This window comes from Motacilla alba, chromosome 2, assembly GCF_015832195.1.
Source record: "Motacilla alba alba isolate MOTALB_02 chromosome 2, Motacilla_alba_V1.0_pri, whole genome shotgun sequence".
Classification (NCBI taxonomy): Eukaryota; Metazoa; Chordata; class Aves; order Passeriformes; family Motacillidae; genus Motacilla; species Motacilla alba.
Window position 1 is genome coordinate 85,640,692 of NC_052017.1, and position 288,358 is coordinate 85,929,049.

A 288,358-nucleotide genomic window follows, 5' to 3' on the forward strand; every position below is an offset into this window, starting at 1 on the left:
CCAGACAAATAGACTTTGACAATAAAAATATCTGCATTAAATCTGTGCTTCAATAGAGCTTGCAGGTGTGGCCTCAAGGCCACAGTGAAAGGCAGTGACGCTACAACATATCAGATATTTTGCCATGTCTGTGTCTGTGCTGTCTGGCTACATCATTGTTTTTTTCATTGAGCACCGATACCCTGATTGTCCACCCACTGTAAATATTGATGTGCACTCAGAAAAGCGCTGGGGTGATACCATCTGGCTCCTCAGGTGGGAACTTTGAACTTGTGGAAGCAGCTTATGCACATATAAGTCCTGTGCTCACAGGCAGTGGAGGATGCAATTGAGTCAGGTCCGGTGAGCCCTGCCCTCCTTATAGTACTCTGAGGACATTGGAGTACTGGGAAGGCAATGAGCCTCCTTTCCCTCCCACTGTGCCCAGTTCAAGCACTTGAACAAAAAGCACTTAAAACAAAAGCAAAGCAAATGGCCACTCTGAGTGCTGGAGGCCTGGACTGGAAAAAATCAGATTCTCCTTTCTAGGACAACAGCAAACACCTCTCAAACATGTTCATTTGAATATTATGCTTTTTGGGGACATAAAGTTGTAGGTATTGTGACACAGGTCACAGTTGTAGGTATGTGACAGCTGGAAGAGAGGAAACATCAGACAATGACTGTGGGCAGCCACATTTTCCCAGTTGCTACAGTACTCTCAGCTATAGCATCCTTATCCACCTTCCAAACTTTCCTGTCCCCTGCTCCCCATTTGCCAAGAGGAATAAGAATCTAATTTCCATAGAAATGAGGGGCTTTTGCTCTAATTAGGCAGTAGTGCCAGATGTGACAGGTTAGGAGCGTCACCTAGCAAAAAAGCACATGGTGGCCTTGGACCACTACCAGACAGTGACAGCGTGTCTGGTAACCACTTTATAACTGCAGATGTCTGAATAAACATGGGTTTTCCATTGCATTTACAGCTGACTCCTGCACACAGCTGCTTATCCATCACCAGCTCTGACTTGGTTTTGAGTCAGATATGGCAAGACAATGGCACAGAGACCAAGTACCATGTAATTAACAATGACTGGAAAAATTACTGTGCCTGAGTCATGCTCCTGAAGGTGTTGCAAGAGCAAACTAAGAGCTCCTACTGCCTGCACAATCTTTCTTTCTTCATAAATTCCCTTCATTTATTGTTTTTCCTCAAAAACTGGGCTCAAAAATACAGTTTTAGAGTAAACAAATAAACTTCCATTGGGAACAGCCAACAGTGCTCTGGCAGTGCTCACATGTCTTTTCAGTTTAAGGAAAAGAGCAAGTATGCATGAAAAAAAATACATGGCTTTTATATCTGGATCCCTGTGCATTAGAGAAAACTATGTCTACTTAAGAATTGATGTTTTTGACAATGTAATTGATGGCTAACATGTAGAAGATATGGCTGATGGCTGTGTAATAACAATTTTAATGGCAGACCTTTCTATCCTACTCTGCCTGCTCACTGAGCCATAGGAGTTTGAGGGTAAGCACATTCCAGAGGACACCAAGCACCCTCTGTGCTAAAGGGTGACACCGACATTCAAGTTAACCTGTGGTTAGGTTCTGCATGACAGGACAGTAACATTGTGCAGCTGCACAGCCTATTGAGCTATGTGGATCCAACTGATGGAAGTCCATCAAGCTTGAACTCATACAAGTACATACCAAGCTTACAAGTATGCCACAAATGTGAATAGCGTAGTGTACAGACATAACCTGTGGAGCATTACTCCACTGTCCTCCTGCTCAAAGCAGGTACCACCACATGATCAGACCACAGCGGTAAGAATCTTATCCAGTCTAGTCTTGAAAACACTCAAGGATGAAAAACTTTTTTAGGCAACCTGTTCCATTGTCTGACTGTCTCTGTGGCGGAAGAACTTTTTCCTTTTATCTAGTTGGAACTTCCATTTCAGTTTCTTATAATTGTTTGTCAGCCTCTCATCATGTATGTCCATGAATCACTCCATTTTCTCAGCGTACCTCCTTGTAGGTACTGGAACGCTGCCATTAGGTTGCACCAAACCATTCACTTCTCTAAGTTAAAACGAGACAAATTTCCACGGTCTCTCCATTTGGTTTCTGTGTTCCAACCATTTGACCATTTTGCTGGCCTTTGGCTGAACTTATTCAAGCTTACAAATATTTTTCCAATACTAGGGAAGGCCAAAACTGAACGCACTATTCCAGATGTGGTTGAGTGTGGTTGAGTGTGGAGTAAAGGTGAATAACTGCTTTCTTCAGCCCTCTGGCTGTGCTTGTTGTAGTAGAGCTCAGTATGCTGGCAGCAACCACCTCCACTACCATCAGCTGAGTACACAGTAACAAAAACACAACTAAATGGCTTCTGGAACATCAGGTCCTCTACTGGATCACAAAGGTCAATCAGCCCGTCTCCTATGATTTAAAGTGAAATTTAAATTTGCATTTTTCGTTGGTTCGTCAAGTTGGTTCTTCACACAGTATGTCAATATATTGCAGTGTTTTCCTTTTCCTTGAAAGCTAACATTATTATTGTCAAGAATGTGTTTTTTTAACTTTTACGCTGTGACTAAGAGCTATATACACTCTAGGGCACATATTAATGATCCATTAATATATTGTTCAGATGTTTAAAGTTACTCAGTCTAATGTTTCGTGCCTTTCTGCACACCTACGTTAACACATACCCTGGAGTGCTTTCCTGCTTGGTTACAGCACTCTCTACTACAAAAAAACTGGGCTTGATTGCATCCATATATTAATCACAGTGGATGTTTACATAGTATGACTTCACTTAATTGCGTAATGATGAAGCCGGATGTACAGAACTGTCTGGCTGAATGCCTGACTTAGGGAAAAAGGAAGGCTTCCCACAAACATTTTTACGTTTTCACAGAGGGCCAAAGAAATCATAGAAATGCTGGACATATTTTTTCAGATTGTTCAATCTATCTTTCCCCACAATATATGAGAATACTCTCCTGGATCACATATACATATCTCAGAGAGTGTTTTTTTTTTTAATCTCCTAAATAGCAAATAATTCCTGTCTTTAATGAATTACATTAAAAGGTGAAGTGCTTAGTGGCAGGAACTCATGTAAAAGCACAATTAATCACCCTGGGGTTTTTGGCTCCAGTAGGCAGCTCCTTTAAGCTACCAGAGGGCTTCCTCCTTCCATTTAAGTTTTCTTTTGTTCTCCTCCCACAGGACTTCTCAATGTTTGCTTTTGGATGGTTCTGTTTTTTGGTGGTTTTTTTTGTTTTTTTTTAATAAATTGATGTATTTATTTTTAATTTCTATCAGGGATGTGTCCTCTTGCTATTCAGGAAAAAAAATGGGGCTTAGTGTTTCTGAATAAATTACCCAGATGAATTATCATCACTCAGTCTAAAAACACTTTACAGGTATACTTCAGGGTCTTGTTTCTGCATATGTCCATTTTTCATGTTCTTACTGGGGTAAGGAAGTAGGAACATTTATGCAGAACTGGGCTCTGAGATGCACAAAAATATCATGAAAGATGGAAAAATATTTTTAACTATAAAAATTCAAAACAGTTACATTTGATGGACCAGATACTAGGAAGATTAAAAAAGAACTGCTCTGCCAGTGTTGTGTTTTTCAGATCCAGGTAGTGATTGGTGTGCTGACTAATATAAATCCTCAGACAGGAAACACACTAGAGAAATCTCATTTTTCCTTTAATATTATTGCATCTCCTGGGTGAGACTATTTGAGAAAGAGATACAAAACAAACTTTAAAATGAGAAAAGGCCAGACTCATACAGAGAAAAATTTGATCTGTTCTGGTGGAAGGGCTGGTTTTAACTCCCACATAGCTGATGAGCAGTGTTTAGGAAACCAGTATATCCAGAGATTGTTTTACTGCTCTATGTAGCAGTGTAAAATAAGTGTAAAATAAGTTCACTAAAAACTCCAGTGAAGCTAGAATACTAAGGATAAGAAACAAAAAACCTGCAACCTGCATATAAAGTGAGAGTGCTGTACAACCTCTTGGTGGCTGTAATTACGTCTTTGAACTACCTAGAGCGTCCCAGTACCATGTTCTACAAAATCATCAAATGCGTAATTTATTCACAGTTATTGTCTTACACTTGCATGTGGCTCCTTTCTCCCAGAGCGGGAGAACACAGCAGACTACCCTGACAGAAGGGAAACAGTACAGAACTTTGTTCTCAGGAATTCAGGGGGAAGATGCTATTGGGGTCTGAACACAGGAATGGGCGGAAGAAAACTTGACATCTGTTGACAGCTCCGCCCCTGTGGGTGTGAGTGAAATTTTAAAGGCAGGTGAATAATGTATGACTTGTTTCTGAACGAAAGCTGAGGTTTTCCAAGCTCTGCAACAAATGAACCTTCCATTGTTAGTGCTTCCTGTTGGAGAGTCACTTTGCTTTGAGGAAGTCTTGTGGCAAATTTCTGTTCACTGGCTGGATAAAGCACAGCTTTTAAATTAGCTTACTGATGTAAATACATGTTATTACAATTTTAAAATGTGTTACAAAAATTTATGGGAAAAGTGAAATCTCTATTTTGCAGTGTTGTTTATTATACAGTATATAACACAGAAGATAAATCTCTCTGTATTCAAATATATTTATTTACAAAAAATACCGATATCAGAGGATGGTTGTTTTTGTGTTTTTTTGGTTTTTTTTTTTTTTGTAAAATGTTCTGATAATCTGGGAAGATGCAGAGGAAGGAGTAATAAACATTTTTACAAACATTATTAAAATTCTCTAACAATTTCCTTTTTTTCTTACTTTTTAAAATTTGATTTACCATGTAAATTTTACTGTTTGTTGCTGCACACTTTCTAGTCTTAGGTGTGAAAAAAACAGTTCTTTTCCATAGTTGCTCAAAAGTTTCTCCTGATAACATCAGACTATATATGACTCCAAAAAATGCTATTTGGGTGTTGGTTACTAGATTACCATTCATATTTCAGTTTTCTAATGAGTGCATCCATGTTTGCTCTCTAGCTCTGTCTTAATTTTACTTCACTGGTCAGTTCCATTTAATGCCAGAGTGTCCTCTGCTGTACATAGCAAAAATAGCAGTATGTTACAGATTCTTTCATTCATGGTGATCAAAAGGCAGTGAATAAGAAATTCTACACGGATCTGTGCAACTTATTTAAATTTCTCTGTCAAAAGCATTTTTGCAAAATCTTTTCTAGTTCCTCCGAAATCACTCATTCTATGGATGATTTTGTAAACAGAATTCACATTAAAACCTTGTAACACTCCCACCTTAATGCCGCTGGCTGGGATACGGGGTGTACTCAGGAGCTGCATCAAAGCCGGATAGCATAGCTCTGAGGGGGGCTAATCAGCCCAAGCTCTGGCGGTGCCCCTAGCCTATGCCTTAGCAAGCCTTTAGTGATTTCAGCTCAGTGATTATCAGCTCATGAGTGATTTCAGCTCTTTGGGCTTGCTAGGCTTGGCTGGGGCACGCAGCAGGCATTCGGAAGACCAGGAAAGAGAGGAGAGCGCTGTGTGAGGTTCCAAGACGATGTCTTTATTGGTCTTCTTCGTAGCTCTTTCGCGGGGTGTCTCGAAGGGTCTCAGGGACAGCGGCTCCAATGAGCCGGGCAGAAACAGGGGTTTATATAGGGTTAGGGAGGATTGAGAATTGTCCAATGGTAAGGGTTAAAGGAAAGTGACCTATAGCTTTACAGAGAGATAAGCAAGGGTCCGAGAGCGGGAGAGAGGGGCTCCTTTTGTCCAGTCATCCTGACTCAGCATTCTGTCTCTGAATGCTAAAGCAGGTTCGCAGGGCCTGTGCCTGCTACACCACCTCACCCTCACCAAAGTTTTATGTTTAAAGGCAAGATTTCACTGAGAACAAATGTTAGGAAAATTGCCCAAAAACAATCCACTGGGACACCTTCTCTGAATGTCAGATATGAAATAGGGATAAACTTTTATGAAAATAATTTTTAAAAAAGCTGCAATGAGTGGCCAATACCCCAGAGCACTGCAGCTCTTCAGAAGGATCTTGACAGGAGAGATGGGCAGAGAGGAACATTCTGAAATTCAACAGAGGCAAATGTAGGTTCCCGCACCTGAGGAGGAATAACCCCAGGCACCAGGACAGGCCGGGGGCTGAGCTGCTGAAAAACAGTTCTGTGGAGAAGGACCTAGGGGTCCTGGTGGACAAGAAGCTGTTCATGACCCAGCAGTGCCCTTGTAGCTAATGCCAATGCATCAGGAAAAGCATTGCCACCACCTGGTGGGGAAGTGATACTCCCCCCTACTCAGCCCTGGTGAGGCCACATCTGGAGTGCTGTGTCCAGTTCTGGGCTCCTCAGTACCAGAGAAACACAGAGCTCCTGGAGCAGGTCCAGCAGAGGACAACAAAGGTGATTAAGGGACTGGAACATCTCTCTTATGAGGAAAGACGGAGAGAACTTGGCCTGTTCAGGCTCAAGAAGAGACAACTGAGAGGGTACCTCATCAATATGTGTAAGGATCCAAAGGGAGGGTGCCAAAAAGGTGGATTCAGGCTCTGCTCAGTGGTGCTGAGCAACACTATAAGAGCAAACTGGCAGAAAGTGATGCCCAGAAAGTTACACCTGGATATGAGGAAGGACTCCTTTACTGTGCAGGTGACCAAGCACTGGAACAGAGCACCCAGACAGGGTGTGGGGTCTGCCTCAGTGGAGATACTCAAGAACTGTCCAGACACAATCCTGTGTCATGTTTCAGGGATAACCCTGCTTGAGCAGGGAGGTTGGATCAGATGATCCACTGTGATCCCTTCAACCTGACCCACTCTGTGATTCTTTAAAATACTCCACAAATATTTTTGTTCATAACTAGTGTTCCTCTCTTTGATGAGGACAAACTGGGTGTGTAAAAGGTTATAGGAATGTTCCATTTTAAGGATGGATAGTTAGCCATTGTCAGGATGTCCTAAGAGTAAGGTACATGCATGTTTTTTCTAATTAATATACATGCAATTTTATAGAAAAATGAAAAATACTGACAACTGCAGTCATAATTATTAGCTACAGAAATAGGATTCAGGATAGACCTGTAGGAGTTAAGGCAGATAGCTCTCTGAAATTGTCAGACACTTGGTAATGTTTAAAGTAAGAAACGCTGTCAAGTGTTTTTCAGATGGACAGCAGGGAAGGCTAGAAATGCTCACATCAAGAATGCTACTCATGTTAAGTAGAACAGAGTACCTTCCCTGTTCAGAGAATCCTTGAAAAATGACTGAAGACGATACCATAAAAAAAAAATCTAGAAAAGAATATAAAGGTAAGCAAACAGTAATTTTTATTCACTATTTCCAAAGTAGCAGAAGTAGCAAGAATGCAATGAAGCTTTAAGGAGCAAAAACAAAGACGACACATTTTTGCCCATAATCTTGTCAGTGAACAGTAGAATTCTGTCACATGATACTGTTAATGCCAGAAATTAAAGAGACAGCTTTTAGAAATGAGGCCAGACACCTTTGTGGAGAATGTGTCTACCTGCAAATGTGAAATACCATACACCCAAGAGTATGGTAAGTAAGTTAGTGCCTGGGGAGGAAGAACCCCAAGTACCAGCACTGGAGAGCAGCTCTGCTGGGAAGAAGCTGGGAGTCTTGGTGGGTGACACAAGCCAGCACCAGAGGGCCACTGGGATCCTGTGGTGCATTGGGAAGAGCATTGCCAGCAGGTGCAGGGAGGGGATCCTGCCCCTCTACTCAGCCCTAGTGAGGCCCCATGGAGCGCTGTGTACGGTTCTGGGCTCCTCAGCACAAGGAAGATGAGGAGCTGGAGAGGGTCCAGTGGAAGCCACAAAGATGATTTGGGGTCTGGAGCATCTCTCTTATGAAGAGAGATTGAGGCAGCTGGGGACGTTTAGTCCGGACAAAAGATGACTGACAGGGGACCTCATCAATACAAATATCTCAAAAGCAGATACCAAGAGGATGGTCTTAAACTCTTTTCGGTGTCACCTAGTGACAAGACCAGGAGCAATGACCATAAACTATAATACAGAAGTTCCACCCCAACCCGAGGAAGAATTGCTTTTTGGTGAGGGTGGCAGAGCACTGGAAAAGGCTGCCCAGGAAGACATTCCAAACCCACTGGACACACTCCTGTCTAACTTGCTCCAGGTGATCCTGCCTTGGCAGGGGGTTGGACTGGATGATCTCCAGAGATCCCTTCCAACCATAACAACTCTGTTATTCTTAACCTGCTGGGTGAAAGAAACCGTTAGGCCTGGTTTGCCTTCTGGGGGCAAATTTACGTTTGCAATTAAGTGCTATTTTCCAGGGCAGGACGCCGACGGACAGACCCCGTCCTTGCGGCACTCCACCCCTGAGGGTGGCCATCCCCGCGCGGCCCCGCCCCAGCGCGAGCTCGCGCTCGGCCGGAAGTGAGGGCAGGGGGGAGGGGGCGGGGCCGCGCGGCTCCCCACGGGCCTCGGCCGCCGCCATTTTGTTGGTGCCGGGCGCTGCCGCCGGGGCGGGAAGGGTTGGGAATCGCCCGTCGGCTCCTCCTTCGTCGGGGCCGAGAGGCGGGGACTGAGCGCGGCCCGGCCGGAACGGGACGGAGCGGCGGGGCCCAACGCGGTGCAGCGATGTCGGCATTCTCGGAGGCGGCGCTGGAGCGGAAGCTGTCGGAGCTGAGCAACTCGCAGCAGAGCGTGCAGACCCTGAGCCTGTGGCTCATCCACCACCGCAAGCACTCGGCGCTCATCGTCAGCGTGTGGGAGCGGGAGCTGCGCAAAGGTGAGCCGGGGGCCGGGCAGGGCCCGCCGGAGGCACCCCGGGGCCGCGGGTCCGGGCGGGAGGCGGAGGCGGCGGCCCCCGCTGCGGAGCGCGGCTGCCCGGGGGAGGGAGCGGGGCTGCGCGGCCGCGGGGCCGGGGGAGCAGGCGGGGACAGAGGGAGGATAGGCCTGAGCGCCTGCGGAGAGCGGAACTGTTGGGGCCGGCGTTAAACGTCGGCTCTACGTTTCCCGATGACCGTGGGCTGGCAGGTGCTTCTTCTCTCTTTTTTTTCTTTCACTCCTCTCGCTCCTTTCTTTTCATTCCCATTTTGCCGTCTCCCCATAAAGAGATGTCTCTGAGGATGCTACCCCTTGTGTTTTAGCTCCCGTTTTTTAAGGGGAAAGGAAAGTGGGAAACCGGAAGGAATCCGGCGAGCCATCGTTTTAGGGCTTTTTGTTGTTAATATTAATTACAGCTCTTTCAAGACGGAGCCTTTTTGCGTAATAATTTTCATCGTCTGTAATGATGGTTAGCTGTAATACTATTTGAATTCCATGTCTACTCAGGTTTTCATGCCATAAACTGTTCTTGAAGGGCAGATGAGGATGGGAATACACTGAGGGAAGAGCAGTGTAATGTATCCAGAGTGGTTTTTACTTCCTGGTTTTGCCAGATGGTTAATACCAATGTTAACTTAATAAAAACGTGAGTTTCTTTAGCTGTGATCAGTGTGCAGACTTAAATGCTAATGTGTCTTTCCGTTTAAAAGGAAAGAACTCGCAGCTACAGACAGTGGTTCAGGGAGTGAAAGGGAGAAATGGCATATGAAGGTTTATTTGACCTGACTGGATAATAACTTGATCTTAAGTTGGTTCATTTAGGAAAAAGAAAACTCACTTCCTGGAGCTCTGCTTCGATCTACAAAATGATGCTGGTTTACAGTAGCTTCCTTTGGAGCCTCACTGATGTATGGATCTTTAATGGGGAAAATAGAAGTCTCAGTCTTTTAGACTGAGCAGAAAAACAGTACTAAGCCATTACAGGACTTATGAAAGAGGAAGGAACCACTGAGTTTCGTGTAATATGGCTACTGTGGTTTTGTTTAAAATACTCTTTTTTTGGGATTTGTTGTCTTTCAAACTTTGGGGCATGAGTTAAATTCCTTTTTTGTATTGACTGAAGAAAGACTGACTTGGTGACAATATTCCATCTTAGGACATAAACACATTTTCATTGTGTTAGTTGCAGGCTTGCTTTTTTTTGTTCCAGGAGCAAATTAATGGATCTCTCACCTGTGTCTGAAACATTTCACATTTCTGAGCCTTCTAATGAAGCAACATGAATGTTAGGGGTTTTGAATGATTCCAGGAAGGTATCTTAGACTAATTGAAATAGACTCAGAGTTTTGGTTGCTCATCTTAATTATCATGCACAATATTAGTTCATAGTAATCTGTGATATTAATGAGCAGTCCTTAACTTTAATTTTCCTCTTGTGCTGGTTGACTAACTGGGGAAATGAAATCTTTGAAACCTGGGCTACGTGTCTGAAAGTGGCATTGCGAGGCAAGGATAACAACCTTCTTTTGAGCTTTTGGTGAGAATAGCTGCCATAATTGGGTTTGTTTAGTTTAGTGAAGTTGTTGTCCTGCTTTTGCTGCTTCAGAGTAAGATTTTGCTGTGACCTCTCTTCGGATCTCAACCTTCAAGGGTCTGTGGAAAGCATATGTGAAACTCTGCCTGTGCTAGGAGTAGCTTAGTTGCTTTCAAGGTCCTAACTCCTTTTAGGCCTATGTGGAGTGTTTCATTTTGGAAGATAGGAAACTTCATTTGAAGCTGCCATAATTAATGTACACAGGATGTATTTTGATTTTCCATCTCTTATAATATCTGAGCTTCATAAATGTTAGCTTGCATTTACCTGATACTAACTTCTGGCTAATTGCTGCACAGATTTGTAAGATGGTGCCTAATCCCCAAAGGTGGAAGTAGTCATCTAAGCAGACAGTATGGGAAGGATGAGAGGAAAACAACTGTCCTGTGGTGAAGCGAGTGCATGAAACACCACAAAGTAGGATATTGGCAATGAGGCCATAACTAGAGTAAGTTTAAGGCTCCTGACTTGCCTGTCATTCAAACCTCAGAAACATGATTTCTCTTCTACCTGAGAGGAAAATTACCTCTATTTGGGGAATATGGATATCAGAATAATTTACGTTGTCAGCTGTTATTGCTAGCCAGTAGTGTCCTGGAACTGACAATTGAACCTTGTCTTTCTAGATTTTATTTCCTTTCATTGTATCCCCTTTTTTATTGTCCCCTCCCTCTCCAGACCTTCCTTCCAGCCTACTGCTTTTCAGGAATATTGTATAACTAGCTGGGTTGAACACAGAACAATGACATTATGTTTTTTTCTGAGTGCTTTCAGTTTTGGTTGAAGATCATTCATGTCAGATGAGCTTTCATGAATCTTTCTGAACATGTCTCTAGCTATTCATAAAGACAAGTCCTAAGATCAGAGCTCTTTCTTTCCTAAATATTTGGTTCTGATTCTTTTATATTTAAAACAATATTTTTCTTTATGCCACATTGGAGTAGAGGTGAAAAGATAGCTTTTCAAATCTGCGTATAATTTAGACAGTATAAAATGTTAGTGCCTTTCTGTTTATTTGGATTAATTGGCAGTGGTCAGGTCCCATATTCTGGCATCCCTATGGATCATCAGTTCAGTATGCCTTCACGTACAGGTTTTCTTGAAAAGTGTGTACTGAGGGAAATGATCCTGCTTCAGCTAGATTTCAGAGGTATGAAATGTAACTCTCAAATAGTTAATTACTCGGGAGTCATAAGCTCGTTCAGTAGTTAAGCAGTTAAGTAGTACAAATTAATTAACTTGTGATTACTTCAGTCATTTTAAAGAGGCAACTGGTGGGCCCATTTAAACCTTGTAGTTTTGTGTGTATCCATAAAGGGAATTACTTACAGGGTTTCTTTTTAAACTGAGTAGTGGCATAACATACAAATTTGTTGTGTAAGCCTGCAGTCACTAAATGGCTGCTGGGAAACCCCTTAGGAAGAAACATCTTTGAATAGGCTCTTCTGAGATGGAGTCTCTTGAGAATGATTTTTTGTTATTTGCAAGTCAGGTATGTTCTCTTGCATACATCTCTTGCTCCCTGGTTTCAGGATGCTCTGCAACTGTAGAGGTTTGCTACGTGTTTGTTCATTTTTTGAATTGAAAAATTTCAGTTCTGTAATTCAAAACATCTGCCTTCAAGGGTGAACAGTAACTGCTTGTTCAATAGGCTCAGTGTGCAGTTTGCTGTACTTGGTTAAAATGTGTTCTTTTTCAAAGGAGAAAACCCAAAATTGCTAAAGATTTGTAATATGTGACTTGTTATTTTGAGTTCCAATTATTTGTCCATTAGAATCTTTCCCTGTCATCTCATTTTCTGTTAGCTTTTCCAGGTTCAGCTCTGTCACTTGTTAAGTATGTATTTCTTAGTGATATTTTAGTAAGCACAGAATATTCTGAGTTGGGAGAGACCCACAGGGATCATCATGTCCAAGTCTTGGCTCTTCACAGGACACTGTTGCATTGTATCTTTAAACCTAATTTCAAATTCAAGTATCTGTTTCTTCAGGGCCTGACAGGGCATCTCAATGATAAGTCAGTAACAGAAACTGATGATCATCATCCCCCATCCTCCTTAATCGCTTGACCTCCTGTTTAGGCTGTCATCTGTCACCCCACCCGTGTCACACTGATCACTGTCTTCCATGCACAGCTAATCGAGGTCAGTAGAGCCATTGTGTATTGCTTTTAGGAGAGCCACAGTTGTGTAGGTACAGTTCACCTGCTGTTCCAGTTTGTTATGCCTTTCTTGTTCTGTTTTTTTCCTGCTGTTGAAGTCTCAGTTATAAGAAGCTGTGTCTTTTTTTCTTCTTTATGGTTTGTCTACAGCTGCTGCTGCTGGGACATATGCTGGTGCTTGAGTCCTCATCCAGTATAGCTGTTGGCATTGAAATATATATTTCTGAAGCTGCTGGCTGTTGTGGCAGCTGCTGAAATTTGGAAGATAGAGGATTTTAGTAAGTAAATTAAGAAGGCCTAGCAACACTTTTTTAAGCAGATTTGAAAGTTATACTACATCTGAACTACTCTTATACTTAGTTGTTGTGGAGCAGAATTACAGCCAAAAGTGGTTGCAATATATTACCTTGCAGATGGGAAGTGGATCACAGGAAACAAGTTCCTGGTTTAAAGCAATTATTTTCTGTACCATGTAGTGTAGTTTTTTCTGCCAGGAGAAGGAATCTTTCTTTTCTGAAGATTGTAAGATTATTTTACTTAGTGTAGTGTAGTGTCATTGTCCAGAGTGTGAGAATAAATAATTTTGGTTTCTTTTATTTAAGAGAAGCAAAGCTATGGCTTTTGGATTTCACTGGTTATGCCCACATCAATCTTCTCATCCACACCAAAAGGTTTGGAGAGCAAAAAACAGGCAAAACTTCAGATGAATGGGCGTTGTTGAGTCTAGTTAGGGAAAGTTATTTGCTGTGTACATGATTTACATAATGATCTGCATTTAGGAGCAGCAGAGTGGCAACATAAGAGCCTTTTATTTAAAACAATTATATTTGGGTTGCATAGTGTCAAACCTGCATGCCTTTTACCATTCTAGTTCTGAATACTTAAGTGTAGGGTCTCTTTACTATCCTGAAGCTGTTGTTGCTGTTGATTCGTATCCATCTTGGCATTTTACCAGCCAGGTAAGGCAATGAAAGGAATTGTTTTGTTTCATGTGTTCAGGTAGTTCAGGATGCACTAAGTGCAGTGGGAAGCTTCTGCAGTGTAATTATGTTGGAATGGTTTCCTTGGTCTGTGACCAGCTTTTCTGGCATTCCTGTGGTAATTTGATGCTAGTGGCCTTATTCCCAGCAGTGGCTCTATGTTGTGTTCCCTTTGTTACTAGTCTCCAAACCCAGTCAAAATACTTGGACCCTCAAACCTTGAACACATTCAATGGGCAATCCCATTTCCCTCTTTGAAAAGAAAACACGGCAACTATCAAACCTTGGTAAAATTCACTTGGGACTGCACAAGGTGGAATGCTTAGTTTAACCTTTTCTTAGTAGAAAGTTAATGAATTTTAAGGTCATGGGCTTGTTGTACAACTTGCCTTTTATGGATTATGTTGTCTTTAAATTGCCTTTTCTGGTGGCAGCCTCTCAAGTGGCTTTTTAGTCATTTTACCAAAAATGCTCTGCTTAATCAGCTTGCATAAAAACCCAGGTTAGCTTGCTGCAGCGTGAAGGATCAGTGATCTTGCACTCAGGTTTCAGTGTTGCTTGACTTAACAATGTTTGGTCTTGTAATAAAAAGTTTGAAAGCTTGTCAGGTATTTACAGAGATGTCATGAGCTCCTCTTACGTGTGAAGCATGCTGTGAGAAAGTGTCCCAGAGATTTTGGGAAAAGTGGTGGCACTCATAAACTCTTCTGCATGTGTATAGACTAAAGTAATTCAAAAGCAATTTAGCAAAGTCTTTATTTGAATCCATACTAGAGAACTTAAGTATGCTAATGAAATGTTTAGGGCTGATAACTTTTGTGAGATTTGAACATACTGATGCTTATTGTCTCAAACCCTTTAGTTAGGTGGTATTTTCTTTCAAGGTCAGTTGACGCAGCAGAGCTGGCCTGTAGAAAGCCACGGCCTGATGTAACATTTTCGGCTGCTCAGTCAGTCTACGCACTTGTAGTGGGATGTAATTGAAGTCTATTATGCTTGTATGCTTTTCTGTAGTTTCTTCAAATATATCTACAACAGCAAATATGTCTTGGCTCTAGGTGTAAAGCAGCATGAAACTAATGGGCATGTTTCTAGCAATCTTCATAGAAGCTCAATTTCAGATGCAGGAGGTAAACCTGGAGAAGACAAATACAGGTGATAATGCTGACTTTGATTGCCAGAGTTGACCTCAGTGAAAATGGCTGATTTATTGCCTTTCAGGATAAAATACTGGTTACTTGCATTAAAGTGGTGGCTTATCAGTGTTAAGAGTTCTCTAAGTCTTATGGATTAAAGCATTTAAATAATGTCAGGCATCGATACTGAAGTGTTAGAGAACCAGGCATATCTAGGTAGGGCTAATAAGAGTGCCTTCCTGAGAAGAAGAGATTGCCAAAAACTAAGACTTAGTAACGTCTCCACTGCAGATATCTCAGTATGCTAAGTGTTGGTGAAATATCATTATTATCTGAAGAATGTTCATTGGCATTTAAACACGCCAGATATGTTTTTGGTACAGACATAGTTTCATTTGCAAGGTGCCAATCCCATGTAGTCTCATTGAAGATGCTTTAAGAGTAATATGCATAATATGGCTCTTATACCGATCAGCACTGTTGACATGTTAAAATACTTCAGAATCCAGCGCTTCAGGGAGCTACTTTGGTGGCTAAATGGTGAATTTAGCTGCAACAAGCAGAGGAGTTATGTGAACACTGCACAGAGCTTCTGAAAAGATGACTCAATCCAACACAGATGATGTCTTGGCAGTTTTGTGTTTGCAGAGGGTACTGTTGGTACAGAGATGGCTACATCTAACACTGCGCATTCTGGCAGCATGTGCCTTTCAGATCCTTCTTCTACCTAGGTTCTTCAAGGTTTTCTCCCTTCATTTACTTCTGACAGTAAGAATGCTTTTGGTATTAGCCTTGCCATGTGATGACAACCTTCAAAAATTGTCTGTTTGATCCATTTTGATGTTCTGAGGTTTATCAGTGCCCAGGGCTGGAGAGTCAGTTTCACTGCTACTGACGAGAGATGCTTTAAACATAATTCTTTCTCCAAAACAGATCTGTTTGATCCTGAATTTAATTTGTGTTTCAGACATCGCTAGTCAATTTATAGTCATGCTAGCTATAGAATGTTTTCAGCTCAGGTGTCAGCCTCAGTTGCCAGAGGTTACCTTGCGCTTCGGTCTCATGTGTAAGGCAGAGTGCCAGTAAACCAGTATGTAAGTCTTGAGGATTTGTGAAGGGAGAGGGAGCACTTCTCAAGACCATGCATAATTTTTACCTTTGGAATTTTGTGCAGTATATTCTTATAAGTATATCCTCTTACAGCAAGAGGAATTAAATTTTACTTTACAATTTTCCTTCTGAATAATAAGAGTAGAACACTAAAATTTTCAACCAAAGGCACAGATAGCTTAATAGTGGGTCTAGGATTTTTGTTCATTCTGCACAGCTTCGTTTGTTGAATTGTAGTAGGAAGCTGAAAAGGTAATACTCGGGGAAATAAGCCTGAAAGTGATTTTCTGTGGTTTGGGATGCTTTTACCAAATATGACACATCAATCTTTTACTGCAGTGAATAGATAAAGTCTAGGCTTTGTGAGAGTCAGCATTACCTGACTTCATGTCACTGTGTATCCTTCTCATGTCTTTGCCAGCCCAATTGATTTGGCTGTTTGTTGGAAAGAAGAACATTAGGGTGTTTCACAAATGGGTTACATCACTGAGGATTAAAATGAGGGTTTTTTTTCTGCTGAAATGGATGGATAAGGGCCTATCCTGCATGAAGTTCCAGAGGATACAGGATGGGGAACAGCCTGCTTCATTAGATTTTGAGCTGTAATTCTGGGCTTATTTAAGAACTGAGAGAGGGGGCAGGACCATCTTTGGTAAACCTTAGTTACTTTTTGATTATGCCTCTGAGACAACATGTGTTTTCTGACCTTCTCTGTTTGAATGATTCAAACCTTGCTAGGTGTCAGAACTCGGATTTATGTGAAACATAGGAGATGCGTCGTTTTATCATCTGTCAGGTTTTAATATAGAAATTGAGCAGAGCAAGTTAATAAAACCTACATTATAGATTAGTCAGATTTTGACTGAAATAGATTAATTCCTGTGTGCTTGCATGTGGTGACTTCACTGTTTGGAGCAGACTCTATTTTAATAGAGTTCACCTTGTGTCCAGCACTTCCAAGTTGTTTTTTTTGTTTCCTACTCTTTAGCTTACCTTGACTGTAAGCAAAGTGCATTTTTACATTTAACAGAGGTTTTTTTCCCCAGTCAGTTCAGAACTCCCAACTTGTTAGATATGCCTGTTCAAGAGACTGGAAAGAATTCAGTATTTCAAGGAGAAATCATTCAGAGAAGTCTTTCTGTAGTGCAAAATTTATTCTCGAAAGCATTTTCCTAGAGTGAAAGCATATTAACATTGAATTTTCTCTTTATATGTGAGGGTTGTAGTTCTGCATTTTTCAGAGGATGGAGTAGAAAGTAACAAAGTCAAATCATATCTGCTTGCATAAATTATAAGAAATCCTGGATTGTTGTTACCACAGTGCTGCTTTCCTTAAGAGAGCAGAAAAAACTTGTCTTTCAAGAGAAACCTCTTTTTAAAATCAGAGTGTACGTATTGAGATTATGTGGTGGTAATGGTATTCTGGTGTTAACCAAGGGTAGAAATGTTACAGTAAGAGTTTCAGCTCCAATAAACTTGTAGAGTAATGAAAATTAGATGAAGTATAAATGAAAATACCCAGGTAGGAGCACTTAGAAAGCATGGAATAGATTTTGAGAAGCAGCTTGTAAATTGGAAGCTTGTAGTCTATTGCACATTAAGAGAGGTGGGATAAGACGTTTAAGGTGCTTGAAGAAGAGATACACCACAGGACCTTGAAAGTGGTCTTTGAAAACATTTTTGTGCTGTTACAGCTGCTGGCACATGAATGTTCTGACAATTCAGAGGTGAGGAAGGGGAGTATCACAGTGATACAGGGATGCTGACTAGGGGATTGAAGCAAACTGAACACTCAATGTGAGAATGAGGAGTGGTTGTGTAAGAAAGACTGAGTGGAATTCAGACTGAAAAGGAGGAGGTTCTTCCCATGAGTGATTGTGGATCTGTGAAGTGCCTCATCAGAAGACTTCATGAATGTAAGAAATTTAAGCAGGCTTAGAAGAAAACTGAAGTACTTAAAAGAAATCCATGAAGGCCGCTGAACAGGAATCATAAAAGGCTCAGGAAAATACCTGAAAATAGTTTGGGGATGAAGAACACTTTGGAATATCTGGGGATTATTTCGTTTGTTTTTTGAGATAGTGCTAAATCGAAGTTGAGTCATACTATGAAGGAAGAAGAACTTGAACAAAGAGAGCAGAAGGGAGAGAAAACCCAATGACTGACTAAAGTCTTTCACATGAAAATACAAAAAATTTGAAATGGTGTAAGCAGTAATGAAAATGAGAAAAACACACTTGATTTCAGGGTGTGGAGGAGTGGGTGTTTGTATTCAGTGTTAGCCTGGATATATAGGTATTAGTTGAAGGAAATAAAATTTCTAATTATTTTTAATTTTTCTTTTTATTAGCAAAACCGAATAGGAAGCTGACATTCCTGTACTTGGCTAATGATGTCATACAGAACAGCAAAAGGAAAGGACCAGAATTTACAAAAGACTTTGCTCCAGTAATAGTGGAGGCTTTTAAGCATGTTTCAAGGTACAGTAAACTTGTATGTGCAGTGTCCTTCACACTGCATTTGAGCGGTGTTTAGAGAAGTAGTCAGTTGATGTCTTCTGGCCCATTTAGTCTTCATGTGCTATTTCTGTACTTGAAATCTCGTTAGTTTCATTTATTCAGTGTTCTTGTGATCTTGGATAGTCTTACTACGATTGGATGAAGTTTGATAGTAAATTCGTCAGCATTCAGTCCTTTTTTGCCTTGAAATGCTGTTAGCCTTCCAAAAAGGAATAAACGAAGACTTTCTTACTTTCAGTGTTTATGTGCTACAACATTTTTCCTTACTGGGTGTTGCATGATTTGTTTTTCCCCAGCAGCCTCTAATGTCAATGTGTGAGGAAGCCAGAGTCTTGATACAGGATTATCTTCACAATGATACACAGCTATTGAAGCAACATAAACCTATTTGTAGTATTTGCAATTTGTATTTATGGGTTGAAAAAACAAGAGTTGGGTGTAGGTATTTTTTTTCCCCATCTGCTTGCTAGGGCACATTGAACTGGAGTTTGCTTTCTTTAAAATGTGAATTTGTTATTTTCTGGGGTTATTTGACTTCTGATGCTAGGATGTTGCTGAGATCTGTGAAAAATAATTATAAAGCAGTGCTGTACTTCTACCTTGTGCTGATACTTGCTTTTTTCCTTGTAACAGTGAGTCTGATGAGAGTTGTAAGAAACACCTTGGCCGAGTGCTGTCTATCTGGGAAGAAAGGTCTGTTTATGAAAATGATGTATTAGAACAACTTAGGCAAGCTTTGTGTAAGTATATGGTGAGTGTATGAAGGTTCTTTGTCCTGTTTGAAATAGTACTGCCCTGACTGCTGTGTTTGTTTTTATTTAGATGGAGACAGAAAGGTGAGGAAGCGCACATACGAACAGATCAAAGTTGATGAAAATAACTGTTCACCTCGAAGTTCTCCCACTGATCCTCCTCAGGTAACAGCATGTTTATAAAATTCTCTGCTATAGAATTTTTCAGTTACTCTTCTTTTTTTCTTTTGTATGATCTCTGTTTTTCAGTGAGGAACTGTTTCTGGGCAAGGCTGGCTACACCTGAAACTTTTAATAGTTTTTCAGCGGAGTATGCTGTAACTTGTATTTGACACTAAACTCAGATGTATGAACTGTATGTCCAGCTTTGTTCATGTCAGGATTTCAGCACTTTCTACAATGTATTGAGTTCTCATTCAGTTTTCAGGGTAGTAGTAACACATATATTAATTAGAGTGTAAGATTGTTATGGATTTATTGATAAAATATTTCCCAAAGTTTCACTCATGATGGTTGTGAAGAATTCTTGTCTACCTCGCACTGTTACAGCTCTTCTAATTCTTGTGGGGTTTCGTTGTGGTATTGCCCTATCTCAGAAGGATTTTTGTTATAGCAAAGAATGACTGTCCTCAAGTCATCACAGTTTAGAATGTTTCTCTGTAGCAGATATCTGGGCTTTTGTGAACATCAGCCCTACTTCCAGAAGAAGTGCACTGATACAGTCTTTTGAAATAGTGAGGCAAAACAACAAGAAAAGTAATTTAAAAAAATGTATAATAAAATGAAAGGTACTGTAAAATAATCACTACTGTCAAGAAGAAAAGGTTTATAAGTATTCCTATACCAAGAATTTAAATGAAAAAGCTCTTGTAGAAAAGTGACCTTTAAAACTAGAAACACTGCAATGTTGTGCTGAGATTAAAGGTTTGGTTTTGTTTTGTTTGACTCTAAAGGTGATACTTTAAATGCTGCTAAAATTACCATCAAATCAATACTATAAGCTTGTTGTAAAATACTTCTGTTTTGTTCTAGGATCTGTTTATTTAAACTAGTTCTCAATCTTGCATGCTTTTTTCAGACCACAGATCTCATTAGAGCATTACAAGAACTAGAAAATGCTGCCTCTGGGGATGCAGCAGTTCACCAGAGAATAGCTTCCTTGCCTATAGAGGTCCAGGATGTGTCCCTGTTAGACAGAATAACAGGTGAGGGTTGGGGGCCTGGTAACCAAAATGCTCTTCTAAGAACGTAACGGTACGTAATGGAATCACACTTTACCTGTTTTTCTCTGCTTGCTTTTTAGATAAGGAATCTGGAGAGCAACTTTCCAAAATGGTAGATGATGCATGTATGTTGCTGGCGGATTACAATGGCAGGTTGGCAGCTGAAATAGATGATAGAAAACAGCTAACTCGAATGTTATCAGACTTTCTCCGATGTCAAAAAGAGTTCCTTGCAGAGAAAGAACATAAGCTGGAAGTGCGTAATGTTTTGTTTTAGTCTCTTCTTTGCTAAAGCTTGTTCTTGCAAATGTTTTTAGTTAGCCTAAACTGAACAACTTTTCTCTCCAAAGATAAATATTTTATTGCCACTGTTATATCTTTGTTTCCAGCACGTTAGTAACACATTGTTTGATTCTAGTGTTCTAAACCTACTAAAACAGCTCTTTCTGCTTTTCAGTCTTGGTTATACCTACAGACTTAGTTTTAGTAGTGCAGATAGAAAGTCTTATCCCTGGTGTTACAAACTTAATTCTTCATAGTGTCATTTTCTTTCCATACTCTTTTCATTCGTTGTTGTAAGTCTTAGTTTTATATTTGCTGAAGGATAAGAATTTAATTCCAGGTTTCAGCAGAACTTTTTAACCTGACTCAAGCATCCATTAAACCGAGGGAAATGTACTTATAGCTTCTACGGCCTCTAGCACAGCTGATTATCAGCACTAGCACCAGCACAACCAGACAGATCATAATAAAAGAATGATGCAGGGTGAGCAGCTCATTATTAGCAAATGATCCCTTAAGTTACTCTGTTCTTTGCTATTACCAATCATCTCTTTTTCTTTCCTACCATGTGCAACTGTAAAGCCTCCTGTTGAACATTCCACATATGTAGAATGTGTCCATAATTTCAGGTCAATGGCTTCCCTGTGCTAACATTATTACAATAATGGAATTGAAGCTGCATCATTTTGCAAGGGGAGATGTCTGAACAATCATGATGCCCTGTAACTATAGCACCTGCATATATGGTCCCAACATTAATTACTCTTCAGGTTTCATCATATATGCCTGTCAAGAGCATTTTCTTTCCCTAGTGATTTCTTTATCTTTAGCTTCATAACTTGGATTCAGATTTTGTTGTGCTTTTTTTTACTGGAAAATGCTGTTCATAATGTATTTGAAGTCATCATTCAGATCAGTTGTGTCATTTCTAGCCTACTCTTATTTCCTGTCTTACTTCCTTTCCTCTATGCCTCACAGAAAAGCAATTGATGAAGTTTCTTCCTATCAACCTTACTGTGTTTATCCTGTGGGAAGAATGTCAACCAGCTTCATGTAAGATAGATGACATGCACAGTAGTGCTGATTTCAGTGGCAACTGATCCAACTGCATAATGGAACCTGGAAGATTAAAGAACAGGAAGCCTTAAGCTTTTCATTACATGCCCTACCTTCCCTCTGCTTGTGTAATGGGTTTGAAGGACAAGTTCCCACAATTTCATTGTCCAGAGGCATTGTCTGGTAGTCTGGAGGCACTGACTTGTTCATGTACCTCATTATCAGCAGTTATATCCTGTAAAGTTATGGTAGACTGCCGGGATAGTGAGTTGCTCAAAAGGCAGTGACATAGTCCTTCAGACAGATTCACCCTTCTGTAAAAACCAGAGAGCTCAGTTTAAAAGAAATTACAAATAGTAGCACAGCTGTGAACAGATTCCATCCTTGTTGGTTTTTTCCAACAAATACAAACCAGTGTAATTTCCCAATATTGCTAGATTAAGGAATTCATAATTCTGAGAGAAAGCAATTGCAAATGACTGGGCTCTTATGGTCCTTCACATGGTTTCTTGGCTGAATTATTTAGACTGCTAAAGAATTCTAATATAGCAGAGTTTCATTTTTGGACTACTTTGAGGTCTTTCTTTAAAAAGTAGGAGACAGTCCTCAGTGTCTGTAGCGGCTTGTTTTAAACTGGTGAAGTCCTAGGATGTTGAAATACACTGTAAGAATGTTTTTAGGCTGATTAGTGTGATTTCCTAATACAGAACTATGAGCCAGGATGGTGTTAACCCAGTTACTAATAAAGGCCTTTGAGCCAAGAGATTTCAAAAAACAAGAACCTTAAAATAAAGTTTCTAAACTAGTGATGAGTAAAGTGACTTCATGCTCACTATCAGTAGTGCTTTTTTTGTTTGGGAAGTAGAGGCTGATAAACATTCTGAAGTTTTGAAATGTAAGATTAGGGTGTCTTAGTGATATTGTCTGTAGGGCTTGCTGACTTAGCACATGTAGGATTTATTTTGGTGATTAAGAAATAGAGATGAAGCAAGGACTCCCTGTTCTTACAGATTTGGGAAATTCCATGGCTCAAATTGAACCTTGCTTCTTGGTTTCTGATTTAAAGTAGCACTGGGAGAGGGCCTGTCACGTAATTCTTTGAGAATGTATTTCCCTGAACTGTCTGTCCCTAGGTTTTGCTGTTCAAGTTTCATTTCTGGTCAAATTAATTTGTTCTAGACAAGCTTGTTTCTTGTGTTAGACTTCTGGCTACTGATACTTTCCTGAGTATAACATGATCTCTCAGTTGTAACAGAAAGTCTTTATTTGTTCCTGAATTGTATCACCAATCTGTGAGTATAATGCTGAGATCCTACTTCACTGATTTCTTCCCATACCAAACAGGTAAAGTAAGGAACAAGTGGATGTGTTCTTGAATCTAGAAATGTTAGCTGCTGTTAACCTTGTTTAACAATTTGAATTGGAATTCCCAAAGAATTGTCAGTAGCTTCCAGTATTAGATAGAAGCTTTAGACCTAAATTTGCAGATCTTTTATCTTCTAAAGATAATTTACAGGTAATGCAGTAATTTTGCATAACCAATCTTTCCATCTTCCTTAATTTTTTAAGAATAAGAGTCTCTCTAATAGTTATTTCTGACACAGAAGTACATGATTCCCATCAAAATCAAGGTAATGTATTTGCTAAATCTTGACAGGAAATTTTGGTAACAAGTAAGTAATGTTATATCTGCATCAAAAGCTAACTGTACTGCTTGATAGGTGACTTTCCTAAGTGTGTTTGAGGTAAGTAGTGTCATCTTTAATTCTTAAATTGTTTTCTTTAACGTCTGTCTAGCTTCTGTTTCAGGTGGTGGACATGGACCTATCTTCTAATGATGTCACCATCCATTAGTAAACACGTCCTGTTAAAAATAAATTTAAGAATCAAAATCTTGTATTGTCTGTTGTTTTTGAAAACTTGAAGAGGAGGAATTCTGTAACTACTCATACCAAATCTCTGCTATTTTCATCTATATTCTCACAAGCATTACTGAGTTTATGCCTGAGATGGATAAATATTTATCCAGTATCATTTCTTTTTCCTGAAGACTAAAATTTTCACATGGTTGTTCCTAAAACTCACATTCTTTCAGTGAAATAATTCAAAATTCCCAGCGCAGAAGTTTGGGGGTTGTTTGCATTGAAGCTGCCATTTCCAAAAGGAAAAAGCTGTGAAAACAAGACTTTTTCAGCCTTTTGCATTTTAACTTACACTGTTGCGTTTACATGGTCAGGAATGAGAAGTGACGAATGTAGGACTTCTCCTTTACAAGCACAATAGAAAAACTTTCACTTTATTAGGTAACAGAGGAGGTGTGCTTTATAATTGCACTTAGACCCCTTTAGAACCCCCCTCAAATTTAGGATCGTGCTATGGAGTCTGTTCCCTTCACTTTTGGTAGTTCTAAAGCAGTATAAGTATTTAAGGTTTAGTGTACTGTGGCTCCAGCTAGGATTTCTAGCTAGATAGGATTCTGTCTATTACAGAAAATGGAATTTTTTACAGAAATATTTTTGTGGAGCACTTTTTTTCTGAAGCCTTTGATGACTAATACCATTCCTGTTTTCTACTACTTTGTTTGACTTTTCCCCTCTTTCCCTCTGTGTTGTATCTCCCTCCTATCTCCCTGCCCATCCCCTAGTTTTTGAACAAAAATACTGGTTGGTCTCTTGGTGTCACTGAAGGATAAAATGAGATATCTATGTTGTACAGGAACAAGGAATTGGGTACATAAATTGATACCCAGATCTGGGTATCAGTTTGGCTCATGTCCTTTTGATAAGACTGTCCTGTTAGTCTAGAATTAATATGGCCTTAAAAGTGACATGAACAAGAGAAATACTTGATTTATTGTTCTCTCATGTCTTGCTGCATTTACCTCTCCCTCCCACAGTCTCTTGGATTATAGAGTGATTAGTCTCTTACTGAATTTCAAATAAAAGGTTTAATAGTTGGACATCTTATGTAACTCATGAACAGGTGTGAGTAGGGGATCACACGACACCATCTCACCTTCATTTTGACGTTATGGAAAGATGTAGTATTGCTACACTTAGCGTAGAGTGGATGTACAGTTTCTTGCATATTTTTTATCAATTTACCACTTTAAATCTGGGAATATCTTGTCACTAGATTCAAAGTTTTGTGAGGGAAGTGCTACTCGGGGGAGCCTGCTGTCATTTTGCAGCTTGCATTTAATTGAAACAGTTAATGCTGCTGTCTTGCATTTCTGATTTTCTACAGCTCTGTAAACAGTATTCATATTCTTACACAGATCTGGTTTTAATTATGGTTTCTTAGCATGTTGAGAGAATATGGTATGTTCAATGCACATTTATTTCATGATTGAGCTTTTATGGCTCCATATAGCTTGACTTATCTTCCTAAAGGTTTTAATTTTGTCTTGGAATTTTACAGATAAACAGCAAGCAGTTAGTCAGCTTGACTTTAGCTCTGTATTTGAAAGACTTTTTTTTTCCTGCTCAGTTCACACTTAATGGTTTCAAATGTAGACAAAAATATTAAGCAAACATTTTAGGGCTGGCTGTGGTATAACAGGTCTCTTAAGTTTTGTTTTGCAATACCAGACTGGGTTGGTACTATGGTCTACTGTTGCCCTTCACCATAGCCTTCATGTTATCACAGGGTGTAGTGCTTTCCTTGCTGGCTTTTTTTTTTTTCTTCAAACCCCTTATTCATCCTTAGTATGTTAGTATGTCAGCTTTTTTTGCTCAGTGACAGAGTACTTAGGGTGATATATTCCATTATGCTTTGTGTTTTTCAAGTCCACTTCTGCTAATTAGGATTCATTTTTTCATAACCTTACAGCTGAGCACCTAAATTATTTTACTGAGGTTTGGTTGAAGATTGATTTATAGGATTAGCCCTACATTGCCTTTTGTTATGGGGTGGAGTTTGCAGCATTGAAAGTGATCTACAGCTCCATAAATGTGGCAGCAGCACAGTAACTCAAGTTATTCTGGATTTGGAGCTGAGTAGTTAACAGTGTAGTAATTACAGAACTGGTAACTGGAAGGTACCAGGAAGTGGTCAGTAAGATTCATCCATACCCACTAAGACTGTTTTAAGATCTGATACATGCTTGGTAACAGAAATAGTACCTGATAGTGGTACAAACAGACCATATTGTATGATCTCTTGACATGATGAAGAATTGTTTTCATTTTTGTTCAAGATTGCAGCTTCAAAAATTGAAGCTGACTTGGCAGAGCTTCCAATTCAGGGAGTAAATAACTTCTACTGAAGGAAATCTTCTGGGCTGAGGCAGATATTCTTGGGCTGAGGAGGACATGATTGTGGATCTCTTCTTTTTATAATAAAGGGGGGAGAGCCTTTGCCGAAATTACTTTCTTTTTCTAGTGGCCCAGTTCCAAGTAAGTTGCGCTGTTTTTCAGAGAAATGTATGTAGCTCTTCACCATCAGGAAAGAAATGTAGGGTAAAGATCTCTAATGGGTATATTCTTTATGTTTTAGCTTTCCCTATCCTGCTGTGTACGAAAGAAATGTAATTCAGGAACAGGCCACTATGCTTAGATATTTGTGTAGATTGGTTGAAATCCCTTGCTTATAGGTTGAGAGGGTGTGTTTAGTGTAAATGCTTTATTAGAGTTTCACAGTGCAAATCCTTTACTCAATACCAGCACTGGGGTTGTGTTTTGTAAAAACTAAAACTAAATTTCAGTAAGATCAGTAGTTTGGATTATCAACCCAAAGGTGACTGGGGAGAATTAAGTGATCACTGAAATAGTGATTTCTCCTTAATTTCTCCTTAAGGTTTATTTAGTTAGAACTTAAGGTGAGGGGATGTTTAAAATAAGACATAGGTTGCATCTCCTACCTGCAGTGGAAGTAGGCTTGCTAAGTGTTTTTATAAGTTGGTGACCTATCTTTCAGATGTGGTTTCTTACTTTCCAAAAGCACTTTTTTCAGTTAGATAGAAACAGAAGATAAACTTGTAGAGTTATGTAGAAGTAATTTGCAAGACTAGTGGAGAACAGCAGCTCTTACTTCAAACACAACAAAGCAAAGTCAAATGGTCAGTGCATTTTTTTCCCTTGTGTTGTACCCATTCTGTGAGAATAATGTTAATTTCACCCATTTTCATAACAAATTTACAAACTCTGTGTACTTGAGCAATAAATTTACTTCTTTCATAACGTGACTTACTGCAGCCTCAGATACCATCGTATAGAGTTACTCAGTTTGTACCTGAAAGATTAGACTTCACAGCTCAATGTTGTCATTCAAAGCAGCAGAAACACTTGAAGGCTTCCTCCTTTTAAATTTACTTATCAGATATTTGCATATAAATCCTGGCTTTTCTAACAGATTGAGCAGGTTGTACTTTGTTCATCCTTGTAAAATAAAGATAACATTTTGCTTCAGTTCATCACATTTTAAAGCATTGTTTGTCATTCAGGATATTCTGGTTTTGAAACAAGGTAATAAAAATGTTACAGCTGTTATTTTTTTAATCTATTTCACCCTTATTATTTGTTAAGGGTGAGATTTTTTGGTTTTCATTCTGCAACTTACCTGTTCGTTTTTATTGAAAGGGGGAAAAAAAGTATTTATGTATGAGATACCACAAGATACCAGGACTTTTATTACCCTTAAAGTGCTTTTTGAATTCATTATAAAAATACTGAGAGAAGATACTGGACTTGGCTAGGTAGGACTTGCTGTTGTTTGTGAGACTTCTAGCCAGAATGTTCCTGGCTATTGCCAGCCAAAAACTTCATACTGTTAACCAAAATGAATGGATCTATTTGTGTCATCCTCAGAAGAACAAGTTTTGCAGGTATGTAAAACCTTGTGCAAACATCTGAGATGATGGGAAATTGTAAAGGGAATAATCAGTGCTCTAACTTAAGTTTTTTGAAGGATAGCTTTTGATTAGCAAGTGACTTTTCTGTAATGCATTCTGCAGTAGATACTTCCTTTGCTTTCATCAGAAGTTTGCTGGACTAAAAACGATATAAGAAAATGATGTAGGAAGTAATGATACTGTAGCGCCTGTTTATGTAAGTAGTGGGGGTGAGGTTTTTCAAGTTCAAACTACCTTTTCTGTAAAACTTAATTTCCAACAGTAATACTGTTATAGTTTAAATATTTTTGTTTAAAATCTGATGTTTGTGTTGCTGGACTTACTAAATTTAAAGAGGGTTTTTAATCTGTATTTTGAATGCAAAGTCAGCAGAACTGTAAACCCTGCTTGTATCCCTCCCACAATTAGAAGCTTTTGGAATTATTTGTTGAAGCAGCTACAAACTCTAAATAGGAACATAAGACCACCCTGAATGGTAGGTAGTCATTCTAGGCAGACTAAACATCAGTCTTCCTGCATGGGAGTTACTAAGGAAACATTTGTAATCTAGTTTCAAAAAACCTGTAATGTTGAGGCTGAAAAAGGAGAGGGAAGGGAGGGTGTTGGAAAGCTCTGCTTCACAATTTGAGATGACTTGTATGAAAAAGCTGAATCAAAATATGTTGCTTTAGCTAATGTCTTCATTATGTTCATTTAATAGGAAAATAAGCCCATGTGAACTTGAAGATAATTGCAGTTGACTCAACAGCAGTGCTCCTTAGAGTTCTCTGTAAATAGCGTCCGCGTTAAAGCCTGTGTTGTTGGGCTGTTACTCAAAAGTTGTTTTACAACTTTTACGGTTTAAAACTTTTTATTTAATTGTTCTGCTATCACTAAGATTTAGAAACTTTATTGTAAATAAGGGGGTTTTTGGATAACGAGCTTCTATGTGAAGTTAAAAGAAAGCACCATGCTCAAGTTACACTTTACTATGACCTATAACAGTAGTTACATTCTTTTGCTGAATTTTTAATAATGTTTTGCCTGGTTGATTGGAAGGGCTAATGAGTACTGCTTGTAGAAATCTCTGACAGAATAAGGAAGAGAAATAGCTAGAACATCAGCCTGGTTTTTTTTCAGCCTTGCTGAAACAGCTCAAAACAGATTTTATTCTACAGCAGACTTCTGATGTTTTCACTCAAAATCACTCCAGTGTTACATAGAAGAAGAAATTTGTGTAAAATCCAATGTAGAACATAGTGGCACTCAGGCTCTTGTGAACAGAGCTGATACCTTTTGGAGAATTTGAATGTACACAGCAAGGAAAATCTTCAGGGGGACAGCAAGTAGCTGTGAGAAGGCATTTAAAGAAAATATGTATCCAGTTACTGTAGGTCTTTGGCAGAGTGCTGATATCTCACCGTTTTCACATTTACATAGGAAAATAATTCATCATCTTACATAGTGGTCTGAGGCGGCAAATACTGTCAGAGCCTATTAATGAAATAATGTATAGCCTTTTATGTTGTATTTAAAGTCAGCATAGGGGAAAGTGAGAAATGTTAACTTGTGCAAAGTGGTTAAGAAGTATAGGTGTCATCTTCATGACAAAAACCTGTTTGCATTTTAAAAAGCATTATTAAGAGTGGAATATTTGAATCAACATTTTGTAGTGTGTGAGAACAGTGCCCTTTTCCATGTGGGTTTTCTGTTTGTTTGGCTTTTGTTGTTGCTTTTTGGGTTTTGTTATGTTTTTTTAAATTTATTTTTTTTTTAAGCCCAGAGCTTTAATTGAAATTTGTCTACTACTAAGGCCATCAGTTATGGGTGAAATATCACTGGAAATAAGAACATTCAAGAATACATACGAATCTTTCATGACAGATCAGAATAATTTTTAGTTTTAATAATTTTGTTGTCAAAATTGAGCTCATGAATCAAAATGAAAGAGTTAGTAGTTGAACAGCTTTAATCAGCCAAAGCTATTCTGTTTTCCTAGTTTAAATTTATTATGATCTTCTGTAATGGTGCTGCTAAACTAGTCACTGGGTTTATTGTGATGTTGCAGACAGCATCCATCTGTTCAGCTAAGGCTAAAGGTTGAGAGCAGAAATACTCCTCAGTAGGACTCACAGTGAAACTGAATTTTACAAATCAAAACCACCAGAGTTACACTAATGTCTTCATATAGTAAACCTGGGGAATTTACTTCAAAATAACCAGACTTTTAAAATAAAACCAGCTAATCCTCGTTCCTGAAAAGGTTAGATAGTAGTAGGCCACTTCATGGTGCAGTAGGTCAAGAGAAAAGATGAAAAAGGTAACATAATTCTTAGCTGGACTGTGCTGAAAAATCCAGCTCTTAAAACCTCTATATCTTTTTGTTAAAGCTCATTGATGAAATACAGAACTTTGAGTAATGTTTCCTTTCAGGTAGTAGCAACTGTAGTTTAGTTTTTCCCCTGGCACCTTATTCAAAATGTGTTAAGAAGTTGGGTTATTTTTTTCATACCTGAATTCCTCTCATTGATTGGGGTATGGTACGTGTGTCTGCAGAGTGGAGAGAACAACTTGGAAAGTGTGAGTTGAGGCTGAGGACAGTGTTGAAACACCAGCTCTCTGACTGTCCTTTGGAGCTGTGTCAGTAGTTACTCTGGGCAGTGTGATGTAAGAGCAGTTGTTGCTATTTTAGCAGCAGTGAGAAAACAATGTATCCCACAGCTGTTGTTCTAGCTGAGAATATTTCTTAGCCAGGAGGAAATGTTGTCACAGAGTACTCACCACCACCTGATAAGTATGTAAAATGGTTATTACACTTGCCTTAAAACTTTATTCTAAACTAAAGGCATAGCCAGAGTATGTTGACTTTTGCATTTGACTGAAGCAGTCGTGATATTTTTCAGTTCTGCTGAAAGTAAACAGTATTGTATAATCTAATACGTAGTTGGTAAAGTTTTTCCACTGCCAAAGTTTGAAATGCTGTGGACTAAAATTGGTTGAAATATGGAGGAGCAGAATGCAGAGAAACAACTCAGGATGATGTATAAACCCTGTAAATGAACTCCATCTTGTCTTGGAATTTCATTTTATTTATATAGTATGAAGATGTATCTCTGACATAAAAAGTGCATAAAGTTAACTTTATTAGAGAGGGCAAAACATTTTTGTAGTATTTCTCAGTTACTGCTGGCAGTGATTGGCAGAAGAGGAAAGAGTGAGTTGCAGTTACATAAGGCTTACAGGTATTGTCCAATTTCCTGTGAGACTTGACTGCAGTTAATGCTGCCAGTTATATAAATTCTTTCCTTTGGCAGGGAAACATCCTAATTATTTGGCTCTTGAAAGTTTGATGAAATTACTTCTGTGAATATGTAAAGAGAAGAAAGGCCCAGAGGAATGTTTCAGTAGCTCTTCTACCCTCAGTCTATCCTAGTCAGCCTATGGATCATGGAACCAGCCATAACTTCCACTGCTTTTTGCCACAACAGTGGTTAGTTGATGTAGAAAACATCAAGGAATATTGGGGTGGAAAGGGGAGAGTTGGAGGATGCACACTGGCTGGGAGCTACTGTGGGATGGAGAATTGGACTAACTGGGATGGATATGAACATTTGGCAATACTGTAGGTATAAAACAGTTGTCTGAAATAATTACTTTCAGAGAAACATCATTTCAATGTTATCTAAGGAGCCAGTATTAAAGGTGTTCTCTCGCAATACCACTAGCTGTTTTATTTTTCTTGCCTGATTCAGTATTACATTTCTTTTTTTTCACAAAAGCATCTTTATTAAATTTCCTTCATCTGTGAAACTGGCACCACAGCAGGTTCTTATTTTCTGACTGGGTTGGTAATTTAGAAATATATTATGAATTCAAATTGATTATAAAACCCCCCAGCCTTATGCACACTAGGATGATAACCCTATTATCTACTAGAGTACACCCCTTCATCACAAAAAGAAGAAAAAACTGCTGTTTACAACTTTTTGAAATTGAATAAGGTGTTCAGAATTTGAAGTGAGATGGTACATACTTAAAACATTTGGAACATTTTGTTAGTATCAAAAAGGAATTTTGGTTTCTTCTTTTTCCGCACTTCTACACTATCAAACTGGAAAGGATGCACTTCAAGTCAGTGTAGTGAGGATGGTATTTTTGAGGGCCATAGGTAGGAAGGGAATACATTGCGAAGTTTTAGACAGAGACAAGTTTGTTATATTTTGGTTAGTGGAGGAAATAAGGACTCTGATGAAAGGACTGTTCAGAACATTATCTGCCCCAGGCCTTCTCTCTCTGAATCAGGCTTATTTCTTGGTGCAGAAGAGATGCTCAAACTGTAGTTAAGTTTATGTTCCATAGTATACACATAATTTTTAAATGGGGGTGAGAGAAGTAGGGGAAATGCTGTGTGCTTTCTAAAATAATTGTAGACGTTACTGTAGCTGTACAGCGAAGGGCTGGGATGTTCACTGGTATTTCATCAGATTATCTAGCACAAATCCTGAAGTATTTAGAACTATTTTATGAGTCTCTGGTTTAAGTGTAGCCTGATGTTAAGAAATAGATAGAAATCACTGTAAAATTTAACTTTTGATCTTCCCAAAAGTTAGACATTTCCCTCTGTATTTTGGTGGGGTTTTTTTTACTTCTTCCCCATGCGTCCAAACCAGATTTTTTATGTTGCCCTGTAGAGGTGTGGAGAATTGGTTTTGTAGTCAGCTCATGCAACAGTTTTAAAGCTTGGCTGCAAGCAGAATTTAGGGTAGAAAAATGTATAGTGGCTGCTTAGTACATTAAAAGACAGTCAGATTTGAAGAACAGAATTGAAAGTTGGAGATAGCATTGAGCCTTGAGTTCTGCCCTTCAAAAAACCATTATTTTAAGGTCAGTTCTGAAAATAGAAGTAGAGGAACATGTCAAAAGTAGCAATAAAATGTGAAGTGGCCTGGAGAGCAAAGGTTGACATCTGACTGTGGTCCTGCAGGTTAAGTACATGCTTATTGGGCTCAATTTCTTAAAATGTTAGGTTATCATGACCACTTTCCATTCCTAATTATGTATTTCTTCCTTTGTTTTTCATCAGTCAGTATCAAAGGGTCGGTCATTTTACTCCAGCCCAAATACTTCATTGGACAGCAAAGGAGGTAGAGGGACGTCATTGTTTTTACCACAGTTATTTATGCCTTTAAACAGTTCTCAGATTTTATATGGAACACTGAGCTCCTTATAACTTCTTTAAAGACAAGCCTCAGAACTGTCATGTTCTCAGTAAATGTGAGCCCTTTGATCCCAAAAAAGGTACAAGGCAGGAGACAGCAGATGGTGTAACTCCCCCAAGTGTTACACTTGGCAATGTTTCAAACACACAGAGTTTTGATGTAATTTATTTCTAGGTTGCTAGTAGTTACCAGAGTAGGAGGAATGATTCTGCAAAGGCAGTAGATATGAAATCAGTAATTTTCTGCATCACATCCCATTTGCTAGGGATGTGTCATTTGTAATGACCCGTCGCTTTATTTCTTCTTTTGTGCACTATCATTTATTTTGCATTCTCCTCAAACCATGGGCACCAAACCAGAGACCACTGAGAACATTGCATTCATAGAGAATCTCCTTTTTCTCTGCATCCCTCCACCTTGTCTTTGCTGTCCTACACATCCAGACTCAACAGTGAAAGCTGGAGCTCTTCATTGCCCAAGATTTCAGAGTATAAAGGCGAAGCTTTAAATTTTATATTCTTCACATGTTCTAGAAACATAAATTTCTCATACTAAGTTACCTGTTTGCTGGTGGAGATAACTTATATCCTTCAGCTGTAGTTAACCATGGGCAAAAGGTGGTAGCTGTAGCTCAAAAGACCAGCATATTTGATAGATAAATTTGGTGAGCTGTGCATTATCAACTTTATTTTGGAGTATTTGTTGTCCGGAGGAAATGCAGCACATAGCTTCCAGACATATCTGTTTAGTCTTACTCATCTATGATTCCATAATAACCAGTGTGAGAGATGTTGGATGAGTGCCAGTATATCATAGTTTCCTCTCTCCTCATTTTCTGTCTTCCACTGACACGACTTCTGTTGTGACAAATTTTTGTTGCTGCTGTTTTTTTTTTAAATTGGTGGTACAATAAGCACTTGTTAGTTTTACATGATTTAAATATAGGAGCTGTACCACTGTAATTAGTATTTTATACACTGATTTTTTAAACAATCATGCCATCTTGAAAGCATGCTATCTTGAAAGCCAGACATTTCTTGTGTTTGCTGTCACAGGTCGTGTAGTGAGTAGAGTGCCATTTCCAGTAGAGAAACATGTCATAGAATGATACTAGATGCAGCTTCTGTAGGGAGCATTAATTCTCTCTGTGTGTATACCTGTTGTTTGCTTTCTTGGTGATAACACAACTACTACACTTAGCTTATCTGAAAATGTAGGAATGGAAGGTCCCTGTTATAAAATTCTTATGTTTGGAAGTAATCAAGCATTCTTGCTCAAGCAGTGTTACCTGTGATACCTCACAGATGTTTTATACTCAGGCTGAAAGATTGTGGAATAAAACAGTGATGCAGGTGCAAACCCAAAGCAGAAAGTACAGTCACTGCACATAGGTTTCGTTTTGAGAACCTGCCTGAACTTTTTGAGACAACATATTCTTCTTAAGAACCAGTAATTCCTGGTTTTCTGGATTTCCTCTTGTATGATAGTGCTGTCTTAGAACACAGAAGCAAGAAATTTAAAATGGCTAGGCTATCCTCCAGACAGTAGTGTTTAAAACACTACTCCTTTGGTTTCCTTGCTAGCTTCTCACCTGAAATTTATATGGCTTGCTAATGCATTCTCTTACTGCAGTGCCTGTAAGGAGAAGTCATCCTAATGTGATTGAAAATGTAATCTGCAGCTGTTTTGTACCCATGTTCTCAGCATTTCTAGAAAAGAGTGCCTCAAAATTTCATCTTCTGGTTGATTAGTGTCTTCTGCTTTATGCAAAGAGAAGAATCCAGTTTTCTGGACCACCAGGGTCTTCCTTTTTTTTCCCCAACCCACACACCAGTTGAGTTGTTGTGTTTGTGCTTAGTCCTTGAGTCCTAGAAGGATGCTGCTTTATTATTTGGCTAATCAGTGTTATTAATATTGGATCATGCAACTGCTTTTAAGCCAGTTGAAAATGGTTGTGTTGATCCATATGTAAACCACAAAATTGTTATTAGCATAATTTTTTTTTCGACTCTTAACAGCTTAAGATAGAGGAGATTCCTGTCACTGCTGACTAGGAGCATCTCACTTATTCTATTAGTGTCATCTGTGCTCTGTGTGTGCCTATACAAGTCAGCAACTATCCTAGCCCCAAATCCTTGAAGCCATGCTCAATAGCAGCTGCTGTAGTCAGTGGAAAATTAATGTTCTTATGCAGCATGATCAGAAAAATTGTACATGCTCAATGGCAGCTGTGGGTTTCAACCTTCTGTTTCTGTTAAATAGTAAGCAGTAATTCTTAGGCTTCTGAGGGTAAATCCATATGTGGGCTGTAGAGTAATCTTGGTCACTTGAACTTCAGGTTGGGATTTACCTGAAAGTATTCATTGTCTTCTGGAGTCTGAGTAACTAACATCCAGTTAGGCATATAGCTAAAATAGCAAGAGAGTTTACAGAAGCTGCTCTTAAATATACCAAGAGTAATAAAGATTGATGTTTGTAATGTAGGTTTTACAATCTTCAGTTATAAAATGGTGAGTATGAACTCCAGATTTGCATCTTTCAATGTAATTGATAAAGGCTTACCATTTAAGAATATATATTTTTAATTTAAGAAGTCATAAATGTATTATGAGATTTAAGACTTAGAACATATTTATTTTCTGCATGCGAGCCAGCGCCCAAATTTCAGTAGGAAGAGGTTGCTGGAAAATACTGAATTTCATTAGAGCTCCAGTGAAAACAAAGCTACTAGTGGAAAACATACATGCAGACACAAACTGTTGTGAGGGTCAGCAGGCAGGCTCTTAGTTCTGCTGTGGGAGGGAGGAATACTGTGCAATTCTGAAAATGCTGTGAGGTCCAGAGTCTCACTGACATAATTTCTTCAGGAGACACATTCTTCGTGTCCCTCAAAATGTTTAATGGCAGACAAGCTTTCTCTTCTGCTGCTGCATACAGACATACTTGTTAAAGCATGTTGCTCACTTTTTCATGGCACATGTGTCATTAACAATGGTTTTTCTTCCAACACTGCAGTACCTAGCATGCTTTTATGTAATGTCAGACAGCTTTTGCCATGTTGCACAATGAACTTTCTCCTCCAAACTTCAGTTCATTTGGAAACATAATGAAATATTCCCTACCCAGTTGTGGCTTTCACCTACTCATGAATTACTGTGAGGAGAGTTTTTTGCTGTTTTTATTTGGTTCTTTGGTCTTGACTCTTCTTGATCAGGTAGCTATGAGCAAGTCACTTTCTCTGAACAGTAGCACAGAGATGATTTTGGTTTCTGAAGTGGGGGACAGGTGTCCTTTCTGCTCCATCAGCAGTTATTTGCCCTTTCAGCAGGGGCTCCTCTTCCTATGCTATTGCACCATCAAAAACCAGTTAGAGATGGCTGGGGGTCACTGAGGGACTCATTTGGGCTGTTGAGCCCTTCAGCCTGTGGTGCCTGGGTTTGAGGGGTGTCAGTGGAGAAACTACCTTTTACTTTATAAGGCAAGCCCTTTAAAAAAAAAATAAAAATTTGAAATGCATGGTGACTTGTATGGTTACTCTTTAAGATGGTATCTTGTGTACAAATTTTTACATTTTATTGCAAGTCACGGCCAAATAGTAAATAATTTTGTTATGTTTCCCAACCTACATGGAGAAAGGTTGCCTTTTCCCATGACATTGCGCTGCAGAGTAACAGAAAAGTGACACACCCAGGCCTAATACTCAATCCCTCTACCTCATGGCAGGCTGGAAACATACCCAGATGCCATTTGTGTAGTTCTTCATAAACACACACTCTAGCCTGCCACAGATCATGTCCAGTACACCAGAAATCTTAAACAGGTCTTGACAGGCAGATTTTGTTGTGCCAGCCAGTTGGTCCAGCTCTTGCCTGAACGTCAGCTGCAGGTTCAGACCTGCTGGTTTTGTTTCCCTTGTCATCAGATGCTGGGTGTACTTTATTTTTCTTTCAGACTTCACATTTACAAGAGATCTGGAAACAGGCGTCTATGGAGAGACCACCCTTAAAGGTTTTAAGAGCAAGTAGGGATAGACAATTAATAAAAAAGTTCTTAAATTGCTATGCTAGCCATCTATACTGGATTTGTGATTAATTCAGTTTGTCACCATGGTAAGCCCTTTTCTGCAGCAAGAGTGCTATTTCTATTGCTACTTCAAGTCTTGTTTTCTGAGGGAATTTGAAGCAGCTCACCAGTGAAATGAGACAGATGTCATTACTTTGGACATTAATTTGGGCAGCAAATCTGCTAAAACCCAGCTTTTCTAAGACATTGTCAGGAAAACCAACTTTCTAAAAGAGAGGTTGTACAAGTTCTCATTTTAGGCTGTGCAACTGGAAGTAGAGCCTGAGGTTTCTCTAGAACCCTTGGTGCAAATTTAAAGCAGTATCAAGTTTGGGAGAGCAGATTTAGTGTGAATAAGAGAGAAGATTGAAGTGTCTGTCATGCAAGAAATCCAGGGTAATGAACTTGGTGAAAATATACCTAAGTCACTTCATTTTGACATGCAAGAAGCATATGGCAGAAAAGGGAATTTAAGTGAGTTATTGCTTTGTATAATTCTATTTCTTTTGACATTGTGTAAACATGAAGACCAAAGGAATTTGTTGAATCATTTGCTTCCCCCCCCCCCCCCCCCCAGTAACAAGTTTACTGAATTACTCATGATTTTGTTTGTAAATATCTTAGTAGTAAATTACTGTAACAACATTTAACTTACTATGTTTGCCTCATGACCTGATCTTCCAAGGTAATTTCATCCACAATTGGATAGGAATACAGACATACAGAATGGAAACACCCACAGATACTCCTAGAGTTCTGTATAAACCAGGATAATGATTTTAAAGATCATTTTAGTGAACTATAGGTGGCTTGAATGAAAGAAAGGTGCTTTAAAAAGCTAAGATATTTTAGATTGAAATGATGTTGTAGCACTAAGCCTGACGAGTTCAAGTGTTTGGACAATGCTCTCAGGCACAATGGTGTGACTCTTGGGGATGGTCCTGGGCAGGAATTGGACTCAGTGATCCCTGTGGGTCCCTCCCAACTCACCAAATTCTGTAATTCTGTAATTGCTAACCTGAGATACATGTTTTATCAGTAGATCACAGGAAGATGTGCATTAGTCAGGTTATTGTAATCTGGAGGCTTTTGGGAGCAATATAGTTCATAATGGGAAAGAAGAATTGCAAAAAACACTGTAAATATCTTTCCTTGTTCTTTTTAATGTTGTTTACTTGTTCCATGTTCTGCTCTCTCTCTAGACCTTTTTTACCCCTCTCATTTCTCATAATTCTGCCCTGCCAGCTTCTTTTTACACCTTTTTATTATGAAATAATACCAGCTATTTGAGCAATTTGCAATTGCGTAAAAAACGTAAAAAACGTGGGTGTGCCAAATTTGCTGCCTGAAATTGGTTGATTTATAGGGGACTTTTTCGTTGTGAATTTTTCTTGGAATTGTTCTGTGCTCTCTATTGATATCACTTTTCTGAGGCAGTTTTTTCTAGTCATAATATTTTAATACTAAAGCTTGAGGGTAAGCACTTTCTTTAAAAGCAGTTTATTCTACAATTTTTTAAATTATAGAACTTGTATCTGTGTGCATTTTTGGAAAATTTAGATTATGATTCTTGTTGGTTGTGGAAGAGGTGCAATTGTTGGCTTGCTTCATGCATAGTAGAGTTTTCACTGGAGATGCTCCCACAGGGTCTTTGAGGGGCAAGTAAATCAGAATATCTGTTGCTGCTGTGTAGTGCTCCTTTCCAGCTTTACCTTTCTTATGCTCCCATCCCCATTGCTCAACAAAGCATCTGAAATAATCTATTTTGCTCAAAATGAGAGAAAACCACAGAAATCACCATGCAGCATATCAACAATTTGTCTGACAGAGTTGCTCTAATTAGTCATGTAAACTATAGTTCCAGTTATCAATTGACACTGAGCATATTCAACTGCCATTAAGCAAATCAGGCCTGGGAATGCTTATCTTTGAGCTGTAAGTTAAAGCTCCTCTTGAGAAGCCATGCATCTAAAAGGGATGGTTCGACCTACTTAATGAAGCTGTGAGAATGAGTTGACAAGTGTAATATGAAACTGTCTAGCTGATAAAATTCATTAGAATGTTGGAAACAAACACATATTGGATGGCCCGTAGCATTTCTTGACTTCCTTTGAGAACTGTCCATTAAAAATCTTTAAAAATCACATGCTGTTGAAGTAAGACTGTTTTGAAATTTAAGGTGGCTATCTTTCACAGCTCTTTGTTTCAGCTGGATAGGAATAGTTTATGAACTTAGAAAAGATGGACATGAATTACTAAAAAAAAAGGTAGTTGGAAGAACTTCTTCAAAATGTCCAAGACTAGTTTTGCACAGATAGACCCTACACTGATAGATTATGTAAATGAACAAGGTTACCAGTGTGGGCTCACCTGTAGCAGAAATTTGGGGTTCTCTATCTTCACTGTCTGTATTTATTTCACCCTAAATAAAGCTAATACCCAGTCTCAGGTCACTAGAATGCTTTCCCCTTTTCTTTCTTGCCCACAGGTCAACACTGAGTGGTTCTATACTGCAACTGTAACAGCTATATGTTACCCTGCTTTAAGTTCTATGCTGCTTGGATTAGACTGCTACTAGTGCTTAGCCTTGCTACAATAAAACTAGGGTTTATGCTTCTACATTACGTAGATCTGTCTTTGATAAAGATCTGAGAGAGTTGTGACCTGGTTAGCAATAGATAAATCCCTACCTAGTGACCTGCAATGTTAACTTTCATTCTCAGATTCACTTTAATCTTCAAAATAAGTACATATAGTCTTAGCTTTACAGCAGTTTCATGCTGTCCATTTTTTGTCTGCAAAATAATGAACTACACAGTCCACTTTTTTGCCGTTCAACAGTTACAGCTTTAGGTTGAGAGGTTGCACATGTGAAATCTGAAGTTGGAACTGAGACTGTTGTAATGACCTACAGGCAAGGGATGCATGAATTGAGGAATGTGCATCTGACACATCCAAATTTTTACAGTTCATCTGTTAGGTACAGTAAATATTCGAGCCTGAAGACTTTGCACGACTGTTCTTAAATGCATTGTTAAAGGCATGCTTTTCTAATAGACCATCAAAATTCTTCACTCATTTTAAATTATTCTAAAATTAAACACTGATACCCTTTAATTTGGATTTCCTGTAGATTTTCCATGAATAGGTGAAACTTCAAGAAGCTATCTATAAGCCTCCAACTATTTAATTTTTTTTCTTATTTTCAAAACTGTTCTGCTTTATTCTTTGTGTGCCTGTGCAGAGTAGCAACTTGAGTATTTGAGCGAAATTGCTCTGAATTGTTCTGAAGTACTTGATTACTTACCATCAAAAGTTCTCCAAAGCTTCATTCTGTCAGCCAGTGTTTGAAACTTAAGAATTCAGTATAATTTAAGCATCTCTTGGAAGTGTATAGCTTTGAGTTTATTATAATGGCTAAATAAATGATGTATCAGATAATAAAACACAAGTAGACCAAGTGTAACCTCAGGCAGGCATCTTTCATTTCAGCTGCTGCTCATATCTGCCATCCTGGAATGCTTTAAATTAAATCATAGTCCCATAGAGATTGACTAATTAAATCAATGTCTTTATATAGTAATATATTTTATAAATTAATATTCATCACCCTGGACCTTTTATGATTGAGGGGAGATAAATATAAACTAAGCCAGCCTAGTAATATCCCTGCTAATTAAGTTACTCAGAATCATCAAGATTGGAAGAGACCTTCAAGCCAATCCAGCCCAACTGTCCACCCTGCTCTGCTACTGTAACCCCTAAACCACATCACCCACTACCCGATCCAAGTGCCTCTTGAACACCTCCAGGCATGGTGACTCCACCACCTCCCTGAAGGCTTGCAAGTCCTGTTTTGTTTTCTTTTACTTTTCCAAACACTGAGCAACTTTTTGGCAACACAGTCTTCAACAGAAAGGCTAAAGACAAGTTTATAATAAAATAGTCTTAAAAATTAGCTTTGAGTTAAGTAATTTATGTTTTTTCTCAAATTATTATGAAATGGGGAAATCCTTTTTTCTGAGCAGACATACATTTTAATATACTAATGAAAATGAACTTGAATTTAATGAAATTACAAGCCTTTGGAAAAACTCTTACTTTTATTATGCTCATCAGAGATTATTTAAAACATTCCTAACTTCTGGGAAGATCTCTGCCAGAGTTTTCCAGCCTAGTCTAAAGAAGGCTTCTGCAATTGCAGCCATGTACAGTTGTTCTCTATGCTGGCCATGTTCTGCTTGGCCACTTGCTCTCTGTGATGTGCGAACTTCTTCCATGGGTGGGTTGTCCATGGTTCTCATGCATCTAAGTAACGGGGAGATGGGAGCCATTGGGTTTGAATGCAAAACTGGGATAAGGTCATATGGAACTTGGCACCAGAGGCTGTGAAGATTAAGAAGGGATCCAGGACTAGACATTATAGTAAAGAATGGAATAGGAGATTAGCTGGCTGAGAAGGGAGTGACCAGCCAGAAGGGTGTAATACCATGTAGGACTGAAATAAACTGAAATTCATTTGGACTAAGACAATGGAAGCAAAAACTGATGTGAGATAATAGATCTGATATTATATAGGTGGAGAATAGGGACAGGCCAAGTATAGGACTGGGAAGAAACAAGTGAAACCAAAACTATAGAGGGACTGATAAATGGAGACCAGGATTGGAGAGGGAGAAATTAAGATCAGAATCAGAAAAGCTAGAAATAGGAGGAGGTAGGCAAAAACTAGTTGTGAGTGTTTGTGTTGTGTCTGAATAGAGCTGTGATAGGAGTCTGAGAGGCATTGAGCATCCTTCTTGGATAAAGGTTGGTTCTAGGAGTAATGTTCCAGGAATGGAGATGGAGACCAGGAGTCAAGGCTGCAGTGAATGAGATTTGAGATACTGTTTTAGGCTGGAAGGAGCTGGACAAAAATTGCATTTCAAGAAATAGGAAGAATAATTGGTGGCCACTGAGAAGACTTTGCATTTGTGATAGTCACACTTCAGATGAGAAGTGTCCTGATAAAATGCTTTGTTTCTGTCTGCTGCTGTTCCAGACAGGAATTTGTGGTTTGAAGGTCTGCAGTGTATTCCAGTCTGTACCGCAGCATAGCAGTTGATGGTAGGCAAAGTCACATAATCAAGCTTTCCCCAGAAGGTCACTAATTTAGTTTGTGAGTTTCAAACTTCTGAGTTGATTGCTTCCTATTGCTTCACTTGCAGACAAGCTGAGGAGTCTCTAATACTTTAAATTAGAAAATTTCTTTGAAGTGTTAATTCCTTGGAAATTTTAAGTACTAAGAAACGTGAGATACCTGGAATTAGAGAATGCATTTCATTTTCATCTGTCAGCTTAGTTTCTGAAGAATAAATTGTGTTTTGTAATGGTGAAGCTTTCCATTAGAAAACCTGAGAATATTAGTAAACCTATGCACAGAATAATGTGTACAGTGAGTAATGCATGGGGCAGTGCATAGAACAAAACAAAAGAAACAAATCAGTCACCACATAGTTGCTCACTGCTTCCGTGCTATTTACTTAGTTCAAAACCTGGCAAGACCATATGCAAAACAGTTAGATATTAGCATATTTAAAAAGTTGAAGCTTGCTTCCAGAAATATCTTTTCTTGGAAGTAGGCAATGTGCAACAGAAGGTTAGCCAAATCCGTCCTTTCTTAAGCTTCTCATAACTGTCCTTAGTTCTTCTACCTCCTGTGTGAAGCTTATGGATATTGGTTCTGTCTCTTAAAGTTATTTCAGGGTTTCATTTATCCTAAGCACTGATAAATAGGTTGAGCTTCTAATTGTACTGCTAACAAATGTGAGCCATGCCAAATTTTTAAAGGTGGCACAAAATTTAACCCTGCTCATCTGTTTTCCAAGGTGATAGTGAGGCTTGCCTGAGTACTATAAGTCTAGTTGTCAGTCTTCTTTGCAGAAAAATGTGCAGACTGGGTGAGGTAGAGTCTAGCAAGGTAGAGTCTATAAATACTGTGATTCTGAACTTCAGAATCTGGATATCAGGTTATCACATGACATCTGCTTTCATCTGAACCTTTGAAGAGTTCTAGTAGTTTCTGCGCTGTTGGACACAGTACAGGAGAAGCCTTTGCTCTGTGACGCAGTTCTGGCATCTGCACCTGAAACTGAAGGTTGGAATGGACCTAGAAAGTCAGACATCTCAGTTTTAAATACTCTGTACATATAGGCCATGGATGCTGGTGTACACACGTGCCCTCAACACCTTAAAAGCCTTTTAAATGTCTGAGTTTTGGTTTTTTGTATTGAAGTATTTATTTCTGCCTTACCTTTCTGTAGCTGATGAGGGTGCAGATTAAATACTTCTCTTTCCTGCAAGCCATTTATTCTTGCTTTGCTACACATGTTCTACCACACGCCATTTTGTTGCATTCCATAGCCCCAGTGATCAGATGAAGGTTCAAAGTCATGTCAATGTTATAAAGGGAAAGCATATCCATGAAGTTTTTTATCTGTAGCACATTCCTATTGCAGAATATCTTTATAAAGATCTATTTTTTTTTTTTTGGAAGGGAATATATTCTCTGCAGTGCATAGATTGTTTGACTTGCCCACATTTTTATTATTTATGATGTCTGTAATGTCTAATCAAAAATTATTTGGCTTTTTTGCTCGGTACTTTTTTGATAGAGAATCACTATTAATCTAGATTCTGAATCCATATGTTATTAGCATTGCTTTCACAAAATATCCATATACACTGGGAAATAATGGAAATTGTAATAACTGGTGGGACTCTAATGAGCAAAATAAGTTCTAATTACCTCATAAACCTGCTTTTATGACTGGAAGTAAAAACAAATATTGCCTGAAAGGGGTGTTAGCTTAAGCCACTGGAGAAATTGAAGAGACCCTAATTCCAAACATCAGGTTGCCCATATATCCCAAAAGTAAGGTCCTCCACAGGTAGGAAGAAATGCAAATTAAGCTCAGTGTAACAAAATAAAGCATCATGCTTCTGCCTGTCCTTGACTCTCTGAAGTAAATATCTCAAATCTTGCCTCATTTATACAGAGGGAACTTGAAGTTTCAGCATAGTGACAATCAAACTGAAATTCTCCATGAGGATTTCCACAGTTAAAAGTGTCAAAAACAGGATTAAATTACTTGGTTGTATAACGTCCAGCATTTCTAATGGAACAACGATACAAGAAATACCACCTAGCTATCCCAGTTCCCACTTCTCTGCTTTCATTGTCATACTCTCAACATACACAATGAGGAAAAAGGTTGTAGGTACATGTGCATGCTATTATGATAAAACAGTAAAGGCTGTAGATACAATGAATGTTGTTGATAATGATACTTAATACTTGCATTCCAGCAGTCCAGGACTACTTAGATCTTGCCAGGACTATAATAACTATCATAAAAATACACAAGCAAACCTTTCAGAAGAGACTAGTGGTTTTAAATAGAATAAAACTGAACAGCAGCTGCCTTGAAAATACCTCTAAACTGCTGAGTCACTGTACTTGAAAATCAGTCCTCTTTTGGACTTGCTCACCAGTCATAAAAACTGGACATCTCCGGTGATTTCTAGAATAGTTTCAGGGCTGTCATGAGTGCTCTGGATAGCTGAATAGTTTTTCTCTTTGTGGAGGAGGATTGCTGTGAACAGCTAACCTGCAGTTTCAGATCTCACATATGCTTTGGATTATCAAAATTTGATTAAAATTGTATTCTGTAATTTGTACTGCATCAATAATATAATCAACTATAAAACCTTACTTTGTTTTTTTTACTCTAGTTTTGCAGTAAAAACTTCGAGCAAATTTTCTAAGAGTTTCATCTTTCTGAGAAGGCTTAAGGAACAAATTTTGTCTCCCTAGAGTGCATTATGCCAGAGATGTTGGTGAGAGGAAGATGACTGTGTTATGTGGGAGACACAATTTATGAGAACATTTTCCTTAGTGAGGAAAAGAAACCTACTGTTAGTAGTATTGATCAAGCTGATAGTCACTAGGCAACAAGTCCCAGGCAGATTTATATGGAAAATGCTGGATGTCAGAAATGCAATGTTGTTATGGAAATGATTTATTATCAGCTAAAGGGAGCTTTAAGGGAGTCAGGGAACTGACAATCTAATATAAGGCACATTTCAGGTTTTGGAGTAAAGTCTAGCAAGAATATAGCTGCTGGGTCTGTTGCTAAGTGACTGTGTCTATTTGCCTAACTTTAGACTTCAAGCTTGTGAAGGGATGCTGATTTGTGGCTTTACATTCCTCATTGATAGAGAGTAAACTTGGGCAGGATTCAGCTCTTTACAAGAATTAACTGCAGGAGAGATTTTATAGTTAATATGTTTTATGATTTTTAGGCCTCTTGAGTATATTGATTCTGCTCACAGTTCTGTTCATCCTCTTCTGTATAGCAGTACATCTTTCACAGTGGAGGCCAGATCACCTAGCTTCCTCAAAATCCTTGTTGCCCAGTGAGCAATCTCCCGGCATCCTGCTTCTGAAAATAGGGATTCTAGTTGACTAGTATTCTGTATAGCACCAAAATGGTTGTTTTAGTAAACAATGAAACCTGAAGCTAGTCTTGTCCTCTGGCATTAAAATCTATTCCCTAAAATAATAATCAGGAGTCTCTGCATCCTGGACTAAAATGCATAGTGAGAATGCCTGAGACTGGCCTTTTACATGCTGGAAAAAGACTATGCGTCTTGCACAGAGTCTGTTTGGTGAGGCCTCTGGAAGCTGCTGTAAAATCAGGTATGAAACAATGAAGTATTTGTAGCCTTAGGGCATCAGTGTAGGAATAAGTGTCAGGATACCGACCTTCATTTCCACTGCCATGTCCTGAAGTCACTTGCACCAAAGAGAACATTTTGGACAACTCTGAGCAAGTTTTCACAGGACCAAGGGACTCACATTGTAAGACTTCTTTGGCCACCTCTATCCCAAAATAAATGCTGCTTTACCCTGTGTACTGTTCCCAAGTGTTTACAGTTCCACTGAGTGGGCATCTGTAGTATTTTCACTCTGTTTAGTATCTCATAAGAATCTGAAAGTTGTATTTGATTTTGAAATATAAATGATACCAAGGAATTGATGATCCTAATTTAGGGACACTTTTTCTTTCTCCTATGTAAAGATTTGATAATTTTTTTTAGCTACCCATTACGATTCGTACTAAGAATTTAAGGTATCTCATGGTTCCCTTACTGCCCTTGATAAGAAGGTCGTGTAGTTGCAAACTTTTTGATTTTGTGTTGGACCTTGTCTAATAATCTTGATCATGTCCCAGTTATCTAACATTCTTTACTACATTTTTCTACTGCATTGGGTTCTACTACCAAAAGGTCTTTTAATTATTCTTCTTTATTACTCCATGTTATTAACAATATAGTAACATTTAAAATTGTGTTTAGAGCTTGTAAAGGAACAGCCCGATTGTTACCTTTTATAGACATTTGCACAGTGTTTTCATACTTGCTGGAACTATCAAGTGTTTTTGTTTGTTACTGTTGCTGGATCATGTAGAACTTTCCCCCTCTGTTATTTAAAAGCGGTTATAGTAATAAGATTGTGGTTCTCCATGGGCTGATTATCCAAGCTGTGGATTACCTATGTGTTGTTACATCCAGCCATTCTCAGGCTGCAGCAAAACCTGCACCACACTAGAAAGCATCTGCATTTGATGTGTTGTGAATTGTGGTATTTTTTCATGAAGCATTGCTTTGTCTGCTAGTGCTTAGTTTCTTATGCTTTCCACAGTTTCCAAGTATTTGAAATTCAAATATTCCTGTGAATTACACGTTAATCTTCTTATATTTTGGAATAACTGTTTTAATTTTATAAAAGCTGGTATTCTTCTCATTATGTCTTATGTTCTTAAGAGGTGACCACTGACTGTATTCTAGTGCACTGATTTACAATGTTGAACTTTATTTATATAATGTTGTTTCAAGTGAAAAGGGCCTCATAATCATTAAATATATCAGTTGTGAGTGGTTTGACCTGTATTCCAACACCATATGAAATCCTAAGTCCCCAATTCAAAAAGTTTCTGAAAACCCAGGGTTAAATCCATAAATGTACTGAGGAAATACGTTTCTTATTATGAAAGTCAATACAAAATACTTGTCATTTATCAGCTTGGTGGGACCTGTTAGGCCTAATTAGGGGGTATTTGGTTGGTTTTTATTATTTCAGCAGTATGAGATGAAAGTAACTTCTTTGACATCAGTAAATTTATCCCTCCACCCTCTGTTATTGATAGCAGAATATGTGTAACAACTGTCCTTAAGTTTTAAGATTAATCCTGTTCTCCTAGTTACATGAAGAAAAGCCTGTGGTTGTGTTAGCTGGGATTGTCTTCCTTGTTTAGCATTTATGTTCTTAGAATTTAATGCAAAATAATACCAGGGCTATGCTTTTGAAGTCCATTGCTGGGAAAATGCTAGAGCTGATACGTCTGCCTCCTAAATACCCAAATCTCTGGGTTCTCACCTGTTAAAGGCTGTTTACCTAACTTGCCGAAGGAATACTTAGTTTGGAAAATCACAGGTGCAGTAAGTAGTAGGGATGGTAATAGCAATAAAACCTCATATTGAATTCTTCTGCATTACAGGAGTACAAACGCAAGTTAGCCAGAGTGTCCCAAGTACGGAAAGAACTCAGGTCACGCATCCAGAACCTGCCTGATCTCTCTCGACTTCCCAATGTCACGGGCAGCCACGTACACCTACCGTTTGCAGGAGACATCTACAGCGATGATTGATTACCAAACATCCCCCTATAACCTCTGCTTTTCTGTGAAATGAGGGGTAGGCCAGACCGATCGGTACTCTTGTAGTATTATTTTTGTATATTGTTGCAGAGTGTCAGTAAAAATACTTTAATAATTTATACAAAATGGTTTAAAAAGTTGATTTGTTTACTATTTTATTGGTGAGTGAACATAAGGGTACATTTATAAAAGTGGCATCTCTGTCTGTTACATGGAAGAATGAATAATTATCTTTTGTAAAGATTTTAGTTGGGTGCCCTGTAAAAAAAACATGCTGAGATTTTTCTTATGTACCCTGTATTTAATGCAGATCAATATATAATCAAAACATAATTCTAACTTGAGACATTTCCGTTGCTAGTGAGAGAGTGAAATGTGGAAATCACAGGCTTATGTTTGCAAGAAGGCCGATGCAATTTAATGCAAAGTTAAAAGTGATCTTACTGTCCATTACATTTAAATTACCCACTCCCAAAACAGTGTGGGTTTTTTTGAAGTAAATGCTAACAACCAATTTTCTATTGGAAAATACTAATCATGTTACACTGAGCAGATCTTCAAATGACTCAAAATACTACAATATTTTTTGTATCATTTAGAAGTCAGCATGTAGAAACTATAAAATTGACCAGTTTAATTATGTTTTGAAATTGTAGCTTTTTACAGCTGCTTAGTTTCTAAATCGAGGGACCATTCATTTGCAATCTAATCCCTTTCTGGAACATCTGTTTCCATCTAAAAAGGTTAATCCCAGAAATGTGAAGCCATTTTACAGTTTTAATTAAATTGAAAGGTCATTCTCTAAACTGTCTCAGTTGCTAAGTGCCCATTATTAAAATTTGACAATGTACCATCCGTACATGCAACAAAATGGTGATACAGCTGTACTGTACTGTACATCCTCTTCCACTGAGAAACCCTGGAGGCCAGCATGGGCTACCACCTGTCCACCTTCACCTGCTCCAGCAAATATTTCTAAATCTATTGTCTTTTTCTCACACAACAGGAGGAGACTGTTCAGGTCTGTGTATAACTCAAACAGCAGAAAACTATTGCCCAGTTAAAAAACTCTGTTGCATGGCATAAATGTGGTATTTGTCTGGGAACAGCTGAATTTGTGAAGAATCCTTGTTTCCATACTATGCATCAGCTTTTAAGTTCACTTAAAAACTTAGATACAGATAGGCATTTAGCACATTGCCAGAAAGTTACGGCTTTTTAATTCACTGAAATGAGCCATGTAATCACTGAGTGGTTTTAAAAATGCCTACCTGTACCTTTGGCATTTCAATGACCTAAAAAACCTGGGCTGCAAGTGTTTTGAGTTGGATATATCATAGGACTGTTTTATGATTGAATTTTGTTCATGGTTTTGCACCTGTCAGGCATTATTTTGTACCAGTTCAGTTCACAGTTTACAAGTTTAGTACACCTCACATGAAAGCAATTTTTTTTACAAAAAGCTGTTCTTTCTTTTCAAAACTCACAACAATTCAAAACAGTCCTGGAGTGAAATTGTTCAAGGTAGTTATCTGTCACCTGTTATTGGCTTCTACAGGGCTAATTACTAGAATAGTCGTAGGATGTGAATGGAGAATAACCACTCTCTTTAAAATAGATACACTTGGACATAAGCATCTCAATCCAGTTACCTTTTCTCATGGAAGTTGCCATGAATTAGACCTCAGTTAAGTAGGGAAAAAGCCTGAAAAGATAGAAATACAAGGTATTGACATTGCAGTCCATAGCATGCATTGTAGAATACTGATTTCTCTAAAAATTCTGACTGACAAATAGGAGTGTGCAAAATAGTTATCAGAGCTCACTACAGGTCCAAAAATTTCATAGTTTTGAGTGGCAATTTTCCATTCCATAGGAAAAAAAAAAGCTGACTATATTGAATCCAGAGGATTTAGTTTCTTTAGTTTAAGTGTAATATGCAAAATTAAATAACACTTACTGACATCTTTCCAGTGTAGATTCTTGATAAGAAAATGTTCTGATACAATTTTAATGTTTAAATATTTCTGCTCTAGTATATTAAACTCATCACATAAATTCTTACACACATATATGTGCGTTGCAGTTGCAGTTAAAGCTCAGTTTTGCTAAAGAATAGCACCAGATTTGTGGTAAATAATAAACCAGCTTAATCTATTAGGAATTCTAAAACAAATCATAAAACAAGAGGCATAAATAGTGAGTTCATGGTTGAATTCCATCCATAGAAAACTTAATTTGTGCCCAGAGGTGATTATAAGTACAGTGACAAGGCTTATTAGACTGCGCTGAAAGATCTATATTGGATACTCAGAATCACAGGGAATTAAGTTTAAGCAATCTTTTGCTGCCTGAATTGAAATTAGTTATAATAATAAAGTTGACTGATGAATTTTCTTGATCTTTCAAAGGTTTAAAAAAAAAACCATGACATTTACTTCACTAGATTTGTTTTTCCTATTCATAACGCCTAGTGATAATATTGCTTATCTATAGGTAATGTAGAACTGATAAGAGAGTGAGGAAAAAACCTCAACTTTTTCTTGCTGTATATAAGTTTTAATTTTGAGAGAGTGTTATTTTCTAGATATATTTTTCCTTATTTTACTGTGAAATTGTTTACTTCAAGGAGTTTTTCATAGCTGGGGTTTTGGAAATGATCACTCAATATTTGTTCGGAAAAGAGGGCTTGTGAAAGGCAAAGGTCACTCTTAGAGCAAGTGTCATATATTAATGGCTGAATGGTATGCTGAGGTTTTTTTAATTTATACGGGAAAGGCATCGGGTATCAAGTAATTAGGAGATTTATACTGTAACTGTAATAGTATAGCTGGAGCTAGCATGGTACTGTACAGATGCAGCCCTGTAGTGTCAAAAAATACCTCCAAATTCTCAGGTTCCAAAGCTTAATGTACGTACTTCTGACATCTCAGGAAGAAAAGAGGCTGGGTGGGGAAGGGTAGGGTGCCGAAGGGACAAAAGGGAGAACATGCCTGGGTGGAAAGGTAAAGCAAACCACGTGTCAACTTCTGTCAAAACAGAAATAAGTGTGAGACTGGGGAATACAATGTTTTATCCGTAGGTGGGGTTGTACCACAGAACTGCTTTGGGGTGTTGCCGTCCTGGGAAAGAAAATGTGTGGGCATACCCTGCCTACCTCTTGTAATGTGGTCTGGCTCTAGGCAATGCAGAATGCCTGCCCTACAAAAGGCACAATTATAAAATATCTGAATATTTTTCATCTAGTAATACACACATAATAATTAGATTATTTACTTCACTATATTGCACTTTTATTAAGCATTCTCTGAAGAAAAGCAAAGATATTCCTGCAGCACTTTGCCATATGAGAATGCTTACCTTGGAGGTCACTGGGACTGCTTGTATGTATATTCTAGTGTTTGCAGGCTCAAACTGTGTTTTTTGCAGAATGTTTTGAAAGATATCAGGAATTCTACTCCACTTTTGTGGTTTTAAAAATAAATGGGAAGTCTTTAGTTACAAAAATTGCCATTCTTAAAAATTATGTTTCATGACTTCTTTAGGTAATTAGACTACAGCCTGCAGTAATATTAGCTTGTCTGATTCACTCTGTTAATGTTTGTATTAATATATTAAAGCACCTCTGTTAATCCCTAGCAACACAACCCAAACCACATGCTTATTATGTATTTTATCCGAGTAGTCTTCTGAGTGTCAAATTGAGAGCTTTCATTATGATGAAATTACATTCCCGCTTACCTGAAGTTTAAAAAAAAACCATTGTGTTAAAACTTGCACAAACTAGTTCTGCTCTCACATCTCAGTGGTAACTCAGTCTGGTACTTCGATGATGACCCTAAACACATATGTAGGATGCAGTAGCCAGCAGTGCAGATGAGGAGGACGTGGAAATCATACATAGGCTTGGTTGGCCCTCTGCATAAGAGCCTTTTGAAACATAAGGAAATCGATCTGTGGGTGTGGGTTTTTTCAGTGGGAAAATCAGTGAAAACCAGCTCGTCTAAAATTTGATGGTTACATTTACAAATATTTAGGCCAGTTCTGCTCATTACATTTAATCACAGTGATTATTCCTGCAAGTAAAGAAAGCAGACTCAAACATAGTGTCTGAAGTGGAATTTTTTTTAATGAATGACCAATTTTGTCTCGGCTCCTATTTCAGTGTGTCATTTATCTTGATTAAGTAGTAAATCTCTTCCATCGTGTTACTTAGGAATCTAATTCTGACTTCATATTTACAATAGTTGAAGTATCCTACTAAGCATGATGTTTTTGTGGGAATTTGAAAAAGTTCAATAGCACTCATTACTTGTTTGCAACAGAAATAGACTTATTTGTTAAAAGCTAACAAGAAAAGTTTGAAATGTAAAGATGTTTCATTATTGTGCTTTTCTGACAGAACCTGTAATCCTTGTGTAATTTATGTCCTCAGAATTACACCTGTATGTACGCTCTTTCATATTTAATAAAACATTGTTGTAAAAACATCTTTGAAAATTATTGTTCCCTGCTTGCCTTCTCAGTCTCATGGTGGGAAATGGCTTTAATGTCAGCTGCTCCCTATACTCAGGAGTCAGCCAAGATCTCATCTCAGTGATGATGCTGAGGAAATGCTTGATAGTAATTTCGAGGTTTATTACTCCCTGTATTTTGTGTGACAGTTTTCGGTGAGAAAGCAGTGTGTTAAAGGGTCTGAGGTTTTATCTCTAGAACTGTAAACTTAGTTGAGCTGGTTATTTTAAGACACACTTTGGTAACATTTTCAATGTGGTACAAGTACTGTCAGTGATACACATACCATTGCCCAGTAGGATTTGTGTGAGCTGGGTAATAACTCCCACTCTCTATTCAAATGCCTCTTTGCAGGGCTGTATCCTTAATGGAGACCTTCTTGCTCTTATTTTACAAAGTCTCTGAAATCAGTGAAAGCATTTCCTCTCTCGAGTTGTTCTTCCAGCTCTTCAAACACAAGTCAGTAATGTGGCCTGGCAGTGGTTTGGAGGGGAGCTCCGCAAGTCTCTCACAGCCAACAGCCTTCAGTGTTTCATCAAGTACGGGAAGGTGATGTGTCCTGAAGGGAAGAGTGCCTGACTTGCATGTACATGTGTAGTGTGTTTGCATGTAAGCCTCTGTGTGGGTATGTATATGCCTATATATATTATGTATAGAGATATGTTTATACATGTGTGTGTCTGTCTTTCAATACACCAATTCTGTGAAAGTCCAGATAACAGAAAAAACACTCTGGTAAAGGCTTCGGAGTAATATAAAAGCACTGGAGATTATTTCTACCTAGCATTTTGAAGCACACTTGTAAAACAAGAAAAGGCACGTACTGAATGACTTCTTTCCCTTTATTCCCAGAATAAAGTCTAATAGCTCACAGTAACAATCCCTTTTAATCACACATCTAGACATACCTGACAACTCTGGTAATTCCAAAGAAAAAAAGATGTTTGGAGCATGACAAGGTTCCATCTCTGTTAACAAATAGTGTGCTGCTGTAGCTCGGTACCACCCACAAAACATTTTTGGAAATGCATAGTTTAGACAAGCTCTCCTGTGATCCTGTGGATAGACCACCCATTAGCTTTCTCTGCACACTGGTTGTGCTCCCCCTTCATGTCTTTTATCCCTTCTCTGTAGTTTTATCCAAAAAGAATGCACTCTTGAGACCGCAAGACGTTGTGTAAGAAGCACTGTAAACAGGGACGAGGAAACACACTTTGATCTGACAAACATATTAACATTGGGGCTCCTTAAAACACAGCAGGCTGGTCTCACATTGGCCTCATGGGAAACATAGCAGTACCTAATGTGTGTACTTTTAATAAGAAAATTTATTGCAAAATTTGTATTTTCAAATACTTCTGTGCAATGAACATTTTCCATCAACAAAATGAAGTATTTTTCCCAGAGGACTGGATTGTAAGTACAGCAAGAGGTCAATTAATACCAAGTTTTAGACTGGAAAAGGCAACACTCCAAGGTTTGTATTTTGATTAGAGTGGCAGTTCATTTTATCCTACATGTACATAAGAGACAATGAGCAGTGAATCCTTCAGTTATTATGCAAGTGTACAGGAGATATAAAAAAGGTTACGTGCCAATCTCTGAGACTCTTAAGTACAGTTTACAAACTCTTCTCCTCTGCCCTGGACTGCTTCCCAGTCCACCAAGTTATTTGCTGGTCCTATTTCTTAAGCAGTGTTCACTAAGTCTGAAGGCACTTAAACTATTCATTACACTAGCAAAAGAAAAGGAAAATACAGACCTTTACATGCAAGAAAGTAAATGCTTTTAACTAATTGGCTCTGTTTTTCAGGGGGGAATGTGAAGCACCACGTGCAGAACTTTCACTGCAGACTGTATGCAGGACAGGCTATAACCTCAGTCCTGAACAGTGACTTTATACTTTCCTCTCTCATCTCTGTGCCAACCATAAACTGAAAATCGTTAATGTTGACAATTAAATGGTCCTGATGGGGCCATCATCAGCTTCCTCAAAGGATAAATCCTGGCTTTTAATTCTTGGGGCATCAGAACCTGCAAAACATGCTCAAGATTCCCAAGCATATTAAACTGGCTGTCTTTACATCTCCCTCTGGCAGACCATCATTCCCCTTAGAAACAGACCTTCCTTCTAAAAAAACATGGTCTATGCTTCCACAAGGTACAGGAAGTTAGCTTGAGTTTTAAAGGAATCACTTTGCTGATTTACTAAAACTGGAGCAATATTTATTGCTGTAATCTTTATTACTTTGAAATAATATATAACTAAAGTAAAGTCAAGAAGGTTTTGAAATCTGCCTTCTGTTTTTTCTCTTTTTCTTCTAGGTCAAGCATCCGCTTTAGCTTAGAAAAGTGAAATTTGGAATTTCGGGGAGTCTTGGAAGCAGAGTTGGTTGTTGTCTGTCCAGATTCACGTGTCCTGAAAAACAAAAGATTCAAATGTCTTAAAGGGGAGAAATCAGAATTAACATAAAGTAACTGTGAAAATACGCATATATAATTTGAGTGAAAAATATCCAAGAGAAATAGTGTATTTTTATGTGCAAGTGCGCAGTCAGAAGTGTTACTTTGTCATGCAAATTTTAGGACAGACATTTTGCATTTAAGACACAAATGTAACTAGGTATTCTTTGCACAGAGTGGCTTTTCATGAGGATCTTTGATTTTAAAGGTTGGAAAGTTAAAATTGATCTCCTCAACTGTACCAAACACTATGTTATCAATTTAAACTTCATTAAATGACTGATCTAAAATCAACAAGATTTAATACACTCTACTTGGCAAAGGGCTGCTTCAAATAGGAAAGAAAGAGATACCTGGAAAGTGATGAGGGAGTGTTCCCCTTAGATCCCAACCTACTGCAGCTTATAGGTGTCATTTTCTTTGCGGACTGAATTTTTACATCTGGCGTCTTCAGGCTAGATTTGATACCTGGAGTGCCACAATTTTGTGTTTGGGCTGCCAGAAAATCCCTGCTTTTACCATAGTATCTTGTTGTTTTGTTGCAAGATTTGCAAGTAACCAGCTATGGAGAGAAGAAAGGAAGTATCAAGTTGTCTTTCAGTCTTTCCACCTTTATGTTATGAAGTCATTAAAAGAATTATTCAAACTGTTCTCCAAATACTGTGACACAAATTAAATATTTGCTTAAGTGAAACATGAGATACTAAAAAGTACAAAGATACACTTTGTAACTCATATTTTAATTCAGGCTTTTTAAGCTAAATACATCCTTTGGGTTTATCTAGAAATTACTCCAATTCCCTACAAACTAATTTCAGGGGACTGATAGTGCTGAATGTAATACTGTACAGTGATATACAGAGAACAACCCTGACAAGACAGCACTTGAACTGGGCAAAACATATTTTCAGTGTACAAGATACACTGAGTATACTGGAGTACTTCTATACATTGGGAATTTGGCTAAAAAATGTGACATTCTGTGTCATCGGAAGTCATTAGCATATTCTACCCCCAATGAAGTTATACTGCACCCTCTTCAGGGAATCTTGGAATAAAATATTTAAACTACTAAACTCTCAAACCCTCTCATCCATTTTACTAAAAACATCAAGTCTCGGGAACAAAGACAAGGCTTTGTATTACGGCAAAAGTACTTAGTACAACAAGGAGGATGTTCTAAACAAAGGGCACTTTCTCTTCTCTCTGTGCACCTCTAGGCTGCAGGGAACTTCAGCAGCACATCAGGCTGAGAGGTGCATCAGAACTGATCACATCACCCAGTCAGAGGCTGTCAGGCATTCCTGATATTCCTTACTGCCATGGCAACTACTCATACTAAGAGATATGAAAGTAATACAGCCAGACAGCTTTCTGAGGCACCAATTAGACTGACAGAAAAACAGGTATGTGACACATCTGGTTAAAAATAACACTCAAAAGACTGTCACAAAAATGTCTAAGCAGTTTTGAAAACATCTACACCAAATCATTCTTCATTTCGAAGTGTGTAAACTCATATAGTTTATTTAAAATTACATTTAGACATGCTGAAATGAAACATTTTTAGTTAAGTGTTTTGACTTCCTCTAGACATTATATTTTGTCAGCCTAACAAACTAAAAAAAAAAAAAGAAATAGCATTAACTATTTTAGTGCCGAGGTATTGACGTATTTTTACTTCTTCTAAATGAAATTCAGGTGGGAAACAAACTCAGCATTTCATGGTGACTTAGCACTGCGTGGAATATAAATAGAGGTGACCACTTTACAATGCAGGAATTACTGGATTAATCATAGCACTTCACAGCTAATTTCCATTCCCTGAAATGGATCAGCAGTTAACTCCAAAAATTTTTAAAGCCTTGAAACAGTCCCTATGTTATATGCCTTTTTATGCCAGAAGCAATCTAAAATCAAGTTCTACTTGCTAAGAAAGTTCTCAGAGGTTCAACCTGTCACATTACTGCTCGCATTAATTTCCAACCACACTGGAATTTTCATTTGCACAAGTCTCAGGTATTAGATTACAGGGATCTACATTGCTAATTTTGAAAGCTGCCAGTTGCTGACAGCATTTTTAAAGACTTAAGACAAGAAACACTTAAATCATAATCCACAGGACAAATTTAAACTGAACAAAACACAAGTACAGCAGACTGTAATTACATACCAAGATCAAAATATTACCCAGAGTTTAAACTGGACCTATTTAAACTGAATTTTAAACTACTCATATGAATGCACAGTGTGTCCCTAACAAACACTCTCCAGCTACACAATAAGTCTAAGAGCCCATCATCATTTCACAGGACACTGCTCTGTTCATCAGTTGCTTAAAGGGACAGTTCTTAATGTACCCTCAACATTCATGATACCAGAAAAATAAAGCAAACATGTCAGCTTGAAGAATCACAGAACATCTTGAGTTGGAAGGGACCCACATGCATCATCAAATTTCAGCTCCTGGCCCAGCAGAGGACATGCCAGGAATCCCAGCATGTGCCTGACTGAGAGTGCCGTGCCAGTGCTTCTTGAACTCCTGTCAGCCTTGGTGCTGTGACCCCTTCCTGTGGAGCCTGTTTCAGTGCCCAACCACCCTCTGGGCGAAGAACCTTTTCAGATGTCCTTTCTGAAACTCAACTTTGATCTACAATCTGGGGAGAGTGCCTTTATGAAGCATCTTATTTTGCTCTGACAGCCAAAAACCTTGGTGATTTATTCTTCAGTTTAAAATTTTTAATTGACTCTTTAATAATTCTTGGTTTCACAAAATTTACTCCTGTAACCACAAGACTCTTAGCCAAGAAAATTCCAAGTGTGCCAGCAACTGCTGGGCACAATAGGGTGCTGTCTCATTTATTACAAGAACCTTTCACATAACCTGTTTTAAAAGCAGTACATACCTTGGCAACACTAGATTAAATGTTTACTATTATTCTTCCAAAAGTAATTAAATGTCACATTCCTGAGTACTTTTAGGAAAAATAACTGAGGCCTCAAGAAAAACATCAACTTGTTGAAATTACCTCTGTAGTTTAGTTTTAAAAGTTTCTATAAATGGTAATATCCAGACGTATGTAAAAAACTCTATTAATACAGATGGCAATAGTAATGTGATGTAGCCATGAGAGGCTAGTGAAATACATGAAGTAAAGCTTGTGTCAAAACGTATGTGCTCAAAAAGTGATAAACTGAAACAAAGGCAGTACATGAGATGTTTGTGTAGCTTCCCTAACATGTGGGATCACAAGGTATTTTCTTGACAGTAAAGCTTACTGGTCTTGTGTTCATGATCTATTTATTGTGGAAGGTAGATTTTTAAAATGGCATTTATGCAGAGAAGTTATTCCAAAAAGAAAGGAAGAGTCTTATGCTCATGAAAAAGAAATGTGTGGGCTTCTCTTCTAAGAGAAAGATTTCTCTATCTTCTTTTTTTTTGCCACTGAAATAGGTACATGACATTTAGGGAAATATCATGTACATGTCAGTTCCAAATAACTGTGCTTACCAGAATGCTTCTTGACTCCCTGTACTTTCTCAAAAGCTTTGTCTGTTTCATGTTAAGCTTATGATTCTTTGCCTCTCGTTTAAGAACCTTCTCTATCTGTGGAGTCACTTTCATCTTTGGTTTGAGGCGCACTCGGTAGCTGTCAGGAACAAGGAACTGGAAGCAGTAAGGACATATCCTTTCTAATCCACGTTCATTACCTACAGATAAATAAAGGCAAAAGGATGAAATAAATACATTTTATAAGCAAACTTTAAAATGGTGTGTTTCAGTTTTAACATTACCTAGGTATATGTTTTTGTGTTTAAGGTAGCACTAGAACACAAGAGGAAGCTGAGCACCAGAATGTGCTGAGCACAATTCAGACTAAGTTAATGCATGGCACAAGTTTACACCATATGTAACTGTAGATTTTCTTGAAAAAATGCATATTCCTTCCCAAAGATCTTTAGCGAAGGAGGCTCACAATTCTGCCATGTAGGCACAATCTTCTACCAGATTAGGGACACCAAGGCCTTGTAAAGCTCTTTGCCCATTTCAAGTGAGAGAAGGCGACACGATCTCAGGCTAGAACGAAGGAACGCTCTGAGATAAATTTCAGATCCAACAAGAGACTCGCTCCTGGCATCTGCCATTATCTCCTGCTGCCGGAGCTGGACTCGGGCGCCTCTCCCTAAAGCCCCGAGGGACACCTGGCCCTGCTTCCTGGCGAGCTCGCCACCGCTGCTGGCAGCCCCGAGACACGGCCCTGCGGGGGCAGCGCAGGGGCAAGGGGCAAAGGGAGGGAAAGGGCGAGCCGGCATTCATTCCCACGCTCCCGTCCTCCCGCAGCGCTGCTCTCCCACGGCACGAGCCTCCGCCGGAGCGCGGCGGGCTCAGGGGGCGCCCGGCTCCGGAGCCCCCTCCTCCGGCCCCGGCTCCACCGCCTGCGCCCGGGGCCCCTCACTCGCCTCGGGAGTTGCGGAGCATCCACCTGCGCGGGAGAGAGGGAAAGCGTCAGGGCGCGACCGCCGGGCTCTCGCACCGCCCTTCCCAACCCCGCCGCGGTTCCTTACAGCAGGAATCGCGCCTGTCCCGGGCAGGTCCCCGCCAGCTGCTCCGCCGCCGCCAGCAGCCGCCGCCGCCCCATGGCGCCGAGCTCCCGCCCCACCGGAAGAATGGGAAGGGAAGGGAAGGCGAGCGATGTGCAGCGCTCGGCCGAGCCCCGGCGGCACCGCGGCCGCAGCGCCAGGGTACCGGGCTGGGGCGGGCCCCGGGCGAGGGGCAGGGCCGGGGCCGGCGCTGCAGGGCAGCGGGCTCCGCCTGCGGGCCCGGGGCTGGCCAGCGCGGGCAGAGGGGCCGGGGGAGCCGGGGCCGCCCCTCGCCCGCTCGGAGCGCGACACCCGGCTCAGGGAGCCGCCTGTGTCCCCGGCCGTGTGAAAAGTTTTTCCGGTAGGAAAGTTTTACCTCAGGGAATAAAAGGTGAGGAAGAGGTGCTTTAGGTTGAGGGCGGCAGAGCGCTTAGGCTGGCTCAGGTCGTGGAATCTCCTCTGGAGACATTCCAATCCTACCTGGATGCATTCCTGTGTCACCTGCTCCCGGGGACCCTGCCTTGGCACAGAGGCTGGACTGGATGATTTCCAGAGGTCCCTTCAAGCCGTAACAATAAAAAAAAAAAAAAAAAAAAAACAACCCAACCAAACTCCAAACCCCACACATTTCTCTGTGAGGGCTTGTCCGGTGAAAGATCTGCAGCAGCAGCTCCAGAAATCCACCTGATGCTCAGCTGTGCTGAACTTCATCTGTCACGCTCTCTATTGGAGGTGTCTTTTCCGTGGATTTTGGTGACTGCAGACTTGACTTTATCACTCTGCAAATGTGCTCCCAAAAAAAACCCCAAACAAACAAACAAAAAAAAAAAACCCAATAAACCAACAAAAAAACAACAAAAAACCCTATCAAAACCACAAACCTTCCCAAAAAAAACTCCCCTGCAACCCCCCCAAAAAACCCCAAAACCAAACCCCCAGCTTTTCACCGTTTGATGTGTGTTTTATTAATTCCCTCAGCCCTGCTCATTTGCTAGACATTTTTATCCTTTGATCTATTGGTAATGGTGTTCATTTAGGAGAGGTATTCAGCTGAGCAGGCTTCTATAGTCTGTCAAGGAATTTGAATAAATATAATTATTTCTTATTTTCTGACATGGAGTAGCCAAGGGCTTTAAAAATAGAAAAAGCAAAGGGAAAAAGAAATTTCAAGGCTTCCTTTAAGACAGCTTTACTGCACAGTCAATAAATCTGGACATGTTAATGAAATGTTGATAATAGCTACAATTAGGGCCTCTGTTCACTCTATTATTTTAATGAAACTAATTTTTTCAATCAACCTTTCAATGTTGCATTTTTGTTGCCTTGTTGCTGGCCCTAATTTTTGAGCGAACTCCTACCTTTTCTGAGTGGAAGAGCAGAGATGTCATGTAATATCCATTCAAAGTGCAACCAGTGTCCATCAGTCAACATATTTTTTGGCAAATGATATATTCCCATTTATTATCCTGGCGAGGGAAAATGAAAGTACTTTTTGAACACAAGTTAGCAAAAATAATTCCAACAGTTTTTTGAGGAGTCGGTCTGTGTCTATAATTTTTTAAACACGTTTGTTCCCTAGGGAAATTGGTTGTGGAGGAAGAATGGTGAGGCAAGATAGTGCTTTCCCAGCTGCTGCCTAGATAAAGGGAAATATGCTAGGGATTTCTTCTTTTGCCTGCAGCTGGGACCTGACTCCTCCCTGCCCCTGGAGTGGTGCAGGTGGGCCAGAGCATCTGCACCAGCACCGTGGATTAACTTTTTCTTGTGAGAACAAGTGCCTGAGCAGCCTGATTAACCAGCATGTGCTGTACTTATTAAGCAGTGACTAACACAATGCAAAGGATTCATTTATATTCACCCTCCTCCCCCCTCCACCTTCACTTTTACACTCTTTGTATCCCTGCCTTTTTCTCCCTCAGTGTCTTCCAGTCTGCCTGAAATGCTTGTACACTTTTTTTCTCCTGCTCCTGAGACAACTCTGGGCCATCCCTTTTTTTTTTTTTTTCTTAGTTTGCTGGATTCTCTTTGCATTATAGATCATCTTTGTCCAAAAAGCAGGGCAGACAGCCACTCCCAGTGCCATCCACACACAGGGTGATGTGCTTCATCCCGGGTCCCATCACATGAGGTTTTCCCATATCAGGTGTGGTGCTGAATGTGCTAAACAAAGCTCTAGAGACAAAGGGGAAATGGCCAAAAACCATGGCCTCAAATTCATGGCTCTCTACCAGCTCCTTCCTGCAGAACTCCCATCAAAAGGCAGTATTTCTGTGCATCCAATGCTGGCAGCACCAAACCCTTAAAACCAGACAACCCTCAGATCCCCGGCACAGTATTTATGGCATCAGTGGGATGAATTCATCCGCATTTCAAGGCAGAACACATTTGTCTCTACTTTTTCCTGGCTTTTGTTCACCAAAAAAAAAAAAAAAAAAAAAGCCCACGTTAGCAGAGCCGTGTTACAAACTGCTTCCCGCTTCTGTTGTTTTGTAGCCACCACGGCTGGCCAACAGGCTGTAAATCTTGCCTGGTGTTTTGTAACAAAGGAAAAAATAGAATGATTTGTGTTGACTTTTGGTCATCGTGTATCATTATCGATCCGGGGGAGGGCGGCGGGGAGCGCGTACCGCGTATCTGTTGCTCGCCGCTTCTCCGGGAAGGCGGCGTGAGGCAGCAGTCAGTAGAGGGCAATAGAGAAATACAGTTTGTGATGCCTAAAGGATTTGAAGCCCTGATTATGTGTTTACAGAAAAGAAAAAGAAGAAAAGAAGAGCCAGGAGGATAGGTTGTTCAGTTTACTACCGGAGACCTGACTGTGACAGACCACCAAGAAAACAAAATTTTCAAAGAGAGTAGAGAAGACCTTCTTTCTGCAGCATCTGCAAGTCTGTCCTTTTTTCTTCAGAGTTACGTAGGATAACTTAGCCAGAACTTACTGATGTCTGCATGTTCAGTGGACCCGGGAATGGACTGGAAGATGCGGAAACATACTCTTTGGAAGAAACAGAAGAGGAGGCATTTCAAAGATCCTGCAGGTGACAAAGGTGAGCAAACTCACAGCTTCTCTTTCATGTGAGATAATAAATGTTCAGTCAGCTGTATAAAAGTCATGAACACACTGAGTGATAGAAATTATATGAGAATTTTGCTTTTTCAGGCATGCTTCTGCATGATTCATTTTCTCACGGAAAAAAGAGGATAGTGATGCTACAAGGATAAGCATTTTCAAGCATATGTTATTTTGGAGACATGCTAAAAACAGTGACCTGGTTTATGTGTCATATTTTGTATTAGAACTGTTTGAAACGTGCTCATCGTTTTACAGGGTTTATGTGCTTAGTTCCTAGACTCTAGTTTACAGAGAAATGTATAAAAAAGATGTGACTGTTGTTGTTCCTTTTAGAGGGGATTTTTGCTCAGGTTTTAGACAAATATGATTTGCAGGTTTGGAGAAATTTATTAAGAGATTTTTGGATGCACAGTGGGAATACCCTCAGGTTTCTCAAAGGCTTTTTAATCAGAAAGATATTGAGAAGTGATAACTAAGAACACAGTAATAACAAAAGGTGTTAAGGCATAGAAATCAAGGGGGTGGCAGGGGGTTGGGAAAGCAGAAAAAACCACAGGAGACTAAGTTGGGAAATAAACATGTGAAACACTTTTCTATTGCCAAGATCTCAGCTGGTGTCACCATTACACTTGGAAAATATCCTCAGGATGCTGGGAACCATTAAAGCAGTACAGATTATCAGAAGATAAACTTCCACTTCAACTGCCACCACTACCAGAAGTGACCAATAAGAAATGTTAGGAAATGAAAGATGAAGAATCAAAGCATTGACATTCTGGGGATATCACAGAGCAAATGCAAGGGTATCTGGAGGTCAGTCAGACTACCCATTTGAAACAAGGCAGGCTGATAAAATAAATAAATCATATTCTGAAACAAACCATCAGCTTTTAAAAGAAAATTAAAGGACAAGTTATCTGGTGTTCCTCCTGAGCTTGGATTTATTTTGTAAGTGGTATCATAGGTGAGGTTATGACACAGTGATTTATCTATGCATTGAGTGCCAAAAACATGTAAAAGATTAGTGTGTTTTTTGTTAGTTTATGCATTGTTTAGAACACAGCTTCCTTACAGTTTGTACCTGAGGGAGGTGAAAGATAACGTATACAAAGCGTGCCACTATATCCTGTGGGTTGGCAACATCCATTTGATAGGGAATGGACCCAATGACTATCAGAATCCATCTGATCTTGAAAGCTACAAGTTCCGGTTTACAATTTTTTCTGCCTTTCATTCAATTTCCAGTACTCTACATCTTCTTCTATACTTGTAAATCCATTATCTCCAAATATAATAGAAATTAAAGATGGTATTGAACAAAAACCTCAGAGAGAAATATTCATGCAGCTTAATAGTGCCAACTGTTCTTTAAAGTGGTCTCTGGTAGAAATTATTAACTCTGTGTCTAGAATGTGAAGCTGTAGGGCAGTAAACATTCCCTTACAACTGATACCTATTTTCAGTGAAATTAGCAGGGTTGCTGTGTGGTGTTATGTCTCTACACATCCAGTCAAAGGGATTTTTGTAGTGGGGAGCCACACAGGTCAGCAGCTGGGGCTGAGGAGTGGGAGCTACTGCTCCTGGAAATCCAGGCCTTGCTTTGTCCCTGTGTGACTTTGTGGTACATTAGGCTTGTTTATGGTCAGCTCATGAAGTGGCCAGCCTGGCACCTTGCCCATGCCAAGGGCTGGGCTTTCAGTGGCAGGATGCAGATTGTACAAGGAGGCCCTCCTTCCATGGAGGTTATAGGAAAGGCCATTGCCAGGTTGCAGTGTCCTTCAGTATACAGACAAACATTTACTCCTGTGCCAATTCTGCCTGTAAGTCCTTGTTACCTTGAGTCATAATAAACTATTCCTTAATTTCGCTCACAGAGCAGTTGTCTAAAAATGTTGAAATCTCAAGCCGAAGTTTTACCTGTGAAAAAGATACTGCTAATTAATGTGTTAATTGTCATGTAAACCCCTTTGCTTAATGAGATGTGAAATAGCCCCTGCTGTTAGGAATATCAGTGTGCACAGGAGTTTGTCCCGGGCACTTAGGATCATTTATTGCTGTGCTGCAGCACAACCCAGGGCTGCTATTTCAGCCTCTTGCCAAAATAGAAACGTTTTACTTTCTGATGAGTCATCTGGGTTTCACTGAGATCTTGCAAGGTTCCCCCACCCTATTCTTCTTTGCTGTGTAGTCCAGGCCCTGCCCTGGAGGCCTTGCTTTCTCAGGGGAAGATGGGGTGGAACCTGCTTCAGCAGCTGTCAGCTCCACTCCTTAATTAACTTGGAGCAGACTGCTAATGAATGATACGGAGCGCTTTCCCTGTCACTGGAGCTGAACATGCAGCGTTCCCAGCCTTTTCTGGCCAGCAGTGTGGTAGGGCAGTGCTCGCAACTGAGTCGGAGTTTGCCACATGTTGTGCTAAATGTTCCCTGCATCAAGGCAGAAAGGGAACTAGGTCAACCAAAGGTGGCAGCTTTAATCTATTTTCCAGGTTGGTCATACTTACAAACGACACAGAAGAACTACACGTTTCAAGAAAATATTTCCTTGCTTTTTTTTTTTTTTTCCTTCTGGTTCAAAAGGGGGTAGAGGAAGACTTAATTTTTTCCTTTTTTTTTTTTTTTTTTTTTTGCTTTAAATTATTTCCTTTCCCTTCTAAGTCTGAATGATTTGTTCTAGGGTGGCACTAGTTTGGGCATGAGACCGGACTAGATGACATCTAGAGGTTTCCAACCTTACTCTGTAATTTTCAACAATCATGCTGTTATTTTAGATTCCTCCTGACTCCAAATTACCTGTGAGAGGAAAAAAAACCCCACCACTATTTAAAGACAATTTTCTTTCCCCTTAAGTTATTATTTTTATTCATTTGGAAATGCACCAGGGAAAATAAAAGCCACGTACTTCTAATAAATAATGGTGTTATGGAATAGCTCTTTGCAGTTGTTGGTTTCTGAGTTTTGTCATAAAATGCTTTAATTACCGTGCTCAGGCTGCTTTGCAGAATTGCTATTAGGTAGAAATGCAGTCAGCTGAGGGATAAATTGTTTGAGGGCTGTACTCCCTGCTGCAGTCAAAAAGTGACTTTTCACACCTGTTTATAGTATCCTAAGTTGGTCTTGTGTTTGAAAGCTGGTGTCATCGCTGATTCTTCCAGGTCTGTGCCTGGTGACTCAGATGGTAAGAAGGAGTGAAGTATTTACTGCTAAAGTATGTGAAATAATATTAATTTTAAAAATCCATATTGCTTTCTCAGTAATCCATTTTAGCTAAATTCATTCCAAATTATACTGTTTGCCCAGCTGACATCCTTAATTCATCACCCTGGCTGAAACCAAGATCTTCAAAGCCATTTACAACAGCTAAACAAACATGTCTTTCATTAGCTTCGATTATAATGCCTGATGAAGTGCACAGAGGATCTGAATCTTTAGAGATGACAGTGATGGATATGATTTAGGCACAGGAGAGGTAACAGAATCAGGCTGATGCTTAGAGTGAGCTTTAATCCAGAGTTTCACAGTCAAATATAGGTGGATGGTGCAGCGCTTCGTATCTGCTTCAAAACTGCTGCTGCTGCTGCTGAGGCACAACATATTGTAACTGCACTAGGAAGTGAGCACTTGGGTTTTCATTGCTGGTAATGGGGCCTGTCCCCAAAACCTACTCCTCCTTTAAAGGATAAACTGGATGTAACTACCTCCTAAGTGTGAAGCAGCTACAGTAAAGAGGAAAATCTTCACGTGGTATCAATTTAATTAGAATGCAGTATCAGTGCCTTGATTAGTGATGGAAAACAGGAAACTTCTTCAATGAGGGTTGTATTATAGCTGCACAATTCCGCAGCAGTGAAAGGATTTAACCTTTGTCAAGTTGGCCTGCATGCAAGGCCCTCGGCTTTCCTGTGCCCCTCAGAGACTTCGTGCAGAAAACAAAACAGCAAAGGGTAGATAATTCAGCAGGAGATTTATTTTTCTAAAATCCAGAGGCCTCTGCTTAAGCATCCCAAGCCATAAAAAGCTCACAGTAGTTGTATGCACATATGTTAAACAAACATCATCAGTGTTGTGTTAACTTGTTGCTTATTTGGAGTGTGGAGAGGGGCTGATGCAATCTCAGGTCTTTTTCAAGAAGGCACACATCCATATGTTTTATCTATTCTTTTCATTATTATTAGATAAAGCTAACAGTGATGTCCAAGTATAGTCTGCATCAGTTCCTTGAAAGGTCGTTTCCCTAGTGAGCAAAGACTTGTTTTCCTTCTTCAGGACAGTAATTTTAAAGACTAGGTTGATAGCTGGGCAGACATAACAAAGTTTGTCAATTCATAATCAATTCATGGAAATGAAATTTTTTTTTCCTTACTGTGTGCTTAAGCAATGTTTTCCTGATGAAAATATTTATGTATTGGGTTTTTTTTTTTGTTTGTTTGTTGGGGTTTTTTTATCTCCTCCTTTCTCTTGAGCCAGTCTGAGATCTCTGTATCCCTTAGCACTGTTTAGAAAAAAAGATCTGGTTGTTCTAAGAGCAAGGAAGACAGTGGAAAGCCTGAAGGAATTCTAGACAGAGATGCTGTGGCATACATAAGGTCTGTGAAGAGCTTGTCACAGTGCATTTTGGCTCTCAGCTTCTGTTTCATTTGCTCCGCTGGTTAATCATTGGCTTGAGTGCTCAGGTACCATGGTGATCAACACACTACCAGTGCCACAAACCCAGCATGATGCATATTCATTGAAACACCATTTTTGAAATAAAACCAAAAATAAATGCAACTTTTGAAAACCCTCAGCATAGCTAACATTGCCGTGCACTTTCCTCTCAAACAATATAAATTGACTTGGTAGGATATAGGCTTCTTCCTCCCATTTTTGATTTTTCCTTCTGCTGTTGATATCCACAGCTTTCTCATTAAGTGGTTTGAATGGCTTCAGACTTCTTCCATATGTTGAGTATAGCACATTTGTGCATTGGCCTTTCTGTGCAGCTATTGAGATGTTTGTTCCACTGTCATCAATATTAATATCAAGGAAAGGCCCTTGGAATAAGAGCCAAATGCATCCTTGCTCTGTTAAGCCCCAACAGTTTGCTAAGTGTGACCTTTGTGAAGCTACGGGTATAAAGTTCAACCTTGAAAATCTTGGCCAGCAACTAACTGCTGGAATGCCAATTGGCAAGCTCTTCTTCCCTCTCCAAATGCAGAGCCTTCTGCCTGAATAGCTCCAATGCAGCATCTCTTCCGCAGTGTCAGGTTTTGAGGTCTGATCCTCACACAGACCTCTGGTGCTGTTGTTAATTTTTATAATGCTGTGCTATTTATATCTCTATTTGAATATGTCAGGTGGCCAACACTGGGAAGTCAGCACTGAGGAGTAGTTTCCCACTGAGGTTGTTACTGTGCCAGCATCCCTCCAAGATAACTGCAGGGGATATAGAAAAAAATGTTACCTCTTTATCATGAGTACCTTATGAGTTTGCTCCTGGTTTTGGTATCTTGAATTGCTTCACAAAGCTGCTCTCTGAGCACCGGTGCCTGGAGCAGATTCGATATCATGCTGTCAGTTGACGGGCCCCTGGCACGTGGCATGCCCACGAGGCAAATAAACCACAGAAGAAGGAATTAGATGGAGCTAGATGCAAGGTATGCATCCACTGGAGCTGGGTAATTGTTCCTCAAACTCTGCTGATCATAAAAGCTTGCTCTAACTTTTGTTTCAGCTGTTGGGAAATGAAAAATACATAATTTTCCTCTTACATTCCCCTCACATGAAATAAAGATGCCAAATATTTTTTTCAGGCGTGTCTTACCATCTGCTTCAACAGCAATTAGCTCACCAATTGGTGTGGGACAAGTTTCATTAATAGATGGTGAAAGCATGCAAAAAAACTCAAAACTCAAAGAGCGATGCGAGGATGCTGTTTATCTTTCCCTGGCATGAGGTAGGAAGGGTCTGTGATGCACTGCTTTGCAGGAGTTGGAGACACTTAAAAGAGGTGGGAAGACAAACCAACATACTGAATCCCTCCTATTACCAATTTTTTTTAAAGTATAATAAAGACACTAAATATGGCAATCGTATTAATGTTCCTGAGCCATAGAGTGAGTGAGATTTATAGGACTTGTGGGTCATGACAGTGGTCGCCTCCCTAGTCTGCTTCCCATGAGATCTGAGCTGATGTTGTTGCAGGGGTGGTGGGAGAGAAGCCAGGACTTACCCTGTAAGGATTTAATTTGGAAAGCCTTGTAGTTGGGATCCCCTCCTCTCTATCTGTCCTTCTGAGTACAGGACTTTCCAGCTTGGGGCTATCCAGTCCTTGAACTCCCTACGATCCACAAATCCTTGAAAAACATACAGGTCCAGCTGCTCTGTTCTGGTGCTTTGCTGCAGAGAAAGAACAAACCTTGAAGAAAGTGGAAAATGAGCACTGCTTGCTTCCTCTGCCTCTCCTGATTCCAGGGCCAATGCAGGTACAGTCACATCCCTCTGGGCCAGACTGCAGATGAAGGCATCAAACAAGGTGTGGACTAATATTGGGGGATGTGGGTGTAATACCTTAAGAACCCTGGTGCCTATAGCACGATTGCAAAACTGGGCTGTGGCATCAGAACACGAGTGGTCCTCTAAAGAGATTGTGTTACCATGATATTGCCAGTCCTACAGGCAACCCTTCCTGCCAACCATTTCCTCCTTTCCATTGACCTGCAGTAATTTTTTGGTTGCTTTTTTGGTTACTTTGAATGCTTTTTGTTTCTTTGCTTACCTTGAATTATTTTTTGGTGTTCCTTTGATTAAAGTTGAGGGGTATTCATAGAGATCACAGGTCAGGTTCAATTAATTCCTTTGTACTTCTTTTCCAAAGGTTGTTCCATTTTTGAGAACCACTCTAGAACACATGCAAATTGAGCGTGGATAGAGACATCTCTTGCCAATAAAATTGTGCACTTGTTTTTTATCATGGACCGTAGTCTGCAACTTGGCAAACCTTTGGAATCTTTCCTGGATGAGCAGTTCTGGATTATTCACCAATATTTTTTTGGAGCTGGAGTGAAAATAAACATGAGCTTGAAATTCTGGGTACCAGCTCAAACCCAAACTTCCCCTATGTGTGCCCAGAAATGAGAGATTTAATTTGGTCCCTTTTAGATTATGATCCTGTGTCAGAGTGAGGTTTTCAGTCTGAATGGCATGCAGTGTGATACTCATGTAAATATAAATATACAGCGGCTTAGCGCTTGTAATATATTTACAGCCTTCGATTCATTCCTAGTGACATTTTCCTTTTTGGCTACAGTGGGAGAAGCTGTGGCCTTTACCGTTGGAACTGGGTTTGGTACCTTCTGGTGGCAACAAAACCTGCAGATATAGAAGCACAATAAATGCTCAGACAGGAGTGGGAGAAATTAGTCCATTTCCGAGCAATCTTAACATCTGCTGGAATGAGCAGAGTTTATGTGGGTTGCACAATTTCAACCACTATTCACTTTCATAAAAGCAGATCCATGATTTTTCTGTCCTCAAACACTTGATAGTTTTGGCTAAAAAAAGTAGGCCTGATGCCAAAAGGTGTTCAGGTTTTTAAAGTGTTTAACAACAGGGATTGCTTATGCCTGGAATGAAAAGTAAGTAAGGCAAGGAAAGCAATCACCTGCTCTGGTGCTGAAAGGGTTAATGAGGAATTAAGGAGAAGGAAAAAATAAAGGCTTCTAGAGTTGTGTTTAATTTTTTAGTCTCTTTTCTGTCTGCCAGTCCTTTATGTGAATGCTAAAAATTTCATTAAAAAAATTAAAAATGCATTTTATATACCAATTTAAGAAACTGAACATGCAATTCTAAGTTTGGAAAATTGCAGTTCTATTTTCTGACAGAATCTTACATTTGTGACTAAGGGAAAACTTGATTATTTCAGTGAATTGCTGGAGAAGTACATGTGAATCTCACTTTATCCGTTCTCACCCTGACAGATTGACTTGGAAACCATCAGTTTCAAAGAAGGTAAAGGTATCAGATGAGTTCATATGCAACAGATGGGTTTTCTGGAAAAAGCCTCAGATTTGATAAACTTTCAGAAAAATTTCGCATGACTTGCTGTGGAAAAAGTACCTTTATTGTGAATGTTTGCTGGTCCCACCGAAGCTGATGCTACTTTGGGAATTCACTTCAGCTGAGATTAGGACTTTCTTTATAGACCTGTGTGTGCATTGAAGATGAAGACACTAATCATTAAAGCTGTGTCAGCGTCTCAGCAATGAATTGATGTTCTTTTTGGCTAAAGTTCAGTGTTCTTTGAATGAAAATCCTTGATTTACATTTCTCAACTATTCATGAGGGAGTATTAAGCTGATGTCTTGCTACTGTTTGTGGAGCCACCGAAGAAACAAGCAAAAAAGGAAAAAAAATGCCATCCAAACAACAACCCATGGAAAATATTGATTTAAGTTTGGTGGCTGCTATTGAATGTGCTTGTCATTTTCTCAAGCAGCAACAGAACACATTGGCATTACAGGTAGGCTGACAGCTTCTTTTCAAAGCATTGCCAAACCTGCTTCGTGGATTAGTCAACAACTGTTTCCTGAATTGTGCTTGCACCTGTTTCCTCTTCTTCTGGAATAAGCAGTTTTATCTGAAAAAAGCATTGACAAAGGCCAAAGTTGCACCCCCAGCCTGGCCAACTGATATAAAGGAAATCACATTTTCTTGTTTGTAGAATGAAAGTAGTAGCTGTTACCATGGGAATAGTCAATTTGTGAAAGAAGAAGTTTTGAGGAGGCTGAACATTACCACTAATCGAAGTGATTGCAGTCAAGACAAAAGGTTAATGTTCAAGATCTGCTAATTAGGAGAGAGCTACTTTTCTGGTAATGTGAGGATGGATACAAATGAATTCTGTTTGATAAAAATGCTGTTGTTCTGGCTAATCCCTTGAATTTATTATTTTGGATACAAGGATTAGAGTCATCCCTAGTATAGTATCCACTGATTTGTTTTCAAGTAGGTGTAAACTTAATGGGTATAAATACATGCTGTTTCCTGGAAAGGTTCTTTCAAATACATTCTTACAATATATTTTAAGGGTTATTACTTCACATTCCCTTTTTGGAGACATTTTTCTGTGTTTTGTTTTGTATTTTGCAACTACTGATGTCCTCTCTGTCCTTTTCTCTCTGTTCAACACATTTTCCAGGGTGCAGAAATTACTATGGTTCTTCAGATTTCTCCTTAAATGTGCTAAAAATGTTATCAGTGAATAGAGGAAAGGCTTTTTTATTCTGCTGCACTCCCTCTATTGACTGACTGTGCCAAGACAAGGTGAATAATATAGTAGTCATCATCTGCAAACAAGAATGTTTGGGCCAGATCATCTCTGCTCATATGACGTGCCAAATTTTCACTCTCTTCAGGAGAAATGCATCTCTGCACAAGTTCTAAAAATACAGTTCCTGATAAATTTCTCTTTAGGGCACTCATCTGACATACTTCTTCTAAGCAGCTAATAGTTTAAGAACAATTATGCAGTTTGCCCTGAATTATTTCACAAAATAATTCTTAATAATTAATTATTTAACAAAATTATTATTATTACCATCATGTTTGTGTGAGCCCTAGCTGTCCAATAATCTTGGGCTCTACATTCTTCTATTTATTTTCACTTGCAAGTAGCCTGCATTATCGCAAAAGCCTTTATCTGTGTAATTACTTTTACATGGATTTTGTAATGAAAAGTGTATGTGAAAAACGGAATGGTGTGTTGGATATGTCCCCCGAAATGAAACCAGTAACACCAAAGCAGTGATAACATCACTACCACACTAATGATGGAAGAGCTAAAGGACACTCTCTGACCAGTGGATGCAAGCAATGGGTCCAGGCACTTGTAGAGGGTGTTGTAGAGCATGTGATACTTCCAGCTGTGTATTAACCTCTAACTCCAAGACTGTAATTTTGCCCCCACTCTTCTGTCTGGAAGAGTGTTTGAGAAACTCATAGCTACTGCCATTCTGTACAGCTTAGATGAGTGTGTGGCATGTACGCTGCCTTCCCTTGCCTTGCTCTTGTTGCTCCTTTAATTAGCTAATACTACTTCTACTTGGAGGTATCTTCCTCAAGGCATTTCTAGGCAGCAGGTATATGCTTAGTTAGCTCTTCTGCTGTGCTAAACAGCTCAGCTCTGTTCGTGTCTTTGGATGGGAAATCTCCTTGTCTCCCAGGTTCTACTGGAAATCCGCATTCTCATGTTCTACGGCCTCACTTGCCTTTTTCATCATGTTACCTGTTTTGTCACTCTCTCATTGACAACTGTAGTCCTCATTTGTCCTTACTGGGTCATCTCCCAGGTTACATTTTCATTTTCTGCCCCAGGCCTTGTTGCTTACCCCATTTCTTTGGCTCACATCCTCAAGCCGCTCCACTTGTATTGCTTCACTACTCAACTGACATTCGAATGTGCAGGTACTCTTCTACCTTGGTCACAGTGGTCAAGAGCTATGGAAGGACAACAGTAGCCCCAGAATGGATCCTGAAGACCCACTGCTAATCTTAATCAATTCGATACATCCCTTCTTAATGGCACTTACTTTCTATTACTTCTCCTTTAGCTGTTTTTAACTATGCAAAACGTCTTCGTCCTCAGATTCCTTAATAGCGTATAACACGATGTCAAATGCATTACTAAAGTCCTGAAAGATGAGACCTATTACACTTAATTTGTTCACAAAATCTTTTACCTCATCTAAGAAAACTATATGGATAATTTGTATGGTGTCCTCTTGCTAAATTGCTGTTGCACTTTATCCCATTTTTTATTTACCTCTGTGTCTTTATATATTGTCTCTCTCAAAATGTATTTTAAAGCCTTTCATACTAATGAGGTCCAATGAAATAGCTTGTAATTTCCCGACTGCCATCTCCTCTTATTTTTCTTCGCAGATTTTTTTGTAAGTAAAGAAACCATATCTACTATTTTTCAGTTTCACTCCCAACTAGATGGTGCTATTAAAAATATTTGTCACTGGACCAGCATTACGCGTGAGAGGAATTTTTAGAAGTGTGAGATAGTGATTAATCAGACTTCAAGCATTTAACTCTTTGAATTGAGTTTTTTGCTAGCTGTGGTAGTTTCTATTTGCATATCCACATTCTTATTATTCACTTATCTTTTTCTGTAAATTTAACCAAAAAATTTCTGATTGAAGACTGGGGGAATCTACTTAGTTGAGGCCTTCCTTGTGTTGTCTTTAATCTCTTTTCCATCCTTCCTCCACAGTGGCACAGCATTTTTCCTTGTGGGTTTTTTTTTCTGTTTATACTACCAAAGAGCCTTTTACTATGTGCTTTATTATTCTTTGCAGGACAGAAGTCAGTTAAGTTCATGGGAGTTCAAACTTTATCTTTGTACTTCCTGACTTCTCAGAAATTTCTAGCTTGTGGACAGTACTTTTGGCATTGTGTGAACTCTGCTTATTTCCAGTGCCTCCATTTTTTTTGGTTTCTGGCTGCAGTTTTGTAAAAGCTACTTGTTCAATTTACTGTCTTTTTTCTGTACTACAGAATAGGCATAACTCGAGAGAGTTTAAATGCCATTTTTATTGTCATTTTACAATGCTTTACTATGTTAGTGCAATTCTTAAGTTCCCATGCCTACCTTTCTTCTCTCTTATATGAATAATCCTACTCATGTCAAAATCAAAGCTATGAAGATTATTTGTGAGAGAAAAGGGTTGCAGATTAGGGTCTACATTCCTTGAAGTACTTTCACCAGGTACAGCATTTTTTCACAGTGGTGGCTTTTTTAGCTGTGCTGTAAAAGCTGTTTAAGAAATACACATGCAGTATCAAAAGGAATGCAAAATGTTTTGGAAGATGAAACAGCTTGGAAACTGAAGAATGCAGGGATTTGTTCAGGTGCCCAGTATTTCTCTAATAGCCTTTTTGCCAATCAACTCATGTTTTATTTCTGTCTTTTAAGTATTATTAGATTTTCTTTTGGCACACTGGTGATTTGCAAATGTACAAGTACTGTCCTGAGTGCTTGGGAAAATGGTCTTTCACAGAACTAAATTGTTGCATGAAAAAAATCCTTGGTAACTACTTATTGCTTGGATTTTTGTTAGGTCTCAAGATGTGTCGTGGCTGTGTTGCACTAACAGTAGAAAAGCATATTAAGCAGCTGACTGTGCCGCAAAGAGCTTGCAACTGAAATATGTAAAAACATTCAGCACCAAAGGAAGCAAACATCATTTTCATGGTTACTGTGAAAGGTGGGAAAGAAGCCAGAGTCACTCATCTGGGGCACAACCAGTAGCTGCACCCAGTCCCCTTGATTTCTCAATCTCTCAGTTGCAGGAATGTTTTTTTTCCTATTTTCATCCACTACAGTTGTTAGTAGGAGCAGGAAATTTCAGTAGGATACTGGAAATGAAAGGAGACAAAATTTCATTTCTCTTCCTGCTGTTTCACTTTAATAATCTGTCACCATACACAAAGCAATTGGTAAAAGTAGAAAGTGTGGTATGTTCTCTACTGCAGCCTTTACATTTTGTAGCCAATCCAGAGAGATTATGGATTAGCCATTAATCTGTTACAGGAAGGAGGCAGTGGATGGGTCAAAACCCAATTTGTTAATTTGCAAATATTGAGCAAAGGAGATGAACAGACTGAACAAAGAAGTAGATGATGATGCAGAAAATATTTTTTGGTATTTTAAAAGCTTTCTTTTGAATTGAGTCAATTCATAAGTAATATGATACACAGTTCTGAGAAGATATCAAAAAGTTTCAGTAGATTTGGATTTTCAGATTAGCCAGTGAGCTGCAGAAATGTGACCTGAATTATGACTCTCCTGTGGTTCCTACTTATAAATCCTTTTTCCACTACAAATAAATTATGAAATATATTTCAAACAATTAGTTAATGAAAAAAGAGGTTTTTTTAATGGACACAACTACTTTGAGTAGTGTAAATTTTTGCTGTGAGAATGAAAAAAAAACTCTCTTCAAATCTCTTTCATCTGTAACTACATCCATTTACTTCAGCAGCATCATTGAATCTAAGCTTGACCAATAAAAGTCAACTGGAATGTCACTTCTGTGACTGTGTGTCAGAAGGATTCAGGAGAGGTTAGTGAGGAATCTGTATGTGTTTCAGTACTTACCTGATATGTCATCTTCACTTCAAAGCGGGATCCTGGGTCATAGACAAAAATGGAAGCAGAATTCTGTTTTGAAGTGTGTCATTTCACATATGTACAGAGCTATTACTTCCCTCAGGCAGTGAAACAATGTACTCTATTTAGAAAGAAAGAGTTTTTTGTATAACTGTAATTATGAAGAAATTCCTTACCGTCAGGGTGGTGAGACACTGGAACAGGTTGTCCACGGAGATACAAACATGGCAGTGTCCAAGGCCTTCAGCAGCCTTGTCTAGTGAGAGGTGTTCCTGTCCAGGGCAAGGAGGCATTGGGACTAGGTGATCTTTAAGATCCCTTCCAACACAGACCATTCTATAATTCATTTTATGATTCTATGATTTCCAAAAAGAAGAACAACAAATCCTGTAGAAGTGCTTGCATAATGTTACATTAAGGAATTTCAGGGAAAATATGATCGAGATGGTACTCAGACTATGAATAGAATGTCAGATACCACCACAGTGTTGCAAAGAGTCTACAAGAAAGTCTCCCCTGGCACCAGTGTTGCAGTTACTCACCCAACAAATCTTGTGCTCAGTAATTCATTTCAATAGCAACAAAAAAAAAAAAATACAAATAATTTAATCATTGATAAAGTTTTTTCCTCAGTTTATTTTCTAAAACAATCAACACAAATATTTGTTCTCTTATTATTAGTGTTTTGAGGTTTGTTTTGTGGTTTTTGTTGGTTTTGTTTTTAGGGAAGAAGGAGGAATTAAAACGATTGGAAACTTTTCAATCAAGAATGTGGAGACAATAAGTTAAATAGGGCTGATAATTCATGGTAAGGGAAATTTGCTCCTTCCCTATCTGTGCTTGTTTTCTGAACAGTATTTTCAGAAAAAAGGATTTTAGCCTAAGGATCTGTAATCCTGCAAAAACTTTTCAGGAAAGCAATTCTGCTATATCAGGGACAATCCATTTGTTAACAGGCTGTAAAATGATGGGTGTTGATTTAAAATCCAGAGACACAAAAATAACTGGTTTAATTTTTGGATGTGTAAAATATACAGATCTCTAGTTGAAAAAAAAACCCATACCATTTCTTTCAATGCTTGTCTGTTAAAAATAAAGCATGTTTTTGACTTGGCTTATATGCCTATGTTGATTTTCCCAAGCTCTGGTGCATGAGCTGCAATACAAATAGAATGACTTAGCTATTTACCCAGCAGTTGTCCAGACAAACTGACCTGATTAAGGTGAAAATTTTTCATTGCAGCAGTTATGGGTGTGTTAGGATATTTTTAGTGAAAGGGCATGCTTCTTTGCAGGTTTATTTTAATAATCCCCCCTCCCCAGACACTAAACATTCAACTTAAAAATTTATACATCTTTTAATTTAAATAAGTCTCCATAATGCCTTCTGAGTATGACAATTTAGATGCTTATTGCTCCTGTTCTACTTAAGGGCCTGTTTTCCTGTTTGGACTTAGTGCTCCATGACATGCCACTATCTCTGCTTTATGGCTGTGGACTTGATCTATTCTGTGATGAATTGAGGGAAATACAGTCTAGTAATGCAGCTACACAAGGGAATGAGAATATGAGTCACTCAAACTTTAATATCTGTGAGTGCCAAAGCTTGTATTTAAAGCCCCCCTGGAAAACTTAATTCTTTTCTGCAAGAGGAAAAAAACCTGAAAATATTTTTAATTACCTCTAGACAGCTAGTTTTTATTTACTGTTGAATACATATGGTGGCTTTGGTAAAATTATTCCACAGGATATAAGTTTAGAATTTTAGCTGTGCAGAAACCTAATACTGTGAGTGAAAGACTCAGTCTGAATTTTTGTACAAATGATTTCATCTGACAGGTGGAAGAGAAGGGTGATTTTGAGTCAGGAGCATGCTGGGCTATTGGTATTCTTCAGCCATATTCTATTTGTGCAGAGAACTTTTTTGTTGATGTCTCTATTAATCCTTTCTCTCAGTTCATAGCATTTGAGACAGAAAGCATTTTTTCACACAAGTGTTATGCATGTGGCATGGCCCACACAACTGAAATTCATCTGTGAACTACAGTGTCAGCTTGACATCAATTACTGTCTGTGGCTCCAGGATAGGCATCTTTAAGCAGTAAGCTTACCGTCAAGCAACAAGCAGAAGTTGTATTTCAAAGCCTTGAAACCTGGTCTCAAGCTGCTGGTCTGAAAGCTCTCATCCAATTTGGATGGTATTTTCTCAGCTTGGATTGCTTAATCAATGCTCTGTTTTCACTTCATTGGCAAAAAATAATACAAAAAGAAAGCTTCTCTATTAACAAATCATTTGTCATTTCCAAGCTGGCAGCAGAGGTCTGTTCAGTCATGTCTACTGAGTTGCTAAATCTTTATGCCTTCTCCTCTTTGGAGAATCATTACGTTTAGAAGCACTCGCCTCTACAGGGCTGATCAGGATGGCTTGTTTTAAAATATGTCAAAAATGCTGGGCAGCAGCTTGTTAAAAACTTCCACATTATGGATCATTCTGATTGAATGGGCATAGTGTAATGCCAGTTTTGTTATTATTTTTCACACAGGTTGCAAAGATGATTCCACATCCTAATTGAGACTTCAGTCTGGACTTGGCACAGAGCTATAGTGCATCTAAGCTCTTCCAATAGAGCTCTTCCAATTTTTCTTCATATTAATCCAAAATATTTTTATGTCTGTTAATTCGAAATCTGAGTAACTGTTGCTCAGTGCTATTACAAAACCTTGCCCAGAGAAGTTTTGAATGCCCCATTCCTGGAAAAGTTCAAAGCCAGGTTAGATGGAGGCTTAGAGGAGCCTGGTCTACTGGAAGATGTCTCTGCCCATGTCAGAGGGATTGAAACTCGATGATTTTTAAGGTCCCTTCCAACCCAAACCATTCTATGGTTCTATGACTCTGTGACTGTTGAGAAACTGATTTTCAGAAAAGCTGTTTGCCCACAGCTTCATTGCCTTCAGCTCAGTGAAAGGGTCCCTGCTTCTAAACACCAGAGCTACACAGTCAGCCTAAATCTCTGCAAGAGACTGTGAACTGCAGCCCAGCCCTCAGCCCATCACATCAGAACCAAACCTGGTTGCCAAGGGTTTGTGTCCAGGCACAGAATAAGTGATGTGCATGCATATTCCTGTGCCCACCCTGACTTCCATCAGGTTACCTTCAGCACATCATAATTGTACCCTGGTGTCTCATCTGCCTTAAGACAGTGAGTGACCTTGACTTGGAGCAGGTACAGAGCAGGCACACGTTTCAGCTGACAAGGCCTCTGGCAAAGGGGCAGGTGGAGAAGCCTGTGGAAAACCTCTGTGCCAGAATTCATTTGAACTTACTCCTTTCATGACTGCAACGTGGATGGGAGATGGAGGAGAGGGGAGCAACCCTCCTCCTTTACTCTCTTGTATTTCAGGTGGGTTAGTCTCTACCAGGGAGAAAAAAGGGTTAGGGATAGGGTTAGACTCTTCCCTGTCCCCAGGAAGAGTTTTTTGGGTCTCTGCCTTTGTATGCACCATGTGAGGGTGTGACTTTTCTCTCATGCCCTCCGTCGTACCACAAAGACAGACTCTTCTCTCCTCTCCTTGTATAACTAGGTTTTCAGAGCTCAGCAGCAAAAGTGCAGACCTTGTTCTTCCAGAAAATGACATGACATTTTGTTAGTGCCAGAGAGAATTGGACTCCAGTATCCAAAGACTGAATTTAGGGGTTTTTTTGAGCACTGCATTTCAAGTTAAATAATTTTGGTTTTTGACCAATTAATAGTGAAGAACTACATCTCAGTTTCCTGTCTTGTATGCTATAAATGTAGCTTGTTTAGTTTATATTTATTGTACTTTGAATTTCAAGTATTTCCAGCAGTTTCCAGGAAAAGAAAGGAAGGAAAAGTAGGAGGAAAATCATGACATAAATTACTTTGGTCTAATTTGTGACTTTCAGATTTTGAGTATTTCTTAATTTGATTTGCAGGTGATGATCTGCTGACAGAATAAAAAAAATTGTAGAAAGTGCCAAGACTGCACAGGCATTTGCTGTGGTATCACTCCCACATGAGGAACCTTCACCACAGTCTTTCTTCAAGTATGTTCTCTCCTGTGGTAAGTTTTTCTGACATAAAATCTTCTCCTGTGTCAAGAGTTTTCAGCAGAGAGAGTGAGATGAGTTCTGAAAAGTCCAGCCCTGGTCCTAGACTTTGTTGTCAGAACTGGAATCTATAGATAGTAAACCTAGCTGTATTCATGTTAAACACATGCAGGGTTTGGTAAGGCTGTGGAGTGTAGTAAATACCACAGAACTAAATTACAGGTGTCATTAACTTTAGTTTGTGTTTCCTTTGTCTCTAGAAGGGGACCACATTTACACAGGGTGTAAAATTTTTTTAGTCATCTGTTTACATGAAATTATTAATTTTTTTTTTATACTGGCACCATATTTTAATTTGAGATTTCTGAATTATGTCAGTTCTTCTAAATAACTAAAAAAGACTCTCTTGTCCAATATTAAAGACAAATAAACAAAAACCATTAATAATTCTGATAACTAACCTTTGGAATGGAGACCTAATTAGTTCTTATTGAGCTTGGTCCAAAGATCATTGAAGCAATTTGGAGTCTTATCATTAAAGTTAATTGACTTCAGAGCAAAATCATCAGACACGCTGGTTTAGCAAGCAGTCTCTGTGTCACCCATCAGCAGCATCACCTCCAGACACACAGGCTGTGTTAGCTGTTCTGTTTGACGTTGTTTCTGGTAAGGATGTTGCTTAAGTTGATTATGTCCCTGTGGGCAAATGGAGGACCTAGAAAAAACTTTGTGCCCTGGGTACCTGTTTATGTGGCAGTCACCAAAGCCCGCAGGTTTCACACATTCCAGTGTCAATGTGGAGCTTTTGTCAAAAGTGTCAACATTAACAAGATTTTAAACTGCAGGCGAATATAGAGGATCATTTGATCCTGGCAAGGAACTGTTTACCTCAGCACTTGTGGGATAATGTAGAGTAAGCAGCAAATCATTGATGAATCTGTAATGCAACACCAGTCCCAGGAGTACTCAGGCAAAATTGCTGCCAAGAAGAAGGAAAGACAACAAAAGTGATTAAATGTAGTGAAAGATTCAGACCTTGGGAGACCTTTAGGGAGAAGCTTCTTTTTTTAAGCATAAAGGAAAAAACTGGTACAGAATTATGTGCATGAAGCTTTCATTCTGGCTTAATAAAAACCATAAGGAACCCACAGATGCTGAATGTTTCCTGAACCTTAATTGGCCTGGAATCATTCTTGCAGTTACTCTAGTTTTATGCTTGTGATAATGTTGACTTCTGGCCATTAGCCACGAGTTTCTAGTGAACCTTTCGCACATTCTATCGAGCCATTAATTCTCATCATTGTTAAACACCTTACATGCTTTTGCTGTCGATAGACATAATTAATAAACATAGGTAAAAAAATTTGCATCGACAGAGCAAGGTGCTTTGAAGGAACGCGTGGGTTTCGGGCTGTAAATCCCCCCGGCTAGCTTGGGATTTACGCCCGCACGGATCCTACATAGACGAAGTAAAGGACGAGAAGCGCTCTTTCTCCACGTGGTTCTGATGTCCTGTTTATTAGCTGGAAGGGGACATCTGCATCGTAGGGTTTCCAGGTGAAGAAGAGAAAGAGACAGAATTCCAATCTCAAGGGACATTTATACCCGCGGAATGGGAGGCGGGGACGGAAAGCCACAGCTAAGGGGACACATTGAGGAGGGGCGAAGGGAGGGGCTTCAAGGGACAAGACCGCAGGTACAAGACCTCAGGTGTATCTGAGGGATACACCATCTGAGGAAAGGGGGGAAACATTTGTATAACACAACACCCAGTGCAGTATCCAAATAACAATTTAGTGCATCACAACACCGCTTGATCATTCCTTGAACATTTTAAACATGTGGAAAATTCACTAACAATATCCAACAATACTTAAATGGGCATTAGAGAACCTCAGTGGAATTGCATTGTCAAAATGGTGTATTATACCTGTCAACACGGAGAGGTGGTCCTTAGATTCGCATTTCGGTGGATGCCTACTTGCTCCCCATCTCCGTTTTGTCTTGTTTCTGGCTGCCATAGTTCTAAGAGAGATCCAATGGTATCTTCCATAGCAATGGCTGGGACTTGTATTAAAGACCTTGGTACTTGGGAGATCACTGCTCGTTTTCCATCTCTGTGGTGTATTCACTCTGAACACAGTTCAGTCACTCTGGCCAGTTTTAATAGGGTTGACAGAACTACTTTCTTAGGGTAATCTGCTTTGTCGTACAGCTTTGTTTCCAACTATATTGCTGTACCTGGAAGAAGAGTTCAGTTTCCATTTGGTTGCCCAGGTTACTGTGGGGTTTCACCCCCGGATTGGGATGACCCCGAAAGATGGAAAAGTCCCTCCTCCAACCCGTGCCTTCGAAGAAAGACTCAGTAGTCTTCTGTTGTCTGTTCTCAAGGTTGTTTATTGTTGGTTATCTACAAGATTCTTCTCCCTGAACTGCTGTGGCCCGTTCAGCAGCTCAGACAAAGGCACACTGCCCTCCCAGGGGGCTGGTGCCATCTTTTATATCATATATTACGTACTACATGTTTATGCTTTTTCTCCAATACCTACTATCTATATTGAACGGTGACTTTCTACTCTAAACCAATCTGTGAGTGCCAACACCACCAAAGACATGGAGGTTAGGAAGGAGAAAGAAAGAGGACAGGGCACACCCAAGTCCCTCCATCTTAGAACGACTGACCCCCATGTACAAAACTTGGACCCCTGTGTACAAGGCTTAAAACCCCCCTGTACAGCACTCAGAAATCCTACCCTTTACTTCGTGACTACTTCTACTACAATATCTAAACTTTTGTGACTTCTTGTTCTTCCTGCAAAGTTGGTAAACTGTTCCATGGGTCAGATTCAAAGCCACAGGGGTTTCTGGCTGCATGCCAGGGTCTCAGATGCTTTTGACGGGGGTCTGGAACGTCCGAGAATGTCTGTGGGACATTCTGAGTTCTGACAGGTTACTTAATGTAACAAATTTGGTTTAGTCAGTTTCAAATAATGACATCGAGATTAAAAAAAATCCCCTCCCTATCACATTAATTATCCTTAGAGTAATCCACTCCCTTTGCAAATTTATTTTGGAAACTAAGCGAGGTTATACTGCAGTATTAAATACAGTCATATATTTAGATGAATACAATTGCAAAGCTCTGGCTAATATTCTTATGAAGTTTAAATTAAAGTATGCATTCCACCTACTGATACAAAAAATACTGAGTTAATGTACCAAAAATAAACATTCATTTAAAGAAAACAAAGAGGTTTTTAAGTGATCATTCTGAAAATTTCAATGCCATTTTGCAGTAATTTGTGTTGCATGATTTGGGCTTGAAATATTGTTTTCTACTTTCCCTTAAATATGCTTTTCTATTGTTGGACATCTTTTACTTTGCACCAGCTGATTTTGGAGGTAGATGAAGATGGTTGTTGGTCTTTCATCATCTGCAGCAGAGGGGATGTTCTTTAGACTGTACTGGGAAAAAATGATGTAAGGGTCTCTAGTTTCATGTTTATATCCAGGCCAACAGTCATCTGAAGAAATTTGTCTGCCAGGTACCATCAGAAAAGGGGCAAGCAATGTAGATGGGCTTGGCAATGAGACCCTGCCTGTACCATGACAAAAGGGCTCCACAAGGCCTTTCAAGTCTGCAGTAAAGCACATGCTCAAGGGATTAGGCAGGAGGGAAGAAGAGAATCAACTCTTCTTTTTAAATGAATTCACATTTAAAAAAATATATATATATCTTTTCTCTCAAGCATAACCAAGGTGGAAGATGATGTCTTACTAACGGAGGAACATGTATTTAGTGCCATGATTTATTGAGAGTGTTTGTGCTTGTTTCTTGAGAAATACATGGAGCCTTTTGATAATGCTAGATGATAGCAATCTGCTCTGTGGGCAGATGTGCACATGATAGATGGTGCCTGAGGTGTATTTGCCCACATTTGGTGAAATCTCTTGTTTATCTTACCACATGATTTAGTTTTATTATATTGACTGTTGAGAACAGTGTCTTCCTCATGTTGGAAATCACTACCTTATAAAAGTATGCAGATTTTAATAATGCAGTAACAGTAATGACTTTTTTTCCTGAGTGTGTGATAAAAATAGTGTCTCTCTTTTTCTGTGGTTGAAGATGCTTTAAAATTGGTAGACTGGTCATACTGATTTTGAAATAATCTATTTTTGCTGTTGTCCAGATGATGTAAATTAATGGAAAATGGACTCAGAATCTGGCTAGACAATGCTTTTGCTTTTTTGAGAGCCTATGCACTATATTTAAGAGTCTTGCCCTATGCTCTCAGCTGGGATTTAGATGGGATCATTTCCTTTGAAGTTTTGTTGTTAAGGTTCCAGATCAATACAGGATTTATGTTCGTATGTTTTCAAGTACACAAGTAGTCCTTCTGAAATCAGTGAAAAAAGTTCTGACTTAATTGATGTCAGTGCCAGAACTCCCATTCACTTCAGAAAGGCCATACCTAATCACATTTTTCAATCAAGTTGTTTTGGGGCAAGAAAAGGGAGGATTGTTCTGTTTATTACTGGTGAATGAAGGGTAGTCATGTGTTAAGATTTTATAACAGATACAGTGGAGATATCCATGGAGAACTGTCAGAAATAATTATTTCAGTTCCATAAAAATCTTCAGGTTTATTAATTCCAGGTCTTTATTTTGTCCTTCTACATTGTGTATTAATGTTAACCATGTTACTGTGATGACGTCAAATGTAATCCAAATGGTTTAGACAGCATTTAGATACAATTGATGCAAAGCTTTTTACCATATCAAACTAAAACCATTAATCATATCAAAATAAATTGTTTTCTCATTACCAAAATGCTTTTATTTTGGATTCCTGAATCTCTTTTCTTCAAGCCATTTGTTTAATGGGAAATTCTGAAGTAGTGACATTCTTTCTGATTTAGAGCATCATCAAATTTTGAAGGGTCAGAGTTTCTTGCAGAGCAGAAATTCCAATTTTGACCATCTCTCAGTGCAGTGAGTACTTCATTCACTGTGACTGTTTGCCAACTCAGTGAAAAGCTGGGTACTAAATTGCTGTTCAAATTTGGAGTTTAGTTGGCTAATATTACTGCTGATCAAAAGAATATGAACATATGGTTATATTGTTGGACAAGTACATTGTCTGTGATGTCTTGGTTTTTCAGAAGATAATGAGACTTATAATAATTGCTTTTCCTCAGATACTCCATTTCTGGTTGACAATTTTTTAAAATAGGACCCAAGCTTTTGTAGAGCATAGAATGTTTATTCTTCCTTCCTTCTGCACTCAGAATACATCCTCACAACCTACAAAATAAACCAGAGTCACAAATAAGTCATAGTTTTACTATTAAAGCTTTTGCAATAGATTGATGTGCAATATGGCCACTATTATTGAGCCTTTTATTAAATTCTACTTCTTTCTTAATTTCTTTTTAGTCATAATTTCTTGGCAGAGCACTATATACTAACAATAACTCTTTATCCTCTTACCTGGTAACTTTATCTACAGAACCACATGTTGTTTTCCTTTTACTGTAATTATGATGGGCTGGAGTTGAGGCTGTCTTAACACTATTTTATACAAATATAGTATCCTCTATTTAAGCAGAATGCATCTCATTCTATACATGTGGTTGCAAAAAAAGTACTTTTGGATATTTCATCACATATTGAAAGTGCTGAACTCTTGGATAATACGAGTGCCTGGCTGGTGGTAATATCCTTGAAATTTTTCTGCTTGTTTCCTAAAATATCTGCATTGTCAGAAATTTTGTTCTCCTGACACAGAGTCATGGAGTGCTTTGTTCAAACAGTGCTGACTATGGTGTAATAAATGTCCCCAGCTGTTTTATGGGAACCTTTAACATAGAGGCTGAGTGACAAGTAGTCCATAAACCTTCTTCCACTGTTGTAATGGACCTTGAAAATCTGCTAACCCCTGGAGGACTAGGGAGGTCAAGGAAAGGCAGGATATAAAAAATAGTATTAACACATGGTTAGTGTAAGCAAACATAATGAGATTTTGCATTTAAATGAAATTTTATATACTCAGAGGAAGCATCATCTAGCAGTTAAGGCATAGAACTGGGAACTGAATGCTGCTGCTTCTATTCTTGGCCATGAGGCTGAAGGTTTTGTTCCAAATGGAGAAGAGCAGAGGTCAAAAATATACCTGAATAAAAGAGCTTTCTGTTTTTAATAATGGCATGAGATAAGGTGGTATCTCAAAGCTTTACATAGAAACAGAGCTTTGATTTCAGATAAGATTTCTATGAAAACCAACTCAGAATTTCATAAAAGGGACAGATCAGAGTTAAATGAAAATGGATATGAGAGGAAAGTCATACTCAGTCTGAAATCATGTGAAGAAAGGTAGGTAAGTTTAGTCAGAGGTCAGCAAATGTAGAAAGCACCAAGGGTAGTAATGGCACAATTATTAGTTAAAAGGTCATGAAATGTGTCTGTCTCATACACCCATGAAATTTCGGTAGCTGTCTGGCAAAGGATATTAAAAGCCTGCTTTTGTATGAATGTAAGATTACTCACACAGAGAAATTTGTGTGAAGTCCAGGTGGTAATTCATGGTCTTCAGAGGGTTTGTGCCTGCAGTTTGAATGGGAATGGATTCAAATGAAGTCATTCTGAGCTGTGCTCAGCTGCACAGGTAATGTGCACATGTGAAACTGCCATATGAAAAAAACTAAAACTTAATTGAGACAGCTTGGAAAGTTTGACTCCAGGTATGCAGAGCTTTGTCCGCATTTTCTTGGCTCTAGCACACCTTCATGCCATCATCAGGTTTCTCTCTCTTTCTACAGTATCCAAGCTCTCATTGAGCAGATCAGCTATTAATTAAAAAAGTTGGGGTTATTCTACCACAGATGTCTCTTCTGTTCATAGTCTACTGCTCTGTGTTCTAGATTTGGAAGGTGGTGGTGCTTGGGCATTCCTGTAGTGTGAAGGTATTTATTTCCAAGATAAGAAAATACAGAAGTTTTGGAATCACATATGGGCAGAACCACTTGTCTCTGGATACCGGCTATACTCTAATCATCTAATGTTAAGATGTTCCTGATGTGTCTTACATCCTTGACATGCCCAGTGTGTCTCCAGCCTGGGGACTGCTGAGCACTTCAGCATGTCTTGTACTCCAGACCTGTCAGGATTTCAAACTGAGAGATGGATGCAAGATTCAATGTTGTGGTGCTGGCACACTCAGTTCTGGTCTGGTGGCATTCATCCAGCAGTTGGGAGGTCCTTCTTCCCACTTCAAGTCCCACCTCTGCCTAAATAGATAAGAATTTGCATTTTCTGTCTCTCTGGGGAGGCACCTTAAACAACATGCTCAGAGTGAGCTTTGAGAAAGGGTGATGGGACAGGGAGTAAAGATTGTCCTTCCCTTGTTTCAAGCTGTTCCAGTTTCAATGAAGTGATTAAATGTTTGTTGGATTGGGGTTTGCAGGAGGAGAATGAATGAACTGTACCAAGAGATAGAGGAGAAGGGGCCAAATATTTTCAGATATTTAAAGTGTTTAAAGCTGGAATTTGATATTCCAAGTGTGCTCCATGATGTTTGGAGCAGATGTTGTCTGTATTTTGTGAGCAAGGGATGGCTCAAGTATCCATCTTCAGGAGATGGTACATAATGGTGAATTGTGCAACTCCCAGCTCAGGGTAGCACCTGTGTTGGGGAGGGTGGGGGAGAAAGAAGGGCACCTCTGCCTCCAGCAGCATCACTCAACCAGCTTCATCAGATCAGCTTTCCAAGCTGTCCCCATCTAATGGCACAACAGTGTCCAAGTCAGGATATGGAGTGTCAAAGCAGCAAGGACTGCCTCCGAGGATGTAGTCCATTGTACTTCATGCATCAAGAATCCCAGTGACACCTATAAACCTCTTTGTAAAGCTCTTTAAAATCCCCAATGAAAAATGAAATAGCACTATTTTTTCTAATAAGAATTGATCAAAATTCTAAGAGAGGGAAGGTTTTAGAGGAGATACTATCTTTTATTAGATCAACAGCTATGCTTGAAAGAAGCAGGCCAGCTTTCAGGCACAAATCTCTTCTTTGTAATCTTGATCACTGCTCATTACCACAAGGTGTTGCAAAGTCAACCTCCCAGTTTGTCTCTATCTTTGAATGCCTTTCTCATTTTATTGCAGGAAGTTATATTTTCCTTTATATTGCTGATTTCATGATTATTCCTATTAGTCATCCTGCCTGAAGTGTAGTTTACAGAAGCTAGACTGAATTACCTTTTACAGCTCCAGAATACCCATCTGTATTCTGCAGCAGCAGAATGCCCATCTGCCATGTTCCATTTGCTTTCCACTTCTGTCTCTAACACCTGAATGTAGAAAGCTAAAAAAGTGGGTCCAGCATTTTGCATTCCAGCAGGCACACATTCAGGAAGTAAATTTATTGATGAAATATTTAATAGTTAATTAATCAATTTTTACAACTGCAATTCTAAAAGGAACAGCTGTTACTTAATTTATTGAAGTTAAGTTACCCCAATGCACTTGGGTTCATAGTTAAAAAAAGGTAATTCCTTGCGGAATAAAAAGAAGAAAGAAGCTGGAGGCAGAGAGGAAAAATAATTACTTTTTTTTTTCTGTATTTCCAAAACAACTGTCAGCTTTCTGTGGAAAGTCAGTCTTTGTGTCCATTTCCCTGCTCTTCTCTTACTGAAAAGTATCTAGTCTGATATCTTTCTGCAAATGCTCTGCAGAGGGAATTGAACCTGTTTGTTTTGTTTTGTTTTCTCTTTGATTTTCTCTTTAAAATCTTCGTTAGGCTTTCACAATTTATTCATAGATATGCATTAACAAGAGAGCAGAAGCTGGGCAAAAAAATGAAGTAGGTTTTCAAATGAAATTCGTCTGTAACACTTGCCCCCAGTAAACTGAACACTCTGTTATGCTCTATTTAAAGATGTCTCCATGAACCTGTTAAGTTTTGCATCTGTCCAAATTCAAGGCATTGTGAGATGAGATTTTGTCTCAAGCTGAGTCCTGAGGCTGGAGTTCAGCTACTGAAGCACTAATGTAACTGCATATTTTTCATTGTAAACAGTTTTCATAAAATGTTGGTTGACTTTTGTTATTTTCAACTTCAAATGAAAAGCAAGTCTTCTCCCAATTCCCAAATATTCATGAATATAATATAAATGTATTATCAACTCTGGCAGACAAACACCTGTACCATATGCTGTGAGTTCAGTGCATTATTTATGGAGCAAAGCATTATTCATAGGTATGAATAAGGGCAGTGACACCCTGGCCTTTTGTTTCCCCCTTTCTTCTTGGTCCTTCTAATAGACCTGCAAAATATAAGGACTCCAGGAGCCTTTACAGGAGGAGTCAAAGTTAAGAATTGTGATGAAAAAACCTGGTAACTGTAAGAATAACCGGGCATAAAAAGTCAATTGCTTGCAAGGTGTTGGGAGCTTGGCAAGAAAGTATCAAAGAAATATTGCATCATGTCTTCATTATAGGACTATAGATGCTGTGCAGAGCAACATTAATGAACTCCTCTGAAACTTAGGGGAAGGTTGAACCAGTCTAAACTCACTTGCTGCTTTGGTCTAATTTGGGCATACATTAATGTCTTTATAGTTTGATGCTGAGGAGTAGATGGAAACCTGCTACAATCCACTAAATATGCTGTCGTGTTCAGTTAACAAAACCATCAGAATTCATAAAACTCTAAATATATCCAAAAATTGGTTAAAATTGCAAAATAAATTAGAAGAGAGTAAATCAAAATAAGAGCAAATGTGAATAAGGAAATAGTAAAGTGAAATATTGCATTTAAGTGTAAAAGATACTGAAACATTAACATTGGTTTGCATTTAAGAAATTACTAAAATTATGTTTTAGAATTGGATGCAAAATTTATTGGCTAAGAATTGTTCCTGGAGCAAGGCAGCATTATTTGTTCTAATACTGATGAATTCATTACAAAGAAGCATGAGTGTAAAAATTTCCCTCTCCACCCATTCTTCCATCTCTACTTCTTTCAGAATTGTAGATATACTTCTGCATGTCACCAGGACATATTGAAATATAGCACATTTCTTGAAAGCTGTTCAGTTCCTTCCCTTTTGTGCAGTTGCATGAAAAATTCTTTTGTTGGCTCAGGCATTGATAAAGTAATAGCAATTTCTGCAAGCATAACTATTCAACTTCATTATTTCTTTGGAGAAATTCCATGGAATGGAGCAGGAGGAGTGAAATTGAGGAGACTTATTGCAATTTAAAGTAAAAAATATTGTTAATTACTACAAAATAAGAAAAAGAAAACGTAACTTTCTGTATTTAGTTAATGGTAAGGTTTGGGGATTTTTTACATGAATGTCATTTACTTCCCCTAAGGAGATGTTTCTGATGCATGACCCATCTGAGAGTCTGAGAACCACTCTTAGGGTGTCTGTAGAACTTTGCTAAGAAAATCAAGCCTATTGGGTAAATTTTAAGGAGCTGCAAGCAAAACAAAGTTGAAAACTAATGCTATATGATAGTACCAGTAGAGAACTAGATATATTTTTTTCCCCATATTGTAACTAGGCTCTGAAGATGTTATCCTAAAAGACTTGGAGTCAACAGGAATACCATTACTGACTTTGAGGGACTTAGAATGTCAGTTTATTGGAGTTTTGTTTGTCTTTAGTGTCTTTAATGCACGTAAGAAGATGCTTGAATAGCAGTAATTGGAATTTCCTAGCTTGGTCATTTGCAAAGCTAGGAGGTTAGAGATTGGTAGAGCTGGGTGTTGTATTGATGCTTTTCCACTGATCGGCTGGATGACCTCTGAACACTGACTTGCCCATTCAGCCCACAGTTAATTTATCACAAAGAGACAGAAAATAAGAAGAATCCATTTTTTTCCTTTCAGAATCCAGCAGCTGTGAAATTTAAAATAAAGCATCTTCAGCAATTCTTGGACAGTGAAAGAGGCAAAATGCTTGAAGGCAGCAAAACAGAGGTTTCTGTGCCTGCAGACAGATACACAGTGGCTGGTAGCCAAAAAGATTTTTCCTCATAATAATAGTTTATTCTTCTGAGTACAGTGGAATATAGAATAATTCCACAAAAGATGATGTTGTTACTGCAAGAACAGACCTGAGTTTGGCCGATGAGGAGCAGAACTCTTTTGCCTTTTCCCTTGTGGAAACTGGAAGAAAGAAGTATGATGCTAAGGAAAAAAAAAATTATAACAGTGGGAGGCTGCTGTGGTAGTGACCAATATTCCACTGCTTTAAGTCTTTATGCTTATTATATTGTGTGTTCTGGATTTAATTACAGATCTAGAGAGTAGTGCTAATAAGGCTGCACAGTTTTGTCTTCTTCCTCTCTCTGAGGCAGAGCTAATTAAAAAAGCATTAATTAATATGTGCTTTGAGGTCCCGGAATTTTAGGTGATTAAAATATTCTCAGTAATATATTATAACTTATAGCGCATGGATTACTATGAAATGGTTTAATGTCACTGACTGTAAAATGTGACCTATCTCAAATGCCACACCTGATAGGGGACAGAGCGGTTGGAATTGACCAGCTCTGTGTCCCTAGAAGAGATCTGTTGAGCTGTCAGTCTCTGGGCTCCCTCTACAAGCCACCCATAGGGGGACATTTATGGCAAAACCTTTGCATCTTTGATTGCAGTACGCTTTTCTGATGCAAAGACTTTATTTTTTAGTCAGGTGCTTACAGCCTATTTTTGGTTTTACATCTGCTCTAGAAAAATTGCAGGTTTGAGTAAAGCATTTTTTTTTATTTCTTTGTGCTCTTAGGTCTCTAATTAACCCACAACACCTTTGTCCTCTTCTTGTGGGCAATGCATAGGAGATAATTACTTAAATATTGAAAACATATTTACTAGCTTCACAATTTCTCTTTGCATCCATTACTGACATTTTGTGATCGTTATGATCAAGGCATATGCACTGTCAGCAAAGAAGACAAGTAGATCTTTTGGTCCAGAATACATATTTAGAATTTGAATTCAGTGAGCAGTAAATGTGGCGGTGAATGTTAATAAATGTTAGAGTCTAGACTACCCTAGTGCTAAATAGGGCAGTTCCTGATTAAACGGGACAGCTTTTAAGTGATCAGCATGGTGGTGCCACCCTTACAGCCACCTCAGGAATGATGATGCCTTCTCCTTCACACCCCTGATGAGAGGAGGATGTTCATTTCCCTGCTATAATATCCTTCAGGTTTCCTACAGACATGTCATTAAGTTAGACAGTCCTCTGCTTTCAGAAAAAGGGTTAAAGATCTGCTTTTCAAAATGACCCCCATTCCCCTCATACAGCAAATTCTTCCTGTTAGAAAAGACTAAACCAAAATACCCTGGCTTCTGAGGATTTTAAATTTGTATCTAGATTTCTAGGCTACTTTTTGGTGCTGATTTCTTCTTATAATCACCATGGCAGCCATACTTAACTCATTTTGTCGTAAAAAGAAGCTTTTTCTACACTTTGTCTATAAAGAACTATGCCAAAAAAAAAGAAGATAATTTTTGTAATTTATTACATGACAACACAAAATTGGAAGCCTGCAATCAGTGGGAAGTAAAAGCTTTCAAAAATAAAGCTACAAGGTGATAAGTTAAAATTGCTGGTTGTCACATCCATCCTACTGCTTTTATCCATAACTACTCTGTTCCTTTTATAAAAGCCTGGATTTATTAGCAACCACTGGAGGCCTTCAGACACCACCAGCCCTTGTAGCTCCCAGGTTAATGACTGGTATTAATTACTACCAATGTACAAATTCCTAAGGCCCTGTACCAGTTGCTATGCTTTTATCTCAGATGCATCTAAAAATCCAGTCTCTAGCTTGATTTAATTGTCACCGTCTTCAGCACTGAGTGTTACTCTAAGCTGAAGCTGTTTACAGGTCTCGTGAATAGTCATATTTGTGTTTGACTGAAAAAAGGGTCAGTGGTTGCAGCAAAATGGGCCTTCACACAGGTTCCAGGGGGAAGAGGGGAGCAGTTGCTTTAGTTTAACCTCCTCTCTGAATGCAGTCATTCCACGTGAAGAATGAAGGAACTGTATGATTGATCACTAATATAAAGGTAGAGGAACAAAGATACAACTTTCAAGACTTCTTCCCAGCCTATTGGTGTCTGTCTTGTGTTGTATTTTAAATAGTGTGACTCTATATTGCTCTTCTAAGCTCTTCTTCAGTACTATATTCACAGAACCCCCATTTTGACAGAGTCTGAGGCTGCCATGAGCACCATCTCCCTCCAGGAAACCCATTAGGTTGGTCCTTCCTACACGCCACCGAAGCAGCCTCTTTCATGCTTTGTCCTCTGATGTCTCTCATGCTGAGGGACTCCCCTCTGCATATATCCATCAACATCTACTTCATCATCACACTTCAGAACTATTTTGCTCTGTAGATCCATTTGTTAGTCCCCAGCAGAGTACATGACAACACGGAGCCAGTGGGCTGACACTGTAACTTCCCACTGGCCAGGGCTGTCTTGTTCCCTTCTTCCCATGACTGGTAGATCACTTGTGACAGTCCTCACCAAAGGACATGGTAGATTCTAAAAATTTACAAGAGATGACTGTAAGTTCATGAAAATAAATCCACTGAACTTTGCAAAATACTTGAAACCCACACTCAGAGAAATAAGGTCCTGAGCTAAAATCATTTAAGGCAGAGAGATTATTAGCAAATTTTAACATATGGTTGTCCTGTTCTTATGATTCCATAACCATCCACTTATGGCCTTACTTTCTGCATTTTTTTTTAATTGAAACACTGGAACAAGAGACTGTCAACAGTCCCAGGAGCAAAAACTGTGCTCAGACATCTCCTAATGTCAATTCTGTAAAAACAGGATATTCAGTTGGAGTGGACAGACCTTTGGCCTAACCCCCTGTAGTCTTTTTTAGGTTTTGTTTTTATGTATCTAAAATGGGAATCAAAATCAGAGTATTTCACTCTTTGTTACTATTTTTATTGTTTTTTCAACAGCACAACTGAATTAGTTACACACACACACACACACACACACACACACACAGAGACAGACAATATTAGAACAGTGGCACCTAAGGCAAAACCCCCCAAATCTGAAGCTTTCCCCGCACATCCCAGTAACCACAGAGATGCTCTGATAAGATGCACATTGGAGGATGTCAATGATGTCTTGAGACACAGTATTCTCTTGGAGAGCTGTTTCAATCTGAAGCAGGTAAAGCAGGTCCTACTGCATCTTTTACAAAGAATTTTTGATAGTTTCCCTATGATTTATCCAGTGGCACAGTGTGAGAGGCTAAAACCCACCATGGGTTTTAGGTATTTTGTTAGTGCACTTTCTACTAGTAGAAATTTAATAGAATAATTTTCTGCCTTTGAAATACCAGATGCCATATTGATCTTTCTCTTATAAATGCTGTTACTATGGATTTTGATGCCTCCTTGCTTATAACAAGACACAGGGATTTGTTGTAGAGCATGTTCTCTGTAGATGTTTTGTAAATGAGTATAATTTGGAGTGATAGAGATGGCTTTTTTTTTTTTTTTTTTTTTTTTTTACCTACAGTTGAGCTACAAAAACAGTGTTTACCAGAGGAGGAATTTTTGAACATTTGAACACCAGAAAAGGTTTTTATTCAATAGTTAATTTTTCCTTTACCTGCATTCTTTTGTGCAGGACTACAAAGGTAATCTGTCTGTCTGAATACTAAAACATCTACAGGGAATAATTCTACCTGTCTCTGTCCTCTTAAGGAGAAATAAACTTCTCCTTCAGAATCTCAGAAAATTAATTTACTGAATACTAGTATTCGCTTTTTTTGCATAAACAAATATATTCTTTTACAAATTTCCCAGACCTCAGCCTTCTCCCATCTCTGTTAACCAGCATTTTCCAAGCTGAAGATGAAGAATTCTCTGGGTGGATTGACAGATGACAGCAGTAATACCATTTGATACACAAATCCTCAAAGATAATTTAAGCACATATTCTTTTGCTGAAGCTGGCAGGAGGTTGGTGCTCAGTGGATTTTAGCACTGGACTGCTGGCAAAAACAAAGTGTAGGTCCCCAGAAGCTCCATCACAAGGATCAGCTCTCAGCACCACATTCTCCTCCTGTACCACACATACCACAACCTGCACTGGTCCTCTCGTGCTGCTTTCCACACGCAGAGAGACTGCTGCAAACATCTCACTGAAAACTGCCAGTGACTCTCACTGTCTATCATTTATGCATGCCTTTGTACCTTCTACAGCTCTCTCCTCTCACCTGACTGACTTTAGAAACCGTTCAGAGTTCCAAGTTTATGTTGTGTCCCACCAAAAACTTCCCTGCTGTCCCTTGGCATTCAACTCAGCTGTGTTTGCTATCACTGGACAGCATCTTTTCTGAAGCTCAACTCACACTGGACCAAGTATCCTTAGCATGCTCTAGTCACTATTTACTGTATTTAAATTAATTTATAGATTTTTCACTTGAATTAAAATCAGACCACAAACTCTAATCTAGATTTACTTAGTGACACTTTACCCAGATGACACATGCACTCTGTGTAAATGCATTTTACTGATCAATCTAAGCCATTGGTATTAAATACAAAATCCAGCCAAAGTACTTTCTGTATGCTGCTTTTCATTAACAACATTGCAGAAGGGCTATTGGCATCTGAAGTAACCAAAGGCTATACTACCAAATTATTCCTGTAATAAATGTATAAATGCTTGATTCTTTTGTTTTCTGTTTCCCTCCTCCCATTTTCACCCCCACAGCTATCTGTGGGAACCTTCTGTTCTGTTATCTCTTCATTTCATTTCCAGTGTTGAACATGATGCCAAAGTTGCCTAAAATTTGCGGTTTTCCTAAAGCCTCTTTGCCCCATAGGAAATGGGGAAAGCATTAAATCATATTCAAGTCCAGTGTCTTGAATATATGTAGAGCCCATTGAAGAGGTTGTGTCCAGAGTAGGTGCAAAGGTGATGGGCTTTGCCTCCCTCACGTCCTTGCAGCAGCTGCCTGGAGGCAGGCAGTGGAGGATGTGTATGAGCAGGCTGTGAAAGCCATGCACTGATGTGCTGGTCTGGTGAGGGCACATGCTCTGGAGGGTGTTTCTGAGCTGTAACAGCTAATGTGCTTTCAGGCTGACCCTGTGCAGCAGACATGTTGTGTTTTGAGAATATTTAAGCTTTGATCCTACCCTTGCCAGACACTGCAGCCACAGTGTGTGTGACCTCAGACTAGTTACTTACTATTTTTGGGCGTCCGTCCTTTTTCTTTTCCAGTTAGCTGCAAGAATAGTCATTGAAGTATATGAAATGCTCAAAAACTGTACTTCAATAGTCTGAACTTCAAAAAATGCCTTGTGTGTTATTCCTTCCGTAAGTGAAAGCATTTGTTCTCTGTGGAGGCTGGGTAGCAGAAGATCATTTGTGGCCAGGATGGTAACATAATCTTTTATAGTCTTTCATGTTTGTAAGAACCGGAATGGACATACATATGCTTGTTCAGAGTCAGAAGGACTTTGCACAAAATTTTCCCTGAATTAAAGAGTAATCAAAGACACAGAGAACACAGCAGGATGATTCCCTGGTAGCCAGTTTCATCAGGCTGTCTATCTGCCTACCTCCTTCACTACCAGGCAAATGCAACAAGAGCAGGAAGTGTCTGTGCTGTGCAGACAGGCACCAGACCTGAAAGTCAGTTTCTTGCTGACTTTGCTCCTTCATGCACGTGGTACAGTGGGACCCATTCAAAAGCAAATACTGTGGTGTAGATGCTTTAGTAAATGACTATGCCCGAGTGCATGACTCAGTACCAGCACAGCTGCAGCCTATGCTGCCTAAGCAGCAGCTAAGCTGGTGCTAACAAGTGCCCTGGACGTAGGATTCTAGGTGCAATATTTGTATAGTGCAATACTTTAGTATAAATTTTTATAATCCATAGTTTGGTTGTTCCCACACAATTCGGCATAACTGGTACTACTGGAAGAGAGAGGGACACAAGCTAAGGGTGTGAGAGGCTGTTGCACTGAATTCAGTAGCAGCTATCCACATGGTTTTGCAGAAGTGACCAGTGGGGGTGTTGTTCTTGAATGTATCGATTGGTGCACAGCTAAACACACAGCTTCAGCTAGAGCTGTAGCTATACTACTGCAGGGAAGGAGGCTGGGAACAATCAGCAGACCCTCACCTGGGTGGGGTGTTTCCACCTGATACATGCTTCACATCCTCATTCTACTTTCCAGACTGGTGAATGAAGCAGAGCTTAAAAAATGGAATAAGCTTCTTTCTTTCTTTCTTATTTTTTTCTTTTTTTAAGAAATCTTTTCCCCTTATTTGTGAATTTCTGTAAGAAAAGCAACTGCAGTCACAGCTTTTGGAATGCATTCAGCTATCAAAGTTCAATGATGTAGTGACAACTAAGTGACAGCTAAATGCTTTAATTCAGTTTGAAGTTAGAGTAATTCAGTAAGAAGGGAATGTATTGCAAAGTACTATTCGATCCCACACACACATTAGACAGCAAGTGGACTGTACATTATTATAATTTCATTTCAAATTTCTGTCAGTTGTGATGTGGGAAAAAATTTCTTCATATAGAGTGTTTAATTCTGGAAGCAATAGTCAGTTCTTAGTACTGGAAGGAAGTAGCAGTGGACAAAACCACCCACAGACTGGCAAATTTAGATCATCTCTAAATCCATCATCAGCTCCATTCTCTGGCATGTTTTAGTTACATACCTCCGACAACACTGATGGTAGCTTAACAGTAAATATGGAAATCAGTTTCTGCAAAGTTGAAGTTACAGGCTTTCCATGGGCCGGCTGGGAGGAGCTACATGGCATGTGCTGTGTGTGCCTGATGGTGTCTGGGAGGCTCGTTTCTGTGTCAGTGTGACACACCAGTCACGCTGCGTCCAACCCTATTTTCTGGTGCCCTCTGGACCCAGCTCTAAACCTGCCAAGCATTTTTACATATATCAGCAGATGCCTGTTCAGTTCCTTCTTTAAAATCTTGTTTTCACTGTTAATTCTGGCCCACACTTTCCATATAGCTGTAGATAAGCCAGAGAGTGGCAGGGCTCTCAGATGTAAAATACCTGCAATAGCTGCTTAGTTCTCCAGGAGGCAACATTCAGTGGCACTGTGTCCAGCCCATGGAGACACTGGCCTGAGACTCGCTGTTTCTGTGAAGGGTACCACTGGATGAAACTTTATATCAGTCCACATGCCTTCCCTTGGTGCTATTTCATTTAATTAATTAGGTCCGTTTTAATAACTGCCTGACTCTGCTTTGTAAATTGGTGCCTGAAAAGCAGTGAAAAGATGATGTTAAGTGCTCGCAAGCAGGACACAAATGCTGTTACACAAGCTCATTTCTATGGAAAAAGGACAGCTCAAATCACAGCTGCATAAGAAGTGGAAAATAAATTATGGCCTGTCGTAATGACCCTGACAGTCTCCTTGTACATCCTTACCCCACAGGGACAGGGAGGCAAAGGAGCTGAACTGTGCAAGCCACAGCATCCCTACTGCAGGGTGTGCCAGCACGTGCCAGTGGATATCCAGCAAGGAGAGAGAGCATGTGCAGGCTGTGGGAGGACAGCACTGCCTGACAAGACAGAGCTTGTGCCAATGGCCTTCCTCCCAAACTGGTGCCAGTCCAGAGGTGAAAGTGGTTTTCCTCTGTGCTGAGTGGAAGTGCTGGACCACTTCACTCTCTCTTCCTTAATTTGGAAAAAAACACACTTTTTCTTTAGGAATTATTGCCTGACTCAGTTTTGGTTTTGTCTGTGGAGATGAGTTTTTTCTGTGCTACCTGAGCTTCTAGAGAATGAACTGCAGTCCTCTCACAGCATAAACTAGCTCTGCCTAAGGAGGGAATGCTTGCACAGGGGTGAGGTTGCTAAGAACTGATGCCAGAGAATCATGGTACATGATTCCATGTGGAACATTTTCACCTTGACCCAGTGCTCCATCCTTCTGAGCTCCTGAAATAGCTGTGATCTTAATTGATTCATACATTTTATGCATGTTTGCTGTGCAGCTGGAAAACAAGTAACAGAGCTTTAGACTTTCAGTCTTTCTTTGAGGATTGATGCAGAATTTGGACAGATTCTCCAGAAACACAGTGGCCAGGGTGATTGAATCTATCAAGCATAACAATATGAGGAGATATCATGGGGACGTGATATGAACTTTCTCAGTTCATTGATGAGGACTGGCAGCAGAAGCCACAAAATAAACGCTCGATTTGTTGAGATTGTGCCCTTTTTTGGCCTCCTTCCAGAACTGAACATATATAGTGGTAAAAGTTAAGCAACCTCTGAAACTTTGCAAAGCCACAATATATGAACTGATGGTAAAATGAAGTGAAGGCTGGCTAACAAGACAAACTAAACATTTGAAGAATTCATAGTGGATATAGGGATGAAAAAATATTTCTCAAGAGGCAATATGTCTAAATCAGCATAAAACAAGTACCAGCCTTTAGATTTTTGCCTGGTGGTGCAACCCCAGCTCAATGGCGTGTGAAGCACAACAGGCCATCTCCCTACCGTGGTTTGTATGCTCTGCTGGGAACAGGCAGAGTAGCTCCAAGTTACACAGCTCTGGAGTAATCTCACTGCTCACTGAGAGACATTGAGTATGAAGAATGAAGGGAAGCTCCTTAAAATAAAGGCCAGATGAGACACTTAGCCTAAAGCTGTAAGAGCCATTGAAATAATTGCTAACTCCTTAACCTTTCAAGAAAAAATTAGCTGAACTGTAAAAAATGAAGGATTAAAAAGTGGGGAGAGGGGAGATAGAGAAAACTAGTCAGAGGAAGACACTTTTAATTTGCAGCCTGCTCTCTTCATCAGAATTACTTTAGGATAATCAGGCAGATGCGGATGTTTCTTGGAAGGTAATGCTTGAGTGGTGAAGGTAGAATATGATGGTTGGATAAAACATGCTTGCCAATTTGACGGGTTACATTATCTTTTATTGACATCCCAACAGAACTGCCAGACTCTGGAGGCTTTATTTTTGCATCAGCCTATTTTTTTATGACATCTGCCATCTTTAGGAATTAAACAAACTTTTTATTGCTGAGTTTTAGCAGATTATCTCAAGCAGCCTTGACTGCTTCTTGGTAAATTGTGTGATATGTGATGTGTTTCTGACTTTAACCTGCATTTTTTCTCCCTTTCTTTCTTTTTCTCTAAAATAATTCAAAATAATTTATGAAATTCGCTCTGTGTAATAATCTAACTTTGATCTGGGGAGACAATAGCAAGGCGAAATAGAAAAAGATGGATTATAGTTCCTACATTAATAGACTTGCAGGAAAAAAAACCCTCGTACACTTTATGAAATGAAAAAGATAAGAGCATGAATTAATAATACTTTAACAGCAGTGGCACAAAATCCTTGAACAGTAATACTCCAAAACTACTCATATTGATTTAAAATCTATATTTAAGACAGTTAGGTTTAGAAGTCCCTCTTCAGCCACATCAGATATAGATTTTCAATTTACAGGATTATTTTAAATTGTGGTCTTTAATTCAGAAAATATCATATAAAGCTTTCCACATTTAAAAGTAAATTCCTTTCTTTTGCTCTCCCAATTTATGCTAGTTAAAGTTTAACAGTCATCACTGATAAATGCTTCTTTTTGACCATGTCAACACAGAACTGCTGCATGACCCACAAAGGCTGTGTCCCAAGCTGCATGCTTATAGACTTTGGAGTCTGGAATGAGGGAAAACCCCTTGTGGATACAGATCAGAAGAAGATGAGGCTAATGGAGCACTTAAGGTCACTGAGGGCCAAATTCTGCCTGAGGTGATGTGTACCTATTGAGTACCACAAGGGTTTGTGTTCATGAAAGGGCAGAGTTTGTCAAAATCATTTTACTGCTAATAAATAGAGATTGATCTACTTTAAAATAAAGTTAGCCAGTTCTTTGCTTTATATTGAAGTAGCAGCATAAGAGAATTGATTATTGCTTTCTTGAATTCCAAAACAGTTCCTGAGGATTTTGCTGGAAGCATGTACTGTTCATTCAAAGGGAAATGATTACAGCCTGCAGCTACATTAATGTGCTGATATGTAATTAGCACAGTGTCACTTTAAACAGCAAATTAATTCACAATGGTTAGATAAATTGTAACACATAGTCACATCTGTTTTTCTGTAAAACGACCAAAATTTTTAGTCTGCCCCAGCGAAAATGTCCTCTCCAAAGAAAAGGGTGAATTGGTGTGGAAGAGATGTGAAATTTAATTAGAACTAAAGGGTATTTGTCACAAACTCAAAAATTGTTACAAAGCATGGAGGCTGGGAAAAAAATATTCCAACAGTGTCAAGAAATTTCTCTCTTAACTAATGATAGTATGGGCAGAGAAGGCAGTATCCAGATCCAAAGGAAAGTGCTGGTTTACATTTAATGTCTTGAAGATGAGGAAAAATCACCCTGGCTCGAGTTCAAATTCGTATTCTGTGGCTTCAGTATTCCTGTAATGTGTTTCTGAAATTGGAAAATAATTCTCTTCTCACTTTGGGTCCAGCCACACCACCGAATTTTATTTGTGGGCATGGTGGTGGAAGTCAGAATTCCTCTCCGACCTCCAGTTTAGGGGTTTGATTTGATGACCAGGTATGGAATGGTATCTCCTCATCCTGGGGAAAGAACCCCCTGGACATCTCTGAGGTCATATGAACACATTATGTTCTTGCTCCTTATGCAAACCACAGAAGTAATGATTGTCTGGCTAATGATATCTGCCAGCGATGGCTCTTGAATGACTCACTGTGAGGATTACACTGGCCAGCTTAGCTGAGAGGCTGGATTTCAATGATCATTCACTGTGGCTTCCAACTTCCTCTCGGGGAGTAAAACACCAGGCAAGAGGTGATTTGCAAATATCTGCCTCCATTCCGTCGTATTCATCATGACTCACAGTTTATAGCCGTGGAGTGAAAGATGATTGCCCTGTCACACTAGGGAAATGAATCCTGAGGAATGAGCAGATTTCCCATTTATCCATAAATCACCTTATCCTTGTTGGTGGTATAAAACAGGTAAAAGGATGCTCTGTGTACAGCAGGTTGCTTGCTAATACATCGTGCTTCCTCTCTGAGGTGTCACACAGAGCCGACAATGAGACCCTTCCACAGAGCCTTGTGGGCTTAGACTAACCTCTCAGAAATGCCTTCAGTGAACAAAAGCAAGGAGACACAAAAGGAGGAAGTGCAGAATAATTAAGCAGAATCCTCTCTAGCTCAGAATATTTTCATGCTTTTTCCACAGGGCATCAGCAAATCTTTAAGGATGCAATTTCAGCTCTAACCTTGAATTTCCTTGCTGTAGAAATGGGATGGAGTGAATCATTTAGTTTTATCTGAACATACTTTTTCTGTAAAAAGCAGATTAATTCTGGGTCCCAAGTTTCTAGTACTCTGTGTTTTGATTTCCTTTTAGTGCCTATATAGGCACAGTTTAGGGAATTGGTAAGACAGATGGAGCTTGGTTAACATGATTTTTTTTCACACTGAATGTAAAATGGTTGGGTATTTTTTTTACTATGCAGCTGAGATATGAAAGGCAGGTGGCTGGAAATAACTAATTTCTAGATAAACTATATCATTCATAGCAAAAATCTTAGAATATATGTATGAAAAGATTTGGGGATTCCTCAAGTTGCAGACTAATAGCTAGAAACTGTTGTTGCGCTCATCAGTAGGCAATTTTAAGAGCCGTGTTACTGTCAAAAATACTGATGGCATTCCTTTTGATGTACTCCAAGGGAGAGACCTTTTAATTCATAGCTTTGTCCTTTGCCTAATCTAAAGTCTGACCAGTTGAACTGTACTTTATTCCATGCGAGATAAATCTGGAAATGAACAAACTGATAGCTGTGACTTTTATACTTTTATTTGAAGTAGATAGAAAAGCTTAAAAAAATTAAAATCTTTTGAACAGAAGTTTGACATTTTAGAGCAAACAGCTTATGTAATTTGCTTAATTCTGTTAATGTGAGTATTTATCAACAGAGTGCCTGAACAGGCATTCAGTCGGTCATCCTCATAAAAATAGCAGCCAAGTACACTTCTTTTCCTCACCCCCTTCTGTGAGTTTGTTTGGAGAAGCAAAAGTACCGATTAAAGTAGCAACAGCATAAAAGTAATATGTGGAGAGTCAGACACAAAAAACCAATAAATCTGCCAAAGATTTTTTGAACTGAGATAGCAATAATGTTGTCTTGTGCACCTGGCTTCAAAGTGCTGATCTTTATTAGAAGGTATAGCAATATATTTTACTGGATTCACACACACACACACACACACACACACACACACACATATATATATATATATATATATATCTTTATATATATACAGATAGATAGATAGATATAGATATAGATATAGATCTATTCATAGGTATATGAAGGGATTTTCAAGCTCTGCTTTTCAAACCATTTCAGTTGGGAACAAAATGTAAGTCCACAGGGAAAAGAACACATAGAAGTAAATACTGTGCTCATAAGAAATTCAAAAACAGCTCTGAATATTTTTGTTAGCATTAATTTATGACTTGAGTTGAGCAAACAGTAAAAAAAGATGCTGTCCTGTGAATATCTGCCTGGATTCACAAGTGAATTTCAATTTAACTCTTTGAACCATTTCAAGGGGCTGTTTTCTGTGGATATTTGGTACAGAGCTTTATTAGCAGAAACTGCTCTCAGAAATGCCTACCCTTTAAATTCATAAGTTTGAATGTTCACCAGAAGTGGTTTCTTGAGCTGCATATCCACAATGTCAGTTAGTAAATTAGACAACTAACCTCATCAGGAATAAGGTTTACATGGCTTATATAATTTAGAAATGCAGTGTGATTTACAAATGTTCACAACTCCTTATGAGTGATCTGCAGACCTGGAATTATTAATTATGAAGGCATTCATAAATAATTTTGCATAACAAATTTGGAAATGTTGTGATCCGTGTAAGGGCAATTTGCAAACAAGAAACAAAAGGCAGCATTTGTTTCTACATGATTAGTCGCTAATTATTCGCTTAGCTTTATCTGCTATTGAAAGAACAGGTGCTGGCAAAGTTGCCAAAGAAATACTTTCAGCCATCAAGATCTGGAGATCATGCTGCAAAGTCAGTAGGGCTGATTCCAACTGCTGTGAGCTGGTGTGTCTTTGCTGAGGTCAACTAAATGGCAGCTTTAGATTCCAGGTCAAAACTTGGCTTTTCTGCCCCAGGTTGGCAGCTGCTCGGGTGTTTTTTCCATTTGCTGTGTTAACAGTACCAACAGCACACAGTGTTATCTGTGCACCTGATTTCCATTCTTCTCCACTTTTCTTTCGCAGATTGACACATAGGTTGAATTCAAAAGTGCAGGAAAAGAGCTTTGGCTGCGAAAGGAACCTGCACATCACAGGGTTTGCTCTAAACTATTGTGAGACCTCCGGCTACAACACAGGACATGGGAGCTTTTCTGAACCCTCGTGTCTTGTGTTGCAGCCAGAGGGGCACATCTTTTCAGCAGAGTCTGAGATAAGGAGAAGAAACCAACGTGAAAGAGATGTAAAGAGAAAGTGAGAGATGGGTACAGGCATGGGACTTCACTGAACATCTAAAGAAGCAGACACAGGAATGTTATCCTTGGCATTAACCTTTGAAACTTTCTCCTAGATCCAGAGGAGATGTCCGATTTCTGGCTGATCTTGAATGCAGATTGAAAGTTCTGAATCAGGTAGTAAAAGTTACTATATTTGCAATACCACTGACATTGCTATTTTTTGGGGTTTTTTTCTGCAAATTTGACTAGGATTGCTGAATTAAACACTAAACAGTTTGCAATTATCACATGATCTGTCCTTTTGAAACTCAGCTGGTTTGCATCTGTATTTCAGCTGTTGTAGGTATGAGCTTTCCATAGAAATAGAGCTAGAATAAGTATCCTCACATGTTTTAAGCAGAGAGCATGCCTATGATTAGCACTGAACTTTTTGTTTCTCACTGGGACAAATTTTTCACTTTTTTCAGCAGCTGACTTCAAAGTGTGCCTCATCTTGGGTAGGAGCTGCAACACAGTTTCTTTGTTTTGGCTTAACTTTGCCACTTGTTTGAAACATTGCATGCCTTTTTGTCCCATGCAATAAAGTGCACTCAACTGAAATCTTCCTTTTTAATGCTGCATTATATTGGACACACTGGGATATAATGTTTTAAATGTATGGATTAAAAATATATTGAAATACTGAAATACTCAGAAGAGGATTATGGATTTGTATTTTGAGTTATTAAAATAATATAATAAGGGTAATTAAAAATATTTGTGTTTCAGTCCTTCCATTTTGACATCTTTTAGGAAGCTGCAAAGACATATCTCCTCATGTGTCAATAGACACATTTAGATTTTGGTGTAAAAGCTGAATAATTTGGAATATGTTTCCAGACTGTCTCTTAGCACTCAGACTTTGCCCCGTTCTCTTTTAACTGATTTCAGTGGCAAAACACAAAAAAACAAAGCTCTGATCAAGGAGTTAAGAATAGTAGGAGCTAAACCTTGGGTCGTCACAAGACAGAGTTTTTGAAGACTGCCTTAGCAGGCAAATACTCTATTTTTGTACTCTATTTTGGATTATTATTTCCTGGGGTGGGATGGGGGGGGGGGGGGGGGGGGGGGGGGGGAAGGTACTTTTAAGAAATGTAAATAAATATTCTCACCTTCACTTCTCTGATCAGGCTCAGTGTTTCCTGCACACTTTGTGTAGTTACCATTTAAATGAGAGACAGTGATTTGCTTAAAAAAGCAGCCTCCTGAGTCACTGGCTGACTTTTCAAAGCCATTTATACTTTTCTGTTTGATCTCCTGAGCTTTGGTGCAAGTCAGCAGAATGAATTAGCAAAATAACCCACAAGAGACCAATAGTCCAATGCCATCTATTATTCCACTGATTCCCACTGCATTGAAAAACCCAGTTGTTGCATCTCTGTGTGTGCGTGTCTCTGTCTCCAGCACTTCTTTCAGTCCTGAAGGATAAAACCTGATAAAATTGAAAAATTTTGCTAGAGGAGCTCCACCTTTCAGTATTCTTGAATGCAGCTAACTAGTGCAAGTTTGGACACCTTCTGAGGGGAAAAGGGGTGAGAAAAACTTTCCTGTCCCAGTGGAAGGCCTTGGAGGTGTCAACACTTCAGGAGAGAGCAGGAACTCATGCACTGGGATAGAAGAACAGAACTCTGGGTGTAAATTTCTGCAATTGCAAAGTTTACTACAGCCCAGGCACTTTACCTAGTGTTTTTTTCCCTTTCTAAAATATCCCATATGGGCTTGCAAAAATTCCAAGAGCTTCTTAAAATACTCAAAATGAAGGATGTACTTCAGGGTTTTTTCAGTGATCTTTATTCAAATACTTTGCTTCCTATTGCATACATTACGTTTTGCACTTGAATTACAAAGCAAATGGTTTGACAGAAAAATATGCCTGTGCTGTGGGAGAGGTGTAGTTTTTTGCTCTGGAGTCTGCCAGCTAGACTGTACCAGCTGAGTAGAGTTTTACAAGTAGTTAGCCATCAGATTGTAGCCAAACCCCTAGTTTAAAGAAAAAAACCCAGCAGTTAAGTATAGTTTAATTTTTTTCCCACAGGAAGTCTTGTTATTATAAACTGTAATTAGTGGGTTTAACTCAGCAATATTTCATTTCTCTTACTGGAGGAAAAAGCTTTCTAGCTGAGCATCTTTGTTAGAGCTGTCAGTGTCTGCATTCAGAAAAGGAAAAGAGCTGTGATCGAAAATGGGTAATTTCTTGGCAGTTTACATGCACACCCTGCCAATCAAGAAAGCTGGGGCCTCCTAATGATATTAAAATAACAGAAAAAGAAATTTTGTCTAACATTCAGGTGTTTTTCAAAGAACCTATTTGCTCAAGCGAGAAGTTTTATTTGTTGGCGGTGGCTGAATGCTTGATTACAGTAGCTGTGCTAAATATCACTGCTGGCGCTTGAGATATATTTAGATTCAGCTCCCTCTGTCTCAGAAAAACCAGCAATTAAAATGCAGCACTGTAACATAACGTAACTGATAATAGGTATAGGGCTGAGGAAGCTTTGAGGTGTTGCCAAATCTGCTATGGAAACCATGGATAAAGCATGAAAATGGTGGGAGCTATTTCTTCGTGTACTAGTCAGAGCCCATACTCAATTTCATCAGTGAAACATGCAGCAGTGCAGGGATTTTCCAGGGAATCTGAAGGAGTTAGGTGCCTTTGACAGCAATAATCACTACAGCATTAATCTTACTGTCTATAATTTATCTGTTTCACAAGATTTGTTAGTCCTGCACAGACCTAAAATACCTCTTTTAAAAGCCTCTCCTCTCCTCTCCTCTCCTCTCCTCTCCTCTCCTCTCCTCTCCTCTCCTCTCCTCTCCTCTCCTCTCCTCTCCTCTCCTCTCCTCTCCTCTCCTCTCCTCTCCATCCATCCTTTGGGTTCTGAATCTCTGCACGTGATGTTTACTTTATCCTATCCTATCCTATCCTGTCCTGTCCTGTCCTATCCTATCCTGTCCATGTCTGAACCTTTTGTGATTTCCTCTTTTCTCTGCTCCCTGTTCTCCTCCTCCCCCTTCTCTGAATACTCTCAGAATACTCTGGTTTAATGAGTGCTAAAGTCATTAAACTCTATGAAGGCTCAGACACCTCGAGACAGTCCCAGGACAGAGGACATAGCAGAATGCAAGGTCTAGTACATAATTCTTGACTATTTTTAACTGTAATCCCTGTGCAGGAAATCCAGCACAGTACATCTTGAAGGACAAAGGGGGAAGGCATTGTCTCCTTGGCACATAACGTTTGACTTTGCTGGCAGAAACCTGCTTGGCAACATACATGGAAAAGGCCTGTGCTCTTACAGGCTCTGAACTTTCCAGGAGTTGCACTTATTGAGAAAAAGAGATGCAATAAAGAGCCACCCCTGTATTCATTTGAGCTCAATTTATGCTTTGAAAGTCCCGTGCAGTTCATTGAAAGAGTTTCTCCATCTGTCTTCAAAACATGGAACTTAGTGTTTGTCAGAGCTCCATACTGACAGGATAAGGAACTGACTTACCCTGTTTATCCTTAAAACAGTGGCACTGTATAAGTTACTTTAGCCAGTGACTTTCCTGAAAAGCAAAGGAGCCTGTTTATATTTGCAGGCTGAATCAGTCTGTGATCACTATATGGAGCATGAGAACAAAAGTGGCAATTCACTCAAACCACAAAAAAATCTTATCTGTCATTAACAGTGCCATTCTTTAAAGCTCCTTTCAGTATTTTTAAATTGAATTATCATATGTATGGTCTACACTTCCTTGATGCACTGAGTTATTTAATTGACAAAAACATCATTTTCAACTGAAAAAGACATCTTTGCTGGAAACATAATAATCCATGCACCATTAGCCTTCGTTATAGTCAGAAAGAAACAGTAAAAATGTCACCTTCTAGCTCAGGTCAGCTTCCTGAGTGGTTCACAGGTGGTGTTTGTTCACTTTACTGACTAAAATAAATCTTATTTCTCTCAGCTGCAAGAACAACATAGCTAATGGAGATTGAGGTGGGCTTTAGGCTGCATCGCATATATTCAGCAGAGATTAATTTAGTACTTTAATGAAGAATGTTTACTAGTAGTCATGATTCAGGGGAAACATCCATTAAGAGCCTTGGGTGAACTTGCAGTAGTCAGAAAAGAGATTGTCCCTGTAAATTAAGCCTTGCTGAAGAGGCATGGCAATCATGTGGCGCTCCTGGAATGGGGCTGGGCCAGGCAAGGCAGGCCACTTGTGGGTACGCGCCTCCTCCCTGCAGGCAAAGGAAGGCAGCAAGGCAAGATCTGCCAGAGCAATCCTGTAAATCCGACAGAGGGTTGACACAGAATCCCAGTGGGAGTGATGGGGTGAGTGATTGGTGCCTGTGGCAGCAGGAAAATGAGGAGGGTTTTTTTTTCCCTTTTACACTGACCTGCAAAGCCAGTTAGCTGTGAGAGGACATTCTTCAGTTGCCTACCTTTTTAAAGGCAGAGTGGCTTTCATGGCAGTACAAGCCATGTCCTGAACCCTCATGCATCCTGCTCCTGGCTGACACAATGACACTGTGGCAGCATTGCTGATCTTCATGCTTGCCTCAAGCACAGGCTCCTGTCTGGCCCCACTGCACTTTTGATGCTTTTCTCCCTTGATTCTGCTCTCCAAAGAGAAAGAAACTGCTGGTGGAGCCAGCAGCAGAAGAGAGAATTGGGATTTTCTACACAATGCCATTGGTACATTTTCCTCACCATCACTGTGCTGGGAAGAGCTCTGACCTGTATGGACCCAGACCGGGTCTGTAGGTTGTGTGGTGTAGCTGGAGCAGGATGGAATCAGGCTGGGATTAGGGTATCCTATTAGGGCAGCATGTGAGTGGGCAAAGGCCACCAGTGTCAGTCATTCTGCTCTAAGGGGGCTGGGAGGGAAGGAGGATGAGTCAGGGGCTGAGAGAGGGACAGAGGAAGAGGAGGAGATCCAAACCCACATCCTGAAAGACTGCACTGTCTCCTCTTCCAGATTTTGCAGTGTGTCCTTGTAATGACCTACTATTTCAACCTTATGGAGGTTTGGAATGCCATTGACCCTCAGCACCTGGCACAGAAATGCAAAGCCACAATCTCTGCCTTATTTGCAGAAGGAGGCTGGGACTATTTTGAATTTTGAAGCCATGACAATCAAAAAAAGGTTTGAAATGGAGAGTGGTGAAGAAAAGGAGACTAAACCAGAGTATGTGTGGGTGTGTGCAGGTGTACTCTCCAGATCATGGGCTGAGGAGAGAAGAGGTGCAAATGTTTGGCAGCTGATGTCAGAGACGCCTGTTTCCCATGTGTTCCTCCAGAGCAACTGTATCAAATTCTGCTGAGCCACCTGGCTTCCCTGTAAAGGAATGGGTCATGAAACTTTCCTAACTGTCTTTGCTGCAGGAGTCATTTCAGTTTTTCAGAAGAGTTGCAAACCTGCAAGCTGAACCTGAATGTCATTCACAAACGCTGTTCTCTTTACCTCTCCCTCCTGCGTGGGTGTATCACACCAGGTTATTGAGGCAGTGCTACAGTTCAGTGTTTTCTGTTTGAATTTGATAATAAACATTGCAAAAGGCAAACACATTTCCTTCTACTCTGCTAGCAGGGGAAAAGCAAGGAGTAGAAGAGGCACTGAGATGAAAGACATAACTACAGGTGGAACGCATCCACCAGCTGGCAAACAAACAATGCCCAGAATAATGAGAAAATGCTTTCAACACTGAGACAGGGCAGGCCAGGCCAGGCTTCCCTGTTCTCATGCACAGTGTGCAGATACAACTGTGGCTGTCATGGGTGTCCTAAAGAAACACCAAATCCAACTGGCAGAAGGTTCCAAACTTTCCATGGTGTCATCCTCCCCAGAATGCCTCCATTGTGTGTACTGGGGCAGTGCCAGGCAGGGAGCTGCAGGGTTCCTGTGGCAGCTGTCCAGCTGTGTGCATGCTGGAATTGAGCTGAGAATCCATCAGGGACTGATTCACTGCAGCACACTGACCTGGTGGCAATGTCCTCCCTTGTCACTCCCTGCCAGCAGAAGTCCCTGTGTGCTGGGGACTGCAGCTTGGTCACTCTGACCCCTGCATCCCTTGTCCTCTGCAGGATAGGGGAGAAAGGAGAAGGGATGAGAAATTGTTATCACCACCTAAACCACTGCTCCTAGAGGGCTGCACTTCTGTGTGGGTGCCTGTGCCCTCTGTGAGGAGTGGGAATCCCACTGAGGCTGGGGAGGTTGAGTAGAATTATCTGCCTTTGAAAGGTTCATGGGAAATTTAAATGCTGGGTGTCTCTGCCCGGCTGTCTTCAAAGGCTTTTTTACTTATGGATTACCTTTCCAGCTCCAAAAGTATGTTTGTTGAAGCAAGAAAATTAACATTAATGCAGCCGTTGTTAATTTAATATCTTCCTTTTGCTTAATTTTGCCAATGTTATGAAAAGAAAGACAAAATTATCTTTTTTCCTGGCCTTGTATGGTCTCTGTCCATAGCAGAAGCCAGTGCTGAGGAAGCATCTGGGGCGCTCCAGGTCTTTTGCTCTTTTTTCAGCAGTGGACTCCAATATAACCAAGTTAATTGGCCAAAACCTTTTATTAGCAGTGCACAGGCTAGGTGATATAGTAAGGGCTGAATATAGTAAGGGCTAAAGAAGTCCTTGCAAACTATTTAAAGGGAGAGTCAATAATTCTTATGTGCTGCCTACTTCTCTGCCATGGAACCATCCCCAAGTATTATAAGAAGAGCTGAATCACCGCATTATAAATAGACTCACCACGTATTTTTTCTCCCTGAAAATAATTTCAAATCGAACATGCCTACTCTATTCACTTTGAATTACTGCTCCTAAGAAAAGAGAAGATGATGACATTTTCTAACTCTTTCTACTTTCCCCATTAGTAGTCTGACTGTTAAAAGCCTTGACTGTTAGCCTTTGGGATGCAAACCTGCTTCCATTTAAGTCAATGTGAGTTTTATCATTGGCTTAATTGGAAGTGAGATTGAGCCATTGGGCATGTGAGTGGCTTTGTATAGAACTTTGAAAAAAATAATAAAGGAGACTGAGGCAAAATGTAGTGCCAGTTTTTTCATCACAGCGATAACCCAGCTTTGCCCAGCCTGCCAAGAGTCATGCTAAGAGGAAAGCCTAGCCTCAAAGGAAGTGATCATAATATTATAGCCTAATTAGTTTATGGGAGAAAAATGCTGAAGGGGAGAGCCGCTCCTGTTGTTAAATATTTCAGCATTGCAACGCTGACTAATGTTGTCTGCTCAACACTAAGTTAGCCAGAGTCCTTGCCCTGTTCCACTGCTGCCTGCCTATGATTCTGTGCTCCCTCCTCGAGGCTTGCTTTTGGTTTAATGACAGTCATGCTGGGTATCTCTGAAAGAACAGAAAACATTGTTTTTCTGTGTATCTAATTTGCCCATTATTAATATTATCTCCGATCTTTTAAGTAGGTGATTATTAAGCAAAGAAATAGCAGTGAAGCAAGGAAAGAATGTGATAGGGAGATTTACTGTGTGGGAGGCAGAGATAAAATTAGATTTCTTTAAGCTATGTAGTACAGTTATTAGGAAGTAAGGCTAATTTTTCAAGGAGCAGTCGCTTAAATAACCTCATCTTATTATTCATGCTGAGGTATTTACTACAAAAATTCCTTCCCCCAGGTCATCATTTTTCCAGCAGCAGAAGTTGGGAACTCAACAATTGTTTGCAGACATGTTACAGTAATGCGAATGGTAGATTATTAAAGGACATGATTTAAAACCACTCTGCTGGTGCTAGTGGAATTTGTTTGTTTGGCCTCTTTTAGCATTTTCACCAGCTCTCTCCAAGTTTTCCATTTACATTCTCAGTGGAAACAGCAGTAAATTTTACCCACCTCAATTTGTTCTTAATGCTGTTTCTTATTATCTGCTGACTTTTCTAAAGGTGCCCCGGTATCAATCTCACTGATTGTTAATAGCACCCAGTATCTCCACCACCCCAGAAGTCCCAAGTGTATTTTGCCTTAATTAGTTTCTTTTCTTCCCCATCTCTATTCTGTTGCTCCTACCTAGCCTGTCTGTGCATTAATCAGACTGACTTTTAGGCTAAACTATGGGCTTCTAGGAGCACGTGTAACTCTTAACACAGAATACATTTTCCAAGCCCTGCTGTGGGAGGGAGTCTCAAATCATTTGTGGGTTTGGCAGTCCCACACATCTTGGCAAAATATTTCCATTTACACTTCTTTCAACAAAGTGACTCCAGCTCTGCTCCTGTTTTGTTTTGCTTTATGGGATTGTTTAAAGGACTACCTCAGCACGTAGTTCTCAGCTCTAGCTTGCTGGCATACCACCCTGAGCTACGTGAGTTTACACAGCCCTCTCCTCCTGACCTTTCCAGTGTGCCACAAGAGGTCTGCATAAACTCCTGTGGCTCTTTACTGCAAAGTCATCCTCTCAAAATTCAGGACAGAACTCTAGCTCTTCTAAAAATAAGGAAAATGCTGGAAGGAGGCAGGTTATAGTTTTTTATACCAGGAAACATAATAAAGAGATCAAGAGGAGAAAACGCATGTTTTTGTCATTCTTTCATTATTTGCAGTCTTAATTTAATCTCTTGCTGCTGGTGATTTGCCAATAAAATGGGTCCTTCTTGTTTTAGAGAGGACACTTTTGAATCATTGACCTCTGCTATGCTGTTGGCTGAATGAGACCTCATGTGCCAAAGGCTCCAGTTTAGAAAAAGAGTCAGCGCACCATGCAGAGCTCTGCTACTTGTGTTAAGCTGCTCAATACACATGATTTAATTTGAGGGCTGAGGTGCTGAAATGGACATCATCTAAAGTCCCTCATAAATGGCTAAGATTGGAGAGATTCCTTAGAGTTGCAAATCCATGTGTGCCCTAGACCTCTCAAGATGAGGCAGTGAAGAGACACTTTCACTTCCACAATTATTGGCTGCTGATCTCCAGTGTCAGGGTGCATGTAGCTGTTCCTCTAGGATAAACTTGGAGAGGTTGGGACTACTAGAAATTTCATTTTTTTCAAAAGAAATATTTTCTTGTTTAAAAATGAGGTAAATATGAGTATTACAGTGAGAGAAAGGTGTCCTTAAAACATGGATTCAGTTCTAGTATGTGAAAGTGAAAATCCTAACCAGCTCCTGAGGTTACCTCCAAAGCAGCAGCATATTGGGAAAATCAGCTTTCAAAGCAGCCACTTTGATTCATGTAAACCAGTATAAAAATTCCTGAGGAAGCTCAGAAGTAATCTGGAAAAGGTTAATATGACTGGTTTGACTGGGATGGAAAGTGGTGCATTCTTGAAAATGCTGAAGAGAAGATGAAAATAGGGCTATTAAGAGATGTTTTTATCTCTGAAACTTCAGCAACTGCAGTAATAAAGCAGCACCAAGGAATGTATTTTCAAGGCAGGTGCACAACTGGCATAATGCTAACAGAGAAAGTTTACTAATGACGTACAAACAGCTCTTCTCACCTCTGCTGCTAACTCCTCATACTGCTCTAGGTCCAGGTTTTCTTCCTCCCCTCTCCTCTCTCCATGTTTCTCTTGTTTATTTCTCTTCATTCAAACAAGGCCAATGCACATTTTTTTACTAGCACTGATAGGGGAGGGAACAAAGAATCTGAATCTGCCTGGCAAATTTGCATGCCAAGTTCATAAGACTGTCAGGCTTCTCTCATTCCCAGAAGTATTTGCTCTTAAAAACACTGGTAACAGAAGTGACATTGTAAACAAGACAAGTGTCCCTAATGAGCAACTGAAGCTTTTCAGAATTAAGTTTTTAGGAATATACGTCAGCATTCAGTCAATTGTTTTCTTAACCTGATTATGGCATTGCTCTCCTTGCAACAATAAGCATTACATTTATCTTTCATAGGAAAAGAAAAATGGAGGTGAGGAATGTGCTGACAGTGAGGAAGACTGTAACTGGGCCATGGATTCAAGGCAGGATGCCTTGAAAACCCTCTTTCAGATTTGTTTTTCTCTTTTGGTGACCTTGTCCAGTTCTTTCAGGTTTCTTTTGCTGCAGTATATATGACTGTAGGACAGCAGTACAAACTCTCTTCTTCATCATGTAAGTACAAGAGGTGGTTTCCCCCCAGTCTCCAGTGTTCACATGCATGCGCCCCTGCCCTGGGCTCCATGTTGCACTGACACCAACTCATTGGCATGCAAGAGAGGCACGGCCTGTTGTCACTTGGTTTCCTCACTGCATGCAGGTGACACGGGTTGTGTTGGCACATAGGGTTTCCATGGGGCTTTGCACTGTGACCACCCTGCCAGAGGTGACACAAGCTGGGTGTAATCTCTCCTTTTTCTAAGAGGAAAGCAGGACCTTAAAATGATCAGAAACAATATGTATTGTATTATCACAGTATCCTAGAACCCTTGGCTCCCTGAGGCCTCCCAGCTGCAGGGCAGCATGGCTGTGCTTTTTCTGCAGTCAGCCTCAGCCCCAGGAGCTTGGTGCAGCACACAAATTCGTGTTTCGTGCGAGGATTCATTTCTGCTCATCTTCTCTTCCTTTGTCCAACTCCCATGGTCCCACAGGTGCTGTGGAATTCATTCCCTGACCCACATTTTCCTTGGGGTTCCTACACAACTTCCAAGGCCAGACATTCAAAACTTTGGACTTAACTGTTCTGCCTTTTTCTGAACCCTTCAGTGAAACACAATTAGCACATATTTACCTAGCTGAGAGGCACATTGTAAGGCCTAATGAATGGCCTCACTGTACCTGGTGTGCTGTTAAAGCCTAGAAGAGCCTGATAAGGAGGTGAGCTTTACTTAATTAAGTTAACCTTCAGATTAATCGAGCTGTGTGTTAAAAAAAAAGCAATGTGAGAGCACACAGCTCCGGCAGGTACAGTAGTCTTGTTTCTGGGGCTGCCCTCATTAGAGTGAGCCAAACACAGTGTCTGTCAGAGGGTATGTACATTGCTGGAGTGCACGCTGATCCTCCCTGCTTATTTATGCTTTACAAAGTGTAAATTTCAGAAATAAATTGTTGATCTACTCTGCATGCAGCGAAACTTTGCCCAAGGCTGGACTGGTGATTTTTTTCTTTTCTGTGTGTCTACTTGCTCCTTTGGATGATGCCCACATGCTGCTATTTCAGTTCCTAACCAAGCAATTATCCAGCTACATGTATATGCAGCAAGCACACTGAGCACAGGTGCTTCCCTGGTGACTTCAAGGAAACTCAGGTGTCTCTTTCACTGCTTTTATTGCATTGACCTTTTCTACATTATCCTGTAATTCTTCTTTAGTGATTTATGGCTATAAAGGTATATCCTTTTAAAGCCCTCTCTCCTCTCTTGGCATACTGCAATTATTTTTCTTTTTTTTTAATTTTATTTTTTAATTACTAATTACCTAGGGGCTTTGTGAATAGGCTGTTGGTTTTAGTGCCTCACTGCAGGGCCCCTTCCTGCTCAAGTGTAAAAGACAGAGAGGTCACAATAGCAGTGCTCAGCGTAATTTCCCCCCTCCTCCATTGGAAATCTGTCACCCACCTCTTTAGCTCTTGATGTGAAAAAAGGAAGAAAGAAGCAATATGTGGGAGAATCTCTGTGGTGTGTTGTCTGGCAGTCTGACATGCTACTGTTTCTTTTGCTGGGAAACAGCTGAAAAGGGAAAGGGCTTGCTGACTGGCTTCTCTTGCCATCCACAGTCAAGCAGAAGAAGATGCTGAGTGGGAAACCAGAGCTGGTACAGCCAGGAAGCCATGCAGAAGCAGCCATAAATCCCCTGTCGATGTGCAAATGAAACTCAGTCAGCAGAATGTTCTCAGATGCTGGATACAAGCCTAGGTGGAAGGAGACAGAGGACAAACAGTGTCACCCGATGGAGCTCAGGCAGAGGGGAAGAGAAGACAGAGGACAAACAGTGTCACCCAGTGGATCTGGAGCAGAGGGAAAGGGAACCCTCAGCGATGGGGGTTGTGATGGAGAGCCCCAAAGGGCCTCAACACAAGCCCATGAGAGCTCCTGAATAAGGGACTGTACCAACAAGGGCCTCTGCCAAATCTCTTCTAACTGTGCCTGATGGAAAATTTTTCCAACTGAGTAGCACTGTCTCTTGGAGGGGGATATTTTCTCTTCCTAGGGTGAAAAAAGTGAACAGAGACAGCATGACTAGAGAGTGGTACCTAGTGTCATCAGGAGCTGCTTCACATCTAGTGGAGTCTTAACTGTGTAAACCTTTTGGGTAGTCAATAGTTTAAGTGTAGTTGAACACAGGAGGCAAAAATTATTGGTTTAGCTTTTTTCTTGGGAAAAAGTAGAATTCTAAGGAATGATGAAGACTTGTTTGAGAGTTGTTGTGAGTATCTGTGGCTTTGGGTGATCTATCAAATCTCAGAAAATATTCAGTATTGTATAAAGTAAAATGGAAGCGTGAATTGTTTACCTTTAATGGAAAGATCTGTAGTCTAATCTAGCATAGGATTAATTCATAATAAAAATGTATTTCTTAATGAATTTTAAGATGATGTCTTCCAGCCCATCCTCATCATGATTGTAAGATATGTTTCAGGAGACAGAACACCTGAAAGCAAGGAAGTAAACTGAAGACATATTGTATTTGTTGCTTTTGATCATGTCAGCTTGGAGGAAGAATCCTCAGAAAGAGATCTAACAGAAATATTTACAGCGGCACAGATGACAATGCAACCCATGGGCTTTGGCTCAGGCAAGTGTGATATCCAGGGAAATCACTTCTTCTTACTGGAGAAGAAAAAAATGCATTAAAAAGTGTCATGTAATGCATGCCATAGTGATAGAAAGGTGTTTTTTTATATGGGGAGCCACTAATGTATTCCCTTTCAGACAGTATACATCACTGTAAGCCCCCCTGCCTGTTTTACTTTGTGTATCTGTCTATACAGATATCTCCTATTTTAATTTAATTCCCAGAAACTGAACTTCCATGAAGGGATTTGTTATGTGTGTGATGATTTCAGACTTTACAAGTGAGCCACAGTGATTTTAAAAGATAATATAAACTTTCAAATACATCAAATGTCTCATTGGATGAAAGATTAGGATGAGCTTGATTTTATCTGGATTATCTTTAAATACCCAAATTAGTTTTCACATTGTCTAAAAGGATGCAGAGATCTGGGTTTGGCTTTGTGAAAATGAAGGCTGGGGCTGACTCTCACTTGGTGCCTGAATGGGAAACTGGATTTTTTTGGCTTTGGATAGAGCCCGCATTTCTCTAAGATAGATGCTCTTTGTCCATTTGGAAACTTTTCTGAGACACAGTTTGAAGATTTTATTGTTTGTCAGGAGTTTCTGAGTGCTAAACAAAGCTTGCCAAGGGGGGCAACACTGTACCTTGTAGTGTTCCACCGGTGAGATACTGGTCTGTGTCTTGGCTTTTTGCTGCATGTGTGCCTAGGCAGCAGGGAACCAAAGCATAACCTCTGCTTGGACACTGACTCCTGAAGCCACAATAGCTGGGGGCTGGACCCAGATTCCCCACTTCCTCTTCAAATGTGTGGATGGCTGAGAATGCCTGCATTGGACCTATCCATGCTCCTCACAAAAAGAGAAACCATCACTTCCCATTTCTAGTCAAGATTAAATGACAGCATCACATGCAACTACAAAAGGAAAGTATCCAGGAGGGAGTATGTGATCTGTCCTCCCACGTCAATTCTCTGCTGCTAGATCAAAGCTGCCAGGAACTTAAAGGAGCAGGTCCAGGGAAAACCTAATCCCCCACTCGTTAGTGCTTGCCGTTCAGTGGTAAGGTTTGTGATAGCTGATGTTTTCCCCAGTGCCCCAGTTCTTTGAGTCACACAGCTTGGTGAGAATTGTTTTCTTAAATGTTAATTTCTAGAAAAAAAGGGTCTGAAGACATGACCAAAGTCCATCTTTGTCAACGAGTAGTGAAAAGAAAAAGGGCCTAACTTGTTGTTTTAAGCAGCACATTTCAAGTTTTTCTATGATCCAGCTTGTGGGGCTTTTTAAGTGTAGCTGTGACCACACTGTGTTGCCGCGCAGTATAACGATGCTTCCTATTGCCATCAATACCTCTTTGCTTTGCTAGTTCTTTCTGCTTCTCCATTTCCTTCTTCCTGGGGTTACTCCAACCTCTATCTCCCCTCTTTATTGCCTTTCTCAGACTTTCCTCCCTTCCCACCACCTCCCTGTTCTCCTTCTGGTCATGCAAGCAGCCAGTGAGCTTCGGAAGTGTTTTAGTCCCTTGGTTCCATTCTCACCCCTTCCTTTTTCACCCCAGGCTCATTTTGGTGCTGAGGTCCCTAGGGCTCCCCAGCACTGCTGTAGCAGCTGAGGTTTGCCACCATAGAAGGTGTGCATCTGCAGCAAGAGGTACCAGAGGGTCACAACTCCCAGGATTGACCTTCTCAAGGTGAAGGCACCTCATGTGTCCTTCCTTAGCAAGGACAAATATACAAGAGAAAGAGATGATGGTGGTGGTTGTATAAAAAGTACAGAAATGGGGAGGGAGAAGAAGATTAGATTTCAGACTAATGTTTAGTGGTTTACAATTTAGGATTTGTTTTTATCCAGTTGAAGTTTAGTCCATGGGGCTGTGATAACTGTCTGTGGAAGGCAAGGCAAGGGAGGCAGGTGCACAAGGAAACTTCTGTCTGTGGTGTCCTCTGCCCTGGTCTCCCCTGACACTCACTGGAAAAAGCTAAACTCCTCTGCAGGGCAATTCAAAGCAGAAAATTAACTCCATGCTCCCCTTTTGCTGCCCAAGGCCGAAGTTCCCTTTTCTGAATAATGCCTTCCCTGCTTTTCTTAACACATTGCTTTGTTGAATTAAAAGGGACTCAGTGTGTGAGTTGACCTGGACAACCATTAGCAAACATGTATAAAAGCTACACCTGCGAGGAACAATTGCAGGGAGGGCTGTCATACAGCTCCACAGGCTGCTCTGGCACAGAGCAGAGGAGAATTGGCAGCAAAGAATGATGGCTTTATTTGTACACTAGTTTCAGGTGTAAACAACAACTGCTTCATGTAAACCCTTCTGTTCATAAAGCTTCTCGCTTGACAATGGGAGCCATTTAGCAATCACTAAACCTTGTTGAAGTGCAGATGCTCGTTTTTTATTCTGAAAAGACATAGATATATGTGTTTCCTTTTGATAACTTAGTGTCGCTACCAACATCTATCACCAACATCTGCTTGAAATAACTCTTCTGACCCATTTCTCTCCCCTGTTATATGCATTCTCAGTCCTGAATTTTTGTGTAACTGCGGGCTGTGTTGGCTTGTAGCACTGCACTAACTGTGAGTCGAGTGTGAAAAGGTGCCCATACGCAGCAAGTGATGATCACATTGTCACCGGGTACAGCTGTACAGGAAAATGAGATCTCTGTGTGGCTGCTGCAGGAGAGTGTCTGATGGTAGTCCGGTGTAAGTCCCAGAGGTTGCTGGGACAAGGTGCTGATCATCTTCAGTTCCCAGGAATTGCTTTTCCTGGTGAGACCAGGAGGATTTATTCCCCATGGAGGCTTTGCCCCTTGTAGTATCCTGCCCTTTCCCCTCAAATCTCTTCTTTGTAACTCTTGTAAATGCTCGCTGGATGTACAAGCCCTGCAGGACTTAATGGTGCTATTATGGTTGGCAGGAGTTTGCATTTCCTTAATGTGTGCAAAAAATGCCACTTCCACCAAGGCCCCTTTAGGTGTTCCTGTCTCCAGCTGATGCTAAATACACCATTTAGAGTCCTTATGACCCTCTCAAAAGTACAACTTACCTCCTGAGCAATTTCCACAAGTATCCAAGACTCACCAGCGATAAATTCCCATGGGCAGCAGGAAGCCTTGGAAGCACAGATGCAGAGTTGCTTGCAAATCTAGCTCAGAGCAAAACATAAGAAGCCCAGAAAGAGGATGCCCAAGCTCTGCAGAGTTATGCCCATGCTGACAGACATTTCCAAATTATACCAAAACCAGGCATGGGCTACATGAATGACTGTGGGAGAATGAGGGCAACTTGTGTGTGGGGACACCTGCATCCAGCTACCAAATCATAGAGCTGAGTTCAGTCCACTTTGGAGAAGGATCTGAATCCACCTCCAGAGCAAGACATCTCACCCCCCAGCCTATTTAAGAATGTCCAGCTCACACTGATTCACACTGTCTTCCTTTGAGCACATGAGGAAAAGCTTGCCAGAGCATTTCTACTTTTCCAGAGAGTGAGACAGTTATCTAATTGGCTTCTGTTTCCAGATGTCCCAGAGAAGCAGAGGGAGGGTGTGGGCTCATTTAGCTCTAAGCAGCAGGGTTTTGAGGACCCTTCCCCATGGCACCTCACTCTCCCCTGAGTTAGAGGTCTAACCCAGAGCTTTGCTTTCCCACGCACTGGCCATTCATGTAGCAGTTGGACTCGATGGTCCTTGTGAGTCCCTTACAACTGAGAATATTCTCTGATTCTGTGTCCCATTCTGTGTCTGTGTGTTATCAATGGCCATGGAATGGAGGTCTGTCCAGACAGTGATGCCAGAAACTCATTCAGAAAACCTTCACAGTGAGAGGCCATTACCAGGCCTTCTCTCCTTCCTGCTTTCTCCTCCTGGCCCTGCTCCCAAACCATTTGCTATTACCAGGCTGCTGTTGTCCCTGCAGCAAAATCAGCATGATGCACCTGAGTGCTTCTCAGGCCAGGGTGGCTTCTTGTAACCTGTAGTGTTTAAGCTGTGGTGTAAGAACCAGCATGGGCAAGGAGTGCGTGCCCCATACCCTTGTGTTGGTTCTGTGAAGGTAACTACCAGCTGGGGTTGGATGAGGGGAGATACCATCTTACAGGAACACAATCTTAAACTAAGTGAATTGGAGGTAGAGCCCTACATGTCTCTTAGGTTTAAGCTTAAAGCTCTTTACAGACTCCTGAAAAACAGATTTCATGGTGCTGTTGGCAAGTTTTATAGCTAAGTGTTTAATCTTTGGTCTGTTAATAAGGCAGCTAATGCACGATGTTCTCCTCAGTCATATAATGTGGCATCAACCATGTAAAATGTCTGCAGCCCAGAATGGCAGTGTCATGTCTGCACCTCTGGGCATGACACACACTAGGGCATCTGTGGAGCCCGTGAGGTGCAAAGCCTTCAGGGATCACAGAAATTCTTTCTGATTTTGTTTAGCATGGGGTGCATTCAGGGGTGATCTGCCTGGGGCCACAGCACGGTCTGTGTAATTCTGTCTGAAAGCCATGAGCTGAACTGTGGTCTCTGAGCCCTCCCTGCCTCTGCACTTGGGCTGGGCTCTCCTTCCCCTGGCACAAACAAGAGAGCTCAACAGGCTGCATCATGTCCCTATGGACCAAAAAAATTGAATGCTGGAAATGCTCTTTTTTGAAATATTAGTACTTGACAGCTCCTGCCAAGCATTAACAGGCAGTAAAATCTCTCTACATAAATTGTGTTGTAATTAGTGTGATTTGTTTAATGTCACCTTGTCTGGCTGTCTGAGAAACTGTCTCAAATTATGAAAACACTGCGTTTCTCAGTTGAGAGACTGGACTCTGACTTCACTAAGACATTTTTATTTCTCACCATTTTTTTACCATGGCCTTTTCAAATCACTCAGACTGGAGAGCCTAAGCCTAAGTTAGGTAAGAATTCCCAGATGAGGAAAATAAGACATAGTAACAACAAGCATAAAATTTTCTTGATTCAAGTAATACAATAATAATTAATGGATGTTGTATTTCCTTGGCAGGACAACGCAGCAAAAACATTCTGATAGCCCAGGATACCTTGTCTGGGTGCAAACAAGGGGAAGCAATAGAGAGATGAGAGGAGAAAGTAATTTGCCTGCTGGAAAGGTGTGTTAGGGTCTGATCTTTCTCCCCAGTGTCCCTCAGCTCATGTGCTGGTCTCACTGAGCTGCACAGCCAGTTCTGAAGGGCCAACACGAGTGAATAATGGCAACTTTTCCACCAGGTGGCCACAAGGGGAGAGATAGGAAAGCAGTTGAAGGGCACAGGAAAGTCTAGAGAGGAACTGGGTAGCAGCACTGTGGCTTCCCGACCAACTCCACTACATTAAGAAAGCCCCCAGCTTGAATGTGGTCCCATCCGTCAGAGCCCAGAAAAAGCTCATGACAGACACAACAGAAGGAATAACCTCCAGGTCTTAGCCTGATAAAATAACTCTCATCTTCCCCATCCCATGAGCATCACCAGCAATCTGAGGAACAGAATGAAAAAAAAAAAAAAAGCCTGGAGAGCCTTTTCAAGGATGAGAAGTATCTTGGGATGAGAAAGGTGCGGAAGGAGCACTGGATGCCCAGCTTAGCAACAGCCTTTTTCAACTTTAATCTTTCTTCCAAATGTTTTGCTTTTATTCCAACTAATTGAACAAATGTCTTAAAATTCACAACACAAACTGAATTTGATTAAATCTGGCTTGGTTCATATGATAAAGCACTGCAGTTAGAATGCAGCTAGAAAAATACATTATGCTAGGACAAATAAGTATGGTTAGCTTCAATAAGAGCTGAGGTAAATTGCTTTTTGCGTGAGATGTGCAATTTTACCTCAGTACAGCTTTAATCAAAGTAAAATATTATAGGACAAGGGAAAAAAAAAAAACACCAAACCCTTACAATGTAATGTTTTGTCTACCAACTACTCAGTAACATTTTTGTTTAAGTTGCTAAATTAAGCCTAGACTACACATTATCTGTCCCCAGTTAGTATGTAAACAATTAAGGCAATATCTAGCTATGAAATAATTCATAACAGATAAAATAAAACCCAGAGATGTGTATGAAAATTTTCCATCAGAAGCTTGTCTGCCACCAAGAATTTTACTGAAAGGGGAAGAATGAAAATAAATACAGGTATTTAAATGGAGTTTGCAATTCACACTTATGTGAGTATTTTCACAGCCACATGAAAAAGATTGTAAATTAGGCACAGCAAATAAATTGGATAAAAAGTATCAACCTTGCCTTGGTGGGAAGGAATGTGGCTGTTTTCTCCTCAGTAGTCCATAGCTGATAATATGTTATCCATAATTATTATGTGGTTATTTTGTGGGTATAGTATGGGTGCTTCAAATTCCCACTTGGAGTGCATTGCAGCCTGCCTTCCCTCCGGGGAGGACCTGCCCTTTTTCCAGGGGTCTAACACTGGTGTGCTGCTGCCATTCTCTGCTTTGCCTGGAGGGATGCCTGCTTGTGGCAGAGCAGGATCATCTGCTACCCCTTTCTCACTGGCTGGAGCTGTACCTCCAGTTAGGACAGAGCAAGAATCTGGGGTAGCATGGTCCACATGCTCGGAAAAACCTTGATCTTTGATTCCACCTGGAACTAGCTGTGGCCAGGATGGGAAGACACTGACAAGCAGCTTCCAAAAAAGCCTCAAAAGGGTTTTGCTCTCCCATATTTCGGCATGCCACAGGACTAAACTGCCCAGCATGCAGTATACGTGGGAGACACACTCTCCAAGGAGACACCTGATCATATTAAAAGTGAATGACATACCAGTCACAGCCTGCTCTGTTCGCTGCAAGGCTCCTTTGGCTCACACACCCTCTCTTTGCAGGTTTCTCTTCAGCTTGCCAGCTGGGCAGCCAGTGTAACCGTAGAGCAGGAAACAGCACTGGAGGGTAGGAGTCATCAAAGCTTGTGCTGGTGAATCATCAATCTGCAGACAAAAAAACCACAAAAAACTCCACCTACACATCTGTCTGCCATGGAGAAAATGTAGGGAAGTTTTCTGACAGTTCATGATCCGTATTGTGCTGCCCATAAATTGGGCATGACTGCATAGGGAGAATTGAACCCACTGCAAACCCAAGCCTGAGCAGTGGCTGTGCAAGGATGAGAGGGTCCTGCTGCCTTTATCACGGTGGTCAGAGTAACTCCTTGGCCCCCCAGTCCTGTAATCCAACTGAGGGAGGACATGGAAGATGTGTTTAAGCTGCCAATTCAGAGAGGATCTGCATGGATGATGATTTAGTAACCTGGAGAGCCACCAGGAATGCCTCAAGAGAACTAGTAAGGCAGTTCTCACCACCCTGTCAGCTGAAGTAAGAATAGACTAAAGCAAATGTGTAAGACCTTGATTATAGTCAAATGTTTGGTAGAGGCGAGATAAGGCTTCATTAGATAGCAGGCAATCTGGGCAGTCTAGCACTAAGGACCACATACAGTCATTTCTCAAAGACAGAAAGAATTTGTTGCCTCACCATTCAGCATTCTTTTTTTACTGAGTATCCCACCAAAACCATCTTCATTTGAATTTTATGTGAGAATCTTAGCTTCTAGGAGGCAAGAAGAAGGAGGGACATGACACCCTCAAGTGTCTGCATGTACAAAACTGTTTTGCAGAGAAACTAATTCTGGGATGATGGAAAGGTGCTGTGTGCCCTCAGGCATCCTTTGCACTCAGTGCAGAGCTCAAGGGAGACCTGTGCATGGCATCCTAACTTTGAACACCACGCTTTGACCATGAGGTGTAAGGCGGCTTTGGCTGTGGGACAGGGGAGCAGAGAAGAGAGATGGGAACTTCCTTCCAGGGGCGTTCCACAGCAGACAGGTCATGGTCCTGTGTTGGGACACTTGGCCAGGCAGAAATTCCATCTTGGGAATCAGGCATTCTCCTGGTCAGGTAGCAGACATGGAGGTGTGAACAAGCTGGGTCCTCTCGGTGCACACAGAGGTCCTCATGAACTGATTTAAACCTGAGTTTGCACCCTTGCCAACAGATTACTGAATCTCCTTTATGGCTGGTCCTGGAAAGAAAAGGGGGAGGGAAAAGTGACCAACCAGCCGCTTTGCAGAGGTCAGTGAACAGTTCCAGTTGCCTTTTACTGTCCTCCAAAGCTATGGGAACCCTGGAAACCAAACCCACTCCAGAGATAGCCTGAGATGAGAGCATAGCCCATCTGAGAAGGTATGGGAGCATCAAAGGGAAATACAGGTGATTTCTGCTTCAAAAGAGGCTTTCTCCCTCCTTTGGGATGGTCTTAGTGCCTCTTTGTATGGCCACGTGCTTCCTGATATCACGGGGAGCCCTGGATCAGTTCTCAGGAGGAAAATGGCTTGGTAAAGACTGAGAGACAACTACATTTTCCTGCCTTCTCCTCTTGCCTGTGTCCTCATTCCTGGCACATTGCAAAGCACAGCCTCTGCATCCTCATGCCAGAAGCCCATTATGGAGGGGATACAGCAGCTGTGGGAAAAGCAGAGTTTTCTGCTGCTCCGAGGACAGGCTGAGCACTTCTGACTGATCGTGGCTCTGTGTGGGCATGGCCTCTGCTACCCTAACCTGGCCATGCCTTATCCTGAGGTAGAAATGCCTCCCATGCCAAGGGAAGTGTTTTCACACAAGGACTTGGACTCCTGCTGTAACAACACACCTTGCTTCTCCTATTTTTGGAGGCTGTCTAAAGGAGTGAAGCATGTGCATCTGACTCCAGCTGAAATTCAGCAAATTTCACTTCTTCAGAAAATGTATCTCTGCAACTACAAGATAAATTTTAATCCATCACATCCAATGACCCATATACTGCTCATGTCAGGAGGTTTTGAGGACAGACATGAGTGTTCCCTTCTGTTTAGCACCTCCTCTTTCTCCTCAGCTGCCTTCTTTCAGCAAAGGATCTACCACCTCCATCTCTTGGGTATCCACCAAACTTTTCCGCTCCATGTTTTCAGCTATGATTTATTCACATCCCTCCTATTAGACCCAGAGAGAATTTTTTTTTCTCCTGCCAGCCCCTCAGTTTTATTAGTGCACAAATGTGTTGGTTGCGCCAACAGAGGCCCGCACGTGATGGGATTTAACCGAGAGCATTTCACCCAGCCAGATCAGAATCTACCTCCTCTTGACTGTATATGTGTATATCACTGCCTCAAAATTCAGTACTTCATGTAATTCTGATTCTGACAGTAAAGGCTGCACTGAAATCTCATCTGGGCTTGTTAGTGATATATTGACTTAAAATACTCTGCTTTAAAGAAGGCTAGGAAAGCAAAGCAAGAAAAACTCAAATCTTCCACTGAAAGCTAGGCCTTTCAAGGGAGAATGAGCAATTTGTGGAATTGAAGCATTTTCAGTCCAAGGGAGACAGGTACTGTGTATTTCAACAAAGCCAAAATATTTCTGGTTTATGTAGTCTTAATAGTTCATGTTTTAGTAAGTGTAGCTAGTGCCATAGTCTGAAGCCACATCGGTAAAAAACAATCACTCACCTCATGCTGTCTATTACCAGGTCCTTGCTGCAGCCTCCAAACAGTTTAAGCTGTGCTAGCTGTAAAAGAACTTAGAAAATTTTCCCAGTGCAGGCAAGCTTGAAGAAGAGACCAATTTATTGCAATTCATGTAAGTGAAAAATACATGACATTAAGTTGCTTCCCAGAGGCATTGCTAAATGAATAATGGATAAACAATGTCAGTGACCCCCTGTCACTGAGGCACAAAACTGAGGCACAAAAAAAAAGAACAGCAATGGCTGAAGGTTTCATTCAGCCTGGTGGGAAAACTTCCCAATAGAAGGAGTCCCAAACAGAGAGGTATCTGGCACTGCTTTATATGGAGATTACTTTCCCCATGACCACTCATTTCGCTATAAATTTCTTCTGCTCTGTGGATTTACACACTAAAAATATGTAATAGGGAAGGAATATAAACTCTCTCTTTGTGGTATCGCTGGCTCACATATTGCAGCTCAGCAGTCATGGACAGCATCCAGCATTAACGCTCAAAGGGACCTGCCATATTTATGACTTCTCCAGCCTCACAAGAGCAAGAAAGGCTGGCAGAGAGTGATTGAAGCACAGCTGAATGAAATGCATAGAATAAAGAGGGCAAAAATAAAATATTTTTAGAGTCTGAATTCCTAGAGAAATGAGATCTGTGCAATGCAACTTGTCTGGGCAAGGATGTGTGTGGGGCGGGTTGCTCTTTCCACAAACCCCACACCATAGTTTGATTCTGCTCAGCTGCTGCCAATGACTTTTAAGAGGAGAATGTCAGCAGTCTTGGAGGCAATTCAGTTGGTCCATCATGGATGGAAACAGATGCTTATGCCTAATAAGCTTATGTTTATTAGCCTTCTGGAAAGGCTAACAAATTCCATCGTTAGGTGTCAGACTACAAAAAGAGGGTAAAGGTTTCTGAAACTGTACTCACCTATTCTGTAGCCCACAAAACTTCCCGTCCATGGCTTAAACTGGCTGAAAAACATCCCTGTGTGTGTTTCAAATGTATTTGCCAGCTTCTCCAGGGAAAAAAATAATTGATGTACAGGACACCTGGGAAGAGGTGACTACAGTCACAGAGTCTTATTCTTCTGCCACCTTCTGATTTCTCTGAAACCATCTGTGGATGCAGTTGTTCCTCTGTGGGGGCAAGGCTGCCATCACCCTGCCTGGGCTTTGCTGAGGGCACAGTGTGTGCTGCTGCTTGTGATTTACATCAGTGCACATGCACTGTGGAGAGGGTCTTTGAATTTATAGTGTCTGTTCAGGCTTCTGGGTAAGCAGGGAAAGTGAACATCACCATATCTACAAGTTGGGCAAAGAGCATTGGGAAGGTTTTCCAAGCTGTGTTCTGTCACACAATGAATTTTTTTTTTCCACTAACATAACTGGCAAAATTTGGATGGGGAGGAGGGAGAAGTTCAAAAATATATAGTCAGACATTGTTTTGCAAGATCAACAATTTTATACACATCCAAATGAACTGCTTGCAGCAGTATATTTGTATATATATTTGTATATATATCTTAAGAAGATCCCCAAATACTGATTTCCACCGCAGACAAAGAAATCCTAATAATGAATGCAATGACATCAAAGACAGCCAATTACCTATGTTTATAATTAATGTGATCTTGGTGTAGCAGTGATGAATGGATATTTACTGCTTCTTATTGCAAACAGTAGTGGTACCCAGGTTTTCGCATCCACATTCATAATGGAAGAGAGGGAAAATTGAAAAACAGCGGCTAATATAAAAAGCCTCCATCCAGAGAAAGCTGTGAACATACTGTCTGATGTTCAGAGGTGAAAATGCACCAACAGTTTCCATTTTATCATTTTAAAAATCAGATCACTTGTTCAGGTGCTGCTGTGATTGATAATGCCAGTATTTGCTTCAGGAATGTTCAGTCTCACACCTCTGTGAAGAATATCCAGGACTAGGAAAGAAGTTTCGGCCTACACTGCATCTGAATGAAGTGGAGCTCACACTGTGGTACTGATTATTTCAGGTCTGTGGAATTGAAGAAAGCTCTCTCTCGCCACACGCGGTATCAGCTTTCACTCAAAACCCTCCCAAACAGTAAAAACTTTTGATTTGATTGCAGCTGCTAAAGCAGGATTAAATGTGTAACCAGTGTATGAACTGAGATCCCTTTGACTCTGAAGAGAGCCTCGAGCAATGATTCAAAACTACGTGAACTTTCAACTTCAGTTCACTCAGGGCCGTGGGGTCTTCAGTTGTGAGCTGTGTTTTTCCAAGCTTTTTTTTTCTTTCTTTTTCCTTTCCTTTGCTACAGGGTTCATTATTTTTCAGAGGATGGGTCTTTCTGCCCTGCAGGGATCTATCTATCACTGCTGACTCTCTGCATCTTCTCCACATGGAAGAAGTAATTGGATTGTATTTTCTGCACACGACCAAGACAGCAGGGAAACCCACAGCTGTAAGCCAGAGAACCAAGCTGTCTAGAGAGTAAGTACCTGATGCCTAAGAAAATGAAATGTCTGGGTCTAACCACAAGATCTTTCCTTTCTTTCCATGGAGGAGCTGAGACATGCTGAATTGCACTCCCCAGACTGCTCAAGAAGGTGAGCTCTTCAAGGAGCAGTGAAAAACATAAACATCCAAATAATCTCTTCAAAAATGCAGTCCAGGGGCATTAAATCATGTGACTATACAAAACAATAAGTATGCTGTGGGATGCTAACTGTACAGGACATTTAATACAGTTACCTTGCAATTATTGCAAAATCCAGTGGCTTTTTTACACTGCCAGGGCCTCCATGTGCTGCCACATGGCTGATGTATATAGCTATGCAAGAGCAACTGCAACATTGAAGCCCAGACAAAAAAGGCAAAAAAAGTGCTCTTATTTTATATATTTCCAGATTGCACTGTATTTATTATTACTATAAGGCTGCAAAATGCTATGTTATAGTCTTAAACATTGTGCTCTTTCTTTTTTTTTTTTTCTAAGAACACCAAAATCCTGACATTATTATATTTGGGGAAAGTGATGGGATAGTCAAGGCTTTATGCTGTTATTCTTTAAGAGTTTATTAGATGTATTACTTTCCTTCAAATGAATGCCTGCTTGTCATTGTCAGCCTTCTACTGTTCGTTGCCCCCCCCCCACCTCCTTAGATCCAAGACTAAAAAAAGAATCTCTTTGGAGCTTGATGTGTTGCTTGTAGCTATGTTAGAGGAACTGTACTATTCTGGGAACACTCAGGCTCCTCCAAACAGCTCTTCCAGCAGTAACACCATGCATGGTTTTCACCTCAGCTTTAAGGACTTTCACTGATCTCCTATCAAGCCTCACCAGCCAAATCCCAAGTGCCACAGGGAAGGAACTGCATTACACTGGAATGTCACCCAGAAACCTGCACTTATCATCATCATTATCATCATCATCATCATCATCATCATCATCATCATCATCAGGTTTCCTATGCAGGCCGATTTTTGCATTTCTCTCCAAGAAATATTTTATCAACCTTGACTGGAATTAAAGCAGTGACACAGGAGGAACACTGTCTGCTATTGTTTTCCACTTATAAAGAACACAAATCTGCACGATGAGCCAAATTCTCATATTGCAAAGATTATTTGTTACACGAAGTAGCTAAAACAGCAGAGACAACCCATTCCTGGAATTTATAAAGAAAAAATATTTCTTTAGAGCAGCAAAACACCACAATTGTCCCACTCAGCATATTAACACTCACAGTAGTGATGGCAGTTGCAAAAAATGTGGGGGAGTATATGATTAAATCAGTATTTCTTAAATAGTTTTGGAGTGTGCAAGCTGATATTTCAGAACAATAACGGAGAACATACCATGTTCCGAGCTGTCAGAGTTTCTGAGGGGGCAGATTCAAAGGTCTTGTGTCACTTAATGCCTCCCAGTCTCCAGATTAATGGAAGAGGGGCAACAGAACAGGGTGTTGTACTTGCAAGCTGGATGAGTTATGATTTGTTTTCTTTTTTTTTCTTTTTTGAATAAAAAACAGAATTTAAATGCTGCTGTCATGGAATACTAAAATTACACAGTGCCATACACAGATTTCTTATGAATAATAAGAGCTGGTGCATATATGCATGCCAGTATTTGTGTTGTAATTTAAAACATAACATCACCACAAGCTAAACAAGTTTAGGAAACTTCTCTGGGAGAAATTCTTTACCTCAGGAAGAGGATCCATGGTAATGAAAATCAATGTGGCAGAAATAGCATTTAAACCTTTACTAGCAAGGTATGACACATCAAAGGAATTAAATTGATCTTCCAGCCTTCTGTCCCAAATATTGCTGCTGCAAGATGAGCCTCCCTTTCTTTGTGCTGACAGCTATACAATGTTCCTGTCCCCATCAGTGTACATTGCATGCTGTCTTTGCCACCACCCCCTCTTCCTTGCCAGACATCTGAGCTACAGTTAAAGATTTGGATTAACAGGAGCAGAGTTTTGCATGGGCAGTAATGCTGTGAAATCAATGAAACCCAAGAAATGTGGACCCTGAGCTTGTGAGTAGCCACAGACACTGGAATATCAGTAAGCAGCATGACTGCAGCTAAACTTGGTATCATAACAAAGCGTGGGTCTAAATAAAAGCTGCCTTAAACTCCCTGGAGGTTTGCTGCTTCTACATGAGGACTTGTCAGAGAGTAGCTCTCCTACAGAAACAGCCATACCAAATATAGTGTGCCGGAGTAAATGCAAGAGGCATTGCTGGAAGAACACTAAAATTGTTTGCTTCCTTGCTTTCTTTCTTGTCTTTTTATTTTTTTTCATGGATGCTGTATCTTAAAGCATTTGTGTATTTGCCCCTCTAGCTCTGTGATTCCCTCAGCTATGGATACAACACAGCCATTTTCAGAAACCCCAGGTCTTTCTAAAGGCCATGCTTTGGATTGAGAGACTCCATTGTGTGCCAGCCCCAGAGAAGCTGGTGAGCAAGTTGCTCTCTCAGGTGTCTGTCAGCCACCAGGAGACCCCGATCATGTCATCTTTTCTGCTGGTATGCCACTGGTCAGTTGCATAGCTAGCTTTGATTTAGCTGTGTATTTACAGGCAGCAAGGTGAAGCTAGGACAGGAAGCAGCCAGACACAAGAATACAGACATTTGCCCACTTTACCACAATGGTGTCTTTTTATGGAATGGTAGAATGGCTTGGGTTGGGAGAAACCTTAAAGACTGATTCCAACAACCAGGGACATCATCTGGTTCCGTGGGTGGGACACCTTCCACTAGACCATTTTCTGTCAACTTCCCTGCTGCCCCTTCCCCCCTGCTCTGTTCAGGATGGCATGTGTTCCTCATGCAGCTGCTGTGACCTGTAAGAAATTTGCAAGCATGCCAATCAGCAGGACCTGTACAGACAGCAAAGCAGTGACCTTACCTGGAAGCCTAGGTACACCAAAGCTGAAGGCAAAGCTCTTCTAGTTCAAAGAATCCTGGATTTTCACCTGTGGGTTTCAAAGCACAGCAGGCAGTAGCACTTATGGGATGTTTCATTCTTTGGGCCTTTTTATTCCACACAGTCTTCCTCCTTTGCATCTTCTTTTTAATTTTTTTTTTTTTAAGTTTGGAATTGCTCAAACTTCAGCACACAAAGCAGAATGTAGGGAGCCTCTTGTATGTCAGTATAAAACCCTTGCTAGAAATGGTTTTGATTGAAGCTGGGCCAGCTCTTACCTGCCCCAATCCAACACCCTTTCAGCCCCCCTGAAGAGTGGCCTTGCTGGAAAACTCTGCAAGCTGCCGAGTCTGGTGTAGCTCCGTGGCAAGCCAGAATAAAGCACAGCCACACTCCTAAATTCCCCTGTGGGCTGTGGGAGGGATAAGATATCCCAGCACTTTTGTGTCATCACAGAGTACATTTGCACACTGCAAAGTGTGGGTCTTGCTTGCTATGGGGAGGGATAGGAACCGAGCAATGCCTTCCCTAATGACCCATGCTACAACACACCCCTGTGGGTGCCAGAGTGAGGTCAACCTAAATAAAAGCAAGGCTTTGGACTGCTACAAAATAGGAGATGTCCTAGGAGAGGGTACGTGCTTCTGAATGACAGATGAGCCATCTATGGCCACCAGCAAGGTGGAGATCACCCAACGCTTCAAACATCGTCAGCAATCTCATCTGTAAGCCCATGCCTCTTCGTTTTTAAAATTAAAGTAATATTCTGAATAATAGGAGTACACTCATGCTTGGAAAGAGTAGAACACATAGGATCTTTTCTATTTCAGTGCTAGAAAAGAGAAAGGGACAAAGCACCAGGAATTATTGTTTCTTACCTGAACTCTTGTAGACTGAGTTTTGGTCCAGAGTAGTTTTTTTTTTGTTGTGTGACTCAGTGGTAAATTTCTGAACAAAGAACTTTATGATATTGAGACAATACTTGTAAGAAGCTTTTAACTCTAGATGTGCTGGAGGTAATTTTGAAAACTTCTGGTATTTTTTCTTTTCTTCTCACAGCAGTGCTTGCAAATGGATTGAAATCTTCCTCGGGGATTTCTGTAACAAAGTGGGTAAAAATTTAAGTGCTTTGTAATCTCTATGGGAAGAGATAGTATCAGGTAGAGTAGGTAATTTGAATTACTTAGAGCAATGATGCTTTTGAAAGCCTTACTTCACTCTTGTGAAAACCAGTTGGTAGCAAAATTACATTCCAAAAGCTTCTCTGCATACTCCCCTAATGAACTTCTGATTTACGTGCAGTTTGAAGATATGACTTCTTTCTCCTAATGTCATTTTCTTCCTTTTCTTCCTTTTATTCAAGGCAGATTTCTGGTTTAGGGGGAAATATTATGTAGTGTGTATAGCTGCTGTGGAGGAATTATTGCAAATACCTCATTTGTAATCCTTTTGTTCTCCCACTCTGCAGCCCCACGTCTCCCTTCTCCATGGAGGAGAGGATATTGTGTTTGACTTATTACAAAGCCTAAAGCACTCTTAGGATTAACTGCAGCTAATCACTAAAAATATGCCTTCTCATTTTGGAACTGTTGTGACTCTTCAACATGGGAAAAGTGCTTCCTACTTCAAAATCTATTTTACTTTTAATTTTTGTTTCCCTCCCAAAGGCTGGACCTGGGCCTCACCAGCATGCCTAATAATGTCATCAGGACTAAGAACATGAGGAGGAGGAGGTGTCCTGTACCCAGCAGTGAAACGTACCAGTACAAAGATCAAAACCAAAATTGACTGGACCTCAGACAAAGGAGGAGAAAGGAAGTTGTTGAGGTCCCCACACAGATGTCTGATTACAATTCCACCAAGGTGCGTTTGAAACTGTGTCACAGCTCAGCCTCTTCTCCCCAGTGCCTGTGGCGGCAGCTTCCAGCATGACACATCCCATCTTTGACTCACAAGGTAAGGCTGGGATATCAGTATGAAAATTGGGCAAATATTGACTTCTTTTGACACACAGAAACTTTGTTGTACAAATGAAGAAATATATTTATGTAATGCTTTCAGTTTACACATGAGTATGGGCTGGGATGAGTAGTTTTTTGAAGGATAATGCTGAAGAAAGTGATGTCAGATTCTGTCAGTGCTGGGGTTTAGAAAACTGACCGCTAATCTAGTGTTTTCCAATAAGCCACCCTGATTTACAGCATGGAATAAAAGCTGTCTCCGAGAGTAAGTGAAATAAACTTGTACTTCAAGGCATGAACAAGCTTCATGAGAGGTTGGGATAGGAACAATATCCCTTTCTGACATGTTACTTTATGACTGTGGAATGTGGAACTGCTTGCATCTTTCTCTGAAGGGCCTAGTCCAGGCTCTTTTAGATAGTAGGTAAGTTATTTTTAAAATGTATAGATTCTCCAACTTCTTTCAATGAAAATAGAAGTTTTGGAGGATATTTTGCACTGGTCAATTGCTATGTGGAGACCAAGAACTTCATTTCCTCAATCACATTTCGTGATTGCAGTAGAGGGAGTTCACAGGTGTCCAGGGACTGATGAACCACATGAGGAAAACCATGAGACAACTTAGACCAGGAATCAGATTCTGTCCAACAGTTTTCTAACACCTTATGTGTTTAAATCAATGCTTGATTTTTGCTTTTTTTTTTTAATTGCAGAAGACAAGCTTCCATTCAGCTAGAAAATAAGAGCTTAAAGAAAGAGCTTAAAAGTCTGTGGCAAGCCTATAAGGACTGATGTATACCACCATTGTAAAGTTTAATTCTAGACTGAAAATCAATGAATATACAAAGATTCATATTTCTAAGAAAACAAAGACATAAATCTACAGCCATTTTGACGAATGATGTGCAGATTTCTCCTGGGGAACATGCAAAGAAGGCCCACACCTATGGAAAGGCTGTCCTAAGATTATGTCACCTACATGTATCACGAAGGAATTTTCTTCTTGGCTGCTCAGAGGAGGATTTTTAACATTTGCCTTCCATTTACTCCACAACATTTCATTGCTGAGTAACTTGTACTTCTTCACACCATTTTAATTTGATGGCATGTACGAGTAATGCAGAGACCTTTCTTTCCTAAGGGAAATTAAGAAAATAATTCATTCTTTCACTCAGTAACTCAGCTGAATTCAATTTAGACTCATTCTTTTAGGAAAGGTGTTACCTAGTTCTGCCAAGTTAAAATATGGAAGGAAAAATGTCAATAATACTGACCATCTTGTCATCACAATTTTTAGTTCTTTCATGCCATGCTTCCTCCACAGAGACTTTAATTTTGCACAGGGAAAAACTAACATCAAGTCTTAGAAGGCTTAAGTCACATCTGTAATTTATGCATGTTACTAAATACTAACATACACTATGTGTATGGAACAAAACTTCAGCAAATCAGTTTTCACAATGATTTGGTTTTTTGAGCTCATTTGTAAGGTTTTAATTTTAATTATTTTCTTACATTTACTTCAATATATATTTGCCAGATGAGATATATGCAGGGAAAAAGGTGTAACAGAAGGGCAGGAGTATCAGCTGCATTATGTGTTCCTAAGATACAGAGAAAGAACATGATTTGGACATTTCTGTGGCACAGGGCCCTGTTGGCAGCTGCTGATCTCATTCCTATCCCTTACATGGGGTTGTTAACACAAGGGCACCTGTGGGAATGGCTGAGGACTGAAGAGGCCATGACCAAAGTGAATATTGATTCTCATTTTCCTTGGTGTGGCTGCCTGTGTAGAAAACATCGATCAGTAGTGCAGCTTGAGAGGAGGCTGAATGAATTAATGGAAGAGAGAACCCTCTCAGAGCTACTGAATACACAGAAAATCAGCCTGGCTCAGGATGTGGCTGGGCTGCAAGTGCTTTGCAGTGGAGAGGAGAGGCTGTTTGCAATTCTCCGGTCTCACGCTCCTCGTTCCAACATCAGCTCTAGGGCGTTAGCATTAGCTGTTCTTATTTCATTATGCTTTTATTTACTGTTGGCAGGAGAGGAGGACTGGAAGCTGCCCAGAGTGCTGGCTGCAGCCACCGAGAGACCTCTCTTTCCCCAGGGCTGGCTGCAGCACAGAATTGATGGGCGCTGAGTAAATGTGTTTCATATCCAGAGCAAATTTTCCAGAGTGCTTAAATGGCTTGAAACTGCAGGTTGTGTTGGCCAAGATCAAGTAACTTGCTTGGGAAACCACTTCCAGTTAACTTTCTTTCTTTTTGTCTCTCTCCCCGTGTTTGTGCATTTTCAGTTATGCAGAAAGGTATAATTTAGCTCCATTTCCCTTTATTTAAGCAGTGAGCTTCAAAACTGCAGTTGAAATCTTTTAACTTCAAACATTCTGTCTCTGATAGAAAACCAAGTATCTCCTTTTTAACTCTCAGTCACGTTAACTGGTACTGGTAACTTTGTACCCATAAGCACAGAACACTAGATGGATAGACTGCAGCAAAACAAGTACATGTTGTATTTAGAAACAAGTACCTTTAAAAAATTTACCTGTCTGCCAAGACTTGGAAAAACGAGAAAGCCAGTTCAGCTCAGTACACAGAGCAGTTCCTCACTGCCCTACTCTCCTCATGGCTGCTGGGAATGCCTGGCATGTCAGTAACACATGCTGAGCAAGAGCCAAAAAGCCCTTCATTGCTTGTAAAAATGAAACAAGCTCCTTATTGGAAAACAGCTCTTTTCAGAGGCATTACAGCTGTGGATGATGCTGTAGCCGCTGTAGCCAAGAGTGCCTACCAGGGACCAGCTTTCAGCAGTGTCAGTAGGTAAGATGTATAACAGGGATAGGTCCAGTTGTCCTGTGCCAGAGCATCCTACCTTTCTTTATTCTTCCATTGCACAAACAACACACACTAACAGCAAACATTTGCATGAAACAAGCAATAATGAAATATGCCTATTTAATTGTTCACAGTCCGCTAAGTCAGGAGGATTACTGGGTCACCCTGCACTGGTTTGACCTCCAGTTCTTTCCTGACTCATCTGCAGCTCTGCTCTTTCATGGTGGGAGATCTTTCAGTTTTGGCGTTGCGCTGCCAGGAGCATCTGGTGCTGTTCTCTCCTGGTGTGACTGCTACTGGCTGCCCCTTCCTGAGGAAAAGAGATGATTTTTTGAGGCTGTGGTGATCTGGTGTGGCAGGTGCTGTACAGTCCCACATGGGAAGTCTCGACTAGCAGAATCTCCTGTCTGTTCAAGAGCTTAAAAGCTGAATGCCTTTGTAACCTCCTCCTGAGCTTGAGGGTGGCTTCAGGTGCTGGGGCTCTTTCACACTGAAGGGCTTGTACCATCTGGTTGATGCCATGGGTTATAACAATAAATGACACCACGCACAACAAACATCTCCAGGGCTTTCTCTGACTTCAACCTCTAATCTCTCAGGCTTCCTGTGCCCCGTATCTGCCTATAATGCTTTCGAAATGACAATCCTAGTGATTTTGACATGGAGGATTCATGTGAAGCTGGTGCAGAGGCTGGTAAGAGGCTGCCCTGACCCTCCGGGCCTGGCAGTGTCACATTCTTTGTGCATTTGAACTGAAAGTGGAGAGGGTACAGAAGGGTCAGACAGACATCCATATGACCCTGCTTTCCTTGTGTCATGGGACTTTGCGCAATTGGCAATTACAGATGTAGCCCTGATACTCACACCAAGCTTCTGACCTGTTGTCGCACACTATTTTATGCAGTATGTCATGTCCAACATGATTGTAATAACTTCTGTCTTACTCACATCCAGCTCTGTCTCCTGCTTTTTTTAACTTCTCTCCCAGGAATTTCCTTTAGGCAGACTTTTCTTCCATTATTCAGACTCAAATCACTTTTCAGCACTGTTTTGTTCCACATCAAAGCCTGTAGCCTCACCCCCTTTGCACTCAGGGCTCCCAAAAGCCTGGAAAGCTTCTGAGGAAGCTGGTCTCTGTGGAGCTGGGGCAATGAGCTGGGGTGACTGTACACGTTCCTGTTATTGAAAGCAAACAGACCTGTCCACGCTGTTTCATTCTCTCCCTCCCAGGGATTTGGCTGGGCTATCTCCCTGCCAGTTCACTGTTTTCTGGGTCTGACAGTGTTTGCTGTGGGCAGTCATGCTTGGCCAGAGGACATGCTCCATGGCTCTGCTCAGGCAAGCCTGCCTCCCACACGTGCAGGGTATGTTGTGTAAAGAATGTCAGACCTTTGCTGGAGCTACTGGGTAGCTCCTTAAGAGAAATGCTGGGAGTCAGCACAGGCACATCCTGCAGTGCCCACTCCGGGCTGTAGGCTGTAGTGATTGCCAGAGCCTCCCTTCTGAGCTGTAAAGGTTTTGCAAAAAGCCCTTCTGCATGGTGCTCTGTGCAGCATATCCAGCTTGCTGTATTCCAGAGACATTGCTGGGCACTACCCTTGCCTCACCTGAGAGCTTTGGAGGCCCAGTGACATGTGTTATACTTGTCTAAGAGCTCAGCAGTGACCTCTTTGTGATGCTGGATGATCTCTCCAGGGCTGAATCTGTTTCTCTCAATAATTTCACTTGCAATCTGGAATCCCACAAGCAGCCCTTGTTTTTAATTAGGGGCTCCATAATGTCTCCAAAGATATGTGTAGTGTCAGAGATCCTACATCTGAAACATAGCCTCAATTGCCTCATATTTTTATTTTCAGTTTTGAGCACAATTACTGAGTCCCTCTACAGTCTTATTCTGTCCAGGTCAAGTCTTCAAATAACTTTCTTGATGGTTCAATTGCTCCAAATATTATTTTGAAAATATTAAGTGACTCTCTCAAGTCACTTCTTGTCCTTTTTGTTCAGTGAGGCAGTGAAAAGTTTTACTTCCATGTTTTCTCACTCTTTCATGGCCAACTCCATGTATCAATTCCCTGCTCAAGTGAACACTTCAAACTAGCTTTTTGGGCTCTCAGTGACTCAAGTCCCTTCTGGCAGTTTGCCTGCTTCATTCCCAGAGTGTCTTTCTGTGTCTACTGCACTGGCTGATGACATGAACTCTGTCCCACCTCTCAGAAAGGGACAGTCTATCTCCAGCTTCAGTTCATCCCTTTGGAGTAACACTGCTACTGATGTTAATAAGAGAGAAGTCCTGTTTGAGTCTGTAGCAAACATCCCTCAGGTAGCTGCAGCAAATGAGGAAATATTTAAAGGTGAGCTATGTCCTAATATCATCTGTTGGAAAGGACTTTATGTTTCATATATTTCATGTTATTGCTCTGAAAGACTAAACGCAGGAGCACATTTCCAATTGAAATGCTTGTGGAAATTAAATCCATGTTTAAATGAATTTGAAACTTTTAATGCAAAATTGAGCACTTAGAAATTTTGCATCAACTCCAACTTAATTAAAATTAATAAGGTTTCAGAGAGTTTTAGTTGGGATAGATGAGGAAAGAATTTGGCCTTAAATGTGTAATTAAAATACAATTACATTGGAAGGAAGTAATTACTGAGGTTGTACCTCAAAAGCATACCTAATGGGCTATCAGGAGAAAAGGTTTATGTGTTTGGTTCACCAGCTATATAAGATATAAAAGGCTGGAGTCACTGAAAGAAAGAGATATTAGCAAGATCATTTAGGTAAATACTAGCAGGTCTTTTATGGTCAAATCATTCTGGCTACATTTAGGAAGGGGACTGCTTCATCTTAATTTGGGGTGTGCAAGCTGCTCCACAAGTTTTCTTTCTGACACATTTAATTGTCTCCCAGCCCTCTCATGGGGCTGTGAGAGAAGGAAGCGTTGTTCAACCACTGTCAAACATCTCTGGATGAGGAAAAAGTTAGCACTGAAAGACCTCAGCTGTCTGATTTTAGGAAGTATTTGACAAAAAACTGCTCAAGGTGAAGGACCTAATCTGACCCTAGTTAAAACCATGGAAGAAACACTCCTCTTGGTCCCTACACCAGTCTGCATGAAGCCCTGAGCATAGAACCAGAATTGTGGTGTCAGTTTTGCATAAACCTAAACTTGGTGGGTTTTTTACATTATTGCCCTAGCACACCTATGAAAAATGGTTTAACAAATATGACATTCCACAACAAGCACAAAACAGACAGGTTTGGGAGTTAGAGTTGAAGTGTGAGCTCTAAAACTGAAGCCACTTTGTACTCTGTGGAGACAGAACAATCCATCACGTGTTTGTTTTGTTTTGTTTGGCTTTTTTTTGGGGGGGGAGATAATGTGATAGGTTTTAGTTTTGAAGTCAGTGGTGAGGATTCTGTTGACTATACTGAAGTTAGGATTAGGATCATGGAAATAAATGAATTATATTTTATGATAAACTATGTAGATAGTCAAAGATGCAAGATTCACAGGCCCATTTTGATCAGCTCCTTTTCAAAGGTTCAGAGTCATGGATTGCATCAAATGGCCTGGAACACCTGGGCGTAACCTTGAGTTTAAATCACATCAAGATGATTTGATTGTAAGTTCTTGATTTAAGCTTGTTTCTTCACATAACTTTCTGAGGTGTTTAACTGTGATTTTTACAAGTTCATGTGTTTTGTAGAAGAATTGTGGGAGGGGAAATGTGCAGTGTCCCCTGTGATTCAGTATCCAACACAGTGTAAGTAGCCTGATGTTTTAATCAACAGATACGTGTCCTTGGCAAGGAAGTGATTTTAGCACTTAGTGAAATGCACTTGCTGAACTGTTGACATTCAGTTCATAGTCAAACTTTTATTGGTGAAGAGAAACACACCCTTTTTATTGAAGATTTAGCTCAGTAAAATAAAATTTGGTGTCAGAAATTTTTATCTACCCTTACATTCCCTGCAAGAATGCTTGTTACATGGATAAGATACATGTAGAGCTTGACTTAGCCTTTTTCACACCGAAACCAGATGTCTTCAGTAATACTCAACCAGGACACTTTTCAACATTTTTTAATTACTTTTTTTTTTAATTTTTAATTCAATACTGAAGATGTGGGATTGTCAGTGTTGTGGTACTTCATCACCTAAAATTGTTCCCACATTAGAGCTCCCAAAGAAGCCTGAGAAGGAGTGTTTCGTGTATGACATTATCAGCACTTGTCAACAATGCAGGACTGAGTGAACTCAGCCTTCTGTGGCTGCAATAGCACAAGCACTTCCTTCCCTTAAATAGTTTATTTCTTTTCCCCCAGAGCCTTGTAAACTCACACCTGAAAAAGCAGCCTTTATATCTTCCTCAAGCTAATTAAATACAGATTCAAGCAGAGGAGCAATATTGCTAAGTGTCCTTTTGTTAACTTGTTGGTCTCTGAAGATTCTCACATTTCAGTCATGGCCATCCTAAGTGGCAGCAGAGTTCTCAGCCATGGAAACCACATCTGGAGAAATCCCACCACTCAAAATCACAAAACTCTTAAGAATTTACATGGGGTGACATTAACTACCAGGATCAAATAAATGTACTGAAAATATACTCCCAATTACAAAGGTCACTGAAAAGCTACACAGATTTGGCTTATGCTGAGTTTTGCCTTTTGTACCCATATGAAACATTTTTTTAATGCTTCTAGAATGGGTGGAGAAATTCATCAGAGCATCTTATGTCCTGAAGTACACTGCTGAAACAGGCAAAGACTATTGCTTATGTTCACACAGCATCAATATCAGCATATTTTCTGTGTGGCTTACCTCCTGCAATCTTCAATTTCCCCCAGAGGCACTGGTGGAGCAGGTGCTGTCAAATGGAGAGCATCATGATGGCTGAGCCCTACTGGATGTGTTCAGAGACTGGATGGAGGCCATTCAAGCTTTTTCACCTGTATTTTATACCAAGTTTGGAACAATGTAGTTTAATTGATATGGTGGTGTTCAGCCAAATGTTGGACTCGATGATCTTGGAGGTCATTTCCAACACTAATGATTCTTTGATTCTATGAATATAGGTATACACTGACAGACAACTGTGCTATTCAGTTTACAGGATTGTCCAGGTGCTAGGGATTTATATTTTGTACCCTTTACACAGAATAAAGACGTCTTTAGTCTAACTTTTTAATGTGTAAGCCCTGTAACAAGACTTTTTGAGTTATGTCCAAGAACATCAGGATTTGGCAACAGTTTTGCACAGGGACGTGGGATAATGCTTACTTCCTTTTTTTTTCCTTTTTTCTTTTACGCATTAGAGGCGAAACACAAATCTGTGCATTTTTAAGCAGCTCTCTGAAATTTCATGGCCTTATAATTGCAATCTAGTGGACTGAAAGCTAAATCTGAAAGTAGACATAAAAATCACAATATTACCAATCTTGGATTTAAAGCTTATATTGCTGCGAATTTCTACGAAAATATTTAAGAATCAATTTAAATGCTAATGGACTTGTTTGCCATGAAACTAGGCAGTAGACACATTCAAGAGCTGTTTCAGAGCCATAATATGGGTCTTCCCTTCACTGGACTTCACTTGTGACATTAAATTTAGAGATGCTGCTGTTTATTATAGATCTATGCAAAAGAGGGGGCTGTGGAGGGGAGAGGGAGGGAGGGGATTGTTTCCTGAAACCCTGCAGAAGGCAACTTCTCAAAACCTGAAATTGCTCATGTGGACTTTGAAAATCTGATTGTAGATCCAGACATGAACTTGTGGAATCCCGAGGAAGAGGATACATGGCAGAAGTATTTGTCTCTTCCTGCCCTGTAGCTGGTGACTTGCTGTGGTCCCCAGCTTTGCATGTGGGATGTCCTCTATAGTTCAGACACTTCAAAACTGGATCCCTCTGCTAGCTTTGTGCAGTTCCTTTGGGCTGCACTTTTTGGGGACCACAGGCACTTCCCACTCTGGGTGGTGGTGGTGGGGTAACAGCTCCTTAGAGGCTCTTTCCATTTAAATCAGGACCAGCTGCATCATTGCCTCTGAAAAGAACATTCTGTGACCTCTATCACGCCATCAAGGGCTGGGTCCCAGGCCCTGTGACAGAGAGCAAGGTGAGGTGGCTCCTTTGCCCAGGACACAACCAGTGACCTTGTTAAACTTCTGATGGGAGGGCCTGGGAACAGCACATTCCCACACATTTTCTGGAGCAGTCATGGGCAGTGCTGTACGAGCAAATGGCCCTGGGTCAGGCCAGCCACACAGACCTGGAGCATACCCATTCACAATCACTACCAGCTCATTCCTGAGCTGATGAAATCAAGTTTGTTGTGAGGCTGTGTCCCGTGTTCAGGCTCTCCAATGTCAGGAGATCACTTGGTGTAGGTTCCTGGCTCTCTGCTGTCTGGCTTTCATCTCTGTTTGATTCTCAGGTATACCCATTGGATACATCCATCAGAGAAAACAAGATGTGGCTATGGACACACCATCATGTATACACAAGAACAAGATGGTGGTGGCCCCTTACCCCATTTTGGTGTGTGCTGACCAGCACTCATCCAGCAATTCCTGGACGTGATATAAGAGTCACGTAAGGAAAAACTTGTTGAATCATGTGGGCAAGAAAGGACTGTTCTGTGCCAGTGAAACAACTCCAGACATGTTTATTTCATTGTTGTATTTGTAGCATTTGAAACCACTTTCATTTGATTAAAATTGTTTGGAAACTGCCTAGCAAATCTCAAGGTCATTTGGGAGAATGGGCAGGGGAAAAAAGAGAGAGTGAAGAAGCAAATAAACACATTTGCCAGTAGCAGTTTTTGCTAAATAGCTAGGCTGGGGAAAAAAAAAAAAAGGTGAAGAAAGCTTCCCTCCTGGTACTTGTGGATTGGGTCAAAACAGGGCAACCATAGATATCCACAAGTGTGTTCATGATCCACAAAATGCGTATGCAAGGAAAAGAAAGATCTGGGCGTGACAAGTTGAAGGAGAGTGAGAAAGTTGTTCCAGTGGAGCTGTTGATGAAGACTGCTCCTGTTATGTCCCCAGAAAACAGAGTGCACTCACCGGGACTGCTGAAACACCTTTGGACTTTCTGTCAGAAGAGGAAACATGATTTTGTAATGCAGCCCAGTCTGAAAGAGGATGGAGGGACAGGACCCTTGTTAACCTGGTGATGATATAGTCTGTGGGACAGAGAAGATAGGGCAGTTCTGGAGAACCAGACGCTTTACAAGCCCAGCAGCTGAACAGTGCATGGTGCCATCTTGTTTGTACTGTATTTCTGCTGTGGTTGTAGCCAAGAGAGCTGTGGCATGTGTGTGGCTTCTCTGTGCTAGGTGTCAGGCACCCCAAAGCAGCAGAGAAATGTGGCCCCTGCCAGCAGACACTCACACCAGAGAGCAGAGACACCTTCACTCCCTTTCTGCAGGCAGAGGGAGGGATGGGGCACCATGGCATTCCCCCCTTCAATGTCTCAGTGAGAGCAACAGCCTTGGGTGGTACCAAGGTGTGAGGACGTTTGCCTGCACCACTTCTGAACAATTGGAGACTCATTTTGTTGATTGTTCATCACATTGATTGTTAGTGGGTTTGGAATTTAAATATTAAAGGGCAGCTTCAGAATTAGGCAGGCAGAAACCCTTTTTCATTAAGAAAACATCTGGAGGCTTTTTTGCCCTCCTGAATGAGGTTTGAAAAGACAAGTTGTCCTCATAAAATCTTACAAACGCCCACAGGACAATTTTACTTTGAAGTATCAGTGTGACAGGGCAAAAGCAGAACAATTTGATAGTAATGATTTCAGTCACCATCCTAATGCTTCATGTTTTAAAGATCTTTTTGCAATAAAGACATCATGATTTTACAGGCATATTAGAATAATAAACCATAGCACTTAGTGAGCACTTTTCCTCTAAGACATGAAATAAATTGGAACAATAAGTGTTTTGCTCATTTTAGAGTTGGAGAAACTGAGGCTCAAGGATGTGACCTTCTCATAGCACAGTCTGGGAGAACCTCGCCTGTCTCCTTGTTCCGAGGCTGCTCTTTGGGTCATACTGTCCCTCACCTGCTAGTCCAGACAAGATGACTGATGACAACTCTCTGCAGGAGAGAGCAGATGCAGATTGATGTTCTCTCTCCCTCTTTTGTAACTTCAGGCACTTCACCAAGACATCTCAGATATGAGTATTGAAACTGTCATTAGGAAAAAAAAATAAAAGCAGAAAGAAGAAGTGTCAGGATCTATTCGCAATAGACAAGCTGAATACAATTCACCAGACCTGCTGATAATCTCAGGAGGGATGTGGGGTGGCCACTGAGTCAGCTTTTCCCATCATTTTTGCTGGCACATTCTCTGTCCTTTCATCTGTCTGAGAGAAGCAGTAGTGTTGTCCCCAGCCTGGGTGGCTGCATCTCACCTGGTCTCACAACAGGCTCCCTTCACTGGCATTGCAGTCACCAAGAGGTGGGGAACACAGGGACGTGCAGCTGGTACTGAGCATCCCTTTGAGTGCAGTGAGCACAGAGGCGGGAGGCCGATGATATGTCAGATTTCTAATTAAGATTCACCCGTCTCCAGCCTTGCTCAATTCATTATTCATCTAGAAATTTTCCTCCCTAACTTCCTTCTTTTCTTTTGCTGTCACCCACTAAGCAAAGCTATTCTTTTCCCTTCCAGAAGCTCCATCCCCATCTCAGCTAGTATGTCTCCCTCAGACTGTGACAGAAGAGAAAGCAATGGTTACAAACCAGGTCCTGGAGCAGTCATCAATATTTACAGGGGTCTGACAATGACTTATCTTAGACCATTTACATTTAAACTACAGACATGCAAATGAGGTGTTTTTTGCATTGTGAGCAGCAAGGATGGGATATTTCTACACTAGTAGAGATCTGTTGCTCTTCCAGAAATATTTCTTTTTGTTGCTGCCCTGGCATCTCACTGTAACATATAGTCAGGTATTCAGTTAGGAAAGGCAATACAAAAGGCAAAGTGGGTTTCCTGGCTCAGAAACAGGTGTACATTGCTTAAAATTTTGGCAAAGGAAAGAAGGGAGGAAAAAGTCTTTGCAGCAGTTGTTCACCATCAGAGCCTCTGCTGTGCTCTTTCGTGGCAGTTGCCCAGCAAGCCAGTGAGTGATGAACTGATATAAAAGATTGATCCAGATAAAATATTTAGGGATTGACATGATTAAATATGCAGGGTTTGAAATTAACATTTCACTCTCCATCGCTCTTCCCCAAAATATGATCCCATATTGCACACTGTAGGTAAGATGGCATGGGGAAAAAAGGAAAAATAAGGAAATCTCTTAACTGGATGCTCTCATTTTGAGCCTTCAGAGGAAAGAGTTTGTGCTGATGGGGATGTAATCCTCAGGATGATATTTCAATGCAGGGTACCTGCAGGGAGAAGGAGTGCTGCCTGCCTCCCTGCTGCCCCAGGGAAGGGCCTGCAGGTGCTCTTGCTGTGATGGTCGTGCTCACTCACCGCAGCATCCTGGCCCTGGGACATGGGTTGAAAGCCATCCAGAGCATCAGATGGCACATCAGAGAACAGAAAGCAATTTCAGCCACAGGATTGCTTCTGGTAGCAGCACTCATTGCCAGTTCAAGGTTGTCAGCCTCCTAAACTGACTTTTATTCTCAGCTAGGGTGGTTGCTGTTTTTTTTTTTTCCTTAACACAGCAATCTTTATGCTGGGCATCACTTGCAGAATTGGCTGGAAAGATATAGATTATCATTCCATCAAGTTCCCTAGATCTGAATCTTCATGTTTATTTGTCTTTGTATGACTGAGGAATGGACTCAGAGCTGCTCTGGGAGTAGAGGCTGCCCTCAGGAATAAGGAAAAGTCCCATGAGTGTAAGAGATAATTTCACTACATCTTGGATGTGTGAGATGTGGGAGGACAACTCCCCTTTTTTTTTTACTGCTTGCTTATGTTGCTGTGTGAGTTATTTCCAAATGATGAAAGTGTTTGCCAGGAGTAGACAGGTTGCTGTGAATGGCATAGCTTTTGAATTCTGCTTATAATTACCTTTCTTTCCTGTACATTTTTTCCTTCCTTTTATTTTTTTTTTAATTTTTATTTTTAGGCCCAGTATCTAGTGCATTTCTTGCCTTACACAAAAGTCTTAATAGTCCATTGCTTGATTTCCATGCTAATTAAGCGTGTGGATTCTCTAAACAACTACCACATCCTCACTTACTTAATATGTACTTTTATACCCTTAGCAATGATTTGATAACATTGTCAGAGCAAAATACAGAACAAGAAACTGCAGGGATTAGATATCAAGGAGGACACTATAGGGACTGTGTTAATTGAGGCAATCAGCAAGATTAAGATAAGTCTTGCTGCTTCCTCATATTGGTCTTAATGACACAACACAGACCCCAAAGCACTTTACCTGCTGTACAATGTGGTTAAGTCACTCTCTTCCCTGGGGTGTGTAATCTAATCTGCTAGATAAAACACTTAGCAGACTCAAACCAGCTGGTGTTAAAAGCTGTATTTCTAAGATACAGCAACCTGTGTAAAGCTTTAAAGACTACTAAAAATAGTGAAGGCCGATAAAAGTTGTCATTTGGTGTGCGTGTGCATGCACAGAGACAGAGGGGTGTGTGTGTGTTCGTGGTGTGTGTGTGTTTGTGGTGTGTGTGGTTGCACAGACTGGACTGACCCACTGACCCAGGTTGATGCTGTCCTAGCTTCAACACCAAGGATTGCCCAAGTGATCCCCAGGGGATCCCTAAACAACATTTCCCTGAATTTCCAATAGAATCCATGGGCACGGATGTGACACAATTTAGCATTAACAATTTTAGAAACGATTACTCCTGCTTCAAAAATATTCATTTTTCTTTCCCCTCCCGCCCCAAGGCTTCTTTCTGCAATTAAAATGAAAATACCTGTAGAATAAATGATTTTGCATAAATAGTTTTTGAATAATGGAACTGTTGACAAGTAAAAAAAAGGCAGTACTGAAACCTTTTCCAAATCAATTCTTGACAGACTTCTTCAAACAGAGATAAACATTGCTTGTGTAATGATTTGCCACATGACCTTGCACTTGAAGTGCCAAGCAAAGTGAAAAATAGCACATTCAAAGAAGAAAAAGTGCTGATTTTGATTCCCAAAATAATGTTTTTGTAGATGGAACTATTTCTTCTATGGACTAGCATGTGCATACAGAGAGAAAGTTAAGATTTTCCTACAGCAATATATGACATTTCCCTCTCAGCTAGATAACTGAGAGGCTATTTGGGCTCACTAAAAACACTTCTGCACATCTGGGAGCAATACAGCTCAAAAGCAATTCTGGAGGAAGGATAAGTCTTGCAGTCAAGGTGGAGGATTAAAAAGGAGAGTTTAGTTCGACCTTGTCCTGACCTCTGAGCCAGCCTCTTTTCCCTCCAAGCTTCCCATTCTCATGAGTCTCTGTGGGTCAGGGGTTTCTATTTGACAAGAGACCCTTCCCATCTTCTGTGTCATCAGAGTCCTTGTTTTCCATGCATTTATAGACAGCTAAGAGGAATTTAGGAAACACGCAGGAGAAAATGAAAGTAATCCCTGATGGGAAGGGATGTAAGTGGCCTGCTGAGACACCTGGGAGGCTCTGTATGATGGCAGTGCTAAAAGTGCTGGGTAAAACCTGCCCGGGCAGGGCACAGGCTGTGAGAGGGAAGGGGACACATTCCCAACCGTTGCTGGTTTGGGGATGGTGGGCACAGCACACCAGGGACAGCAAAGCTGCTGTGCCTCTATGTCAGGGAATGGCTTCATGAACTGCACACACCTATGAAACCAAAACAGTGTCCTTCAGGGAGAAGAGACCCTTTGCAGCCCCAGTCCTGGTGCAGATTGGTGTCCTCCTTCAGCAAGGAGAAGTTCCTGCTGAATCAGGAAGAACAGGCTGCCTAGGGATAGCTGCCATCACTGCCCTGACAAGCTGTGTAACTCCAAGTGCCACATACACTCAGTATTTAAAGACACTAGTTTCCCAAAGTGGAAAAAAGTTGCAAGTGAAACTGAGTGTAAAAAATTGTTAGGCAGAAGCACATATTAAATGGCCAATAAGCCATTACTTCACAGTAAAGGAGCTGAATAATATTGGTGAAAAGTACATTCTCTTTCAGTGGAAGAGTGAAGGGAGGAATAATGAATTAAAAAGCAATATGCAACATATGGAAAAAAGGGGGAAGTAACAAAAATCCATATAAATAAGAGTTTATGAGGTGTAGAAAAGGATACTAAAGACATCAGAAAAAACTTCATGGCTGGCCAGACTTTCTTTAAGAAGAAGGGTTTTCTGGAAAACCTATAAATATTAGCAGAAAAACTATCAATGCCATAGGCTCATTATTAGCTAAACACGGCCCAGCCATTAATAACAATGAAGAAAACCCCCACACTGTTCAACAATTATTTCTGCTCTCTATTTGGAATAATGCATTTTCTGACACATTACTAATTAGGAAAGATATTGAACAATTTTCACTAGGGTTAACCCATTTTTTAAGATGTAAGGTCCACAAAAATGGTCCACATGAATCAGTGCAGGATACTTTTAGCTTGTGTATGTAAATTCCTAATATTAATATTAATATTTTGAATAATGGGGACATTCTCATAGTTCAGTGTGAATACTGTGCAAAAATTCAGACATAAATGAAAACATGCAGGTAAATATAGTCCAGTTTACTTGATATCAATATCAGGCAGCGTATTAATGGAAAATTTAATTAAAAAGGAGTGATAAGAGAGGTGTATAATTAACATGGCCATACTGAGAAGGAGTTTGTGGTTTCAGCCTGACCACCTGAGGTGAGAAGCGTGGTTACTAGAGGGTGACCAGGCAGGGCCAATCTGTTCAGTGCAAAAGGCTCGAGCGTGCAGCAGACCCTGGACCAGCACAACAAAAATGAATCTGCTGCTTCTCTTCCTCCAAGACAGATTCTGTGATTCCCCTCTGCAGATGTCCCCCAGCCCTGCAAGGGCTGAGTAACCCCCCCAGCCAGGGTCACACAGTGGTGGGCTGCACTAAGGAAAAGCCACAGGAGTCAGGGACAAAGTATGAAGTGACTTCCAGAGTGGAAGGTGGAGGAACCTGGTGGCTCCTGGTGCCAGAGGGAGCCCAGATGGCCAGGGCAGTGGATGCAAGAGGGCTGAGGCTGTAACAAAATGCAGGACACTGAGATAGGGACAGGGGGTCACTGAGGCAGGAGTAGAGGCAGCAGAAAGGCAGTAGGAGTTGTGGGGAGGAATGAAGAAAGTCTGAATTTGTCAACAAGAGAGCATTTGCTGAACGGGCTGTGTCCTGGGCAAGAGATGAGACAGGCTCCCATGGACAGAGCCATCAGGTCTTGTGCCTTCACTGTCACATGTCACGCTTACGGTCTTCATAAAAAAAGGCAAGCTTTCAACATTGACCAGCAAATATCAAATGGCTTTCCTGTTTTAATTTGTTGTTCTTTAACTCAGAAAAGTCATTCAGGTAATTAAATAAGGTGGTTGTGCAGAAACTTGTGAAGCCAAAAATGAAATGGGGGCATTAAGCAGGGCAGTGTTGGTGCTTCAGGGAGTGAGGGGTGCAACTGGGCTGTGGGATGTTCAGCTGGCAAAAGAATGAAAAAAGGAAAAGCAGGAAAGGGGCATGTGATATAGACTTTAGAGGCCTCATCAAATGCCCTTAACCATCTTTCATGGAATGATGAGTGTGTGGCTAAACTACCCTTTCACAGGAGTGCTCCAGCAGATTGGAGGGGAATAAAATGAAGGGTCACTTTTCTCTTGGAGCTCTTTAATTCCTTCCTTTTATTGAATCAGTGAATTGCAGATTTTGCTTATCAAAGGTCCAGGTTCCTTTGGAGATGTTTGATGGTGAGCCATATTCTGCCTTGACTTCTATCCCAGGCAACCCACCAAGTTCAATGGCATCTTGTGGAGAGTAAAGCAGGACAGACTTCAGCTTGATGTTCTTAGCAGTGTTGTGGCTGCTAATGAAGCATGACCCGATCTGGTACTGCTGCCAGAGTCTGCAGTGGAATAGACTGTCTTTAATGTGAAGATGCAAGTGATTCATCAGTACATCATGTATACAGAAAAGTAGAACAAGTTTTCTCTTCTGTTTGGTTTTGTTCCCATTGAGGAGTCACTGGGACAAAACACACAATAAATAATTTGGGCATTTTAGGCAATGAAAAGGTTTCTTTTCCCCTGTTCCTGCCTCACCCAAGAGTAAAGGAGCTGATTACCTTGTTAGATAACAGTGGCAAGTTTTAAGACTCCTATAAAATAAAGGATAGAAATGTTGCTTTTATATGGAAGAATTGCAGAACTGGAAATGATCCATATTTGGGACATGAATGCAAGCTGTTATGCAGATCAAAGTATCTATTTGAAGCTGAATTACTCAACAGCATCTATCTATGCCTCTTCAACACCTGCAGATTAGCAATGTAATCATGTGGAGGTTGCTATAGATACATCTCTAAAACAGGTGGAGTTCTTCATCTCTTGGAGCATTATCTTCATTCTTTGCAAATAAACCATGTAAGAGTATATTTAAAATGCCACCCTAGTGGTATCAGCTCCTGTCTCTTGCTGACAGTGTCATGTCTGATCTGTCCTTACCCTATTAGTCCCTACTGTTTTCTCTAGAAACAATGCCACTTCCATCTGAGCATCAAGCCTACTTTACAAATACACGTGAACAAGCACCAGGGCCTTGCCAACCCTGACCCAGTAAGGTCGTAAAGCAAGTACTTGAGCTCAAGCTAAGGAGGACTGCTCAAGTACAGCTAGCAAATGTGTAGGCTTGCCTTGGGGCTGATGGCATGTAAGACTGTAAGCTGGAGCTAAATACAGCACGCAGCAAAACTACCAGCCTTCAGCAACAACAATTTCCAGGGCCTAACAAATGGTCAAACAGCAGGAGTGCTGGTTGTGATGGTTTTCAGCTGATTGTTTGCCTAAGTATCTTTCAGAAGAAAGGCTCTAATAACTCTGTTTTAGGTATTTTTGTCTGTTTTATTTTTTGCCTGGAATACTTCAATCTTCTTGTTTGGGTTTCCCTACTGTTTACTAAAGCAAAGGGCTGTCCAGATGACCTTTCCTTCCAGCTGTCTTGCTGCAGTGACTGGCATATGCTGTAACCCTTAACCCTCTGCCAATCAAGACCACAACATGCTAATCTGTGTGAAAACTCAATAGCAATCCCTGTGCAAAAAGCTGATAGTCTAAAAGAGGAGCCCTGAAAAGTAGAAAAATGTGAGAAAAAGCCAAGAAGAGAAAGTACCAAAGAGTAGATTAAAAAATCATGGTGCTTTGACTTGTCTAATTTTGTCATTCTCCTTGTTTGTCTTTTGCTCTAGCTCTGCATCAAGTGCAAACTTTTCATTCCCCAGTGAAGGTAGGGAAGGAGAGATTTCTTACTAAAAATTGACAACAGCAACAACAACAACAGAGCATGTTCTCCCTCTGTGGCAAATTTTAATTACCAGACTAGAAAGCTGAGTATCAGAAAATGTTCCAAACATAACGTTACTTCAATAGCTTTTCAATAGAAAACTCTGGTTTTCCCCAGAAAGCTGATGCTGTTGAAAGGGTATTTAGCAAAATAGTAGAAAGTTTTGCCAATGCCCAACTTCATTCTCAGCACTGGTCTGTTTCCACTTCTTATCCCTCCAGCTGTCCCTTAAGTCATGTCTTTGATACACTGACTTTTTAAATTTTTACAAATTACTGAAATATGGATGCTCCTCAGAGCCTGTTAATTTTTGTCTGCCCAAAAAGCAGTGCTGTAAAATTTATTTCTATAAATGCAGGCAGATAAAAATATTCCATGTTGCTTTGAGAGAAATCCATCTTCAGGTCAACTGGTGCATTACATGTCATGGAATCATAGAATTGTAGAATCATTTGGGTTGGAAAAAACCTTTGTTTCTCTCTCTATCTTCAGGCTGTTTCCTTTCTGCTGGTTTCTTCTACATGTTCTCCAGACTGCAGGTACTGATGACAATAACAAAGAGGCCCCTCATTGGGAGAGAGGCTGTTTAGTGACAGCCTTTCCATTTACTTCACAAATGGCTGTTGAAAAAAAGGTAAGCCAGACAAAGGCAGCACAGAGAAAATCACATCAGCCTTGTCTTTCTTTTCTTCTGATGCTGTCATGGTCATAACCAGCAATCAAAACGTTGCCAAACGCAGCAGTGTGCATTCTGGCTTTGAAAAGGGCATGGCTTTAACAGAGAGAGGTGAAGCCAGTGATGGCACCTGTGCTGTGAGAAATGGCTCCACCTATCTAGGTGCCAAATTCCCATCAGGAATGAGCCATTACAGAGCAGGAATTAAGCTCCAGTAAATGTAAGATTTGGGAGAGGTGTGCCCAGTGGACAACTATGAAAATGGATTTGTTTGTTTTTTAAAGCTCCAAGTCCAGGAGCTTTTTTTTTTTCCTCTTTGAGCTGTTTTTCCTCTAAGGTCTATTAAAATTTGTAAACTGTTAATTTTGTACTACAGCAAATTAAGAGTACCATTTGTTCATGATTTAGCTGCCAGGAACTTGATTTTGCTTTTTGTGGCCTGCCTGACAAACAAAAGGCACACACAAATTTGCATGACCAAGGTTTTCAAAAGCAATTGGCAATGTGGGCGACTGTGTTTCCCCACCCTGAGACTCCTGCACTGAACCTCCTTCCCTGAAATTGGGCCTTCCTTAAGATATCTCCAATCAAGCAAACAAAAGGCATTCCCCTTATCATCAGTCAGTTTTAACGCATGCCACCTTAACCATCAAAAATTAGGAACCTGGTCCCAATAATTGCCACTGTGCCTCAATTACCATGGGCACCTGCAGAACTTTTCCTGAAAAGGAAAAACTCCTGCTGGGAAGTCTCCTGGATGACTTTGTTACAGAGCAAATAAAAGAAAGTCAGTCCGTTTGAAGTGGTAGCAATCAGTACTTGAGCTGAGGCAGAATCTTTTCTTTTTTTTTCCCCTGAAAGAAATCCAAAGGGAAGAGAAAAGCCCACAAAACATGGCATCTGTTTCTTTTGAGGGGGAGCAGAGTGGCAGGAGGAAGCTAAACCCCATCCCTCAGTGCAGCACTGTGCTCAGAGCCCCCTAACTGGGCTTGGCCAGGGGCGCAGCCTGTGCCCTGCCCTGCCCTGCCCTGGGGGTCCATCAGAGGCAGCGTGGTCCCAGCACCACCAGGTGCCAACCCGATGCATCCACAGTGGCTGCGGGGGGAGCCCCAGGCACGCTGGCCAGCCCCTCACTGCCAGAGCCATCCGGAGGCCTAAGAGCTGCAGTGGGTCGCCCACAGTCTGCAGCACAGCTTCCTTTCTATTCCCATTGCTATGGAAATTGTTTCTGGAGGCAACCCTAATTTTCTTTTCATCAATCAATTAGGGGCAGGCTTTGCACTGGGCTGTTTGTTTCCCCAGAACTGCTCTATTTGATATTATTTTCTCCATGACAAATTAACCACAGCTGGACCTGTCTGAAATTGCTAAGAATTCTCTTATATAAAGTGAAGGAAAAAAAGGGAGAAAAAGACGGAATAAGCATGAGAAGCAGGAGTAAATTGATATTTCATAGGGGAAGGAGTAGGAATAGCAGGGACCTGACAGCTGCCGAGGGAAGAGGATGTCCTGATTGCCTGTCTGGTCAGGTCCCACCATCTCCCAGGGTCAGGCAGGCTAACAGTGTGATGCAAAATCCATAGCTCCTAGGTGTATTAGTGGTGACACTTCTTGTTATGCTGAGCTATGAAACCAGCCAAAAGCTTTCTGGAAAAGTCCAGTTGTGAGGTGGTCCCTTATCCCTTTACCACAGACTCGGTCAAGCCACGACTCCCATGTTCTACATAAGGACATGTCCTCTCAAGGAATAAGAAAAAGGCAGGGGGAGGGGGAAAGTCTTTTTATTTGGTACTATAAAAGTCTGGTACAAGGAGCTTTGAAATTCTCACATCATGTGCTCCCTCAATTCAAACAAACTTGTTCCACATTTTCCCTCTGCCTTTCCCCATCTTCTATGCTTCCTTGCTGCAAGTCTCCCATAACACATTAACAGATTGAAAATAACCTTCTGCCACCCTCCATCTACTTTGGCCAATTTAAAACTAGACAAACTACCCAACTACCCTAGGCACTGTGGAATAATGTGTGCACATGTGTGTGCATATGGGCTCTGACCTAAAGGGAACAACTTTCATAGCAAGAGGCAAGAGGTTATTTTTATTTCCAAGATGTCTGATTTCTCACCCTCCCTTTTCTGCTAGTTCTGTTTTTTTCTTCTGCTAAGACAATCAGTCAAAGGTCTAGAAAAGCAGTAATTATAGTTATTGTGTGCCAGGAACAATGATTCGTGAACAACAGGATGCAAAAAAGACCCCGTCAACGCACTCATCGTTGCTCAAGTGATCAGGTCCTAATGATTAGAGCTGAGTGAGCAGCAGAGAGAGATGCATTGAAAGGCAGAGCTGTGCTTTGAGTTGGCCCTGGGTGCAGATATTTCTCAAAGAATTGTGTGAAAATGGCTATTAGCTGCCATCCTGCACACTCCGCCTCTGTATGAAGTATATTGAGGGGACCTTTGGTTCAGAAGTGTCAGCAGGAGAGTGAGCACAGCACCACGTGCAGAAGCAGTTACAGTCCTAAGGCAAGTGCAACCTGTGCACTGCCTGCATGTGCTTGCAAGGAAAGATGTAAGGAATCCAAGGAATACAGGGCTTTGGAACTGCGTCATGGGAGTACTTGAAAAATTATAGTAACTGCAATGCCTTGATGAGCAAGTAAAAAAAAATGAGGTTGGACAGGAGCAAAAAACCTGTGGGTTATGGAGGAAAGAGATGCTGTGATCTGCGTCCTCTGATCCCCCGGCAGCTGAATGGTTCAGGATACCTGAGGTCCAGCTGTGAGTAGGGCAGCGTGGGAAACTGGACAAGAACAATCCCTGCACCCACCTGTAGGAAGGGATAGCTGGGCCATGTAGGTGGGCAATTGCCATCCCAGCTGGTCAACACTGGTTTGCTCCTGTGATAGAGCTCAGTATTCTCTTCCACATGTTGTCTCTTCAACCTCTCCATAAACTTGGACACGGGATTTGGAGGTATAACAAGTATGTTTGCTGCTGAAAGTAAATTGGGAGAAGCTGTTAATTCCCTCAGAGGCAGAGACACCTTGCAGAGAGACCTTGACAAACCAGAGAACTGAGTAATCATCAACTGTATGAAGTTTAACAAAGGCAAATGCTGGATCCTGTACCTGGGATGGATCAACCCTGGATGTACGGACAGACTGGGGAAGGAGATGCTGGGAAGCAGTGCCATGGAAAGGGACCTGGGGGTCCTGATCAATGGCAAATTGACCTTGAGTCAGCAGTGCTCTGGCAGCCAGGAGGGCCAAGCATGTCCTGGGGGCATCAGGAACAGCATCACCAGCCAGGCAAGGTAGGGGATTGTCCTGGTCTGCTCTGCACTGGGGTGGTCTCACCTCGAGTGAGATGGGGGTGTTTTTGGGAGCCACAATATGAGAAAGATATTAAACAATTGGAGAGCATCCAAAGCAGAGCCATAAGAATGGTGAAGGGACTTGAGGGGAAGTTGAATGAGAAGCAGCTGAGGTCACTCGGTCTGCTCAGCCTGGAGGAGACTGAGGGGAGACCTCAATGCAGTCTCCAACTTCCTTGTGAGGGGAAGAGAAGGGGCAGGCACTGATCTCTTCTCTGCGGTGACCAGTGACAGAACCCAAGGGAATGGCCTGAAGTTGTGTCAGGGGAGACTTAGGTTGGATATTAGCAAAAGGCTTTGCCCTCAGAGTGTGGCTGGGCACTGGAACAGGCTCCCTAAGGGTATGGTCACAGCACCAAGGTTGACAGAGTTCAAGAAGTATTTGGACACTGCTCTCAGGCATGTGGTGTGACTCTTGGGGTGTCCTGTGCAAGATCAGGAGTTAGACTTCAATGACCCTGGTCCAGTTAAGGGTCCTTTCCAATCAGAGTTATTCTATAATTCACAAAAAATGTTTTGTGTAGCAGCTTAAGATACACAAACCCTTCAGCAAGGATTTGGAACAGATTTTTATAAAATATTTAATAATTTGCTTCAACCATTTGTGATGGTTATTAAGTGGTGTTAACCAGGTTCAGTCAATCTGTAAATTGGGCTGGATGGCATGATATAGAAATTTCTGGGTAACCAGGGCTGACACAAAATCTGTTTTCCTATTGTGCTCCCTTGAGAACATGCAAAAATCAATAGCTCAGAAAGCCCTTCAATGCCTCTGTCCCCACATGAACTCTATTTTTTCCCAGCTGCTACTCATTTACCTACCAAGGCAAACAGATGCTTCCTGAGGTTTGCTGCCAATATTGTGTCATCAAAGGTGAACTGGTGTCAAGGCACAGCAGAGTACGTGCTGAGCGACTGAGTTTGTTCCGAAGCCATGGTTTGCTTTCCCCAATCTTCACACACATCTGTACTTATTCATGCATGCACATAAAACCTGAGGAGCACCTGTTATTGGGAGAAACATCTCTGCAAACTGGTGCATCCTGTCTGCTTCCCTCAGTCCACAACCTCAGCCTCCCTCCCTCTGTGAGATGCATCAAATTTCAGGGTAGACCAAAAATGCTATTAATTTGGACCTATCCAAGAACTGAACTTCATCACAGAAGCATCTCTGCCCAACCTGTAAAGTGAGGAGGCTTTGGAGGATGGCTTTCTCCTCTGACTTTGTATAGAGATGTTCATTGCATGTGGAAAAATACAATATCTTGTTACACAGGTCCTGGGGCACTCATCTCACTCATCTCACTCATCATTGCACTGGGTGCCGTGGTTTAGTTGAGGTGTTAGGGCGTGGGTTGGACTCAATCATCTTGAAGGTCTCTTCCAACCTAGTCCTTCTGTGAGTTCTGTGAATCTCTCTGGTACTGCTGCATGGCTGCATCCCTGGCACAGATCAAGGACTCTAAGGTCCTGGTGACCTAGAGTCTGTCTTGTTTGCTGCATAAAGCTTTTAATGATATATTTAGGATTGCTATTATTTTTGTTCCCTTCATCTGAATTTAAAAACATTTCCTGGCAATGGAGTATTGAATAAAAGCTTTGAGACTGATGGACTTGGTTGCTTTTGTTGGGGGGAAGTAAGGATGTTTCAGCTCTGACAATTGTTCTTCAGATTCCCTAGTTAGTTAACTGGGAATTTTCTTTCAGATTTAAATACTCTTCAGGATGGAATTAAAATAGTGCTTTTCAAATTTAGTGCACATTAGGACTTGTAAATTCTCCACTGGTACACTAGCTGGGGGAAGATACTCATTAATATCTGTTGTTTTCTTACTGACCATAATTCTTAAGGTCTGTTCCACAAATACTTTGTGCAAACTTCTCAGTGGTGGTAATTTCCTCAGAGCACCAAGGATTATTAGGGTGATGAGAGAAAACAGTTACAGCCTTGCCTTTTTTTTTGGCTTGCTCTGCCAAACCACTCAGAGAGAAAAAAAAAATTAAAAAAAATCAAGACAGTAGCAGTCATCTCCCATTCCCCCACTCTGCAGCCCTGAACTAATAACTCCCATCTTTCCTGTGTGTAGGGACCAATTATTCCATGCTATTATAAATTCTTTCAAAATTAGGCCTTTTTCTCTGTGCATGAAAATTTTGGTATAATATTTTGCAGCTTTCAGCATTACTGAGCCACAACTGGCTCAGTAACATTGCTTTGGACTACTCTGCTTGTGGGGGGAAGAAGGTGGGGAAGGACCTTCCTACCTGGATACCTTGGACAGGAGGTGACAGCTCTAGGAGGGACAATGCAGGTGACATGCCCACCATCCCACAGCTTTACTTCAGCTTGGCTGGAGTCAGAGGAAACTTCGTGTGTGTGCCCACACAGGTCACACTGCAGTCTTGGGGATCACTTCTCCTGGATAAACTGGAGATTTCTTCCTGGTGGGCACTGTCATGCTCTCCAGCAAGCAGCCTCGATTGAGGAAACTTTCCACTGGTTGGATACAGCTGATTGGTACAGGACTCCTGGGGTACTGGAGAGTTAGATGATGAAATGCCTAACCCTTAGATGCTCATGGTCTCATGCTGCTTCCTCTCTGCCGTAATGCTCCCACACTGACATCCATTTGCTTATCTAACCACGGGATAACTTTTTGTCTGTTGTTTTCCTAAGCTGTTGTGGGATTTGTCTCCAGTAGGCGTATTTCTTGACTAATGATCTTTCTGTTAACACTTGCTCATATTCCATCTGGGATCTTCTTGGGTTATCTAAATGCACAAAATACTTAAAACAATACTTTTTTTTCTCAGCTCATCTCTGTTTTTAATAACAAAATTTATTTCTCTCTCCTCCAAAGGAAAAAAAGATCATTTTTTAGCTTGCTCAAACTCATGCTGAATGCTATTTGTGATTCATGTTATCACCTTGTGCAATATTCTTGAAAACAGAGCATGGATAGGCTCTGTCAGGAAGGGTTTCATAATGTATTTGTCATTTCTTTTCTGTATAGATTAAGGGCTAAATATTTTGATGGTAGATGAATTCGTAGACCCCATCTCTTTGAAATCACAGCAGCTATTCAAAAGAGAGAAGATGCTTTTCTTTCATCCAGTGATAGTAGCACTTTCTGGATGCAAGTTGAAAAATATTTACATCAGTTTAAATGAGCAGTGTGTAACTATAAATAAAGAACACAGGTAATGAAGTGTTATCATTGAAGTTGAAATTAAAATTGAATCCTGCCAAAACCTAAACACGGATAATGACAGAAAAATCCAATACTGCTTGGTTTTCTTGGTTTTTGATTTTTTTTTTTTTTTTTTTTTTTTTTTTTTTTTTTTTTTGTTTGGAGCTGCTGTAATTATAGACTAGGTAAAGGAAAAAAGATTATACAGCAGACATAATTTGTAGTGATTTCAGTAACATTTCTGATGCAATGCGATGAAATGAATGATTACCTGTTCATGGCATCTTTACGTGCATTTACAGCCCACCTCAGTGAGGTGCCATCGGCAGCACTAGTGTCTTAACCTGAGTGATGTCACAGACTTGTGACCATGGGCCTTTTTCCACAGGGGATGCACTGGTGTCCACTGAGTGACTCCTAGGGCTGTCCCCGACCCTGGCTCCCTGCAGCTTGATGCCCCTGCCCGGGGGAGCCCCTGATGGAAGATAAATTAAGAAACCCTAGGGCAGAGGGATGTATTCACTATCCCTAATCTTGGTTTGAGTGCTGTGCCCTCCACTGTCAGAGCAGAAAAAGATTTGCATCCATTGAAAACACAGAACATTGTGGAAAAGTGCAAGTGAGCTCAGAAAGGCCCTCTGAGATGTTCACACCAAAATGGAAAGCATTCCCTTTTAGTTACCAAGGGTGAAGTCTCTTGTTGCCTTTCTGGAAAGCAAGGCTCCAGGCAACTTCTTGTACTTCAATAGCTGAAAATAAAGCCTTAAAAAGGAACATGTCAGGGAATTAAATGAGAACCACAAATTTAGCAGGGCTAGTGATTGCCCAGGAGAATACTGAGGTGAAATGTATAGAAAAGAGGGGTTTTGAAACAGAGTTAAGTGAATTACTGGTCCCATCCATAACATCTGTTATAGTCTTGGCTACTGGGTACTTACTTTCAAAGAAATCAGCTCCACTGCTGTCTGCTGAGGAGCCCTAAATCAGGTGTGCAATTACTGAAAATGAATCTGTCAGAGCAAATCTCAGGTAATCAAGGAATCCTGATTGGGCTCCCCTCCTGTACCCTTCTTTGCTTTAGGGATAACCTAAACCAATGTTCCTCAAACCTGATGGGAATAAGCAACACAGGTACAAGGTAGACTTACTAAGAAGGTTGAAACTTTAAAACATTAGCCACAAGCTGATAATGGCATCTGGGAGCCAGCCATTCACAGGGCATGTCAAATGGTGCTGTCTTTTTATCACCATTGAAAGAATCAGGGTTGTTTTAGTGCCAAGCAGCAGACATTTTCAGAAGTACCAGCAGCCCCTTGTGGACAACCCATGCCCAAAACTTGCACCTTCATCAATAGCAGGTACCTCTTCTGGCAGGGCTTCAGTGCACAGTGCATGAGAGCTAATTTGTAGAGTGCATATTGCTGGGGAATGGGCACGAGACACTCATTTCCTCCTCTGAGCTCAGTCCATGGGCTTGGGTCTCTGAGAAGAAATGTCTTTTTTCATTAACTAGATCTCTGTTTAGCTGTGCCTTTCTCATTATAGATGGGACTCCCTCCAGCTTGTCCTTTCTCCTCGATGTAAACAAGTTTGTGTAGGAAATTGCTTATGAATATATAAAAGGCTATAGACAATGTCAAGAAATGAGTATGTAAGCATTTCTGGTTTTCAGATATATTTTGGGTTGTTCTGGTTTTTTGTTATGGTGATCTTGTTTGTTTGTTTGGATAAAACTTTGCTCAAGGGACAGCTGTTGACTGAAGTTTGCAGCATATTCTTGCTTCACTCCCTGCTCTGCACAGCAAAGACACATGGAAGACCATTGAGCCATGGCTCCTGATTAACTGCAGGCAAATGTTTCACAGCTATTCTGAAAGGGGATGAACTCTTTTTCAGAGCAATGATTTCTGTACTGTCTCTTCTGTGAAACAGGCAGAAAAAAAAGCAGGCATTGCCTTCTCACAGCCTCTGTCAGAATTACTCAGAACACCTTTGCTCCCAATGGATGCATAACTCAGATGAAAATGTTACATAAATGTTTAGGTCTGGTAAATATTTTCAACTTTTTTTAAAATAAAATATTAGGTTTTTGGTTTTTGGGATTTTTCCATCTTCTATCTTTTTATTCAAGCTTGGGCAAGGGAAAAAATTAAAATCCAATGCTTATATTTCATGAGAAAAGAGTGTATTCTTCTTATTGGTTTGGTTTTTTTAATCCTATTTCAGCTTCCAATTATTTTTCCAAATATTTTTATTCCCCTCTGTACTCAGGTCATTTGATTTATATGAGTCAATGCTGTGTTTAAACTTACTAGCACTGAAAGCAATAAAATATGAAATGGATAGGTGAAAAGGGATAGCAAATCCCAATTGCAGAATTGCCTGGCATGTTCTGAGTCATGGGAAGATGTTAACAAAATAAAATTTACTTAATACTGATGAATGTGACAGTACTGCACCTGTAGAGAAATAACAATAATCAACACAAATATTTAGGAAATAATATTATAGGAAAATACCTTGGGGTTATAGTAGGTAATGAAAAGAGTTCCCATGGTGAGGAAAGCAATCACTGTCCTGGGGGTATAAAGAGAGATCTGCCATGTGACAAAAAGGGAATGATGGGTGCAGCATTATGCAGTCTAGGTAAGGCTGGAGCACAGCGCATATTTTTAAGCTTCACTTTCTAGAAAGGACAGTAAAAAATGTCCTGTCACAAAAAAAACCCTGAGGATGGGCAGCAGGAATGGTGAAGGGAACCACACATGGGAGGGAGGGTGGCAGAAAGCAATTCACAGGGCAGGAGAGAGCCCTAGCTAGCTCTGGGATAAACACTTGTATTTGTGTGCTTCCAGGATGGACCTTCCCTGCAGCAGAGATGGAAGAAGGATTTCGGATTAAAAGTGGAACAATGCCATTTAGATACAGGAGAAATGACTTCATAGTAAGGGCTATTACACACGCAATAGAATAAGCTGACTGATGAGCAGCTGAACATGACTCACAACTGGCAGAAGGTTTCCAAGGAGAGACTGGCAAATGTAGCAGTGGGATTGCCATAGAAGAGGTCTCTCAGCATCATCTGAGCACGGCTGATCTAAAAGCTCCTCTGCTGTCATTTTCATATGCAATTCTGGGATCTCATAGGCTGCAAAAAAATGACTCCACACACGACAGAAGAGCTTTATTAATTAAATCCATCTGCCATATGTGATAAGCCCAGACTGTGACTGGGACAAAAGGTGCAGCCCTGCAAGCCTCACCATGGCTGTCCCATCTGTTTTACAAGCATTCTCAAGTACAGGTCCAGAAGCTGGAAGCACTGTGCTCAGAGCCGTCCGCAGAGGTGGCCTTTACCTCATGCATTTCCAAAGAAGGCTGGCACAGGTCCTGCCTATTTTAAAATGTTTGCTTCTGGAATTTGCAATGCTTGTACCAGTTAAATACTAAATTATCATAAATGTAATTTACATGTTTCCCAAATAAGGGAATGCAAGCGGAGAAGAGCTTTTCTGAATGTTCATATTTCCAAATTAAAGGAATGTAAATGAGCCTGCTGTTCAATTCAGTGTGTAATGTGTTATTTCACGGTTGTCTCCTTGATATTACAGTCCCCCTTTACATTAGGCAATGTCATATCCCACCCAAATCACCATGAGATAAAGATGTTCCCCTTTAATGTAATAAAGGACAATGACAATATTCCAACAGAGAAAAGAGCATGCATTCTGATTTGTACAAATGCACCATCTCCCACTGGAAATACTCCACTTGTCCCCTCCACCATAGTGTGCAGTGTTGTGCAGCACCTTTCAGCAAAAAGCCCTTTGTGGCGAGGCTTCCACTGACTCCTCATCCTTCCCTCAGCATCCGACACCTTTCTGAGGAAGCAGCTGCTTCAGAGCTTCAGGGGGACTGCTCTGGCTCCTGACAGCACAGGTGTGATGTGATGCTCAGGAGCTCTGAGTGCTTCTTGCCAGAGGATTTCTGCTCTGCTTGTTTTTCCTCCTGTTCTTATAGCCAAGCAGAGGGAAATTATAGGATGGCTCAACATTCATTCATTCATTAGGTGGCGGTGACAGCTGTTCCCTCCCTCTCCTGTAATCTTTAAAAGAAGAGCTGGCACTCTGTGTAGCGTGGTTAAAGGAACAGTGGGAGGAGATTGATTTGTTATACTTTAAAGGAATGATTTGTTAGACTTTAAGTCAATCATAGCTTAGTCTGGACAACCATAAAACATCTTTACATCTACCAATGGGTGAAATTTATAGTGCTGCTTACTGGAAAGTGAAATGCTCCCACAGGGTGAGGAGAAATCCTGAGAGTTCCTTATTCAAAGGGGAATCAGTGCTCCTTGCTCTTTCCCTCCCAGATTTACCTCCAGCAGCCAGCCAAGTGCATCCATTTTGGTGACACCACCTTTGGTGGTGCGGGGAAGAGGAGAGCACGTTTCCAAGTCACAGTGGTTTAGAGATAGGGAGATCTTATCCCTTGCTGTACAGGCAGGCCCTCTTCTGTCCCTGCCATAGTCTGTTTTTCCCCCAGCTTGGCTGAGGACAGCCCAGGCAGCTGCTCTGGCCAATTCCTCAGCTCTCTGAGCTGCTGGATCTCTTGTGGTGCACCCAGCACCAGGGCATTTCAGCTGTCCCCCACCTGCCACCAGTATGCCATGGTCACCTCTCTGCTTGGGCCTGAGTAAAAGTGGGAGAGGAGCCTCAGCTGCCCTTTGTGTTACAGCCACTGATGTCCTGTTGCTTGCCCTGTGCCTCAGACAGAGATTTCTCCTGCTGGATCCGCCATCCTCCTCTCTCAGATCCTCCTCTCATCCTCCTCTCTCTCCCATGCACATGCCCTTCTGAAAGGGTGACCCAGAGCACTGGCTCCTGTTGCCCTCTGGAGTGCTGCCAGAGGGCATGTTTTGGGAAGAAGGGTGACTTCCTCACCAAAGAGTACAAGCAGCATCCAAGGCTTGAAATCTTAGGGAAGTCCTACATTATTTCCTTCAGCTCCTGACACCATAGGTAAGCTGTAAAGGACTTTTTTTTGGAAGAAGTAGGTAGCCCACTAGAGCTTTCCAGCTGGACAATAGCCTCTTGCTGTCCCCAGGTTTTAAACTGAGCTGGTGCAGGAGTGGCTCGATATGGGGCAGCTGACGGTCTCCCGGGTCTCAGCAGAAGCAGGCTCAGAGCAAAGTGATCCTATTATGCTGCATCCCTTTCACGTTCTAATATTTGCTTTGCCTACACAAGTACTACTTTGTCTAAACACAACTCCTGCCTGTGATTTGCCCACAGCCTACAGAGACACAAAATTGCTGCCCACAATGCCAACCTAATTCTTACTGGGTTACCCTGATATAATTGCAGCCCCCTGATACTTAAAATCATGCAGCCATCCAGATTCACAGCATTGGATCCGAAAACACTCACTGCTGTTAATACTGCAGTTGCTCTCCACAGCCAAGTCTAAGGCAAATACTGAATGTGCAAAACACTGGAAGCTCATGTCTTACACCCAGCTCTGCTGCAGGCTTCATGCTTATGACATCTTGTCTTTCCTCTCTGAGAAGATGATGCTACGATGCTGACTTGGGGGTTGGCAGGTTGGTAAAATATTTTTTTCTGTCTGTAAAACTGTGATATGACAAAACGAGTCTTCCCTAGGAATATATATGTCATAACAATTTCTGTGTGGCAGGAAAGTTTCTTTGGTCCAGGGGGAGATGTCCCATTTCATCAGAGAGAATGCTCTACCTCAGCTGTGGAGGAGTAAATGGAAAATAACATCTTAGTGCTCCATGTAAGGCAACAGGGAGCTGGTACAAGTTGTAATTCACAAAGGAGAAATAGGTGAAGAGCCTCTGACCTTTACCATGCCACTAGAACAGAAGGGGCAGCATTTCCTCTTCCAGAAGATGGCAGAACCAAACCAAACCTGCATGAACCAAGATGGGGATTGAGAAGTTTGGCTGTTTCCATCTTCCAGCCAACTGTTCAGTCACAAAAGCATGGATCCTGGCTCATCCCTGTAAGTGTGAACATCTCCCACCACAGCAGCAAAATATCTTCAAGCAAGTTAGGGCACATTTAAATGCAAGGCCTACTCTGGGCTTGAAGGCAAATCCCCCTCAGCTTGGATGTGCTTAACATATGGTGTGCTAACAGTCTCCTGGTTTTTATTAGCATTTTTGAAAGGCTGGATTTGCTTCTACTTCAGAATGGAAAAACCCTGGATTTTTTTTTAGTGAACCCATATCTGGTTAGCCCTTATTCTTATTAGCATGAAATGCCTTGAGAGTTATCGATTAAGAGCACTATATAAGAGGCATTATTTCTCAAGTGTCCTGGAAGACTTAAGATTTACCCCATGCACTCTAAAATTGTCATTAGTTTGCATATTCAAAACACCAAATATTTCAGACAGAACAAAGGCAGTGGTCTTCAGCAAGTGCTAATTTCACAGGAAGTTTTAACTTCCAAGATTTGTCCATATTTTAGCATAAGTCTCATTTGCAGTTATTTCATGCAGTTTTCTGCTTGAAAAAACAGTCTTAGCTTTAGGAGATAGTATATCTTGTCAGCCTTCATAATGCAAGAACTGTTAAAGCCATTACTTGGCTTAAATGCCTTGGAAGAGAATTTTTCCCCAAAGAAGTTTTGCGAAAACTTAAAGGAAAAATGGGAACTGAAGTTCAGAATGGAAATAATTTTGCAGCCTGAATTGCAGTGGAGGTGAATGGTATGGGCTAGAACATAAAATCCTTATTTCTGCTATTGCAATGCTGGAAGGCAGACGTTATTCACCAGAGGAGACGAAGATCATAAGTCCAGCCAGTCAAAAAATAAAAGGACTGGTCTCTCAAGGTGGTTTTCTTTCATAAACAGCACTGTAATGGCCAAGTTATTCTGTAGTGCTGGCTGACTGAAGCTCTCAATTGCATTCCCTCTGGCAGCAGGAATACCACTGGACAATCAGGTTAAAGTGAGGAATTTTAATCTAACCCATGAGCCACCATCCAGCAGCAGCACGTCCCAACTCTGCTGCAGCAGAGCCACCTTGAAAGTTGTCCTCCTGCTTGTGTGAAGTGGCTGCAGGCCAAAAGGGATTAAATCTGCTGCCTCTCATTTTTCTAACAAAATGGAAATAAAGGTATCAAAACAGAAGAGTGTCCCAGGATCAATGCCTCCTGCTTTGAAAATAAACATCCCGGCTTCCCTTCTCTATTTACTGCATTTACCATTTATGGAGCAGCAGGAGACCATTATTGTGTGACAATGTTCAGCTCTACTGACATTACCTCTTAATTATATCTTCATTAAAACCAAATTAGAAAGCGGTCAGGAAAGTTAAGCCAACAGAATTGTTCATTTGGCTGAACACCCTGACACTTTTTTTAGAAAAGTGATGCTGGCTCATGCAACAAAATGTTTAATGATCTGCCTCACTGCTGGGAAGTGTTGATTTTCACTTTAAATGGTGAACTTGCTGCTCAGTCACACTGCATTCATCCTGAATGGATGCTGCTTAGCTGAATGCTGGCATGGCAGTACAGCTGGTTTAGCCCTTACCTGCACGGTGATGCTGCTAGATTGGGTTTGCTACTGCTGTCTCTTGACATCGTTTATTCATTAAAGCTGCAGGCAGAAATAATCTGAGCACAGAAAGAATCAGGGAATTATTTCCCAACAGTAGAGTTGGTGCCTCCCCTGCCCTATGAGGAAGACAGTGAGGGATGCTGGGACAGACATCGGCTCAGCCAGCTGTTGGAAACCTGTCCGGCTCCTGCAGGGCAGGGCAGGGCTGCCTGCCAGGCCAGCTGCAGCGCTACTCCCTGCAGCACACCCCCAGGAGAAGGTGACACACTCTGCCAGGAGGGGCAGTGGCCTTTGACATGGATGAAGCTGGCTGCCTGCACACACCTTGCCTGCATGCTGGGGCAGGCCAAGGGCATCACGGCTCCTGAGGCAAGCCTTCAGCCAAGTCTCTGTCCTCCCTCTATGCAGACACCCTCTCTCCCTCCTGTACTGTGGAAGGCGAGTGAGAGAGACCCATGCTTCATGTCTGTGTCTGGCCATATTTGTGCCACAAACATCGGAGCAGAGCTCAGATATCCAGTCCTTCAGTTTTACAGTTCCCAAGTCTTTCTCATGTCCCGAGGCTGCAGCACCTCCTAACAAAAGTTCCTCTATAGCCTACGGCAGTCTGGATCTTTGGGAATGAGTTGTGGCATCTGAACCTATGAGCTCAGGTTTTACCTGTCAAGTATACCCACAAGTCATCTGACAAATATCATCAGGCAGATGAACTGGGGATACAACCTCCATGAACCTACAGACACAGAAAAGGTGCCACAATTGCCAGTGCTCCGCAGACACACTCCATATCACCCAGTGTTTCTGTCATCACAGTAGGCTGATTTCTTGGGAACAATCAATAAATATCCAGATATAATACAGGGAAAAATACTTAGAGGGGAATGTGATTTTTGAGGAGGTATTCTACATAAAGCTATGTAGGAAAGAAAAAAAATATTTCATTTTGAGCAGATGATAGAAAGCAGATTCCTTATGGCACAAGTCTACTATCAGAGAGGGTTTTCAGAATCTCAAGTGAAGAAAGCCAGAGGTGAAGTTTACCTGCAAACCTGGACAGCTCAGTATCATTCATATGTAGCAGCTTTGACAGCCACAATCACTTGGAGACATGGGAATACTGGGATCATGGATCCCTTGGTTCCAGTGATCTGATATGCACTTGCAGCTCCAGTTGAAATAAGGCAAAATATATATTTTTGGGCTGAAGATTGAGAGCCAAAGAAGGAAGGATGTGTTAAACATGTCTGGCTTCTTCATGTTCAGAATTTAGAGGAAGGGAATTTTTAATGGTATCACATGGATGCTACAGGGCAGAGCAGGCAGAATAAAGTAACCTTGCCCTTTCAGAAACAAGTTACCAGCTCTCCATTATACATTTGACAAGCAATTTAATACGAAATTTCCAAAGAGAATCAATGTTGGCACAAATGTTGGGAGTCAGTGAGTGTGCCACATATTTACAATGTCTGACATAAAAGAGAAACCCTTGCAGTTTGGAGCCCTCAGTCCAATCTCTCTTATTCCTCCACCTCCCAGATGTATAGGTGCAAGGAAATGACTCCACTTGTCGCTAAGTGTAGTAGGGGAGTCATCCTTAAAAGATGATGATCTGCTCAGGATGCAATGGATGGATTATGTTGCATCTGGGGTGGGGAAAATAATCAGGAGGAAAATGAGCAAAAAGAGGAGGACTCTCCTCTTAAACTCCTTTTAATCAAGGAGTTATAATGAATCTCTTTGGTTTGGGTACTTTAACCCAAACCCAGAGAGGAGAAACTGTTTGTGTTCATCCAGGCTGTTGTTTCCCCAAGCTCTGTACTGTATATTTAGCAGCTGAATTTTATAGATAATTTGTGATGCTTCATTTTCAGTTTAAAACAAATGTGAATTAGAAGGAATAAAGGCAGAGAGACAGAGAACAGGAACATGTAGCAGAAATTAAGCTGATGCAACAATTTCTAGTCCTAAAACAGAGCAAGTAAGATAAGGATGTGGCTGGTTTAGTGAACACTGTAATCAGCAGGACGGATTGCTTACAGATGACTAATTTGCAGTTCTAAGGAGGTAAATTGAGGCTTACATGGTTCAGCTTTGTGCTAACACTACAGGTATTGTGAGACAAATGAGCTGTGAACTCCCAACACCAAAGAAATTGTGTACTATAAGAGAGCACAGAATGTAGACCTGGGGTGAAGTTACAGAAATACAGATTTTGAATCAGGTGAAATTTTAAACAAGCCTTGAGGTGAGTTTTCTTTCATTTTAGTTTTTGCTTAGATCCATTCAGACACATCTGTATTTTAAACAAAAGTGATCATAACACTTTCATGGGTAAATGGAAAATGGATCTTGATAGATGGTCATTATATTTCATTTTGTTAACAGTTGAATAACCAACAAGAATTAACTTAATACAGCAAGAAGTGAGGTTCTGAGAAAGAGGAATGAAGAGTTAGATAAAAGATTATTAAATTAAATGAACTAAAGTTGTGCTGGACATCCTAATTATAACATAAAGAGGAACAATGAAGCAGGGGACACGAGAATCGACAGATGTAGATAAATAGCACAGAGGAGGAAGAGAGCGTGGGAAGAGCTGAAGTTATTGCAGGAGAAGAGAGGTAAGACAGCACACAAAGACAAGGTGCCTGAACAGAATTCACTTCTGTTCAAGAAGAATAAGGATGCAGGGAGCAGAGAGACCAAGGGCTGGGTACAAGCTCGAGGAGTGTGACTCCAGGAGCACTCAGAATGAGGCAGGTTGGAGGTAGGACCCTGCAGTGGCAGAAGCTCTCAGAGTGCTCTGACTAAAATAAAACATTTTTGCTCTTTTGCTCCCATTCCACACTGACATTACAACCCCCTGACAGGGAGGGGTTACCAGGCACATCCTAGTGATAGGAAGACATTCTGTTCTGTGCTAGATAGAAGCACTTCACAGGAAAATACACCAATGTATTTTTTTACACTTCTCCTGAAAAAAAATAAAACAAAAACAAAACCAAACATGAGTGCCAAACACAACTCTGCTAAACAGCAACAGGAGAAACCTTCCTAGAGAAACCTGAGCCTCCCTGCTGCTGGGCACTAAGAGCCCCAGTAAAGTTTCATTCATATTGGTAGTCCAGGTGGCCCTTGCACCTGGTCGTGTCAAGGAAAATCACCGAGGAGTGCTGTTATTTACAGTCCTTGTTTCTCTAGGCAAAGTCTAGTCTTAACCAAAGGCAGTTCTTATCAGAGATGAGATTACAAGAAAAAGGGACCCCCACTCCAGCCCCTCCCAGGTCCTGTCTGGTACAGGTCCTTGGCAGTGGGCTGTTGGCTGGGCTTTGCCACTGGTGAGCTGCAGGGGCACAAAAACTACAGCGGTTTTGACCTCTAAAACTGCCTTACAAAGAGGGAAGTGTGCTGCAACAATCAGTGGGTGTTAGATCCCCACAAGGGAGCGAGAGACAGCCTGAAAAGGAGCACTGAGATAGGGCAGAGCAGGACTGGGGCACAGAGGAGGTCACAGGTGGGGGACAGGATTGGAACAGGATGAAACAGACTGGCATGCCTTTGTCCTACAGCTGTTGTCTTTATCAGGACATGCTGAGGGAAAATGGGCAAGAACTTATAGAGGAAAACAAGTTGAATGAGTGACCTGAATGAGTCCATGCTGAACTTTCAGTTTTATGAGGAGCCCTTCAGGAGAAGAGACAAAATCCAGGGAAGAGAAGGGATGCAGAGAGTCTGCAGAAAAGCAGTACAACACATAACAGTTACATGTAAAACAAACTGAAACAACAGAGTGAAAAAGAGAAATGGAACAAGGTGATGTTTAATGACTCTACTTTCCAAGCTGAAAGGGCAATGGAGTCTATATGCAGCTGGTGAGAAAAAACTTGAATTTTTATCACATCTTTATCATGGGATGGCTCAACAAAGGGTGGGTGTTTTTCCTCTAATGTCTTTCTTCAAATCTTAAGTGTGTCACTGAGCCATAGACCCCAGTAAAAATAATTACATTGCACGTGGCTAAATTTTAGCTGTTGTTAGCACTGAAGTTGCTAATGTCAAAGGAACTTTTCCTGCAAAACATCCAATTCTTCATGAAGAGCAGCTTCCTTCCTACACTGGTTCTTTTCTCTTTTCCAAAAACATGAGGTGTTTGAAAAATCACCATTTTAAATCAAAACCATTAGTATGTTAGTACCTTCACAGTGACAAATATCTACATTATCCTCTTTGTTGAGGAAGGCATGACAGCCACAAATTTTTCATGTCAAAGCTAATACAGTGACCCATGGATTACATTACACTGTTGAAAAAACAAACTAGATTAAAGGAAAAGTATTTTTAGTTTTTTTAAAAACAAGGTTATCTTGAAAAGCATGGAGAAGCTGAGTGGTGGAGTGATGGGACACCATCACAAGCAATTTTCCACACAGTGGGGGACTGAGATAACACAGTTACTATTTGTTTTACTTATCGACACTGAGCATTTTACCTTTAAAATCTTCATGTGGAGAGCAGTGCATTCCTCATGCTCGGTGGGTGGCACATATCACTGCCACATCAATCTGCCTGTAGCATCTCTGCTGCTTTCAAGGCTCAGCAGCATGGCCTGCAGACTTTGGGCAGCTGAGGGCTGGGGAAGAAAAGGGACTCTCCTTGGTATTGAACTTTTTTCAAGTGTGTGAACAAGTTCAGTTTCACTGGGAATGGAAACCCAGGATTTAGGCCAGGCCCACAGAGAAACTCTCTATGCCCTGCTTCATGTCAGCTTTGTTTAACTCATGTGAGCAGAAGTCAACAGCAGAGCAGACCTGGTGGCGACATTTTTTGTGTAAGGGACAAGCAGTCCTTAGTCCTTGGCTTATGATTGGAAGAGCAACCGAAGAAACAGAATCCCACAGCCTGCCCATGATCTGGAATAGCACAAATTTCTGCTTCTTAGACATACATTATACATACAAAGAGAGATTACCTAAAATTTGAGTAAGGTTAGGAATATATGCTCATTATTCAACTTAGATAAATTAAGGAGCTACAATAATAAGCTATAATTTGCCTATATGTCACTTCTATGCCTTCTTTTTCCTCTTTCCACATCATCCTGTATTTCCAAACCACGACCCTTCCTATGACATTCCCATTCAATGCTTCCCATTTTTCAAGTCCACTTGCCCCCTGACCTCATGCCTTGGTCCTTCACCATATCATGAGAATGCAAATCCTGCTGTGTTCCTCTAGGCTCATTGATAAAAAAACCTCTGCATTAGCTGGATAAAGGACATAAAACCCCAAATAATGGCTGCCAATTTCCTCCTTTGATGCTGCTTCACAGGGCTTGAAGGAATTCAGTAGGACCTGGGCATACAGATATAGGCTGTATTTTTCCAATGTGATAGGCAGAGACTTCTGGCTGTTAACAAATATGCTTGAAAATTAATCCAACGCTTTACATTTGAGTAAATATGAGGCATTTTTAGCCTTGCTGGAACCTAACATCACTGCTTGCAGATGGAAGGAGCTGTCATATTCCTGCAAGCATTTTTATTCCTACAGAATTAATTACAGCATCAAATCGAATTTGACTCTCCTCTGGCACCTGATTTGCAGCTGCAAGCCAGCAACCAGACATGATAACCCAAGTGAAGGGACAGAAGCCCAAGTACAGCTTGAGCCGATAAACAGAAACCTATGTTTTTGAGACTGTGTATCTCAGACAGCAGCACTGTGCTCCCTTTGGCAAAGAAAATCATCCTGAGGAAGAATTTATCTAGTGACTGACAGGAAGCAGTGGGCTATGAGCCTAGAAGATAATATTTTGGCTGGCTCATTTCTTCTCCTCAGAAACTCTCTCCTGTAGAGCTTTGAGCAGCACAGCACTTACCAGGGTAACCAGTAATGAGGCTGCATTTTGATCCTGTTTATACTTTATAGAGGCTTTCCCTGTATATAAATTTACTTTTATAGAGTACAGAAGATGAGTACTCTCTGATCATTCAGCTAAAAAAGATTTGGTTTTAATACAGTCTTCCTGTGCTGCTTACATCATATCTGGTCAGGACCCAGACTTTTTATCTGGTTGCCTCAGAACATTTATGTTTTAAATATCCCCTCACCACTGTATTTGTTACACTTACAGCATTTTAGGTTCACCCTGACAATAGAGGTGGACATCTTCCCACCTGCTCATTTTGAAGTGTTTTTATCAGAGATCAGATGTCATGACCATGTTTGTGCCATGATGAGCCAGGACAAAGGAACCAGATATGGAAGTGAACTCAGCCCAGGACTCCTGACTCCTGACTCCTGACAGCACAAAGCATGCACTCTTACTGTGCTGACCTTGCCCTTAATGAGAAACAAGGCTGGGCACTGCTCTACTGATGCAAGGCTGTACTGTAAGAGGCACATGACCTTCTCTTTGCTGATGAATTGTTGTTGACCATTCAACAGAATGGTCAACAGAAAAAAACGACTCTGCACAAAACACCCCACCTTCTAAATAAAACAGAGAGGTGGAAGTAAGGAGGTATTCCTTGGCTGACCCATTGCTTAGACCTAGGCTGATGAGAAAGCCATTGCCAGCAGAGCCAAAGCAAGATCTGGGCATGTGTTTCCACACAAGGGTTATGCACCTGTTCAACCATGGTTTCCTTTCTCTCCTCAAGGTGAGGCATGAGCAGGTTGTTGCACTCTGTCCCATGACCAAAGAGGAATTAGGTTGATAGTGCCTAGAGGAATTGTCTCTTTCAGTCAAAGTTCTGAATTATTAGTGCTGTGGTAATACAATTCATTAAGATTATCTGAACTCCTGTTCATAAATTTCCTAACTCATTCAACAAACATGTGACCTCAGCTGTGCTATTCCCTAGCTAAAACACACAACAGCTGACTGATATGCAGGCAAGTAACACTGCTGGTTATTGTAGTTTAAATTAAAAGGACACGTGGGTAGAGAAGTCATCTAAGGACCAAAGTAATTAAAACAAATTATGCCCATCAGCTGTCGTGAATTTATGAGAATGTGGGAGTTGGTTAAGAAAGGGATTTACCCCTTCAGAATATCTTTCCTTAGCAGAAAGTGAAGCCTTTGTGAGAGGGCACCACAGCAGCATCCAAATTGCCTGACTTGAAAGCACTGCTTCCTGTTAGCTGTCACAGTTTCCTCCAGCTTTTCCTAGGCTGCAAGCCAGCAACAAGCACATCCTGACAGCCAGCCCCAAGCTCAGCTGTCTGTGTGTGTGTATGGGCATTGATCATGTGTAGTCTTCAATGTGCTCCCACTAAACTGCCATTTTGGGACAGGGAGTAGAAGAGGAGGAACATTTAACAACATTTAGGTTCCCAGTATGTGGGACTACCGTTTTCCCTGCTGGGTCATGGTGTATTGTTGTTTCTTTGTGGTCATTCCAGTTGCTCCTCAAGAAGAGCTGTCCCAGTGTAAAACAGCTTGACCAGTGGCAAGTAGGGTTGGGTTCAGCAGGAAGGGATTTACATAGAACCTTGGCCCACAGCATTCGCAACAGGGAAGACCAAAGAGCAGTCAGAATATCTTTGCCTGTCCCTTCATCCCCCTGCCTCTGTGCCCCTCCCCAGCTGATAGAAAGCTCCACACTGGGGTGATGGATAGCAGAAAACAGAAGCATTTGATGGACAATGCCACAGTGAGACATTTCTCATACCTGACCTGGTCACCAGCCTCTCCTCAAGGGTCAAAGCATTATCTCAGAGATGAACTCTGTTGTGACAGCATGCAAGAGAGAGCTCACTCTGTTCCCCTGATAAAGGAAAAAACCCTTCCTTCTCAGTTCTGCCATCCAGAACAGTGTCAAGTCAAGGAGAGATGCTATGCCATTGCCTTCCATACACTGGAACTGTGGCACATTCAGTGATTTTCCAAATCCTGCTCCAAGATGCTGTGAACAAGCCAAGGGAGCAATGCCCAGGTACACAAGCATAACATGGTGTGCCCAGGGCACAGCCAGACAGCTGATTTCCTGAGGAGGGTCACTAAACTGGCTAGAACAGAGTGACAAGAAGAAAGAAATTTTAGCAGCTGGCAGAGGAGGGATAGGAAGGCAGACCACATACAGCAATGCCTCAATGACAAGATGGTTCTTGGCTGGCATCAAAAAGAGCAATATGCTCCGAGACAGGCTCTCCTACACCTTTCTACAGCCAAGAAACTGCCTCATAAAATTATTATTGTACACCTGCACAGAAATGATTTGGGATATTATTAAAAGGCTGAACTTAATCATCAGGATTTAGGGCATGGCTAGGACTCCTCCAAGGTGATAAGTCAGAGTGTACCAATTAGAAAATATCAAGAGCAGCACCAGCTTGATTTAAAAATCATCCAAAGTGAATCAGAAAGCAGATGTGCCTTTAGCTGATAACAGTGAGGAAATGAAATCTCTAAAGATCTGGGTCTGAGAGGTGGGGTGCAGGAGAAATTGATTTAACTAGCAGCATCACCTTATGGGAAACTTCTAGGGCAAAATCTGTTCTTTCATAAGTACATTTAATTTCTGGGAATCGAAAGTAAAACCTGTGGAAGCCCATGTGGAGCCTGAGGAGAGGCTGAGAGAGGAGGGACTGTTCAGCTTGGAGAAGAGATGGCCAGGGAGATCTTGTCATTGTGTATAAGTACCTGATTGGAGGCAGTAAAGAAGATGGAGACAAGCTTTTAGTGGTGCCTGGTGATAGTACAAGAAGCAATGAGCACTAATTGTAATTTTAAAAAATTCAATTTAAACATAAGAAATAAAAACATTTTTACTGTTAAACTGGTGAAACATTGAGACAACTTCCCCAAAGAAGCCTGTGAAGAATTCTGTGTTCTTGGAGGCATTCCAAATCTGACTGGACATAGTCTTGAGCAGCCTGCTAACAGTCCTGATCCTGAGCAACCTGACTAGCAGATGCTGCACTGACAATGGGGCATTGGACTAGACAATCTCCAGGGGCTTCTTCTAGCCTCAACATGCTGCTCCTGTTTCCTCAGGGCCTTGACAGTGGGAAAGCTGACAGAGCCCTCCAAAGGAGAGAGGCTTAAGAGTAAAAAAAGGTGCTTGTTTTCTGCAGCATACTTCCAATGGCACTCCCAGCTGAGTTATTACACTGGTGGCCTAATTAAACCATATCCTTTCCATCTTGTTTTTTTCCTCCCTCATTATCAAAGACAATGTTCTCATCTGAGTAGTACCATTCTAGTTCTAAATCTGCTCCTACATCCCTTCCACTTCTACGTACAATATTCCCTGTTGCCAGAGGCAGCTACATGAAAACAGGACTTTAATTAGCAGAGAACATTTCCTAGTCTCCTCACCTCCCTCGGGCCTGTCCTGTGTCTCTAAGGGCATCTGTCTATCCATTATTTACCACCACAAATGCTCAGGGACCTCCAGCAAGGATCATATTTTCAATGAAGCAGGGTGTTCCCAAAACCTTTGATGGTGTATTATAGGGCTCCAGAGAAATAATCCCACTTCAGGTGAGAGCTTTAGGTCAGGACCTGCCTTTCAGAACAGGGATGCCAACAGTACAAAAACCAAACACATGCCTGGAAGAGCCCCATTCCTATGAGTCTGGATCCTCACTCACTGAATGTCTGTGTGACTGCACTGCAGGCAATGGACCTGTGATGCCACACAGGGATGTGCTTATTTGCCTGTATGATCCATGTTTCATTGTTAGTGACTGTACCTGCTTTTACAGATTTCAGTTTTATCAACAAGTCGAAAGAGAGGAGGTATCTCCTCTGTAAAATATGGCTTTAGACTTCGCCGACTGCAAAACAAGTAATAGAAAATGCGCAATCTAAGCAACAATTTCTCATGTGTGTAAAGGCAGTGATACTGTGTGTCAGGTCACAGCCTTGGCCCTGGGGAACTTATGCAGAACTTCCCTGCAAAGTTTCATGGGGGATGTTTTTTATTTTTTCTTGAATTATTCTAGGTAGATGTGACGAGGTTTCCTGCTGCACAACATTTCCTCTGAATGCATGCAAGCAGTATCCTCCTCTTCTGCTGAGCAGGGTACTTAAGTAGCATTTGCCAGCAAACGTGAAAACTCCAGGAGCCTTTTGCTTTGCAGGCATTGTTTTTTCAGTTCATTATCTATTTATAGTTCTTGCCTTTGATCGATGTTTGTATTTAACCTTGTATTTCTTAATTTGTAGGTCAGTCTGCATTTACCATGGTTAATTTATTAGGGCAGATTCTTCTTCTCAGTCAGCTTGTTGGGGAGGAAAGTGTGTTTAGGAGCTGTAAATCATTCCAAACAGATCTCATCTAGTAACCTTAGTAACCAAGTTTTGTACTGGAGCAAGTAATATTTTTATGGGGATATTTTTTCATTGTGAATAATAGAAAAGTAATGATAAAACAACACATTTGAGGATGAACTTGCCAATAAAAATTGCTATAAAAGCAGCAGCATTGTTTCAGAGCAAAATTATAGCCAATTCTTTCCCAGAACCTCTGTAAATTATCTCAGAGCAAAGCTTTTCTCCTGTGTACACTATAAGCTAATTCCTCTATTACTGGATCTTGTAATGCAGGCTCTTAGCATATTTTATAGAACCTCAAGTCACAAGCTTCGTTAAACAGTAATGCATGCTGCTTTGATCGAAAGGATCATGTGGACCGTCACTTTCATCAAATATCAATTTCTGTGATAAAGAAAAGGCAAATGCTTCAAAAGACACCAGAAAGCTTCATATCAAGGTAATCCTGAAAGTCTGGATAAGCACTAGTTCTCTGCATGGCATTGCATCTAAAGGTGCCATTAGAAAAATATTCTTCTGGGCAGGGGGCACCCCGACTGCTGACTTACAAGGTGTGATTTCTTTCTCACTCAGGTGTTTCAGATGTCTAAAGCTGAGTTTTTGCAAATATACTCCTTCCTTGAGCTTAACTCTTGTTCTGTGTCCAGCTGTGATCATAGAATCATAGAATGGTTTCAATTGGAAGGGACCTGAAGGATCATCCAGTTCCAAACCCCTGCCATGAGCAGGGGCACCTTCCACTAGACCAGGTTGCTCAAAGCCCCATCCAACCTGGCCATAAACACTTTTAGGGATGGGGCATCCACAGTGCCTCATGACCCTCACAGTAAAGTTGTTTTTTCTAATGTCTAACCTAAACTTACTCTCTTTTAGTCTGAGTCCTTTTACTTTTGTTCAACCCCTAGATCCTCTTATAGTATCTCTCTATCTTTCCTGGAGGCTCCCTTCAAGTATTGGAAGGCCAGAATTAGGTCACCCTGAAGCCTTCTCTTTTCCTGGCTGAACAATCACAATTCTCTCAGCCTTCCCTCATAGGAGAGGTGCTCCATCCCTCTAACAATTTTGGTGGCCTCCTCTGCACATGCTCCAACAGGTCCATGTCCTTCCTGTGCTGGGGACCCCAGAGCTGGGTGCAGCACTGCAGGGGAGGGTCTATCCAGAGCAGAGCAGAGCAGAGGGGCAGAATCCCTTCCCTCACCCTGCTGGCCGTGCTGCTTTGGATGCAGACCAGGATTCCATTGGCTTTCTGGGCTTTGAGTGCACATTTCTGGCTCATGGGAACTGGACATTTATCTGTGATCCACAAAACAGCTTATCTGAGAGGTGGTTTCAGAACACACTTAACTCGTCACATCCTCAGATATCACTCTCTTTTCAAACCAAGTCACAAGAGGAAGACAGGGACAGCAGGTGGCCAAAGCCCATATTCCCCTCAGCACTGCCCTGGGAAGCAGGAGACCTCAGCTGAGAGGGAGGCAGGCCCACACATACAACATCCCACCTCTAGTCTGCACCTCCTAATTAGTGTGGATTTGATTCTTTCAAGACAAATGAAGAAATGAAATCTTACCTTCTTGCCTCTTGGGGAAACAACTCTAGCCTTTGCCTCCAGGACCTCTGCTCATTGTTTTCAAGGAAAACACAGGGAAGCAGCCTCTGGACCAAGAACACTGTCATTCCTGAAGGATGAAAGTGCCCTCTTACTGCCTCACAAGTGCATCCCTAGCCCAGGCTACTACTCTGGTAAGCACTGGCCACATGCTCAGCATGCTGGCTCGGAAGCCCCTCTCAGAAGCAGGGGACAGCCCAGGCACACAGGTGTCCAGTGCAGGGCTCCAGGTTCTGGATTGCTCATTTCTTTATCATGTGTTGCAGCCTGTGACTTTCAGACATACTGGTACCTCTTCAGGTCCAGCCCGATGGATCTTTTCTCAGCATACTGTGAGGCTTTGAATACAAACCACAGCCATGGTGGCTCCTCAGAGACACAAGTACTTTGTTAAGTTAGCTCTAAGTTACAATTTGTCACAGGCCTTGTCATACCGCTCTGTCTGAGCTGAAACCATTTGCTATTCACTACAAGAACTGAACAATTATTTGGGCCAAGACCAGCAAAGTGGCATGGAAACTGAAGTGGGACATTATGTGTTCACACAGGGCAAGAGTCCTTTGCTCTCTCTGTGCAGAAAGTGCCATCAGCTCTTGAATAAATATGGGCAGTCAGGACTTCATCCTCTGCTTTATAAGAAAAATAGACCCTTCAGCCATATCAGACTCCTGGTACTGTTCTCATCCAGGAAGGCTGAAAGGCCATCAGGACAACATAGGGAGAATCTCTAATCTTCTGATAGCCTGGGTATTCCACACAGACTTCAGGATTGCTCCCTGTGTGAAGACTGGGCCGCCTGTGACTTGCATACTGAGATATTCACCTATGCCTTTTCTGGGACACCCGCTTTTCCTTCTCACCCCATTGCTGTGCCATCCACAGCAGCTGACCTGTTTCAGAAAGATACTCAACCCCACTCCCCTTCTTTGACAGGAGATAACATCCTCTGTGAGACACAACTACAGCACAAGGTCTTTTCCAGCTGGACAGGTTTGGTGGCTTGGCTGGAGGATGGACCAAACCTGCCTCATACTCCCCTCCCTGTCTGGTTTCTACATCTGTCATCATCAGCGTGAGAGCATAATAATGCCCCAGGCACCATTTCCAGCAAAGGACATCATCAACCCATGCCAGGACTTTTTTTTTATGCCACTGCAGATTTACAGAATGGACTTTTAATCATTTTTTTTATTGCTAATTTCACTTTCTATCACTCTGCTCATCTACGCAGACCATCTTTTTGGCCTTCTTTGGGCATGAGATGAGCATCCTATTTGAAACCTGAAGCTGAAGCAGGCTCTGTGTCCTGTCTCTGCAAAGAGCAGGCAAGACTGAGGAAGGGACTTGGCACAAGAGACAAGGCAAGAAGGAAGTGAGAGGAGTAAGAGTAGCCTTAGAGCTAACACAGCTATTCTAGCTTGAATACCTGGTGGCAGAAATACTCAGAAGCACATCTACCATTTCTTAGGTGCTGTAAAATGTCAGAGAGAAACAGCAGGAGCTGAGGGCATTAAGCATCCAAGAATCCAGTATTTTTGATCTTTTGAGATTCAAAGTCAACTATATATATATTTCTTTGCACAATTCAAGAACCTTTCCAGAGACCCAAAGGAGAAATGAGGGTGGTCAGGGTAACTTTTGAATTTTGGCCATTGGCCTTGAGGCTTTCCTGAGAGATTTTCTTATTCTGACTGTTTTATTCTTCCTTTAAATATGGAACTGAGTTGTATTTCACCATATAAATGTCAGAAAAGCCTTGCATCAAACCACTTGAAGTATAGCTCTCCCTTGATATCAAACCCAAGAATTAAAGTTTGCTTTTGGCGAGCTTACAGAGAGTCTTCGTCCCTACCTACTAAATATGTTAGGTTTCCAAATATGTTAGGTTTCCAAATAATTTCACAAGCTGTTCCAGATAATCACACAGTAAGTAGGTGAGGCAAATAGACTTATGACTTCTGTTTTTTTCCCAGCCAAGTTTTTAATCTCAGAAGTTACAGCAGAAAATCACTTGGGTATTTCTGTTACTGGTGACTTCCAGATTGTGCTGGTGCAACAACAAACAAGTGAAGAAGGACACAGCAGCACTGATATGGCCACAGTGTCACAGAAACCCACGTACCCTCACACAATATGGGACATGGATTTGTGAGGGGCACATTGCAAACATTTGCATTTTTATTGCTGTTTTCAAAGCTCACAAAGTCAGGCTGGAGTATTTGTGATTGTTGAGTGGGTAGTCAGGGTGGGAAAGAAGGGAAGAATCCTTTCTGCATTTGAGCTGGCCACAGTTCCTGGTTCTTTTGTTCAGCCTCTATCAGAGTGCTAAGAACAGGAAAAGAGACTGCAGCTTGGAAATTTTAGTTCTTATATTCATTCACTCGTGATCAGCCCTGAGACCACAGAGGTTACATTTATATTAGTTTAATATTTATGAGCCATGAAACAAGATATTTCTGGTGAATAAAAGGTGAACTTCTACGTGAGCATGTAAAACTGAACTCTGTTTGGCCTTGACAGTTTGAAGATAAAGTGTTGAACTTGAACCTAGAAGAGGAATTTGTGTAGACCCTCCTGACCAGAAAGGTGACACACGCTTGCCCATGTGAATTAAATTGCTGTCTTTAACCTCTTGGTGCTACTACTGACACTGACATCACTTTGCTGCAAACAGTCCATCCCCTTTGTCAAGGAACTTCAGATCCTGTCATCAAGGGGGTCATTAGTTTGAAATGAGGAGCTCTGACACAGTTTGGGCTTCTTCATAAGCCTGACCTCACTGTTCACTGTGAAGCAATCACATTACTTTAAGTGCTCCCCTCTTGTCAAGTTGCCTCCCCTGTCACACTGATGTTCCCGTTTTCAAAAGTGTCTTTCATGTAAGAAGCCAAATAGTTTCTGTTAAATTAAACACGTACTATCATCTCCCCTTTTCTTTCACGTCTCCCAGGAAAATCAAAACCAAAGAACAACAAAACCTGTTCTATCTGGCACACAGATCTGCCCCTCATAGCACATCGTTCCAACCCCCAGGGAGAGAGACAGTGAATTTTCCTGCTGTTTGCAGGCAGGAAAAGGGGAACACAGTACCTCCCACCTGACATTTCACAGCACTGGTGCAGCTGAAGGCTTCAGCCACCTCGTGAAGCCCAGCAGTATTTCCAGTGTGTCTGCTCTGAGTTTGCCTTCCTGAAAGGAACCAGTGACAAAATGTAAAATATACATAAGCTCAATCTTATTAAGAATGGCTTCCTGATTGCTGCTGGGAATCCCTGGCTTCTAATCCTAAGGCTGCCATCCTCTATTCCCCGATAACACAGGCTCAAGTAGGTGTGGGTGTCCCACTAAGCACATTGTCACCAGCTAGCAGTGACTGCCTCCACCTCTGTGCCCAGCCAGTGCAGCAATTGCACACAGCATTTGCACTCAGAGCTTCACACCTAATAATACTTCAGCACCTCTTTAACTGCTTTATCCATTTTTGCCCATTTGCAAGCCTCAGGCTCCCGATAAGTAGATGGTAAGTGGAGCTTGTAAATTAAAAACCTACATGCTTCAGGCTTTTAGCATTAAACCACCCCAAAGTTCTCCTAGTTCATACCATTTGCCATTAACATCAACTCCACTGTCAGCAGGTAAATCTGGTGGTAATATTTGCCTATTAAAAAGTCTATCACCGGCTTCAATTCACCAGCATTATCATTTTCCAGTGTTAGACAGCAAGTTCAGAGGGTTGCAAATACCTGAGACTGTTCTGCCCTAGGAAGATAAATGTCCATTTTTAAATCAATGTTTGGTGACAGAGAACTGGAAAGGACTTAAAAGAAAGAAGGAATTAAATCTGTGTGTCCTGGTATAAATGAGTTGCTGTTAATGGGCTTTTCTGATAACACAGAAGAGGCAGTTGTGTCCAGCCACAGCCCCAGGAGGTAGGAGCTGTATTCTCATCTTGACTCAGGTACAGATGTGCTGGGTAGCCTGGGGCTTGCTGATATCTCTTACTCCTACTTCTCTCAGCTGATGGCAGGACTAGGAACCAGAATAAACTAAGTGTATTTGCACAGAAAGGACAGTCATACAAGTGGCCCACTTTTAAAACATAGATCAAACCCTTTTTTTTCTTTCAGTTTCCTCATGGCCTATGTTTTTCTCTGGGAGATTGTTTTCACTGTAAATTGTAACCAAATAAGTTCATGACTGTGAATAAATTAGTGACACCATTCTCTCTCATTCTATCATGTGTTTGAGAAAAATGGAGAGAAAACATGGAACAGCTTTGAAACTGAAAAACTCAGGTCAGCTTGAATGCCTGATATGAAAATATTTTGAATATTTGTGCTTTAAATCTTGTATTTTCTGACCTGCTCCATGGGAACACTACATATCCTACAGGAATGTTATGAAGAGCACCTAGAGTATTACTGGGACAGTCAATAATTTTTACAGGGGTTGAAGATGGGCCTGTTCTATTAGGGGACTTTGGAGATCTCAATTACCATGTAACAACAAAATGCTTTTGAAATGTCAGACGTGTGGCAAGCCTGGCAGGGTGGGCTGATTCCAAGGCACAGTGCAGAACACTTCTGGAGCACTGAAATTAGGTTTGGTGCTTTAGGACATGTAAAAAGCACAGAATAAAACCCAGATCAGATAAATAAGATCATCTTTCTTATGAAAGAGAAAGTGATATTTAATATTTCTCCCTCAAGGCTTATAAACAGCTGCCACTCAGGCAGAATAGATAATACAACTTTGAGAATTATCCATGAAATCAGGAATTGAAATATAAATCTTTCCAAGTGTAGTTTTTCCTCTGGGTACCTGCTCAGTGCCACTGAAAAGAGGGCTGTTGGCCCCCTGCAAGACGTGTTCACAAATCACAGAGGAAGAGCCTGCCTAGAATGGAAAGGCAGAAGGATATGTTAGACAGATAGAGATATGCCAGCACAAATCTCTAAGGATCAGTTTGTGAATATGTTCTGGTGTTATTAAACTCTCCTCAGATAATAATGACATCCCACACTAAAACCAGGTAGATTTTACCTTTGTTGGCAGGGATCAATTCAGATTCTGAGCAAATTTAGAGGCTTGAAAAACTATTCAGTTCTTTGCTAACTACTGCTTTTTCTTAGTAACTTCATAAATTCACTGGAAATTGCCAGAATTCTGCAGCTGTGGCAAATATGTGTTCCTCATGTTCCTCTTCAGCAGAGTATGGAACCTTCACATCAGGCTAGTTCCTGTTCTCACCTGCTCTCTGCTTATCCTGCTCCTCAGCCTTCCCGGCTGCAGCATTCCTGGAATAAGGAGCAAAACCCACGCATGCCCAGGCTGGGAGAGCGAGTGCCTCAACACCAGGCAATGGCAGGGATGTGCACAAGGAGCTCTGCATGACTCCAACCTGTGGAGAACTGTTTTCCAGGGTCTTCTGCAGCTTTTAAGGTTTGGGTGGGATCAAGGAGACAATAGGACAAATGTTTCAGTGACCAAGCTGCTTATGTGTGGAGAGGCATTATCGCAGGGGTGGCTGGCAGCACAGTGACGCTCATGTTATCACTTAGGCATCCGAATTCTGGCTGCAGATTTGTTCACTCTGTCACAGAGAAAGACATAAGCACGGAAAAGCAGAAAACAGCTAATTAACTTTCTCAGTTGGCCCGGGAACCAAACTGATATGTTTCAGAGAGAATCACAGCCTTCAGGCAGAGACTGTGGGTGAGACGGATAAAAAGTGGTGAAGTAAGGTTTTCCATAAGAAAACTAACTTGCTAGTGTACTGTGTAAAGTTGATAATGAGCATTGTCATGGCAGCATTCAGCTGAATCACTTCCCAACAAGCTCTAGAGCAAGCAAGCAGAAAGGGACTGAGCCTCCATTTTCTCTCCTGGGTTTCTTCCTTGGCCAGAAATGGAGAACAGAACTAGAGCACAATGGGAGTGAACTCAGGGAATTCTTCAACTCCCTGCAGCTTTCTGTCTAATCTGCAGTAGTCCCTGAATGACTGGGCTTTGGCATATGGATGGTAAGAGAGATTTGAGCTGTTTTTTGCAACTCCTGCATTTGTGTAGGAGCCGGAATACTTGCACATGAGAAATGTCTTTCCTTTAAGAGTTTTCCTTTATCACATGATCAAAACCAGCCATTACCCATTCAGTGATCTGAGATCACACATTGAAATTTAGGTCACCGCTCATGGCCTGCTCGGCATGAAGAGTGGATCAATGAAGTCTGCAGAAAATCTGCTGAGTAATATTGGGTTGGACTTCCCACCAAGGAGATTGCTAGAGATTGCTAGAGACTACAAATTACTTCATAAATATAGGTCTGTGAACAACTTATAAGCAAGAAGAGAAGTGAATAATTCATCTTTATTTGCAAGAAAACATCTAATCCTTTTTTTGCAAGCTAAGCAAATTAAATCCAGGAATTATGAGATTAGGAGAAATATTTAAGATTAGAGTTGTACTTTACATGTAAAGGTCCACAACTTGAACATTTTTCTTTCATTTCATTTTTGTAGAAAGTTTGGCCAGGAACTTTTCATTACCTGCAGCTTTGTATTGGCAGCCAGGAAGGAATCCCTGCAGCAAACTTCCAAGATATTCCTCAAAATATGTTCCTCAGAATGTGTCCCATAAATAAAATGAGAATTCCTTATAAATGTGAATTACCAGGGCCTGGGCCCTGTGGTGGTATTATTTTAAAAAAACCAACCAAACAACAACAACAACAACAAAAACCAAACCAAAGCAAAACAAAAAAACAAACAAGAAAAGGAAAATTTAGTAATAGAGAATTTATAAGACAGAGTTGCAGCTTTCAGCTTTTCAACTGACTTCAGTTAATATCCTTTATTATCCTTGAACCTCCAGATTTCAGTGGCCCCAGTCTATCTAAAGTTCTAATTGTCACAGGCATGGAGCCTAGATCAGAGTGAGAGCATGCTAACTCAGTGAGATCCTCCTTGCTGGCTTAAGCCAGATCTAGGACATTGTTATATCACAGTTTGCCTTTCCTATCTCATGAGCGCTTTCTTCATGCTAAAGTTTTCTGGGGCATATTCCTTGGAAATAGAGAGTTTTAGAGACAAAGAGCTCTCTGCTGGGCATATCTGAAACTGCTAGGCCAAGTAATAAAATACCTGGGACTTTTTAGACATTGGGTTTGTTGGCAAGTGCATGCCAGAAATTGCCATGCTGTTTAAACAAAAACACACAACTTGTCCCAGGCCTGGAAGACAGAGTTTCTGCAGAGGTCTACGTGTTCTGATTGTTTAAGTAGGATCCCAAACATCTGATTTTGATACATCAGAAAATATTAAATTTCAAGTGTAGGAAGATCCGTCTCCAATGTCTGGTGTTTTAAGCACCTAAAATTACATGCTAGCATGTCCCATGCTCTTGGGGAGGCTGCTCTTATTTGTTACTCTTCTGATGTGTCCAAATTCCAAGACAAAATTATAAATTCAGTAACTGGCATTTAGAAAAGCCTAAATTTCTTAATTCATTATGCAGGAAGATTATCTCAAGATGTCATCTCAAAACTGTATTTTTATACAGCTTGAAAATTAGGACTGTATTAGACTGGATTATATCACATTTGACCACCACATTGTCACAGAATCTATTTTAAACATCCAAAAAGGTCATTATTTCTATTACTATTGTTCATTACCTAGACTAATAGGAGCCCCAAGCTCCTGCCAAGGTTCTAGAGCCAGTACAAAAGGAACTTTCCTATACAGTTTAAAACCTGAAAAACCTTTCAAAACCACCTTTCAAAGAAGACAGACCTCTTTCTTCAAATTCTGCTCAGAGGGGCTTTTTCTTTGTTTGAAAAGAACAAAGAACCATATTTTAGATTTGCAATCAGACTGAGACTGAAAACAAATGCAGCCATATAACCTGCTGTGAGAGACAAAGTGTAAGAAATTATTTTCTGAACAGTGTTGCAGCAGAAAATAATTTTTGAGCAGATAAAGAGGAACCTTCTCATTAAATAACAGGACTGGAGCAAAGTCTGAACAACCAGGGTTTCCCTGTTTTTCTTCAATTTTATACACTTTGTCTCATCATTAAACTTAGCACAACACCTACATCTGGTGTGGAATTGTTATCTTTCAGGCGGCCCATAGCTACAAGATTTGGGAATGTGGGCATAAGTGTGACAAAATTAAATATGACACACTTCTGTGTGTTATAGACTGAGAGACAAACAGACCCAGCATCAGTGAGTAAATGTTGAATGAATCTGTCCCTCTGAGCTGCAGATTTGGTTGGTTGTGGAGGGATATTCAAATGGATGCCAATGTCTAAGGGAAAACAGTCAATAACCAGCTTGGTGCTGGCAGAACACATCCACCTCCTCTGCTGCCGTGACCTACAGGAGGGTGCACACCTGCCTGTGCAGTACAGTGTCACCAGGAGCAGTCCCCTGGGGCCTTCACAGCCCTCCTGTGAACCATCAGTCTAGCCAAAACTGAGACACAGGCTTCAGCTATCACTTCCTCTGTCTGAGGGAACAGCTTAACCATATTGTGTGCTGAATTTAAGGGTCCTCTGCTATCAGCCTTCTCCTCAAATGGTTATTGAGAGAACATGTTCCAGCCACCTCCTAACCTTCTCTTGGATAACTGAATTCCTGGAGGATGATGTCTTTTGTGTTCATTTGTCCTTTTTTTGGCTTATTTTTAAAATTGCTTTGCATTTTTTCATCATCCTTTCATCATCCTGTCAACAAAGACACCAGTACTAGAAACAAATGCCAGGGGTGTCTTCAACAGCTCTGCACATGGAGGTGAACTTCAGCCTCCATGACAACGGTGTGCATCCTCCTAGCTGTTTACCCAAAACCAGTGTTTGATTGTTCTCTCTTTGCTTTTGAGGACCTTCCTTTACCTTGGCCATCCTCCACAATATCTCGTGCATTTCAAGTGGAAGTGCCTAAAAAATGGGGAGTTTTCAAGCCTAACTGATGGCTGAGTGTGAGACAACATGGCAAATATTAATTGGGACTCTATTCTTGATATGCTGAAAGACAGCAGGGAATAAAGAACAAAGTCATAGCAAGCAAATTGCCTGGAAGAAAAAGATGCTGCCACTGACTACAGCAAGTCACCTACTGTGTTAACAAGCTGGACCTTCATTAATGTTTTTAGGGTTTAGTGTGAATTTCCTCCACACATAAAAATATTTTCAATCATGCAAGGAAGAAGTGGCCAACTTCATCCACTTTTTTTTTTTCAGGGCAATAAAAATGCCCACCTAACGGGAATGCTCACAAAAGAGCTGAAGAGCAGAGACGGGGCAGTATTAGCAGGGTCAGTCACTGCCATCCCTTTACCAGGGTCCTGAAACACTCAGCTTCCTCATTCGAGTAATGATGGAATTTAAACAATCTGAAGTGAAACATCTGTGAGCATGGAAAGATGGGGACGTGAACAGCTTCTGTCAGGGCAAGATGCACAACCTGCATTATGCAGAAATGTGGTGAGGAAAGCATGAGGCTCCTGGAGCAGCAGGGTGATAGTGGTTATGCAGAAAAATCTAGACAGTGTACAAATTAAATGGTGAGGGTTTATTTTCCTTTTTTTCTTTTTTTTTCTTTTTTTTTTTTAATTTTAATTAACCACCTTGTTTCCAACTACACCATCTGTGATATCATGTTTGGTCTTTATAAGGTAGTCTCAAAAGAAGGATAATTATGAATTTAGTAGCAAGATAGTACTTTTAATATTTCCTGTAATATGTTTCTAAGGTCTTATCCATATGTTTTCAGAAGACTGTATCATAGACAAACAGTAGGAAGCCAGGAAGATGACAATTAATGCCAGTGGTACAAAAGGTAAGAAAGAAAATTATATTGGTCTCCCCCAGATGTGTTTCCTGCACTCTGTCTAAGGCAATAGGTGGTAGCATGTTTTCATGTCCAAGTATCTGGTCAATGGAGCAAAAAAGGCAGCCTCCACCATGAGGAAAATGGGTAAAATAGAGGCATATGAACATGAAACAACATCAAAGAAGAGAATAAACAATTTTCCTCCTAAAAATCAGTTCAGCTTTAGGGTAGCAGCAGCTTCAAATAAGAAACAGGTTGTGTGAGCTGCCTGACATACCACATTACATTACATTACTCTGAGGACCACATGATGACCCACTCTAAAAGCTGCAGAGATGAGTTTGAGAGCTGGTACCACAATGACAGGAAAAAAAATCTGCCCTAAATCGGGGAAGGGTTTTTGACAATTATCTATTCAGAAATACTTCAAGCCCAACAAGAATAGTGTCTATAGAACAGCTTGTAAACTGCCATCATTTATTAAAGTGAGGACATTTTGAGACCTGGGAGATATAAAACTGAGCCTCTGGGAAAAAGAAAAGACCAAGAAATAAAAGAGTCAGAGAGCACTGCTGTGAAAGGTAAACCATTTTAAAAAGTTAAAGATGGAAAAGTCCTGCTAGGTCATGTAAGTCAGTGCCCCTACAAGTGCATAAGAGAGAGACACAACAACAAAAGCGCTCTGGGCTCGAACATCACACACTGGCTGAGGTTGAAGTGACAAATTACAGGAAAAATGGCCAGCCACCTCCAGGGAGGGTCTCTGCTGGGACCTCAGGGGAGCCAGAAACACAGGGCTTGCTTAATCTTGGCACCTGCCTATTACATCTCTCTTGGGAAGAGAAGTATCTTGGAAAGACAATCATAAATATCTCCCTAAAGCTTTTTGTTTTTCATTGCTGATAAATAAAAGACAGTGAAAAATTCCAGGTATGAGAGGATGACAGGTCAGTGAGGGAGAAATGGGAGAGAGTTTGCTAATGGATTGGATCCTTGTGGCCCAGCTATGTTTCCAATTATTTGTAGGAATAGGTCAGTGACAGCGGTGCAAGCTGCTTCGCTCAGAGGTAACAGAACCCAGAAATGAGCAGCAGCAAATAGAAAAGAAATTGGAGAAAATAGGAGAAAAGAGAAATTACAAGGACAGGAGAAACCTAGCTGAACTTATGCTAACCCAGGCAGTACTGGGGAATAAGAATGGATTTCACAAATGTCCTGTAGGGGTAAAGGAAAGCCAGCCAAAAAGTAGTTTCATTAATAAGTGAGAGGAAGATGAAAAACCAGTATTTCCTCCAAGGCCAAATTACCCCCTATTTTTTTTTTTTCAAATGAAACAGAAAAAAAGGATGTAACAATTGGGAGATAATAAAAACCCTATCTAAATAGCCAGTACTGTAGTGCAGGTTGCAGGAACAGTTGGAAATTTTGAATATCCACCATACAGATCAGCTGGTCTGGTTGCACTCATCCTCAGGTGATGAGGGAATTAGCCAATTAAGTTACTGAACCATTGGCAATTATTTTTGAAAGTCATGGAGAACTATGGAAGTCCCAAAGGCCGGAAATAAAGCAAATATAGTATTGATTTACACAGAAGGAAGAATGATCTTGGCAATTACTGCCCAGCACTTTTATCTTCAATCTCCAGTAAAATAATCGACCCAGCAGTACAAAAAGAGCTATTAGAAAACTTCAAGAGGGCATTGGAAACATGAGCAACAAGTGATGTGTGATAAAGAAAGAATCCATTCTAGAGGGAGTTATCGATGTTTTATACATAGAAGACTAGAATCAAAAGGTAAGGGATAAAAGTAATTAAATCAGAAGCCTCCCTTCAGCAACACTTAAGCACATGCTTAAATCTTTCCAAGTCAGTTTTGAGCAAGTATTGCATGAAAGGATAGGCTTGTTTGCATTCACAAAGTTCACCAAGGAGCATAAACAATTTGCTTAATAAGCACCTACAGGAAGAGCAACAGCAGAAGGGAGAGTGATAAGGAGCCCTGCACAAAACTGCGGCAGAGAGACTGATGGAGCAAGATGTTCATAGGGTTCCTTCCAGTTCTGACTCTGAGTAATACCTTCATTAGAAATGCAAAGGATGTTGCAAAGTGCACACTCAGGAACAGAGGGGAAAGGGCAAAAATACAGCAATACATATATATCTAGAGTATTACAAGTGAGAAGTAACAAAAGCAAATCCAATGTAAAACAAAACCTGCACTAACCCCTACTAACACAATACAAAGCAGGGTGTTTCAAGCAGAAGAAACCCAAAATAAACAATGTCAGGCACTCAGGAAGAACAAAACTGGACAGTAAATTTTTCGTTGCTTGAAATTATGGATAAAGCCAGTAGATCATAATGAAGAGGGGTGATGGACTTTCTCACCTGCTCCGTTCTGGGGAAGGGGAACTCACAGAGAGATCCCTCATTAGGTAGCGGAAAATGTAATTAGAAAACCTGTAGAGGGTCCAAAGAATAAAAGGCAAAAATGAATAAGGTGTGAAGGTACAACATTTGAGGAGAGAATATGACATTAATGTTTCATTAAACAGCTTTGCTGTGTTACAAGACTTCAATTATGCCGTCCACTGCATGTCCTATACAGAGAAAATTGCAGAATGGTGTCTGAGATCTGCTCACATACAATCACTTTTTCTGCTGTCTGTAGCTCCATTTCTGGCACAAAGACAAAAATTATGAGTTTACTACAACCCAAATACCTCCACACATATTAGAAAGGTAAAGAGTGAGATTTTGTCATGCTTCTTGCAAAAGCAAAGATCAGACGTCATAGCTTAGAGAAAAGGGGAGTGACACAGATTTAAAGCATGCATTCCTGCTTCTAGACCTGAATGACTCTAAAATTTTATACACATAAGGGAAAATTACCTTTGAGATTGCACTGTGGACTGTATAATCTCTACAGCCTTACCTGAGATAGATGTTAACAGCAGATCAGATGTATCCCTGGTATCAGGGTTCAGGGTTGGGGGTCACTCAAGAATACTAAGCACAGGTTCTGCAGTTATTTTATATACTTTTTCTTACTGGTGGTAATAGATTTTTTTCCCCTTAAATTATTTCCTTTATTTCTTGCCATCTCTCATTCAGATCATCCCAATTATTTATCATTACTCCTTGCTATTTTTAATGCTTAATATCTGTTTGAAGAATGCATTGAAAAAGAGCGACATAGTAATTCTGCCAGTTTATTGAAGAAAATTATAGGTAGACAATGGTGAGAAAATAATGTCAGAATAACATAGAAATGAGGGAACGTACACGGCTGGAAAAATCTGATTTATTAAATACTGATATAACTGCTTGGCAGAAGGTCATGTAGGTGGTCAGCTATCATTTCTAAACACCTGATTTAAATCAGGCAGGGCAGAGTTGACAAAAGACTTCATAACCATTAATGATCTCGTGCTGTCAGCGCAAGTCTGATTATTAGCAGGTAACTGTCTAAAAGAGGTGTGGGCTCACATACACACACAGAGCAGCAGGCTGCCTGATTACCTACTGCTAAACAGGTCAAGACGGGTATGAAATATCTTTTTGATGGCTAAACATCAGCTCAGAATTCAGGCCTGAGAGCTGTGCCTGAATGATGTTGAGAAAGAGCACTCTAGCTTCACTCACTCTCTGGCATTTCCCTTTGGAAGAGGATTTACCAGAGAGGCTACAAAAGACTCAGAACACCTCCTTTTGCCTGCCTGCTGCTGCATGGCTGTATCCTGACATGGAGGTGGAAAAGACAGCTGTGCATCTTCAGAGTCTCCTGTCTTTATCACAACTCTCAGCCCCATTTCAGTCCTCCAGTAATTTTATCAATCCCCCAGCTTTTCTAGATATAACTAAAATCACCATAGCCATGCACCGTTGTGGCTGCTGTAGGATATTGTTTCCAAGATCTTGTTTTCATTTTTGCAGAAATATCTGTATCTTGAGCCAAAACTTCCCAAGACTGCTCTACGCCTGAGGGAAAATTTTGTTTTGTCTTTTTGAAGGCTTGATCAAATGCTGTACAGCCAGGGGTTTGGAACAAGGAGACAAAAGAAAAAGAATGTGGCTTTTTTTACAGCAAAAATAGTTGCGACTTTATTTGAGCTTTCTTTATAGTTTCAGCCACAAAGAGATCAACTGCAAAAATGTTTGACAGGATGGTAGCTTTTACAGAAGACATTATGAGGTTTTGAAAGTCATATTTAGTGACGCAGGGAATTTTGTGCACACGCTCTCCTTTCTTAGCTCCAGCATTTCTAATAATACAACTTCCAAACAACTTTCTCTGAGAGGGTTGCTTGCTGTCTCAGTCTTTCTGCCTTTGCCTTTTTTTAAATTTTGAAATGCTTCATTTTAGATTCAGAAAGCTGCTTTGAGTTAAAGAAATGCTCGCATAACCTGTCTGCATTCAAAACAAAGGAGCAAGAATGGTAAGAAATACAAAAACGGCATCTCACAAAATAATACATTCAAATCCTTCAACAATATTAAGGTAGCATTATCCCTGCAGGTTACCTATTTACTTTTGACACTTTTTTTGCTTAATCTCTGCCTAGATGAAACACTAACTTGTGACCAGTTATAGTTCCAACCTCTCAGGAAAAAAAATAATCAGGCAGTGGTTAATAAAAGCAAGCAATAGGTTATTTTCCATCAACTCAGCTGAAGAATTTCTTCAACCAAAATGCCTGACACAGCAGCTATCACATTTCTGAGGACTCTCCAAAGATTTACAGCAATTTATTCTCAAAAAAATTAAAATTAAATCTGATTTTAGGAGCAAAGAGATGGGGGAATTATTGCCTGGAGGATTAAAAGAAAAAAAACCTCACTGAAAGTCTGGGTAATAAAGTCAGAGTCTTCCAGCTTTGGCCATTCACCAGTGGCATTTTTCAAATACACATGTAGTAAAATATATTAATATTTCTACTGGTCTGTGAAGTATTACTGACTCTGCCACAGTCTCAGCCATTCCTGAGGAAGCAGTGTCAGGTGCCAGTGACAGGCTTCAGCAGCTACACAAGGAAGCCTTCCAACTCATCAAGGTGAATTAGAAGCCTAGCAGCATTGTGTTTAATATCCCCCTTGGAAAGGTACAATTCTGTTAGCAATATAGCATTCAGGAACCCCTTTAGAGTCCTAGTCTGGAAATCCCTAGGCCATCCTATTTCTTCATGCCTTTCTGAGCTGGCTGCTCCCTTCCCTCAGATGTCCTGAGGCAAGAATGCCTGCTCCCCAAAATAGCTCAGAGCTGACATCTTTACCTGCAATGCTTGCTCAGCCCCATGGTCTCTGATGCACAAACGAACCAGCAGTGCTGAAATGAAAGATAAGAAGTTTTTAATTGCAGTCTATGAACTACTAGGATTTTGAATCCTTTTTACATCTTCAGCAATTTTTTATTAGCATTGCTTTGAGGAACATTAAAAAAAAAAAAAAGTAGTTCATGGATTCTTTTGGGCTTCACTCTGCTTTTGGGGTTGAGCTAAATGTTAAATCACAAAGGACTAAAAATATTTCCTACTAGATTTTCTTTAAATTTAGAATGGTGAGTAACAATGCAATTTCACTCCTCTTTAGTTGGCACTGGTCAGGCTACATGGTAGTTATTCTGTCCAGCTTTGTGTCCCCAGACACAAGGAAGTTGACCAACAGAGTAAACTAAGCAGAGGGCCACCAAGATCCTTCATGGTATGTGATATAAGGCTGAGAAAACAAGGCTCTGTCATGCTAGAGGAAAAAAAACCAATCTACTAGCAGCCTGCCAGTTCTTAGAAGGAGGTTATTGAGATGATAGGAGCAGGCTCTTCCCTGAGATGTGTGATCATAGGACAGGACTGTGGCCATAAAATGAATAAGGGGGTGCCCAGACAGGATATGAGGAGAAACTTCTCCCCAGTGAGACAGTCAGACTTTGGTGCAGATTATCCAAAATGTTGTGCAGGCTCTATCCTTGAAAGTTTCCAGTGCCTGACTGGATAAACCCAGAGAAGCCAGCTCTGGCCCCAGCAGGCTCTTCTTGGAGGTGGGATCTCCCTAAAGCCCTTCCCTCCAGACTATGCGGTTCTGCAGCTCCCCCAGGCACTACACACTACAAACTGATCCACATTGTGGCCACAGTCTGTGGTGACTATATCCACTAATTCCCTTGGTGGTGCTCAAGGACTGGGGGGAGGCATTGAAGGCCTCCCTCCTCTTTTGCTGCACATCTGGGGGTTTCAAGAAACATTGCCTTCAAGCTCTGGAGCATTACTATAGCCCATGGTGTTAATGACCTAGTGTACTGACACTGCTTTCAAGCCAATCCTTTACATATCGTGGATAAGTTCTGAATTATTTCAGTCCTCATATTCTGTTTCACACAGCAGAAACATCCACAGAAAGAAGGAGAAAACTTTCAGGCAGATTTTAATCCATTGCCTTGCTGCAGTAGGCTGCTTTGTCCTGCTTTCCATTTGCACAGCTCCTGGAGGCACAGTGTGCCACAGGGATTTGCAGCTGGGGCTTTAGCTGGGGCTCACAAATACAGCTGTTCCCTAACTATTTGTTGATGTGCTTTATTGCTCTGTTTGGAACCACTGCCCATTTAAGAATACTATTATTAACTGCTCATGCAATTGCAGCGATCCAGTTCTGCAAAAGGTGCTTCTCAAAACTGTATTGAAATGTCTAATGATTTGCACAAAACCATTTTTGTGGTTACTGAGCAGACACACACAGCCCTACATTTGTCAGAAACAGCATGCTAAGAAGCCAGAGATATCCCCTCACTTGACTTGTTCCTCTTGTGCCTACTTTCGTAAGGGGACACACCAGAGACTTTTCTGTCTAAATTGGGAAAGTTATTTTCAGCATGACTAGTCTCTGCCATACAAGGCAGTGGAGGTGGAGGTGTTCAGGGCTTAGGGACTGAGCTCTTCCATATTCCCACTGCTGGATGGGACTCAAATCTTTTATCATCCTGGCCTCCTTATCCATCCAAGCAACAGTTTCTCCATGTAGTAACACACAACCCTCTGCTAGAAAATTAATGTAAGTCCCAGAGCTGTGAAGACAGTCCTGAGGACTTCAAGAATTGCCCCAGATTGTAGGCAGATCCATGCACATACCAACGTGTTTTAAACAGGCACTCTCCCCATCCAAGCTCATGCTCCTGTTTTATTCGAGCATGCAGCCACAGGCTGCCTGCCCAGACAGCTGAGGACAGTGATGTGGGAAGTGCACTGGACTTCTCCAACCAAACCATCCACAAGGAATGGTGGTGACAGCAAGGAAGGCTCCAGTGCCAGCTCTGGCACAAATTCATGGCTTTTCCTGCTGCAGCTGTCTCTTCCTGAACCAGGTACTGGGTTTGGGTTACCTTACTGCAAAATTTCAGAGCAGAAGAACTATGACATTGTTTAATGGAACCTCACATGTATCAAAATTACACCTTTTGTACAAAATAGAGAGTAGACCTGGATTTGATTAAAGACACCTGCTGGACAGGCATTCATGAAACAGAAACCGCTGCCTGGAGTGCAGACTTTGGCATCAGGAGCTGCACTGCTGTTTGCCTGGGACAGAAAACCATCTGCAGTGTCTGAAGAAGGAGGGAATAATAGCAGCCTTTTCTTTCCCTCTGCTGGCAGAAAGGAGAGGAGCACTGTAGCTTTGTGCTCATCCTGAGCCTTCAGAACTGGCTGCCTCATACTTCCTTCAGTAAGGGACATGTAACTAAAAACAACCATATGGATTTTTCTCTGGTTTGTTTTGGTTTTTTTTCCCATAATTGAAATTTACCTCCATTATTAGATTCTGTGCAAATTTTTTGGATTAGAACAAGTGTTTGCAGCCTGGTTATATACTCTTGACAACAGCATTTTATAATGAATAGACTTGACAGCCCTCTAACTATTGACTCTCACATTAAAAGAAATGGATTGAGATTTCCAGCAGAATAATTATACACATGTAAAATCAGTGAATAATGAGCTTTTCCTAGGAGAACTAAAACTGCTGAATCATAACATGTAACTTTCATATCAAGAGCAATAATCACAGTGTCAGGAATTTATAGCCATGAATAAAAACAAAAGCCAAAAATCTGTACTTTTTTTACAATCCATGCAAGCTATTGATTCCTCTGAAGTGGCAGGGGATGTATGTCAGGGGGAATTTATGCTGCACAGTTTCACATTATTTTTTGTCCTGATATCACCTCTGCATTGTGAGGCTTCCAGTTGATCCAGTGGCCCCCATACAAATCAGCCTGCTCACATGAAATAATTATTCACCTTTGCATACTTCCTCTCCCACCCTCCAAACACATTCTTGTAAAGCTTAAAAAGGAAACTTTGGCTGGCTAGGAATTCTGTTGTTTGCAGGCTGGGCCCTTAAACTTGATGACAAAGGACAGAGGATGGGGAGACTGAGAGCCTGCCCCCACATACCAAAACCCATCATGTACTTCTGCCACCTCTCATTTGCTGTGGACAGGAAGACAAAATACAGAAACAGTGCAGGAAAGGTCATTTTCAAGTTATTTCAAACTGAGCTGAAGCTCTGATCTGCCAGATGTCTTACAAGCAAGTCAAGGTTTTTCATGAAAATCCGTATCAATTTCCACACCAAAGAGGTTCAGATAAGCTTAAACCTCTGCCTGAACCTCCAAACCTTTTGAAGTTTGCCACCACTGCTGTTTTTCTCCTATGCTGCTGTTTTCTCTCACTCCGACTTAGCTCTTACAGAGCTACCCAGCCCTGATAACCATGAAGAAAATGATAGAAGAGAGGACTTAAAAATAGAAGCAAAAGTAGTGTTTTCAGAAATTACAGGCTGGCACATGGAAAATTATGGCCAGTGATCCAGGGAAATCCTAACACAGGGTAACTGTCTAGTAACTGTGACTTTGAGCACAGGCCAGTAAACCTAACACAGACATTTTCTTGTGTTATTTTATACCTCTGCTCATGCTCACCTGTCGTGCTCAACCATTTAATCTGAGATGACAGATGGAAGACCTACATGCAGAAAGATATGGTCCTGGCAATCAGGAGACGGCTTTCAATTTCGGGCCTTGTCACCTGCTGCCCTGGGCAGGCCACTTCACCTCTTACTGTCCTGACGGTACACAGAGGAGTCAGAAGATCTCTCTCCTTCCTAGGTTATGGTGAGGCTTCACTCATTTTGCACTGAAGACGATCTTCCAGTGAACTCCTAGCCCACCTCCTAATATGCAGGTGGGCTAAACTCCGGTGCTCTTATTCATCTTGGAACATGTGAAACCCAATTTTACCCCTGAAAAGCTGAAATCCCTAAAGAAGTCGGATCAACACCTTCTTCTTTGGGACTGTAGATGGCAGAGAAAACTGAGAGGGCATAGGTGAAATTTTAAATAATGAAAATAAATTAGGAAATTGAACTGTTGCCTGCAAACCAGAGGCACAATTCCCTACAGTGCCTTTTCCTGGGGCTAGAAGCACAATGGCTATTTGTTATGAGCAGAGGTGCAGTGCTGCCATGGTAATTGAAACAGACTGCTCCCTCTGGCATACACCAAGCAGCAGTAGTTTACTGTGAGGGAGGGCTAGACAAGTAGGAGAATGGAAGAAAAAACATGTTAAAATATGGGTAAAAGTGCCCATGAATAGCTAAAAGCATGACCTCATTGTGTTCAGCATCACACTAAGCCCAGCAATGCCACAGGTGGCAGATCAGCAGTGCCTATTTACCTGCAGCTTTGCTTCCAGGAGAGCAGTGCTTGCCTTTCACTCACAGAGCTCTCCCTCAGGCCGACAGGTTGGCAATTGCTGCTTGATCACTGGAATATTTTATGCAATAGGAATCTCCTGCAGGGATATGGCAATGGAGTCCTGGTTTCTCCAGCTATTTCTCCCTTGGTTTCTCCAGCTGTTCCTTGCCCAGCTATATCTTTGAGCATTGTAAAGTGTTAGCTGTTAATCATGATGAAAACATCTATGGCTGGAAGAAAAGAGATAGATTTACTTCACTTCTCTATGGTCAGGACAAAGATGGACAGTATTTTGTTGGTAATAGGGTTTTGTTCTGTTTTATATTCTTTTAATATACTCCCTAGACTTATTCTCTGTAATTTCTCACTTTGTAGAAAAAGACCTGTGGGTTTCCTTCAGCTCTCTGCCAGTATCTACATAAAAACCCTGGATACATAAAAACATGTGGACAGAGCACCAAAATAAGTACTCTTGACCCTTTCTTTTATTGTCAGTAATTGTGAGCATTGTTACTGCTCAGAATCACAGCGACATTCAAAGTGTGCTGGATGCTGGTGGGCAAGATTCAAGAGCACAGCTCCAGCCCTGGGTGAGCACAGTGTGGGACACTGCAACAGACAGTGGAGAGACTCAGATCTGGGCTTTGATGTTTGGTCCTACTCACTGGCTCCTACTCACTGAAGCCTAGAGTCAGATGTAAACCTTGTGTCTCAAATTATCCCTCTTAAAAATAATATTCCTAGTGATGTTTGGACTGAAGAAACAGCAGTGAATAGCTACAATTCTGCAATCCTTTTTCTTAATGCACACAATATTTAATGAGATCTCAGACGGGACCTTGGATGCTAAATTCCCATTTCCTTATCAAAGGCTGTTGCAGGAGTGTATCGGTGGAGTGACAGTGGAAGCCAGCAGTTCACATCATCATTTTGTCTTCCAGAGTGGCAATGATAAAGCTCTGGGCTCCTGTTTTGTGGTGTTTCCAAATGAACAAATGAACAGCACTTCTTTTGCAGCCACTAAGCTGGGAATTTGCTGTGTCATGCTGTTCTGGAAGCTCACCGAGAGATTGAGAAGGACTCTGGATTTTTTTTCCCCTCATACCTTTACTAGAAATAAAAGTTTTAAAGCCCAGATTCTGGAGTAGAAGCTTCCTTGCCACCATTCCACCTGTTAGTCATGAGCAAGTCCACTTCTTCCGTAACAGAATCATGGGATCTGTGATGCTAAGATGAATAGGAAGCAGCAAAAGATATTTTAATTACCAGAGATAGAACACATTTGGAGGACAGATCTAAAATCTACAGATCTCAGTGGAAGCCTTTTTCCACTGAACTAGGCAGGCTTTTGATCAGATGCACACTTAAGGAAAATGGTGTTGCTGCTGTTTAGCTCTTTTTCACCATAGGCTGATCAACCTCTGCCTTTGTTTCTCATCTCAGAGTTGGCCTCCTGACCAGCGTGGACAGAAACTCTGGCTTCTTGGCTTGGCTGGTCGTTCTGCCTTTTACTTCACCTCTCCATTTTCCCTGCTGCTCTTCCTGGTTGCTAAATGGTCTTTTTGCTGACTCCCGGGAGGAGATACAAAGTTTTACAGAAGAGCAGTGAAGCTGAAATGGCTGCTACTGAGAAAGAAATCCCTGGGTCTTCACAGCCCTGCAGAGCCGCTGAAAAGTACAATAAAGATGAGAATGGTGAAGAATGTATAAGAATGGAAATTGCTTTAAAGGGCCCACAAGATTGATATTGCTCACGAACCATAAGACACCGCCTCTCTAAGTGGCAGGGACAGTTTCTCCACTCTCTAAGAGATCCTTATCCTCCTCAGGACATCTGCAGGAGACCATTTCTGTAAATTGCGGTTCAAAAGCTTGTCACCTGATGTGGCTCCTGGGAGCAAGAGCAACATTGCTTCAATGCAATCTCAGCATGAAAAAGTTAAAAAAGTATATGTCACTGAGAAACCAATTGTACCTGCAGAGTAAAAAAAGGTCACACGTGAATGCATGAAAACTGGACATGCTGCATAAACTGCTGATTGAAATCTCCTTTTCACTCACATGTGAACACATTGAGTGTAAACAGGATCAGGACACAAAGAGAAATAAGGCTGACGATTTTTCAGGTTGATGAACTTTGGCTACATTTTCTTTCATTTTCTTTTTCCCGTGGTACACTGGCTACTTAGACACTAGGTGGGCTGGACATACTTTCTCCCTCCACTGGTAATTAAAATACTGAGACCAATATTACGTACAGGAGAAATAAAATAATTGGGACTACTGGCTTCTTCTGCCATGATGTGAAATTCTGGAAGGATTTGATGGCCTTGCCTCTGAATTTCAAAGCAGATGTTACTTGTTGCCAGCAGTTGGATCAGTCTGTGGTGCAAATGATTGTGAGTGCAGTGACAGTGCCATTGATTTCATTACGGCAGCTCCTATAACACTGTGTCATGTGCTTTATGGTCTTACAAATAACAATTGCATAAGCACAGCCTGGAGTGCCAGCAGTTATATTATCTCCAGGACAAAGAGAGATGCATGTGGACTTAATGAAGAGAAAGTGAAGCATTCGTTAAGACTGTAAATGAAATAGGAAATTATTTAATCTAGAGGAGCATATTGGGTGCCATTGCTTTGTTATCTGATTTCCTGTTGCACTAGTAGAGACAGTGTGTTTTAATTAAGGTTTTATAAAGACTTCATTGAGAAAAGATTTTATGGAACCAGATTCTGTTATTGCGGTTCTATCAAAACCAAAGGGCTGTGTGGAATTGCCTAAAATTTTCCAGAATTTCCTTTTAAAAGCAAGCTGGGGAAATGCTATGATTAAAATATGCAGACATAGCCTTTCCATATAGTCATATGACACTTCCGTCATCCTGATTTGAAATAATTTTTGTCTTAACATTTTAACAAATTTCATGTTGTATAATACAGTAGATTGCACATAGACATAAGCATATTCATAGCACTCCAATTTGCCCTTTGTATGCTTTGCACATTATTCAGTGCAGTATAATGCAAAACTAGAAGTCAAATCCATAAGGAAACAGATCTAACTGCTTTAAAAGCACTTGTTTCTGTGGATAATTGAAACATCTTTCAACATAGTTCTTATTCACAGGAATGATGCTCTCCAGTAAGTCAGATGTTCATCTTCCTTCATAGCTTAGATTCAAATCAGATGAAAAATGAAGAACGGGAAGTCAGGAAAGCCATTTCAGAAGACAGGAAAGATAGAAAAGCATTTTTACCTTGACACTAACAAAGCTAGAAAGGCACAAAAAAGGTTACTGGAGAGTCAGTGTGCACATGAATGCATGCACACACAGACCCACCCGAGCAGTACAGTATAATCCTTGCTCAGTCTCCATATATTTGGTCCCTGGCTCTATTTTGGCAATTGATGAAATGGCGCACACTGAAAAGAAGTGCTTTTTGTCCAAAGGCTGCAATTGCAATACACAGGATATCAAGGAAGCATCATCACCTGATGGAAACCAGCCTCAGAAAGACAAAGCTCACAAAGTCAGTGATGTCCCTTTTAATCACATGGGAGCTTAATGCCTAAATATCTTTGAAGATTTGCCCCTAAACAACAGCTCCAAGGACCCAAAAAACCATATAGCTGAGGGGCGTACATAAGCCAGATATTTTTAATGTCCTAATTGAATGCTTTAGCCACAAAAATCGGTTTCCTCTCTGCCTGCATGAGACTGCTGCTCATGTGGCATTCACTGCCTTATGTTCTCCTGCGATAACGGGTTGTAACCGTATGCACAGTAGTCTAAGCTGCTCTCAAGTAACAAAAATATCAAAAACCAAATAATGTTCAGTACCACAGCTTGCTTCAGTAGTCATAATTGTAGAAACAAAAGAAATCCTCTTTCATTCCTTGTTAAATGCTTTGATGGTGTTAGAAGGAATGTCCTGAATTTCTTTATTTATTATGTTACGTTATTAAGCGAAGAGTTCTAGGGAACTGAAAAGCTTTGAAGAAATGCCTTTGGATCCCAAACTGGAAAAGATTATCAGGAGTAAGCCAAACTCTTTACAAAAAAAAAAAAGTAATTTAAAATGACCAGAGCAGAGTCAATGTCCACTGTTATGGGCTGTATCATTTATACAGAACAAGACTACTGCTGAATAACCCGGAGCTGTTAAGGACTAGATTTTGCTCAGAGTCAGGTCTTTATAAGAACTGGCAGTAGAGAAATATGCAAATACCTGCAAAGCACGTAGAGGTGCCATGATACCAACAGTCTCTGGAATATTTCTCCTTCCAAGGTGTGTGCCATTTTATTTGAAGGTCAGGCCACTTTCAGTTAACAGCAAAAGCTCTAGTTCCTGTAACAGAAGAATTAATTAAGGTCCAAATGAGAAGTGAGTTTTCATTAATTACCATGAAACTGCTAGCTTTTCCCAAACCATCATACTGGTATGTGAAAAGGTTGTTAGCCATTTCTTAAGTCAAAATTGCTTAAATTGCCTTCACATTGGCATTGAAAAAACCCTCCTAAAGTCTCTTTTTACTAAAGCACTCTGCTCTTTCTCATTGAATTAGTGCCAAGGGTGCATGGAGTCCTGCCCAGACAAATTAAACAGGGGAAGAGAGAAAGCCTTGGCCCTTCAAAATCAATTGAAACACCTGCACAGGCATCTGTGTGTTCAGGATGGTCTTTTGCTCAAGAAGGCTACAGCTGAAAGCTATATTTATCCTCTATCAAACATGATGGAAAAAAGCGAGCCTTTCCCAAGGCAAATATTTTGCCCTTAAAGACATTATATATACATAGCTGAGGCTCCCCTGGGTCTGAGTACTGTAAGTCAGATGCAAAGCTGCTTCTTAGGCACTGTATCACCCAGTTTTAGTTTATGTTTGAAAATCTCAGCATTCTCAAGGAAGAAATGTTATTGCTGCAGCAGGTGCACAGGTGAGCACCTCACACCTGGTACTTAGAGTGCTCTGTGAAGGCTTGTTCCTGCCCTGGTGCTGGCTCTGGCCCTTGTCCCTGACCTGCCTGAGAGGAGCAGTTTCTCTGGACACAGCTGCTACAGTTAAATTTTGATTACAAATGGAACAAGTTGTCTTAGGAAGGAAAACATTTCTATTTCAGAGGGTGGAGTCAAGCTGCAACAGAGGGAAAATGTCAAGAGATACAGCAGTATTCTAGGCATAGGAGCAATGTAGTGACCCTCATGGGGGATACTGCATCTTATCCCTGTTCTCCAGTGAGTCATGCTACCATTTTCAGCTGTGTAGGAATAGGGTACAGCATTATACAGAGGAGTTTCTACTCACATCAGTGATAGAAAGATGGGGAATGATGGGAGAAAAATTATTTTAGCTTCTAGAAAAGTTCCAATTAAAATTAGATTTTAAAGTAATGCCAAGTTATTAATTAAGCAAAAATCTGTGTAGATAGTAAAAACGCAATCTCATTTCATGCAACCAAATGGAAGAAAGATAAAACCTTAGAAACCTTCATGTTCATTTGTCAGATGCTGATGAGCATCATGCAGGAAGCACTTTCCCTCACTGTCACCCTCCCACTGCCTGCTAACCCTCCACAAGGCCCAGCAAGCAAAGTGCCACGCCACCAATTCACCACTGAGACTCAGAGGAAGCAAGTTTTCTTTCTTCTTCCTATATCTATATATCTATATCTATATCTAATGTATGTATATACGTACATATATGTATATATGTGTGTACACACACACACACACACACACACACACACACACACACATATATATATATATATATATATATATATATATATATATATATATATAAATAAAATTTCACCATGCAGCTCCCTCCTCAGTGGAACATAGCCCAGCAGTGCTATGACTGGAGATTGAAAACTGGGAATGCTCCGCTCCTTACCAGCACGGCTGGTGGCTCACCACTGTGGGTGTCTTCTCCACTGCTGTGAAGGACAAGCTCAAAGGAGGTTTTCCAGTGCAAAGGAGGAAGTGAGCAGGGACATCTGTCCTAAAAACCACCCCATGCTTTTAAGCACAACCAAGAGCCTAGTGGACAGATGTGCAGAGACTGGCTTGGGTAAAGTCAGTTTAGTCATTGAAAAATACTGCTGTGTGCTTTTCCAGATAAAAGACTTTTGACTGCTTGGGGAATTATAACTAGAAAAATGAAATATGAAATCTTTCCAGACTTGATATGTTAAAAAACCTCACCCTTTCTCCATCCATTTTTACTGACAGCAAAAACACCTCTAAGTGGCTTTAGGGCAGAAACTTTCCTTGAAACATTCTAGGATGTTCTTGGACATTGACATGACACTCAAGATGTAATTTAATAGTCACATAAGAAAATAATCTAGAAGGTTGAGATCATCCAATCAGAGAATATACAGAGGCTATGTATCTTATGATTGCAAATAAAATTCAAGAAAATTTGAATTTCAAATGCATCCCATGACTTGTTTTTGAACACCCACTGATAGCTTGAGACTCTCTCACATATTATTTTTCTTATATGTACAAATAGCAATGAAAACAAGAAATTTCAAAATAGAAATTATTTCAAGCACCTGTGAGTTGCAGATAATATTCTTCTTTTTGCAAGAAGCAGTCCAAGAATATCTACTCCTATGGTACTATAAAAGTCCCTTTCAAATTCTTCATTATAATAACACATTCTGTTAAATTTAATATATTTTCCCTGATCAGATAATTCACAGATATTATTAGTAAAATATTTCAAACAACAACTAAACTAACCACAATGTATTAATAGACAAACTGGTAAAGAGAAAACAGAAGAGAAATTAATTGAATAAATTATTCAATGCAATTTATTCAGTCAGCTTTGATTTAAATGCTTGTTAATCCTTTGAGGGTTAATGTAGTGCAATGTTACAGTAGCTCTGGTCAGGAATTCCAATAGATGAAGTGTGATTTTTTTTTTTCTAAAAAGCAGCACTCAGATTTTCTATGAAATGCCAAAGATGAATAACAAATTATTTTGGGGCTCTCAGAACATATTATTTCAGTAGTCATTTTCTCCAGCAAGAAAATAATAATTTGTTTCAATAATGTCAAAACATTTCAGTATAAACTACTAATATAAAGCAATAAAATAATACAGTATCATAAACCCCAAAAGTACAATATATGTGCCAGATTTACTCCAACAAAAGAATTTATCAAAATTGATAGCTGTTCTGTGAAAGATTTGGCCACACTGAACTCTCTCCTGACCTTTCTGCCCGGTGCCAAAAGTTCATGTTTGCTCTCCATGTCCGTACTCTGTGGCAAGAAACCCCTATTCAACACAAAACATAATTCATGAATTATAATTTCTAAATTTAACTGTTGAGCTTTATCAGGATAACTCCTCGCAGGCATAGTGTTCAGCATCCTAGAATATGGTGTTGGCTTGGCTGGATAGGCCAAATATCTTGTTTCTGTAAGGGCTGCCTTGCATTTTGACTTGGAGCTCCTAGCTTTGGGTCCATTACTATGACACTATCTCACAGCAAAAAATCAAGTGTTCCAGAAGAAATAAAGAAAGATTCACATTACACAGATTTAAATACAGATCACATAATTTAAAGACCAAAACTGGTGTCAGAAAGAGCACAGACCCAAGTTTACACATCCACCTGGGCTTTTAATGAGCCACAAAAGGGCTTGCACTCTCTGTGTTTCCTGCTGTTAACAAGCTGTCTGAACACCTGTAAAGCCTCCCGGCAAGGATTCAGCTCCTCAGCACAGTGACCTTTCCTGAGGAAGCTCCTGATGTGGAAATACACGGTGCCTGTGCACATAAACCTTTCCTCAGCTGCAGTCGATCAAACCTCCTGTCTCTAACTTTCTCCAGCCTATAACTTGAGCAAGACATAAGTTTTAACTCTCCTTCCAGAGGCTTATTGACTGCCCTCACCTAAAAATGAGCAATGCTCTCTCCTCTAGGGTCTGCGTGTGCGGAATCACCTCCTGTCAAAATGACGAAGGGTGAACTAACTGCAGGCATACCGGTGGCTTGCCAAGAGGTTAAACACTGCCCCTGACCCGTGGAGACCCAGCTCAGCTCCTTCAAACCAGCACATCCACTGGACATGGAGAAATGAGGCTTGCAGGAGTCCCTGAAGGGCAGTAATGGGTGATGTCCACAGCATGATGGATACTGAACTTAGTATGGGCAAACAGCTGGAGTGGATGTGTGACACAGCTCCAGTGGGAGGCTGCAAGGGACTCAGCAGGAAATTGTCCCATGCCCTCCAGAAGAAGAGCTAGGTCTCTCAGCTACTTGAAACCTATGGAGAGGGCTAGCAGACAAATCTCAGGGGCAGCCATGATTTCTCTACGAAGCCATACAGGCTGGAAAACAACACTGCCTTTCAAAGAAAATGACACTTCCCTCTCCTCCTCCCCTCCTGGGCCTGCTCATGGGGTCCAACGAGGATGGTGCAGGATGGCAATAATAGATGGGTAGCATGGGCAAGCTCTCTCGTGCATGCATAGCCTGGCACCAGCTGGGACTGTGGCACCAAGAGCTGCCTGCTGGGCTGAGATCAGTGTGGAGGCAGTGCCCAGTCCCAGCACAGACAGACGGGCAGAGGTGCTTAAGTTCTTGTGTGTGCACAGTGTATAATTAGGGCATAACAAAGTCTGGTGTTTGGAGGCTCGCTCATGCTGTTCAGTTAATTATGATAGGTAATTTATAACTTTTATTGTTCTGTGAACTTGAAACTTCTATTTCAGTGAAAATGGAGCGACAGCTGATGTAAAATGTGCTCTTGTAAATAAACATGGGTAGCGGCAACTGGAGGGGGGATGTTCTACAGCAACAATCATTCTCGGTTAGAATATTGGGGGGAAAATTGCAGCACATTAAGAAAGCAATAAGACTCAACAGGGTGTGCATTCATCAGGCAATATGTATGCACGGGGAGCAAGCAGGAGCACGGAGAGCAGCCAGCCATGCAAACTTCGGTAACAATTACTCTGGTAGGTGAGTCGGGCCCTGCTGATGGATGCACAAACTAGTGCCGAGCAGAAACATCCACCAGCTCAGCTCTCACAGACTCCAAGTGCTGCTAAGGATTTGCCACACCAACAGGGCAAGTCACACGTTGCCTCTGGGGCCCCATTATCCTGAAGGATGAAATGGATTAAACTGACTGACTCTCCCAGGGGAGTTGCTTGTTCTGTACCAGGAAAGAGTGGCAGTACTGCTGCTGCTGATCATGAAATGAGGATAATGTCTCTCTGCAGATGATGGTGGGGAAACTCCTGGCTAGCACAAGTGAGTCACTCACTGCACAGGATTGGTAGGAAGGGGGAGCAAGCCACTCCATTCAGCAAGAGTGGTGTTAATTCCCAGAAGGGTCTTTGCAAAGATCAGAAGACAGAGCAAGCCATCAATATCTACTCAAGACTCCTGCTAGGTCTGACCCCTCCTGTAGTTGCCCAGGACCGTTCCTCAATTGGTCATCCACAGAGGTTGGCTTCACAATCGTATGGCAGCCAGGGATGAACTATTCTGCAGCTGTAAGGAAGACTTTTGAGACACGGACTACCCTCCCCACATTCAAAAACAGTATCAGAATTGGAAACTATTTTGAGGTTCATTCCCCCACTTTGCATTTGCAACTGTGCTTTTTTAGAGAAAAAATGCTTTTCATGTGTGCTGTTTTCTTTTTTTTTCTGAGAAACCAAAGCAAATAAAAAAAGAAAAATATTCTTTCTAAAAGAAGAACAAAATTAGCAAGGCACACCTCAGGGAATCAGGCAGGCAATCCACAGAACAGCCTTCAAATGCTCCAGCTGATTGTTTCTCACACTCGTGATGTATGTGCACATGATAGGCATAAATCCACTTGCCTCACATGGAGAAAACAAAAAGGGAGCGAGTTCATGGGCTGCTTTTCATTCATTCACCATACACATGTTTCATTGCTGAGCATATGTATGCAGGGCACATCCACAAAGAGCAGCAACAGTTACATATGGTGCCTACTGCTGTTAAGAGCCTGTCACAATGCACTTCCCAGTGTTTGAACCAGGGAAGGCTCATTTGAAAGGATTTTGCCAACCACTCAGGCTTACATTTTGGAGGAGATGGATGGGAGAGGGTTATAGGACAGCTTTAATGTTATTTTTATGCACAATCATGAAGCTAAATTCCCTTCCTTTATCTTTCTCCCCTCTAGCTGACATCTCAGCATCTACTTGAGAGCGCAAATTGACCAGGAGTCTACATTTGCCAAATAACTCTCCTTCTTAAGCTGTATTCATTAGCCATCTCTTTTCATTCTCTCCCTCTGCCCTTCAGGAATTAATTCAGTGGATAGTGTATACCTTACAATATATTTCTTTCCACAAACTACATTTCTTTAATCTAAAAGTAAGCCAATGTCCTGAATCAAGGACAAGAAATTCCTCCTTCTACTGTCCTACCACCATCCAGGCACAAGTAAACCAAATGCACGATGTTGTGTGTGAATAGAGATACAAGTATGGTAATTAGTGGAGGGCCAGGTCAGAATTTTAGGGTGCAATTTTCATGTGCACACCCATTTCAATGCTCTATTCTTTCTCCTTCCAACCTAGCTTGTCAGTCCATTTTGATCCTGCTGTTTATCACTGTCCAGTTTTCTATCTTTTGTTTTGTGTTGTCGGACATGGCCAGAGCTCATGACAAGGTGAATTCACCTGTGATACACCAAGGTCCTATACACATCACCAAAGGGCTAACCCAACAGAGAGTGAGCTTATTGCTCCCCAGCCCTTGTGCATCCCCACAGAAAGGGCACCAATGCACTACAGCAGGTATCAGGACTGGCCCTGAAGGTCCTGTGCAATTCTCAATTCCAAATGACATGCAGGTAAATTCCCACCAACTCTATTTGTGCATCAGAAATATGACACAAAATTGGAGGGATGGAACACCTCTTCTATGAAAAAAGCTGAGAGGGCTGGGTTTATCCAGTCTGGAGAAGAGAAGGCTCATAGAGCAGCCTTCCAGAAGGAAAAGGGGGCTTGCAAAAGAGATGGAACCAAACTTAAGATAGGACAAAAGGTTTTAAAATAAAAGAGGGTTGATTTAGATTATGACAATGAGGGTTGTGGGACATTACTACAGGTGCCTCAGAGAGATGTCCCATCCTTGGAAACACTCAAGGTCAGGTTGGATGGGCCCCTGAGAAACCAGTTCTAGATGAAGATTTCCCTGTTCATTGCAGGAAGGTTGTATTAGATGGCTTTTAAAAGCCCCTTCCGAACAAAACTATTCTATGAATACAACAAATTTTTGTTAATTTGTAAACAGATGCAGCCATTGCCTTTTATTAAAATAAATAAATGCAAGCAATGACTCAGGACATATAGAAAGAATCTAATATCACCACATTTAAGTAGAAGATATCCTGTTATTATAAACCTGATCTTGTCTCCCTGTCACTATTTAGTTTTGCAACAGTTAAACCTGTCTTCTTGAATTTTCACAGGCCAGATTTGATGATAATGTGAAATATTGCTGGAAAGTTTGGAGGTAAAAGGGATAAGATATTTAGGTGAGGCAGCACTTGCACTACTTCCTCTCTTTTCCTTGGCCATCTTCAGATGCATTAGCATGCTGTGAGGAACCACCATTTTTCCCTTTCTCCTGGAACACCTCGTACCTCTCTCAAGGAAAGGAAAAGAAGCTGTTCTCATGCTCTGCAAAGAGCTTATTAGTTGGCCCATGCTTAGCAGCTTCTGTTCAGGACAAGCTCCAGATGAAATAGGAACATTATTTTGATGCAGGGACAGGCATTTATTAGCTAAGAGGTCAACAGCCTCTCCAAATCTCAACAGCCCAAACCCAGGCACAGCTTCAGAGGATGAGGTTGGTGTGGGTGGAACAGGAGAGCAAAAGCCACATGCAGAGAGGAAGCAGACCCATGGAAGGGTGCAACTCAGTTCCCTCTCCTGTGTGTGCAGAGCAACAGAATCCCTTTATCTCTTTCAGCTTTGGATAAGCTTGAGCTCAGATTTCTGTTGCTGCAGGTTTTGCCCCTTTTTTTCTGCTTCTGAATGCAATAAAGCACAACGTTCTACGACTCTGTAAGCATTTCAAATTACTTCACATATGGTTTTGAATGTTTGACAGATTTATATTAAATATAAATGGTTTTTATGAAATAACTGTGTGAAAGTGTGTCTTTGCAAATCACTGTGTCGGCTGTGAGCAGAACTTAAACCCAGGGCTTAAATATACCAATCATAGCTTCAATTTTGCATTAGGCTGTCTGAAAAGCCTCTGGGTAATAAAAACCAAACCCACAAACATTTCAGCTTGTGGTGCACCAAGGGGTTAAGCTGAAGGACAAGAACAGAAATATAATTTTAATTGTGCATATTTTTCCTAGTTACTCCAGCAGCTTGTGCCTCATAAATTCTCATGACAATTGCATAGTGCTGAACTTATCTGCTGGGAATCCCAAAGGAAAGGCTTAACCCTTTTACTTTCTTGAAGTTTGCTAATTAATTTTATTTCTTTCAGCAAGAGGAGACAGCTTACCCAAATGACCAGTCCCGAAACAAACACTGACGTAGGTACTGTACGGTACTGTATGTGCTTTGTACTTTCAATTTGCCTGCCTGGGTCACTGAGGAATAGGCAAACTCATTCAGGTAAAATTAGAATTGACACAAACCTTGCTATTTAAATAGGTTTTTGAAACACGGGGGCCTATTAACCATTGCTTTGTAGGATGGATCTGGGGGCTTGTGTTTAAGCTAATGTCCCACTGAAGTCACTATGGGAAGGGTGGAATTAGGCCCTGGGTAGCTTGTTTTCCCCAGCAGTGGCTGCCTGCTAATTGCAACTGTTGAATGTATGCATATTCATTACACCACGGAGCTTAGGAAGCTGCAGCTAATGTACTGAATCAGACAGTAAATCAGACTGATTAAGATACACTTTGGTTTAAAAGACACACTAATCACACAGCCTTATCTTTGGAGCTGACTTTCAAATCACAACACAAGGGATGCTGTAGGGAAGACAGGGACCTGAGCAGGTGTTTAACGTCAACCTCCAGGAGTGGTGGGGCCCTGGGGGGATCCAGGTGTCTCCTGCAGGACTGGCAACCAGCACAGCCACTGTAGAGGGGGGACTGACAGTGCTTCTTGCTGAACCCCAGTGATCTTAGATTTCCCACAGCTCCTCCTGGCTTCTACCACACTCAAAGCGTGGCAGAGTTCCCCCCATCCCATAAGCAGAAAGTCTTGGAAAACTCCAGCAGAACCCCCAAGTGCAACTTTTGCAACCCAGGAGCTAATCCAGACCAGTGATTGCCACTCCTGTTATTTTTTACATTACTCACCAGGGTTCTGGATGTGGTAAATCCTTGCTTTGTGGTAAGCTGGAGGGGATCAGCTGGAAACGTTTAACCCAGTTACAGAACAACTGCCTCAGAATACATACAAGCAGCTGAATCTGCAAGCCATGCCTCATGCTTGGAAGCCCTGGGGACCTTATGGTATGAGATTTTGGGAGGTGTGTGCAGGCAAAGATGTGCTGGGACCTATTTCTGCTCCTCTCATCCTTGTTCTGTGCTACAGAAGACAACACGCATGAAGGTGCCCTGCTGTATGCACAACGGGGCTCCTTTTCACCTTAATACACATTTCTTTGCTTGGCTCTCAAATACACTGTGGGAGTAAATGCACTCTCAAGAGGTGACTGTGGAGAATAATGGTGGATTCATTGTAGAGCACCTCTGCAAGAATATCTGCTTTCAGTGTTAGCCATTTCATGTCTCTCTGTCCTATAGGAAAGGAGTTCTTCCTTATACAAGTAGTTCTGCATCTGCCTGGAAGCCGAGCGTGGGAGAACAAGACCTCTATAAATGTGCTCAGTGAGTTAAGTTGTTTGTTTTGGGATAAAGAGCATGTTATGCTGATACCTTCAAGTCTTTAACATTTATGACTCACAATTTAAAGCCTGAAACATGTAGTGGTGTTTGTTTCCAGATTTAACCTTCTGAAGCCCCCTTTGCTTTTGCTCCAGTCTCATTTAGCTTGACAGTTATGTGAATTCCAGCCATTGGACTGAAATTTCCACCCTGGTTCAAATGAGCAATGCCTCCCCTTCACACAACAACCATGTCTGAAAAGGTGCATGCACACAAAAAAAGGCACTCTCTGGTTTCAAAGTCTGCCAAGTGTTTGCAAACACATCTCACTTTTGTCTGGTTCACTCTCAACCTTCTCTATACAGAAGTGAAAGTAGTGGGAGGAAACCTTCCTCCCCACTTCATCTCTCCAGCTATGCTCCTCTCAGCAGCGACATACACAAAGGCACTGCAGTCTGTAAGGTGTGATTTGGAGGATGTGTTGGACTTGCCTATTCTGCCACAAGTTTTGTCAGATCTGACAGCTCTGTTACCTTCTCTGGCTCCCCATAACACAGATATCCAACATAGGAGCATTTCTGCTGTGTTTGTGCAAAAGACACACATACTAGTGCAAATTGTGACAAAGGTAATTTCCAGGAGAGATCTTTAAAGTACCACCAAAGCCCCAACAAATGCTGTGAATTAAATCCTAGGTCAAAGGATTCTGCATCTGGGGTGAGCTTGTATCTCATTCTCAGCATTGTCTTCTTCATCCTAGTCATCTGACACCAAACTCAACCCTTAGCCATCCTTAAAGCCTGCAAGTATTCAGAGCTGTACCTTAGCACTTCAGTCCTGTGTTTAGCAAGTACTAATGCTTCTGGAATACACTATCATCCATCTCCAAATAGCCACCATGCTCACTGCCTCTGCATTACTCACCTTCACTTGAATTACCCGTTGAGGAAGGCTGGGAAGACAGCAGAGATGAAAGAAACAGATGCATTGCATTAGTCATAATAATAATAATAATAATAATAATAATAATAATAATAATAATAATAATAATAATAATAATAATAATAATAATAATAACCACCTAGGGGAGAAGTGGTGAATTAGGAAGCAGAAGTGAGGAAATATTTCAGCTGAGGTTTGAATGCACACGACACAAGTTGGCATACAGTTGAAAGAAGACCGATCTCCCACCAGCCAAATTTAGCTGTATGGCAGGTGAGAGGCAGAGCAAGACAGAGAAGTTAGCCCGGAGCAATCCGCAGAGAGTTTTGAAAAGGAGAGTAACTTATAAGCAAAACACAGCCTGAGTGGGCAGCGCTGTTGTGGTCAATCCCAAATTAGCAGAGAACTCAGCATGGAGAAGTGTGATCGTGCCTTGAAATAATACTGGCAAAAATGGCAAAAAATGGAAAACAGCACCATTTGGCACATCTTTCAGTAGCTGCAGAGCAGGCAGCAGGAACAGTCCAAGAGGAATGACTGTTGGAAACCATTCCTATGAGATGGAGTGGCAGAGTTGTACTCAGGACAGGAAGGAAATCTGTAACTCTGATTTTCTGTGATCCTGCCTGTGCCACTAAGCAAGGAAAAATCTATGACAGGGTGGGGATAAAAATGGTGTGTAAATCCAAAGGATGACTGACTGTTTCAGCTCCCTCTTGATCACTGCGTGCTGCAGAGACTCTCTGTTCTAACTCAGGGTATTGACCCAGTTGCTCAAGCTGCCATCTCTACCACCTACCTACCACCAGAGAGGATCACCCTCTTTTTCAACCATAAGATATTTTCCTGTGCCCACAGTTCCAGCAACTGTTTTTTCTTTAAAAGGCACCTTGAGGCTAATGTCCTGAACAGCCCCTCTTCCACAGGTCTCACACCTTGAATGGCAGTCGGAGCAGCAGGGACAAAAAGCACTACAAGAGGAGCATTCAAGAGAGGCAAAACAGATAAAGGACATCTTTTGTGCTTTCAAAGCCTCTCCTATCAAGTTCTGCAGGTTTCTAACAGTCATTGCCAGAAAAATTCACATGGCAGAGAAACTCTCCTCATCTCCTGCTTGGCAGCAGGCTCTGCCTCCAAAGCGGATTCTTGCACTTGCTTGTCTGTCTCCACTTTACAATCTGATTTTGCTGCACAATGGATCACATTTAGGATACTATTATATTAAACTGTGTAACTTCACTGCCTTGTGCAAAGCATGTTAGATATCTGTAGGAAGAAAATATATATCTCTTTAAGGCACCTAAAAAAAATGGTATCAAATTGGCAAAGGACACTTCCTTTCTGAGATGAAAACAAACAAGTGCATCAGAGGAAATGACTTTCAATATATAATTTTCAAAAGTAGATTTTATAGGCTGATGTAGCTAGACTGTATTCATAAGAAGATACCATCTTAAGCCTGGGGCAAGGGAAGAGGAAGCAGCAGCATGTTGCATAGGCAGACCTTTTGCCAACAGCAGAGATTAACTAGCATGCAGATATACTTTATAAGGGTCCAAATGGATGTTGAGCCATGAAGAGAGACTGCAGTTAAGTGGAAATAAGCTTTGCTGAATACATGAAATGCCAAAGGATCTGCAGAGGAGCTCTTAGCAGAAAGAGCCATTAATCACTGTAGCCAGCTGCATCCCATATAGAGTGCTCACCTTGTGAACCTGAAAAATATTACTGTAATAAGAAAAAAGATGTCCTTCAAAAGCTTCTTCAGGTGCCCTGTGCAGAGACTGCAGTAACTCTTTGGGACAGATTATTTTCTGGCTGTATTTCTTAGTAGGCGGATTCCTCTGCTCCATTTCCAACAGCAACTGACATAACTAACATAACTAACATCACTTTCATCTGTCGCTGTCACCTTCCCCTATCTTTTCCTTACAAAAAGAGCTTAGACAAGTGTGGGAATGGCAAGGGGGGGGGGGGGGGGGGCTGAGGGGGAAAGAAATGAATGGGCTCATCCAGTTGTAAACTTTACCATCTCCTGCCTGCCACAGGTAAAGCTAAAATTCCCAAAGACCTTTCATGAAGGGCAAATTCCATGCCTTCTTTTTTCTCCAATTCTTTTGATGTGGCTGTGATTCTAATCAAACAATGAAAAATAAAACCTCATGCATGGAAACAATATCACCTCTGGCTTCAATCTGGCTTACATTTCCATCCCCTGGAGTTGAGTCAGCATCAGGCATTCCAGCTTCTTAAAGAAGAAAAAGGTGATCTGCAAATATTACTCACAGGCGGAGGCAGCAGCAGGCAGGGACAAGTGAGTCAACTCCCAGTTGGCCCCAAGAGTTCCCATCATCCTCTCTACATCAGCACATTTTAAAGTAGGTCCAACATGACCTTGTAAATTCCCTCCTACGTCACCATAGGGGCCTTGAGGACCTCCTCCTTCTTTACAATTCAGCTTTCATCTCTCTCCCTTTCTCATGCATATTGCATTTTATAAGTCACTTGCCCTAAAAAAGGTACAAAAAGTTGCCTGTGTATGTCAAGTTGCCTACAGAGAAGGGACTTTTCTAAGAAAGGGCTCTACAGCTGGGACTATTCACATTAAATTGGAAGCTAACTCCTGAGGATACCAGGACTGCTGCCTGGAACACCCACTTAATTTTCTAAAAATAAACTGCTGTTTTTCATAGAATACCAAGTTGAAAGGGGACCTCAAGGATTATCTGGTCCAACCTTTCTTGGCAAAATGATGGCTGCAGTATGATCTAGATAAGATAGCTCAGCACACTGTCCAGCCAAATCTTAAAAGTGTCCAATGCTCAGGAATCTACCACTTCCCTGGGGAGGTTATTGTTGCCTGATTGTTTTAATTGTGAAAAATATTCCTCATGTGTCCAATCATGACATCCCCATAAGTTACTAATACCCATTACCCCCATCTTTTCTGTGTGGCTCCTTTTAAAAAGAGATTGTCCATCCTTTTTGTAGCCTTTATTTGCTGAAACATGGTGACAAGGTCTCCCTAAGCCTTCTCTCTCAAGACTGAACAAACCCAGTTCTCTCAGCTTTTTCTCATATGTCAGGCTCTCCTCTATCAGGCTCATGTTTGTGACTTTTCATCTTACACCCAGTCTAGGGAATCCAATTGCTCAGTCACCACTCTAAAGTGCCTGTACACAAACACACACAGCATGAGGAATAAACAGAAATAGAAATCTGTGTGCGGCCACAGGGCCATGATCTCATTGCAATTACAGAGACACGGTGAGACAGCTCACATGACTGGAATGCTATCATGGGTGGCTATGTATTTTTTAGAAAGGACAGGTCAGTGAGGGGCAGTGTTAGAGTGGCTTTTTTATACGAGAGAGCAAGAGGAATGTATTGAGCTCTACCCAGGGCCAAGCAAATGAGCTGAGGGTTTACAGGTAAGAATTAAGAGACAGGCTAATATGGGTGATGCTGCTGTGGGTATTTACTGTGGGTGACCTGATCAGGAGAAAGAAGCTGATAAAGCTTTCTATGGACAGCTGAAAGTATCATCATGGTCACAGGCCCTGGGGGACTCCCCCTGGGTCTCCTGGGGGACTTCAACCACACTGATATTTGTTGGAGAGACAAAATGGCCTGGCACAGACAGTCCAGGAAGTTCCTGCAGATCATTGATGAAGACATTTTGATGCAAGTCATGGAGGAGCCAGCAAAGAAGGGTGGGTACTTGTGTACCTTGTACTAAAAAAACAGGGGGAACTGGTTGAAGATGTGAAGGTTGGGGGCAGCCTTGGCTGTAGTGACCATGAGATGGTGGAAATCAGGATCCTGCATGGAGGAAGCCCAGCAATAAGCAGTCCTAGAACCCTCAACTTCCAGAAAGCCAACGTCAGCCTCTTCAAAGACATGCTTGTAAGGATCCCATGGGTTAGGGTTCTAGAAGAGAAGGGGGTCCAAGAGAGATGGTCAATGTTCAAGCATCACTCCCGTCAGGCTCAAGACCAGTGTATCCCTATGTGCAAGAAATCAAGTAAAGGGGGCAGGACACTTGCATGGATGAGCAGTGAGCTTCTAATGAATCTCAAATGAAAGAAAGAAATTTATGGAATGTGGAAAAAGAGAAAAGCCAAATGGGAGGACTAGAAGAACATCACAGTATGAGAGGAGAAGATGTGGAAAGCGAAATCCTGCTTGGAACTGAGCCCGGCAAGGGATATCAAGGACAATGAAAGGGGCTTCTACAAGTGCATGAACAGTAAAAGGAAGATTGGAAAAATATGAGGCCACTGTTGAATCAGATATGTGTCCTGGGGATGGAAGACACAGATAAGGCAGAATTACCAAATGTCTTATTTTCATCAGTTTTACTGCTGGTGTCAGTCCTCAAAAATCACAGACCCTTGGAGGTAAATAAACTAGAGAAAGGAAGACTAACCCTTGGTTGTAGAGGGCTAGAGACTGGCTAGACAGAGTTAACAAACTTAAATCCATGGAACCTGAGGGAGATTTTGCTAAACCACTCTCCATCATCTTTGAAAAACAGGAGCACAAGAGAGATACCTGATGACTTGAGGAAAGACAGTGTTACTCACACCTTCAAAAAAATGGATGACCCAGGAAACCATTGGCCATTCAGACTCACCTCCACCCTTGGAAAGGTGATGGAACAGATTACTCTGGAAGTTGTCATCAAGCATGTAAAAGAAAGTCATCAGGAGTTGTCAGCGTGGATTCACCATGGGGAAATCATGCTTGACAAATTTTATAGCCCTCTATGATGGCATGGCAGGAAGGGTTAATGAGGGGAGAGCAGAGGATGTTATCTATCTCAACTTCAGCAAGGCTTTTGACACTGTCTCCTATTAGGTAAGCTCAGGAAATGTCTGTTAGATGAGCAGACAGTGAGGTGGATCAAGGATGGCTGAAAAGCAGAAATCAGAGGGTTTGTGATCAGCAAAGCAGAATCCAGGATGAGGAACAATGGCCATAAATTTAAACTTTATGTAGAGGGCTGCAGAGCACTGAAACAGGCTGCCAGGAGGTTGTGAAATCTTCCTTTCTGGAGCCATTCAAAACTCACCTGGACACATTCCTGTGTAACCTGCTCTATCTGACCCTGCCTTGGCAGGGGGTTGGACTGGATGATCTCCAGAGGGTCCTTCCATCCATAACGAATCTGTGATTTTGTGATTCATTCCATAACTTTCCCAGGGGCTCAAATAAGACTGATGGACCTATAAAAGCCTGGATCCTTCTTTACAACCATCTGTTAGATGGGGGCGATATCAGTCTTCTTCCCGTCTTCTGGGATAACCCCAGTCTCCAGATTTCTCAAGGACTATGGAGAGTGACATCGCAATGATGTCAACCAGCCCTCTGATTGGATAACACCCTTGGATGGATAGCATCAGGGCCCAGCAAGTTCCTGTTCACACACCAAATCTTCTTTAGCTGATGGTACGTCTGTGTTTGCATCAACCTGGATTTTTGTTATCAAAACAATAGTGTTGGTAAAGCCAGAGATGAAGAATGTGCTGAGAACTTTTTCAGCATTTTTGGGAACTAATTCACCTCTCTTGTTTGACAGCAGGCCAATAATTTCCTTCTGCTTCTCCTTGTTGTTTTGGTACCTTAAGAACTCATTCTTGTAGGTCCTAACACCTCTGGCCAATTTCAAGTGAAGAAGAGCTTTTGCTTTTCTAATTGCATCTCTGCATGCTTTAGCAATGCCCTTATAATTCTCAACCACAACTACTTCACGACTGACTTTCATGTGAAGTGTGCCTGGTACACTGGTTCAGACAGACCACACAGGGCAGGGCTCACCTGGTTGCACTATTGCCTTGGGATAATCTCATTTACTGAGATGTCTCTTGTGAAATGCCTGGGGCATTGGAAAAGTCAAAAAGCTGGAATACCTCATCCAGCTCACATTCAGACTAGCCAAAGGAGGTGTTGGTCAGGGTCACCAATACTCTGGTGTATTCCACAAACTCACAGCCCTTGCAGGAAGAGGTGGACACTGCTGACACTTTTGATTCTTGTCCTTAGAGGTTCTCTGAGGTTGTCTTCTTATTTAAAACACAGTTTCTCAGCTGTTGTAAATTGCTTGAGACTCTCTGGCTTTCACAGAACAACCCCAGTTTATAGCAAGTGAAAACTGAGACAAGTTTCCATGCTTTTCACAAAAGAAAAAGAAAATAGAGACCAATAGCTTTCCAAGTGGCAGACACTTCAAAGTGATAATGCTTGGGATGTCTTTCTGTAAATGTATTTATTCATTTATTTTTATGGCTTGTGTAATAGCTCTCAAATTTTGTATCTACCATTGTCCTCTGTCTAATGCAGTCCTTGAAATTCTTGTCTCCCTCTTGCAGAGAGATTTTGCTCTAAATGTGCTCTTCAGCTGTATAAGCTCTGCAACACAAGACACCAGACCATATCTTACTCACACAGGTATTGGTGAAATTGCTCATACTTTCAGAAATGGTATCATATAGTGAATGTAAACACCTGAGTCTTGTTTCCCTTATTGACAGGTACACTGTCAGCTCATTAATCAGTTGCTAATTTCCCTTCTTCCTATATAGAGTGCCAACCCTTAAGGTCATCTACTTTATCATGTTGAGAGTTTGTTGACCCTCCTACACTTCTTTATAATAAGCACCAACACATCAGAAAGATTACCCTATGTCCACTGAGTTTATGGTGATGACTTTGGCAGTAACACCCAAAGGAAAGTAATGAATGTTTTATACAGAAGGATTATTTCACACCTACCAGTGATGGATTTGCATCCCTTCACTGCTGTATGATTCCCTCAGCCGAATCCTCCCCAATGACTTAATAACCAAGGTGATTGCCTCAAGCAATTAAAAACTCCAGGATCTATTCCAAACTCATTTTGTTGCCAAGTTAACAGTACAGTAACAAAGGTAATTTAGAAGCATTGAGTGTTCTTCATTTACCATTTTCCTCTCTGGTTTCACATCACTCTGAGGACACTGTGTCCAGAAATGGGAGCTGAGGTAACAAGCTGAAGGAAAATGTGGAAGAGTTCTTCCCTAATGAAGCCACTGAGGGGCAAGTGCAGGTGGGCCATAGCTGTGTTTCCCTTTGGCACAGCTGTTGCCTTCCATCCTTCACACCTTTCTGTTGTTTAGGGGTGTAATTTTCTGACTTTGCACGGCAAGGCCAGAGCTAACATAGCCTGACCCAGGCTCTGACATTCAATTCTAGTATTTTTCTTTCACACTTAGACATTCACAGACTTTATAGGGGAAAAAAAACAAAACAACCCGTGAGTATCTAATGTGCTTCATAGGTGTAAAGAAGAAAAATCTTCCCCCCAGGTTGGAAAAGTTCCTGTTATGCAAATCTGCTGACCAATGCGCATAACTGTGGCTTCTGAGATGTTTTCCTACAGCCTTTGAAGTAAAGCTGACTTGCAAATAAAAAAAAAAAACAACATGCTTTTGCACAGAAAAATTCAAAAGGAACTCTTGAAATGAGGTGTAGAAAGAGTGTTCTTGTTGAAATTTGCAATTTTTGAGGGGAGGTTAATAAAATACTGGGGAAAGTTTTGGTCTTGAGAAATTTTCATCCTGTTTTGAAATAAAACATATCTAGGGAAAGTTTAAAAAACAATTCAAGCAGGCCTACATTTAACTACTTGGAAAAGGTAATTTCAGTCAGGCAAGTTAACATGGAGACCTGCAAGCTGATTATGAAGGTAGGAATTAGAAGTATTCAGACTTAGAATTTTCAATTAAATTTCCACATCACATAGACCAAAGGAGGACATTAATTCTTTATATAAACACACCAACTTCAACCAGGTGGGGAAGAGACTGAAAAATTCTCAAACTTTTATAAGCATGCTATAAATAATATCATACTTAATAAAGAAAAGGGATATACTCTTTTGTAACTCCAAACTGTCCAAGCTTTGTTGAGAAAAAAATGTATGTTCTGAAAGACCAAATACACAGCTTTGCCAAATCAGAGGGAAAAAAATTATCTGAAATATCTGCTACATCTTTAACACTACATGGCCTCCAGCCCTCACCCTTTTTCATTCATCTCACCTCCACTAGGTTTCTAAAGGTGGTAAACATCTATTTGGCCTGATTTCAGCTCAGTATTGTGGCAAGGTATTTCCAGATAAAAATAATGACATAGCTAAGTAGCTCTGCTGACATTTGTAAAGCACCTTGGTATTTCTTTTAGGGCAATAGTAACACAAAGTGAACATGGGACACACATAAATGCAGACACTATTTCACTTGCTTGTCTGTATTTATCCCCCTATCTCAGTTTCATTTACTTTTCCAGCCACTCCATGGCTTTGTTCTTTAAGTTGTTTGAATCAGAACAAACATGCACATATATTTTTCATCAGTGAGACAAGATATTTGGACCATGCTATAGGAAGATAGTGAATAGGGTATTAGTTGCCATCCCCAATCCCCTTCCAGCCATTTGAAAAACAGAAGCTGTCTATTGCCCTGCTATAATTGAGATGAACCTTTACCAAATGTTTCACGCACCAATCTAACACACCGCAGTGTAACAGTCTTTGACATCTCCCTGCTTTGTGGCTTTTTGAAGGCTAGATTTACACTAATTTGCAATTAAAGGAAGGATGACTTTATGCCAAATATACACTTTTGGACCCCAGTCATGTCAGTACTACAGCTGTTCAAATTAAGTTAAATATCCCTAATAATTGAAAAAGTGCTTTTAGAAATATTCTAATGGTGAAATGTCTTCACTGTAGGCTTGGGATTACTTGGACTATAAATGAGTTAATTAGTAAAAAAAAAAAAAATCCTCCTAACAGAGAGTGGAGCTGTGCAGTTGATCATGTAGACCATACACGTGGATCAAAACATGAAGAGTATCAACAACAACATGTTGAGTATTCCAAGGTAGAAGCCAGTGCTAGTGGGATACCTGGATTCCCATGAGCTCAGCCAGCCCTCCACTTATCCAGAAAACAGGGAAAGCAGCCTGGTGAAGGGGTATCTACAACAGAGGAATTATTTGTGTTTCCTGAATGGATGGATAAACAAATTCTGTCCAAAGCATATTTAAATGCAAATGTATGTTGTATACTTTGGGGGGTAGCGGGGAGGGAAGAGGGAAAGCCAAATTCATCTGCCAGCTGGCTGCTCTCCCTGTTTTTAGTAGTGTCCAGTGACAGTCAGGTGCTTTATCATTTGTATTGTGGCTCTCACAGAAAGAAGTCCTGGAGTATTTCAGACACCGTCTTCTGGCTAGAGGAATCAGGGTCATGATCTGTGAGAGGGGCTTGCTCTGGAGGGAGAGGCAGAATTTGCTGTCCTTTCTCAGACTTTCCAAGAGTAAGTCAATGCTCCATAGAAGCATAAAACGGTTTGGGTTGGAAGACCTTGGAAATCACCGAGTCCCAAAATCCCCACTATGGGCAGGGACAACTTTCACTAGGCCCATACAACATGACCTTGAATACTTCCAGGGATGGGACATCCATAACTTCTCTGGACATCAATAATTTCTCTTCTTCAGTGTTTTACCACCCTCAGAGTAAGGAGTTTCTTCCTAATAACAAACCTACCCTCTTTCAATTTATAGACATTCCTCCTTGTCCTATCACTGCATGCTCTTGTGAAAAGTCCCTCTCCAGCATTCTTGCAGGCTTCGTCTAAGATCTGGAAGGTGGTTGTATAGTCTCTCAGAGACTGTCTGCTCTTCCCCAAGCTGAGCAAGCCAAACTCTCTCAGTCTGGCTTCAAAAGAGAGATTCTCCATCCCTCTGATCATCTTTGAGGCCTCATTTGGACTTGTTCTAACAGGTCTATGTCCTTCTTATTCTGGTGGCCCCAGAGCTGGACACAGCACTCCAGGTGGGTCTCACCAGAGCAGAGCAGAGGGACAGACCCCCCCTCACCCTGCTGGTCACACGGCTTTGGATGCAGCCCAGGACACAGTAGGCCTTTTGGGCTGCAAATGCACATTGCCAGATGCTCTACAGAGCTCATCCACCACCGCCTCCAAATCTTTCTCCTCAGGGCTGTTCTCAGTCCATTCTCTGCCCAGCCTGTATTTTTACCTGGGATCTCCCTAACCCAGGTACAGGACCTATACAGAGTCCAACTGAGGCACTCATTTTTCATGGAGTCTCCTAATTTGTAGTACAGCTGGGTTTTGCCTAAAATATCTAAAAGTTAACTTTTTGGAGTATAGATGCTCAATATTTTTCTGCAGGTACCTGTGCGAAAAATCATTAAACACTTTTTAGTATCAGGCTATATGTATTGACTCTTTCAGACCAAAAACTGAAGTGTTCAGAAATTTTTATTCACATATAAACATGGAGTAGTATGAGGCCATCCACCTATAAAATCACAGCTGAGAACATGGATAGAGGGCAGTTTCTCTCAGTGGCCAAAGAACAGAAATGAGACTGAGTTATTCAGCACCTTGGAGCAATAAATGGCCTTGTGCCAGTGGCCCGTATGGGCATCAAAAAAACATCAGCCAAAAATTTTTCTTGTGATGCCTTAGATGCAGAAAGCCATTAGAAAGCCATTGCACAAGCAGGCTGGAAGGAGAAAAAACTGTAAGAAAAGAAAAAAACATCCTGCAGCAGTCCTCTCAATGCTTCTTTCCTGATGGTAGAGTTTGTCCCACAGCTGCTCCTTATGGGTGTTCATCTTTCTGCCAAATCTTTCTGAAAAACCTAAAGACTGCAGGTCATGAATAACTAATCTTTCAGCAAGAAAGGCATGAAAACATGCCGGCAGCAGAGGGGGGTAGGAAAGGACTAAAAGAAAAAGGCAGTTTACAGGCTTTTCAATCAGTCTCTCATACTTCATCAATCATCTGCTGAGAAGGCATTTGAGAGGGACAGTCTTTTTGTGCCCTGTGTCCTCTAATCCACTACTCAGATCCACTATTGACATGAGCTGCTACCAAGGTAAGTATGCACAATAGTCCATTTAAGAAGAAATCAACCTGAATGGCTTTCTCCTGGCTCCAGGCCCAGGTGCACAGGAATGGCTGCAAGGCACCTTCCATGCACTAGAGAGATGCAAATAGCAAATAATCCTGGCTTCAGGAAAATGCCATGGAGACCCACACAGCGAGCACTGTGTGATGATTCTGCACAGCACAGATCCAAGGCCCTGGGTGAGAGCACCATCCCTTCCTACCACAGCATGAACAACATGCAGCAGCAGTGGAGCACAGCTGAGATATTTGCTCCATCACCTAAGCACGTCTGGAGTAAAGCCTTGCTCCACCACTTATAGAAAGGAATATAATGCCTCATACTCATTTCCAGCCCAACTGGACTGACACCAGTCAAGCTACACCAGGATAAGCCACTCTGTGCATTCATTTCTGGCACTAAAGATACCTTAGCAACTTCCGTGGTACCATGTACTTAAACGAAAAGGGATGTAATTGAACACAAAGAAAATGTCATTTCCAGTGCCAGTTAATTTGTCTTGAAGCTGAATCTTGGCATAGCTGTCCCTATTCTCTGAGAAGGAAAGAAACAGCTCCAACAACCAGTCCAAGGAGGAGTTCACAATGATACATATTGTATCTCAAAAAACTTGACATTTTCTCTAGTGCCCCAAATATGTCTATAGTGTAAGACTAAGCTACCTGTAAGCTTAAAAATATCCCATAGCTAAACAGAGAAGACTAGAAGAGTAAATTTGCAGAAAAGGGAGCTTTCCAAAGTAGAGTCTGAAGGTCAAGAAAGCAAGGTGCTGCTTCAACTTCTGCAATTCAGTGAGGTTCCTGCAGAACATACAGCTCAAATGGGAACATTTAAGCAGATTAATTTAACATTTCTAAGCTAAGTGTGTTACAAAGTAGAATCTAGCAAAGTTCCCAGTTTGCCCTGTTGATGGCTTTCAATTCTGTACCACAGAGGTGTGATGATAAGAAGATAGCCAATGATTTTTGACACCAGAACAAATCCTCCACGAGCAGTCATCAAGGAAACCTCCTGACAAGGTGCATGAGGCAGGCTTTGACATGTTTTATGCTGTGAAACACACCTGAAAGGTTACTTCAAGCTGTAATGTGCACAGAGAGGAACGTCATTTGCAAAGGTAATTTACAGTATAACACAATCTCAGGTATATTTGCTCTACTCACAGAAACCTACACAGGTTCAAAAGCCTTCAAAAGTCAGGACTCAGTCCAGAAGTTTGATTGCTCCCTGAAATGCTAATACTTGGAAAGAGAGTTTTAGCTGCAGTGTAACTATACACTCCTCCCTTCCTGCTTCTCTGCCCCTCACTGCCACCACGTTCCATAGTTTATAAAATTTCTGATAAGAGCAATTAATTTTGTCACTAGTAATTAACCCTTGCAGAACAGAGAAGTCTGACCCTGAAATAACAATCACCCTTTCTAGCTTTTTTTTTTCTGCCTATACATCCTGTGTTCAGTATGTAAGCACAGATTTTTCCCTTGCTTATTTTTAATGCTTTATCTTTGTTATGCTAAAAATGTAATATTTGTAGAAACTCAAATATAATGTTGATATATGTGAAGAGTCTTCATCACAGAACTTTTTGTTGTTTTTTAATTCAAATGAGACACTTACCTATCTCTATGCAGTAAAATGGTGCCTGCTACCATTCATTCAGTACCACAACACAAAACCTGGAATAGAAAGAGCAGACGGTGGCTTTGTATTTTGATTCTGTCTGTAAAAGATTAATGAATGCCATGATCGAGCAACACTTGAATGGGCCTGAGACACAGAGGCTATTTGTCAAACTTCGTAAAATCACAAGGGCTACAGTGAGAAAAACACTTAGAAAGGTGTCAGAGGTGTTTGTTGTCAGAGCCCAAGGAATGTTTCTATGTTCCTGAAAATCTGTCTTGATGTTCCAGAAGAATCATTAACCATATTTTGGGCATTGCCATTTTCTGTAAGAATAGAAGTTTTTGAAACTGATTACATCAGAGAACACAGATTTCATGACCCTTAGTGTGAGTCCTTCAGATTTTCCAACTCAAACAGGCTTATCCACATTTACAAGCTAGAACTGGGGCAAGACTCTTCAGGATCAGATCAGCAGCGAGTCCTGCAGCACCACCCTGAGGTTCAGCCAGTCCCCCTCTCCCTTAGGTGGTGCACAAATGCAACAAATGAAACTGTTCAAACCTCAAAAGGGAGGAATCCAATTGTTGCTGGGGACCACTGAGGCCAAAAACCATCTCAGTGAAAACCTCAGCAGGGAATATCTCAAATGTAGACAGGTGTTTTACCATGCTAACACAGCTTTCCTAGAGTAGGGAAAGGCCCCAGCACTCTGACTCCCTCCCTAACACCACCCTGCCCCCATCTGTACCCAGCAGGGCTGCATCCACCCCAGTGCAATGGCCCATCTGCTCAGCATGACTTCAATGATCTTTCTAAGGGTAAAAGCAGCTGCAGTAGGTGGGATCAAAAGTCTATTTAGCCTAGTACTTTATATCCAGCAAGTTCTCAAAAGATTCCATCTACAGAAGAGTTTAGGAGCTGGCCTCTAAACTTTCTCCAAGCACTCTCCCATGCACTGTACATGCTTCAGGAATTTCCTGAGACAGGCACATTTCTAGATTTTTGTATGTTCATTGCATCTTTCCGATATCTCTGTGTCTTTTTGGCATTCCTCCCTCTTCTCTGCCCCTTTCCTGAGGCAAGTTAGCACAGCTGTGCTGACTGACTTTAGTCATTCTCCAGAGGCTGAAATGAGAAAGTAGAACAAATTCCTTGCTTACCCACTACTGCTCTGGGTTTGCTGATGCTCAAAAAAAGACTTTCCAGGAGTCTCTAAAATGATGGGGGGGGGGGGGGGGGGGGGGGGGGGATGGAGGGGATGGTGGGGAAACCTCCTCTGCTCTAAAAGAACTCAAGTAAAGAATAAGGAGTTCCTCAGTGAAAAGGCTTTTCCAGAAAGGTAGATATGCTGCTGGGTAAGATCAAGACAACCATCTTCAGGGGGCGGTTGTAGGAAGGGAACCAACTGATGGTGCAAATGGGAGTGACCGATGGAAGCAATTCTGGAAGGAAATGGGTTTGAAGTTCAGCTCTTCCTTGCTTGCCACAAGAAGTACTGAAAAACCATGTTGTGATGAGCCAGAGGAGAGGACATGGTACATGAAGTACAACATTTCAGCTTGGGGATAAACTTGTTTAGGGTCCAAACAAGCAGTCTGGAGAAGGTGAACAAGGGACTGCTATTCAATTTCATAATATATCACCATAGAAGGAGTAGGAGGGAACTGGGGAAATTATCAGGTGGCAGGTTTAAAAAGAGACACAAGGAATTTCTCTTTCACACATGTATACATAAGTGTGAAAATCACTGATCTGAGACATTGCTGACACCAAAAATAAAACTAGGTTAAAAATAAAATGGTTAGACAAATAACAAAATAGGTTCAACATGGGCTCTTAAATATGTGATGAAAATACATGAACTCCATGAACCACAGACTGCTAGAAGGTAGGACAAGATCAAGGAAAAATCACCCTGTGCTCCCTCATTTTTCATGTTTTCCTTAAATCTCTGCCACTAGTTGTTATAGAGAGAAAATACTGAGTGAGATGAACTTTTAGACTGACCCTGAATTGCTGTTCTTATTCCCAAAATTCAATAGAATTTTTCAGCAACTACTTGTAAAAACATTTGCTTCTGCTGTCACTGTTCTAATGGAGTGTGCCAAGATGTATGGAAATTAATTATCCTTTTTTATTTCTGGAATGTAGGCTGTGGGGATCTGACATTTAATGCATCAAATGCTCTGCATACATTCTATATCTGGTAAGTGCACTTCTCACAACTTCATCAACAAGTTATGGTTCACAGTCCTGATATGATTATAACATTAATTCCTACTGTCAGAGTGTGTTTACTGCACCAGCTTCCTGAAGATGGCTCAGAGCCACTGAGTGCAGAGAAGTTCTGTTTCCTCTAATCAGTGACAAACCACAATCTAAACTCGGAGGAGAAAGTCCTACTTTTTCACTATCTCACACGTCAAGAGAAAAAATAACACATTTGTCTGAACTGACTGCATTTAAGAAATCCTCCATCAGGGTTTAATAATGGAAGATGATATCATCTTTATCTTGCTGCTGTGCTCTGGTCCCAAATCATTGGACAAATGTTATCTGGCAGTCTAGCAGGCTAGGGGAAAGCCACACTTTTTTCTCTAGGCCAAGCTCTTTGCAAAACAAAGTACATTAGTTCTCCTTAGAGCACATTTTTTGTCTGTCCTCATTTCCTGCCACTTCAGAACCTCTCAACCCATTCCCACTGTAACCCCCAGGGCTTGCATCACATGTCCCTTTCTGCTCTAAACCTCACCTCTTCTCTTGCCATCTGCCCATGAACATGGCAGTACCTCTTCCCCAAACCACCCTGCTGCTGGCTGGGTCCTCTTTCCCTCTGCCCCATGCAAGCATAATTGGAGCACCTCTTCCACACAAGGCCAGCAGGAGAACAGGGACAGAAGAGAGGCCAGGATGCTCAGTCTGGGAGACCCAGAACATCATCCAGCACTAGCCACAGCCTCGTTAACTGCAGTGTTACTTGGGTTTGAGCTCCAGAGAGAAGCAGGCACACTGCAAGACATCTGCCCCTCTGTTTCTGTCAGCTGTGGAAAAAATGCCTGCTTATAAGCTCCTGTGCCCTCAGTGTGTCCCTGAGCCTAGGCTGGATGCTTGAATTCAGTCACATATCAGAGGTTTTATAGTCTCTCTCCAACCTTTCTATTCCATGAGTTTTCATACCATTTTCCTGCCTCGTCTCCCACTTTCCCTCAGCAAAATTTTTTTCTTTTACCCACTGAACTAGCATGTTATCTTATATATTGTTCGACAGATGTTAGATAAGATAGGGGTAGCAGTCTGAGAGTGTTCACTAGGGTAGCTTCCCCACCTTCTGCCTTGTTTTTTAACCTCTGGAAAATACTCAAGAGGCTTGAAATAGTGTGTACACTGAGGTTTAGTTTCTTTCCTTTTTTCCCACTTAGTGGCTTATCACTCCTGAACATTCTAGTTCTGCCCCTAAGCACCCAGTTTGTCCCTGGAAATCCTGGAGTTAGTCAGGTACAACATTTAAAGGATATCACCACCACCATACTTTACCACTTAACTCTAATGAGCCCACACTGGAGTGCTCCTAGAAGCAAGGTGCAATGAAAATAAGTTCAATGGAAATAATTCAGTGTTCTATGGGAACCCTCATGAAAGATGAGACCTAAACTGTCTTTTCTTCCAGACTTGTGTTCAGCTAATGCCACCTGCTCCATCTATTTTCAAAAGCTGGACCATTTTGCTGATGAAATAGCTACAGACATTTTGTGCCCATTTCATATTTATCAGCAGGTTGCTAACAATGCGGAAATGAGCAGAACAGCAATTTGTAGCTGTGCTGTAATACAGCAGCCCTCCTCCTTTTGATTTATGATCTTTTTTTCTGTATGGATCTGTCTTAATGACACTCATTTATTGACAAAATTCTGCCTTTTATAGACTTGGAATTATTTAGAGGTCAAAAGAATAATTCTTTTAATAATGCAGTTTCTGCTTCCTCAGCAGTAGTATTTATGAAACCATCTTTCTTTTGCTAGGTTATTTCCCTATCTTTAGAATAGCCCATTTCCCTTTTGCTCCGTTAGGCATATTTTAGCAGGAGCAAATGGATTATTCTCTCATCTCACTTCATCGTTCCTCTTGACCTCATCTCTGAAAATAACAAAGTGATGAGCAAGAAGCCACTGAGAGTTTAACTGATAATCCTTGATCGAATGTAATTTTTACCTGCACAGGGCTTGGATAGTTTAGTTAAACCCTCCACAAGCCCTTGAAGACACATGGACTGTGCCCACACTGCAGTAAAATGTTCCTGTCTCAGCACAGAGGCCTGGGCTGGCTGTCCCCAGAGCTTTGTGCCACAGAGTGGTTGCATCCACACTTAGAGAGAACTCATTTCAGGCCAGCACCCACCAACAGACATTTACAACCCATATTCATCAAGGTGAATGATATCAGGTGCATGAGATATAAAAGAAATTTTATGCTAAATAATGTACTTTTTAATCCGTGGAGTACTTTTCCTTCAGTTCAGTCAGTTCAGGATTGACTCAGTCACTGGGCTGTTCCTGACCGTGGAGCAAGTCCTGCATGATGACAAATGCTGTGCCCAAATGGCACAGCTCCAGATTCATTCAGCTGTTGACACTGACCCACAGTTCTGGCCCCAGCCAATGGCTTCACCTCTCAGGGCTGCCCCTTCCTCTCTCGTGTCCATCTGGATCGTGGACTCTTCGCACAACCAGCCCATCCTCTACGTGTTCACACTTGCAGGAGTTGAGCTAGGAGACCTCAGACCCAAGTCTTATAGCAGCTAATGCCACGTAAATTATATTGACATACAAAGGATAATATGACTATGTAATAAAAAGCAATACATCACACTAAAGATAATACTCCATTGCTAACAGAAATAAAAGGAAGAAAAATTCCAAGGAAAATGAAAGTCTAAAAAATTCCAATAGGCTCCATAAAGTCTAATAAACCAAGAAGACAGAACTAGCCATCAAGCATGCAGCAAACAAACCACCCTTGAAAAAAGCATTTTTATTCCCAGCTTTGGACTAACAAAAACTGTTCCAAGATGCAGGCTAGAATAGCTAAATTCTTAATATTTTCTAAGACCCTCATGATTTCTACACATACATCATTATTCCATCTCTAAGATTTTAATTTATCAAATGGTAATATGACTTTCTATCACTATTTCAAGCCTATCATACCAGAAAATAGGCTTATACCAGCAGACTCCATCTTTCAATAAAGGAGCTGATGAAAACTAAAGCTTTTGCCAAATGTACATTTTAAAGCAATATAGATTCTTTTCTGGGCAGGTGTAGGGTTTGGCTGTTTTTCAGATTTTTTTTCTTTAGTAAAGACACAGCAAAACAAGAGTAGTAGTTATGCTCTCCCTTTCTCTTCCAACTCAAATCAGTTTTCTTTTCATCATAATTCCCCCTTTCTTTGTGTTGTTTGCTTTTTGATTTTTTTTTCTTTTTTGTTTGGAGGGGAGGAGATTTTGGTTTTGTTTTCTGTGGGATTTTTTTGTATTTTTCCCCTAGGAAAATGTAACAAACAAGAATAAGGAAATCAGGAAAAAGTTGTTGAAGTTTTTCCATGTAAACTTGTGATAAATATACTTGTGAAACAGTAATACAAGATCTGGTCCAGGTCCAACTAAGAGCAGCTGCAGACAGGGCTGGAGGCAGGGCTGGAGTTGGACTCTACAGCACCGTGTGTCTAAGATCCACCCAGGAGAAAAGGTCCTAGACCAGGCTGGAGACAAGCTGCCCGCAGAGAGAGACTGATTTAGGGCAGTTTAGGATGGGATGCCCTGACCTGAGCTGGAGCCCCCAGAGTGCTGGAGGTGTCACCAGCAAGGCTGCCAGTGGCCACCATGAACTTTAGTGCCCCCAAGGGTGCCTGCCACCTCACCTGAGATGGTGAAATGATGTTGTCATCCACCTCATTACCATGACTCATCATGTTTCCTTTTGCTGTTTTTGCTGGAGAAAACTGGGGGGAGAAATCCTTACTATCTCTGCTCTGGCCATGACATGCAAAGTTTGGGCACGGAGCAAGATCAAAATTCCCCAGGACTTCAGTAAATTAAGACCAGGATTTAGGTTTAGGCCTATTTCTCTCTTATCTGTTGACTTTTCTGCAAGTGCTGTCCTGAGTCAGGGAGGGAGAAAACTGAAACACCCAAGAAACACCGTGGATGTACCTAACCTCAATCTGAATTCAGCTCTAGTCACACAGCTCTGTAATCTTTGTTCTCCATTCTCTGAAAACTGCTTTCTTCCCTCTTAACATGAAACAGTCTAATAAACGCATTGTTCATGGAGTCTTTTCTGTTATTTTTTTCCTGTTAAACTCCACCACTTCACACCTGACACCTTCCGACTGAATGGCCCTTCTTAGCCTGCAAGTTAGAAAAGGAATCAGAGAAAGAAAAGGACGAGGTGGGGGTGGATCTCAAGCACTGCATTTATGCTAATGCAACATGAAGCCACAATCAGGCGCTGCCAGGGAAGGGATGATTAATAATGAGAGGAATATAAGACTTAATTTTGCAAACGCACATTATTTCTCACACAGATTTAAAATTTAGGGCTCAGGGCTGGAGAGCAGCAGTTAAGGGAGCAGAACAATCTGTACAGCAGGCAGAGGTTATAGCTAGGTATTGACAGCACAATCATCATATACCATTATAAAGACACTGAACACAGTCATAAAAACTCCTCTACCATGTAGCCAAGGCCACAGACTGTGTGTTAGGATTGTATTGAAGGTGAGATATGATGATGCCACAGTGTTTCCAATTTTTATTGACATTCTGGCCTTGAGAGTTAGGAGGTGTCAGAATGCATCTGTGTATTCCAAGGAAGACAATGATAACCCCTGCCCTATCTCGGTTATACGCAACAGCTTACTTGGACTGCGGTGCAGGTGAAAATGAGAAAACGCAAAGGAATGCCACATCAGAGTAGTGGCAGCCCAAATAAGACCAGGCAGTCCAGAGTCATCTGCCAGAGCATGGACAAGAAAACCAATTATGTCAGTACAGTACAAGCTCAATACACAGTAGCAGGTACTGCACATGGGCGTATCACGAGCTGCCTTTGACACAGAGGGTTTGAAATACAAAGATTAGAGGACAAACAGGTGAACACAAAAGAGAAGTTACTCGGGTCAAAATAATGTATGGCTGCTAAAAACCATTATCTCCAAGTATTGCTGAATGCATTTGATTTTCAGTACTTTTCACTTCTAGGTTCCCTCAGGAACTGTTTGCAATACTCAAAGGCTCATCTTCTGCTGTCTTTTACTGGCATATCCCTCCAATAAGAGAGGGAGATCAGAGCCCAGTGCCCATTCACTCCAGAAATCACAATGTTAGATGCCCTTCTCAAAGAGATCAAAATACAGATTTAAATCACTTGCCCACAGCTATTAGCAGGACCAAGCTCTGATCTAGGATTCTTGCCCACCAGTTCAGAGCTAAATCATTAGACCACATTGCCTCATAGAAACTGGAGCTAGCTAATTATTTCCTGCTTGTAATTACTTCAAGCCTCATGCTTTTTTACACATTACCATGGCCCACGAGGGCAGAGTAAGTTGCGATACTTTTCTTGGGGCTCTCATTGCTGAACAGACTTGGGTAACAGCCCTCATAAGATTTTGTCTGATGTCAGAGCTGATGAATGCCTTTTCCTCTTGGAAAATTGTAATGAGCAGAGAAAGCACAACAACATAAATCTGCAGCAGTGACAGTGACTGCGGCCAGAATCAGGAACAGCTCACGCATAACCGAGGTCTGAGTGAGCACATGGGATTGCTCCTCTGAAACTCACTATTGGGGGCTGCTGGGGACCTGTGCACCTCCCTGCTCCCCATCACCATCCTCTGGTTATCCAGCAAGATGAAAAATAACCTTATTGACTCCAATGACCTCTTAGTGTCAGAAAAGGGAAAAAAAATAGCAGCAAGTTTAACTGTGCATTGGGACATTAATTTTAAAAAGACTACTTCAAAGGCATGCAAGCACACTGCATGACCCAGAGCAGTCAGTTTTCTTCTGTTCTTTGAGGAAATTGCTAACCCAATTTCAATCCTACAGATAAAAGTATTTTATGGTTCCAAAAGTCTCTCTTTCAAGTGGGGTTTAAGCACAATCATGGGAAAGGCTGCATCATATGTTTGTGAACATTCAGTGCCTCTTTTATCTCTAGTTTGGGGAGTAAAAAAAAACTGAAGGAAAATTATTTAATCTTGTCATTAACTTTCTGTTAAATTTCAAAATGGAGGCTGAATAAAGTCAAACCCCAGTGAAACAAGGGCCTGAGATTTGGATGGAAAAGTCTAACACAGGACAAGGAAGGAGCTGTTTCTGGCTGGAAAGCTGACTGCTGTGGTAACATTTTTGTAGCAGCTCTGCTTATACAAAGCAGCCTTCCCACAGTAATTGTCTAGTGTGCAGTACATGAAATGCTGTGTTACGCATTGGCAGTTTTTGAGGCCAAGTTGCTGCTGTAAGAAATCCACAGGCAGCTCTGGGGAGGAATAGGGACTAAAAACTAAATTTTTGTTCCCTGAGATATTTGGAGTACTGCCCAGCCCCTGTGCTGGGATAGGTTCTGTCCTGCTGCAGGGGCATGGGTACGCACCCTCCTCCTTGGAGCTGTTTGCTCCAGGAGAGAAGGCCAGATTTAGGGCCTCAGGGACAAGCACACTCTTGCATAGATGATTGCTCACAACTTTTGTGGTCCAGAGCTGACTTTAACCTCTCCGCAAAATGGTTTGTGAGCTGGGGCGTAGCCTGTGAATTGAGAAAGGGCAGAGTTGCTGGGAAAATCTCAGTGGAGAGCAGCCCCAGAGGCAGCAAGCAGTTATTTGAGCCTTGGGCCACGCTCCTAGCCCAGAGCATTTTCTCCTCTGCTCTTGCACAAAGGAAAGCCAAAAGTATTTGTCTTCTTGTGGCAAAGAAATCCCTAAGAAAAGCTGTGGAGCAGAGAACAGTGCTACATAAGCTGCCTTAGAAATGTTAGAACCTTACTTGTGTTTGTAATCTCCTTGAGGCAAGAAAGGGGAACCTTCGTAGCCATCAGTCTCTTAGAAGAACCACACAGTGACAATCAAGCCCCTGGGGATTCTTGTTACTTGCAAAACAGTGAGAAGGGTTTTATTGTAACCTATTCTCCGGCATCCTGACAGCTGATTTGGGGTCAGAGATGATATTGATAGAAAAAGTGAAAGACAAGCAGCCATCCTTGCTGCCAACACCTCAGTATTTTTACAACAGCTAAGTAGAGGATTCAGAAGGAACCACTTTGCCTTTAAACCTTTTCCCTTCAAACAAGTGCCAGCTCCATTTCCAAAATTACATGCTGCTGTCTAAAGCAGCCCATACAGTTCTGCCACAGTCCTGTTATTAACTGGTGTCTCATTAGCCACTCCTGATTCATAGCTTTGTGCCGACAAAATAAAATTATTTCTGCAATGTTGATCACCATATCTGGAATTTTGCTGAGGTGGCTGTATTGCAGATATTGGTTCCCATCAATACCTTCTTTTGCTTCTGAACTTAAATAGCACAGACTGCAAAGCAGCTCCCTGAAAACAGACTGCTGTCACTATAGATTACTATTTGAAATTAATACTGGCTTTTGCCTACAAACTCACAATGTTTCCCAGGAACTCTCATGCACACATTTGTATATCTGATAGTTACACCAGCCACAGCGTTTTTTAGAATTTTTTGGAAAATTTGGGAGCAAATCAGCCCATGCCAACTTGAAGTTCATCTTCCAAATTGTCTCACCTCTTAAATGGCTGAGGCACCTTCTAGAGCCAAAGGAATGAGCATCCCTCTCTCCAGCCTACTCAGAGAAAACAGCTGAGATGCTCTTTTTTGAATAAACAGATTAGAGCTCATCTGCACTTATGAAGGGGTTTTGCATTTTCAATTTACCTTGTACAACAGGCTGAATGTTTGCCAAATGGGGAGCTTTTTTTTCTTTGGGGAACTCTCAGGCAAACCATCCAGGTTTGCTTAGCTCCTTTTAAGCTACAGGGTGCCTCCAGGGCTACTGGTGAGCAGCAGTCCCTTCCATGGTACCCAGCCAGAGCAGCCTGGTGAGGACAGGCCACTCTCCCCAAGCTCCAAACAACCATGCAGCAGGGGAGATCCAGTTTGAGCTCTGCAAATTCTCTTCTTATGCTTCTCCTCCTTTGTGGACTCCCATTGAAAATATGCTAAGATAAATAAATATATAGCCCTGTTTTTCAAGTCATGTTTCCAGAGCAGTCAGCACAAAACAAACTTGAAAATTCTAGTCCCTTGTAGACCCTTCTGGCCCCTTGGGGTGGTGCCACTGCACACCACACACCTTATTCCTCAGCCAGATGTTTCGGTTCTCTCAAAACAAGCCTTTTCACCAGACTCCTCTCTGCAAAACGCTCCCCTGCCCTGTTTTCCTGCCCCTGTGACAGCACAGCTGTTAGCACCATCGAGCGCCTGATGGCATCCCAGGGCTGGCTGACTGTCTGTCCGCATCTTGCATCCCTCATGAACGTAGCAGGGTGCCACAGCTTGCAGGCGAGAGCAGTTATTCACTTCATTTCACTTACCCCCATTTACCTGAGTTTCCCCATCTGTAAAACACAGATAACATTTCTCTAGCTTGCAGGAGACGATGATCACATTATTTATATCCAGACTCACGTTCAGACTATGCAGCTGTAAACAGCCAGTGTTATTACATAAATGTCATTAGTGTAACCGCTCGCAAGAACGTGGGAGGATTTGTGTAAAGGCACAAACAGGGACTTTTAGTGGAGGAGGAACGTGTTTCTATTCTGCATGAATCTGAACACAAATATATTTGACAAAAATTAATACTACTGTGTCTTTTTTAGGTCCCTCCTGGCAACTATTGCAAGAAATTATTTCTGTTGGAAAGTTTAACATTTGCATCAGTCTTTGATTTAAATGAAAGAGGAAAAAAGGCAGTGAGGAAGGCAAACACTTCTCTAGTATTTGCCACTTCTTGTTTCTAAAGTCTGCTCTTGCTTACAACAGAAAACTAAGCACAATCTTTTTTCCCCCTTCTGAAACTCCCTTCAATCCTCTGAAACTGTAGTGGTGACTGCTTAACGTTTGAGTCATGGACTGATGCTCATTCCAAATCTCTGGGCTTTTGAAGCTGCTCAGCCATAGCCAGGTCAATAGACACACTAGGTTGCGCCAAATTGACTCCGAAGGATTTCTGCACGGACTCCAGAAAGACGGGAGTTGCTCTATTGGATCAAACTAAAGGGACAGGCAGTCCAGGATCCTGTTTCCAATCCTGGACAATACCAGATGCTTCAGAGGTTAGATGCCGTTTAAGCCCCAGCGACTTCTTTGTACAATAAATTTGAACGGTGTGGAGTTATATTGCAACCTGCTGAGAAGAAAATTGAAGATATGGAAATTGCATTTTGTGGCTGAAATGCAATTCAGACCAAAGATATTGTGAACTAGAGGGCTGAGAGAAATGGTCTGAAGGTCTGGAAAAGCAGAGCTGTGGAATCCTGTGCGGTAGTGTAGCCATCTAGTGATCATTTCGAGAAGACTCTCTTTTTCTTGGGGAAATGTGATGCGGCACATTGAGAGACAGGGATGGTGATGCTGTTTGAAATTAAGAAGTAAGGGCAAAGATCTGAGAGTAACAAGATGCTGTATGTGTTGGGGGTAACATTTACAAAACTGAAAAACATGATTACAAGAGGTTGGTAATTCTGAAGGATCAAAAGGTTTGTCTGCAGCATGCCTGCCACCTACAAGAACATTTGCACAATACAAGGATTCAAAAAAAATCCATCATCCAGAGAAGAGAGAGCTCACATGCCAGAAGATATTCAGAAGTGCTTGCAGATTGCTGGTGAGGACCTGAAGAGTAAGACTTGCTCAGCAGGACCAAAATTCTCTGCTGGGTTGCCCACAGGATGGCTATTCAATTTCAGTTGAAAAAGAAAAATCTAACTAGAAATAAACACCTTTTCCCTAGACCTCCCTAGACCGTGGAAGATTTTATTTTCTTCTTAGATGGAAAATGAGAGATTCTCTCAAAGTGCAAACTCTCTCAGGGTATCAAGAAAAAGGATTGTATGTTTGACCAATGCAGCAGGGATAATTACTATATTGATGCATTTATGCCTAGGCAAAGCATGGTGTCAAACAGCAACATACTGCTGAAACCAACAGCACTGTGCCACTTTACACCACACAAGGAATCAGAAATCAGCAAGGCGAGTCCAAAACTAAGAACTCAAGTCACTAAACCAGAACCAAGATGAAATGGTCCCATACCTCGGCTCCAGCAATGGCCTGCACATTATCACACCACAGTTTTCTTGTGAGCCATGTTCTGTCCCACACCATCTCTGAAGACTAGTTTAAGCTCTGAAACAGGAGGCTTAAGAGATCTGTCCACCCCTCAGTGTTTTTAACAATGGTCATTATGATTGCTCTGAGTGTTCTTCATGGGCAGACATAAGGATATCAAGAGAATGTGGCATAAATTACAGTAATTAGCATAATAATTCAAACTAAAGACTTAATAAAGTTTTTCAGTATTCATACTATGGCAATCTGCTCTATAGTTCACTTATAAGCAGGCAGAGAAAGTAAGTATTCAATTTTTTCAGTACTGAATTCCACCGCCTTAGTCTTATCATTCTCACTTTACAAACAGGGAAAATAGAAGTGCTATCCTGTCTTATATCTCTGCTGTTCTTCCTTATATTCTTTTTATTCTTCATAACTCTTAATGAAAACCATTTTTATTCATCCTCTTTCTTAGGGACGTACAGACCCTATCCCATTTGTGCTGCTTCCCTCATGTCCTTAAATGACCACAGCAGCCATTCTTTCTCTTGCTCTGCATGTGAGCATAGCATACAGACCAAACTCCTCTGGGACTCAGCATCACCAGCTGTACTGGTGCAATACTGGGTGCATTGCTGCTGTACCAGACCTCTCCTCATCGAGACAGCATCACAAGTCACCAGCGGGTTGTAAGGGCACTCAGGTCTAGCTGCAGCTCTGATTTTTCTTGCTTATTCCTAGACCGTTCAGCATTCATGCCATATATAACAAAAGCACTGAAGTGACAATAATTGTGTAGTGTCCACTGCACTGTCACAATGTTCAGAAGATAGCTACACCCGTGGAGGTCTCTGCAACTCAGCTGGATGTTGCATCCTTTCTCTTTCTGTCTTGTCTCTAGTTCTTATGATCCAGTAGACTTTGTGAAGGAAACCACCTCAGCAGGTTATAACAGGCATCGAAACTCCTGCTGGTTTTTGGGAGGGTTTGGACTTTCAGCTACTTTATACCAGATAGCGACATCTGGGCCCAGTCTTAGAAAAGAGGGGCAAAGTAAGTATTACAGAGAGAGGCTGGAGATAAAAAGAATAATTGTGTGTACAGTCATGGAGACTTAGAATTAGATGTAGGAATAGTATTTATCCATTACTGAACAACAAAGAAGCTATAATGTTAAACCTGAGATTAATTTCCTCCTCTCCTCTGCCCAACAGGTACATTAAATAAGCGGGAAAAAAATATGAACTAACAAAAGAAAACAATAACTGAGTATAATTCAAGTTTTAACCCAATCTTTGTCCTTTTCTTTATAAATCACTCCTGCTTCACCGGAATTTTCCAGCAATTGTTTGCAAATTTCCACCAACTGTCTTGCTGGTCCTGCACATGACACTATAAATAGGGAATAGGTTTCTTAATTTTTTCAGTCAAAGCAGCTTTCATCAGGATGATCCCAACAGGGGCTGAGGGGTTATCTACCATGTGTCTTCTTCACACTTGCTATTTATCAGGAAGCAACCTCTACTATAGTAAGTGTGATCTCAATTCTCCAGTTCTGGATGCATGACCTTGAATCTGGAGGTATTGAAAAGGATTTAGCTCAGCAAAGTCCAGCCTTATCAAGTAATTCAGTTCAGTCTGTAGAACTAGACTGTCCATATTTTTCACCTTTATGTTATCCACAAACTTTATTAACAATGACTTTATATATTATTAAAAACTAGGGGAATAAAAAAGGAACAGAGCCAAGAAGTGACCCCTGGGGAGCCCTTGGGGCTTAATACTTGAGACTTATTGGTGAGATGGCTTAATCCACTTAAAATGTGCTACTTTTAGTTTATCTTTTGCTAACCTTTAATTAGAATCTTCTGTGACTCTGAGTCTGATGTCCAACACATGATGAGAAGCACATCATGTGGGCATCATCAGTGAAATTATAATCACCTCCAAAAGTTAAGTTCCACAGGATGTGTTTTCCACAAAAAAAAAAAAAAAGTATTGAAAGGCATAAGTTGTCTTCCTGTTTCTCTTCTCCTCTAAGTCTTTTTCTTTTTAGACTATATTTATTGCTAGGCAAATCAAACTTTATTCACCTGTGGTTTCAAAGTATCTTTTTTAAAAATTTGGTACAATCTTATGAAATCAAGTTCAGTCTGGGCACACCCTTCTCTGATGTGCTCTTCACAGTTTGCTCACAAACAATGCGTGATCTTCTTGTGTAAATATTTTCTGAGCTCCTGGGTGAAACTTATTTGGTCATGTAAATTTTAAGATGCTTACTGCTAGCAATGGCTCTCTAGCATTTTCATTAGCTACTTTCAAAACAGAATTTCATTCTCACTGTGACTCCCAAATGTATGACAAAGCACCTTCCCTTATCCATAATGAATATTCATTTAGCAGCTCATATTTTTCTGCAGTAGTGCCAATTGTACCAAGTAATGAGCCCATGTTTTCTTAAGGGATGGCTTTCATTTCAGTATCTGAATTCTTATTGTCCTCAACCTTCTTGGCATATGTACGTAGCAGTGTTAATTACTCTGCAACAGTTTTGATTGAGGTGGCTGTCCATAATCCAGACAATTCCAAAACTGAAATAAAATTCAAAGTCAAAAAGTACATGTTTCTTTTCAGCCTTCACAGCAGTTTTTTCATTGCACTCAAAATACCTTATATTCTACTTATTCTCATTTCAAAGCACCATATGCACTAGGAATATTTTGTTGGCATCTCCACAGAAATGATATCATCCTAGCAGGAAAATTAAGTATACCTTTGCTATTTTATGGCAAGCAGCAAATTTATTTATTTGATTTGACTCACTCACGGGAAATATTTTTCATCGAGAATATCCCCTAAGCATTAATTCTACTAAAATAACCATAAAGAACATCTAACACATGGCCCTATAAATAGTTGAAAGTAAATATTCATAGGATCATGTCATTACTCTAGCTAACCTGACAGCTATGCTTGCTGCCATGCCACCCCCAGACATTTCCTTTCCCAGCCCCCTGAAATCCCAACTTCACTCTCCAGCACAACGGCCTTGGAGCCAGCAGCACTCCTGAGCTCTCAGGAACAGAGCTGGCCTTAGATGGCCTAAGGTCCCACATGTGCCACTTTGCCCAGAGTGCTGGCACAACCTCCTGGCTGGCAGAGCCAGAGGCATGAACTCCCCCAGCAGTAAGCCCTCTGCTTGCTGCTGTTGTTCTTCTACCTTTCACACTTGTACCCCTTTTTCATCATCATTTCACTGCCCACAAAATCAGGTAAGGATGGCTTACCCCAGAGCACCCCTGCTTCATGGCAGCAGAGGACACGATAAAGATTGGCCCTAAACACTGACATGCAAAAACTCAAGTGAGAAAGATGATGAATATGGATATGCAACACTCCAGAGCAGAGAAGTGAAAAAGTACATGCAGGAGTGCAACGCAAGCTGAAACCACCAAAATTGCACTGAACCAACATGGCACAGCTCCAATGCAACTGACAGTGCACTGAGACTACATTTTGGATGAACATTTTGGCTAGGGACAGCACTTTTGTTTTTCAGGGTGCACTAGGGAATGGTAAGGCAACAAAGATTTCATAGGAGTCACATCATTGCCAGCAACAAAGTCAGAGAGAATTATTAGATGCGGAAGTTTGCCAAATGCTGACAATAAATAAACACTTCCAGTGAGGTTCACTTCTTTTCCACTATTTCCTGCACACTCTAAGGGATATCTTACAGTGTGCAGAATGAAAGGTAAAGTTTCTGTGTTTCCCCACCTTCTAGCAGATCCCACCGTCTGAAAGCTAACTAAGGCAAATCCACTTAAACTCCTTGCCACCAGTCTCCCATCTAAGCCTTGCTTTCCCAGAGAGAAATGACACTTTCTGGTCCACAAACCCATTTGTCAATGGTGAGTGACTCAAGGTAATGTTTGTCATGGGCACAACTCTCCCTTTTCATCTCCAGCGTCTGAGCAGAAATATTAATCTCTTCTCTCTTCCCTTGACTGCTTAAAACCCTTTTCTCCACTCTTCACCTTTAATATCTCTGTCTTGGCAGAGCAGGGCATGAAAACTGAAGTGGTGCTGAACAAAAAAATGTTACTTCTGTACTCCCACTGCAATGATAGCTGCAAAAACAATCAGTTCTGTTACATTGACCATGATCACATCAATCACTGAATACATCAAGTATTATATATTCCTTGTCTTGAGCTGTGATATATACAGTCCTGGGAAGCTTGTATTCCATTTTTTATTCTTGTATTGGGTAGTAGTAATGGTCCTGAATGGCAAATTCGGATGCAGACCCTCAGCTGCCCTGCAGTTTAAGATATTTGGTTTCCAAGTTCTGGTTCAAGTGCCTCTCCTGCACAGTGGATACTAAACCCAGCAGGTTGTTAACAGCCACTCTGCTTTCTGTATAATACACAGAAACCTTTCCCATTGCCCCCTCCAGCCACCCCCCACCTAAAAAAAAAAGGTGAGAAAGAAAAATCAATGTGATAATTTATCTACACTGCCTGAAAACTCACTACAAACACACACCACAAATAACCAAGTGAAATAGAGAGAACTTAATAGTGACAAAGAAACTCATGTGCAATTTCATACAGTCTACACTCCAGTTTTCTTCTGCAGCACGAAGCATCATGCCACCTCAGTCTGGCCATATTTCCTCATGGAGAATGCTTTATTTAAAAAAAAAACTAAACCTCTCTCCACTCTTCCTTCTGTCTCTGCTGCATTTCCCTTTCCCTTGATTTTCTGTGTGCTCATCTGCATTCATTTCTCTCCCTGATTTGCCTTTTTTCCCTAAAAAAAAAAAAGTGAACCTCTGAGCCAAGGCACATCGTTTAATCTAACCCATCTATCAACAGTTCCTGAGCCACCTTTTCAACCTAGGCAGCCAGGAATTTTGGCCAGGCTTTTATCATTTTTATGTGCGCTGCTGCCACCCGCTGTCACAAGGTCACCCTTGGAAATGATACTATGCCTCAGTGGGTACTTTTTCACCTAATAAAATATACAGCACAGTGTGTATCAATCAGATCATCTAGGGACCAAATACTGAGCAATCAAAGGGGGGCAAATGCTTCCCTCTGGATCAATTTTTTTACTGCATAGCAAGGGTAACCTCTTTGCCAATGAGAGAGACAGAAAGTCCAGCATTCGACTGTGGGGAGCCTCTTCAGCAATTTTGGGAGCACAGTCTCTCTTTGCCCTCACACATTTAAGAGTTTGAACTCAAAGAGGTTAAAAACAAGGATTGTGACAGACCCAACCATCCCAGCAAATTTCACCCTCAGCACTCAGGCACTGCTTGGTTCATCAGCCCTCCGTGCACACAGGGCAGTGTTTGGACTGACCTCTGCAGGGTTTGGAGCTCATGCATGCTGAAACCAGGAGGGAAAACTCACTGAATAGCACATCCCTGGGGAGAGAGCCCACTTCAAGAAAATGCATTTTGGATCTCTTGCTGCACAGTTCTGGAGTTGGGTCCTGGTTTTGCAAACAAACAAGCAGCAAATAAAGGCAAATTTGCTTTAGCCTTTCTGTTTGTTGCAGAGATTCCCTGGACACAGAAAAAGCGCCCAATAGAGATAGGGTCATGTTTCTGGTGACCTCTTTTTCCTGTAAATTAATGTTTGTCTCTCCTTTTCTTTCTTTTTGGCTGTAATGTAGCTCTAAAATCCCTGAAGACAGAAAAGAAAGAACACCAGGAAGACATACCTCCCAATTTATATAAATCACAATGATATCAAATCTTTATATGTAGTGACAAAATTTTAAAAAATGTAGATATCTTTACAGAATTTTTGGTACAAACTCAAGAGCCACCATACCAGGAGGAGAAGACAAGAATAGAATATTTGCTTCTGCTGCTGCTCATAGCACCATGTCTCAGCTCACACCAGCATCATGATCAGCAAGCCTGGTAAGACAGTGCATCAGGTGGGCAGGCACAGTCCAGCCCAGGGGTCCCACAAGTTCACCCACACATGGAGTACTATTTCTGCTAACTGGGTAGACACTGGGCTCCAGGTGTCTCTGGAGCATCAGGTCTGGACACAGAGCTCAAATGCTGGCTGTGGGTGGTAGTGGCTCTAAATTCCTCTTTGTGCCCAGCCCCAGCCAGCATGTACCCTAATCCTCCCATCCCTGCAACCACACTTCTAATCCAAGAGGATATATGAGATCACATAGAAGACTTTTGTCTCTCTCTGACTGTCAACTCCCCTCCCCTGTTACTTCCCTACTCCAGAAAAGCAATGAGCTCCCTGCCTCCCAGAGCCAGCAGAATGAATCCCTTCCCAGCAGGACCAGTGCCTGCTAACAGCACGAGACATTTCTCACAAGCATTGCTAGCCAGTTCCATGCTGTTTAAAATGAAACACTTCCATCAATGCTACAGGTGGGCTCCAAATACAAAGTTAGCTGCTGTATCTGAACATGACCCAAATTTGGGAGCAGCTTGTTACAAATGTGGCCCCAAGCTAATATGCCTTTCCCCTAAGTGGACACAAATCCCTTCCTCTCTATTTAAGGCAGAGGAAAGGCAGGGAAGCCAAACAGAGGTTTGTTACAGCATGACTTCCCTGTAGCCACATCTGGGGGTCTTGCTAGCTTAATGCAGCTGAGGACCTCAGTATTCAACCATGGTCTCTGAGCAGTACAGGGAGACCCTTCCTTGGCACCATCCAAGCAGGATAAGGCCTTATAAGACAACAGCCTTACAAAGGCTAAAAAAAAAAAAAAAAACATCACTGCTTAAAGTTCAGTGCCAGATCTTTGTTGTTCCGTGTTCTTGAGGATGGCAAAATTGAATCCTGTAGAGTACATCTGCTAGGTTGTCTCCTCCCTGCTTGGCCCCAGCAAAGTTTTGTCATGGTGCTTAGCCAAAAGTTGCACTCCAGCATTGCTGCCAAGCAGGGAGGAGAGAGGATGATCAGCCCTTTCTAATAGCTGGAAGGCAAGGTCACACAGAAGAACAGCAGGTGGGAGGGTTGGAGACAGCAAAAGCTCCTATGTGCCAAACTTCCCATCCAGCAGCCTTTGCACATTCAGGATTGCCTTAGGGAAAAGGTGAGGCCCACCTCACATGCCTGATCTCTGCTCCACCACCTTCAAATCCACAGGCAGGCAACATCCAGGGGTTGGGCACATAGAGGTTTTGGAGGTGTTCCTCCTAATCTGAATCAGAATAAGAAGGAGGTCTGAGTTCAAGCAGGAAACTGAGCAAGCAGCCAATGTTTCTCTCAGATGAGGTAGTAACAAGAAGCATGCAGACAAGAAAAGGCATTTTTTATGTGCAGGAAAGAAATGAATTACTTGACTTACTGGTTAGACAGAGCAGGGGTCAGCTCCTGACAGCAGCACAGTTTCTGGCACAAAAAAAATCACGACAAAGGTAAGAAAGCAAAGAAAAAACTCAGCTTTTTAGGCATGCAAGCAAACAACCATAATGCTTCAAATTTACCTAACGTAGCTGTAAAATCACTTTTAAGGACAGGGTTAGGTGGTTTCCATCTCACTGCTGTTCCACTCCAAATAATTAATTGAGTTTATTCAATGGATTTTCTATGAAAGACTTAGAGGGTAAGGAACACAGCTGAGTTTGCAAAGCAGTGTGTAAATCCACTGTACTATAATAAGCTTATGTTAATACAAACAAATAATTTTTCCCTCTCCCTCCAGATCTCCTAAGACACAAACTAAAGAAATGGCACAGGACAATGCAGGTCAGCTCCCTGGAATTTTATCAGTGCGTACTGAGCACCACTGTCTGATCTGTTCAGCCCCTTATGCCAGTCATTAGCCATCAGTCTCACTCCAATGAGCAACTCCCCTCCAGCACCAGCATCAGCACCATGACTCATCATCCCTGGGACGCAAGTCTCCTCTCCATTTTCTCTTCCTGTGGCTCAAAATGAGAGGGGCTGGGACATTAAATCAGCATTTTTCTTAAATCAGCCTTTTTCTGTTTTTCTTTCTGGGACCAAACCTTACTTTATCATTCTCTTCATCACATCACTTAAAGACACTGCAGAGATTGGCTTATCCAGGCATCAGCCAAGGCAGAAATGCAGAAGAAAAGGGTCTAAGACTGGGACACTATGATGGGAGTTCCACCGTGTCTCTGCATCCAAGGGAAGGAGAAATCCCTGTGGACTGCATGTAGACCAAATGCTTGCCAGCATTGCGATATTTTAAATCACCTGCTTTTCTCTTAAAAATATCAGGGAGTCCTTTTTGTCCCTGCCATAGTGCCCCTATGAATCCAAAAAAAGTGAAATCCAATAGCTGCATAACCCCAAATCTGGCTTCAAGTCTGCCAGAGTAGAGGAGGGGACCTGGACCAGAGCTTTTCAAGCAAGCAGCATTACCAGCACAGCTCTGGGCACTAAGGGGTAAATTTACTTCATCTTCCCCTCCTGCTGGAATTGATATAATTTCCACAAAGACTAAAACATTCAATAAGCCAGATCAGTTGTCATCTGGTGAAGGCACTCGGCTCAGAGGATAAAGCCTTACGTTCCAGACTTTGTTCCAATAAACATTAAACTGCTTTACAGATACTGGAAACCAATAGCTGGAGAGATAGCATTTCTCCATCCCAGGATACTGTCTGATCCATGGTGTTTGCTAGGGTAGTCTCCAGGGACCTGAGGGTGCACATGATCTCCCATTAAAGATGAGGTTAAACTCATGAGGGGTTCTCCAAGAGCTCTGAGCAGCAGAAGACATGATTTCACATCCAATTATATGTGTGAAGAGGCAATCATAACCCACAACAACCTGCAAGATGTGTCTAAACGCAGCATTTGCTGCATTTGTCTTGTTTTCACCAAGGGACACTCAGAATAGAAATAAAATTAAATTATTTGAAAGAGCACTTCTTTTGTTCCAAGCTGCAATCAACAGTGCTCAGTTCATTAGGAGTAAAATAGAACTTTGTCATTTTGGTCTGGATCAAACTGGTTTTTATTTTCTCCCCATCCCAAAGAAAAAGTTTCCCTACTCACTCATGAGAGGGAGCATCTCCTACAGAGACGACATCCTTACCAGTTTTGGTAAAGATGAAATGTAAAATACAGTGTACTATGGATGCTTAAGCAAACCAGACAAGATTTCTCAAAAAAATAGACAAACGCCTTTTTTTCTTCTTGCACGAACATTACCCTCAAATAAGTTTGAAAACGGGAAGCTTGCATGGGGGCTGGAGTGCAGTTTCAAGTACCACTGCTTGTTTTGGTAATATTTGAATATATAATTTGGATTAATCAGATTATTAGGCTACATTCTGCCTGCTGTCATGTTTTAAAATTGTGCATACCCATTTTATAAAACATGTTGTCATTTAGTATTTGGACACAACCAAAAAAAGGAGCAAAAATTGAACAACTTGATATTGTCAAAACTCACGGGTATTTCCAAACCACTTTTTCTTTAATTTATATTCTGCAGAAATAGTCACAATTTTCTACTTTTCTGTCTGTTTTGAAAGAAAATAAATGTGGAGCTATTTCCTAAGGGACAGGATTGTTATAATCCATAATGCTGCAGTAGAAATGTGGCAGTAATGCTTCTCATCTCGCGGATTATGACAGGTTCTAACTGCTGGAGCTGTGGGCAATGCTCTTGGGGCAGCCTGACGGCCGGCAATGGTGTTCACAGCCACGGCAGAGCGCCGTGCAAGCGCAGACCTGTAGCCGTGGCAAGGAGGATGCACCTCCAGGCAGACACAAACCATGGCTGTGGATTCCTGTGATGCCTGCTGTCCTGGTGGCTCAGGGAGGGAGCTTCCTGCACCCATGGGAGTGGCACCTGGAAGCAGCAAGCCCCACTTCTGACCCTTCAAGCAAGTGGAAACCCACATGGCTCATGGGAAAGAGAAAACCTCACTCTAAGTATATTTTTAAAAAGAGCCATATGATGGAGTGGTCTTTTGGCTGCTATTTCATTATTCCCCAACAATTTTCAATAAGTTCACAACAGTAGCCTTGGGGCTAGGTGCCTTTACCAAGCTTTTCTGTGCAGCTATATTTTCTCCTTTCACAAAAAGCTAGGACCTCATGCTAAGGCAATACTGAAAGCAGCCTAAATGCTTTTCAAGGGCCTGTTTTTAAAGCACATTAACTGCTTGCCCAGTGCTTGGCTTCCAGCAGAAGTTCCTCCTGAAGGCTAGCCTGAGGTCTTCTGGGATCTGCCTTCAGTCATCAGGATGATACCATCCCTGCTACCATTTTCGGTAAAGAAAAACAAAAAAACCCCCAGTCTACTGCTATGTTGACATGTGGCAGAAGCATCCCCAGTTTGACATGATTTTCATCTAAAGCTCAGGAATAGGAGCTCAGGCAGTCTCCCCACACCAAACAAGAGGCAGTGTATTTGTGCAGGTGTGGGAAACCCAGTTAGCTCCCAGATCACCTAACTCCAGAGGGGACCCACAGTTTACAGAGAGGCTCTGGAGACACTCTTCAGGGAGGCTTTTGGCACCCAGCAGCACTTCAGGCACAGCACAGCCCCTCCTTGATATAAAGACTGTCATTGTTTCAATATAAAATCCACCACAACAGATTTTGTCTCAGGACTGAAGATATAGCAGGAGGGTGGGTTGTTCTGCTTTGTTGTTTTTTTTTTTTTCCCTGAAGAGAGGTTCAGTCTCTTAAATAACCTGCAAATGGCAATGATCATAACAATGTACATAGGAAATAATAACAAATGCCATTTTCTATGTCCAGTGATGAGACATGAATTGAGAATGCAGCTGTATTGGCCTCAAATTTATATTATTTTCTATGTCCCTCTTGGCTGCTACTCTGATGCTGCTTGTGAAAATACAAATACAAGCATGAGTTGGTGCCTATAAGGTTTGGATACAATCTGGGAGAGAGGATAGTGTGCAGCTGAGAAATCGGCAGAGTAAGAAGCATTCTAAATAGGAAAAAAAAATTAGACAAAAAGAAAAGAGAAAAGGTAATCACTGGTAAGAAAACCTCTTCATTTTAAGTAGCCAGCAAACAAAACAAGGGGGAAACAAACACTCAAATACGACAGGGGATTTCTTGAGAATTTAAAGTTTTAAAATATTCACCAAGAAAAAAATTAATTTTATAAGGTGAGCCAGAGATTTTTCTCTACCTAAACTGGATAGGGGTGTACAAAGGGCTTCCAGTTTCATCTAAAAATGATTTTTATGCCCCATTTACATTTTCATTATTTATGGAGTTTTTCTGATAATCGCTCCTGCTGGGAAGGAGATGACCACAGTCCCACATCTGTTTACCTTTGTTTACAGCTGGGAACACAGCCATGGATTTGTTCTGCTTCAGCAAGAAAGCAGACTGATTTGATTATTGCTTTCTAACACACCAAAAGGCTGTTACTAAGAGTCCCACTTAGGAGAGAAATGACAGAAGGCTGGTTTTAGCAAGTTATGGGAAAGGTGGAGATGAGAAAGCCAAGGGTTAAGATCACTCTTTCACCCTTTGGTCCCCAGCTGCCACCACTGAGCTTGGTCAGACAAGTTGAGACCAGGGCTCACCTAATTGCTCTGAATGGGACTCCAGGTTCCACAACTGCTTGAACCTTTCTGTATCAACTCTTTCCATTGCTTGAACTCTAATTTCAGCACAGCTGAGACCTGCACACACCACTCACCTCTCCTTGAGGTGTCATGTTGTTTGTGGGGATGATCCAGAGATACAGAGGCAGATAAGGCTCTCGCATGATGTATCCAAAGAAGCTATGGGCAAGATTCTCCAATGAAGAGAATCCCCTTCAGAGCTGCACAAGCAGGTGTAGGAAACCTCCAAATGGAGGGTTTTGAGCTTTTCCTCATCCTTAAATAGATGATTTCTCTCTAAATTATTCTGTCAGTCTCCATCAGTCCTTTTTCTGTCATCCTTATTTATGTGCGGTGGTTTCGGTTTCTAAAGGAAGCCCGGTGCCTCGCCCAGGAGCGACCCCAAATGGAGCTGAGATATTATACTGGGATTTCTTTAGCTTTAAGAAAATAAAATGGTCTTTCCACAGACATCTGGGAAGCGATTCAGCTTTTCCAGTGAAGCTTTCTTTCAATAATCAAAAGAGAGAGACAGGAAAGAAACTTTAAGAACTCCCAGTTCAGCTATCATCTGCTACCCACTCACATTGCCAGGACAAGCTGCAGATCAAAACCTGCTGAAGGGCTTCTGACAAACTGACAGGACTTTTCATAAAAGCTCCTGATTACCCTGAGAAGCAGAGGCACTGATCCACATCCTGCAGCTGGGGCTGGTCCTCCTCTGCTCCCCCTCCTCCTTGCCCTACCCGCATTGCAGGCAGCCGTGCCTCTGCTGCAGACCCCGTGAAGGTCACGCGTGTAACACAGCAGCTCGCCTGAGGATGAAAGGCTGCACAGGAAAGGGCAGGTACCAGCAGACCTGAGACATTCAGAAACATCATCAAAGCTCAGTTCACCTGCAACGGCAGCTCCTCTGATGATAATTTGCTTTACTTCTCCTTACCTTGGCATGATACAAGAGTAATTTTAGGTGGATCACAGCAGCAAGCAGATTTTCTATAAAGAAGGAGATATGCACCACTCTAAGGTAAAGATGCACTGGAGGGGACAGAGGCCTTGAGAGGGGCACACACTGGAGGGGCCATAGAGGAGTGCTGGCATGGGGTGATGGCACAAGGGACACAGACTGAGCCTGGAGATCCCACAGCTATAAACAACTCACCAATTGCCAGTTAAAGAAATGAAGACCTGGGGCTAGAGAAAACTTATTCTAGGGGTAAGGAAGAGAACAAGACACAGGATCCAACACACATAAAAGGCAACATATGTGGTAAGCTTTGGCATAACATGAAGCTGCAGACAATGAGACGGGTCTAAAAGGGTGTTAGAGTCAAAATGGCAAATCAAACACAGTAGAGAGAGAAAAAATGAAGGGAAAAGCGAGAAAGAAACTGTTGGCACCACTTTCCTCCCTGCAAAGTGCACTAGGCAAGCAAAGGTTTTCTTTCTTTCATGATTTACAGCATCAAAACTTGGTGTCCAAATATTATGTAAGCTAAAACCACAGAAATTTTCCTGATAAAAAACCTCCAAATATAAATGTCTTTAGACTCTTGAAAATTCTCAAGTTTTACCAAATTTGACCTTAAATCACAAAACAGCTTTGGCTGAACTGAGCCAGAAAGTTGAAAAGAAATACTTAGTGAAAAACCACTAAAATTTCAGTCAAAGCCAGGGATAAGACAACAGGAGGGATACTAGGCAAGAGCAAAAATGTCCACAGGACTTTGGGGGTTTGGGATTGGGAGGGGAGTTGAAGAAGATTTTTTGTTTGTTTGTTTTGAGAATGTAGAGCCTTTTTTTACTAGATGAGGAAGCTTATGAGTTTATCTAGAGCATTTGCTATCCTACAGCCTTACACAGAGTGCTCTGAACACTAAATATCTGCAGGACATCCTTCAAGGGAAGAATGGATGAAAAAAATCACTGATAAATACACAGATTCATTACCTGGTTGAATGAATACATTATTAAACACATGGAAAACATATCTGACTCTGCAAAATAAATATTTGGAGAGTATCTGGGGGAAGTAACACACACAGATTTGTCCTTCATCATTTCCTTGTCATCCCCCAGAGGTCATCACAAGCAGTGGGGCTCTGTGCACCTTTGGCCTGGCTGAGGACATCCATCCCTACACTGGATGCAACATCTTGGGCAGACTGAAATATTTCCCTATCTCATTGGGATGGGGTGCAGGAAATAAAGCCACCCAGCAGGTTTGTAGTAACATGGGGTTACAAATCAAAAAGTCCTATCAAAAGTCCATCCAAGGACCTAGAATCTCATCTTTCCTCTCTCAACGGAGCACACAAAATGGATTTCAGGCAAGGAGAGTCTCCAGAAACACACAGCCTTGGGAGGCACTGAAATCCTTAAGGAGAGTGAGCCAAGCATCACTCTTGGAGCAAGCCCACCGCAGTTTGTTTACTCAGAGGTATTTACCGCCAGCACCAGGTCTTTGCACACCAGTTGCTGCTGCTGCTTCAGGCAGTTAGTCACTTGCCTGCTCTCCAAATACTATTTATTACCGGCTCGTTCCCAAGGTGATTCAATTAAGAAGTCAGAGAAACAGCCACATTGCTCACAAAGCAGTAAAGAATTTCTTTTATGGTATAGTTTGTCATGTGTTCTTCTCTCCTGTATGTAAAGGGAATAATAGGATGCAATAAACAGCACTAGGCAATAAACATCTGTTACAATTATTTAAATGCCTCATACTGGCTCCATTGTTTAATTGCCTGCAAAGAAAGCAATTTAATGCCCTTATATATTTTTCCCCTGCCAGAAACACTGTCCTTTAAATATAAGATAAAACATTTTAAAACACAAACATTTCGTATGATCCTGCATTTTAAGTGCCATGCTGTAAAACATATCCTGGCTTCAGGTTTCCTGCATTTAGCACCACTCCTTTCTGCAGGTGCACACAACTCCATGGCCTTGAGAAGTACAAATGTGGGGTGGTGGTGAGTGGCCAGCATTGTGTCCTCATCACCCCCTATTCCCTGCAAGGGAAATAAAGAGAAATCATGTATCATTGTAACAAACCACAGCTGGATGAAGGCAATGCATGCCAAGAAAACTACACAAACTCCAATGAAGTGGGATTAAATGGGAGAATTCAGAAACACTTGATGCAAAGCAAAAATAAAATAATAAAATAAGCAGTGCCAGTAGTCAGTACTGACTTGATAGAAGTCAAGTTCAGCAAAGACATGCCAGTGCAACCCTTGGATACCATGGAGGCTTCAAAAGCTGGGGAGAGAGCAGGGCTGGCAACTGAAGCATCAGCTCTGAAACTGTCATCTGACATTTGTTGTAAGGGCTGTGCAGGTCCAAAGGCAGTGAGGGCAGGCTCAAGTGCCAGTTGGATAAACTGGTGTTGGATAAACCTGAAGGAAACCTGTGACACTGGCCCACATGTCCTGTCCCAGAGAGCACAGGCGTGACAAACAGAGAGATGGATGTAGGAAGGAGATGAGTGAAAATAAGAGAAGTGGATTATTTTGTTTACTGAGCTGCATAAAGCAAGATGTGTGCTTTTAATGCAATGTAAAACTTGTGTAATGGAAGTTATTACCATGCCATTACAAACACAACTACATCTGAAAAGCTACCTATTAAAGCAGAAACTCAGTGACTAAGAAATGTAAAAGCTAAAACCACCCACACAGCTTTCTTACTTCAGCTTTGAGTTAAAATACAGTCTTTAATTACGTGATTGTAGATGATATTTTTATACAAAGCCCCTGTCTTCCTCAGTGAGCAGCTAAATATTTTTGTTTATTTCTGCTCTGCTACTATAATGCACATGCTTTATCCTTATTTACTTTACGTCATCTAAATCCTACCTCAGAAAAGAATTTGTGCTTTCCTTCCAATTATTCTCACTGCAGCATCTTGTTCTCAACAAATACTAAGAATTCCTTGTAGTTAGTTTAGGATATCTAAGAATTACTTTCCCCAGTTTACCAACAGAAGATGAAGCGATGGGAAAACTTAAGTATAGGCCTAACAACAGCACCTGCAAATTTTGAATAATGAGACTGAGGCCTCAATTTTCCAGAGTACTGAGCTTTCTTGTAGCTCAGCAACCAGACAAAAGTACCACCAACTGCATCTGCAGTTACCTCTTCTTAAAAAGACTCCAAAACTCCTGTATGTCTTACCTTGGACATAAAGAAAATGAGAATCATGCACTTTGTGGTCAATTTTTCTGTTTATGGGAGAGAGACAAAGTTTGTGGCTGAGCAAGTTGTAGAACCTAGTTCTCCACAAAGGCGTCAAGCATCCCCTCTGAGACCATTTTATATCTTTCTGCAGCATCCTGCCTCATTCATTATGCATTTGCAGCTTTCTCCAGCAAGCAAAGCCAGACTTCTCCAGACAGAAAGTGCTTTCACTGCACAGTCCTGCTCCTTTTCATTAGTTTCTTCTGCTCTTCTCTTGGGTACCTACTGAGGTAGCCGTCTGCAGAAAAAAAATAACAGAAGATGATATTTTAATTAAAGTCTAATTACTGTGCATACAAAGGGCCAAGTTACAGTCATATTGTATTTCTCTGACCTAACTGCCAGGAGGCTGTGTTTGAGCCCAAAACATTCTTCCCATCCTCATTTGTGCACAGTTAGGAGGAGATCCTTGGGTTTTTAAGAAGTCACCCAGAGTGTGGATAAGCAGAAAATAACTGGAACATGCATGACCCCAGTGCCTGCGTAAAGCTACTGTGACCACAAAGCATTTTGTGCTGGAGCTGAGGGGGCACTTTCCACACTTGACAGTGAGGATCTGGTTCCTGGTACCAGCCAGATGTTGGCAGTGAATTTCAGATGCTTTTGCCATCAAGCATATGAGTCCAGGCAATAAATGCCCCCCTGTTCAGAAAACAAGGCTTATGCTGGCATGCATGGGTAAATATATGCAAATATATGCAATGATAATTTTCAAGTGCATTGAAAAACTGCAGTGTAGGCAGGATGGCTGTGTCTGAAGCTACTAAATGAGCAATATATGGTTGTGGTGCTGCTGTGGCCTTCTCCCCAGGCTCAATACTGCTGTTGCTCTCACTGTTCGCACACATGGCTCCAGTCCCTGCAGGAAGCCTACTCTTCAGCCAGCAACCTGTTGTCTTGATTTCTATATTGGGAACACTTCAGAGGAGAAGGGGGCTATCTAGAATATGCAGAGGGAAAAACCCCTGGACAAAAATTCTTCTTTGCTTGGCTTTTCTAACAAATTTAAATAAATCAACAAAAAAACTAAAAAACAAATGAATGTAACAATTCAGAATTTTCACAAAAGAAGAAAGCAACTGAGTATCCCAGCTGATCTGTGAACAGCAGAAATTGTCAGACTTTCTTTCCCATGGATTTGTGACATATCCCATAAAGTTTCTTCTCCTCCTAGGAGCAGTAACTGCTTCTTCCTGCCCTCATTTGCCTTTGATAGCACTAACAAAGTGAAACATCAGTGGCAGCCAATCTGAAAACACCTGTTACCAGCAATCACACACACTGAGGCACTGCTGAAACCTTCTTGATTTTTTTCATTGGTTGGTCCCAGACCATCAACAGGGACTTTGCTATCTGGGGACTTTGATGCCCATTTCAAATGAGACTGAAACCAGCCAACAGACAGTCAGGGACATGTGTCACACAAGGCTTGGGAGAACTGGCCAGACAGGTTCCCAAAACCATTCCTTTGGTTCAACAATCCATGTGGGTTTCTGCTCTGCATAGTTGGGGACATGCTGATCTTGCAACTTGATGCTGCATAATTAATGCAATAAAAAATTAGTAAGCCCAGGTTATTGCCCCTTTCTTCTCCCCCATAAGCTTAACTGAGCACAGCATGCTCAAAAAAGAAGACCCGTAATGCTGGATTTGTGCTGTAATTGGAACTCCTATTTAGGACAACAGACCATTTTCAGTAAGAACGTCCTTAAACATTTCAGATGGACTTGGCACAAGCCCTTTTATGGTGCCAAACTTAAATATGCTCAAAGGACATAGCATTGTTGTCTAGCCTGACTGCCTTTGCATTTCTCCTAGGCATCACAATCAGTTTCTCTGCTTAATGGACCTAGAGCTTTTTATTCCATCCCTAGGAAGTCTTGAGCTTTCAAGGGGAACAGACTAAATCAGCTCTCTGCTCGTTGCAGGACCTTGGCAGCCACGCAAGAGCTGTAATCAGAGCTTGTCTGTTTGTGTAGTCAATACCTCAACAGAACGCATTAAAGACAGATTCAAATCAGAGGGAAAATGACTTGTCAACTGAAGCAAACTTTGTGAAAGATACTGCTTTCAAAAACACAAAGGAATTACTGCTGTGCTCCCCATCTGGTAGAAACAATGAATCAATAGATATTCAATTTTCCCTAAAAAAGGGAAGAGAGAGGTTTCCAGCATGGACATGTGTATTATTTCATCAGCTATTCTGTTTGCACATTTCAGACAGAAACTTGGCCAGAGAAGTCTGGGAGCTCTGGGTACTGTCAGTTTTGCGAAAGTGCATTTAGATAAAAAAATAAAAATCAACAAGAAAAAATCAACAAAGCAACAATAACAAAAACCCCTGACAAAGCAGGATCCTAGTCAGCTAATTAAATCAAGTTGCCATGTTTAGAATAGCTGCAGCCCCCAAAATGAGCAAAACCTCACTCAGACAGTCAGAGGCTCTAGACCAAATGTTGTTTTTCTCTCCCATCTGTTAAAAATAAAACCTACAGAATGGCATGCCAGTTTATCAAAGTCCATCCCACTGGAATATTAATCAATGCATTGTATTTTATATTTATCTGCCTATAAACATTCCTTAATATTCTTCCTGCCTTTGTGCATTTTTTGCTGTTGGAAGTATTCTTATTCTGCAGTCTCACCATCTACTTGCAAAAATTATCTTTGCTATGCTAAGTAAACACAGAGCTTTATAGCTTTAAGCAATATGGTCTCTGCTCCTAGATAGAATAGAATTGAAGTTTCATTGATGTGGTGTAACTGACCATGAAGAGAGGCAAGGAAGGGGAAAAAAAAAAGATAGCAGACCACATCATAGAGAGCAAAACAGCTTTGTCTAGATATTCATTGGAAGAATTTGGGAATAAAAACAGAGCAGGGTGCATCCTGCTGGCAGACAAATGCAATGGGAATGTGGAGAAGGAAAAAGAAAGATGAGGATAAAATTTAGGGTCAGTGCAGTGGCAGCACCCAGAGGTGGAAGTGAGCTTGAGGTTTTGGTAGCAGAAGGGGTCTGTGAGGGTGCCAGAGGGGAACAAAGCACTCAGCAGAAAACAGCTGCTAGCTAAGCAAAAAACAGACGTTGGATCAACCCAAGCTGGAACTATTGGTGATATAAGCAGCACAAGGAACAGAAAATGAGCAACGGAAATTCAATAGGAAAAGCAAAACCTCTCAGTGCAGTTCAGCAATGGGTGCAAAATGAGGAATCATTTATTTTCAGTGTGACTGAAAGTTCCACACCAAGGAGACCAGCAGACTCATCAGGAGCCACAAGTGGAGACATCAGAGACATGTGGAGACACCAGGTTACTCCATGTTCAGCCTGCACTATGAAGCCTGATGGGGAAGAAAAAAAAACACTGGGGGAGAGCAGAGAAGAGAGGAATCCAGGGTGGAAGGATGTCAGTACTTGGGCAGCACAGCCAAGATGGGATTTGTGCAGGATCCCCACCAGGTCAGCGCTAACCCACATGAATCTGCTTTGCTTCAAAACACAGCACCCTCCACCTGAGCAGTCTGGCTTTATTGCCAGCTTCCCCACCACATGATCACCTCCTTTAATGTTCTTTTAATTGATGTGCTAATTATTGTATCAAGAACAACCCACAGTTACAGTAAGGAACTAACAGCACACAAATAACACACATCTGGGACCACACCAGCACCTTGCTGCCCTGGATGCTCACCTCCCTCCCACATGGTGGTTCTACCCTGACACACCGACCTGAAGAGGGTGACCCATCTCTGGTCACCAGCTACTCCCTGGAAGAGTTCAGTGTTTTTTATTTACATAAGTCTCACACTGAATGCACAGAAACACCAGCTTCCTCTGGGCCCAGCAGCTCACTCAGCCCAGGGCTCTCCTACTGCCAGTAGTGATGCAGGCACGTGGGATATCCGACACCTCCTTCACCTGCTGGCCACGCTGCTTTGGACGCAGCCCAGGACATGTCTGGCTTTCTGGGCTGAGTGCACATCGCTGGATTTTCACCCACCAGCACGCCCAAATCCTTCTGGGCAGGGCTGCTCTCCATCTGCTCAGTCCCCAGCCTGTGCTGGTACTGGGCATTTCCCTGACCCAGGTGCTGCACCTTGAGCTTGGTCTGGTTAAACCTCCTGAGATTTCCATGGGCCCACTTCTTGTGCCTATCTAGGTCCCTCTGGATGGTACCCCATCCTTCAGGTGTGACAACTGTACCACTCAGCTTAGTGTGATCTGCAAATTCATTGAGGGTGCACTTGATCCTTCTGCCTGTGTCATTAATGAAGATATTAAATAACACTGGTCCTGATATGGACCACTGAAGCACACCACTCATATTTCATATAGCAGCCTTCCCATTACCATCAATATCAACAAAAATGTATTTAAGAAAGCTGCTTCAAACAAACATAAGTTTCAAGATTCCTCTGACAAGAAAAAAAATCATGAAAGAAGTGTCTTGTAAATGAAAGGCACAAAAGACTTTTACAGATGCAAAAGTCTGCAGGGATCTCCCTCTTTCCTGTACCTCCACTACACCAGGGAGGATCAAAGAGCTGTGGATTTTCATAGCCAGATGGAAAGAAATTTTATGAACACCTAGGTTAGAAATAAGGTGATGTTTGATCAGCTCAGACTAGTCCCATGTCACAAACGCAGCACCAGCAGTTTTAATAAAAAGCACTAGATGGGAGTAAAACATCAGGCAAAGTCTGCTTGAGGAGCAGCAGGAAGGTTTTTACAGACAGAGCGAGAAGGCAGGAGGTGCTGCTGTGAAGATGTGCCTTATTCTGATGCAGCACCAGAGTGGTCGAAGTTAACTTAAAATAAATGTGTCTGGAAGAGCTGTAATAAAGTTTGGTGCACAGACAAATAAGCAGAACTTCCCTGACCTGATGCAGAGACCTGGCCATCTGTCCAACACAGAGCTGCTGCAATTAGAGGGAAATAGAGGAGCTACTTCATGGATGAAACAATTTCCTTCCTTAGGTGAGTGTCTAGAGGTGGTGAGTGTTCCCAAATGTAGGGGGTATCTGTCATTCAGCTGGCAGGGGGAATTGATGAGCAGAAGGCACACACCTTCAGGTCAGGAGGCTAGAAACTCAGAAATATGGGAATTTTGCAGGTTTTGCTTTAAAGAAAGGGCATTTACAAACCAGAGAGATATTTACACACTTGCAAGACATTAGAAATGCAGCTTCCTCTCCTCTAAGCCCATTACCAGAGGCAAGCAGTGCTTTCTTTACCTTTCAGAAAAGACTAATTGAATTTATTTTTTTCTTGGATCCTCTCAATTCCCATTTGCACAGAAGAGGATGAGCTCATCTCCCAGATATGTAAATGGTGTTTGCAACACTCCCCCTCTCTTTCCCCTTTCCTTTCTGATGGCCTTCAGGAGGAAGCTGTGTTTCCCCAGAGCACGCAGCCATTCTGAGGCTACGAGGGGTTGTCACATACCATAGCCATCAGTACATTCAAAATCATGCACCTGGGCTGACCACAGCAAGTGTTGGCAGGGAGACATCATCTCTGCTTTGATTTTTATTTTACTCCCACTTAGGAAAAGCACCCAAAAACCACAAATAACTTTAGGGCTGTTGACATGACTTTAGAGTTGATGAGAAATACCCAGGACACTTTTGACAAATAAATCTCCCATGTCACAGTAGTGTAGCACTTCTCTGCATGCAGGTACTCTTATATGAGCACTGAAGTCAATCAGAAATGAAGCCTCCTATTGTCTGAGCCCTGTGCAGTTCATGACCTGGGGGATAAGGCAAGAGGTTCTGTGGATATTCAGCTTCCTCACCAGTTCAGTGCAGAAAGTTTCTTCCCTGGGTTGTAAGGTTAAGCAGGACCTCCCAATAACTCTCCAGATGGACCCGACCTGATGAAAGGCTCCCACGTCCCACCAGCACAAAGTGCAGCACTGTTCTACCACTTCAGAAACAGACAGTCCTCATCATTTCCAGAGAGGAAACAAAATTGCATTTCAGATCCATGCAGGGAAAAACAATGCACCCGCAATAAGAAGACAGAAAAGCAAGCTGTGGGATACTGTTATGATTCCACCATGCACTAAGCCCCCCTTCCTTTCCCCCTGACCCAGACTAGTACTTCTTGGGCTTTAGGAAAACCCCAGCATAAGAGAAGGATAGGAAGAGGTCCTACTCATGGCCAAATTAGGGAAAGGTTTTGCAGGAACAAGCTCAGGCACAACATCAGTGCCCTCATGGACAGTTTGTAGCTGTTACATGGTGCAGGCAGGGTGGAAGGGGGAAGCTCTCCAGCCACACCACAATGCTCCCCGCAGTGAAATGAATGCCAAATCATCCTCCAAGGAAGGACAGAGCACAATTCTGCCTCCACACCTTCATCTCCAGGTGCCTGGAGCCATGTGGGTGCCAAGGCTGGGGCCCTGGGGTACTCCGTGTTGTTTGAGTATTGAGGAGTATTGAGGTCATGGAAGGTTACTCCTTCCCTACTAGTCGCCTTTGCTGCCGCTCCTTCCTCTCTCCGTCTGCAAATTTCCATCAATTCATCTCCTTCTCTTTGCTCTCATTTCTCTTTCCCTCTTGCAATTTGTCTCTTTGCCTGTAATTTATCCTCTGCAGTGTAAGCCTTTGGCTGGCCTGTCAGTGCCATGGTTCCTGGAGAGGGCATCATGCCACACTCCAGCACAGAAACCCAGCAAGTTATCAGATCCACACTGGCCTACAGCTCTGCACCTGCAGCACTGACAGTGCTGTCTCCCTTTGCCACTGCTGAAATGAAAACAGAACCTTCTTCCAAAGCCAGCAACTACTTACAGCAATCCTGTAGGACTGATAACAAAGACCACCTCCAACACCCACTGAAGGGCAGCTCTGCTGTACAGGCTCTGCTCTCTGCTTGACGTGCCTGTTGCTTACTCGTGAGAGTAGGAATCTGTCACTGACAGGCAACACTGGAGTAAGGAGCTTGGGGGGAGGAATACAGCAATAACTCACAGGAGACAGAATTAAAACAACTGTAATTAAATAAACCTTCAACATCAAAATGACATACATCAAACAGGACCAATCTGGTTTTATTTAATTGGGACCAGCCTTTCCCAAAGAAAAGGGCTGATAGGTAGGTAATTCTGTTTGTTTACTCAAAGTCCAGTTGTATTCCAGTGGTATTAACGATTCATTTAATTTCTCTGTGTGAAAATGATGGGGCATACTAGCACAAAACAGTGACACTTAAAAGCTATATCCACTAACCTATGTTTTTCATGGAGAGCAAAAATACTAGCATTATCAATATAATGTAGGAAATAGAGAGGAAATGGCCTTTTCAATTCCCTAAAGCATGCAATTTGACAATTCTCAGCAGTCTTATCTTGTGCAGAGATTAGAACTAGGCAAATAAATTAAAGCAGTGAAATCAATGAATGCATTCCTTTTTCCTGTCTGTGAAGAGGGGAGGGAGGCTGGGGTAACATCAGGCAGTCAGGTTAATGAATGCGTTCACAGGCCAGAATTACTAAATGAGTATTTGTGCACACACACATACACTGAGCTATTGATTAGTCATAACCCTATTTGCAAAGAAAACTCCTCTGAATAGTTTGCAGTTCTGATTAGACATTGGAACTGTGAGGCTGTCCGTAGGGAGTGCAATTAAAAATATCTGTACCAGCCTAACGTACCAAGTTTATTGATTTAACTGCACCGGCATAAAAATCTCTTGGCTGTAGGATACTGCATTGCATTACGGGTTAGAGCTTGTATCATTACACCAGGTTAGCTGAACACAGGCAACATTGTTCTACCTGTGATCTGCCTGAATGACCCAGCTCCAAGGGTGACTTGAGAGCCCAGCAAAAAACACCAGGAGATTGGTCTCAGTTACCAGATCAAACATTCCAGTCAAAAATAAATTTTAAATGTGCAACTATTACTCCAAAAATAAGGTGATAGGAAGCATATCTAGATCAGATACTCAGGGCTTAATGTTTTCTGCACTGCTCCAGGCTCCCTTAGGGTCAGAGTCTGAGGGATTTTCTCATCAGGAAGCTGAGAGAAACACACAGAGCTGCCCCACCTCCAAGCATATTGTAAAGCAGGGGTGTTAGACGGTCAGACTGCTCCAGAAGCAAAGGCAGTACCCATCCCAGAAACGCACAGAGTAATCCAGATAGACAGCAAACAGATTTATTGTGATAGCTGAACCATCTGATCTGGCTAGCCTGTGTGCTATCCCCTAGGGAGTGTAGATTATCTCGCCTCTAATCTCCTCTCCCCTTTCCCTAACCTGCAGACTGCTACCTGCAAACACACACTGTTTGGTCTAGCCTTAAACTGTTAGCTGTTCGCCTCAGGGCCCTACCTTCTATTTGCTCACAAAGCCCCTGGCACATTTTGTTATGGCATAAAGAAGAGGAGAACCCATTTGATTTGCTCCTCCTTGACAGCTGCAGCTTCCTCAGGTTACCTCTTTGTTTGGGAATAATAGCGCTTTTCATACCTTGGATAAATACGGTCAATCCTCTTATAATATTACCCCCATGTCTGCACATTCACTTCATCTGTTTGTCCTGGGATGCTTCCAGCTATTTTCAGTGTCTTTCTGTGGGCATTCAAGGGCAGGTCTTTGTCTCCTACAGCAAGATGCCTGGTATAATGCTGGGTGGTGTCCAGCTGCACTGGTCTGGGAAGTGGCAGCTTTTCGGATTGCCAGGCAGAGCCGGGGGCCGGAGGAGTCACCATAAGATAACTCCAGGCCCCTTTCTCTCCTTCTAAGTGCCCCACTGCAGAAGATGGGAAACAAGCTGCTAAAAGATCCACCCTTTCACTCCCTATTTTCAGGTCTCCTTCTTCAAGGTAGCCGCTGAGAGAAGCCACCCAGATGACAGAAGGCAGCCTGCTGCATTCACCATCAGTCCCTTGCTGCTCCCCACCACCCCAGGGCCCAGACCACCTCTCCTGCTTTCCCCAAAAACTGGCTTCTTGCCCTCCTCTGCAGGTGAAATCGGCTGACCTGGGCTCCCCCACAACCGTATCAGGCTTTTCAACAAGAATATGAAGTAGCTGAATCTGCTACCAGGGCTGTGCAAAGCTTCAATTCCCAAGTGCAAGTGCTGCCATTGCATTTGTAATAACGCCCAATGCATTACTAGAGGGAGCCATTACAGTAGCACAGAAAACTGAACAGTTTCTGCCCCCAGCACATATGATGCACAAGAACAAAACCATCAGGAACTGTTTGGTCACACTCCAATATTTCTTTTTCACTTTGCATTGCAGTTAAGCATAGCTGAAAACCACTTTATCCTGATACAAGCTTTTCAGAACATTGCGGTAACATCAAGAGTTACTTGCTGCTGTTTGCCAAGCCCTCAATTGCATTGCCATGCAGCCAGCTAGAAAAGAGTCCCACAGAAGGGTAATATTTGATGGTATAACTTTGTATAGCATAACAGAAAAAAAGAAACCACAGTGCTTTTCAAGTGAATTAATAGTGTTTTATAATGTTTTTTAAAATGGGGAAAAAAATGCAGGAATAAAGTAAAAAAGGAAATCAAAAGCACACCACAGTGTGCAAACCTCCTCCATTCAGTCACTCCAAAGCAGCAAGAACAGCTCATATTTGTATGAGTCGGAAAGTAAAGTCTGCCAAACCCTTTCCCAGGAAATTATTTCAGGGAATGCTACTGAATTCAGAATAGCAGCAGCACTGGTATTTAACTTAAACATGGATCTAATATTTTAGTTTGATTTTGCCCTTTGCATCTCAGACCCACCAAAAAGCATCCACCCCTACAAGGGGAAGGGGCAGTGCTTGACCACACACTAGAGAGCCCTGGGGGAACCTTTGGTTAACGATTCACAGGAAAATCTCTGCCCTTGGAAGAAAAGCTTTAAAATACCATTAGACCTTCACTAGAGCAGACAGTCTTTGATTAATAAGGTCTCATCCAAAAGAATGTTAGCTATTAGACCCGGTAATAACAGAGAGCAAAGATAAAAGCACAAGTACACCTGAGGTGTGCCTCCATGGGATCCTTAAGTGAGGGAAGAAAAACAATTGAGAGCTGTACAGCTGAGAGAGATACAAGACCTGCTCCTGCTCAGACCTGAAAACAACATTTATTCTCTGTAGCAGGAATAAGAATAGGCCACAAATCATCTTCATTGCTTCATGTATCCTTCTGAATGGGAAAGAGGGCAGGGAGAAACATGCAGACACCAAAATCATCTGCTGAGAGGTTGCATGAGGCTGGCTGTTAGTGCTGAGCTGCCTTATTGCTTTCCTTTGTGCAGTAGCAGCTTCCCCAAATAAATTATGACACTGGGCCTTTTAAATCTGAATTTATGGTTTAAAAGGCCCAGAGAACCTGAAAAGGGTTCTTCAGCACCATTTGACTGGGCTTCTCTCTTTGAGAGTAGAGTGCTCACAGTGATGACAGCCCAATCGCCTCCTGTCACTCTCCAGCCTCCCTCTGGGCTTGAGGGGCACATGGTGGGAGCACAGGGATCCCTGCTCAGTCACCCTCTGACAGGGCAGCTGGTAACTACTGCTTGGGCTCAACCAAGAGCTCTCTTCCAGCCTTGCCTCAAGGCTATACAGTCACTCACTTGCCTGGGGACCTGTGCTTGCACATGTATTTTAGAGGTGATGTCTCACTGACTAAAAACAGCACCAGACAAAAAAAGCATCCAGAAACCCCGAATTTCAAAAAACCAAAGACAGAATATACATTCAAAGACAGAATAAGAAGATGTTGACTAGAAACCTAAAATCAGACCTCATTTTCTGATGTTCACAGCAAAAGAGTGAATTTACTTCATTCCTCCTTTTGAAGCTGGCAAGTGTCTCCCAGCTCTATAGTGAATACATGGAGGTGAGGAAAAAACACAACAAGGATTGGCAACAAAGGTTTTGTTGTTTTCCTGTGATGCTCCAAGACAGGATTTTTCTTATGCTTACTGTACGTGAAACTTTATTTTAAAAAACAAGTTGGGAAATTTCCATCAAAATCACCACAATTAACAGATAGAAATCAGCATATCTGTTTCATCAGGCCCTTATGGAATATTTGCTTGAAGGGTTTCCTAACAAATCATGATAGATGCATAACACCATTACTAAAAATGTAGTATCTATTACTAATGCATTTAATGTATATAATATTATGTACATAATATTATACTGTATCTATTATCAGACAGCTGTCTTACTGCAGTGTATCACCCCTTTTTTTTTTTCTCCATATAGCCCCAGCAAGTAAAGCATGCAAAACCCATATTAACCTCTTTTTAAAGCTCCTGCTTGCAGAAGATCTGAGATGAGAGGGAGCACCGTGAAACCACTGAGAAATCCTGTCTAATCAAAATCAGAGTGCTCTTCTTATCTTCTTGATGGATAATTTCTTCACAGCGCTGTCATAATCTCCTTTCAGGAGAAAAGAGGATTTTTTCACTCAGGTAAACCTCAAAGCAAATCTTGTCCTAGTCCTCTTTCCCTCTCCAGGCATGCAGTGGGCTCAATGGCCCACAGGGTCCTTATGTTTCTACGTGCAGCAGGTGGTTCCTTGGTGTTTCCAGACAAAACACTAAATTAAAGAGAAAGGAGCTGCAGGTTGTCCAAACGACAATGCTTCTGTGAGTGCTGAGGAGAACATCAAGGGGCCCAGAGGACCCAGCCCAGCAGTGCTCTCTGCCTGTGAAAGATAATGATGAGGAAGAAGAAAGGGCCAAAGTGCTTTCAAGATCGCTTATTCCCAGAGAAGAATGGCAAACAGGGAATTTAGAAGAAAAAAGTGAATATTAGTTAACAAGAGCAGAAATGGTGGTCAACAATCCTGATATTTTTACACATATTTCAGATTTTAGAAAAAAACCTGTAACACTAGAACTTGAAAATCATTATGGGCAGCTGGGAGAGACCAGAGATTTGGACAATCTGGTCTGCAGGTCACCATCCAACAGCACGCAAAAGAAATTCAAGACTCCTTCTGAACCCTGCCAGGATACAGACCATGTTTCCCTGTGCTGGCATGGCTGCTATTTTCCAGGGACAGGATCCGAGCTGGTTGCTGCACTCATTTCCTCGGTAGTTATTTTCTTGGAACTCAGCATAGCACTTCTTCCTTTTTTCTCCTCCCCAATAGAAAAACATGTGATGTTATTTAACGTGACATGCCAGCTCTCCCATCATTTAAATTTCTTTCAAGGAGAAGCACCCCACATTGAAATACACAATGCTACACAATAGCGTGTCAAAAGGTCTGTGTGGAGAGCAGGGAACTCTTTCAGAGTGTGTCTAAGAGGGTGACATGTAATTCAGGTTTTTTCTTCATTTTCTTTTATTTCCCCCTCTTTTCAAGGCTTCCAGTCAAGTGACATTTTGTTTGATATTCACATCATTTCCCAATTACAGTTCTTCTAAAATTCTTGTGAACAGCTGAATAACTCCTGGTGTGGCTTTGTTACAGCTCATTTCACTGCATTAGCTTCCACTACCTCTCCTCTTCAGAGGCTGAACCTGGAGATGCGGTTCAAATCTCCCCCTCGCATCGCTCCCTCTCCACTTTCACTTTCACTGAAGCACGTCTCTCTTATCTCGAGTTCCATTTCACAACATTTCTATTATGACCTGGTTTAGTGTAATTCTCCCAGTGCATGATAGCTAAAAGAAAGGTTAAAAGGTATCCCAGTGGTATAATTGCCACAGCAACTCAGCACTACTTACCTGAGGCATTCCTGAGCAGGCAGGGAACTCGGGGATGAGAAGGATCAAGAGCTGTAACATGACTCTTATGTTCAAGACTCTCCAGCACACTTTCCCAGTTGAAGGAAAGCAGTGCATTCAGGGTGGGATATTCAGAAGCAGTAAAATAAAGGAGCAATCCACTTTTTATGCCTTTGAAAAGATGGATGCTTGCTGAAACTCTCTCCTGCAAATATTTGTATTCACTGGCAACTTCACAGATATAACACAGCCCACTGAGTGCCACTGACAGGGCTCTCTCAGGTTAGACTGTTCACACGGGGAAGAATTTTTTCTCCAAGCACAGCAGTATAAAGTCTGGCCCAGAGGCCACCCTAAATGCATGAGCACTCCTGGCCCTGCAGACCATGCGCTTAGCAATCTGGTTTCTCTGATTTCCCTCTCCCCATATTAAAATAGCTGTGCAAAAGCAGGGTGGAAAATTGCACGCTCAGGGAGAAGATCGTGGTCATTAGTGAGCTCTCTTGCACATGTAACATGGATTCTGGTGGTAGCCAGCCTCAAGTCTAAGGGTTTTTTCTGCTGAACATGTGATACATGCTGATCACTGAAACCTAGGACTAAACCAAGGTTATTTTGCTCTGGGTAAATGCAAAGAAGAACATTCCAACCAAATATTCTCAAGAGGTAAATACACAAAAAAAGTTTTTTTTTTATGGCAAACTATATGGCAAATGATAGAAAATTAATGAACACTGGTGAAAAAGTAAATATAACATAACGTAATTTATCCCAGCACAGACTTAGCCCATTGAACACAGAAAACCTTTAAAGCCATTTGATGCTCTGTTCCATGAGAAGAGAGTTAAAAGAAGAAACGGAGAAAAACAGAAAGACAGGAAAGATATCAAAATCCAGACACATATCTACCACTCCTGCGTTGTAGCCATGTGAAACTCCAAGATGAAGGTAGGGTAAAAGAACAATGTGCTTGCCTTGTGGTCAGGCTTCTTAAAGCCTTCTGGGCCTTCTTACAAGGAGGGATTTCTTGTCTTTCAGCCTCTTGGGGACTGAGGTAGGTGACACTGGGGCTGCCTCCAGTGTGCCATGATTGACAGACACTGTGGGACTGTGGGGTCTGGGGCAGGGCACCACCTCACCAGAGCAAGGCCTGACCCAATTCCTGCCACTCATTCCGAGCCCCCAAGACATCTCAAATCAGGTCACCTTTTCCAGTCTCTGACAACATGCAGATCAGATCACTTTTGCATGCTGTGACACAATGGACACTCAGTGGGGCTGGAGGGGAGCTTCCCAAAACACATGAGGTTTATTTAAAATGGCTTAATGCCTAGAAAGAGACTGAGGAAACACTTCAGTGCAGCTACCAATGTGTGCACTTTGGGAATTTTTTTTTTTCCTGAAGAGGTTGCAGGTAGAGCTTAAGCTGCTGCTGGGGCTCAGTAGAAAAGGCACCAGCGTGGGGAATCAGGAGCCTTCCACTGGTATCTCAGCTGTGCTGTTGATGTTATGCAATTAAGAGTATTGCAATGACCCTGTGCAAAGAGAATCCTGCATCCACAGGCTGGTCTCAGCACTGAAGTTAACATCATTTTTTTCACCCTTCCCTTCCTCCATTCTTACACTTAGAGAACAAATTCGTCCTCCACCCAGAACCCATTCCCAGCTCACACCTGTGCTGAGAGGTTGAGATGTCCTTCCTCCCCCAGCCTAGAAGCCAAGCAAAGATTATCTTAAGGTCACCTTTTCAGCAAGAGGCATATTTCTGAGAACATTCCTGACCACAGAGTACCCACCATGCTCTGCTTCTGCTGCACTGAGCCAAGAGTCTATAGATTTCCTGCTCTTAAAATACATTAATGTAATAAAAGACAGAATTACACAGCCTGGTGTTTGTGATTTACAGTTCTGGGCCAAACACAACAAGTAAGAAATGAGAACATCCTGTGGCAACTCAAACAATCCAAGACTGTTACGCAGGAAGGAGAACTTTTTACCTGCAATGAGCTATCGTGTCCATTACAGCCAAAACAAAAGTGACAGAGAAACATCTGCAGTACCTTTTCTCTGGTTTTCAAGTGAGTAGATCAACATTGCTAATGACTGGCCTTGGCAGCTGTCCTGTCTAATTACCAACTGCACTCTGATACTATCATCTAATATTAATACCACTGGAAACCCTTGTTACATTCAGTTTATCATGATGTCATGTCTGGCTTCTTGTCTGTCTTCTCCAAGTCTGCATGGTTAACCTAGACCCATACCCCTCCCTGTTTACAGACTGAGTGGGCATTCTCAGACCCTCTTTGTTGAAGATGTTTTTTAAGGAAAACATCACAGGACAAGGAAATCACTGTGTTAGACATTCAGTGTTTGCTCTACAACCAGCTTTAATCTGTCCAGAGGCTTTTTTTTTCCATATCCACATCAGTAGTTAGTCTTTGTGCAGAATCACAGCCCCGGTGACCGACTAATGAGGCTGAATTTTAATTTTAAAATGTGTTCTGACCTGAAGAAAAGTGCTTTTCCTGGCACTGACTGAAAAACATCTGAGAAAGGCAGCACTTCAGCACTGTACCTGGAGCACCCAAGAGGAGTAACCCTGAGACAAGACCTTTGCCTTTCAAGCCTATGTATCAACAGCAGAAACATGCTTTTCTGACAGCTTCAACAAGCAAAAAGGGAGAATGGTCATTTAAAATGCATTTAAATGAATTACCTTAATGCCATTTCTGAAGGGAGACCAAGGACCAGTCCAATTTAGGAGAAAACTCAGACTGAGGATACACTGTACTCTGTGTTTGAGTAATTTGTAGATTCACCAATCTACGAAAACACCAGGAAAATACACATTGGAGCTCTAGCTCAGCGTGCTCTTCTGAGGGCAATGTAGGTTCCGAATGTCACATTGAAAGTACAGAAAATCAAGGTATTGTATTGATCTCCAGGTTAAATTTGTGCCAAACAATATGAGTTTGTTTTTACTTGCTAGCACACTTCATCAGCCAGACACCCAGAGGAATATGTCTGCAGGGATGGCAGGGGGGGAGCCAGATCTTCCCTTTGAAGCAGAGATGTTTTGGCTCATCTTGGCATCGCCTTCTAGGAAATGGGCCCTGTTTCCACAAAGATGGATATAAACTGGACATTTTCCCTAAGCTAGTCTGCTTGCTGTTGTTACCTATGAGCGGCTTTTCTCCTCTCTTGCCAGACCCCAGGGGAGATGAGCCCCAATTACTTCAGCCTTGTCACCTCAGCCCCCCTTCATCCTGCTGACAACAGCTGCTGTGGCACTGCTTCAGAAACCAGGTGCTGCCAGGGAGTAGAAAGTGCATGAGCCCACTCTGTATAAAAGGGTCACATTAGTCACAGAAAGTGCTTCCAGGAAGGCTAATGAAAAGAAATGGACCCAGGCACTGATGTTCTGCATACTAAGTATCTCTTACTGCAAGGATCTTCTCTGCTCTTCAATTAAATAATATTCAAAGGAAGTATTGGTCACAAACCTTTTCCACTATCATCCTTAATAGCTGGTAAAACAGTTACTTTGACCCCTTGATGATGCTGCATGACCACAAAAGCAGTGGAAGAGGGAATGCTGTCATCAGGCTCAGTAAGACAGAAAGGACTGCCCACATGAGGTGGAAGCTTTCTCACAGACATCTGCTTTGAGGCCCTTAGCTTCCATCCGCCCCAGCTGAACTCTGGTACCTCAATGTAATTCACCTGCCAGGAAACCAGCAGTGGTTTTACAAGAACCTAACTTGGGAGCCAAAACTATGATCATGCCACTGATATATACAGGTCTCCTCTTCACAGGAGGGAAAACCCAAGTCCTGAGCCATCACACACAAATTTAAGCACAAGTCTAATATGAATGGGAAAATTTTCGTTTTAGCATGTCATTAAACACAACGGCAAATCTGAATCTGAATTTTATTATCCCAGTCTTAAAAGAGAATAAATTATAAGTGAATATTGAATGATTCTATACTGAGGATCCTTCAAAAATCACAAATACAGTTACTCTATCTGGAATATACATATGCATATATACAATGCCTAGCTCATCATCAACAGGAAGACCTTTTCCAAGTCTTCTGCTTCTGCAAGTTTTTCTCTTTTTTACCAGCATTTTGTTTTCCTTTTTCTCTTCAGTGCAAATGGCAAGGAACAGGGCAATTACATTTTTGAGTATTTACACTATTTTGGTTGGAGTTTTTAAAGTGGATTAAGAAATATCAGAATATACATGCCACAGGCAAGGAACAGCTGAGCACTAGGGCTAAATATGATCAAAGGGCATATATGCATCTGGATGTGCTTCCTCTGTTTTTGCTTACATAGTGTCTATGATATAAACAGCATAGGGCATGAGAATGATAGAGAGCAAAGGGGGAAGACAAAACAGAAATTTTTTTATTTAGAACCTCACATTTGAGCTTTTCTTAGAAAACATTTGAGCTTCAGAAAACATAAGGTAGAGGGTTTCCATAGCATTAAACCCTATTTGCTGAAGTGTGGTGCCTAGACAAAAAAAAATCTCTGCCTCACAGCAAAAGAGAATCAAAACATGAAGCTGGTAGAGTCTGGGAAATTCAAACAGCCAAGTAAGGGTGTCAGTTGTGTAAAATTCCAATGGCCCTAAATAGACACAAGCCTACTGGGTCTCCAGGCAGCGCATGGCTGCAGCTTGGAGCTCCAGCAGGTCCCCACCTGTGTAACAGAGCAATCCAGTTCCCTGCCATCATTCTCTCTCTTTCTCACGGTGGCTGGTGATCTTCTATGCATCTGTGAGAGGATATCAAAACGTTTTTAACATTATTGCCTGCTGAAATAACTTCAGGAGTTAAAAAAAAAAAAATTCTGCTTCCAGTGAGGTATGATTTTCTTTAAGCTTCTGAGCTCAGGAGAGCAGCTGTAGTGCAAGGTGGGGATGATTGATTATTTTCTTGCAGAGCGGGTAAGAGCCCTAAACCTCTCTGGAATTACTTTAGACCCTCACTAGTGTTTCCCATTAATTTCATTCAAGCAGGTTTTTTTTTCTGGTGAATGTTCTTATTGCTTCTGGGTACATTTTCTTAGGACTGGCAAATGCAGACCTTTGTGAGAAAACTTGCAAAACCAAAGCACTCACTCCCAGCTGGTTGCTTGCTCCCTTGGGATTCCTCCTGTCAAGAAAGCCATTCTCAGTCCACCTGCAAAAAGGAATTGTTATTTTCTCACTTGAATGTTGAAGCGACACCAGGTGAGACAACAAACCGTGCCAGATGGAGAGGTCAAGACAGCCCAGTCTCATTTACAGGACTCCAAACCCCATCAGTTTTTTGTCTCTCTCAGCATACGAGCCCCAGCTTTGAATAATTTGTTAGTGACAGAAGATACCACCAGTGAAAAGGGGGACAAGATACCAGGTGGGATCAGTCATTTCACCCCCTCCCCAAGCCCAGGTGACCAAGACTAAGGTGGTCCCAGCATGTGTCAGGTGGAGAGGGAGAGTAGATTCAGAGTAGATTTCCCTGTGAGTTTTGGGGCTCTCGCTGATCCGCCTCCTCATCCCCCAAACCAGCAGGGTGGAGGAAGCAACTTTCCCCCCACCCCAGCATTGCAGGCATCTTTTCTGCTGCTCTGCAGACCACCAGTCCCTCATATTAGCCCAAGACATGAAACACCAAATGAGATCATAAAAAGCAGCAGTGTGTGTGGAGCACAGTTAAAGGTCACTGCTGCATGTGAATTCACTTTTAAAAAATAATTAATTGAACAACAGCCTGACATTTACCCTGCAAAGGGGTTTTCAAAGTTTGCTTGCTGAACCCTGATGTTCACAGGCTGCAATGTTTACTGTTGGGGGAGCAGAGAATCATTGTTATTCTACAGCAAATAAAAGAAAATGGATCAAATTCAGCTCCAAATAAAAGAGGGGGAAAGAACCCTACAGGCAAAACTTGCGTTGGATTCACTCAGCTTTGCTCTTTCTCCTTGCTTTGTTTTGTGGGATCGGTGAATACCATTAAGTCTGAACAAACATTTCCAATGCAAAAAGTAATTTCCATTGCACGGAACATCTTTCCTCAGGGCCGAAGTTTCATAGACACCTTTTCCTACCTCAGAAAAATTTGTATTAATGCTATTTGGAGGAATGAGAGTCTGAATAATGACAAGGAAGGGGGTTCTTTTAGGATGTAGTGGAAGGAAAAATAAAAGAAAGGAAATTGTGTTCTCCTTACATCTTTTTAAGTGATAGCTCAGTCTCAGTGTCTCTTCCCTCTGTTTCACAGATGGGCTGGGTGGCATAATCAGCATCAGCTATGAGGGGCTAACAGCCTAAAATTATTCATTTTATGTGCTTGGCTTCTGTGTGTCCATGGGCCACCAATTTCCTTCTGACTACATATGCCCTTAAAGTCCTGGAAGGAACAGGCTACAGACTCACCATTGATGACATTACACACAGTGGTTGTTCACCCAAAAGCCTGTCCCACACAACGTTCATTTTGTCTGACAAGGAAACTAAAATGTGAATTTTCATTGTGGCCTTGGACTAGACTCTACTTCATTTTCAAAGCATCTGAAATTTGAATGGAGAACATCTCATCCTCTCAACAGCTTTCTATCTGTTTAAAAGAAAAATATTACCAAGTTTTTTCTCCAGTCCCACAGCAACTCAGTTTTTTACTAACCTCTGGTGTGAACCATTGTCTCATGCTGTTTGAAAATCCACATACAACCTCCTCCTGGGCTCCACTTATCGACACACTTAGTGGCACCATCACCAAGAGCGTGCAAAAAGACCCAGGAGGCTGCACTGGTCAGGCTGCCCTTTAAAATAGCTGTGCTGCTTCCCACAGGCTGTGTTTATATCTACCTGTCCAGTGTTTGTATGCCTTACTGTCAGCTCCATCATCTTGCTGCTGCTGGCAGTCAGACTCACTGCCCTGAGGTTCTTAAGTTGCCCTCTAAAGCTTCATTTAGAAAGGGAGTTTGCAACTGGGGATTTCAACATGCCTCTAAAGAAATGAGCTCTTTATGTGCCGTGATACTGGTTTTAGGTTTCAGCAATGCAAATCTGAGTTAGGTGTCTGTATGTTCTTCTATCCACGCCAAGCCTGTGATTTTCAGCATTGCAGCAACTGCAAACAAAAGCTTGATTTTTTTTTTTTTACATATCACAAGTCTTGGCTAATCACCTGCTATTTATTAAGACACAATTCAAAGTAAATCTCATACACTAGAACATTGTAACAAGTGGCATTTGAATGCGTAGAGACAGCACGTACACATGTCCTTAATCCCCTAACACTGGTCCACAGTTTCAACCAAACATCTTTCTTTAAAAAATAAATGTTTTCTAACATATTTGCAATAGCTAGATTTTGTTTGATTTGTCCCAGTCACAATCAGCTTTCTGAGGACTCATTAATACACACAGCATCACACTGCAGACTGTGTGCAATGCAGAGATACCAAAGCCAGGTTTTCAGCTCTGCTATTGTATAGACACTAAGGAAAGTAAGAAAGCTGGCTGCTGTGTCAGGGTGGTCCCTGCAGTCACATGAGACCAACTGGGTAATTTACCTCATTAATTTACTGCTAGCTCTGAAATTAATGGTGTGGCCATAACAGCCCAAGCTTAAGAAGCAGGTACATTTGCAGATTTACTGCAAGTGCACTTAGGTCAATTATTTTAAAAATTATTTTAATTTCCAGAAGGTACATTATAAAGCCAGTTAATCTTAGGGCTGGCAGCTAGATGTGGCTTGGGACCTCTCATGCTTCTTGGCTCCGGATCCCAGCTCTCCTCATCTACTGGACAGGGCTATTTATGCTTGACCTCTGTGACAAACACAGGTGTGCTACCCAACCATCAGTGTTTCTCAAGCACAGTTGATGCACAGACTCAACTGGCATGTTTGTCAATACCCAGAGCTAACATTTTGCAATTCCTTTATCTACACACTTCATCAGCAGTTTCTCCTGTTTACAGACTCTGATCCACGTGCCATTCTGAACTTTATCAGCTCAGGAGAGCTGAGCAGGCAGAAAGATGGCAGGTCAGATTTGGTGTCAAGGAAGGCAAGGAAATACACCTAAAGAAAAATAGTTTACCTGTGCCTACAGGATGTGAAGTTTGGAAAAGGCAGTTACAACTGACAAAAGAGATCTTGGGGTGATCATTGACAGCCCTTAGGTTCCAAAAAATAGAGACTGTAAGAGACTGGGACTCTTCAACTTGCAAAAGGAAAAGCTGGGGGATATCATACAGTGCAATATCAATATCATGACATAATTTGACAGCTGGTGGCCCTGATGACTGCCAAACCATTGCTCACCAAATCCTATACTGCAGGAACTACATGACACTCAAGGAAACTGTCTGGAAACTAGCTTTAAAAAGCTGAAAGATTACTCCTTACACAGAAGGTAGTGAGCTTCTGTGACTTGCTGACACAGGAGATTGTGGATGTCAATAGTATCAGCCAGCTAAAAAAGTAATTAAACAAATTCACAGACAATATATGAGTGATTTCTGAAGGACTGGGCAAAGCTGTGTTCCACATAATTTTTACAATGGAAATTTTGGATAATAGAGAACTATGAAGAGCATGGACCAACACCAGAGGAAGGGCTTACATAGTCTCCTTAAACATTCCCTCCTGTTACCATTAAAATCTATGAGTTTTGCAATCATCTTCAAATGAGGCCACTATGCCACACAACTAGCATAAATTCCCACATATCATGAATGCAGTGTGTTGGTAATGAAGTAGCTAAAGGCTGTGATGGATTAGAATCTGCTTGGTAAGGAGGTTCACTCTCAGGCCTCAAAGACTGAAGAGAACTTCTACAATTTTGACTGGATAATCTAGTTCCATCATACATGGCACAGTGGAGTGGAACTCATCAGATCTTGAGAAAAATCTGAATGCAAACTTTACCACCTGCTACTTGCCAAAATACAAGGAATATGCTGTTAACACTGCACAGTACATTTCATCCTAATTGAATAATGTGGACCCACACTTAATTCTTCAGCATCCTAAAAATACAACATCTTGACCTTCACATTTTAGGACAGAGACAAGGAAAACAACACATCACTTGGGAAAGAGCCATCAACAAACTGGGATTCAATTCATTGGGCCATATCAAGGTTTAACTTCATATGCAGCTCTTTGTTTTCTTGATTTAGAGAACTGTTTGGGAGAGCAGGATAGAGACACTCTCTAGAACAATGTTCCCTCTTACAAGTATCTGTAAAATATTTTCTAAGCTCCCTGTTTGTATATCACATATATTTAAACATCAGGAAGAGCAGGCTACAATAAAAACCCCTGCATATTCAACTCTTCCAGCAAAATGCCAAAACAACACGGTAACTTCTTCATGTGATTTACATTGAGTCTGTGACAAAGAATGAACAGAACTGAAGGGCTATTTGCAGTGGTTTATTAAATCTCTCCTATGCCAATTCTCAGTTGGAAGGGTAATTTTAGTCACAGTAAAGAACTCAAACCATGCCCTGTATGTCAGCTGATAACGTCAAAGGTAACAATGAGGGAAACATTGACCCTTGCAAGTACTGGAAGGCAGCAGTCCCAGGTTACAGGGAAAAGGGATGTCTGGCACTAAGACATTAACACTGCTGGTAAAACCTCCAAGAGCTTCTTGGTAACTCCATACCTAAGGATCATGTTACATTACATTCTGCTCACTAATGTGTCTCATTCTCAGACACCTGGCAGGCAGCTCTGTCTTCTAGAATTCACATAGGTAAACTGGAAATTACTGGAAAACCAACTGGCTTTGGTTTTGCTATACCAGAGACTGTGAGGGTTGCAGAAATTTTCTAGGTGTAATTTATGTACGCCAACCTACAATTTGCTACCAACATATATCAGTAAGGAACTTTGAGGAGAGGCTGGCAAGAAAGCACACAAGCATTAAATCTCAAGAGTCAGAGCTAGAATTACCCACATAATCCATTTACAAAGCCTGTTACTCATTGCAACACAAGTAATCACCCTTGTGATTCTGTTAAATTGACTGGTGTGTCCCAGTTAATGTCTTGCACCTTTAGGTCTGTTTAGATTCCTATAGATTGACTTCAGTATAGAGAGTCAGAGATAGCAACAGTGACTCCTCAGCCATCTGAAATAGTAATCACAGGTACTGCCTACACAAAATTGTATTGATACTTAGTTCCAGAAGCACTAAGCTTTCATCAAGACAAAGACACCTTTTACTCCATATGAACTTGTGACTTTTGGGGGTGGGGGGTGTGGAGGTGGGAGGAGGAGACATAAAAACAGCACAAAACCCCAACAAATAAACAAATAAACCAACCCCCACCAAATCAGTTTGTTTCACTCCAACAATAACTTTTTTTCATAAGTTAATGATTACCTAAAACCCACTGCACCTCTTTACTACAATGATGCATTTATGTGGGAGCAATATCATCATTCCCCTTTAAGGAATTACAAAAACTCCCCTTTACTCAGCAGCCAAGATACTTTTTGAGGAATTTCTTAGGAGCTGAATGAAAGAACAGGTCAAAACAGGCTGGTGCCCAGTGCCATCCCAGATAAACCCTGGAAAATACTTACCCAGAAACCGAGATAGAAAGGATCTGTTAATATCATCACAGCTTTTTGATGTGGTCGTGCACTGCAACATCCTGACAGCTCACTTGCTCTTTCAAAGCCTCAGCAGCAGTGAGGCTGAGCCACAACTTTCTGCTCCTTTGATCCACGGATTTTGTTGGGGGTGAGGGGTGGAGGTGAAAGAGTGTGAATTGCTAAACTAAAAAAGAGAGTTACATCTGTGATAACAGACATTCTCTATCCACAAGCCAAGGGTATTTTCATCATTTTACTTCCTTAAAGAGATTAGCTCTGATTAACAACTACTTTTAGAATCCCGTGTTGTAATACCAGCTCCTCCCAGATTTTTTGGATATTCCTCTCCACTTCATGTACAAAAATATGAGTCATGTCTGGTGCCTGCTTCTAACCTTTGCTCCTTTCTGGATCAGAGAAGAGATTCCATATGACCTTCATGCCCTTGGAGGTACTCAGCTGAAACTCAAGCCCATCTCCTTCTACCATGAAACTGAGCAAACTTCAAACTTTAACACACTTTCTGTCTATCCACCACACCACACCAGCGTAGTTAGCTGTAAGACATTCTCTTCATGCAGTTCTGCCCACATGAGCTCAGAGTATCATCTCTTCCTGATACCTGTGTTCCATAGATGAAGCATCCCCATTAGACACCACTTACAAGATAGCGGCATAAATGGAGAAAGAGGGAGGCTGTTCCTCTGATCCACAAAAAGATGAAGGGAGGAAGCAAGGGACTTGCACACACACACAACACTGCTCCTGATCTCTGGAGATTTTTTTGTTTTGGTTAGTTTTTAACAGCAGCTATTCGGTAGAATACAGATATGAAGGATGCACAGTGTGTCACTGATTCTCTGTGATCTCCTGTGCTCTGCCACCACCCACAACCTCTGGAGGAATGGGATTGCTCCACACTAAGTCCTCTATGGACTAAATCCACCTATATATGACAACTGTCAATTTTATGTCATCCATAAACATGAGCACAGTATTGGCTGCTGTGGAAATGTGATACATGGATATTATGTTAGTCCCAGTGTGCTCTACATTACTGGTTTACAAGAAACTTAAAATCTGTCTGGTTTAAACAAAACTGAACTAAAAATATGACACTATACCTGCTCCTGCTATATCTGCCTTTTTTTTTTGATTCCTACAGGTACTTTTTCCCATTTTGCTAAGCTTCCTTTCCCCTTTTATGCCTCTTGTCTTCTAAAGGACTTGTGCTAATACTTGGCAGGTTATATGAACATGCACTTCCAGACAAGTGAAGGAACGCCCAAGGCAGGGTGAAGAATTTGCAAACTGCAGATTAAGGCCTGAGAGAGCAGAACATGGAGAAAAATGGACAAAGAAATCACTATTTTTGGTTTTCCACCCATAACTTATATTGCCAACATTCAAAGAACATAAATCAGATTCATGGAGGTTTTTTTGGGGAGGAGGAAAGGAGAGAAAATGTGGGGGCTGCACAATACTAAACAGAAGTGTGGACTGATGAGCACAGCCAGCCATCCATCCATCCCTGCACAAAGCAGACAATGTGCATTTGAGACAACCACCTGCTTCACCTGCTGACAGGTTTTGACTTCTACATCTGGACCTTACATTGATAGAGGCAATATAATCCAAACCATGCTTTCACAATACACCTGCACTTTCAAAAAACTATGGCTATTTTTGAATATTTTTATTATTCAAACCCCTTTCCATCTGTAGACTTTCATCCAATGTGAAACCAGAGCTGATTTTCAACTGAGTTCCTTCTCTTCATGTGAGACCAATATGCCTTATCTAGTCAAAAGCAGCTCTACCTCCAGGATTAGACACCTGATTTCATTAAGACTTCCAAAAGCTTTTAATTAAGGATCTTTCCTCTTTACAAATCCCTGCAATCACACAGTATTGAAGACACCAGGTGATTTCCTCATTTTAATTTTGTCCCCAATGGGTTTCAGTAACTGCTCTTTCAACTAGAAGTCTTTCTGCTGAGCCCTGGCAACAATCCCCAAATCAGAGCAGTGTGGTGTGTGACACATACACTCACCTCTGGCTTATAACCAGAGGGAACTGCAGTTCCAGGGCTTCAGGGCACAATAAAGAGGACAGCACCCTACAGGTCCAGTGCCTCCCTCTAGGTGACAGTGTGTCTTCTGAGAGTGTGTTACTGATGTAATCTGTGGAATCTCATCCAACTGGGGCTGCTTCAGATGCATTTGCAGAGGGCTTTGGCCATAAACCATGGCAAGTATGGGGGAGGGGACACCTGACCAGGCCACGATAGGAAGAGTGGGATCATGGGAATCAATAATATGCTAATAGAACCTATATCCTATCCTATATTTGGTCAAGTTTCCAGTTCTTGTTTTCCATTGGTCAGGACCTTTTTCTTATAAGGCCATGCTCTAAGTTTACATTGGTGACTGGACCTTGTGTCCCTATACCTGGCTGTGTTTGCCCCACCCAAGGGATCTTTGGAATCCAGCCTTTGTACCCTGCACCACATTTGTTATTTTTGTTATTAAAGGTTTTTATTTCCCAGGCTAGATCCATCGCTCCCGCTCCTTATTTATCAGCCAGCTCCTCCAGCTAAGCCGAAGCAGGAGGATCACAGTGGGCTTCCAAGCCCATAGTAATCAGCCAAGAAGGGCAGCAAAGGGAAAGTGTGATTTCAGTTCAAACCAGCAAACATCTGATTTTAAACATGGAGAAAAAGAGAACAAACACTGGGAAGCTAATATCAAAACAAACCTGATTTAAGCCCGATTTTGCTTTTCTGGTTTTTTTTAAGAAGCATTTGTAATCCAGAAAAATTCATAACACCACTCCTGACTCCCCTTATTTTCTACAGAAACAGAGAAAACAAAAAGCATTTTGAGGCCCAAGACAAGCAAAGTGTTAAGCCTGTTGGCCATCCCTCTGCCCTCACTTCAGTCACTTCCTGATTCCTTATACCCCACCAACTAATCAGTTGCATGGTAGCAGCTGCACATGCCAGAGTGCGGAGAAGCAGAGCAAGGCAGAAAGAAGGGCATTGGAGCATGGAGGTGCCTTGAAACCTTTACTGACAGGGACTACCTAGAGAGATTGTCAAGAGATCATATTTATCCCTTGGTAAGGCAATTCCTTTGCTGCAAGTTGCACACAACCTGAAGTGAAGCTCAGAGTACACAAACAGAGCTGCAATGCTCTGTAGCGGAGTAAGTCTGTTAATCTTGAGAGTCCTTTATTGTTGCTAGGCCCCATAGAACCTAAGAAGCTCCTTCATCTTTTTCCCCCTCAGTGTCAATATGTAAAATATTGGAGTATCTTTCCTCTCCAAAGAGTAATTATCATTCACAGCTCCCCACTGATATCACACTGTCCTAACCCAGACTTTGAGAAATGAAGTTCCTGCCTTGTATTCCTCAGTCATGATAACCCAAAATTTATAAATCTCTTATCTTCTTGAAAAAAAACTCAGATCTGCCTGGACAGACAAAAAATTTTATCAAGTTTGGTGGATAAAGACACTCCTAGAGAAGGTCTGTGATGGGTGAGTTTCAGCTGCTGAAAGACAGAGGTTGATGGGCAAAAGATCCCAGCCTCCAAGCAGAGGCTGTTTTCTGCCTGTCCTGGCTGCTGCCTTGGTGCCCAGCTGGACCCTGCAGCACCCAGTGTGGATCACAGCTGGGCCAACATGCCACAGAGGACAGCTGGCTCTTCAAAACAATGCACCTTGCTTTGCCAAACACATAAAATGTCACTGCTAAACTCCACAGATGAACCAAATACACACAGAGCATTGATTAACAGCCAATTAGCAAAGTAAATGACAAAGAGATTATATTCAATCTGCTTCTATGCCTGTGTGTGCAACAGCAACTGAACATGAAGGTGCCCATTTAATGACATCAGTACACACAAGTGGACTAACAAAGACTGCACCTCAACACGTCCATATGCAGCAGTTTGCCTGTTTGGATATACCTCATTTTGCAGGCCATTTATCAATAACCCTAAAAATAACTTCACCTACCAGCACAAAATTTTCATCAATAAGTATGGACAGTGATCTAATCGTCTTTTTCTAGCTGTAAATGATCATCCACAGACCATAACCCCTCTGTAAAATACCCCACCAAAAGTACCATGAGGACACATACTAATATACTGTCACTATTTTTACATGTATACAGGCATATTTAATATGCACACAGAGGCTTATACTAAAAAAGGGTTCTACGGCTATTTTCTGCTGTAACTACTTGTTACACTTTATTGCACACAAAAATGGTTTTGGTGCTTACAAAATCAATACTGTTCCCACCACATTCCTCTCAAAGAGCAGCAGCTGAATCCATGCACGTACAGTGGCCAGAAGGCAGGGGTGAGTCCACAAGCAGGTGGTTTGGCTGCTAGAGACCTGATTTGAGCAAGGGGGCCCATCAGGCAGAAATGCATTTTCAGCCACTTGTGTGCCCTGGGACCAGCTCACCAGACACCAAAGCCGTGTGTCCAAGCAGTTTCTGCCCTGTGCAGTTCTCAAACATCAGGCCCCCCCTAAGAAGAACTGATGGAAAGGATAGTTTTTGTTTACACACACCTGGAAGACTGAAGTAGTTGAATGTTATGGTATTGAGTACATGGAGACTCACTGGAATGGAAATATTTAAGCAGCAAATGAGGTGAAAACTTGCTTCCAGCAATGAAGAGGAGCTCGGTCGTTCGGCAAAGTGATGCATGTGGTACCCTTAGCAACTGCCGGATGAGACAGCCAGAGGAAGGCAATAAGAAGGGTCTGGGATGAAATGAGAAAACAACACAGTTTTGAGTTTGTGACAGATCCAGGGATGATCTTGATCAACCTCTCTGACACTGCCAGCACCCAAAAAGGAATCAGACTGCAGTGGGAGCCCAAAGCAGCAGCCCTAGGGGAGAGCTGTACTTATCACTGGATAAATCAATTTAGGTTCTGAAGATTGCACACAACCTGGAGCACAGGTCTGATGCTGCAGTCAGGACCGTCTGTCTCCAAAATCCTGCAGCAGGAAGCCATGCTGAGCTTAAAACCAGTCAAGCAAGCTGTGCTCCTTTCCACAGGTCACGACAATATCACTACATAGAGGGGAAAAAAAGAGGCATGCAATGGATTGCTTCATTTTTGGCAAACACACAGTGGACAGAAATGATCATCTCAAGCACTGCTAGCTAAGGGGAATTGACAATCTGTCCATAGCCTGCTGCAAAGCACTCTGAAAAGCAAATGAGATTATTAACTTTCAACAGGACACCATCACATAGTTACAAGTCAGTTGCCAGAAACAACAGTATTGAATGGAAAAAGAAGTTCCAAGCTCTGAAAATTTGTCAGGGAGTTGGGGTTTATTGTGAGGACTCTGTCATGTAATAAGAGAAAGGAAACTTGATGCTGATGATTGAACCACCATCAATATTAATGAAGAAGAGAATATTTGTACCAGTGCTCAGGAAACACAGTACCTTACCTTTACAGGATAAAGGATGGGAATCCCTTCTCATTGCTGCAGCATAGAAGAAAAATTTCAACTGTTTAAATACATAAACCCTGAAGACCTGGTTATGACAACACAAAATTACATCTTACAAAGCTTCACTCTCCAAACACTTTCCTTCTAGAATGTGTTCCTCCAATTTCCTTCATTTGGTTAAAATATAAGGAAGCACAAATAGGGAGGAAAAAAAAGCCAGAGCAAACACAAACCAAGGCAAGTTTCATGACATGGGAACTGTATTAAATAATGAAGCAGCAACTGATAATAGATGTTAGGCTAAAGTGTGTTTGAGACAGATCTAAATTTGGAACAGATCTACAATATAACAGATTTCTGGTAGAAAAGGTGTTTTAATGTCAAGAAGAGGGTGGGTGTGATGCTGAAAGCTGGTATCAGAGCAGTTGGCTTTTTATGGATATATAAGAGATAGATAAATCTTCATAGAAAACTATCAAAACTTTTGTTTCTAGGTCCCGCCTCCACTTTCTGCAACACAGGTCTACATCCTCTGGGGACACCAGGGACTTCAGACAGCAGTCATCCCACAAGCTTGCCACTCAGAGAAGTGTGCATTGGGAGATAGCAGCCACCCTCAGTTTCAGGGCAGGAGGATGCCAAGAGAGGCTGAGGACAGAACTCCTGCTCCCCCAAAAGCCTCTGGCAACAGCCAAAGCAGATTTAAAAAGTGCCTTGAGAGTGCTACAATAAACAGATAAGGCTGTTTCAGTTACAAGCCCAGGCAGCCACCTGAAGCAACTTGCAAATTATATGAATGCCAAAAGTAAAACCAGGTGCAATCTTGGGAGCTCATGCTGTATTGCAGCAGCCTGCAAAATTTGGTTCAGCTGGGAAAAGATGGATGTCTTGTGGGGACTACCTCACTTGGGAGCCTATCTACCCAGCCTTCAAAACCCCAAGATAACAATTTTGTTTACACTTCACCTTCATATTGTGCAATGTTTTCTTCCTTGTGAGAAAAGACAGGAGATAGGGCAAGGAGGGAGCAAAGAGCTGGCTAATACATCCTGCCTACTCAGAGGCAGCACTGACATCCTCCCTTGCCAAACCCCTCGTGCAAAACCATCTGCAGTGTGATGGAAACATTGCCTGACAGAGCTCAGGAGGCTCACAGGGAGCAAACTGCTGGTATCAGCACAATGCAGATAAATGAAGGAAAAGTCCACTGCAAGTGCTGCCTAAACAGAGGAACAATAATGCAAGTTTACTTGGTAGCTGGTGGTCAGGCTTTCACTGAGGTTAGCTATACTGTGGGTGGCTTCTGAAAAGGAAATACTCCAAATACTACTGTAATCTCTGTCTTTTTCTTTTTTGACAGAACTGGATGTATCAAAAAATAACAGAAACACATCCAAATAAGAACACAGCTTTTTGCACTCTGGATTATTTCCATACGAAGCCTGAATTTCAAACAGATGATGACCATTGTGTGACATGAACAACCCTAAAAAATACTGAGTAATGGTCTCTGAAATGTAATTATTTAAACAACCTACTTAAACCATAGCTAACACACTAAATCCACATGTCCCCAGCTAAGAAAGTGGAAGCACAAAGAAGAAACACTTGTGCTACTTGCGTGGCCCTGAATGCACTATAGGCTGATGGCACAGCCACATGCTCAGCACCTTCCCCCTCACTTTTCTGTTTTGAACTCTGCTGGGATCCAAACTCAGCTCAGGAACTTCCTTCAAATGCCTGATCTAAGTTTAAAAAAAGCCAATCTTGTAATCTGAAACAGTTTCTACATCTTAAGTCTTCAGCACAGTTGCAGAGGATGACATTTATAGCCCAGGGAAGCTTTTCTGTGCGCCAGGAAATGAGTCCTGTTGTGTCATACCAGAAAACCAAAGTCCTTTTCAGTCCTTCCCTTACAGGTTCAGAGCAGCACTGTTATTTCTAAGTTAAAAGCAGGTAATGATATTTTATTCCAATTGTCTCCTCTCTCTTTTCAGCATTCTCAGTTTATTGGAAATAACTGGAAACTTACTTGCCTACTTCAGCTGAGTGATATCAAAGTTCAAGTCAATTCTAGGCCCATTTTTGAAGCACAGTAAACTGTAAAAACAGAAAGAAAAATTCCCAAGAACCAGTATTATTTTCATACTTAAAGCCAGGGTGAAAATTACATAAGATTCTGCAAGTTTCTTATTTGGTTTTAAAACAAACAAGACTGAGAGTCAAAGAACAATACTTTGTACTAGTACTATGTACACAATACTATGCAGCTAAGCTGAAAACCAAAGAAGCAGATTAGTATTTTTTAAAATCACAGAAAAATTCTTGTGTTCCTAACCCTCAGCAGAGAAAAGAAAAGAAAAGAAAAGAAAAGAAAAGAAAAGAAAAGAAAAGAAAAGAAAAGAAAAGAAAAGAAAAGAAAAGAAAAGAAAAGAAAAGAAAAGAAAAGAAAAATTACCATGGATCCTTTCCATTTACTTACCCAGTCAAGCACAGGAGAGATCATTTATCAGCAGTGTAAATTAAAAACTGAAGCCACCTCTGCTCTTTAAATTCGGGCACTTGGTGTCTATTAAAGCAAAATCTACAAATGAAATAAAAATCATGCATAACTGTACTGAAAATTTTAACCATTGTGCACTGAATGAAAATGTGGTGCCAATGGCAGGCTGGGTTTACACGGGCAGCTGCAAATATTTCAGTGACAGCTAGAAAGCCTTTTGATATAAGCATGCAAGATTTGCTTTCTCATTCTTTGTATTCCTCAGCTTTTGGAAAGGCCCCAAAGCAGACTGTTTTGGACAGGTGTGATTCCATGTTTCCCCCTGCATTTTAAGCCAGCTATGACAAAGTTTGACAGGACTGCTGATTATTACTGCTAACCCTACAAGTTCCTAAAAGATCACAGAATTTACAGCACCATTAGGCCCAGAAAAGACGTTTTCATTTCTTTCATATGATTTAGCAGCTGCCTGTGGCCTTGCACAGTTGTACTCATAGTAACTGATGCTTCTGGCTTTGAGAAGAAATAAAGAGGGTGCCAAAAAGTGGTCCAATACAAACACTTCAAATCTGTTTAAAACAATTGTTTAATGGTTTTCTCTAAGACCTAATCCCTTGCTGCAACACAAAAGATTTTGCTTGCAGTGCCCAGAAGTTTTCTGAAAGGTTTTCATTACACTGAGGGGAAAAAAAAAAAAAAAAAAAAAAAAGATTGAACATCTTGGGAGAAACTCAAAATTCAGCTCAAGAGTGAGGAAGTTGCTATGGAAAGAGATGTAGTTTTGCCTGGTCAGTGTTCCCTGATTTTAAGTCAGATTTTAATAGGTACTTCTAGCTTGACAAAAGCCTTGCTGATGGCTGACAGCCTCTGTCCAGATCCCTGGTACCCTTCATAGCACAAAACCAAAGAAACAGTTTTTGGGATTTTTGTTTTCACACCTTTAAAACATTGTCAAAAAACAATGTGGAATTTATATGCCATGTGGAACCAGTCTTGGTACCAAACAATTTTGCCTTTGCCGTGGCTTTTAGCTGCCACTTTGAAAAGGGTGGGGCCTTACAGGTGCAACAAAACCCATTCATGCCAAGAGCAGTCAAGTGATCTGAGGCAATGTGTGTCACTTGAGGAAGGCGGCAAGGAGAGCAGGAGCTGAGTGGGCAATGGCAGCCACAGCAGCCCACGCTTTATCTGTGCCTGCCACAGTGATTCAGTCAGAAAGGAAGTCAAATGAGGCCATGGGTATCGATTGTCAGGGCTCAGACTCTAGATATGAACCACTTTTGCAACAGGAAGGAGAAGCAGAGGGGAAATAAAGTCAGTGAGATACACACTGTGTAGGGAAGCCTCTGAAATTTGATGCAGTCTTTGTACCTGGTTTGAGTTCAGAAGGAGAAGGTGGGTGGTTGTTCAGATTTGGTGAGAGAAAAGACACACAAAGTGACCGTAACTGTGGAAATGGCAGGAGGCACAACTGCAAGAAAAATTACAACCCAGAAGAGCACAGAGCAACCCAAGAGCAGCAAGACACCACACCCGCCGATCTCCTGCTCTGCTCCAGCATTAGACCTCGGATGTAACCACAGAGTTACATTTTTTGGCCTTCATAACAAGGGAGAAGGGGAAAAAATAAAGTGAAAATACATGGTGCAATGTTAACAGAATGAAAACAGACCCCCCAAAAGGCAAGAGTGAGCTCATTTAGCTGTCATCATCAAAATATTTTGCCAATTCTTTTGCAAAATTGTGTGTTATGTATTCTTCCTTAAGGGTAAAGATTTCAAAATACTCAGACATCTCAACACCAGAAGTGTTAGTGTGATTTTGGGTTTTTTTCTCTAAAAAATTGCTTTATGTATTTTTTTTCTTGTGAACTAGATACTCATGCTGACAGTTGCAGAATCCTGACTTTCCACACAATTCACCAGAGACATTTAAGTCTAAATACATTATCTTAAGACTTTCTGCTTCCCCATACCTGCACCCTCCCTTTTCATGAAAAGGAAATCTAAAAACATCCTTTGAATGTTAAGCAAGGCTTCTTTTTCTTTAAAAATAGCCCTATTCTACACATGCACAAGAAAAGGGACAGAAAGACAAGCACAATCTTTTCAATGGGATGAGAAGGATGGCATTTGTGGGCTATCCCTTTTGTGAATGAAAATTGAACAGAGCATGGAGCAACTGCACCGTTGTGCTTCACTCTTGTGCCCTGTCACCAAAATTCCAGTCCTGGAGCTGGTGCTGCTTTGACCCTTAGAAATGCACTGCCCCAGCCTCAGCATGCCTAGCTCTTTCAGGATATTCAGAAATCTTTCCTGTGAAGTAGGCACAAGTGATACTATGCGAGTGACAAGGAGTCAGGATGAGAAAATCTTCAGAGGGAGCCTCTTCAGTTCACAATATTTCATGTTGCTTTCCAGTTGTCATCACATTTTAATGGGCCTCTTATCTTGTCTCTTAATAACCTGTCTTTGTGTCTACCACAAAACTGGGGAGTCCAGGTCTCTGGGCTGTGCTATGCAGCCCAAAGCAAAAGCTCCCTGTGCATCTGCTATAGAACATGTCACTGAGCTGGTAGTTCCTCTCAGTGGTGACAGGCATTAGTAGCCTGTGTGTAAGAAGCACATGAACTTGAGCCCAGTCACTTGTTTCAGAGAAAGGATTGTAAAATAATGGTTTAAGTTTGGCTCAAACTTGTGAAGACATCTTTTTTATCCACTAGGTATCAGATACACTTCTTGGCTCTCCTAATTTTAAGAAAAATAATTTGTTTTTTCCTAGGACTCAGCTATATGTATCTATTGTAAGTTACTTAAACCAACAGACTGACTCCTGGGAAAGCACAGCTTGCCCCTGTGCTGACCCAAAACATTTCTCATTTGCAGTGGTTGCAGAGACAGCAAAAATTGGTTAAGAAGATACAGCAACTTGGACTTTATAAGAGAAAATTCCCGCTTTCAGTAAGTAGGGAAGCATTAGACACTAATCTTTCAGGAAATCAGAGAAGCAATTGTTCATTGAAGTTTTTTTTACTATTCCCATAACTGCCAAAACTTGAAACAGTGTTGCAACTAGCAGGGCTGCCACTTTTCTGTGTTGTTTTTTTCTTCTATTTATGCACCAAGCCACATTTACCCCATTACCCTTTTAACCTGAACACCATCAGGTAGAATATGAGCTTCTACTTATGCAGCTGTATTAAATCTATCTTAGCTAGTTAACATTCCTAGTCCAGGCACGTCCTAAAAAAATCGAGCTGAACTTTACAGTCAT

General features: G+C 41.3%; 2 protein-coding genes and 1 long non-coding RNA gene across 9 annotated transcripts; 2 read left to right on the forward strand and 1 right to left on the reverse strand.

The window, feature by feature from the left end:
• The first annotated feature begins 8,439 nt into the window (after nucleotides 1-8,439).
• RPRD1A (regulation of nuclear pre-mRNA domain containing 1A) lies at nucleotides 8,440-51,980 on the forward strand. Of its 2 annotated transcripts, none has more exons than XM_038126844.1 (7): nucleotides 8,440-8,769; nucleotides 18,138-18,267; nucleotides 18,940-19,046; nucleotides 19,129-19,223; nucleotides 20,137-20,263; nucleotides 20,362-20,537; nucleotides 47,332-51,980. In XM_038126844.1, the coding sequence occupies exons 1-7, from the start codon at nucleotides 8,619-8,621 to the stop codon at nucleotides 47,479-47,481; spliced, it is 936 nt and encodes a 311-aa protein (XP_037982772.1). In that variant the 5' UTR covers nucleotides 8,440-8,618; the 3' UTR covers nucleotides 47,482-51,980. The 2 variants fall into 2 exon arrangements, with proteins under 2 accessions (XP_037982772.1, XP_037982773.1); XM_038126845.1 differs by lacking the exon at nucleotides 47,332-51,980 and adding an exon at nucleotides 21,542-23,511.
• Nucleotides 51,981-53,315: 1,335 nt separating this feature from the next.
• Nucleotides 53,316-59,200, reverse strand: C2H18orf21 (chromosome 2 C18orf21 homolog). The gene is made up of 5 exons (XM_038126846.1): nucleotides 59,035-59,200; nucleotides 58,930-58,952; nucleotides 57,980-58,179; nucleotides 54,822-55,030; nucleotides 53,316-54,424 (listed from the first exon to the last, which is right to left on the reverse strand). Exons 1-5 carry the CDS (start codon nucleotides 59,106-59,108, stop codon nucleotides 54,271-54,273), a joined length of 660 nt encoding a protein of 219 aa, XP_037982774.1. The 5' UTR covers nucleotides 59,109-59,200; the 3' UTR covers nucleotides 53,316-54,270.
• Nucleotides 59,201-61,685: 2,485 nt separating this feature from the next.
• Nucleotides 61,686-163,026, forward strand: LOC119697415. 6 transcript variants are annotated; one of them, XR_005255841.1, is made up of 8 exons: nucleotides 61,686-62,093; nucleotides 70,077-70,618; nucleotides 79,230-79,357; nucleotides 104,045-104,105; nucleotides 128,449-128,621; nucleotides 133,236-133,524; nucleotides 152,340-152,481; nucleotides 161,941-163,026. It is a non-coding gene; the product is annotated as an uncharacterized LOC119697415 (long non-coding RNA). The 6 variants fall into 6 exon arrangements; XR_005255842.1 differs by lacking the exon at nucleotides 152,340-152,481; XR_005255839.1 differs by lacking the exons at nucleotides 152,340-152,481; nucleotides 161,941-163,026 and adding an exon at nucleotides 134,243-140,432.
• The last annotated feature ends 125,332 nt before the right edge of the window (nucleotides 163,027-288,358 follow it).

Coding starts and splice junctions, on each gene's coding strand:
- RPRD1A (XM_038126844.1), top strand. CDS start 8,619: ATGTCGGCATTCTCGGAGGCGGCGCTGGAGCGGAAGCTGTCGGAGCTG. Junction 8,770..18,137: donor GGAGCGGGAGCTGCGCAAAG/GTGAGCCGGGGG, acceptor TCTTTTTATTAG/CAAAACCGAATAGGAAGCTG. Junction 19,047..19,128: donor ACAACTTAGGCAAGCTTTGT/GTAAGTATATGG, acceptor GTTTTTATTTAG/ATGGAGACAGAAAGGTGAGG.
- C2H18orf21 (XM_038126846.1), bottom strand. CDS start 59,108: ATGGGGCGGCGGCGGCTGCTGGCGGCGGCGGAGCAGCTGGCGGGGACC. Junction 58,953..59,034: donor GGACAGGCGCGATTCCTGCT/GTAAGGAACCGC, acceptor TCTCCCGCGCAG/GTGGATGCTCCGCAACTCCC. Junction 54,425..54,821: donor ACTCCCTCATCACTTTCCAG/GTATCTCTTTCT, acceptor TTTGTTTTTCAG/GACACGTGAATCTGGACAGA.